At 42.9% G+C, this 288358-nt stretch overlaps 1 non-coding gene and 1 pseudogene across 1 annotated transcript; one reads left to right on the top strand and one right to left on the bottom strand.

Moving 5' to 3' along the window:
- The first annotated feature begins 132897 nt into the window (after positions 1-132897).
- Positions 132898-132970, top strand: Trnaa-ugc (transfer RNA alanine (anticodon UGC)). Its single transcript has one exon. It is a non-coding gene; the product is annotated as a tRNA-Ala (tRNA).
- Positions 132971-142749: 9779 nt separating this feature from the next.
- On the bottom strand, positions 142750-268045 carry LOC144251379 (E3 ubiquitin-protein ligase SIAH1-like; annotated as a pseudogene).
- Between the last annotated feature and the right edge of the window lie 20313 nt (positions 268046-288358).

Below are 288358 nucleotides of genomic sequence, written 5' to 3'. Positions count from 1 at the left end.
CTGGGAATATTTTTGAGCGGCAGTTGAAGGAATGTTCTAGACAAGTATTCATTCTGAGAAGAGGGTTGGGCACATAGGCGCATTCAAGAAGAATGACATAGTAATCAAAGGGGTCCCCAGAAGTAAAGTGTCCTAAATACCAGGTCCTACTGGCAGCACTTGCTCATCACTGGGATATGGCTTCCTCCTCATGGCCAGGTGCTTGGAGGAACGAGGCTTTGCCAGCAAAGGACTCCTGAGTCACAAGGCATGATCTCCCCATGCAGACTTGGAGCTGTGGGCACAGGGCTCAGGACAGGAAGTCTAAGGGTAAATGGATTAGGAATATGGGACCCAGGCCAACTGGATCCCTAAGCAGCCAATTGGGTAACTGACGCCCATTGAACCCTGAAGAATTGGGTACCTGGGCCAGGCTTTTGATGATACCTTTATGGAAGAAGGGTCTTTCCCAGCTGACTGGATCTTTTCATAGATCAGTACTGACTGTTAATATCACCCTATTTATTTTAGAAAATGAGAGAGCCATAGCAACACACTTTCCTTCTAAATGCTCGCATCTGGATATAAATCTATCTGTTCTTTAGATATGAGATTTAAAAAATAAACAACAACTTGAGTTCTATTTTTTTCCACCCCTAAAACTTGCAACTGACTTCAGTTTCTAGATAATTAAATTTTATATGAACTAGTAATCTAACACGGTCCCTTCTTTCTTGACTGAGAAATGGGGGCTTTACAAGCTTCAGAATACAATATTTAGTGCCTTTTTAGAGGGACAGATCTATTCCTTTATACTCCTCCATATATGTATTTGTCTCAAGTTTTTCAGGCACAGATTATCAGTGTGTGTGTGCACGCATGTGTTAGATATGTCTATGTGCATGTACATGCATGTGTATATGTGTCTATGCATTTATGTGCTTGGTTTGTACGTATCCATTATCCTGTGTATGAAATGGGTCTCGGTGTTTATGTGCATGTGTGTATACAGTGTTTGTAATGCACCTCTGTGTATATGTGCATGTGTGTACACACGTGTATGCATGTATACTGTGTATATACTGAGTCTGTGTAGATGTGTCCTGTGTGTAGTATGTGCATATGTGTTGCAGGTCTAAGGAGGCTACAGAGGCAGCTTCCCTGCAGGCTGAGTAAACACTAGAATGCCCCATCCACTTTTCTGGCCCACACAAGTGAGATCAATGATGGTGCCTTCCAAGTATTAGATGACATTTTTACTTTTGTAAAGTTGAAAACCATGTTTTTATTCCAAAAGACTGAGTAGGATGATACTTTAAAAATAATTCTAGTCATTTAAATTTAAGGCCCTGAAAAAAAGTCCAATCTATGGTCCAAATCTATTCTCTGGCCAGAGCCCAAAGCATTTTCATTCTATTGGGAACTGGATACAGTCTAATTCCCTTTAAGCCTTTGCTACTCAGTATTTTGTTCTTTGGAGATGAGCTAACAAGTGCCAATGGATGTGTTGGCCTCAATAATATGTCTCCTTTCCTAGAATGATCTATTCAGTTGCGTTATTGCCATTTTAAAATGGCCTTGTGCTTGAAGTCACACTTTCAGTGAATGTGGAAGAAATGCTGAGTCCCCCCAACCTGGTTTTGCCTCCACAGTGAGTGACTTGTTTGGAGAAAAAGTCCTTAAATGATTTTCTCTGAAACCATTTCCAAAAAAGAGGGCATGTAAAGAATTGGCTCCATGTTCTTGCTGTCACTCATGGAGACTGGCCAACTGACACTAAGGTTTCCTTAAGTCTTAAATGATGAGAATTCTACAAGCCCTTGCAATAAATAGTACTGACATGTAAGTAAGAAAAAGACAGAACATCTATCCCCAAAATGGGCAAAAGACTTGAACAGGTGCATCACTGAAAAAAGGAATCCAAATGGCCAATCAGTGCTCAGATTGAGAGAAGGAGAGAACACCTCCAGGCCCACCAACTTGGCAAATATTTGTCTGTCAATAGCAGCATTGGCCTGGGTGGGATAGGGCACCAGAACTTCATGCACTGCTGATGTGATTTGGCTCATGCTTCAGTTTGTCTATTTTTAAAGCAGAAGGTGCTTTTTGAATAATTTTGAAGCCAGGTTTTTGCTTTTATTTCCATTCAATAAAGATTAGTGTACTCTTCCCACAAGTCAGATATGATTATCATTCCTTCATCAATTGCAATGTGCCAGTTGAATACGAATACACAAGAAAACCCAACATAGCTACATATCAAGATATAATGTACCATTGTACAAAGTAGGTGCTCAATGATCACTACATCAACACAAGCATGTCTGTCATATAACAAAATATTTCTGAAATAAAATATGGTTTATAAATTACACATTACAGCTGTCCTGTTTTTGGGGTTTCTGGGTTCACTTTCTCATTTTTTTGGTACCCAGGGTGATTAACTACTGAGCCACATCCCCAGCCCATTTTTTTAATATTTTATTTTGAGATAGGGTCTCATTAAGTTGCTTAGGGCCTCGCTAAGTTACTGAGGCTGGTTTTGAACTTGTGATCCCCTGCATCAACCTCCCGAGTTGCTGGGATTACAGGTGTTCACCACTGTGCCTGGCTTATGGGTTTATTTTTTTATTCTAAATTTATATAACAAAAATTTTCATTTTAACCATTTTGTTTTCATTTTAACCATTTTTAAGTGTATGATTCAGTGGCATTAGTTATATTCAAAATGTTACACAACTGTGTGTTCTATTTCAACACTCATATTGATGTCTTTGTTAGAATCAACTTTTGTATTTCAAATTTCTCCTTCATCATTCTAAATCTCCTCCAGTCCAGCCCCTCCTTCTTCCTCCATTTTGCCTTTTGGTCTTTGCCAACTCATGCCTCATTCACAGTCCGAGTCATGTGTGTTAGCACATGTGTAGGGGAACAGGGATTTCAAGTCAACAAGACCTCCTCTCCTGCAGTCTGACTTTGATTTGTCCAACACTGAAAGCTTTGACATTGAACCCTGGAGGGCTAAATATAAAAGAAGACAAATCTCCTACTAGGAAATCACGGACTCTTGTTTTCAGGATCCTCTGGGGCCTCCCACCCATCATCTAAAGTACCAAAGATTACCAACCCAAATCTTAGTGGAAGTACTCAGGATATTAATTCACCATGTGGGTGGAATTTCTAACTTAGTCTCATCTATCAAACAGTGAACACTTAAGATGTGGATAATGTCACACTGCCAGTGTGACAACACAATAATGACAATGATGATAACAATAGCTAACATCGAGCCCTTTGACACCACGCATGGCTCTATTACTTATCTAGTCATCATAGTGACACATAACAATAGTAGCCTATTCATATATGAGCAGACCAAAGCTGGGAGAAGTAAATGGTATGTCCAAGGTTATGACATTTGGCTCTCTGCAGGGCAGTCCCAGAGCCTCCCAGAACCACAGTGAACTGTGTTTATGAGTAGAACTCAACAGGATGATGTACTCCCTACATCCTTCTGGGGGAGTGATCACTTCAAGGGAAAATGAATAGTCGTAGAAGAGAAGTAAGAGTACAACACACCCACATTGCTGTCTCTATTTCTCTGGGAGTCAGTGAAATACAGGAGGGAGCCTGGAGAATTACTGTCCAGTAATTCTAAAAGAAAGACATTTAGAAAAGAAAACTATGGAAGTTCAGCTAGGAGGAGATTATTTTTAGCTAGTGGGTGGGAAAGTGTACAGTATATAGTGTAAAGCCATAAATGATGATAATTAAGGTAGTGTGCCATTTGTGTAAAAGTAACTATATGATTTGGAAAAAAGTGAAATACATATCCTAAAAATATTTATCTGTGTACTCATTGATCCTATGCAGATGACTACCAAAGCCTTATGAAACAATGTACATGTCAAAAGTGTTGTAAAATATGTGATATTACAACCATATAAAGACTCAGATGATCATTATAAATGTGTATGTCCATGTGTAAATATTCACATACTTTAAATTTACTATCTTTAGAACCAAAGTGAATATTCACTGTATTCACAATTGTTCGTGCTGTCTAGATTTAATTTTGCAATGTACATCCTTTTTAAATGACATAATGTCCTTTTTCTGAAGGTTTTATATATACATATGGATGCCTATATAGCCATGAAGTTTTCTGGCTTTTATTTTTTTATTTCATTTTTTTAATTTTTTTGTATTCCAGTTTAAAATTGGTACAGGGTCAATGTTAGCATGATCTCATGTAAGACCATACATTTAAATGTATATATTTTGTAAGAGTCCTGTAAATGGAACACTCCATTTTGTATTCCAAAAATTTGGGGCACTGTTTTGTATTGTTTTGTTCTTCAGTTTTTGTTTTAAAATAATTACATATAATTCCTACATTACTTAAAAAAATTAAAAAAAAAATGAAACATTGTTCTCAAACTAAAAAAAAAAGTTTGAAGCATAAAAGAACATAATGAAAGTTATTCTTTTTTTAAAAGAGAGAGAGATAATTTTTTAATATTTATTTTTTAGTTTTCGGCAGACACAACATCTTTGTTTGTATGTGGTGCTGAGGATCGAACCTGGGCCGCACGCATGCTAGGAGAGCGTGCTACCGCTTGAGCCACATCCCTAGCCCGAAAGTCATTCTTTTAGGAAAATAAAATTGTCATGATAAGTCTGATGGGCCTGGAAAGGGACAAGACTTAAGGTGCAAAGGGAAGTTGAGCGGTGTCTACAGGTGGGAAGGCTGGAGCTAGGGTAGTGGCCCTGGGAACAGAAGGCTGGGAGAGACCCTGGAGAGGAAGCTGGCCAGGGTAGTAACAGATGTAAAAGTCAAGCTAACTGCAAAGTTCCATCCTGAATGACGGACAGAATGAGGGATCTCATCAGGAGAAACAGGAAAGTGGGAAGGAGAAGAGGGTATGGGGCTGGGAGTATGGGCACAAAGTGCGAAGCTTTGGCAAAATATAAGGGCCACTGGGAATTTAAGAGGGAAGTCAGAGCCAGGACCTAGAGTTCCTGCAGGATGTGGAGAGTTAAAGCCATTAAAGTTGATGAGATGTGAAGTCAGAGAATGTAGAGCCAAATTAAGAGTAAGGAAGACACAATCTTGGGGAACATTTATATTTAGAGGCCATAAGAAAAGACATCAGAAAAGATAAGGTCAGGAGACAGGAGGAGAGCTTAGAGGAATGCTGCCTAGAATCCAAGTGGGGAGAAAAATCTGGAGAATGAGGGACTTGATGGGTAAGATGAAAGGTCATGAAAGATGAGACCCAAGGTGAGGCACTGGTAGGAATGGACATTCTTAGAATCGCTAGTTATGAGTTGGAAGACCTAGAGGCTGAAGATATGTGCTGTGAGGTGTGACTACAAATAAGTGAGGCTAAAGTTCATATGATTATTTTTTTAAAAATAAGTTTTAGATTCTCAGGAAGCAAAATTAAGGCAGAAAATCCCTTGGACCCTTCACCTAGCATTCTCTAATGGTAACATGTTCCATTACAGATTCTAGTACAAGGTGAAAACCAAGAAATTGACACTGATATAATATTATTAACAAGTTTATATGATTTTGTGCAATCTGTTTCTCATTATGTCTCTGTCCACCTTATAGATATATTGAGATCAACTTTTTTTTTAAACAAAAAGTGACCTAACAGTTATTTTTAAAGTCAGCTAGCTTTATAAGCACAGTGCTTGTAAGATGCTTAAATAAAACTTCAGGTGGAAGAACAAATAAAAAAATGGGAGATGTCCACTGAGAAGTGAACCATCCATCCATTCATCCATCCATCTATCCATCCATCATCATTCATCCATCTATCCTTGCTCAGCTTTTCCTAAGTGTCAGAAACTACACATTGAGTCTATTGCACTGAAATGTTGCTCTAAAAATGGTAGCAGCTGCTATATCTCTGATTGGGCTCAGATGCATTAAGGGACTGGGATGAACAGTTGTTTTAGAGGCAAAAGACATCCAGATCTGTCCTGTGACCATTTCCATATTAGCAATAATTCAACTGATAGCAACCTTATGTTCAACGGCCAGGATCCGGCCTTTTTATGAGTCATTGTAAAGTGCCAAGTGCATTGACATATACTTCATAAATGCTAAATAATAACAAGTCAGTGAACCTAGAAGTATTGGATTCAGTATTCAAGACATTAAATCCAAGTTATGCTGTTCTAGAAGCAAGGCAAACAAATAAATCAACCCCAAATCAAATAAAGTCCATATCTATCCCCAGCCAGCAGTAGGTGTTGTCTGGATGTTCTTTATGGGTGAGTGGTTCTCTCTTGAAGGGGCACTTGTTAGTATTTTACCTGACAGAACACACACAATGCCTTGCCTGGGATTTGGGAGAAGAGTTTTATATCCAATCCATAGCAGACAACAGTGACACTATATAATTAAGGCTCCATTTCCCTTTATTCGATGCCAGAAAATCATATCTGCTCAAGCTCTGGAGAAGAGCAATAGTCATCCTGCTGAGCAATTAGACCTATCCTGGTGAGAAGTCTCTGTAGGCAATACTGGGGGACACTGATTTTATTTCAAGGTCCGTATTTAGTTCTCTTCTAAGACATAAGTCTCTTTAGGGGACTCTGTGATTCCTTGAGGGCTTGGGCACACAACCTAGAAAGGCCAAAAGGCCACATAATCCTATACTGGCATCAGAAATGGATGACAGTATTGTCTGCATGGTTTTCTGATCTCAGTCTAGAGTTCTGGCCATGGTGTGGTGCCATCTGACTTGGGGCCACTGGGCCAGCTCCCTTCTTTCTAGGAGTCCGCCATCTTGGTAATACATAATTTACCAAATAATATCTACCAGAACTCACCTCCCTCACTGTGGTCCTTCCACAGTGACCACCCCCTCAGGAGCATAGCCATACCCTCCAGAGCCAGAGACTGACAGCTAAGCTGATTACAAGATAGGAGGTGACAAACGGTCACAGTTGCATTTAGAATACCATCTAGGAGGAGGTGTCCTCTTTCAATGGTCATTTCCAAAAGAATTATCTTCTCATTCAACGGTAGCCAAGGGGAGGACATCCAAGGAGTCTGCTGTGGACACCCAGATCTGGCAAAAGATGTGTAGAGTGGAGTTCTGGGCTAAAGGGGACACCAGAGCCAAGAATCAAAGGCAAAACAGCCATTGGATGCTGACCTTGTGAGTTCTTCTACAAACACAAGACAAGTCCAAAGTGTTTCTGTCTGGAGCAGACCCACCTCATCCCATCTATGACCCTGAACTTCAGTGCTAACAAAATAGCACTGCCCATGGTTAGGCCACTAGTTTGTCAAACATTGCTTCACACCCCAGTCACCTGAGATTAAGAAGGCAGATTTCTGCTCTCCAACCTCAGAGATTCCAATTCAGGAGACTGGGGCTGAGGACTGGGAAAGTCCATTTTTAGTAAGCACTTCAGTAGTGGGGATGGAGGGATTATCCATCAGACTGTGGAAATCATTCAATTTTTGCAAGGCCAAAGAATTAGACATTTCAGGAAAATGTCTTCAAAATAAACAAGTTCAAATTTCTCATTTTGCAAATGAAGAGACTGAGGGTCACGTGACTCTCTCAAGGTCAGTCAGTCAGTCACAAGCAGAAAGTTAGGACTATATAGTGCCCCTTGTATCAGTATGCTGTTTCCTTTGGTGAACCTCCTCTCTTTTAAGTCCTACTGGGCATATTTTTGAGCTATACATACATGGAAACCACAACACATTTGTATTATAATTATAATATGAGCTAAATTATAATTGTAACAATTTTGATAATTTTTATATCCCTTGAAATAACTAGTAAGAATTTCAGGGTTGCTAAAACAAACATTAGAAAAAAGGAGTCCAGAGAGCAGCTGGACCTACCTTCTCCGAGTCTGTGGTGAAGCAAATGAGAACAGGGACTCCCAGTAGTCTTCCAAAAAAGCACAGGGTCTGGGTTCACCAAATCGGTGCCTACAAGAAAGCAAAAGTAATTAGTTATTAAAAAAAAAGTGTGTGATTCCTAAGAGAACAGCAAATGTTCTTCCTAAGCTGTGCCAAAATCAAACCAGATTTGAAATGTCCTGATTACGGTCATCTTCAAGCCAGTCACCCACTTTATGCTGTATGGCCATTGTCAGGTTAAGCCAAAAATGTTCTCTTTGTCTCCCCAAATTCCAGCTGTGTCTTGACAAGGGCCGTCAGAGGATTAGCTCATAGACTTAACTCTGAATTGTTAGAAGACTCCTCTGATATGTTCCACAAGGCTCTGAGAACTTGCCACTCACTTGCTGTTTTGATTCTTCTTTTTAAGATACAACAGTGAAAAATAGGCCATCATGTCAAATGAGTGGGAAATTAGGGAAGGGAAGAATAGTGACATCTCTTCACGATTTAGTAGGTTGCAGACATTGATTGGTTGATTAACTGACTCATTCATTTATTCAAGAAGTATTTATGAGCTATATTTCTTTCTTTCTTTCTTTCTTTCTTTCTTTCTTTCTTTCTTTCTTTCTTTCTTTCTTTCTTTCTTTCTTTCTTTCTTTCTTTTTCTTTTTTTCTTTTTTGGAGACAAGATCTATGTTGCCCTACTAGCCTGGAACTCAAGATCCTCCACCTCAACCTCCCAAACAGTTGGGATTATAGCATGGCCAAATTATATAATGTGTGCATGTATGAATGTTTACAAGGAATCCCACTATTAGGTATACTTATAATGCACCAACAGAAAAAGAAAAAAAATTCCCATAATTAACTAAAAAAAAACCCCAAATAGTATTTATGAAAATGTATATGCCAGGTAGTTGTTCTGCTTAGAAAGATGTGGAGTTTTCTCCAAAATGAAGCTGGGAAGAAAGGTAGATAGCATCACCAGTTTCTCTACTTATTTTGTAGAAAGGTCAAGGTCAAGATCTAATAGATTTACATGGTATAAGAGCACTGAACTGGGAGTCAGAAGGCCTGGGTCAAGTCTAAAAAATGTACATAAAGGCACACATTCTTTTTGCAATTTACTTTCTTTATTCACCATGGAGTTTTTGAGGTTTTTTTCCTATGTTCAAACTACAGTTTTGGTCCTTCTATTTAAATTGATATATTGTAACAAATTGACCACAGAGTATTCGACCATTCACCCTTTGTTGGACATAGAGGTCATCACCCATTTTTTACTATTGCAATTGGCACTGTTGGGAACATGGTTCTGTGTGCATGTAAACATTTCTCCAGGAAATACAGCTATATGTGAGATTCCTGGCTTTCAGGACATGCACACCCTCCACTTTATTAGATATTGCCAAATTGCTCTCCAAAATTATTGTACAAAATTGCACTTCCTCAACACACTATGAGACTGCTCATTTCTTCACATCCTGCCAAAGCTTGGTATTTTCAAACTTTATAATGTTTGTCAATGTGATTGGGATGAAATAGCATATAATTATTGTTTCAAAAGTCTGTGTTCTTAACCACTACTCTTACTGTCTACACTTCTTGAAGCTTCATTTATGTAAAATGAAGAAAATACCTTTTTCTATTTCTTGGAGTAGTAATAAATTCTCTGAGTGTAATGTGTGAATGCATTTTGTAAATATGAAGTGCCACTTTTGTACATTGCTGGTGGTGGGAGCGAAAATGTGTACAGTTTCTATAGCTAGCTATTTGATGAAATCTATTGAAATTTTAAATATGCATGTTTTCTTTGAACTTAAAAAATAATTTCAAAATTATAGAAAATTTGCAAAAACAGTGAAAAGAATTCCCATACACTCTGGTTGTCTAAGTGTTATTTTATCACATTTGCATTAAAATCCTCAATCTTTCTCCCTCACTTCTCTCTTCCTTCTCCCTTTCTTTTTTTTATTATTGGTCATTCAAAACATTACATAGTTCTTAATACATCATATTTCACAGTTTGATTCAAGTGGGTTATGAACTCCCAATTTTACCCCGTATACAGATTGCTGTATCACATCAGTTACCCTTCCATTGATTGACATATTGCCTTTCTAGTGTCTGATGTATTCTGCTGTCTGTCCTATTCTCTACTATCCCCCCTCCCCTCCCCTCCCCTCCCCTCCCCTTTTCTCTCTCTACCCCTTCTACTGTAAATCATTTCTTCCATTTGTATTATCTTGTCTTACCCCTCCTTTCCTCTTATATGTCATTTTGTATAACCCTGAGGATCGCCTTCCATTACCATGCGATTTCCCTTCTCACTTCCTTTCCCTCGCATCTCTCAACCCTGTTAATGTAAATCTTTGTCTCAAGCTCTTCGTCCCTACCCTGTCCTTGTTTCCTCCCCTTATATCAAAGGAGTCATTTGGTATTTGTTTTTTAAAGATTGACTAGCTTCACTTAGCATAATCTGCTCTAATGCCATCCATTTCCCTCCAAATTCTATGATTTTGTCATTTTTTAATGCAGAGTAATACTCCATTGTGTATAAATGCCACATTATTTTTATCCATTCATCTATTGAAGGGCATCTAGGCTGATTCCACAATCTTGCTATCGTGAATTGTGCTGCTATGAACATCGATGTAGCAGTGTCCCTGTAGCATGCTTTTATTAGGTCTTTGGGGAATAGTTATACATGTATACGTATATGTGCATACGTTTTATTTTTCCCATGACTTTTCCTCTGAACATTTTCTAAAAGCAAACACATTATGTTACATAACCATAAAGAAGTTGCCCACATCAGCACATTAGCATTGGTATAATATTATCACCTTCATATCTTTTTTTGGGGGTGTGTGTGTGCCAGGGATTGAACTCAGGGGCACTTGACTACTGAGCCACATTCCCAGACCTATTTTGTATTTTATTTAGAGACAGAGTCTCACTGTGTTGCTTAGCACCTCACTTTTGCTGAGGCTGGTTTAGAAATTACAATCCTCCTGCCTCAGCCTCCTGAGCTGCTGGGATTACAGGCATGTACTACTGTACCCAGATCACCTACATATCTTATTCAAATTTTATCCACTGTTCTATTAATGCCTTTTATAGTAAAATATTCTCCCTTTCTCTAGGATCCAATCCAATAATTCATTACATTTAGTTGTCGTGTCTCTAATCTCTTTTCTTGTGAAACACCTCTTCAGTATTTTTTGTCTTTTAGGACCTTGCTATTTTTGAAGAGCATTGACCTGTTACTTTACTTTGTATAACATTTCTCATTTTGACTTTGTAAAAATGCAATAGCAGTGATGTGTCCTTTTTTAAAATTTATTTTTTATTCTAATTTATAATATATGACAACAGAATGCATTGCATTTCATATTACAATATAGAACACATTTTTTCATATCTCTGGTTGTACACAAAGTATAGTCACACCATTTGCGTCTTCATACACTTACTTAGGGTAATGATGTCCATCTCATTCCACTGTCTTTCTACCTCCATGTCTCTTCCTTCCCCTCCCACACCTTTGTCCTATCTAAAGTTCTTCTAATTTGCCCACACTCCCCCCACCAAATCCTTATATCAGAGAAAACATTTGGCATTTGTTTTTTTGGGATTGGCTAACTTCACTTAGCATTATATTCTCTAACTTCATCCATTTACCTGCAAATACCATGATTTTATTCTCTTTTATTGCTGAATAATATTCCATTGTGTATATATACATATATATATATATACACACAGATATATACACACATTATATATATGTGTGTGTATGTATGTGTATATATATACATAAATATATATGTGTGCGTGTGTGTGTGTGTGTATATGAATTTTTAGAGCAAAAAGGGTCTTCAGAGATCATGTAACCATGTCTCATATTTTTCAGATGATGAAAGAAATAAAAATAGGGCCTGAGAAATGAAGTGGTTGCTCAAGTTGGAACCATCAACCAGAAGCAGATTTGACCCCAGACCAGAGGTGCCCAGATTGCTTGCTGTGGTAGGTTTTAAATAGGCATAAATTTCTTATAGATCCTCCCCTCAAAGATGAGTCTATTTTCCCTCTCCCTCAGTATGTGGAAATGATGTTGTATGGAATTGGAGCTTTTACTTCAAGGGGTCTTAGAGCTTTTACCCTCACTCTGTAAGAATGTAAAAGCTGTGTAAAAGCTTGGGCTAGCCTATGGGAAGAGGTAAGACCATGTGGAGCTGATCTGAGAAGCTACAGTGGAGGCCATTCTAGATGCCCCAGTCAACTGCCAGATACACGTGTGAGGTCCTGTAGATCACTCAATCCCAATGAAGCCACCAAGAGATCACAGAAATCCCCTGAGTTGGTCCCAATACTATCTTCCTGCCCCAGCTGTCTATCCATCCCAGCCAACCTACAGAATAATGAGCTAAATAATAAAAGATTGCTATTTTAAGTTACAAATTTCAGAGTCGTTTGTTACACAGCAAATGCTACCTGATAACAAACCTAATGAGGCCTCTCTTCAATGAGACCACATTTACAAATCACACCTAGAAAGTCTTGGGTGACCAATTCTCTACCAAGATGAACTTTCTCTCCCCACCTATGAGTAGCATGATCCTACTGCTTCTGCCCAGGACACTACCTAGGGATAGAAAAATTTGTGTCCTCCAAAGCCCCAGACCATCATTCTTCTGCAGCTATAGCAAGAGAAATGGGTTCAAGGCCCTGGTTGCAGAAACCCTTTTGTCTCCCCCCTTTCTCCACAGACTGCAGACCCCTGCTATAGATCACACATATCACACTATCAATAAATTATTTCTGTAGGATCAAGAAGGCAGGTGCTTCCCTGGCTGTGGTGGGAAGGTGCTGTGAGACAGGCTCATATCCTACAAAATGAGGCTACGGATTGGGTCACAGAATCCCTGTCCTCCTTCCCTCCCTCATTTCCCCTTTTACTCTAATAGCTCCACCCCGCCCTAATGCCTTCAAGGAATCCTATCCATTTCCAGAAATAAATGAAGGGTTTCTTGATTCCAATTAAATTTCATGCCTATACCCTCCACTTATTCCTCTTCCCTTCAAATTTGGGTATCTTTTCATTTTTTCTCTCTTATATTTTCCTCCCAACTGTCCTCACATAGATGATTCTAGACATGCTAAGCACCTGTCAAAAGTCCCAAGAGTCTCTCAATCAGAATCTTTGGATATTTCGGCACCTCCTTTTACTAGAAGGCCATGGACACACAGGCAAAGAAATGACCTGATTTCAGAGACAAAGGTAGAATCTGCTGGGGCCCCGAAACCTGCAGACTGGCAGTTGGGGAAGAGGTGCTGGGGTTCAGATATGAGGTGCTACCCTCAAAGCTCCCATTAACACAGGACTGTTCAGCGGAGGAATGATTGCATTATGGGTCCATTCTAGTTTGAATGGACTGACTGGGTGGTAACTGTAGGCAGGCGGGTCAAGACTGGAGGAGGTGGGTCAGCAAGGGTGTGCCATTGAAGGGTTCGTTTTCCTGGTGGCCCCTGCATCTCTCTCTGCCTCCTGAGCCTGCCATGAGGTGAGCACTTTCCTCCTCTGGGCCCTTCCCCTATGAGGTGCTGCCTCTCCCTGAGCCCGGAGCAATGAAGTCAGCCATCTATGGACTGAGACCTCGGAAGCCAGGAGTCCCTGTCAACTTCTCCTCCTCTAAGCTGTTCTTGTCAGGCATCGTGGTCACAGCAATGAAAAAGGTGACTAAACATGAGGTAAGCTGGGGTCAACTCTGCCGCTGTCTCTTTCTCCCCAGGGTTCCTCCCCTCGCAGCCTCACTTGTTGATGGACACGGTTTTCAGAACTCTGTCATCCCCTGACCCTGAGGTGTTTCATGTGAACATCAGACTCTTGGCATAAGCCGAGGTGCCCGTGGGGTACTGGGTACTTTTGAGAGGTATTTTAGGAGAGGGATAAGGAAATTTGTGTCATCACCTGGAAACTCTGGCCTGTGATCTCATCAGCCCCTCTGGAATTTCCCTGGTCACTTTTCTATCCCAAATGGACAGCATCCACTTAGAAGGTTCTGGACATTTGCGTAACAGTGGCTACGGTGATCTGTGCTAGCCCTGTGACTGGCAATGGGGGAAGGTGCTTTGGGGTTCTATTCAGGAGGGGTGTTCTGCTTTGCTGGCCAAAGCCTAAAGGGTCCTGGAAAGGAAAGCAAGAGTTCCCAGGCCACGAATGAAAATGGGAACAGCTGCAGGGTGTGGGTGTCAGGAGCCACTTCGTCTTCCAGCAGGAGTTTCCCAAACTTGACCACTTTCTCAATCTCTAACAGAGACTGGAGGAGACGCAGCAATTCAGCAGTCAATTCTGAAAAGAAACCACTTACTCTACGGCAATGGGACTGATGTTGTTCAAGGGAAAGATCTAGCTGCTCTACCATTTATCAAATGGTGGCAGGACCTTGATGCAAATGTAACCTTTAGGCCTTAAAAGCAAAGAGAGTGCTCCCAGCCTGCACCTAGTAGGTGGTTCAGGCTGAGTTCTTTTCTGAGTTCCAGTACTTTTATAAACCCATCCTGCAAATTTTGCATTTTTTTGGTGTATGTGTGTGGGGGTGCAGAACTGTCACAAATTTAAAGAATGACTATACATTTTTACTACATGCAAGATAACATACAAGATAACAGATCCAAAAACAAGCATCTTGAAAGGTAAGGTCACCCAGAGTTCTCACAATCTTCTATGAAGAAGTGATGTGCATCAACACAGCCCCATTTCACGGATGCAAAGACAGACTCCAAGAGCTTAGGGGGCTTAGCCATGATTATTTGGAAGCTGAGAGGTAGATAGGAAATTTGAATTCAGGTATCTCCACTCCAGTTCTGTTACATGTCTTCCAGGGCACACCTGTGGCCAAGTGCATGGAAGAGAAAAAGCAAAAACATGACTTATGGGTTGTTTATATTTCTATGAGGACCTCAGGAGTAAGGTGTCATGGAACAGGGGAGAAATGTCTATGGCAGAAGTTAACTGGGATTAGGGGGAGGAAAGAAGAAAGAAAAGGAGGTTCTCATCCATCTTTCTACTCCATCAAGCGAGTGTTTTATTCAATTGCCATTTTGACTCTTGTAAAATATCCATTCCCTTTGTGACTCCATCTTGGGTCCAGGACACAGGTTTCTTGGGGGTGGGGGATGTCCTCTTGTATAAACAGGGAGTAGATGGCTTCCTCATGACCACTCCCAACACCACCAGGCAGCTAGGTTTCCATGGTTTGACGAGGTTTGGGAGAGATGGAATTTGGGCAGACAGGGTGGTCACTGGTGCTGATTAACCGGGCTCAGATCTGTATTTATTTGGTATTATGCCATAATTCACTAAATCATGGGTACTTTTATCTGTCAGGAGGTGGGCTCTTTGCTATAGGCATGTTTTTTTTGTACCTCTGAGCCCTGACTATCTGCCATGAAAGCTTTGCCTCCTGCAACCCTTTGCTGCCAAAGCCCCCATCAGTGTGCTTGGTCTGGGGTACCTTGAGGAGGAGAAGCTGGGCTGGACTCCTGGGAGCAAACTCTGTTTACCAGAAGGTCCTGAGAGACTCTGCACCACTGCTTCTAGGCATCCCTACAGCAATAAGCAAAGCTCCAGTAAGTGAACTTTCCTCTCATTTTATTTTTCCCCAGTTTTATTTTTAACTAAAGGAGAAGTAAGTGAAAACCATGACGAAGGGTATTTAGTTTTTTAGTTCCCAAGGTCCCCTCCTCACTCCCCAGGTATGTGTTACACAAAGTGGACAGTGATATTAATGCTGTTACTAACCCCACTGGAGGTCAGTGGGTCTGATTTACTAGACATTTCCATCTCCATACGTCTCTATTGATGGTTGGGAAGCCAAGAAGAAACAAGGAATAGAAGTGCATAGATCTTTTTCACTCCATAACAAGTGAGTGGAAGGAAGCCTACTGTTTTTCCGAGATTGGATTTGCCAAGAAGTCTGGTGGTCTGAGTTGCTCTTGGCCTATGTTGGCTTTGCTAGAGCACGGGCGTCCCTTTAGGAGGAGGGAATTCACTGGTCTGCAGAGCTCTGGGGGAGAAGCTTAAGATGTGGCACGATCTCCCTGTCCAACTCTACGGATGCATGGACAACAGGACCGAATGCAAGTACCCCGAGTACAGCAGGGGAGGCGGAGGGGGTGCGGTTGTCAGTTACCCAGCTAGAAGCACTTCCTGCCCGACCCACAGGAGACTGACATTTCGATAGAATGGTTCTCAGCCCCCGGCACAGCGCACGGTGCAGGGCATGGCTCTGAATGGCTCTGGCATCTGTTTTGTCGAGCCTCCTGCCCACATACTGGGACTGCTTGTTTTCATCCAATAGCAATTAGCACCATGGTAAATGCCTTGTGCTCTGTGCTAATTCAGAAGAATAAGCATGTAGCACTCTGCCAAGAATTACAGCTAATCACAGAGGGCTCCGGGCCACACCTGCCCTTTCATCAAACTTTTGTTTTAAAATGAGGGGTTGGTGCAACCCGAAACACTGCATTCTCCCCTTGCTTAGGGATAACCATGGAGACCCAGGGGAGGCCTGGACCGGGGCCTGGTTGCTCTCATTGAATGCAAGTTTCCTGCCAAGGGGGGCAGCAAGCAGCGGGCAGCCCAAGCTGCTACTCAGTGGGGCACCTACGAACTGGGTGGGCCCAGGAACTTGCCACAGATGTTCAGAGGCCCAGCTTATCTCAGTGCCTACCACTGGGGACAAGAAGCCACGTGGACACAAGGATGGGAATAAAGACCTGGGCTCACCCCACTTTGGGGTTGCAAGTTCTTTGTTTATTGTTTCCTCCAAGCCACACCCTCTAGCCTGGCACCTGTTTGTACTCCAGGAAAGCACCCTTTGTCCTAATTTGGTAGTTGTCATTTAAGTACTTTAGGATTTTTTATTATTATTATTGTTTTTAATTTAAGTCTGGATGTTTACAGTATCATTTACATTCAGGAAAATTCTCCCTTTTAAAGTGTCTGGTTGAATGATTTTTGACAAATGTAAACAGTCACGTTGCCACCACCATAATCCAGGTACAGAGTGGCTCTACTGTCTAAAACCTCCTCACGCCCTTTTCTTGTAGATGCCCTTTCACTCGCCCAGCCCAGGTGACAATGGATCTGAGTTTTGTCTCTATAATTCTGCTTTTCCCAGAATGTCCTATAGGTAGAATCTGTAAGTACTTTTTGTTGGTGTGAGGGTCCCTTTCACTTAAAGAGATCTACCCATGGTGTCCCAAGTATCAGCAATTGGTACCTTTTAATGGATAAGTAGTATTCCTTGGTAAGGATGTGCCAAGTTTATTTCCCAGCAGATGGACATCTGGATTGTTTCCACCTTTAGCTACTAGGAATGCTGCTGCTCTGAGCATTCATGTACAAATCTCTTGTGGGCATATATTTTTAGTTCTCTTCCACTGATTCCTAGCAGTGGGCCTGCTTGGTCTTTGTGCATGTGTGAAGCTCTATGAGAAAGAAACTGGCCAAATACTTTCCAAAGTGGATGCACCATTTTGCATTGCCATCAGCATAGGCAAGTCACAGTGGCTTAAAAATCTTAGTTATTCTAAGCATCATGCTATAATTAATTTTAAAAATCACTTTGGACCCTGGTAGTCCAGGTTTTCATTGAAGAAAGTTTTTATGCAACTTATTTTTCTAGGATTTGTCAAATCCCACCTATATGCCTAGAAGTGTGGAGCCCAGAAAAGGCAAAACAGCAGCAATCAGGGAGGTGGGTAGAGAAGCCCAACTGCTTGGTGAACTCTCCTCTACGTAGAGTTCATCTCAGGGCAGGGTCTGAATTTTGCAGCCCTCATAGCGCAGGGTCAAATCCACAGCAGATCCTTCGATAGACATTCGATGGTTCATGGAGGGAAGGTGGAGGCTCATACTCCACGAGGACACAGCTCAAGGGTGTGGTGAATGGTGAGAGATGTTGAAACCTGAGGGCGGATCCACCACCTTGAAACAGCTTCTGCCCAGTGGAGGGTATTCATTATTTTCTGTATAGAAGTTAGTGGTCCTGATCAGACTGCTTGTGAGAACCAGGTGGAGAGTTTATAAAATGGACATGCCTAGGACTGGAGGAGGGTTTACCTTCAAACCAATGAGACTCAAGCTTCAAGATCTCATTTGCATGGTGCTCTTTGAGAGCTGGGAGATATGGGAGTTATAGAGTATTCTAGATGGAGAGGGGAGGAAGCCAGGTTGCAATCAGGACAATCCAGGGGATCTCAGAAGTGAAAGGCCTGGGTTTTGGCAATTTGTATGGTTTCTTTCTTGATTTAAAAAAATTCAAAGCCTGCGATTTTTTTTCTTTTTCTTTTTGGTTGGCAATTTTGTTTTGTAATGTTTTTCATTTTAAGACGTTCTCCCCAAACCTGGACCCGCTCCTGCTGCATTTCACCCCAAAGGTTGTGATTTAATTTGTTTGGGGTATGGCCCTGGCCTTGGCATTTTGTAGAACTTGGCACTGAGTGAAAAGTGCCCCAGGGCTGGGGCATGGTTATGGAGTGTCCACTAATGACCACACGTAGTAGTCTAGAAGCCAGGAATCTGGCCACCGATGAGTCCTTGTTTTAGCATCAACCCTTCAAATGGACCCTTTTTGCTTCCCTCCAAGCCACTCTTGTTGCTTTCAGGCCCTCCCTATTTCAAGGTGTCCCACAGGCTTTGCTGGACCCTGTGGTCCCCTCTGCCACCCTGGGGTAGGTCCTACCCTGCTCACTCCCCTCAGTGGCCTCTCTGGGCCTTCCAGCTTACACCCAGACCACTTACTCACTCATGGGGGCAGCAGGGCCAGTGGGCAAGAGCTCAGGGCAGATGCCTGAGTCGACACTGCAGCTAGACTTTTGGGTCAGAGAGAACTGGGCCAGAATCTCACCTCTGCAAATCACTGAGCTCCCCTGGGCCTCAGTTCCTTGTCTGTAAAATGGACAACAGGAAGTGCCAAGTTGCTTTCAAAAGAAGAGGGAATTAGATGACTGAAAGCTACCCAGGCAGCCTTGATCAAGGACCGAGTCACATCCTGGCTGATTCAGACCTCACGGAGGCCATTCCCTCATCTCCTGTTTGTCTCCTCAGATGCGGAGTCCTTACGGGAAGAAACGAGGTTTTCATTTCCTCTTAGTCTCTCCAGAGTTGGTTCTCAGACAACAATATCATCATCCACAAAAACAACGCCAGCCAACATTTATGGAATGTCTGGTTTACAGACAAGCAACCTGCACCTGGAGAAGATGAGCAACCAGCCAAAGTCACACAGGCTGTGGGACCACACTCAGCCATGATGATAGTTTTGCCAATCTAAGGCACAAGTAGGGAAAAAAATAAAACAAAAAGGGAAAGCTCATCGTATTTATTTATTTAAAGACCGTTTTTTAAAAATATTTATTTTTTAGTTGTAGTTGGACATAATACCTTTATTTTATTTATTTCTATGTGGTGCTGAGGATCGAACCCAGGGCCACGCACGTGTTAGGCGAGTGCTCTACTGCTGAGCCACACCCCCAGCCCAAAAGACTGGTTTTTAATCTAAGATTATAGCCTTTCCATTTGGAGAGGGCTACTCAGTGCCCTTTCATTAAAGCATGGTAGTGAAAACAGACTACAGAAAATATTTTACAATTATTTTATATTGCAAAATAAAATATTGGGTATCCTATATTTGCTTCTCCCCCCCTTTTTTGTGAAATGTTAATGGTCTTTGAAGCAAAACAGTTTGAGGTCTGTTATTCCAAAAAACAACTGTGTATAAAATAATGCTCAATTTGTGCTTGTTAAATCAATAAATATGACACTTGAGATAATCTCCTGATGCAAACATGTTGCCAATGGAAGTAAGAAAAGTCCTTAGCTTCTAATTTATCTTTTCCCACCAATATTCATTGAGCATCTAATTTGTGCTCAGCACTGTGCTGGCGTCTAAGGACACAAAACAAAAACACAATCATTGTCCTCCATGAGCCGAAAGTCATTCCCAGTAGTTACTTTAGGAGAAGTGAAAAGAAACAGGTTTACTAGAAACATCAGTTGATATAGGCAAATCATTTTTTGATAATGAAATATCATTATTATTAGTATTGTACACATATAGCCCATCAACATCAGCATTTTTTAAGGGGTCTCTTGATCCCTGGGGTAAAAGTACCACTAGACATGACACAATTTCTTTGCTCTGTAACACTCTATCAATCTCTAAGCTGATATGAGCAAATAGGCTAAACAGATAAGAGTGTCGGAACCCTCATTTGGTAACATTCCTGGGGTTCACCTCTGCAAGAGGATGCGCAGAAAGCAATCTAAATTCTATCTAACAGAGAAAAAATAAAGCATAGATACAAGGGCCATGAACTAGCTGAAAAAATTTATTAAAATATAAAGAAAATGAGTAGCCCACAAATCTACTACCTGAGTCACCCTTGATGGATATGAAAATTAAAAAAAAATTTACCATGTGGTTAGCAAATTCAACTTAAAAACAGGAAGCCATAAGATGAAAATAAATCCTCACTACTCTCAGTAGGTCATCTACAAAGTATCTGTTCAGAAAACTTTTCCATGCATATGCAATCAAAATTTATATATAAAATACACTTAATTCAATATATATATAATCCATCCACATCTCTCTCCCTTTCTCTGCCTCTTTTTACTCAAAATATTCATACTAAAGTGCACTTCTCTGCACTTGGTATGTTTTTACTCGGGAATGTAAACTGCAGGTTCTTCTGTACCTGTTTGTTCAGATTTGTCCCCTTTTATTTAAGGCCATGTAGTAATCCACCTTATGGTACACTATTCTTTTAAAATTCAGTCCTCTCTTTGCCATATATGTGACTTTTCTGTCTATTTAAAAATAATGCTTAAACAAGTATCTCCGTGTATGTGTGTGCATATCTACAAATTCCTCCTAGCTGGAACACTGGATACAAAATATGTGCATTTAAATTTTTTATAGTTATTACCAAATTGTCCTCTAAAAATTACATTCTTTGTATTCTTACAAAGCACAATGAGAGAATCCCTTGCCAGGAATTTATACTCTCAAACTTTTGCATTATTACCAATAGATGTTGACTTTTGATATCACACTGATGTTTTTGCATTTCTTATTTTTGTATTGGGTTGTTTAGTGTTATTGGTTTGTATATAGCCAAATTTATTGATCTTCTCATTTGTGGCTTCTGGTCTTTATGTTTGTTTTAAAAAGTGTGTCCTGTTCAGGAACTCAAGTTCACCTGTATTCTCTCCTGTAACTTTTATGCTTTTGTCCCTTTAAAGTCTCGGATCCATCTGGAATTTATTTGGGTTTACTGATGCCACTTGATTTTCTTTCCAGATGTTTAGCCAGGTGTTTTATACTCTTCATTAAGTAATCCATCTCTTCTTTACTAACTTGATCTTTATTTCATGTTTAGGTTTATTTCTGGATTCTATTTTGATTCTATTTCTTTAACAGTACAAAATTACTTTAATTATTGTTGCTTCTTAATCTGTTTTGATAAGTGGATAGGGACAATCTGCTCTATTACTCTTCCAAAACCCTTCCCTGAAATTTCGTAGATTATATATTTATGTCACAATAATTACCAGTGTCATTTTCTTAATTTTCTTTACCAAAAGAGAATGACTCTAATGGAATGCTATAATTATGAGATTTGTTGTATATATATATATATCTTTTGATACCCTTTATTGGCTTAAGAATTTCCTGATGTCTAGGTTAGCACCCTGAACAAGAATTTATTTAACTGAATCATTTTTTTCTATATGATACAGTGTGTTTCTTTTATCTGTTAACATGATAGATCATATTATCCCTCTTCTGAATTTAAATCATTTTTGCACTCCTGAAAATAATTCATCTTCATTAATATGCATTTCTATATTTTATCTAATGCTGATTTTGATTTGCTAGTTTTGTTTGTTCATTTAGAACTCGTACAACTGGGTTCATAAATGAGGTTGGTTCCTTGCTGTATTTTCTTATTTTGTTCTTGCCAGATTTGGGGATCATATTAGCCTCATAAAATGAACTGGGCCATATTTTTCTTTCTACTCTCTGAAATAGATTATTAGGGATTTTTCAGTTCCTTATATTTTAGTAAATATTTGTAAGCCTTTCTAAATTTACTATTTTTTGTGATGAGAGATTTGATTATATATTCAAATTTTAAACTGCTAATATTTTCATTTCTTCTGGAGAAGAAGGTACTTCATATTTTTCTAGGTTTTCTATAAGCTTTTTCTGTCTCAAACTTGTTAGCATAAAATTATGACTCCTACAAATTTTAATTTTTCTGTACTTAAATCCTTTATTCATCGCTAAGATTCATTTTCTAAAATTGTTTCTTCCTTCCTTCCTTTCTTCCTCCTCCTCATTTTTTTGCTATTAATTTTTCTATATACAGATTTTTATATTTTCATATATGTATATTAAATATGTGTGTGTGTGTCTCTCAACTCTCTCTCTCTCTCTCTCTCTCTCTCTCTATATATATATATATATATATATATATATATATATATATATATATATATTTAACTTTTTTTTTTGGTACTGAGGACTAAACTCAGGGGCATTCAGTCACTGAGTCACATCCCCAGCCCTATTTTGTTTTTTATTTGGGGACAGGGTCTCTCTGAGTTGCTTAGCACCTCACTGTTGCTGAGGTTGGCTTTGAATTCTCGATTCTCCTGCCTCAGCCTCCTGAGCCACTGGGACTACAGGCGTGCCCCACTGCACGCACAACATTTCCTAGTTTTTTTAACAACAGATTTTTGGTCATATTGATCACTACTGGTTTTGAACTATTTGAACTATTGTAGATCTATTATTTTAGCCATGAGCCTTACTTTTAAAAACATATATTATTAACTGTAGATTTTTATAACAAAAGCTAAGAGACATGTAGTATTTCTATCATAGTCCTGAGCATTATAAAATATTTTATTCTTTGAAATCTTTCCTTCTCCAGCCTGACAATGCTGCCTATCATTTTAATTTTAAAACACAAAATTGTTTTAAAAAGTAAGCAGTCAATTAAATTTATTGACATTTTACTTTATCTTTTTTTTCTTACTTCTTTTTGAATCTGCTCTAGGTTCTATTAATAGTTCTCTTAAAACTCACAGGATGTTAAACACCTAATCTATACTTAACTATAAAGAACTTTAGTTTCCCCTTAGTCTTAAAAAGTAGTTTAACTGGGTATTTAAGTGTATATTGACAGTTAATTTTTTTTAGTACTCTATTCACCTGTCTTCAGTAACTATTACTGCTGAGTAGTTTCAAGTTAATATAATTTTTCTTTTGTTTAAAAATAACCTTTCTATCTACTAGCTTTACATTTTTTGTTGGTTTCTTATTATGTGTCTGTTGTAGAATTATTATTATTTAGCTTTGTTTATAGAGCATCTTCATATAAAAAATTAAAAATTTAATTATATGAAATTTACCATTTTCTATTATTTTTCTGAACCTATTAATAATATGCGGTGTCTCAAAATCTATTTTTAGAGATCATTAACTGTATGCATTGAGGAGTATTGTGTGTATCAAGTTCAGAGATCATTTTTAGAATGACTTTTAAATTTTTTGTTTTTCAAGATTTTTAATTATTTTTTCACATTCAATTTTTTTGCTTTATTTGTACCTACTCCCAGATAATAGTTTGAATTCAGCTTTAAAACATATTTATTCTTGTTTAGTTTTAGTGGATATAAACCTAGCTGACTTTGAAAAATATGTTTGGTTGTAGCTGAACATAGTACCTTTATCTTATTTATCTATTTTTATGTGGGGCTGAGGATGGAATCCAGTGCCTTACACATGCTAGACAAGCACTCTATCACTGAGCTACATCCCCAGCCCCAGCTTTGAATATCTTAAACATGCTAACTCAAATTTCTTATCAGACTCTTTCAGATCATTTACTTCATCTATAGAACATCCATGTTCTAACCGTAGACTTCATTCATTCTATTGACTTTAGATTTTTTCATGTGGTTTGGAATTTTGGCACACAGGCTCATTTTAAATGTAAGGTTCATTTCTCTCTCTCTCTCTCTCTCTCTCTCTCTCTCCCGTTGTCATTGTCTGTCTCTGGATGGAGATTCTGGTGGGTCCACTCAGCCTTAGTCATCACTTGTCTGTTCCACGCGCATATTTATCATGCTTCTGAGTCCAGCTGCATATTACACTGCCTCTTCTGATGGCTTATTATAGATTAGAGAAGAAGTGGGGTGAGTGAATGTGTGAATTTACCATGCCCTGGCATCTTGGTAGGAATCCATATTTATATCTAAAAGCATCAGGTGACAATGGTTGGTGGGTGCTCAGGAGCAAGTTCATATGGCCACTGTTCACTGGAGAATTTGTGTGAGTTTGTTTCTATAACTAGAAACTCCAATGTGTTAAACTCCCCGTTCATGAGCAAAACACTCCCTCTATGCTTTTGCTCAATACTATAGTGAGACTTTTGGAGCCTTTAATCCATAGGCCACCTTTGCTCCACACCTGACTCTGAAGTTGGTGACAACAGTGAGGGTGAGGACTGGGCAAGGACGATGTTGGGGACTTCTTAGATGATGAAGCTTCCAGGCCATATTTTTTAGCTCCTTTTTTTTCTTTTTACATAAAAGATTGTGTAATATATATTCTCTAATCCATCTTAAACACACTAACTCAAATTGTTTGTGCTGTCTGATTCGGGAAGCCAGACATTGAAGAGGTAATTGATTTTCCATATTGCATTTCTTACAGTATTATCACTTACATGGTGCAGTTTGCCTAATATGGGAATCAATAAAAATCCAAGGAAATTATACCTTCCACATTTCTTTGGCTCTTTTTTTTATTGCACATTTTCTCTTTTGGGGGGTATATGTTTAAGGTGTGTAACATGAGGTTTTGATATACTTGTTCAGAGTAAAATGGTTTCTTTGGTTCTCAAATGTGAAGTCATCTTAATATCTCAGCTGTGGTCATTCCCATTGTTTTTCAAAAGTAGAAAATCCTCATACGCTCACAGGGGAATCACTTAAAGCAAGTGTCAAATTTTCCATGAATGGAGGAAATCTTTGTTCACTTGAGGGGAAGTGATGTTTTGGGGATGGCTCAAACGCTGCATCAGGTGGAATTAATCAGGGTTACTTAGAAGCCTGCAAATCCTTAGCAACATCCTCTGCCATTTTCCCTCCTACCTTCTAAAGTTGAGGACCAATTTCCGTTGATTAGAACAGGTCAAAAATGTACCCATGAGCTTCTCAATGGAGGGATTCTACAGAAACCGAGAAACCAGGTAAATCACACAGTGTGTTTGGGGTATTCTGAATTGCTTTTGTTAAACACATTGCTGGGTTCCCTCAGATGAACGCTTATGCCTCAAACCTTTTTTGATTTTTCTCAAAAGGACTTGCTAAGGTCTTGACAAACACTTGCTAAGTTGATTTATAAAACGCAGTTGGCACAATCTCAGCATTTTAATCGTGACAAATTTCAAGGCTGACAAACTGCATGTTGATGTCCTTGTTTTCTATCTAATGAAAATATTTAATTTTCAGAATGAACTGAAAGTCACCCCAGCTTTACTTAATACCAACCTTGCCTAGGATGACAAATCATTCTCAAGGGCAGCACTGTGACTCTGGAGTCCCACAGCAAGGCCAGGTTGCTTTGGCTTTTAGCTCCTATTTGTTTTTCTTACAAGGGACAGGAAATTTTTATTAAAATCTAAAAGTACCAAAGTGTTTTCCTTAGGGTATGCTGTTTATAGAGGAGAATAACTCCCCAAATTGTAGGTTGGATCCACTTTTTATGACTTTGTAGTGAAAGCATTTCTGTTTGTAGGTCACCAACACACCTAATAAAAGCTGGGGGAGCAGTCACTGATAATTTTCTAATTCATTCTTTTCAAATTCATCTGCCTTATTGTGGAAAGAGAAATGTATTTTTCAATTTTTTTAATATTTATTTTTTAGTTGTAGGTGGACACAATACCTTTATTTTATTTATTTATTTTTATGTGGTGCTGAGGATTGAACCCAGGGCCTCACATGTGCTAGGCAGGTGCTCTACTGCTGAGCCACAAACCCAGCCCATATTTTTCAATTTTTGTGTTTTAAAGGAGACATTTTTGGGCAATTTAATCTTTTTCATTAATTTAGTGAATGATCATTTGAACCCACGGAAGAAGTTTCTCAAACTGAGTAATTATAAAAATGTGAATCTTTATATTCTTCTTAGTTAAAATGAGGTTTTTGTTGTTGATGGTTCTGGGAATCTCCTGTTAAGTCACTTCATCATTATCATGTTATGAATTATAATCTCAGATAGTCACAGCCAGTCCCAGCTTGTTTGTTGGGGACAGTGTTCAAGACAAAGGAGAAGAGTTGTGCTCTGAAGATAACTTCAAGGAATTTCTACCTTTTTTTCTCTTTTACCATCTTCCCAAGTGGGAGACAATCCCATCCTTCTCAGTTAATACAACTTCCTTAGCCTCTCTGTTTATATAGTCCAATGGAAACCTTCACAAATTAAGATGCTAGTCATCTTATCTTACAGACGTTTTTTCTTTCACTTTAGAGTTAATTCATTTTTGTATGAATTTTAAGCTAGAAGATTCCAGTGAGTATTGGTTTTCCCCTCCAAGGAGTTTTCAGAAAACTGAGAAACAGATAGCAATCAGATTTTGGTCAATGGATAGCCAGATGATGCATATATCTGTATTTGGGATTTTCTCAATAATATTTTTTTCTCAATAATAATTTCTGTACTTAGAAGCTTGGCAGGCACTGGAAACTATCTCTCAGGAAAAACAGGTTTCAAACATGAGAACAGAGAGCTGTGGCTTGAAGGAAGTGCATGAAATACTAACCCTGGTCCTCTAGAACTGAGTTCTGCACCTGAGCCAAAGGTATAATCACCAGTTCCACAAATCAGAGACCACAATAAAAAGTACCTAAGATGCTCCTATAATCTACTGATAGCAACTCTGCATACTAGAAAACCTTGTGGAAAACAGATATAGCCCAATGGGACAGAAGAGGGAACCCATAAGTAAACCCATTTATATGATCAACTTAATTCCAACAAGGGTGCCAAGAATACAAACAGGAAAAGAATTGTCTCCTCCATAAATGGTGCTGGGAAAATCAGATATCTATAAGCCAAAGAATAAAACGGTGCCTTTGTGTTATACCATCCACAACAATCAACCCCAAATGGATTAAAGACTTAAAATTAAGACCTGAAACCATAAAAGTTCTAGAAGAAAACAAAGAAAAAGTTTTGGCAATAATTTTTTTAAAAAATATACCACTCATACACACACAGCACACAGGCAAAATAAATAAATGAATTTAAAAAAGCAAACATATAAATAAGTAGGACTGTAACAAACTAAGAAATTTATATGGCAAAAGAAAAAAAAAACAACAAAATGGAAAGGCAGCCTGTGTAGTAAGAAGAAATATTTGCAAATCATCCCTCGGATGACGGGTAAATATCCAAAACACATAAGGAGCTCATGCAACTGAATAGCAAAAAAACCCAAAGAACACTATAAAATAATAGGCAAAGGACCTGAATAGATACTTTTTTTGAACAAGACATACAAATGGCCAATGGGCGTATGAAAAGGTGCTGAGGGCATTGCTAAGTCACTGAGGCTGGCTTGAACACACAATCCTCCTGCCTCAGCCTCCCAAACCACTGGGATTATAGGCAGGTACCACCAGGCCCAGCTCATTATTCTAGTTAGTTGCTTGGAAATGTTGAGAAACTTCTCTTTCTTTACTTTTTCCCTATTCTTGTTGCATTTATTTACCCTAGCACCATGTTGGCATGTCCCAGGTCTGTCAATACATGTTGCTTTGGCAAAGCCAAAAGGCTGATTGATTTCCATCCTATCTCCTTGCTTGTGACTTGCATATTCTGCCTAATAATCTAAATACACTTTCTTTTGCATCCTAGGTTAAATTTGGTAACCAGAATATAGCTTAAGGTTAGTATTTCTCTACAAATTAGCAATTGAGTTTTTTCTGAAATACTGATATTTATTTTAGGGAAATATTGATTATTGGTTATTCTGCCCTATTCATTATTCTATCTTTAAATTTTTTTCTTTGTGGATTCTCTGCTCTATTTCTGTTTGTTGCATTTCTTTGGACTGTCTTCCACATCAATTAACTTTTCTCTTAATTTCCTGTCTTATTGTCCCCCTCTGTGGTCACCACTATTAATTTAAGCCTTTTCTTCACATTAGGGTTTCTTTTTAGCTGATCACACTTTAGTCTTTGCTATTCTGTGAGTTCCAGGATCCTGTTGATTAGTCTTCAATTACTTCAACTTTGTGGTCTCCCTTGTTTCATTATTATTTTTTTTAATCACTCATCTCCTGTAGAACACATGGTACCTTGTCCTCTAACAGTGTGATAATGTTCCATGGGATTATCTTCTTCCTTGGCTTATGTTTTCCTCTAGAGTAAGGCTTTCATTTGCTGTTGGAATGTTCAGTGTCACTCATTAGATACCAATCTAATGAATACTTACTATGTGCCGAGAACTATCCTTAATGCTAATGAAAGATCTGGCAGGGAAACCAAGTTCCTACCCTTGGAGATCTTACATCCCAGATGATAAATAAATAAAGGAGAAAGAAAAGAAAAGAAAAGAAAAGAAAAGAAAGATATAGTAAAAGGTCAACCTCTTCTTGTAAAGGGCCAGATAGTGAATATTTTGGGACTGTGGACCGTATGGTTTTTGTCTCAACTACTCAGCTACTTTGCCATTGTCAAACAAAGATGGCCATAGACAAAGGTGAATTCCTAAGTGTTGCTGTGCTCCCATGAAACCTTGCTAGCACCTGATCTAGGGCAAATATTTTCACATGTTATTCCCACCCTCTCTTTGGCATTGCTTCCTGAGGTCATTCCACAAGGGAAAAGAGAGGAGGTTGATGAGGAGCCTGCAAGGAGGGCTGCAATGAGAAAGACTCAGGAGGGGCCGACAGGTGCCGAACCCCTGCCCCTTGCTCACAGGTATCTCCAGACGTGGGGTGGGGGCGGAGGGGGCAGCGAGGAAGCAGGCCTTTTGGCCAAGTCTGGCCCTGATTCATTTCTGATTATCAGTGCGGGCTTACAGGCTGGAATCCAATACAGGTTTCTTCTTGCAATTCTCTAACCCTACTACTGGGGTCACTTATCAATTAATGGAGGCCCAGAGAGTGACAGAATATGGGCTCCCAGTAAGAGAGCTCTCTATGAGTTAGAGTCCAGAGGCACACTGTAACACCACCTGTTGACTTAGTATTTCTTCTATGGCCTGTTTTCTTTTATGCACAACTTCCAGCATCTGTCAGCTTATTTTCCCAGACCACTCAAATACTTTTAAAATACATTTTTTTAAAAAAGAAACAGTTTTTATTAATTGCAGAAAAAAAGAGAAGAAAATAAAAATGATTCTGAATCCTTCCTCCAGAGATAGCCAATATTCACTTTGTGAGGGATATTCTTCCAAATAGTTTTACATAAATAAAATACTATATGAAAATAATAAATGTGTTATTATATAAAAAATATTAAAATGGATTCATATTGAATGTATAGCACACTATAGTCATAAGTAAATATACATGATAGGAATAACATGTTAGCACAAATGGAATTGGTCTATTTTGTAGGCTTGTTTTCGTATTTCCTAATATATTTTGAATATATTAGAGACTTTTTCAAGTCTCTAAACATTCTTTCTGAAATTGTTGCATAGTACTCCATTGCATAGATGTGCTACATTTTTTGAAAGAAATCTCTCATTCTTGGGAATTTACTTTGCTTCTATTTTTTCAGTATTACAAACAACACAGAAATGAATATCCTTTCCCCTACATATAAACATATATTCTTTGTTGTTTTTTTTCAAATATGCCCTTTATATTATAATTCCTTATAAATAGACTACCTTGTCTGGCCATTTGTTTGATTTCTTCTGTTGAAGATTTGGTTGCAACATGAGAAATTCTGGTTCCTTTTGCTAGTTTGGGTTGTGTGGGAGGAGATGGAGGCATCAACCCTGGATTAGGATTAGGATATTGATGCTCTGTGATGCAATACCCACAAGGAGATGAGACCCACAAAACTACTTGAAAAGATTAAGGAATCCAGTGGAGGGTAATTGTGAGAGCAGAAATCCCATTGTGACCATTACTACCTACCACCAGGAGAGCTCCATTAGACCATTAAATGCTAAAAATGTGCCTGAAAAAAAAAAAAAACCTCCAAGGGTGTCCCAGCTGACAAAGGGCACAAAATTCATAGTGTGGGTTGACATTTAGCCCTTAACACACCATGACAGCATCAGGCTCCGTGGGGTGTGTCAGAACAGAGGACGTGACGGAATGTTCCTCTTGCTGTCTGTGGCTCTCTGCTTTATGCAATGATATTAGAGAAACCTTTGCATGATGACCAGAAAATGCATATTTTTTTTGACATATGACGCCTGGGCTGGTCAAGTCCATCAGGGAAATCCATACAGAGACGGGTGGAGCTTTCACATCTTATTCCTATTCCTGTTTCTCGTGTAAGCCCCTGTTATTTCCCCGAGAATCTAAGATGCAGCCGACCCTGGGGAAATAAGTATGGTAAAGTTGGCAGGTAGAAGGGGTTTTTGGCTGTTGTTTTTCAAATATATTACACATATTTTTACATTATTAAAAACACATGCACACGCAGAGACCCATTTCCCCAGAAGCCTCTTCGGCTGACTTGTGTCAAGCCTAGTGATTTATAAGATTGTTTGCATATATTATGTTTTAAAACACATATTGCTTTTGTAAAAATGTGTATTTATTATACATTTTGGAATTCATAATATGTGCCAGAAAAGCTGCCTTCTCCTGCCTGGATCTGAGGCCATGTGTCATGAAAACACATTTCTGGGAGGGACAAATGCATTAGAAGGAGCCAAATGACTGTTCCCTTTGTGGCTCCCATAGTTGCACTCCTGTTCTCTCTCTCTCTCTCTCTCTCTCTCTCTCTCTCTCTCTCTCTCTCACACACACACACACACACACACACACACACACACACAAATCCACTCTCACAGATCCACACAAACATCCCCTTTCTCCCTCCTGTGTATCACACCCACACAAATAGACAATAAAACCAGTAATGGAATAACAGCCTCAGAAGAATAAATCTGATTTTTAAAGCTGCACACACACACACACACACAGAAATCATCAGGCAAAGTAACTTTGTGAAAAGCAGTGATTCAGAACTCAATAGATTAGGCTACCAAAAATGAGGAAAGGGTTCCATGAACCTCTGCACAGAATGTTCTTCAAATTCCCCAAGCTGTGACCCTGACTCCAGGAGTGGAATCTGAAATCACACTGTGCTGTCAGTAGGGGAGGGGCCCTCAACCCTGAGCTTTGGTGCAGCTGTGCAGGTTGCTGTGCGGGCGTGTGTGTCACATAAACCCAGGAAAACAGATGTTCCCATTTGATATGAGCCCCATTCCAGGCAGACTTGCTGTTCTTCTTGTCTTCTCCCTCTCATCATGTCCCAGAACATTCCACGGAGCCTCTGCGCTGGCAGAGATGGACTGCCCAGTACCCCCATTAAGGCTCTGACCCTGCACATTTGCTCTTAGACTTTCAACCTCAGTAGGGAGCCAAGAAGAAGGAGGAGGGATCTGGCTTTTTATCACTGTGGCTGTCACCATCTCCTGCCTGCTACCCCAGGGAAAGACAAGGGGTAAAGGGCAGTCATGTGGGCTTAGATGGAGCGGCAGGAAGGAGACCATCTTGAGCCAGGTGTGGTGGTGCGTACCAGGAATCCCGGTGACTTGGGAAGCTAAGGCAGGAGAATTGCAAGTTCAAGGCCAGCCTTAGCAACTTAGAAAGACTCTAAGCAACTTATTGAGACCCTGTTTCAAAATTAAAAACATAAATAAATAAATAAAAAGGGCTGGGGGATATGGCTTAGTGATTAAGTGTTCCTGGGTTCAATCTCTGGTACCAAAAAAAAAAAAAAAAAAAGAGAGGGGGGCGTGTCTTGAATCACATTCAGATCATTTTCCAAATGTGAAGTTGACCAGGGGAATCCAGGGTTTCTGGTCCTAGACAGAAACTGGACTCAGTATCCATCCATGTGATTCTGTTTCTTCCCCCTGTCCTGTTAGCATAAAAAGGAAACATGAGCCCAGGTGCTGAGACCTTGCTGATGCACACTGATAACACAGGGGGACAAATCTCATGGACCTGCTCCTGCACTTGATAGCTGAAGGTGCTTTTCCTCGTCCAGAGAAAATGGGAACCAGCTTTGAAAACAAAAAGGGACCAAGTCCAGGCTGTGTGGCTTGGTTGTATTTCAGCTGCTGGCCAGATGTGCCTACTTAGCTACTCTGCCTGCTGTCTGCAGCGGAGATGGATTTCTTGAGCATTCCTGTTATCAAACCCTTGTACTTTGTCACCCACTAACTCAGTTTCCCTTGCAGATGTCTTGGACAGCCTCATCTGAGCCTCTTGTAGCAGCTGCTGCCTCCACGGTACACAAAAGGCAGCGCCAAGAGCCAAGATTATGTCTTCAGTGTATTACAGGCACATGCGGTGAGTATATCTTCAGTAAATAACTGCCCGTTTTCACATGGATTATTTAGAATTATGATGAAACTGCAGAAATGTCAGTGCGGGGTGTAAGTCACCAATCAGAGCGCAGCTCCAGGACCCCTCTCTTCTTCAGCCTGACTGCTATTATCTTCAAGGGGGAAAAATCCTCCTTGTCTCTTGTTATACCTTTTTTATGATCTAGGATGCTGTTAATAACGACTTTGTGTTACATAAAACAGATACATTAATGTCACCAAGTCCCAAAAGTACTGAATCAAGCCTACTCCTTCAAAAAGGAGGCACAGAGTGGATGAACCAACCGAAGGCAAGGGCTGAATAGGATCCTCTCCTAAGATGGGAGAGAGGTGCCTGGGCGCTGGCCAGGTCCTCTTTGAAGTGGAATATTTAAAGGACCACGTGGCAGGGAGGAAGATACTGGTGTCTGACTGAACACTCCTCCAAAGGGGCGTGAATCTGCATGTGGTTTGAGTTGGTGATTTAAAGCCCCCCAGACCCCGTGATACAGGTGTGTTCTCATTCCAGCTCTTCAGAGTGAAGGGGGAGAAAGAGGCATGTGGTGCCCTCATCAGCAAGCACTCCATTCTTTTGGTGGGAATGTATGTGGGTGATTCAAAGCATCTTCTTCAGGGGAACCCCGCTGTTTGTTTTCAATGTAGTGGAAAACCCACCCAGCTTCACATCCCGTGTGACATGCCCCAGATATTTGTCTCTAATGGGGAAGGGGTGGGACAGATAAAGCAGTTCTCAACAGCCCAGAGGTGTTGCCTCTAATTGATAGTGAGGTCTCAGGATGGGCAGCAAGGTCCTGTGGCCTAAGTGCTGGCCCCAGGCAGAGTCATAGTCACCCTTTCCTGAATCTTCTCTCTAAGCCAGGGCCCCAGCCTTAGTCGTAAGGGTTGATGGAGGTGAAAGACAACCAGCCACTTGCTTTTCATCTTGGGGAGCATCGGAGGGAACAAAGACCTTGCTGAATGAATTCAGATGTAGATGCTAACCAGGCATAAAGAAGGGAGTCTGGCCAGGCTCCCCGTGTCACACTACCCAGGATGCTCTGTCATGCCCCTTCCTGTGGCTCAGGAGTGCTGTGGAAAGGTGGGTTCTGAGCATTGATTATAGTATGAAAATCATGAAATCAAAGCCATAGGTATTAATTATAGTATAAATAAACACATGCTCGTCCACACATGGATAGGTCCACACATCTGCAGGTTCTCCCTTTGTGAATTCCATCAATCACGGATCAAAGATATTTGAAATACAAAATACCAATAAAAATTTAAATCCACAATAAAAATAATACGAATTAAAAATACAGCAGAACAAATATTCCCATAGCATTTACAATGTGTTATGGATTATGAGTAATCTAGAGATAATTTAAAGTATACAGGAAGATGTGCATAGCACAGATTTTCCATAAGAAACTTGAGTACCCACAGATTTTCAAATCTGTAGAGGATCCTGGAACCAACCCACGGCAGATACCAAGGGATGATGCTATGTAACCAAGAATAAGCTCATTTATGTAAAGCACAAGGGTTCAACCAGCATTTATTGCATGCCCACTTTATGCCAGGTCCTGTGCTGGGCACAAGGAAATCAAAGATGAGCCCAAACAGACTCTGAGCCTGCCCTCATGGAGATTAAAGTTTGGGGAAGCCTCTAGCCAAACAATGGAGTGGGTACAAAATCATAGTATTTAGTACTATGAGGACCTGGCAGGAGAGTGGAGCTCCTCCAAGTAGTTAGGAAAGGCTTCTCCAAGGAAATGGGGTGATGCTAAGAGAGGGAAGATGAGTCAGCATGAGGCAGGCGAGCCGGCACTCCAGGCAGAGGGAAGGGCTTGAACAAAGGCCCTGCAGTGGTACCCAGGAATGCAAGAGAAGGACATAGTGAGATTTTGCAGCATCTACAAACATTCCAAGCTTAAAACTTAACTCATCAGCTTAGGAGAGGAGACCAGCTAGGCCTGAGTTCAGGGCATCGGACTAATGTTACACATCACCACGAAGGTGCCTGCCTCTCATCAGGGACCTGTCCCTTGCTCTTAGACAGTGGCCTAGAGCCTTTTGGGTTCCAGGGTACAGAGAGGAGGGAAGAACCAGCATGAGGCTTCGCAGACTCAACAGTCTCTCCATCTTGCTTCTCCAATTCCCAGACAACCCTGGGCCTTAGCTATGTGCTTGGGAATAGACTTAAGGAACTGGGGTAGTGGAATAAATTTCTCTTGAAAGCAAACCTTGGAGGATTGTATGTGAGCAAACTGGAAACCCAGAATGTGAGGGACAAGAGGAAAAAAAAAACATGGTATTTGGGAATAGCACCTGAAGAATCTTCTGTCTTGTATAGCAGCCTAGCAGAGTTCGGAAGCTGAAAAACCACTAGAAAGATGATCCTTGCCTGCCACAACATGCCCAGCCCAATCAAATTCTACAAGAAAATGGGTGATCCCATTCTCTTTCTGATGATGACCCAAGGCTTATGCTCCCCAATACTCAAACCCAACAGCAGCTCTGTGTGTATCTACTTAGATCTGCTTTTACCCCGTCGGATGGTACAGAAGGCCTAGAGCACAGCTTGGCTCATGATTCCCATCAAAAGGCAGACAAGACCCTACAGGCTAGAGTGAGAGATACACGATAAAACAGGGTCAGGCTCTGTGATGCAGGGTGGAGAAGTTTGGGAAGGTGCTAGTGAAAGAAAACTCCTGGAATTTTCTGGGAAAATTCACTTCCTCCCGAGTGAAGATTTATTGGCTCCTTGCTGGTTATGAGATTATGCCCCAGTCCTCCAGAGATATGTGTGAGGGATCATGTAAATCCTGCATTCTGGCAGAAAGAGAAAAACACTAATTTTTACATTAGTGACACATCAACATGGGGCTGTTCAAGACAGCATCTGCTCACCTCACCACTGATTAGGAAGCCTAAAATGCTGGTGGCATCTGCTCATCTCACCTCTCTAATGGATAGTAGTGAGAAGAGTTCTGGGTACCTGGTGAGCAGGTGTACTGACCCTGAAGGAATAGGCAGGTGCCTTTAACTATTCGTGTTCTAGAATCAGAACCATTTTGATCCGTCATAGCCATTTCAAGAAAGCTTGATAGGCTTTTGTGAAAATGTGTTGGATCATTCCATGTGAGAGATCTCTAGGACCCTGCTGAGGTTCTCTGGGCCTGGCTCTGGAGCTGTTTTGAGCATGCCACATGTCTTGAGAAAAAAGTTTTGAGTGCTAGTCATTTGTCAAGCTCCTTGTTTTTATATTTGATAATGTTGTTAAAAAAAAGTTCTTGATAGAATGCTCTGGACCTCTTCTCTGGGTAAGCTGAGGACATGTCTAGCACCAAAGCAATTAAGTATCGACATAAGGGGGGTCCTGAGATGCTGTTGAAGTCCAATGTTTAAGTTAATCATGTTACTTATCTTACAGACAGCTGGGAAACAAGCTTAAAAACAAAAATAAAACCAGTGCAAACATTGCCCATGGCCATTTGTAAAGCTGGAAGGGGAAGACAATTTATTCTGAACAAGAGAAAGTAGAACAGGGCAGGGTAATGACCTTAACTGTGATTACTATACATTACTGATACAGCACGGAGTGTGAACTTTGGATACAGACATTTCTTGAGGGAGTTGGAAAAATATGTCTCAGATCTCTTATGAGATTCAGAGCTGCCAAGAAGTTCTAGCCCCGCTACTCCAGGAGGGTGGGCCAAGGCAGTGTTGGTGGCTTTCATTTGTAGCCCAAATCTAGAACACTTCGACATTTGTGAGTTACAGATCTGCTGGGCTTCTGTTTAATAGAATACTTGTAGGAGGCTAAAATAATTTTTTAAATTCTGGAGAGAACAGAGCAATAATTTTTAAAGGGATCTTCTTTTATGGCAATTATTTCCCTCCAAGATTTAAGCTAAGAATTTCTTGAAGAGTGTAGGAGGTGTTGCCTGGCTCTTGCTTTGGTGAAAATGCCTTCCATTGAGTGCTTGTGTGTGACTGTAAGGGTCATACATGAAAAAGGGATGGGGAGCATGCTGGGTCCCCAGGGAGAGCTGAGGTCATAGGTGGGGCTGGCCACTTGAGCTTACATTGGTTTCATTCCAAGGCACACCATCGTCTTTGTTCTGTGCCTGGGTGGAAGGCCCAAAGTACTCCCTGGGCTAGAAGAAGGGACTCTGGGGTATTTCAATAGGGGACCTGAATTCTGGAACATGAAGACAGGATGTTGAGAGTTTTGAAAGAAGCCAATGTCAATATAGCTGGGGTTCAGAAATGAAGTCCATCACTGACACATAGCCCCCAGAGAAAGATGGTCCAACCAATCTTGGAAGAAAAGGGAAGAGGCAACATTCTGTGCCTAAAGATAGAATCGGCCTTAAAACCTAGCTTGTGTGTGTGTGTGTGTTGTAGACAAACCTACAGAAAGGAAGAACACAACTTGGAGGTGAGGACCAGGATCACAGGTAGGTTTGATAAACCACTGCAAGGCTAGACTTTTTAAGGAAAACACTTGGGCAATACCAGGAGTACATCTGATGGGTTCCAGAAACAGGCTATGAAAGAGATTCTGGGTCCCTCTACATCTAGAAACAACCTTACTGAATCCTTTTTAAAAGTATCCAACACCAATAAGGTAAAGATGGACTGATTTTCAGGAGAAGTAGGAGTTTCTTTTGGAATTTCTTAGGGAAGGGACCATGAATTTAAATGAAAGGCAGAAATGACTATAAAGTACTGTTTTTCTCAGTGCCTATAATGTCCCAATAGTTTAATTAACTATATTTTATTCTACTCTGTTTTTTGCTATTGGTGCATGAAGGTGATAGGGAGGAGATTCCCCTAGGGACTTGGGAGTGAAGGAAATGATTTAAAGGCATTGATTTTGAGGTTTTAATTCTATGTGGGTAGAGTCACCCCAAAGATCAGACTAACGTGCAGACCAGCACGACTGTGCCTATTGGGGGCATCAACATATATAATGGGAGAATATGTTCATCCAAAACAGGGTTGGTCAGCTCCAGTAGCAGAGAGCAAGGTGACAATGCCTAGTGAGAGCCATTCATTGGAGATGGACAGCATGGGACTTTTATTGGCAAAGTGGATGCAATATAGATTCAATAAGCATTGGCCAACAGACTACGAGGATTTGTGGCCATTGGCAAGACCATCCATTATAATTTGTTTCAATTTGAATAAATTCAGTGCTCACTAGAAAACCTTTGGATTATTTTCTGGATTTCTAAGAAAATATGCCTATAAGAATAAAGCTCAGTATTAAAAGTACAAAATCCAGTTCCTGGGACAATTATTTCTCATAATCAATTAATATATTTACAGTTTCATTATGATTTGTGCTCCCATGGACCCTTATCTTAATGGCAGAGGTTGTATTGGGTATTTGTTTCAATTGGATTTATTTATTTATTTTTTTAGTGTGAATGTGTACATTACCCTTATTTTATTTCACAAATTTGGTGGAGGGAGTACTTAACCTGAGAGGAGGAGGACCCATTCTTGGAATGTGGATGTCATCACATTTTCCCAGCCTAGAAGGTAGAGAATCACATCTTGAAATGTCATTAAACCAACTAGGTGGCAGGTGCTATACCATGAGCCTCAAGGCCTCTACCCAGGTAGGCAGACCCTCTTTCTCAGGACCCACACTTGTGTTTACATACTCACAAGTACATACTCATGTTTTCTACAGGCAACATCAAGGATGCTTAAAGCAGGGGCTGAGCAAAGTGTTTTTGTGGAGATTGTACACTATAAGGAGAAGTGCCTTTGTATGCCATATTGCAAGAGGTCTGGGACCCAGGGACACACACAGAACCACCCAATGCAGCCTCAAAAGGCAGAAACATGCTCCAGTGAGTTTCTTTTGTGGATGGATATTCATCCAGCACCCACAGCCATTCTATTCTGGAATGTCTAACTCTCCGTCATCTAGAGACTAAGCCAGCTCAGGGAGAGTTCACAATCTTTCCTTCTCCCCCTTCCTGTGTTGCTCTCTGGCTATTTAGCACTTTAGCTAATTAGTGGTTGAGGAAGTGACAAACTCCATATGTCTGGGTATTTATTGGTTTAGAGGAAGTAGCTAAAGAAAAGCGTGGATTTTCTGTAGGTTTAATCTGCGCACTTATGAAGCCATTCTCCATGGCTTAATAGGTCTGGTTACACCACTGGGTTTCAGTACATTTGCCAAACTTCTGCAACTTTTTCTGCACAGTATTTGAAACTGTCTCTGAGGAATCTGCAACATTCTTAGGTATACCCAGTTTCCATTTCCAGAAGGAGGTAACGACATTAGGATGTTAGTGAATCTTGTTGCTTTTCAGTTAATGATGGGGTTGGGAGTGCCATGAAGGAACTGTTCAGGGGTGAGTAGAGCTGAGCCTGGATTAGACATCGGACTGATTAACAAGGCATCAGCTGCGTTTCACACCTTGCCCAGGCCTGGGAGGCAAGGGGTTGATGGGATGGAGGACTTGCACAGACAATAAGTGGGTTAGGAGAAGGAGGCAAAAGCCCAGCCGGACTCCACCCATCTGGGACTTACAGCTGGAAGTACCTTTTTCCCAGACATGGCACGGGATAGCTGCCTGCGCTCTTTCCCCATTTCCACTTGTTCTGACAGCAGGAACGGTACCCCAGCCACCCCTGAATGGGGTCACATGGTTCAGCCACAGTTCATACATCAACCTCAGAGAGGTTCACAGTTCCAGCCCTTTCATTAAGATCCCCCTGTGTATGTGTGTGTTTCAAGCCATAGTACCCTGACCTTTGGGCATTCTGTTTGGAAATAACTCAGACAATTGGTTCATATTACCGGCTAAATGCTTATGAAATTTCATTTTAAGAGACATAACTGAAAAAGCAAAGAAATGACCAAACTCTATCATTTAAAAACATCACTACAAGCTGAGGCCTTGTATGATAATGCGTAAGTGCTATGTTACAACTGAATTATGAAGATGGTGGAAATAAAGTCTGGGAAGAAAGGATGAGAGAACTTTAATGGGCCTTTCGTATTCTCGTGTGGGAAATTAACACTAAGCTGTGGTGTTTCTAGGCCTTGCTCAGAAAACACACCCAAGCATGGGCAGTGCCATCCTAATGTGGGGATAATAATATGAGCACAATTAGAAAATTACTCTCTCTTAGCATGTTCAAGATGGACTTGTACATTAGGAAGCCTAATAAATTTACCAGACAACAATTCTCTTAATTGTTTCCTTATTGCTTTCTTTTTCTGTATCCCCAGTCCCTTATTCAGAGAGATGCAGAAATACAATTCATCCCCTGATCAGTTATCAGTTACCCAATATAATTTCATAGGAATGGTCCCCAACTAAACAATAGTTTGATTTGGAATTCATTTTTTTTACTTCACAGGGGTGTGAAAGAGCACCCAGGTACTGCCATTCGATCACTAAATTATAGGAGATATTCAACATGCTATTATAAAATAGGCCATGATGTTCAGTCGACTAGGTGCATTAAACACATTTTCTTCTTCTGATAGGTTTATTGGGACATAACCCATTATAAGTCAAGGAGTATCTACAGTGGATCTTGGTTATGGGCAGATTCTTTGTGTTGATTTTCTTGGACAAAATACTAGCAATAGTGATACTGAGGGTAATCATGATAATAAACACTTATTGAATACCTATTGTGGGCATTCACTATCCAAAGCACTTTGTATGCATTGTCTCATTTACTTTTATAATAGGCACATGAAACAGGAATATTTATTATACATTTTTGAAGACATGCAAATGGAGGTTAAGGAAGATTAAGTAATTGCTCAAGAGAGCAAGGGGTAGAGTCAGGATGCAAATCTAGGTCTCAAAGCTCACAGGTTTGATGCAGAGCTTTCCTGGTTTTGGTGCCAAATATAAGGCAAATCTGCATTAGGAGACACAATGATTCCTAGGCAATGCTGACTTCCTCCTTTTACATAAACACAGTAAGTGGTGTGCTCAAAGTATGTACACCCACAACAAATATATAACCTCTACTTTTGCCTTATTTATAATGTGCCTTGAGTAAGAAGGATATGATAAACTATTAAAAGTGGAAGCAAGCCAGTTTCTTTGGTCTGGAACCTGCTTGCTTCAGCATGGAGGAGTCAAACAGGACAGAGGCAGCTCTCGGACCTAGTGGATTTTTAATTTTCAGAGAGAAACAAGATGTACTGTAGGGAGACTATACATGGACTTTGGAGTTGGGCCAGTCAAGTTCAAATCTTGTTCTTTTATCATGTGACCTTGGGCAAGTTACAGAACCTCTCTGAGCTTCTCTTCTTTCCTCTGAAAAGCATCTGTGTGAAAATGACCTTATTTTATTGACAGCAGAAATGAGCTAGCACTTAGCACAAAGCCTGGCACATTATGAGAACATAATTAATATTAGACTGGGTTTTATTTATATTGTTTGCTACTTTGATCAACAGTTTTAAGAGAGCCTGCTGTTGATTGTTAGAGGGTAATTAAGTAGAAAGTTCACAGAGTATATTTTAGACTCCTGGGCCTTAGCATATAATTGAAATGGCTACCGTGATGCTCTTAGCCGTGAAGGCCAATGGAGAGAGGCTGGGCAAAGCAGTATCAGAATACAAGTTTCTACTGAGAATCACTTCACAGATAGGATGGGGCATGCAAAGCAGAGAAAGTTAAGTGGAAAAGAGACTAACTTTTACTAAGTACCTATCACATGCCAGTTATGTAGCAGAGATTAGTTTTGTTACTTTATAATGATGCCTAAAATGAGACAAGGTCTCTGCTTTGCTGCTTCTAATATGGCTGGAAAAATTTCACTTTTTAAATTAAAAATCTCACTTTTTAAATAAGTTCATAAAAATGAAAACCATGTATTTTTAAAATCTCAAACAATGTCCGTCCACATAGAGTAAGCTACAAAGAGATAAAGATCCAGGAAAGGAGGCTATTTTTTTTAATGTAAAAAGAAATCTCTAAAATGACTCATTTTCTCCCTAAATATAAATTATGATTATTATTATTTTACAGTCCAGTATCCCTTAGCCAGCCCCTAGGGGCACATACACTATAGTCCTGGACCCATATACTATAGTCCTTAGACAATCTGGTATGATCTATGCATTTGAAATATATGTTCTTTAATTTATTGTTCCAACCAGAAAATGAAATAAGTTACAATATCAGAACATTACTGATCAGTCCCTGGAAGAGGAAAAGTATTTTCCAGGGACATTCTGTTTTGGAGTTCATAAGAGGGTGAAGTAAATAAACAATAGAATCCCCATCCCCAGCCACCTCCTGACTAGGCAGTTCTACCTCGAACATCAAAGCTGCTGCATTAAAGTTTAATTTGAATTTAAAATCCCTGACAGGGACCAACACTGGGGAAGCAGGGGTTAACCACGGAGATAATGAGGCCACAGCTGCCACGCTGATTCTGTTGACAGTATTGTATCACCTAATGAATGTGGCACTATAAATCTTGATGAGGGGCAGGCCAGAGTCTCAGGAAAGGTAATGATAATGAGGAGGGGCAAGAGCCCATGCCGCAGATGAAGAGAAGAAAACCAATAAGATGCCTCAGCCCAGGAAGAGCGGGGCTGAGACCTGGGCTCCGGAAAGGGCCGGCCATTGGCCCTGTTCATGCAGGATGGTCCTATATTCCAGAGGTTGGTTATAGGGCCTACTATGTCTGAAAGAGGCCAAGGAAGGGGGATGAGAAGCATTCTGGGCTTCCCAGTCAGCTGTGCATGAGCCTAGCAAAGCGCAAGACTGTGACAAGTGCCCAAAACCAAATGGGGCAATCTCAACCTCTTGCTTCTCTATTCATCTCTGTCTGTCTGCCTCTCTCAGCAGGAAGAAAACAGATTTTGCAAATATTAATTATCCATGGTATCATCTGAAGTCTCAGCCTAATTTTGACTGTGATTTGTTCTACCGAGAGACATTCTGCTTTTCTTCTTTTGAATTTGGTGGGATTCATTCACTGTTGTCCTTTCTCAAGTTTGTCTCAATGGTTACTCGGTGAGACAAAGGACTCCTTGAAATACCCCCAGGAGAAAATAGACTCCAGGAGACCACTAGGGAAACCAGGTTTGATGCAATCCAAATAGTACATGGCCTACAGGCAGTCCCCTCTGGACTCTATCTGGGAGATATGGAGGGAGGAGGTGCCAGGATACATGGGTTCTAATAGCCAAGAGTTCTCTTTGAGTTTGCAGACCAGGGGTCCAGGCTTTATCAGCTCAGGAAGGTATGACACTGGGAAAAGGCCAACATACTTGTGTTGGTGCAGAAGATGGCCATTATATGAGATGCCAGCATCTGATAAGGTGGATGGACCTGCCCTGCTCTGGGCTGGGGCAGGCTGGCAGCCCTACTTCCAATCAAGAAATAGATTTCTGATAAAAAAGTCTGGACAGCACACTTGTCAGCATGTTGAAGGATCACATATTTTCCTCGGGGGTGTCTCAAATCTGTTTTTGTAGGAGATACCTGGAAAACTTCAAAATGTGGATCTAGAGCCCATCTCCAGAGAGGTTGGTTTAGGATGACTTTGATGGGACTGCTTGGACATATACACATCTTTGTCTTTCCTTTTGATGAAAAAAAAAATTCCCTAGAGGTGACTATCTTATAATTGTGACTAAATAGAATATTAGGTAAACATGGGCAGCAAATAAGACAAAAAAAATGAAATCATACTTTTTTAAAGCTTCGAGTAGGTTACTAAACTGACATTTCTGATCTGATCAGTTTTTGTGGTGCTTCCTAGGATGTTTAGCAGGATCTCTGGCCTCTACCCACCAGTCATAACAATCAAAAATGTGTCCAGAGGTTGCTACATGTCCTCTGGATGGGGGTATGGTGATGCAAATTTGCCCCTAATTGAGATTAGTTTAGATAGACTTCAAGGTCTTAGCCTGGGCATCTTAAAGAAAAGGCATTTTCTGTCTCCAGAGGGAGAGAGACAAATCATCCCAACTCTCATCTTTGTACAGAAGCAGAGATGCACTCAGGATTCCAGATGTGACCACTGCAGGTACCATCAGGCTCAATAGAGTGCATACACTCCATGGACTTCCCTGGGTCCTCTTCAACATATGTACCAGCCAAGAAGGTGCCACATGTGGGCATCTTCTTCTCGGTCCAGTTGGTGTTGACCAGAAAATTTAAAAAGCTCCTTTATAAACAAAGGGAGAATTGAGACTAAAGGGGCAGAAAGATGTGAATCTGTAAGATTTCTTTTATAGGAGAAAGCTCTTTCCTTTCTTTGTCTTCCTTCCCACTCTCCCCTGTTTCTTTCCTTTCTCTTTCTCATTCCTCTTCATCTTTTCCCCTCTCCCCGTCTCTGTCTCTCCTCTCATCCTCCCCTTTCCCTTTCTTTCTCCTCTCTCTTTCTCATTTTTAAATCTGTTCGATTGGCTTGCCCGGGAACCTTACAGAAACTTCTCTCAAGAGCAGCCTATTGAGCCACGCTCTCAAATTGCCCCCAGAGCCCACTGGATATTCCTTCAGATGTCTAACAAGCGTTGAATACAACTGAAGTTTAGAGAGACACAGAAATCAATACTGCGGCTTCCACCAGTCATGCTGAGGGATTAGCTGTCCCAAGGAAAAGCACAGACAGTTGAATGAAAGAATCATGACTCCGAATACCCTAACAGGTTTATGAACTAGAGAGAAGCCTCTGGCCCTGATCACCTCCAGTAGGCCTGGAGAAAAAGGAGGCTGCGAAAACATTCACTTAGCTTTCTCCCCTTTTGTATTAATGAGGTCAAGCGTTGGACCTCAGAGGGTCAGCAGTGGGACTGGGAGGAATGACTGTGGAGGCCAGTGGGCAAGGATGACCACAGAGCACTGGCACTCAGAGGCTCAGAGCAACCTCCTGGACTTGGTGGAGTCAGTATCCACATCCTTAAGGACACAGCCAGAAGGGAGGGTAGGACAGAAAGTGACATAGAAATATGACAGTGCTGGGTGCCCTTTGCATGGAAAAATGTTGAGGGGTTTGCACTTTAAAAATCATGGACAGAAGAGATCAATAGGGCATGCCAAGGAATTAGAGGGAATCCTCTAAACGGGCAGAATTATGAAGGTCCAAAACTCAATTGGAGATAGTTTAGTAGCTTTCTTACCTCAAGTTCCTGCCTCCTTTGGCTCCCATTCTAGGGGCCAACCCTCTGAACTGAGATGGACATCCCAAATATCTGGTCTGGAGGGACATTTAAAACCAGGTGGAGCCAAAGGTCTACATGACAGCAATTTCAATAAAAGGAGAAAGAATCACTTTATAACTGGACCCACAGGCTTGAGTGAGGTGAAGAATCAAAGCTATTATCTGTATAATTCAAACCAAAAACCTACCTTTCTCTGAATTTATAGGACAATTTAGGTCTTAGCTGAATAATTCAGAAAAAGATAATCACCTCAATTATTCAGATGGCCATCTTCTCCCCTCACACATTCCATCTCTAACTCAGATGTGGAAAGTCACTGCAATTAAGTCTCTTTGACCAAGTCGCCCTCAGAGGGCCCACCGATTTGAAGGACAAATATGGGGCTCCCAAAACATGGTGAGTGGAAACTGAGCACCAGGAGCAATTCAGATGCCAGACACTGAGTTGCCTCTGTCTCTGGTGCTCCCCCATCTGCAGAGGTCAAAAACCCTCCACCCAGGTATCAAGGTCAAGATCATCTCCCCATGGCATGCATCCTCTGTGTGCCTGTCCTGCCCTTGGCCCAGTGTGGATGTCACTGATTCCTGGACAGAGCAGCCTCCTCTGAGTCTCTGTCCCACTAAGCTTGCAGAAGCACGTCACTTCTGGGCTGTGTCTGGGCAGCCTGAAGTGGAGTCAGATTCTGTGCATCCGAGCCTGGTGAGCTCTTGGCCTGGTGAACCTGTGAGACACCTGATCAAATTGGCAGGGGTGATGGGGAGAGTGGTGCTTTCTCTGGGTGACTCCAGGACAGAGGTGGGGCCACACTGGCTGGCCTGGCTTTAGTATGCTTTTCTATTAGCACGGCTCCATGCACACCACGAGGTCCCTGTGCGTCTCCATGTACCTGCTCTCACCTGGCTTATGCGCACAGGTGCAGGGTGCCCGGATGCTGAGCAGGATGCTGTGGCCAGGCTGCTGGGTTCAGCTTTCTTTGTGTGAACATTCATCTGCCCAGTCCCATCCCCCACCTTCTCCCCGCATATTAACCTAAAATATTAGCACATGCTCCAGTCCTGCCTGTGCTGGCTGCTCCAGTGCCCGCAGCATCCCTGCCCCCTTCCTCCAGCCCTCTTATCTAAAGCAACGTGTCACTGCAATTTTATGGTCAACATTACAGACTCAAGCCCTCCTTTGAACCAATCGCACTGCACTGAATATGTTAAGGGAATCCAGGATTTCTGCAAGGAGCCTGCTTCCTGAGCCGCACCGCCTGACCTCTCCAGAGCAGCCTCCATAAATCTGCCTCACCTGATGGGAGATGGGCTTTTTAGGATCTCTCAGGGTGCTTTGAGGTAGCACTTCTATGAACTCCTTGCCACAATAAATAATGCTACCTGCAATATGTCTTTGGGAGTGTGTCAGCAGAGGCTGTCCTGCCATGAATTTTTATTCTTGTGCTGTCTGGAAGATAGATTCCAGATTCGGCATTTCCCCAAACTTAGTGTCAGATCTCTTTACCCCCTTGCCCCAGCAGAATGACAGAGACCACAAATAAAATTTAAAAAAAAATTAAAGAAAAAGCAGCCTAGGAAAAATGGCCCAAGACTAGAGCAAAAGAGCCAGTCTTGCCTCATAACAGTGAGTGAGCCGACAATTTGATGGTGGTGGTGAGGAGGGAGGAGGGAGGCTGTAAGCAGGGAAATTCTGGAGTCCTCAGAAGGAAGCAATTGGCCAGGGGTGGCTGGAGAAAGGGATTTTCTAGCAGGTAAAGTTGTTGAATAAGAGGAAAGGCCAAGTTTGGGTCAATAATCCATTACAAAGGAGAGCAGCAGAAATCTGTTTTCAAACATCAGTTAGGTAGTCATTGCCCTGGGCAGATTCTAGGCAATTGGTCCATGAATAGAGGACAATGGATTCGGAAATAGCCCAGATGACATACAACGTGAGGTGTTGTGTTCTGGAAGCTAACGATGAGAAAGAAAGAAACTACTGTAGTTTAGGAATAGTAATCAGTTTCTTCCCAAATTTCACTGGCTTGCATGTCTCTGCTGAGCAAAAAATGAAAGCCCATTGGGTCGTGTGTTTTCCTAGTTATCATCTCTGCAACTTGAGATCACCCGGCAGTGCTGAAGCCAATATTCACCACTGCAATGCCCAAGAATTTCCGCTTCTTTGAAATGCCCCAAGTCCCAGGAAGTTTCTGCATTAAAAACTTGCCAGCCATATCCATTACGGTGGGAGAAAGCGCCGGAAAGGAAGAAAGGAAAGGTGACTTTGATATGTTAACATCACACGATGGTAGATGATTTCATTTTATATGCTGCTTCCTCTTTGGAGAGAATAAAATTCAGCATCCTGGCAGGAACAATGCCAAGGCCCAGTTTCTGTGTGCATGGAGATCTACACAATCCCAGGTGGATAATGGAGCCCACAACTTCTGTGGACTTCTAAACCAGTCTCACTGTGACCAGCAAAGCAATCACCTGGGGATTCACCATGCAGATGCTGGCCTGGGGTGTGTCCTGGGATGCTGTATTTCTCACAAATTCCAAGATATTGCTTATGCTACTGGAGCTACTGAAATGAATGTTGAAGAACTAGGTTTTAGAGTCTACCAGGTTTCTACTCTGTACAATACTGCTCTCTTCTAAAGTACATTTGTGAACTCTGAGCCCAAGAAAATCCTAGTCTGTTCCTTTGGTCCCATATAGTATGTTCTCTGCTGTTCCCTCCTACTCTTATATAAAAACTATTGCAAAAATTGGTAGTTCCAACACTTGCATATAGCACATTAATACTTCAAATGCCCCCAAATGTATCATCTTATTAGAAGTTCATGATTAGCATCTGTACTTGGCATTGCTTGTGAGTGGACCATCTGGACTAATTGACCCTGTGGCTTGGGAGGAACAGGCTGCCAGGCCCTGCCAAAAGGGAATCAGATTGTTAATGTAAAATATCATCCTTGAATATTGGCCCCTTAAAGAATGTCCTACCCAAATCAATTGTCATTTCTAGCCTCCTGGGGCAGTTGAGCCTATTTCTGAGCTTGGACATTCCTGAGAGAAGGGTGTGCAGTTAGGTTAAGACTAAATGGGAGGCTTTCCTGAAGAAGCTACCAATAGCCAGCTATGGGTCCCCCATATGTGGGACCATGGGTTCAACTGACTTATATCAGTTAATCTCCCACACAACAAGAACAGCAAGACCACAACCTGAAATGGAGGTGACCAACAAGGTCATTGACAAACGCATTTTTTTTAATGACAAATTAAAGTTCCTTGTGGTCCAAATAGTCTTTGGAACAAGAAGTGCAGAAGCCTCTCCTATATCCTCCCCACATGTTGAAATAAAGTAGCCGAGAATATAGCAGTCCCTGTCAGTCAAGTCGTCTGAGGACAAATATCACACACATGATCACTCATTTGTAAACTGGGCTTTCTGCCTGCTGAATACCTTTCAGAAAACAGAAGCTCTCTCCTAATTGCCTGAGCTGACCTATATTTAGAAACCTGCAATGTGCTGGTGTAGTGGAAGAGCCAGAAAAATGTTGGAGTTAATCACTAAATCAATCTGGGCTGACCCCATGAGGACAGTGAGCACTCAAGGTTGTTGGTCAAGGAGCTTTTGGAGGCTGGACTTAAAAGAACTCTCTGGTTTCCCTGAAACTGGAAAAAACAGCTTCTTTCTGCAAAAACATACTCTCAGAAGAGAATCTGGTCTGTTTTAGGACAGCCCTTTGAATCTCTCTTGCCAGTAGCCAGGTCAAGGTTAACTCTGTTTTGTTTTGGTGTTCTCTCTTGGGCTCTCCCGTGACATCCAATAGTCACGGGTACCACAGATGGAGAAATGAGCCATATGCTGATTTTCAAGAGAAACAGCGGCACGGTCTTCTGTTCTCACCCTCGGCCATCTTTCTTCTTAAGACATCATTTTGGTTTCTTTGTATTCTGACTTGTTAAAATTCATGTTTTAATTTTTTAAATTTTACCTACAGTGTGATTAGGATAATTTCCTAAAAGTTCAGAGTTTGAAAAATTGGGAGAACAGCACAAAGAGCATTAGGTATTATTTTCAGTTCAAATGAATTGTGGGGTGACATTTGGAAATGGGCACCAGGTTCCTTGAAGATTAGCAATTACCTTTACAGGAATACAGAAAAGAAAGTTCAGGAAGCCCTTGGATTTTATAGAACCAGCACTCATCTCCAGATTTGTCAGATTTTGAAACCTGGGTGGCATGGCTTTGAATACGGAAGGAATAAACAACTAAATGGGGGAAATGTACCCAGAACTGCTAGAGGGAGTTACTGATCATTTGGTTCCTGCAGAAAGTACAGGTCAGATTAGGGAAGGAATAGAAAAATCTGATATGTTTTTTGAGATTTAGGTTGAGATGTTTATCTAGTTAATATTAAAGCTAAGTTAAGCTATCCAAATGTGTACACATTTATTTTCAGTTCTTACATTGAATTTTACCTTTAATTGAGAAAGTTCAGTAACAGGACATAACAAAATGTGTACATTTATCACCAACTATTTATTGACTCTTTACAGACTCATTTTTTTGAGATGATATTTAAGTGGGAGATATCTTTATCTTCAGGAAGTTTGTATTCTGATTGTCAAGATGGGACTAAGTTGCTAAAACAAACAGAAATATCCAAACATGTGTCATGACAGGATCCAGACCATATGATCAGGAGTTCAGAGAAGCAGAACATTGATGAGTGATTTAAAACAGAAGGAAGTCTTCTCACCAGTAGGGTTTGTGCAGGAAATGAGAAAGGGGATTCCAAGGAAGCGGGGCCATCTGTGTACTCTCAGGGCTGCAAGGAGACTGGTCCAAAGTAGCACCCATCTGGGGACTGGAGCAAGTCAAGTTTGAGGGTCTGAGAAGGGATTAATTAGAATGGGGTTCACATCTCATCAGCAGTAAACCAAGACACGGAAGGTCAGTTCTGAGCAGAGGAGTACTAGAAAGGAAATGTATCTCGGCAAACCAGAGAACCTCAGGCATGTGGTCCCAGGAAACTGGGAGATAATGGACCCTAAAGAAAGAGTTAGGACCTTTGAACTAAATTCAGTAGGAAAATAGGGCTCAACAGAGGGATGAGATAATTCTGAGTATAGGAACATCCTTCTGTCCCTGTGCCCAGTGGGTCTGAGAACTGTAAGGATCAGGAAGTTACAAGGAGACAAAACTTATCAAGAAGGTTGTTTTGTTAAAATTCTATGAAATTTGGAGAGCATAAATAGCCTACTTTGGGATTCTTTCTAAAAGGGACAAAAGCAAAACTACTTGAATAGGCAGTGGCGGCGATGGTGGAATGGGAACATTCTACTATGGTGGGGGGAAGATTTTATTAATTATGTTATTGGCACATGATGATAATAAAAAGCAGCCATTTTTGGTTGGTTTTTTATTATTTTTAAAAATTCCTCTACTGATATGCATTCCTTTTGCTCTCTGCACTTGGGATGACTGCTCCCACTGTCTCCCCACATAGACAACCAAAGAGACAAAAGACTAGCAGCATCTCGAGACATTTTTTTTTTTTTTTTTGTCACAGCTGGGACAGAGGTGATACTACTGGCATCTAGTGGGTAGAGGTCAGGGATACTCCTAAATATCCTACAGTACACAGGCTAACTCTCATGACCAAGAATTAACCAGCCCCAAATATCAAGACTACTGAAGAGGAATTCTGATATAGACAAAAAATGCTTATCAAGGCATTATTTTAAACAGCAAAATTTTAGAAATTATCTTCATTTCCAAGAAGAATGATTAGATTAATTACAGACTATCCATATGTCCACAGGATGTGCTTTGCCGTCATGTTTTCCAATATCATTTAATGAAACAGGTAATTTTGCACAGTATTATATTAAGGAAAAAAATCAATATTGTATATACCGTGGGATCCCAGTTTTGTAACAACAAAGTGCGTATACATGCCATATACAACAATCAACCTGAGAAACAGGACTGGTAAGAAGTCACAAAGATGCCAACACTGGTTACCTCTGGATGGTAGGACATAAATATTTATTTTCTTTTTTGCACTTCTGTGTGTTTCTGAAATATCTTTACAATAAATATGAATTAATTCTCTAATAAAAATATAACAAATGTGTTTTTTTTTTCAAAACACCAGTGTTTTGAAATAGGCCAAACTTAAGATGAAATATAATTGGACCATGAGACTTTTAGATACAGGTTCCAAAGCTTTTATTGTCAAAGGCAAGAGGAAGATGGTTTTGCTTATGACCAATCTCATGTATAAGGGGCATGAGCTAATCGAAGCTCAAGGCTTGACAGGATTACTAAAAGAGCTACTGCTGATGTGGGGTACCTTCATAAATTACTGTGCCAGGAGAAGGTACACCAGAGTCCTCTGCAGGGCTAGTTTGCCCATCCACACTGCTGAATGTAGTCCTGCATGACATAGTGTAAGGAGACGAGGAGGACCTGGAGTAGGTCCAGATGGGAGCAACCCAGACCTAGAGGGTGTGAGGACTGTGCTACGTGACATAGGGTGAAGCAGCTAGAGGTATTTAGTCTGATGAGAAGAATGCTCAAGAGGGACTTGAAAGCGCTCTTCAAATATTTGGAGGGCTGTCATGTAGAAAAGGGACAAATGTGCTCTGCATGGGTCCAGACCACAGGGCTAGCAGTAATCACTGATGAGAACTGATAATGCATCTTCTTCTACTTAATTGGGCAGGGGATGAATTTGTCTACATCTAAGTTGTCCAAAATTTGGTGGTTAATTTTGAAGTCAAATTTTGAAGTCACTGACTTAATACATGTGTCAGGGTTGTTGCAGAGAGGACAGAGCAGGTGTGGGGTGGGGGGACAAAGAGCAACATTGCTACTACTGTCTTACATCCCTGGTGCATGAACTAATGTGAGCGGCCAGTGTTTATTGAGGGCCGTCCATGGGCATGGCCAGGAAGGGTGCCGAGCATTTCACGTGCCTCGACTTGATCCTTACAGACACTTCATGAGGAAGCTACCATTTTATGTTCAAGTTCAACAGCTAGTGTATCAGATTCTAGAATGCTAATATAAGAGTCATCCTAATCATAATGACTACAGTAGCAATATTTACATAGAACTCCCTATGCATCAAATCAAGTTCAAAGTGGGACTCCTCTTAAATCCCCATTTTACAGAAAAGATTTGGGGATCCTTGTCCCAAACCAGAATTGTGTGAAATTCTGTAGTTCATGACAGTAACATTTATCATCATCATCATCATCATCATCATCATCATCATCGCTTCAGCTGCAAACACCTGTAGAGTACTGACTATCTATGGAAAACACAGTTCAAAACCTCATCCGATATTAACTATTTCATACACCTGTAGGGAAGTGTAGACTGGGGGAGGTTAGTCTTGGGCAAGGTCATGCAGTGATGAGCCATAGAGGTGGGGCTGTGAAATTTGGGATTTTAGACTCTATAATGGTATTAGTAGCAATGGAACTAATAGTCCCTATTGTCTATTATGATTTTCACCATCTGTTATAATGGCACAAACACTTACTTGGCCCATACTACATGTCAGGCAAAGACAACAGCCCTAAGAGGTATTGTGGTGGTCAATTTTATGTGTCAGTGTGGAGAGTGGTTTGGATGAGAGTTACATTTAATTTGGTGAACTCTGAGTAAGCAAATTGTCCTCCATAAAGTAGGTGAGCCTCACTCAATCAGTTGAAGAACTGAACAGAATTAAAAAAGACCTCCCTCCCTGAGCAAGAGGGAATTTTCCATTTGATTGCCCCTGGTCTTCATTTGCACCATTAGCCTTCCTGGGTATCAAGCCTGCTAGCTTCCACTGCAGGTTTTGGGCATGTCAGCTTGTATAATCACATAAGCTGATTCTTTCTAATAAATCTCCTTTCTCTCTACACATCCTATTAGCTCTGCTTCTCTGGAGAAATCTAACTAATACAGATAGGTGTGATTATTATAGCCATTTAAACATGAGAAGACAGAGATCCAGAAATATTCAATGACTTGTTCAAGGCCATACAGTTAGTAAATGGCAGAGTCTGATGGAAGGTCCAACCCTCTGGCTATAACATCCACACGTCTACATGACAATTCCTGGAGCGCTTTGCTTTCTCAATGGTGGCACATTTCATAGTTTAGGTGATGTGAAGTTGGGGGACTAACAGAAGTAACCTCTCAAGGTAGGAGAAGTCAGCTGCTGGAGCTGAAGAATGATCTACGTGGGCTCCTCCTGCTACCAAGTGGCCAACATTCCTTCCCCTAGATGGCTCCCACCCCTGTGGGACATTTCTCAAGATTTGACAGATCCAAGGCAAGAAGGCACATATCTTTCCTCTTCCTGGCATTTGTTCAATTTGATTGATAAAGGATGTACTGGGCACTTGGACTTTCCCACAAGTTGGAGGCAACTCTCTTGCCACTTATACTCTCTATCCTCATCAGATAATTTGTTTCAAAGCAATTCACCTACATGAATCTTCTTTCATGCTTTTCCTACCCGGGAAAAAATGCATAAGCACATGTGTTGTTATTTTTCTAAAGTTTTGAATTCTTGCCCTATTTTAGCAATCTTTTTTTTGGGGGGGCAGGTACTGGGGATTGAACTCAGGGGCACTTTACCAGTGAGCCACATCCTCAGCACTTTTTTTATTTTTATTTTGAGACAGGGTTTTGCTAAGTTGCTCAGGGCCTTGATAAATTGCTGAGGCCGACCTTGAATTTGCAAATCCTCCTGCCTCAGCCTCCCCAGTTGCTGGGACAACAGGCACACACCACCACACGCAGCCGATCTCAGCAATTCTGATGGTCAAGTTTCTACCTATGAGTTTATAAAACCTTTCACTGATAGGAAAACCTTCTTGCGACTCTCAGTTTAATTTCACGTTCGCTGGAGTCCTGCAAATACTGCTATCTCTTTGGACCATCCAAAGTAGATTCTTTTTCGCTGGTTCATCTTTCACATCATTTCCAAACAAAAAGACAACACAGACACAAGCAGCACAAAAACAAGCCATGGTACCAGGTAGTGGATAAAAAAAAAAAAAAGGCATTGAAACAGATCCAAACAGAAATTCAATGGTTTTATTATATGAGATTTCAGCAGCAAAGAAAACAAAAAAAAAAACAAAAAAAAAGAAGGTTAGCAAAAGAGGAAAGCAAAATGCCCATCGAACCAGCGTGCCCAAGGAGACGGTGTGTTCTTTGTGCGCATCCACATATGCTCAAAGGATATTTCCCTGTGAGGGTGTCGTTGCCCCTCACTTCCTGTTTACAGTACTATGTAAGAGTAGCTTTTAAATCCATTTGCTCTACCCTTGGGAGTTGCAAGGAGGAAGGTGTTACTGCTAAAGAAGCAGCAGCTTAGCCTCAAAGTCAAGGGCACGGGAGACACAGCCTGATCCAGCATCCACAGCCCTGCCTGCTCCAGCCTTCCCTGGCTTCTAGTGAGGCCCACAAGGGCCACTCCAATGTCAGAGGCTCTTGGAGAGCAGCCTCCTCTTTTTTCGATATTTTGTCATAAAAGATTGTTGATGTCAAGGAGAAAACGTATCCAGAAGCTCCCAGTCCAATCCAAACCTGAGGTGTTGTACCAAAGGCAGCAGGGGTCTGGCCCCAATAGAAAAGCCCACTGCAAAACTGTTTCTGGGCAGTGCAAAGCTGAGGTCAGTGAATGTCACTGAGGAAAGCCAATCTGAATGGGAGAGAAGGCAGGGTCTCAAGTGACATAATTTGAAGGTGTGGGGACATGGGGCTCTGCTTACAGGCAGAGGCCGCCTCCTCTCTTCAAACTCCAGCTCCTCCATTTTTGCTTTTCTACATTCACTCTCAACTCCCAGCCCCAACACTCTTGGATGTTCACCTGGAAAGTCAACACTTGCTTTGGGCCTTCCCTGTGGCTCTCTACCTACAATGACCTGTTCTTACGTGGTTAATGGAATCTCCACCCTGCAACCCAGGACTTTCAGGTAGATGTTATTTGGTATTCTTTTCCAATGGCTCACGCATAGGGGTGCCAATCACACTCCACATGCCTTGAGAGAAGGATCTTGCCTCACGCTCACTGTATCTAGGACTTTGGTGGCTTCAAGACATTTGTGCTGATACACTGCTTACTTTGTACCATCTCTAGGCCACTTCCAAACAGGCTCCCACATCCATGCTGCTTTCTTGACCAGTCAGCACAAACACTTTAATCATCATTTCTCATAAACATTATGATAAGGGCATATTATTGCTCAGGATTCTTGATTTTCTCCTGGAACTAAGAGATGGAAATAATTGCAAGGGTACCTGACCCATTTTGGCATCAGGCTCATGGGTATATCATGAGACGTGCAAAGACATTTAGCTCAAGCGAGAATCTTGGAGACAGGCAGAGGAACACTGGGACTAACCAGGTCTCCTTTTAGTACACACAGGAGATGTGAGATGAGCCGCCCAGGGTGATGGGAGGAGGTGCAACAGAAGTTCATTTCTCAGTTATGTGCTGAGGAATGAAGAGTATGGTTGAGGGGTGCAGTTCTGGAAATAATACCTAATGACAATATTGATGGGGGTGGAATCTGGTTGCATCAGGAATGCTGAGGTTGAATAAGTTCCCCAGGTGAGTTTTCCAGGTTTCAGGGTTGCTTTTTCCTTAAACAGAAGTGGGGGAGGAGGATGTTGTTGTGGCATCAGTATTAATCTTGCTTCCTTTCCACCTGCACCTGCTAATGTTACCTGGCAGAGTCAATGTATCGCCAAGCCCCCCCACCCCACCCCAAGTTTATTTATTGTGGCTATTTTACCAGCTATTGGCTCAACACACTCCACTCAAATATTCATCATTTAGCTCTCTGGGTAAATCGTATTTAATCAGCACAGGAGAGAAAATAGCATAATTATAGATGCCGGATGCCATTACACTCAGAAGAAATTAAACCCTGTCTCAAGTCGACCAGCGGTTGCTGTGATAGCATCACCACTGGGGTTATGGAGAGGTTAGTGGCCATTCGGGGCCAGTGGTACCTTGTAGGATGTCTGACCCAGATGAGCTATAAGCAGATCCACTGATGCACACACACATTTGCAGCATCAAAAACTCATCAAATGGCAGCCAGTAAATTAATCTTTTATTGTTCTAAGAACATGATAAATGAGAGGGTAATAAAGCAAGGTTCATGCATAGAGATGCAGGGGTGGTAAATAAATAGGCCCAGAGAATTCCAGTCCTAAAAGCTGACAGAGGGAATTCCCATTTCCCATCTTTTCCAGAGCACTTTTCTGCCAGTAGCTTGACTGATATTGACAATTAAGGAAAGGGAGGAAGAAAATCTTTACAGTGAAGCAAGAGCATCCACTGGGAGTCTAGGAGTCCTTACAGGGAATCCTGCTACCTACAGACAGTGTAAAAGAGTAGGCGAGCCAGAAACACGATTTAGTCCATGCAGATCTGACTGGTCTCATATGCAAAAAGTTTCTACCTCAGTAAGATCAACCAGTTGACTTGCGTAGGGAAATCAGAAAGGGGGAAAGTTGCAAAGAACCCCAATCTTAGTATAATATCAGAGCCCTACCTGCTTTCTGCCTGCTGAACCGGGCTCCTGAGAAGCGCTGGAATCTTGGGGTCAGTTTCCTTCTAGCCTTCATGGCTGGCCTCTTCCCACACCCATCCAGGGCCACCTGGACTTGTCCAGGTTACGGAGTAAGAATCACCTTCAATTTCACCACATAGCATCTCTCCCCTGGACCTACACTCCTGGCCAGCTGCCCTATCCACTGTAGAGCGCTGTCTATAAAAATTCAAAAATGTCCAAAGATGCAATTACGCTTTACTTATTACTGTTGGGTGACTTTTTTTTTCTTCTTTCTTCTTTTTTTTCTTTTGGCTAATAATGCTTCTGAGGTTTGGATAAGTAACTAAGAGGAAGGAGATCTCCTTCTGGTCCATCCTGCTGCCGACAATTAAGAAACCTCAAAGTAATTTTTGAAAATGTCAGCGTCTCATTTAGCAAAAGAATAAATAATAAATGAAGCTTAATCACTGTCCTGTGCTGGCAGTACAGTTACGCGGTGTCATTAATAAACTAACAGTATAATATCTTTGTGTCACAGTTTAATTATATCTTGTAATTAGTTTCAGCAATGGATTGCATAGAGTCAGGCCCCCCTGAGCTAAACAAAAGGTAATAGAACTTTAGGCGCCCTTGCATAAATCAATTATGAAAGTGTCCTGCGTTATTTGAAGCTTGTTTGTTGTAATTTTATGCACAAAGCTGAACTGGTCCTTCTTGCCCGTGGAGGGCAGCTCACCCCACCCAGCGCCTGTGTGCACCGGTGCCTGCGATGGGGCTGCTCAGCAGTGAGCATCATGGAAGGGCCAGGAGCTCAAGGGAACTGGTGCTGTCGAAGGCGGGGGCAGGGGACACAGAGGACCAGGGCAGGCAATAGATGCACTATGTGCAGGAGAGCAGGGAATCAAATAGGAAAAGATGTGAGGGCCCGGAAGGATGAATCTTTATGCTTCCCTGAACAAAGATGAGAAGGGTTAGGAGCATCAAAAGCCACGCAAGGCTGATGAATGTGGGCAGGCGGACACGATCCACGTCCCTTTGTCGCTCCTCCTTTCAACATGCCAGCTCTCCCCATGCGGCTGGAATTGGAACCAGCACAGGTACTTGGCAATAGGGGACGGGGAAGGAGAATCCACATCTTTAATTGGGTCTAATTCGGGTCCTACAGAGCTCAGAAACTGTAAAGGGCTTCTGAGCGGTGTCGAGGGCTAGCTGTGGTCACCAGGCCCAGATGGGAGAGTCACGGAGTCCTGCTGGGGGAAGCTAAGAAGAAACTCAGGGGCGGGAAGTTGGTTAAGTCCAAATGCCACCAATACGTGTGATCATCTCTTTTTTGATCAAACTGTAAGGCATGGCAGAGAGTGGGGGTGGGGTCCACATTCAAAGTCCTCATCAAGTCGTCTTTGAAAGTAAGTCTAGTGCCACGGTGGCCTTTCTGTTTATACAACAATTTACAGGTTTAAACGAAACCCCACTTGAAAAAGCAGACTGGATCTTCCTATTGTGAGCACTTCAGCAAATTTAACAAAAGAAAGAGCCCAGGCAAGGAAGAGAGAGAGAGAGGAGAGAGAGAGGGCGGGGGGAGTCCAGTCCTCAGACTGGTGTGCTGCAATCTGGATGGTTGCTATGGTGACGTGATGGCTTGTTCACATGGCAACATACCTTAGGTCCACTATTAAAATGATGAGAGTGAACTCGGTTGCATTAAGGAGAGTGTGTTGTATGCTAAAGCGGGTCTTTATCTCCAGAGAGCGCTGGACAGAGACTAGCGTCCAGTACAAATGAGGGAGTAGAGGAGGAGGAGGAAAAGGTTGGAGGTCTGGGGAAAAATCGCAGGGATACAATAACCGTGGAAAGAAAGATCCTCAGCTCTGTATCTCAATTGAGGGCTTGAGATTCAGAACATGGACTATGAGTTTTGTTTGCTATGGGGTTCACCATCCAAATCGGCCCATCAGGCTAATGACCCCTTATTTAAAAACATATTCCAAATGAACCTGCTATAGCTTGGCTCCAGAAAACATCCATGGTAAACTAAACCCAACCCATGGGCTGTTGCTGTAATGAATAGCAGAGTGACCGCCACTTAAATAAAATACTCTAATAACGACAAGGGTGGTAAATTACACGGCATTTATTTATTGAATATAAAAGTCCATTGACAGCCGCAGATCCACATCATATCACATTAGAGCTGGTGGGAGCGTTTCCTTTGGAAATCTGGTTTCACGTTTCCTTTAACACAGTGACAATTTTTCCTCCTACTGACGTCGAGAGTGTGGTGATAATTCTGCAGATATTATCCCAACAACCCTCCCTACCTATCCGTGCTGTGTTTCTTTCTGCCATTCAGCGAGCACTGCTGTGGCACACACAAGAGACAGCCAGGAATTACAGGGCTATATAATCCCACGGTGGGCTCTGAGTGATATCGTAAACCATCTGTGGGATGCCTGAGCCCCCGACATTTCCCACTCCCCAACTCATCCTGGCCCCTTCTCCTCGATTCTCTGTGGCTGGCTGTGCTTTATTTGAAAATCTCATTACCATAAAGTGAAGGGAAGTCTTTGCAAGCCACAAACATCTCCTGGCTTGGACGGGTGGCAGGAGGTGAGCTTGACTTCGCCTTGGTTTAGATGACAATTGCCCAGAAGCCAGAGGATTCAGTTCCATGGGTCAAGCACAGATTGGCATCTAGGTTGTGCCAATGCTTTAGATGAATGGGAACCAGCAGACAGACCTGCACCCCTCAGGACTCCTGTCCTGGCACGGAGAGGGGACGTGGAATTCTGAGACCAGCAGGAGGGGCTGAGGACCAAGACAGAGAACAAAGCCAAACACCATCATAAACTGCCTTTTCTCCACTCCTAACCCCACATTTGTCCTAAGTCTTAGGCCATAGAACATTGCTCTCTGATAATTTCTGGAGTTCTATAACAAGCTCTGGCTTCCTTAAGAGTCTATATTATCAAAGTCAGTATGAGGGAAGAAGGATAGCTCAGAGGTTAAGGCCCTCAACTTTGCAGTGGAGACTTGTTTTGTCATTGGCTAGCTGAATGAGCCTCAGTTTTCTGGTATGAAAAGTGGGGCCATAGCAGCACCTCACCTCTCTGGATTATTGGTAGAATGAAATGAGGTCATAGTTGTAAATGCATATACTCAATTCAGAGCATCTATATTTTATTAATTATTGCCGTCTCCTGTGAACCTACCCAGTCTGTGGCAGGCAATGCCATTTCCACTGAAATTTTAGCAACAGAGAAACGCATGATCTTCAGAAATCAAGCTCTTGAACAAGAGGCCAATGTTTTGTTTGTGTTTGTTTGTTTGTTTAAAAAAAAAAACAAAAACAAAAACCTGTTTTGGAAGAGTCCAGGTCAGAAAACAGCTTGAATATATTTATTCTAGAACCTTCTCCCTTAGATGCTGCCAGAACGGCAGACTTGGCATGTAGCTCACCTTGCCTTCTGCTAGATGCTTTTCCTTTTTTTTTTCAGTATTTGACTACTGACCAATTACCAGCTTCATCCCTCTTTCCCAAAGGGTGGGCAAGCTTCTCCTCCTTAAGCCTGGTAAACTATATTGTGGAGGAAAGAGAGAGAGAGAGAGAGAGAGAGAGAGAGAGAGAGAGAGAAACCTTTTGGTGTCTATCAACTTTCCATGACAGCTGCACTCATGTTCCCTCCAGAGGACCAAAATAACTACAAAGTGTACGTAATTGTTAAGCACATAAAAATCCCGGAGGTAGAGGCTGAGAATAAAACTCATGATTTCCCAACCAAAAGGCATCAAAGCCCAGCCCTTGCCGTTCATCTGCTTCCCCTCTACTCCATCTGATTTTGCTCCGTGAGCAGGCAGCACCGGCCCTTCCACACAGTGCCTAGGGATGGCGGGCAAAGCTGGGCCCCTGCCCTGCCTGGCCCACCAGCCTGGTATGCAGAAAAAAGACATGGGGCCCATGGGAGCCCAGATGTGGAGGAAACCAGCCAGAAAATGCTGAAAATGGAGAAGGCATTGGAATCCCTCACAAGTATTTTTTTCTTTGCAGCTTATGATATATTTTTCACACATTTAATGGCCAGACAGCTTAGTTTAAAGACACTTTCCCATTTAAATGTGCCATAACACAATAATAAGGTTATGTGGCACGTCTTGATGTATGGTCCCATCAGGTAGAATGGTGCGAGAAAGACGCCACCTTGCAATATTGAAAATCCTCGTTCCCTGCACCTGCATTTAGAACTGAGTTGCACAATCAGGACTTTCCTTCTTATGTTCAAATGGTTGTTCCAACAGCAACACCATTTCCTTTGCTACAATTTATCGTATTTAAAAAAAAAATTCTACCCTGTCATGTAGCAATCACTTAAATATAATCTTAGGTTCTTTGTCCAAAAGACAAACATTTTTTTTTTAAATTGTGAAATCCAGGAGAAAAATTATGAGAATAATCACTCTCCCATTTGAGAGCATTTATTATATCTAGTCCTTATATAAAAGCAGCTTATATAAAAAAAAACAATATGTTATGGGGCCATTTCTTCTCTACCTCAGCTTATGATTTTAAAAATAAATCAAATCTGAAAATAAAAAAAAGAAAATCTAAATACAAAATTTTAGGACAGGCTGTTTGGTGGCTATTGCCCTGTGGTGAATGCAAGGATATTTCTTATCATGGGTGCAGAGTGGGCTCTTTGCTTCCAACCTTCTCTAACAGCCCTTGATTTGGGATGTGCTTTTCAGGGAAAAACCACAACATAAAATACTGCACTGTACGTGTGTGGGGAGAGCTGTGCTGGGGATCCAACCATGGAGCACCAGCACCATAGGCTATTGTCAAGCAGGTCTCCACTCATTCATTCTCTATTTACCAAACTCCTATTTATAGCACTTCATTAAGAGCATTTCAAAGCACTAAGAAGTTGGAAAAAGAATTTCTACTTTTAAAAGAATTTAAAATTTCGTTGGAAAATAAGACACCCATTATGGGAAAAGTAAGCTATTTAAGAGATCAAAGACTCAAATGGTCTAGAGGTTGGCGAATCACAGCTCACAGCCTGTGGGCCCAAACTGGATGGCCACTTGTTTTTGTAAATAAGATTTTATTGGAACACAGAGTCTATGCACGCTTTCTTCCTACAATGATGGACGTGAGGAGTTGCAAAAGAGATCATGAGAGGAAGGGAGAGGGCATCTTGCCTGGGAAAGCAAAATGGGCAAGGGTACAGAGGAAGAGGTACAAAGATTCATTTATTGAAATGCTAAACCTTCAACCTCATCATATGACTGGATTTGGACTCAGGACCTTTAAAGACCTGATTACATAACACAAACAAACAAAAAAAACAAAAAACAACAACAACAAAAAAAACAGTCCAATGTGATCAGTGTCCTCATAAAGAAAGGAAATATGGACTAAAAGAGACACCCATGGATTTGCACATATAGAGGAAAGAGCATGTGAGGATATATGCAAGGTGGCCATCTGCAAGCCAAGTCAACATTGCCTTAAGAAAACCTAAGCCTACTGACACATTGGTCTTGGACTTCTAGACCCTGGAACCATAATGAAACAGATTTCTATTGTTTAACTCACCCAGTATATGATATTTTGTTATGGCAACCTCAGTAAAATACTACAGAAGACAAACCTCCTTTTTAAATTTTAAACCACCAAGATATTAAGGATGCTTCTTACCACAGCACAACCTTACTCATCCTGACCAATATAGTAGGATCCTTTAGGGTGGGTAGTAGAAATGAGTTATCTGAAGTGATAACTTAAGAGAACTGAATGACAAACAAATTCTTGCTGTTGGAGAGTCTAGAAGAAGAATCAAGGCAGATAAAATAGCTAATATAACGTCCTTGGTTAGTTTGGGATGGGAAAGAGAGACAAAGTGAGGTGGGGTGCAGGTTAAAGCCAGATCACATAGCGGTCAAAGGTTAGGTTAAAGATGCTAGACTCAATTTTATAAGCTTTGGGGACCCATTGTTTAATTTTTGATAAGGAAGTGAGAAGATCCAATTGAGTTTGTTTTGTTTTTAAGATCACTCAAAACTGTGTGTGAAGAATGAACTACAGGAGAGCAAAGGATTATAGAGACTTTTGAAGTGGTACTGGCAAAAGATCGGATGGTGCCTCAATCTAGAGAAGCAGATGGACTGGGGTATTTGATTCCATCAGCTTCTTCCTTGGATAACTATAAATGTTAGAGTTGCAAGCATATTGACAATTTCATACTTTTATTTACAGTGTTTATTGTGAGAACATGCCAGAGTTTGGGAAAGAAGAATAAGGTCAGTTTTATACGAATATCATGGGTGGAAGAAATTCAATAGTAGTTTCCACAAAGAAAACTGAGTAAGTAGAGTTGGCTCAGGAGCTTTCTCATGGCATATGGAGAAAGAGAGAATGAGATGATGAAAATGGAAGGAAGGAAACCACTGACTGATTTTAGGATGGAGATGGCATCAGCCACTGCTGTCAATATTTCATACAGTGGGAAGGCCATTGGTAGAGAGAGTGTGAGGCTTCACCTGAACTCTGTGATTTTGGGCCTCTGGCAGGAATTACAGAATTTCTGGAGCAGATACCCATGAGGATGGGAAGGGTGAAGTTAAGAGTTTCCAGACTCTGGGTGCTTCGAAATGCTCTTAATTAGGTGCTACAATCATGCATCCTATAGTTCTCAGGACCAGTTTTGTGACAGCCCAGAGAGTTTCCAATTATCTCAAAGGACACAATATTTCTTCCCCTGCCCTTTTGGTACTGGGGATTGAACCAAGGGTGCTTAACCACTAACCCATATCCCCAGCCCTTTTTTAATTTTTTTTTTTATTTTAGGCTTAGGGCCTTGCTAAATCACTGAGCCTGGCTTTGAACTTGTGATCTTCCTGCCTCAGCCTTCTGAGCCTCTGGGATTACAGGTGTGTACCACCATGCCTGGCTTACTCTCTTTTTGATCACTTTTATTCCACATATCAAAATCAGAAAGGCACAAAGTTGTACAATTAAAAATCTTATATTTGTGTAATGTTTTTGGATTTGAAAATCTCTTTCTTGAGTCTCATTTAACTCTTTGTCAACCTGTCTGGCTGCTAGGTGGGCACTAGAGATGAGGAGGAAAGAATCCAGGGGGCTTGGGAGTAGGCCAAGCAAGATACAACATGGTAGCTCAGTCTAAGCTAGTGACAGGACAACAGGAAGAAGTGGATGGTTAATTTGACATCAATTCCTCTAAACTAGTTAATTGATCAGTTTAACTGTCATTTATGGGGATCAACTATGGTACAGACACAGTGTTAGGTTCTGGGTGCTTAGAAATGTTGTGTATTAAGATCACTTAAAGTTTGGTGTGAGCAATGCTGAGATAAATGTGTAAAAAAATATCTATGGCATAGTAAGATAATAACTAAAACAATTCTACCTGGAGAATCTAGAGAAACCTTCTATAGGGGAGGGACATCTCAGCAGGCATGGGTAAGATGAGAAGAGATTTTCCTAGAAAAAAATTCAGGGGGACAAGCCAGGTGGAGACTGAATATGTGTCCAAGATTTAGGGAGCTTGCTCCAATACTACCAATGCCCAGGGCAGAGGGTGCTGAAGAGGTGACATCAGACCACATTGTGAAAGCCTCATGTGATTATGCTAAGAAGCTGGCATTTGATTTTCAAGACCATGGAGGACCCAGAGAAGGTGTGAGGAGATGGATGGTCATTTTACAGATAGGGAGACAGAAGTTAAGAGGCAAAGTGATATGACCGTGACCTCAAGGTCTGAAATAGTGATCAAAATTCAAAATATTGGGCCTATATAATGTGACCATGCTCTGTAAAAAGATTTTTTTCTTTAATAACACTTTTATTTCCTAATATAGACAAATCACAGAGGATAATATCTCTTCTCATATGGAAAGGCCATTCAAGAATTTGGAAATCTGAAAGGATTCTAAAAGGCAGACCCACAGACAATGAATCACATTTGAAAAGCCTTAAAGTAAAAACAGGCTACTTTCCAAGAGTTGGCAAGTTATCAAATCCATTCTGAACTGATATTTTAGTTCTCAGGGCAACATGGGGATATTTGTGTGTTTTAAAACTGAAGTCACAAAGGATAGTCCTGGTACACACCACTACCTGGAGAAACCTGGAAAATAGGCTCCTCCCTCAGCGCTCCCAGATCCTTAGCCCACACAAGCCAGAGGAGTCACAGGACACTCTCTGTTGGGCTCTGGAACGTGTGTTTGGCTTTACTTCTGAACACCGATGTCAATAAATTCCACCTCAAATCTACATTACCAACACAAAACCTTTCTTTAAAAATCTGGATTGGGAAGAGCTAAAAAGGCGGCCAGCAGCCAGCTTTCTTTTTTTGGGGGGGGTGTCCCAGGGATTGAACTCAGGGACACTCGACCACTGAGCCATATCCTCAGCCCTATTTGGTATTTCATTTAGAGACAGGGTCTCACTGAGTTGCTTAGCACCTCACTGTTGCTGAGCCTGTCTTTGAACTCTCGATCCTCCTGCCTCAGCCTCCTGAGGCCCTGGGATTGCAGGCGTGCTCCACCGCACCCAGCTTAGCTGCCAGCTTTCGAATACTTCCAGTGCCCCTTTCTGGGTCTACTTGTCATGGGATGAGCTTTGTGGACAGTGTGTTCCTCTAGTACAGGGGTCATTAAATGAAGTTTGTATTTCCTGGAGGGAGGATAAACAGAAGTTGAAGACATCTACAAGTTGGCAAAGGAAGTGATCCATTCAAGGAGCAAGCGTTTCTGGTAAACCCTGAAACTCAGATAAACTGCCATGTTAAGGGAGGAGCCCAGGTAATCTGGTGGGTCCATAAACCAGGCCCTTAGTCACAACTCACACCCAGAGGAAGACCTATTGCTAGATGGCAAGTGGGGCGTGTGATTCAGAGAAGGGGATTGAGAAGAGCTCAAGGTCACACAATTTATGTGTGGGTGGACCATTTTGCTGGCTTATATATGACCTAGGATTTCATTCAGAAACCACAAAACACATCTGGAGATAGGCAGTCTTGGGTTGGGCGTATTTTGTAAAACACCACAAAAGACCTTGGGAAATGTGTCACTTGTTTCCGAGAGGATCTGGGGTGACATAATCAAAGTCATATGTGTAACTGTTAAAATAGCAACCATTTGACCATATTTCTAGTCTTTTTAAATTCAAATAATTCTCTTTCACAGTGATGGATTCTTCAGGCTTGCATAGGCTGGGAAACACCCAACTTAAAGAGCTCTACACCAACCTGGTAAAGTAACTTAAGTGTCACAGAATAGCATTGTTTTGGGTTTCTCAGCCCAGGATCTTTGTACAATGAAAGCATCCCATGGAGGGGCACTAAGTTCTCCCACCACCCTGGGTCCTATGGATAAGATGCTATGGTGGAGTGCAGGGTTTGCTGGAGGGCACTAGGTGGGTTCCTGAGATTAAAATAACAACAACAAATCAGGCATGGGGTCAGTAGAAACAATAGGACGACATAATCTAAACACCCTTTGCATCAGACCAAGAGTGCAATCAGGAAACACTCAGGACCAACCAGCTGGGCGCCCAAGTGAACCAGGACACAGAGTATCACTTTCAAGAAAACTGGATCTCAAACCCAACACTGTCACTTCCCAGCCAAGTGGCCTTGAACAAATCACGTCCCCGTTCTGAACTGCAGTTTCCCCACCGGCAAACAGGGGCCCACCATAAGATAAACGGTGCCAGGGTTTGGGCCACGCGGTGTGCGTGGGCCTCCTGCCCTCTGTTTGCACTGCTCACAAAATGGCTCTTGTTTGGGGGGCTTACAGGTCTGCCAAGATTTACCTCCCTAGAGCCAGCCATCATTTCTCTAAGGGGGTGATTTTGTCCCTCTCTCCAGGGAACGATTCGGCCATGTGTGGAGTAATATTTTGTGGTCGCATCTGGGACAGATGTGCCACCGGTGTGCAAAAGGTGGAAGCCAGACTGTTCAACATCCTACAATGCACAGGACGGCCCCTGCTGCCCAGAATCATCTGCTTCAAATGGCAGTCGCGCCAGTGCTGAGAAACCTGAACTGGGCCGCCCTCTCTAAAAGGTTATTTTCTAGTCTGGCTTCCCCTTGGTGGCTCAGCACAACGGCTTCTGCAAACCTTCCATTTCCCGAACACCACAAAGGCTGGGGGGCTGCAGTGGGAACTGCTGCCTGCCTCCCCTCACCCCAAGGCCACTCAGCCAGATGGCAAAAGGGTTAGCGGCAACCAAACATCTAATGATGTGTGACAAGTGTGGCCAGACAGCAGGCCCAGGCTGGGCCCCCTTCGAGGCCACTCATTGGGCAAGGGGGACTCATAAATAACAGCACAGTGACAGCCCAAGTCTTGCTCAGTGGGAGCAATGGCGCTCTACCCGGCTTTCAGACCCTGGGGCAGGCTTTTATGGGACAGGGTTCCAGCAGGAGGGCCAGGGCTGGGAACAGGGACAGGGCGGAGGACCCATGTATAGGGAATGTGCTGGTGAGACATCGAGGGGCTTGTCCCTGCCACATCTGTCCTGACAGTGAGTGCATTAGCTTTCTCCTGGATGGTGAATCTAATTTCTGGCCCATTGCAATTGGAGGCTCCAAGGCAATCAGCCAGCAAAGCATTGCCATGGGAGGGGAGGACGGTGCTGAACTTGCCCATCATCTGAACTTGAGTCCAGAGCCCCCTCGATTTACTAAGCGCACTTGAGCCTCCATCTCCTCATCTGTTAAATGGGGGTAGTTGAGCCGCAAATATGCTAATTCATAGGAAATTATGTACCAGGCAATGCATTAATGGAAGGGATGATCATGATGGTGATAACGATTATGATTATGATTATGATTTTTCAACCATTGGGGAGAGAAGAATTTATATTTGAAGATAAAGACATACCTTCTAATGCCCTAAAAATATTAATCAGTTTTTAGGTTTTTAGGCAGTTTCAAATAGGCTCTTTGCAATAATAATAGTAATAATGATTCCTATATTAAATAGCACTATCATTTTCACATTTATTTTTCTCAAGCCTCATGTGGCTTAAAATGGGACCTGTTTCCAATGTTGCGTGTTCTTCTAAAATAAAAGTGGAAAAAATGAGCAGCTGGCATGCAGATCAACTCTGCTTTGTTATGTATTAGCACCCCAGTTTAGATGGCAAATCCCAACACAATCGGGGTTGGTGCCTCAAGGCACAGCATTAGGGTCCACTTTTGTTCTTTAAAAATTGCAGACAATAATTCCTGACCTGAGCCTACGCCGTGTCAGTGAGACAGTGCTCTGGGAAGCTCCGGGGTAAGATTCCTGTGTCACTCCACAAGGGAGTCTTGGCCTTGAGATCACTGTCTTCTTCACCATTATTAATTACTATTCTTCAGGATTATGACACTGCAACATCCCTGTGAATGGTGTTTGCATAACTTCTGTGAAAGTCTCTGGCTACAGCTGTTGAAGACACTGATCCACTGGTCACTCCTTCTGGAATCTAGGCTGCTGTTCAGTCCTTGCCCCCTTCTTTTATTTCAGGCTGGATTCGAGAGTGGCCCCTCCTGGACCAGGCCCCTCCTGGACCAGGTCCTGTGTGTCTTCTATAGAAATAGCTCTCTTGGCCCAAGACCTCGGATGCCAGTTTACAGCCAGGAGCACATTTTTGCAGAGAGGGTTATAAATCAAAACCTGGGTCCTAATGAAACCGCTGACACAATGTTAACTGTAACAGAACGTACCCAGGCACCGCTCAGAAGAAATCACAGGCACAGAGCAGCATTCAAGGCACCAGGGCACTGAGGGGGCCAACCTCGGTCTCCCCTTCTTCCCTTCATCTTCTGTCCTCCTCCCTCCCACCCTGGCCCCCCTTTTTTTTCTTTTCATAATTCCCGTAGAATCTCTGCTGCCTTACTCTGCAGCTCTTCTGGGCTTGAACCTCTTGGCTGAGTGGCAGGGTCTCCCCAGGTGGTTCCTGAGGCAGACACCTTCTCTTGGTCTCCACAGAGGGCCACTAGGGAACAGGGCAATGGGGCAGGGCTCCACTGTCCAGGCAGCAGAGGATGTTGAAGACAAAGCCCTGGGTTCAGATAGAACCCTGTTCCAATCCTGGCTTATCACTCACTGACTATTTAACCCTGGGCAAAATAGGTTCTCCCTCTAAACCTCAGCATTTTAATCTGTGAAATGGGAAGAACAACAACCCTTGCAAGGCTGCTGAGAAGACTAAGTGAGATTGATGATGTTGGGTTAACTGTCCTAGTCCAGGCGGGTAAAGGGAACAAAGGATCAGTTCAGGACCTGTGCTGCTGAGGACCTTTCTGGCTAGTTTCCAGGGGCCAGTCCCTTACCCAGGCCGGTTTTATACTGAGGCACAGAGAGTCACTCCTACATTACCATTTCAGAAAGATGAAAAAGGGATCTATCTCAAATATCTTTGCCACTGATGTCATCAAACCTTTGGCAAGTCATCTGTTCAAAGTCTTCCCAGGCCTGTCATGATGCTAGGTGCAGATTGCACTCTCCCTGGCTCACCTCTGGAGAGGAATGCCAAGAGTCTTCAGTCCTCAACACCAGAGGCTGAGCTCAGTGCGCAGGGACTTCCACAGGCAGATCTTAAAGTTACTGAGACCCATCCAGCCCAAGTGAATCCCCAAGCCACTGACTAAATGGAAGAAAACCCCACCTTCCCTAAATCTTTTCCCAGGACCACCCCGCTCATTGTCAGCTCTCCTCCTTTGAACTCCTTAAGATTTTACTATTTTTATGACTTATTTGGCCCAAGACAGAGACAATACTTTCTTCAATTAGACTGTCAGCCTTTTGAGGTTGTGGAACCTGCCTGTGAGTTCTCGAAATCTGGTCCTCACTTCATCACTTTAGCCCAGTGCTGATGATCTGCGTGTCTTTCTAAGAGCAAACTTCTTTGCTGGTTCACGTTCAATATTCACAGAAAGTTAGCTGTTGGTCTGCTCCACTTTCTGCTCACATTTCATTGTCCAAGCAAGTCACATGGTCAACAGGGCAGGAATATATCATCTTCCCACCTAAGGTAGACTCAGGGAAGGATGGCAACGATATCAATCAATAATACCACCTTTCACAGGCCCCAAATAGAATTTTGTACAAAGCTGTGGCTCCATAAATATTTAATTGGGAAGATAAGACAAAGACAGAAATATTTGAACACATTTTCTGATGTCATTGTTAGGTCTAAACTAGCCAACCAAATGTTAGGTCTAAACTAGCAATAAATTGAAACCAAATTGGCAATCTGTCCTGAGCATGGTTGAACCATACTAGACAGGTTTAGTTCCCTTGTGGGAATGCTACCATGGTAAGCATAATTAGACTCATACATGATCCCTCTGAAAGGCAGGTCTAGTATCAAAGTGTGGGGTGGTATGCTGGGCGGGATGACACACACCTGTAATCCCAGTGGTTTGGGAGCCTCAGGCAGGAGGATCGCCAGTTCAAAGTCAGCCTCAGAAACTTAGTGAGGCACTAAGCAACTCAGTGAGACCCTGTCTCCATATAAAATATAAAAAAGGCTGGGGATATGGCTCAGTGGTTGAGTGCCCCTGGTTTCAATCTCCATTCTCCCCCCAACCCAAAGAAAGAGTGGGGTGATGCTATAGGGAGGAAGACTTTGGCTTTATAGAAGAAAATGTCCCCAGGCCTGCTCCATGGGACAAGAAGACAGGATCTGGATGTCTTTGGGGATGCTGGGGGTGGGGTGGGTGGAAATTCCTGAAGAAACTTGGAGCAGAAGCCCAGGATTGACTCTTAGAGGAATATACATTTCAGCTGTGGAGGCAATACTCATGGCCAAAATGAGCAGGAGTCAGGTGAGACAAAATAAGACCCATGCAGTGAGTGACAGGCAGGGAGAGGAGAGGCATGGAGTTTCCTGGAGGAGCTGAGGCTGCAGCCTGGTCCTAAAGGCCAGGGTGTGCAGGGATTGAATGGGGGATTGGAGTGCAGGAATTGGGGAGCTCAGGGCAAGGGCCTGGGTTGGCGGGAAGATGCTCAAGGTGGTCCTCCCTCTCCCTCCCCTCCCTGTGGTGCACAAGGTCCCTGGGGGAGGAAACACAGAATCTGCACCTGACTAAAAGGAGCTAAGTCTTCCAGACCTTTCTCCATTTCTGGTTGGCATCTTATTTTCCTGCAAACTTTTTTTTTTCTCTTCCTTTTGACATTCTGGCTTTTGTTGATATAACCTCAATTTCTTGTTTCCTTTTAAAGGTTTTATTTCCCAAATGGAGGGAAGGAACTTTTTCCTGTGACACTAAGTCCTCAGCCAGGCCAGTTGTCTTTCTAAATCAGGCAGGAGCTGGGGTGGCTGGGGGCGGAGGAGGCTGGGCAGAGGGCGGGAGCGTCAACCACAAGGAGGGAAAGCAGCTGCAACTGATGAGGGTCCCCGAGGTGATTTGCAAATCTGCTGAAATCCTGAACAAGCTTTGATTTAACCCAAGCTTGAAATGGCTTTTATTTACTGTCTGTTGTGGAATAAATGACAACTCATAAACAGGCTTTATCCATTATCCCAGAATTGAGAGCTCCGTGTTAGGGACATTTTATCCTCTTGATATCAAAGGAGATATGCCGGGGTGTGTTATTACAAATAGAAAAATCAATGCTGAGACACACACATCTGAAATTTCATTTTCGTCCAACCACATTTTCAAAGAAGGAAAAAAAAAGGAAGAAGAAAGAAAGGCAATCGCTAATAAAAATGACTCCAGAACTGGAGGATTTACCAAGCCTGAGCAAAGGACCGGCTGGGACCCAAGCCCCGACAGTGAATAAATCTGGCTGTACCTTAGAGCCATTTCCTGCTCACCTTCCCAGAGGGTTCAGCCTGGCCCCACAGCGTCTGCAGCAGAGCCTCCTGACCTGACCCTCTGACCTCCAGGGTCCCCAACCCATTCCCGCCCAAATGCCGGTCAGGCCCCCAGAAGCTGCCTTTCATGCTGTCTCCAGTCCTTCCATCCCAACCACACACCACACTGGGCCCCAGACACATGGAAAATACCAGAAATATCCAGAGGCCTCTACCCTCTTAAAGGCGGGGACTTAGGAATCTTCTGAGTAGGGTATAAAAGTCAAGATCCCAGTCAGATGCCAAGGAAAGGCCCCCACCCTTTTCTCATGACCTTGGAGCTATTTCCACCTACCAGGCCACTGCTTTCAGAGATTGGCAGGGGACCGACACTTCTAGCAGCTTTCCATGAAATTTCTTAGAGTCACCATCCCCGAGACTCCTTCCCAGGTGTCACCTTGTGTTGCTGATTCTCTGGTTTATGGTCCTGTTTCCCATAAGGCTGCAAGCTCTATGGGGCTGGAGACAAGGCCTGCTGTTGTTCTGTGCTTGGCACATAAAATGCACTGAATAGACATGCAGGCTTGTAGTAGGGTGGGGCATGACCCTGTGGCTGTGCTTGAAAGCAACCCCAGCTATCTGACGAGAAACAGCCCAGTTCTGGTCAGCAGCCTCAGCCTTGGGGCCTAAACTAGATGGAGTTTGCTGGTTCACATGGTCATTTGATTCAGGAATGGCCAACTCTTCCATTGGTCAAGGAAAACGAGCCAGTAGGCTTTGCTCAGTTTTAAGGCTTCCTACATGAAATCCTGGCTTGCCTCCTGAAAAAAAATACCCCCCAAAACCCTAAACCTAAACAAACATTGGTCAGATGGTGGATAAGAATGGACAGCCAGGCACACATGCCCACTCCCGGGGGAAAAAACACAAGACTCTGCATTTTGCAACTCACAGAGTGTCAAGAATCAGCTTATGTCGATTTCTTTAAAGATGGAGGAAGGGCCTAGGGTCACAAGCTAGGTTATTCCTAGTCTCAAAGAATATTGTGCCCATATGTGGACCAGTGTTTGAAATCCCTAAACCCCACTCCTGAACCCTCTACTGTGCCTGGAAAGAATCCCGGAGCAAATTCCCAAGAAGGATCGAGCCTGACTGTCATGCAGGCTCTTCTCAAGAGGTTCTTGGAGTGGTCTTGGGTGGGGAGAGCAGAGCATCCACAAGCAGTATTTTACCATCTTAAAGAAGCATAGCTTGGGGCTGGGGATACAGCTCAGTGGGTAGAGCGCTTGCCTCGCATGCACAAGGCCCTGAGTTCAATCCCCAGCACTATAAAAATAAAATAAAATAAAAAGAAGCACAGCTCTTGTTTTCTCCACTGACTTTACTTGGTTAAAGGCCACTAGTCAGAATTGGGAAAGGCTGACTCCTAAAGAGAGAATTCCCTGTGAGCTGTGACCCATGTTCCCACAGATTTCTTCCCCCAAGTATTTCATAAAGGTTTGAGAAAACAGTCTAAGCCAGCCAATATGTGCAATTCTACCTGGCACAGGTGACAGTATTTAAATAAGGTTTCAATAGGAAGACAGAGTCTCTTCGGACTCAGTCTGTGATGTAGTTATCAGGAGGAGAAATTTGCAGAACCCATTACCTGCCACTCCTTCCCCCAGGAAATCCCTTGTTTGTGGAATGTGAATCTCTCTGGCTTTCCCAGGCTTTTCCTCTCTGGACTGTCCTGGGTAAACATCTGCCTCGCATTGCGTGTTTGTAAGAAGAAGCATTTGTGCCGTTGATTGTTTGGAGGTTTCTGCAGAACATGTGTTCTCTTTCTTCTTGCCCTCTCCTCTCCACCCTGCCAGCTCCTCCTGAGCGAACAGCCCCCCATGTGGATCCTTCTGGTGGTATCCAGATCAGGGAAGAGATTCACCACCACCCACCTGCTCCACCTTGGGATGGAGAGTTGTTCATTGCAAGGGCAGTATATCTTAATTGTATCATTGGCATCATTATATATTCCACAAAAATTCTCAAACACCCCTCACATGCAGAATGTTGAATTAGACATGTTGAACTCTACAAGAGGCCCAACTCCTGTCTCCTGGAGCTCATGAACATAGAGACAGTCAGCAACATTCAGCAGAAGGGCTTTACCTGCATAAGGACCAGAGGACTTCGGAGAGGCAGGGAATTAGTCACTGATCTTACTTAGCCAAACCAAGCCCTCATTTTGAGACCTCAGGTAGTTCAACCGATTCATGCACCAAGTCTTTCAACTGTCTGCTCTTGGAAAACAGTTCGGTATGCAATTTCCTTCCATTCTCACCTGTTACTTTATCCTGCCTCCTTGCATGGTTGACCCTGAGTATCAGGTGTTGAAGCCTTGGTCCCCAAAGCAGCAGTGTGATATCATCACAGTGAACCTGCTATAAACGGGAACTCAACACAATTCCTGGTAATTTGGGAAAAAAAAATTTTGTTCATTACTCCAAATTAGATTATAAACACAAGAAAATAAGGTTATTAAATACTTAAAATAAATTAAAAAAAATAGCAGGACACGGTGTCTTATAATCCTAGTGATTTGGGAGGCAGAGACAGGAGGATGGCAAATTCAAAGCCAGCCTCAGCAATTAAGCAAGGCCCTAAACAATTTGGTGAGACCCAATTTGGGGATATCTCTCAGTGGTAGTGCCCCCCTGCTTTCAGTCTCTAGTATTAGAAAAAAAAACACAAAACCAAAAAAACAAAGATTACTTCTTATTAAGATTTTTTTTTTCTTTTTGAGACAGAAACCAAGTATGTTAGTCAGTTTTCTGTCACTGTGATGAAATACCTGAGAAAAGCAACTCAAAGGGGAAAGTTTTGTTTTGGCTCACAGTTTCAGAGGTTTCAGTTCATGCTTGGGTCCCTCCCTCTGGGTTTGAGGTGAAGCTGAACATCACGGGGGGATGGTGTGTTAGAGCAAAGTTGTTCACCTCATGGCAGCCAGAAAGTAGACAGACAGAGGGGGGACCAGGGACAACATAGACCTTCCAGAGCATGCCCCAGTAACCTGCTGCCTCCAAGGGATCCCACCACCTCCTCCCAATAATGTCATCCTACTAGGAACCCATTAATGGATGAATCCATTGGTAAGGTCAGAGCCCTCGTGATGCAGTTGCTTCCCCATATCCCAGTCTCTGAACATTGCTACTTTGGAGGCCAAGGTTTCTACACATGAGATTTTCGGGAACATTTCACATTTAAATTATAAGGAAGCCTGGCTTAGCTTGACTCCAAGGCCCTCAGTTTCTTCATCTCCGGCCACCACTTAGACAGAAAGTGCTTCTGTCTCCCAAGAAATGACCAGAAAGCCCATGGGCAGCCAGGAAAGGCATGTGGCATGAAGAAGCAGAGACTTCTGGCCAGGGGAATGGGCCCAGGTAGCTAAGAAATACTTCTCTACAATCTGAAAGGGCTTTCTCCTTTATCTTCAGCTTCCAGGAAGCCCAACCCACATTTCCACTGCTCTCCTGGGCTGTAAGATGGAGAAGATTCTGATTCAGATGATCTACTGGGTGACAGCAGAGCACATCGTGAATTCAGCCCAGGCTCTGACACTGCTGGGCTGGTGACCTCAGATCTGTCACTCAGCCTCTGTGTAACTGATTTCTGACAACATTTCCATGAGTAAAGGTCAAAGACCCCACAAAGTAACTAGGGCACACTAAATGATGGCTATTTTTTTTATAATAATCTGCAGATTTCTTTTCTGGATGTATATGCCCTCTGAGTATCTCTACAGTACCTACTGGGGCCAGTGCCAGCTGAGTGGCTGGCTTTCTTGTTGTCATCTGAGGTTACACTAATGCCTTGCTGTGGAAATAGAGCCCGGCAGGTGGGAGGGAAGCGAGTTTGCAGGCAATTCAAAGGCAGCTCCAGCATTACCCATAATGCCTTCTCTATTTGATTTTAAGGAGAAACAAACAGCACAACTGGTTAGCAGGGATTAATGCTGGACAGTTGCACACAAGTGTTTGTTAGATGATTTTTGGTGCCACCTAAATTTTTAAATAATTTCTCAAAATAAAAATTATAATTTAATAAGTGCAATGGCAATTGCTTCCAATCAGGGATAGGAGGAGATGTGGTCAGAGAGGGGAAATGGTTCTTTCAAAAGCGAAGGGTATTTTTTAGTGATAAACTGGAGGGTGAAAGGTAATCATTTCACTGTTTCAAAGCTGCACTATATATTATATATATGGTGTGTGTATATGCACACAATATATTTCATTTTAAGCACCATTTTGGAATAACAAGGGAGAAACACTGCTGCTAGTTTAGTAAGTACCTCCACTCAAATAATTAAAGGTCCCACATGATACTCTGGTGGCCAGTAGAAATGTTCTAGTAGTCACAACTTACAAGGTAAAATTTATTTAAATACTGTATTTTATTTAATCTAGTATATCCAACTAATTGTTATTCCAACATGTAATCAAAATTTAAAATTTTTAATATTTTACTTTTTTGGCAGGACGTCTTGGAAATCCAGTGTGTGTGTCCCAGCTGCTGCACATCCCAGTGTGAACTAGCCAGTGAGCTGGGCAGGCAAACCGGGGAGCTCCGGACCCCCTTTCCTGGCAACCCCATGGGCTGAGAGCTGCAGTTCTCCTGCTGCATCAGGCCTGAAAGACGGTCCCAAGAAAACTTCCCATCACCCCATCTTGCCTCTCCTTCCTGCTCTGGGCGAGGGACCTCAGTCACACAGAGGGGCACCCACCTCCACCACCAGGGGACCAAGGAAAAAGGACTGGGGGTAGGGCTGCTATTTTTCGAAATTCCAGGGCATTTAGTGCTTTCTGCAGGTGGAGAAATGGCATTTGGCTCACAGCATCCTTCGCCCTGCCCATTGGAAAAGACCTGCCCGCCAGGTTGCTTTTAAAGGAATGAGGTGTCCACCGTCTGGGGGAGAATGACAAGCAATAAGAAACAGTGCTCGTGGGATAAAGAGGCCAGCTCCATAAACCCCTCGCTGGCTCTTTGCTTCAGAGACGGCCTCATAAAACACCAGCAGACAGGTAATGGGTGCCCTGGGGCTTCTCAGCCAGGCCCATGACCACCCTGGGCAGCTAGAACCCTGGCCAGAGAGCAGAAGGTGGGACTCAAATCCCACGGGAAAAGGCTGCTCCCTGGTCACGCTGACAGATCCATACCCCAGGCAGTGAAATCAAGTCCACTGGGCTGTTCTGGGCAGTCAGGAAAATATCCCCAAACAGATTTGAAATATGACATCACTCCTGGAGAAGGGCTGGGACTCCTCAGGACCCTGGGGAGTCGTCGCATATGTGGGCACAGGACCCAGGCCCTGAGCAGTATCACCTCCCTGCCCAGAGCCCACCCCACTCCTGCTGTGCAAGACGTGGTGGGGGGGGGTGTTTGCACCAGGATCTTAGGCCTTAAATGGAAAGCACAGTAGGACCCAGGAACAAAGATGCTAACTCAGGGTTTGGAGGCACAGACACTTAATAGGACTTGCAGGACATAAACGGGATACATATGAATAGGGATACACAGATCCTATTAGAAAGAGGTCGTGTTACCTTGGCAACCACAGAGCTTTCCAGTCCACACGAGTGAGCGTGAAGCTCTATTTGGAGGCTGCGAAAGATGCAATTTAACTTTGGACAGTGAGGCTGGGATTTCTGTTTAAAAGTCTAAGCCTGCTGATTATTTATTGATGTCTCTCTCTCCATAGCTGTCTGACTCTCACTGGTTGGAAGAAGCTCCTGTGTGCCTAAAGGATCTTTTGAATTAAGTTCTCTTCAGTCATTTTCCCCTCAGGTGTTAACCAATGAGACTGTACTTTGACAAAAGTCAGCTTCCCCGCCCCCACCCTCCCCCAGATTTTATGTCATGAAATAAAATTAAGTACCAGGAAAGAAGCCATCAAACAACTGGGCCTGACATGATTATTTGGCATTTATTTTTTATTTACAGTTAGTGAGAATAATGCATTGGAAATACTCATATTTTACAGTGAATATGTCCCCAAATCCTCTGGGACACAAACAGGCACTTTAATGAATAAGTGGAGCTCATTCCAGATGGCTCTGTCCAGGGCTCTTGCCACTGGCCCAGAAGTGGTCCTTGAAGCTGTACATTTTCCTCAACTGCCTGAAGTTAGGAAGCTTCGGCCTCCTTTCCACCTTGGTTGACTCTGGTGTAAAGCAGGATGAGAGTCCCTTGCTGGCTGCAAGGTAGCGAAATGAGGTCCCTTCCCCTTGTAATACTCCAATTTTTATGAGCTGGAAACTTCCAAGATTGTCCTACAAATAACCTCAGCCTGAGCAGCCAGTGGACTCTGTATTTTGGCAGGAATTCCTTCACCTGTCACACTGGTTCTCGGCTCCAGCTGCCCCATCCCATTCCATTACTCAGAGGAAACAGCAGACTAATGAATCCCTTGGAAATGGTGGGCTGATGGATGGGGAGTACTTGGCAAGGCTAGTTGAGCAGGACTAAGAGCCAGCAAGGAGTTTCCCCGAGGGTCTTGGCACCCCCAGAACTGAAGGCTGGCCTGGGTGGGCCTGGCTGAACTGCCCTGTGGGAAACCCCCACCTGATGAGCCAATCCAGGCAGTCTACTCCAGCAAGGCCCCCCCCAGGCAGTTTTGTGCAACACTAAGTTCATTACCTTGAATGGATTTGGGGTAACAGTTTGAGAAGTACTCATTGTGGATAGGCATGACTCAGTGGCTAGCTAGCCCTGCTAGCCCTGGACACGTTGGTAGGCCTTGGAGACTGACTAGTTCAAATGTCAGCCCCTTGGGAAGCTACTTAACTCCATGGAGCCTCAGTTTCCTCATCTAAAAAATGGGACAATGTTACCTACCTCAAGCAGCTGTGAGGATTAAAAGGAAGTGATACATGGAGCATCCATAATAGAAGCCAAGCAAAAGGACTTCAGTTTAATTCAATAGGGCTTACTCTGGAAATCTTGCTGTGGACAAAGCAGTCTCAGAGAAGTGAATGAAGACAGAAGTATGTGATTGAAAGTCACCCAAGGAAGCATTCCATGTAAGTTCTAGGGGTTGAATTAAGTCAAGTTGTTCCTGTCTAGGGTAGCCACGCTCCAGCCTTCCTGGTTTTAGCCCTTGGTCACCCTAGTCCTACCCTCTGGAATATTTTTGGCTCTCTGCAGTCAGTCAGGCACACTGGTGTACCCCAGGCACCCTCTTCCACCCTGGTTTCCTTCCTCTCCTTTGTATTCCCCATCTGACTGCCTCCCAACATTCAGGTGAATCCTTCTGGATCAATCTTCTGATACCTATTTAATTCACCCCATGCTCTGGCAGGAAGTTCCCCCAGACAAGTAGAGATGAGACCACTGGGTGGGATTAGAGTAGTCCCCCATCTTCCTGGCCCTCCAGAGGGATGCCTAAAAGTTGACAGGAGGTAAGGTTTTTGTTCCCTAGGGCTGGGGACACAGTGATGACTCTCATGGGACATTCAGTTCCTTGGGGTGTGAGAGAGGTGTACTTACTCCCTGCATGGGAGGGAAACACAGCTCCCCTCCACACCCCCAGGCAGCCACTGGCTGACCTTGGGTGGCTTTTTCCTGAGAGCCGGTGTGGAGGGGGCTGGGAACGACAGTGCTGAGGATCCTCAGTAACAGAAGGAGGAAGGAGACTAGGCATTCCAGGGAGCAGCTTTTAAAATCCAGAGTATGAAAAATAAAGGACTGGTTCAAACCCCAGCATCGGGGCAAGATCCTCCACTTCCCCGAGCCTTTGTTTTCTCATCTAAGAAATAGAGATACAATTAACTGGTTGCCTGCTGTCCCACTTTCTCTGACAGATAGCTGAATCTGGGACCCAGCTGGCCAGGGCTAGGGCCTGGGTGGGTCTGGGAACAGAGATGCTAAGGTCTCAGAGCCCTGTAAGCCACCAAGCCTGAGCCCACAGGCTGCTCTCTCTCAGGGTCCATCCCTACTCACAGAGCCCAGTGCCACCCAGAGGCGTGTCTCTCTCTCTCTCTCTCTCTCTCTCTCTCTCTCTCTCTCTCTCTCTCTGTGTGTGTGTGTGTGTGTGTGTGTGTGTGTGTTTGTAGGATCTTTTCCAAGGTCCAGTGCTTCTAATGAAAAGGGCAGGGTCAAGTCCAATTGAGGAAGGTGTTATGTTCATTTTTTAGACAGAGAAGGTAAAATATAATACTTGCAGAGCATTTTGGTTGCCTTCCACACAAACACCTCTTCATAAGAATTTTCAGGAAGTCTTCCATGATCTGCTCTTGCTGAAACAATTTGTCCCTTCTTTGAACACTCCCTGAACCACAGGTAATGTGCGCATGCCATGATCTCCCTGTGTTATGACTGTTGGTGCCCTTGTCCTAACAGGTCGCCACTCCCATCTCTTACTGGGCTGATCCTATGATTTGAACAATAGTGATATTGTCATTGAAATAGCTTGGGTGAACCTTAGTCACCTTGCATTGGTGACATTATTAATAGTGACAGGCTCCAGGACATCCCTTATGTGCTGGGTATGGCTGTTTGGTTGCCAAAATGGAAGGTTAATAGGTAGACACCTCCCCTGTCTGACCCTGTTACTAACCCCATGCTCATTCTGAATCTCTTCAAGTCCCATGAGATGAATACCTCTCTTGAGTGGCTGAGCAATGTGTGACTAAGAAAAATACAACACATAATTGAATTGGTGGCTGTATTAGAAGACTAAACACTGAAGGTAACAACGTGTGGCCCCAAAGACAGTCATCTGTGTCCACTGAAAAGCTAGGACACATATTTGGTGGCCTCTCTCGGAGGAAGTGGGCTGGGCCAAGGAAGGCTCCTCCCCCTGGTGAGGATGCTAGACCCAGAAGCCCACTCTGCTTTGGGTTTTAGCGAGGAGGGAGGGCAGGAGCTAGCTCGGGGCTGACATTCTTCACACCTTCAGCTCACAGGTGAAGTCTGTGGACAACTAGGGGAAGCAAATGAAGCCTGAGTTTCACTCCCCAGGGGCTTATAAGCCTTATTTGTCCACAGCCTCAGATCCCCCCACTGCCCCACAACCCCATGCTAACAAATCTCACAAGCAGAAATTGCTGAACTTAGTGAAGACTGGTTAAGAATGACAGCCATTTCATGAAAACTCAACTCAATGGTTGAAAATTTTAACAGAAACTAACCAATATTTGAGATTTTCCTCCTGCCAGCAAAGAACCATGTTTGCATGGAGGGGTATAAAAGGGGTGGTAAGCCAGAGTTAGGCACACTTGTCTCTCAGCAAGAGGCTCCCATTCAGGGGAAATGTAACCAAATATGAGACATTTCCTCCTCGTGGTGAGCCAGATCACCATGGCTATAGGCAGGTCAGGCCCAAATCCTCTAGCCCTGTCTTAAAGCACAAAGTGTCTGTGTGTGTCTTACTGTAACACCTAGAGGATTCTGAGACCACCTGATTTATGCCAAGGAGCCTAGACTCTGAACACTTGGTTTCAAACACAGGGGCACTTGGTTTCACATACCAATCCCACTGCTTCCTTCTGAAATTTCTTGGTAAGACTGTTTACTCCCTTAAAGTTACTGTTCTCTCTCTATTAAATTGGATAATAATGTCTTCTTTAAAAAATATTTTGTCTTATTTGTAATTGAACACAATACCTTTATTTTATTTTTATGTGAAGCTGAGTATCCCAGTGCCCTGCACTCGCTAAGTGAGTGCTCTACCACTGAGCCACAACACCAGCCCCAATAATGCCTTCTTTACCAGATTCAGCAAGAAAACTGAACAATAAATCTCTAGTAAAATGACTGATATGTAGATGGTATCCAGTGAATCTGTTTCTTTCCTCCTCCTTCATTGACTTTACAGAATGACTAAATAAAACCTGTACAGCTAATTGGCTCAACTATAAACAGATAGTGCTACCTGCACTTAGGATATGTAATAGCACAGAGTCGAATAGAAGAGCTGAAGGGGATTGTGAAGAGAACTACTGGTGATGGAGGCCATCTTATTTACCTTTGCAGACTTAGCATCTAAAACTGAGGTTGGTGGGGTGGGTTGGATGGATGAATGAAGGGATGGGTGATGGGTGAATGGATGGATAGGTGGTGGGTGGGTGGATGGGTGGTGAGTAGATGGATATATGGATGGATGGATGGTCAAAAAGGTAGATATTCCACTACTAGAACACTCTTTTGCACCCCCAACTTACCATTAGGAAACTGAAAGGTGTTAAACACTCTTGCAAAGTGTCAATGTCCTATGTCCCAAGAACTTGCTATCTCATTCCGGTCTCTTTTTTCAAGTCTGTTTTGATACCCAGAAGTTCTGCCTTTTTCCTCATCTATATTAAATCCTTCAAGATCCTACTCAAGTTACACTTTCTCTTGAAAGTCCTGTCTGATCAGACTGGCTCACATTTCTCTCTCCTTCCCCTGACCTTGTCAATACTGAGTCTGACCCACGTCATTTGACGTCAATTGCTAATTGCCCTATGTCTGCATCTACCTCCCCTACCTGATAGCAGGGGATGGGTTTCAGGAGTCCCTCAAAGCCTTAGCATGAGGCTGGACACATGTGCCAACAGTGCAAAGGCTTGGCCAAAGCTAATCCTACCTATGAAGGTTGACACTTACTGAGTTACTGCTAGGTAAACATATTATCTAATTTAAGCCTCACAACAACTTACAGGATTGGCATTGATATCTTTCTTTTACAGACATGGTAATTGAGTGTGGGAAAAGATGTAGTACTTTTAAAACATAGACCCAAACTCTTTGGAGCACCTTTCATTGACAGGTGAGATTTTTATATCCCCCTGCCCTTGAATTTGCTTCTGACTGTGTCCACTAATAGAATATGGTATGAGTGATGTCATGTGACTCCTGAGGCTGGGACACAAAGTACCAGGCATCTTCCACTCTGTGGAATCCATGCACTTAGAGAACCCACACTCAGTGCAAGAAGCACCACTCCTCTGAGGTCTCCACCTTGTGAGAAAGCCAAGGAGCTGGCAGAGACTATAGACACATGCCATGGACACTGATGTAGTCTTTGAGTCACTCCAGCCCAGGAGCCAGACATGGGAGCCAAGAGCCATTACCTGATTGAAGCCCTACTTTTGGGGGGATATCACCAGCTTTCAAATCTTCACAGTGAGCCCCAAATATCACAGAATAAAGACATGCCATTCCTGTGACACACTGTCCAAAATCCTGACTCATAATTCACGAGCGTAATACAGTAGTTGTTTGAAACTGCTGCATTTGGGGTAATTGGTTGTGCACCATTGATAAGTAGAATAGAAATTAATGGACTTGCCCAAAGCCATCCAGCTAGTAATTGGCAAAGGTGGATTCAAACTCAGGTGGTCTGACTTCAGAGCTCCTGTTCCGGAATGTCATTCTGGGCCTTCCAATATGTGCTTAGGACATGCTGGCATAGAGTGCCCTGGTGTGGCTGATCTAAGGTCTTGGAAAGCAGAGCTGAACCCTGAAGGAGTAAAGTTTGGTCAGGGCAGCTCCATGTCCAGAGAAGAAGGAGGCATGTAGGGGTGGGGCTCCCATCCCAGCAGATGAGAGGGCGGCAGAAGAAATCATTTGACTTCCCCAAGGAAAACATTGGCAGGGAAGGCAGAGTTCCTTGTGAGTCTCAGGGGGATGCTCTACCCAGTGTCTCCAGTGCCTGACAAGAGTCCTCACCTTAGTGGGGGTCATTTTAGATTTGTTGACTTATTGTCCCTTGTGAATTTACCACGGAGTGGGAGAAGGCCGGAAAGCAGCAAGACAGGACCAGAACAGCCAAGATTCAGAGGATGCTGAGACTACGGAATGCGTTCTTGCTCACCCAAGAAGAAAATAAAATGAAAGCTGGCCAGAGCCCTTCCCTCTCTGTCCGGACAGTGCAGAGAGCAGCTGTCCATCTGAGACTTTTTATCGTTTCGGCTTGGGCTTCCTTGAATCAAATCCTGTGCAGGACCCTGCTCAATAGCTCCCTTTAAAATGCTGCTTAAAGAAAGATGTCTCCTTGTCAAGATGGTTGTACTGGGCCTGGACCTGCCTTCCCCAGGACCATATCCCCATGCCATCTGCGGGAGGAAGTTTAGGAAAAGTTAGTTCTCTGCAAATTGGTCTCAGGAAGAGAGGGGGAGGACTCAGGAAGGCCCTGCTGGTGGCCCACCTAGGAGGAGACTAATTCTGCAGTCTAGTCACTCTTCAAACATTTAGTGTATCCGGGTGATTGTTCCCTGGTAGGCCAAGCTGGTCTATCTGCTGGGCCTTTTGTCATGTTAACTGCAGCCTATCAATGGATTGAGGTCAAGACTTCTGATGTAGGTACAAGCTTAGAGGGAAAAAAGTCTCAAAGATTCATTTTTTCTCGTCTGGTAACACTCCGGTCACTTATTTTTTCTCAGTTAGCCTCTGCCGCTCTAAAGTGGATATTGATCAGTGCTTTAATGCAAACCTGTCAAATTAATTTTGCAGACCTGGGATATGACTGGCCTAAAATTGCTTCTGCATCTGTTCTCTGCAGCAAGCCTATGAATTTTAATCACAGCCAGAATGGGTTGGTGGCTTTTTTTGTTAGAAATTTGAATAGGAAAGGTTTAAACTGTAAATGCCAGGGAATGATGCTGTTTTGTTCTTTTCAGAAACTCATGTGGTGGAGGTCAAAGAAATTATTATGTCAGTTGTATTCTTGGCAGATGCTGTGGGGAGCTTTGAGGCCGGCTTTCCACCAAGCTGCGCCCTGGGAGCGCTGGAGCCTCCTGTAAACACAGAGTTGCAGGGCCAAGGCTCTGGGGAGCAGAGAACACCCGGATGCCTGCACAATTTGCCACTCTGGCCTGCCTGTGCTGTCCCCAACTCCTGTTTCATTGTTTTCCAGGACACTTTTGCCTCTGGGGTGAGAGAGCCTGAGATGTTATCTTGTTTTGAAGGTTACAGTCCCAGACCTGGTTCTGCCTGCCCCATCTCTTGTATTTCAGGGTAAGGCGACATCTTTCTGGGACCAGACTCATGCCAGGGAGGGGCTCCTCCCACCTGAGTTACACATCCTTCTTGAGCATCCCTGACTCAAGGTCCAGAATAGAGTTCTGTCAGGGCAGGGAGGCCATCAGCCTCTGCCCACAGCCTTCCCAACTTGCCTGCAGAAGCCACCACCCTGAGCCCTGGCTGGAGGTCCCTCCACCCTCCAATTCTGGGAATGGAGTCAGGGCAGATAATCCTGCTGACATGCCCACTTTGGACCACCACTGCCACTGCCCACCTGGATTTTTTTCTGCATCCTTGGCACTTTTCCAAGTTGGACCACTGCAGCAAGTAGGATCTTTTGCTGGGAATGATGCACCTGGAACCTAAGCTTCCCTGGGAGGGGCGTGGCATATCCCCACAACTGCCTACTGGCTCTGTGTCCTCCCCTCTGGGGTAGCTCCCCACTGTACAGAAGCTCTTGGCAAATTTTCTCTGCACCAGAATCCATGGCTGGCGACCCTAGCCATGTTTGGCCATCATTCTCTGTTTATGGATTGAGGAACTGCATGCACCAGTGCTTTCCTTACATCGCCTGGCTTCATCCTCAGTAGGACCATGTGAGGATGGTGCTGTGATGACTCTCCCCATGGTATTGAAGAGGAGATAGAGGCACAGAGAGCTGAGGTCAACTGCCTGGCTTGCATAGCTCACAGCAGCAAAGCTAGACTTGCCCTGGGCCCTCTGTCTTTCAGCTGACTTTGAGTACTGCTGGCTCTGCCTCGACATTTGAGTCCCTGGTTGTCGCATCCATGTTACTTTTACTTCCCCAATAAAACACCAAGCTCCACACAAGTGTAACCCTCTCTCCGTTTTGAGTATTCAAATAGGTAATTGAAGGTGGAGAGCCTCAGGGTCATAGAGAATGGACTAGGCGAGTCTTTGGGGACAACTTTGGTGGAAACTCTGATAGATTTAACTTCATAAAGCACAGAGGGGAACAAAGGAAACAGAAAGAAGGAAAAGAAAGAGAAGAGAGAAAGAATCATTTCATTTCACATGGGTATATCTCGTCTCTTCAGTTGTGAGGGGCACCAGAAGTAAGAAGCTTGGAGGTGGACACCCTAGGTATACAAGATCTTTAGCTCAGAGCCGAACAACATTCCACTCCCAGGTCAGAGAATTGTGTATGAAGAGGCCCCTCAGGACACCTAGAATGCTCCCACAAGGGCCTGCGAGACAGCAGTGTTAGGACACCAGCTACCCAGGCTTGCCACTCTACTGGGGGCTAGCAGAGAAGCAGGAAAAAAAAATGGTAGAACCCCAGTACCTGTTGTCCCTCTCCCTGTGGTCCTCCTAAAGGAACCAGTCACTAGAGAAAGGCCTGGTGGTCTCAGAACCAGGACAACCACCTCTACCCCTCCCAACACCCCATCACTGCTGCTTCAGGAACCCCCAAGGGAGTCAGGGTCTCTCCCACTCAGCACCAGGGAGAGGCGAGGAGAGGTGGTTCAGATCCCAGTTGAAGCAACTAGGAAGAGTGCTAATAATTAAAAGTGATCAGAAAGCGATGAAATCTAAGCTGTCATTGAGAAATGGAGACGGGATATTGAGGATAGTAGGGCTGATGGTTAGAAAATTAAGCCCTTTTGTATAGACATCACACTGAGCTGAAACTCCTGCATAATCTGGAGGTAGTGAATACGCATCGTGGGCACGGTGCTCAGCCCAGATCAGAAGCTTCTAATGGGTAAGCAGAACCAGAAGACCCTTAGTTGTTTATTGCAGGTGAATGGGTTCCTATTTCTAACCCTGTTCCCCTGAACTAGGAGAAGCCTTCCCCCTGCTGACCTTCAGGAAGTCCTCATGACTTCACAGCCAAGTGGAAACCAAGGCTGGTTGGTCATGGCCAGCAATTCTAAAGAGTTAACAAGAGCATGAGTTATATGCACTATTGGGTGGGTAATGACAGAAACCCTCAGGATACCAGTGCAGGGACTCTGTCACCATTGTGACTCTCTCTACATTTCTTGGTTCTGCCTGTTGACTGTATAAGTTCCTTGGTTGCATGAATGTCAAGGATGTGATTGTGGGCAGCCTATATCACTCCCCTTCAGTGAGCCTAGTCCCCTGATCCCCAAGAGAGATTTCTGTCTCACATGTAGTTTTTAAATCTCATGAAAGGATCCCAATTGCCCAGGTTTGGGTCAGCAGCCCTCTCCTTGAACTGGCCACCAGAGGGGAGGGACTATAGGCAGAGCAGCTCAAGGCAGGACACAGCCCAGCCCTAGGGGAGAGGCTTCTCTCATTAGGGACACAGGAGCAAGTAGCCTTAAAGCAATGGTATGGAGAGAGTCAACTCCAAGTTGAATGTTGTGCAAGGAGTTTTTGATGGTTTGTGACTGAGTTCATCAATTTATCACAAAGGATCCAGTGCCCTACCTGCAGGAACACCCTCTCCCACCCAGCCCCATCACCTCCCGCATATGAGCTGAGTCTGGTGGTGAGAGTGGGATCTCCTAGCAGGCCTCCACCTCCTTCCCCGCACCCTCCTCTGTGCCAAGCAGAAAGCGGAGGATGTGGGAGGCCCTCAATGAATGCATAGGGAATGAGGGTCTTCCCCAGTGAATGAATGACTGTATGAATGAAAGAAAAGGAAATGAAAAGCAATTAGACACACACATGCCCAGAGCTCACCTAACCACACAGCTTCCTGCCCTCTACTCAGCTGCTAAAAGCTTTGTGCCCATCAAAACAACCTTGGGCTCCTGGATCCCTGAGGGGAGGGGCAAGAGGAGGCCACTCTGTGGTCTGCAGGAAGAGGCACTTGGCTAGGGATCAGGGGAGCTGTCCTGACATTAATTACCTGTGTGACCTCGAGTAAGCCACTTAACCTGTCTCTGCTCCAGGTTCATCATCCATCAGATGGGGGTAGCTCTCTGTGTGTTCACCCTACAACATGGAAAGTTAACAGCACTTAGGAAAATGTAAAGGAAAAGCACAGTGCAGGAGACAGCAGGTGATTATCTTGACCTTGACCTCCATCAGTGGTGCCCACTCACTGCAGAGCTCTGAGTGCCGGGTCAGGATGGTGGGTGGGACAGCAAAGCCTTACACACAGAGGAGTGCACACCTAGGAAGAAAATGCCCCATGCTCAGAGGTGGTCCTGTCATGAGCACAGCCCTGAGAGGGGAAGATAGAAAATGAAAGAACACTATCTGCCTTTAAGAGAAGACACACACCGACAAAATAATCCGAGACTGTAAAGGGACAGTCAGTAGATACTTGTTGAGCACTGTTCTAGAGTTTGAGGGGAAGACCTGGACATGAGTATCCCTCCCAAGGAGCTGCACATGAGGGAAGGAAGGAACACACAAACAGGCAGATCAGACCTGATCTTCAGCCCCTGCTACACACCGACAAGAGAATACAATAGGGTGAATCATGGCAAGCGGCTTGGTTAGGGTCGGAGGCTGCTTTAGTGAATGACCAGGGCAAGGTCCTGGAGGTGATGGCATAAATCTCAGGCCCGAGCAAGGAGAAGGAGAAGCATGGAGCATGCAGATGAAATGGGCAGGGGACAGCCTGGGGGTAGGGTCCAGGAAAGGGCAGTGGGTCCTGAGCACTAGGAATATGGGACAAGATGGCCTTGTAGATAATGGAAGCCACTGGGGGTTTGAGTACGGACACGACATGATCCAAGAGAGAGAATGACCAAGTTCATCGGCACGTTATCCACTGATGAATTCAGGGGGTGAAGGGGTGAGAGTTTTTGTATTCTTCCTATAGCTTTTTTACATGTTTGAAATTATTTCAAGATAAAAAGTGGAAAATTAGACGGACTCACAGGTTCCTGGTGGACGGTTGGCTGCAGCGGGTTAGGAGTGAGGGATTGAGAAAGCAGGTCATGGTGAAGGAAGGGGACAGGAGGCTCTGCCCGGGCCAGGCAGCTGGGAGGAGGTAGGGGCGGGGTCATTTCAGGATATGCATTTCTGGAGCCCTGAATTCCTTTTGCATTGATGTAGTGACAAGTTCACAAACTTAGTGGCTCTAAACAACATAAATTTATCGTCGCACAGCTCTGGTGGTTAGAAATCTAACATGGCTCACCCCGAACTAAAATCAAGACATGGGCCGTGCTGGGCTTCTTTCTAGAGGCTTGAGGCAGAAGCCATTTCCTTGTCTTTTCCAGTTTCCAGAGGCGTCTCTGCAGGCCTTCCTCATAACCCCCTACGCCACAGAACCAGCAGAGCCCGTGAATCCTCACCTGCGTGTCTGTCTCTGACCACAGCCTGGAAAAGTCCTTGCTGGTCAGGACTCGTGTGATTGCACTGGGCCCACCCAGATAATCCAGGATAATCTTTCCAATCTCAAAATCCTAAACCTTATTCACATCTGCAGAGTCCCTTTTGCCATGGAAAGTAACATATTCACAGGTCCTCTGGGATTAAGGTGTAGATATCTCTAGGGGGTCATGACTCTGTCTGCCATGAGCAGGAACCAGGCACATTGCTGACGGACCAGATCTGGGTATGAGGGAAAGAAATTATCGAGGCCAGGTTTCTCCCTCTCCCTGAGCCTCTGAGTGATGGATGGAGCCACTACTCAGGTCAGCAAGCCCCTGGGGAACAGAGGTGCAGGGTAAGCAAGAGTTCTGTTCAAGATGTGAGAAAGTTTGGAGTCAACATAGGACACAGTTTTTGGGGGATCCTCATGCTGGGGCCTCAGTATCATCAAAGCCAGGCTTGAGGGTGGTACTGGTGGGAGTCCCAGATGTACCCTTAGGGCAATAAGCAGGCATTGAGCCATAAATAGTCACCAAGAGCTGGAGATGTAAATACCTACATACAAAAAATGATTCTGGATCTGGAATGGAAGGCCAGAGGGAGACGCGGCTGGCAGACAGGTGAGGGCTGGTTTATGAAGCCTGGTGTGGTAGGCCACCTCGAGTGGGCGTGCTTAAGGGGCTGGCAGAGCCCCTGCAGGGCCTTAGAGAGGCAATGGCATGATGCAGAACACAGGCATGAGAGCACTGGCCAAGCCTGCACACAGGCACCCTGCTGGCTGAGATGGCTATGAATCCCCAGAGAGGGAGGGCACCCTGGTGGCTCTATCCTTCTGGGGAAGTTCTAGCCAAGGCCAGCTCCCTCCTGCTGCTCCTGGGCCTGCAGCTGAAGGGATGTGCTCTTGCACAGGGACTGGGGATGTGTGGAATGAAGGGAGGGGCGTTCCTTCCTCTTTTGGAACTGCTGCTCTTAAACAATTCAATCCAGGTGGAAGAAAGTTGGCAGCTGGGAGAGGAGAAGAAGGAGAAGCAGACGATAAAAAAAAAAATCAATAACACTGCCCCATAAAATAAATTGAGATTTGTGGAATTCACTTCCACTTGACATCAAAGATGCCGATTTGGTGAATTCGTTTAAGGCCAAATTGAAAACGTATCATTTTAATCCAGGTCCCCAAGCTGCCCCCAGATGCATGGCAAGGGCCCTTGGGGACAGGGTTTACAGCAGCTTCCAACACTCATTTGGGGCCCCTTGGTCACCATCACTTCAGAAAAACTGTGCTCAGGATGCCAGGAGAGGTGGATGGTGCTCCCTCCCCAGGACCAAGGTCCTTCCAGCCAGAGACAACCCCAGGAACCCCTGGGGACAAGGTGAATAAGAAGCAATCCAAGGCTGACTTCCTGAGCCTTGGGCATCTGGTCTCATGTAACAACTTCCAGTTGATTGGGCCTGAATGTTCCCTCCTGTGAGCAAGTGTGGGATGAAAGAGAAGGCAGAGTTGTGGCATTGACAGACTCCGGTCCTGGGCCCCTTCCCTCACTGCAGGAATAAGGTCCAAATGCTGATGTGGAGAGGGACAGAGCAGAGGACTTTGAAATCCTGAGAAAACAAGGCAAACACAGCATGAGCTTCCTTGACCCAGGCCTCAAAAAAAAAAAAAAAAAAAGAGGTCAGGTCCAAAAAATGCTGGGTCCAATGACAGAACACATCTTAAGTGCCATTAAGAGTCAGTCCCACTCTGGGGCCTCCCTCAGCCCAGGGCATGGACATGAGGGCAGCAGGCTGGCAGCTTAGGACAATGACGACCCAAGATAGTGGGGAAGCCATCTGTGACACAAGAGAGATGGCAAAGGCTAGGGAGGATGTGGCTAAGACAACTCAGAAGTGTAGGCAGACAATACAGTCCAAAAGTGTAGACAGGTGGTCACCACGAAGTGTCTGGAGTGAGCCTGGCCAGGTACAAATCCCAGCTGCATGATGTGGCGAGTGAACCCCTGGACCTCAGTTTCCACATCTATAAAGTGGGACAGGGTAGTGATGGTCTTATCACAGAGGATTGCCCAGGACCCTTCCATGGGGAAAGGTGAAGCTCAGCATGACACCTAGCGGATTGATGTCTCTCAATAAATATTATCACTGTGATGTTTCTAATAATGGGTAGGGGACTTTGGTAAAACAATTGAACCCTCACCCAGGTCTCAGGGTCCTCATCTGTGAAGTGAAGGGGTGGTCTTCTCTCCACAGTCCATGCTGTACTGAATTTCCTGAGGCTCTCCCTGGGAGCCATTCCTCTTCCCTAAGTGACTGTAGCTGAGCAAGTGCTGTCACCAATGGCCTCTGGTGTTAGTAGCTTCCAGCCCAAAGCTCCAGGAACCTTGGACAGAAACATTTGGGCATCTGGAAGAGCCCCAAGGGAGTCAGCCGAGCAGGAGAGACCGTGGCTACTGCAGGACCAAATCCTTGGCTCCATCCATTCAACTCCACTTTGCCAAGCCCAGGCTTTGGGCTTCGGGACTTGAGCTTGATTTGACCTCCTCAAATTGAATGTTCACTTTAGCCTAGATTTGCAAAGCAATTTGTTAATGCTCCTGCGCAGGGGCTGTTTTCTCTAGGGTTTTAAGGAAAAACCTCATTTCAATGTAAAATTCACAGCACCAGATTGAAATGTATTCTGAGCAGAGTGAGCTGTTCAGAATTTCCAGGTCCCTGCGATCAGCACCACGTCACGTTGTAATTACACCTTTCTTTGTGCGTCAGCTGCAGGCCTGGTGAGGAAAATAGAAGATAATGCTGACCCCTTTGAGAAGAGAAAGGACATTTGTGCCTGTTCCCTTTCAGAGAGCTCTGTCAAGATGATAGGGGAGAGGGACACCTGAATCAATCTATCAAGGGGAACAAAGCCATTAGTATCTTCAGCCTCCTTAGCCAAGATTGGTTCCACTCAACAGTTCCTGGAGTTTAACTCTTATTTCTTAAAATGCATTGGAAGGAAAAAAAGGCTGAGGCATCTACTTTCTAGCACATTTGGGTTCATTTTGCTCAAAGATGATCCCTGGTATCGCCCTCCTCAATACACACATGCACACTCTTACATGTATATATACACACATGTACATAAATATGCACACACAACAAATATACTTGTAGACATATATGCACATGAATCCATGCTTACACATGCCACCCACAAACACACACATATATATACCACTTACATATATGCATATTGTACTTCATAACATATTCTGTGTTTTAAAAACAATATCAATAGACCCTTAATTGGATCATAATTCCCAAAACAGAGAAATTTGAGAAAGGCCTGATTTAGATGATCCCAAGAAATTCTTGTTAATTTTCTTAGGCACGATGATGATATTATGATTAAGTAGAAAAATGTCATCATACTTAGGAGATGCAGGCTGGAGTATTTAGGGATAAAGTATCAACTGGTCTGTGACTTGCTTTCATGTGATTCAAAGAGAGAGAAAGACACACACACAGAGAATATAAATATGGTAACCTGTTAACAGTCATTGAATCTGGGTACAGGACAGAGAAAAAGTCATTTTACTATCCTTTAAATATTTTTGAAAATATTACATAATATAGGGTAGCACATATGCTATGACTAAGAGCAATATTAAAACTCCTTTGGCAAGCCCCGAGGACAGATTCTTGGCCATGGCATTCTGAAATATTTTCTGGATCTCGTTGGTGTACAGCCTTTATTCCCTGAGTGAGAAGCCAGACCACTAACACCTTGCTTTGTCAGAACCTCTGGATTGAGAACGAGGGCTACTTAGGTCTGGGGTCCAGCTCCTTTGCCCTGCAGCTCCACATGAGGCTGCTCATGCTATTCTTCTGCTGAGAATTCCCTATCATTCCCTGCTTAAAGAAAAAAGAGAACAGGCTTCACAGACAAGGCCAGATCAGACCCCTTCTCCTCCTTTGCCTACTAGGGGAACCTCAAGTTCCTGCAGTGTGGGCCCAGGAGCTTGTGGGTAATTCCCTTCCAGCATCCTTTTCCACCCCTGCCTTCTCGAGGCACTGCTATTTTATTCAAGTAGCCCCTCCTCTCCCCTTAAACCTGGGGGTAAAAGTTGTTGGGTCTGAGTCAGTTTCAGTAGTGACCTTCCCGTGGGCTAGGGGCTAGGGGCTGGTCTAGGAATAGGCACAGAACTCTCCAAGTCCACACCAGCTGCCCAGATCACTTTGGAACTTCTGAAGAAGATCCCTCATGGGCCACAGACGCACCCCCATAATCAGGGATGTCCTACTTCCTCCCTGGACAACTGCTCTGGCTAACCTGCTGTCGGCTGAAGGACCATGCCCCAACACACCTAAGTGGGTCCAAGGACAGAGCAGAGAAGCAGATACATGCGGTGCCTAGAGCTGCCTGCCTCAGGACTTCCTGTAGGGAGATTACAAATCCCCATTTGGAGTTGAGTTTTCTGTCATTTGCAAGCCAAACGACCCTGACTGACAGTAGATCCGCGTGGTTCCCTTCTTACCACACCAGTTTGCAGTCAGTCAGTCATGTGAGGGTCTCTCTTCCTGCTTTGGTCGTGTCTGGACCAATGTTATTGTGTGAGGGCAGATATTTTGACTGATTCATTCTTTCCTCTTAGAATCCCCATCTGTGACTGACATGTTGTAAAAGAGAATTTGGAAAGCAGGGTGTTGATGGTGTCCTAGTGGCTCATGGGTGGTTTCCTCTGAGGATAAATCCAAGGGATTTATCTTGAGGTGGGGTATAAACATGCAAGTGGGAAGGGAGAAACAAAGGATAGATTAAATGTATCTATTAAAATATTGTTTCTTTGAAAAAAAGGTTGCCATGGAAATCCCTGTGGGAGAAGACCCCATCTCCTAGGGCAGTGGGAGATTAAGGTGTGGGTAAAAGTTTACATGTCTTCAACCTGTTCTTCATCCGGACCCTCCTTTGATACTTTAACCTTCTCGTATCCCCCAGAGATTTCTGTAAGGCACCCATCGGGGAGAAGGACAACTTCTCATTCTTGGGAATTTCAATCTTCAGCAGTTTTCTACCATTCAGAAAGATCTTTCTCAGGCTTTCATTTCTATAGTCCATACTGTTTAAAAATAAGGCTTTAAGAATATCTTCCCAAATAAAATTACTATAATACAATTCTTCATTTTCATCTCCTTCTCCAAGATTCTAATATCACCCTCCCCTGGAAAGGCACTGGCCTGAGGCCCCAAAGTCACATACAGAGATCAGACGAGAGCACCAGAGTCTTGGCACTGGGATTGTTTGACTTAAGGGCACCCTCTGCTCACTGATGGTTATAAATAGCAGAATACCATACTATACCTGCCTCTTCTTCATCTTTGGCAAGAGGTTTAGTTGTGTAGATAAGTTGCTTCAATGCCTTTGATAGCTGAGACACATGCATCAGGTCTGCAGTCCTTAATTAAGTGAACCAAGTGTTCAGATAGAGAACGAGAAGTTTCTAGAAGCCTCACAGTCTGCTAAGAGCCCAGGGACTCCAGTCAGTTCTGCATTTCACAGAAGGCCATTTTTTAGGAAGTATAAACAGTGCAATGTTGGAAACCAGGAAAAGACAGGAACTCAGATCAAGAGCTCAGGCAGAGCTGTGCCTGGTAGGTGATAAGGGGAAGGATGCGGGTTCCCCCAGGAGGTCCCGTCCTCACCATGGGCACAGTTCAGAATCACGAGGGCTCTGGTTTCTAGCCTCCTGTCCTTCAGTCCATCCGCCAACTGACAGACCCTCTAACAATACTGTTCACATCACTATGAATAGTTAGTCTCATATAAAAAGTAGCAATGTTCTGTAACAGGTCCCACATTGTCACTGTGCCTCAGTTTCCATGTCTACAAAGTGGAGATAACAAGAGAACTTTCCTTGAGGAGCTATTGTGAGCATTAACCTAATGAATACAAGTGAAATGCTTTGAATGGTGCCTGCGACATCAAAAGTGTTTCAGGAGTGTTTACTGCTGTTATTTTTTTTCCCAGCTAAGTCTGGGAGTAGTGTGGGGTTTGTGGTTAAATGGGGGGTAGGAAGTGGGTTGCCTATGCTAAAATAATTAAATGGAAGACCATTAGATTGAAGTGGCTCTAATGCCATGAGTTCTTATATAAGCAAACCAAAACCTAGATCAGAGCCATTTCCTGTAAGCTGCTAATTTTGAAGAAACCAAAACAATCCCATGCAGCCAACTTGGCATTAGTTAGATTGTATTGAAACTTCCTACTGAGATTAACCAAATAAGGCAATTAATTTTAACCAATCACGTAACTTTTCATTCTACTTCCACATTCACTCTCTAACAGCTAGCTCCCCACCCCAGAGCCCCAAACCACATCCTGTCCAGAGCTGCTTAATTCATGAATCTCTGTCCACTCAAATAAACTCTAACATTTTTACGTGCCAAAGTTTATCTTTCAACACCTAAAGAGTGTTTAAGTGATGTAGCTGAGCCTTTAGAGTTCTTAGCTCTGAGTTAACTTGCTCAGCCTCCACTTCCAAGCACAAGAGCTGGTCACAGCCAAGCAGGCCCACCTCTGTACTCTCACCCAAACATACCAGGCATACACTCTTCTCTGTGGGTGCTTTCCCCTCCTCAGGGTACATCTATAAGTCAGAGATTGCCAGGATCTCCCAGATCTGAAAGTTCCAGAGCAGCTGAGCCCCACGCATATCCAGAGGAAGTGTCTATCACTTTGGGGGCCAATATTGCTGCCCTCCTGAATTAGGGCAGGGCCTCCATCAGATCATCTTAGCCCCCCAGGGAGCCATGCATATAACTACATGGAGATGAAGCCCCTTTCTCAATCTATATGTCTACACAAGATACATCCCCAAGTGGCAGACTGCATGGCAATCTTGCATCCAGGAAGCCACCTGTGACCAGCTCCACTCCCTTTAAACCTCCTTCGTTGGTCCTTTCGGAAGATCACTTGGGTGGATAGACAAGGGCCACATGAGAGCATTCCCTCCTTGGCTCTCAGTTCCAGAATCTGTGCTCTGATTCCTCTCTCTAGTACCAGTTCTTACTGCAGAGAACAGGTGCTCAGGGAGAATGAACAAATGAGATCTTTCATCCAGAGGAATATACACAAATACAGTGTGTGCCTCCAAGCACACCCTGAGTCTCACATGGGGCCATCAGCTCAGCGGAAGTGCATTTTCTTCTGCTGGGATGTGCTGCTCAGCAGTCATTTGAAGAAGAGGTATTAAACCGAGGGATTAAATACATTCATCCTTTCTGATCAGGTGGATAAGAGGTAAACTTTGGGTAGAACTGGTGCAGCATCAGATATCACCTGTCCAAAATAAAGAACTTCCTGGCAATAAAGCATGACTTACCACAATGCCTTGTAAGGCATGAACTCCCTGTTTTGGAAATTCCTCCTGCAAAGACTGGCAGGGATACCAGGTTTCCCATATGACCAGGACCTGTCTATGGAGGACCTGCTCCAAATATTCCAAAAAGCTGATTAAAAACACAGCTCTCCTCAGGATGCAGTGGTGCACACCTATAATTGCAGTGGTTTGGGAGGCTGAGGCAGTAGGATCTCAAGTTCAAAGCCAGCCTCAGCAACTTAGTGAGACCCTCAGCAACTTAGTAAGAACTTTTCTCAAAATAAAAAATATAAAGGGCTGGGTATGTGACTCAGTGGTTAAGTGCCCTCAGAACCACCTACCCCAATAATAAACCACAGCTCTCCTAATTTTACCCCAGAAATCTAACTCAAACAGTAAGAAGTAAATCCTGGAAAATATGTATTTTGCACAAAGCTCTCCAGGAAAATTTTCAGTACCTCTCAGGTGGGGAAGCTCTGCCTCGGAGGGCTTTCCACCTGGAGTGCCATATGGGACCTGAAGAGACCTGAGAACGCCACCATCTCAGAACTGTGTGTTCCTCCAGGTTGGGTGGGGACACCCCCCTGATGCCTGACCTTCACTTTGGCTCCTAGTCATTGTTATTGTTTTCCCAGTAGGGTTGTTTAGTTAACTGCTGCTTTCTTCAGACAAACTCAGGAAGCCTACTGCTATGGACTGAACATCTGTGTCTCCCCCAAATTCAAGTTGAAGCCGTAGTCCCTAGTGTGATAGCATTTGGAGACAGGGCCTTTGGAAGATAGCTTAGTCCATTTTCTATTCTATAACTGTACACCACAGACTGGGTAATTTATAATAAATCAAAGTTTGTTTGGCTCAGTGTTCTAAAGGTTGGCAAGTTCAGAACTGGGTGACTGCATCTGGTGGGTTCTTCTTGCCGGTGGTGCTCTCTGTGGAGTCCTGAGGCAACGCAGGGCATCAGACATCAAGACAGAACACACTTGCTTGCTCGACTCTGTCTTTCTCTTGACCAAAAATGCAACCTAGGAGTCCCACCCTCATGATCTCAGCTAATCCTAATTACATCCCCAAAGCCCCACTTCCAAGTAACATTAATATTTGACTTTGGAGACAAAGTTTCTAACACATGGATTCTGGATGACACATTCAAACCATAACAGAAAGTAATTAGGTTTAGATGAGGGTCATGAGGGTGGATCACCTGTGAGCGAATGAGAGCCTTTAAAACAAGAGACCAGAGCTCTTCCCCACTCCTGTCGCAAACCAGAAAGAAGACTCTCACCAGATACTGAATCTGTTGGCACTTTGATCTTGGAGTTCTCAGCCTCCAGAACTATGAGAATAAATGTGATGTTTAAGCACCACCCCACTCCCATCTCCATCTGCGGTATTTTGTTACAGCAGCTTGAACTGACAGAGACATGCTCAGCACCAGGGAACACTGTGCAAAATGTCTTTGAGAACAGGAGGCAATTGAATCTATTCTTCCCGTGGTCAGTGAACTTCCTGATGGCAGAGGCCTGGACCACGTGTCATCTCTTCCTTTTCCTCCTTTAACAGGTACCAAAGCTTTGTCTATGCTGGAATCCTTGGGTGATGTGAAGGGAATAGTCATTTTAATGTACTTGGCTCATGAATATGTCACGTCCTATTTTAAAATGACCTCCCTATTGAATCCAGAGACTAGAACCCCCATAGCACGTCAGCTAGGAGCCTGTTTAGTCAATGGCTAAATGGCTATCAAATTTATTTCCATGTGTCCATCTCTGCATCACACTAGTCGGTGCATGTCTGTCCCCTGCGCAGGACTGTGTAGAGACTGGATCTTAATCTGAACCATCCAGAGCAGGGCTCAGGCCCCACTGGAAGTTGTATTCAGGCCGGCAGCTTTCTTAGGTGTCAGGTAACCCAGACCCACCTCTACTTCTTACTTCTCAACTTTGGAATTTTCAAATGGAGACCTGAGACCCTGAAGAACAATGAGATATTTTCCCTTCTCCCCCCCTTCTGGAAAGTTGGCAGGGAAAACCAGAGAACTTTCAGCAGCTTGAATCAGGACTAGAGGTTCCAGCCAAACCACAGCAAACATAAATATTGTGCTTATCTCTGTCCCACTTCCCTTCTCAGGGTCCCCTCTACCTTACCTCTCCCTACCTCATCCTGTGCCCCAGTGCCACCCCCTGATCCTGAACTCAGCTGACTTTTAATCAAACTTCTCCTGATAGAATGTGTCATGGCGGGTCTCCCACATGCTGAGAGAACACAGCAGACCACAAACAGCTCCTCATGGAGAGTAGGCTCAAGACCCTGGGGGTCGGCTCTTCTGACACCCCTCAGTTCACCCAGCTCAGTGGCCACTGACACTCTAACCCATGGGGTCCCCAGCATTGACTCTGCTTGCCACCAAGTTGTTGGTTTTTTCTGTTTCTGACAGTGCAATATTGCATATAATAACAATTACCAATGACCTCCACTGGCTTGTCCAATCTCATTATTGCTGATGCATTTGGTACCTGCCACTGCCAATTTGCCTCAGTTGAGGTTTTATTCAGTGGGATATGACAGAGCGGTACAGCAATCTTTTTCCATTTAAATAGTTTAATTGAGGAAAGCTATCAGATGTTTCCAAATTTAATGTATACAACAATTTGCTTTTCCCTATCTCTTTTCAGAGTTGAGTTGGAAGAAAATGACATCTGATTCTTATAGAAGGAAAGCAATTACATTTTGGCGTCTGCCTTCCCCGGCTTGCATATGTTTTTAAACATAAAAAGAAATTCTTAATATGTAATTGTCAGGTAATAAAAAGGGAAAAATATTTTACTTTGTGTTTATGAAGTAATTTTTCAAAAGCATAAGGGAATTACAGGTTAATGTTTTATGTTTGTGACTGCACTCTAATACTGCACTATTTCTTCAAGTTTGGGTCTTTTTTTTTCCCTCTCCAAAGATGAGAGCTGAGATGATCAGGCCTAGCTCAAATCCTGCCTCCTTGCCAGAGATGTCCTTATGTACAGAGTTTCCGTCTCAGGGCTCCCTCTTCGGAGGGCCTGCCTTCTGCACCATGGGGTCACAATAGTTTTCTGTTTGGAGATTGAAGGGTCCTCTTGCCTTGATTGCAAACTTCTTGAGAATAGAAAGAATTTATTTCACATTCTTATATTCTCCATGTCTCTCAGCAAAGGGCTCAGCTCAAAATAGTTGATGCTCAACAAACACTTGTGGAACAAATTTACTCACTAAATTCCCAAATAATTAGTCATCAAATAATTAAAATGATGTTATTATAGCATCAAATACACGATTCAGAGAAGAGGCCCAGAGAATACAATGTGGATGGGTGGACGGACGGATGAATGGATGGATGATGGATGGGTGGATGGATGGACTAATGGATGGACAAATGAATGGATGTGTGGATGGCTGGATTGAAGGATAGTTGAACAGATGGATGGATAGGTGACTTCACACAACTCATCTAAGATTGTTCTGTCTCTTTGACCAAAAGGATTAGATATGATAATTCCCTAAAGATCTTTCTTAGCTACAAGACTTACTGACTCCATATTAAGATCATTAGTCTCAAGTCATTTTTTTCAGAAAGGATCAACAGCCTACCTAGAAATTCATAGGATATCAGGAGGGTCCGGGTGTTACTATTTCTATTTCTCAGAGGAGAAATAGGTGGTCTACAATATCATTACATGGTTTTGTAATTACAAACTTGAACTCATCCCTGACAAGGGTCATCTAATCTTTAAGTATACTGACCAGCTCTTTTAGATAACTCGTTTCCAATATCCCATACCACTTCCCAGTTGATGAACTCACCTCACAATTTCATGAGAAAAGAGAAGCAGTTGTGGGTTACTCTCTCATCTTTCCTCCATAAAATCGTCAATCTGATCTGCACCTGCATTATCTTCTCTTCCTTCCTGTCTTCATGGAAAAGTAGCCCTTTTCTATGGAAGTTGATCCCTCTGCTGTGTGCTGGTGCCAATGCCTGTCTTCTGTTTCATTTCGGTCTTGTCTCCTGTCCATCATGCATGTCTCCTTTCTCCTGTGTCATCCCCATGAACGTATCAGTAGAGTGCTCTAGTTTTGTCTCTAAACAAATAAACACTCCTCTGTCCACTGTTCTTCCCTCTCTAGCTGCTGCCTGACCTTTCAGCCTCTCTTTCCAGAAAGACTTATGAATTGTCTATGTGGACCATTTCCCCTCCCTCAGCTCCTGTCATGCATCCCAGGTGGCTTCTGTCCTCACATCCCTCTCAAACTGCTCTTGTCTAAGTCCCCAGTTTTACTTTCCTGCTGCAAAGCCCAAAGGACAACTTTTTGGTCCTCATCTTGCCCTTCTAGCAAGAAGGTTGCACGGGAAGATTCTCACCCTAGCACTTATTTTTTCTTTGTTGCTTGTCTCTCACTCTAAAATGTAAACTCCTTGGGTATCTAATTTTCTGGTATATCCCTGATATGTTTCTGATATATCCCTACTCTGGCACCTGTCATTTGGCAGATGTTGAAGAGATGTTGGTGTTGACCAAAGCAATCACCTCCAAAAATCTCAAATCTCCTCCTTACCATTAGTAGAGAGAATCAGAGACTACTAAATCTGGAAGGAATCCTAGAAATAATTAGCTCCGGTTATTGGTGATCTCAGTGGTGAAGTAACTTGCCTGATCTCACACTGCTAGAAACTTCTGGAAGAACCAACCCTGAGCCAAGTCCTCTCGGTTCTCTGCCCAAGTCTTTTCTGTAACATTTTGCCCTACGCTGTGTGAAAGAGCATGTATGACAGTGTCCACTTGTGACAAGGGCAGAGATACAGAAGGGTCATCTCTCAAGTCAAAAACAGATTCAACAACTTAGCATTGGAGAAAAACATGCACATGACAGTTTCTGATATTTTCATAAAATTGACTTTGTGGTAGAGGTAAGTGAACATGCTTGTATTTATGGACCATGTTTAATTATTTTCACAATTAAAAGACACATATGATTTTCTAGATTATATAAACAACACATATGTTTTGTATATAATTCAAAGAATAGAAAAAATGAGAGTGTGAAACTTACTTAAAATTCCATCACATGAGGTGAGTGCTGTTAAAATAGTTTTAACCTATTTATTGAAATAGAACATACATAGAGAAAAGTGCACAAATCATACACGTACAGCTCAGTGAATTATTATGAAATGCATATCTATGCATCCACCACCCAAGAAAATAAAAAGACAGTGACCAGCTCCATAAGCATCCTCTCCCCAATCCTCAGTGGTCATTACCCTGCTGGCTTTCAATGCCATGAATTAGTTTTGCTTTTTGACCTTTATAACAATGAAATTATTCAATAGGTTTCAACATGCTTACCTTTTTTTCTTAATAACATTACATGAAAATTTTTTCACATTGTAGTATGCAGTTGTCACTCATTCATTTTACTCCTGTAAATATTCCATTGTAGGAATGTTCATATTCATTCTCTCTCTCTCTCTCTCTCTCTCTCTCTCTCTCTCTCCCTCCCTCCCTCCCTCCCTCCCTCCCTCCCTCCCTCCTTTCTTTCTTTCTTTCTTTCTTTCTTTCTTTCTTTCTTTCTTTCTTTCTTTCTTTCTTTCTTTCTTTCTTTCTTTCTTTCTTTCTTTCTTTCTTTCTTTCTTTCTCCATTCTACCATGAGGGGCACTTTGTGCTTTTAGTTTTGGAATACCACATATTGCTGCTCCTATATTGTACATGACTTGCTGCACATGTGCCCACATCTAGCAGTAGTGCTGCTCCTTGGTGGTGACTAGGTGCATTCAACTTTGTCAGGCAGTCTCAGCTCTCCAAAGTGATACCAACTTACACGCTCACCAGCAGTCTTGAACACTCCCTTTGTTCCACTTTGGCTAAAAGTGGACACTTTTCATTTTAGCCATTCAAGGAGTGTGCATACCTCATTATGAAGTCTTTTTCTGACTACTAATAGGATTGAGTACATTTTTGTATATTTGTTGACCATTTCTGCATCCTCTTTTGTAAAATGCTTGTTCATATTTCCTGACAGTCAGTTTTCTATTGGGTTGTTGGTCTTTGCTTACTCATGCATAGGAGTCCTTGGTAGATTCTGGTTTTGTGTTCTTTGTTATTTTTTTATATGTTACAAAATTCTTCTCTCACTTTGTGACTTGCTTAAATAGGTTTCTTTTGAGGAGCTGAAGTTCTTAATTTTAATGTAGTCCAATGTATTGTTTCTTTTACAATTAGTGGGTTTTGTATCAAATATAAGAAATCTATCCCTGCCTGAAGATTGAGAAAAATGTGCTTCAAAATATTGATTTACCTTTCACATCAACAGTGACAATCTGCTTGGAATTCATTTTTTAATTGTTATCAGTTACCTGCATTGAAAACAGTTGCCCTTTGTATTAGCCAATTTTGAGTTACTATAACAAAATAACTGAGGCTGTTACGGCATGAGCTAGGAGTCAAGGTTTTCCATTTTTTTTAATATGCAGATATCCAATAGACTCACTGCCATTTACTGCAAGGTCTCTTGCCGCTGCTCTGCAGTTCACCTTTGTCATCAATAAAGTTTCCACACACATGTGCACCTGTGTCTGAACACTCTACTCCACTACACTGACCACTGGTCTTTCTTTGCCCCAGTGTTTTATCATCTTAGTTTCTAAATTTTAAGTCTTGATATTTGACATTGCAAAACCCTTCCATCTTGGATTTTTTTTTAAATATCAAGAGTGTTTTAGACCTTCTTTGCCCTTTTCATTTTATGTAAATTTTAGAATTACTTTGTCAATTTGCACATGCACATAACATACATGCTGTCTGTAGACACAAGCAGACATACACACAGCCTGCTGAGACTTGTACTAGGATTGTATTGAACCTACAGATTAATTTGGGGAGAACTGATATATCTACAACATCCAGCTCATGAATATATCATCAATATTTAGAGAATATCTTTCATACTTGTCTCTCTCCATGTACAGTGATGCACACACACATAATTTTATGCTTATTGAATTATATCATTTGTGTATTTATCAAGGTCAATATTCTTTCATATTTTGTGTGTTTTTTTAAAAAATCTCTCTGATTCTTTGACACTATCTCCACCACATCCTCATCATGTCCTTCCTCTATTTTCTGATATCAATCTGTTTTGAATCGTTCCATAATATTCTTTATGATCACATGATCATTTACATACATACCTATATGTATGCACTTTTATGGTGCTTATTACTACAAAAATGGGTCCTAAAAATACCCCCTTCTACATTTTGCTTTTTCACTTAAAAATATAACATGCTAGTCCTTCCAAGTCAACAGGAAATGCTATGCAATGCAATCTTTTTTAAGAGCTATGTAGTATTTCTTGGTAGAAATTTCTCACAATTTATTCAATTATTGCTTTATTGATGGACATTAATTTTGTTTCCAAATTTGTTCACACAGTGCAAACAATGCTGACATGAATATCTTAAACAAATATTCTCTTACTAGAGTTTTGTTTTTAAAGGAAGAATAACTGGGAATGGGATTGCTAGGTTGAAGAGCCTGTGTATCTCACATTTTAAGAATCATGGCTGGGTTTAATTCCAAGAACATACAATGAGTCATAGTCCCTCTAATCACTATGTAGGAGAAAACTTTACCCTAGTATTTCTGTTAGTAATAGTAGTTCTCACTCTTTTTAATTGTTATCAATTTGTAGTGAAAACAATATCTCATTATTATTTTCATTTTTATTTATCTGACTTAAGTTTAAGTTAAACATCTTTTCATATTTTTATTGACATTTGAATTTGATCTTTTCTGACGTGTTTCTTCATATATACTTTGTGTATTTTCTTGGGTTTTTTATTTTGTGTGTGTCGTTCTCTTATCAATTTGTTAGAAAATTTTAGCATATTTTGAATATTATCATGTTATCAATCACCTGCATTGAAAAGTTACCCTTTGTATTAGACAATTTTGAGTTTCTATAACAAAATAATTGAGGTTGTGTAACTTTAAAAATAAAAGAAGTTTATTTTGATTCGTGGTTTTGGAGATTAAAGAATGAAGGCCTATATCTGGTGATGGTTTTCCTGCTGGCAGAATCTCAAGGTGGCATAGGGTATCACATAGCAAGAGACAGGGAGCATGCATGTGTCTCTTCTAGTTTCTTTCCTTCTTTTCAAAAAGCTACAGGTCTTCAGTCTTAGGGCTCTACCCTGACCTTATCTAATCCTAATCACCTACCAAAACCCCACCCTTAAGTTTTCTTAATACCTCAAAGTAGGGATTATATTTCAGCACATAAACACTTGGGGATACACACTCAAATCATATCCAAACCATAGCACCAATGTATTATTTGCCCTTGTTTATAACACGTTCACCATTCTACCATTATGTTAACATTTATACAGTTAAATGTGCCTTTTTCTTTATGGCTCCTAGGCTTCCTGACTTGGTAAAAATGGTTTCTCTTCTACACTAGCTATCTCCTCAACCATGAGCGTTGGGATACCTATTTATCTATCTATCCATCAATTTTCCTACCTAGACATTATATGTGTGTATGTTAATTTTTTATAATAACTTTATGGCTTTATTTATTTATTATTTTATATTTAAATCCTCAATCCAGGGGGAATTTTTTTTAAAATAAAGGTGAGGCAGGACATCATAAACTGATTATTAGCACTGGTTACTAAACAGTCCACCTTTTCTACTGGGATCCAATTCTGGGTTCTCCCTTCTATATACGTTTGTCTCATTTTTCATATTTTTTTATATCTGGTAAGCAATCCAGTTACTGTCCCCAATTAGTCTTTAATTTTTTTCTTGGCCTTTCTTAGGCACTTATTTTTATATTAATTTTTAGATAATTTAATGCAATAAAAATTTCAGTTGAATTCCAATTGGAATTTCATTACATTTATACATTAATTTGGGAGAGGACTGAAATTTTTATGATATAAATCTTCCCATTCAGAGTATGTTTTCAACTTGTACAGATACAGTTTTATTTAGTTCAAAATTATGTAAACATTTTTATATTGGTTCAATTCTATGTGTGAGTCTACACTTGTGTGGCCCTTATCTGGGAGTCAGGCTCAGCCAAATATCATGGTCTAAACCTTCATTAAGTCACCAATCTGGAGAGGTTTTTAGGGTCAGTATTTCACATCCACTTTGGAGTCAGAGATCTGTTTCAAATTTTGCTCACTAAATGAGCCCCCAGTGCTCGTCTCTGAAGTCTGTGTAATGATACCCACCTCCTGAGTTGAGGAAAGAATTATAGAAGACGCAGTTTGTAGTACAGATAACAGAGGCTGGCACATAGTAGGTAGTCAAAAAGTGCTCAGGGAAGGCTTTCCCTTCTTTTTCTTGACTGTTGGATCCTTTAAAAGGGAACCGTACACTCCATGCTTTGTGTAAGATACACTTGGAAAACAGGACATGGCCTCTGGTCTTCCACCCTGAGCCACTGGAAGGCCTCCTACTCTCCAGGCTCTCTCTCCCTCTACCTTCCGAATCTGGGCCTCCTGGGGACTATCATTAGCAATGCTTTTCTCAGCATTGTGGGTTTTGAGCTCTATGGATTTTATTTTGTGTGGCATCTTTGCTATTTTTAACATCTTACTATTGTCCCCATTTCTTCTTATTTTGAAAAGGTCTAGAAAGACACAGAAGGTCAGAAGACCCAAAAGGTAATGACAACAGGTCTCAATCCAAAAGACTCCAAAGCCCCGTCAATACATCAGAACAACTTAGTGTAATCATGAAGACAAAGGAAACAAAACTATTTTGTAATAAAGACTGTGCATTTCTGTTAAGGTCAGGCATAGCTAATAGCCAATGCGTCTCACACCCACACAACAAGTAGTGTGGATTTAAAAACTAGAAGATATTTGAGTGTGATGGAAAGTTCTTTATTCCTGATATTTTGAAATAATAGTAAAAAAGTATATTTAGCGTGGGTGTGTATGTGTGTCTACTTATGCATCTCTGTGCAGAGAGATCTCTAGTAGAGAGATGGATGCCCACGTGTTACATTATGATCATTCAAGGGCTGTAATGTGGCTCAATGGTAAAGGACTTAAGACAAACTGGGAAAAAGAATTGCATTTCCTTTGTTTTACGTGGGAGTTGTTTTCTTGGGAACATCAAAGTATATTACAAGGGTGCAACAATTCTTTGATTCGTGTGTAAAACAGCGCGGGCTCAGATGATTATAAGAGCGTTGTCTCTACAGATTGGAGGATAATGCCCGTCAAATGTGGGATTGTCCCGCACGTGGCGGGGCGCCCAGCACCTTGAGCTCATCCCTACTGCAGGTACCATAGCACTCCAAATTGTAATGCCCAGCAACAGGCCCCCTCGAAATGACCAAAACGCCCCCTAAGGGGCAGTGCCAGCCCCGCTGCAAGCCTCCCCTCCAGTTGGTGACCGGTTTGGAGGGGTGTGGGGGGGTCCGTCTTCTGATGGGGCTGGACGGAGGCACCGGGGCGCCGAGGGCGGTTGGTCGAGGCACAGGAGCGCTGGAAGCTCTGGTTCCCAGCCAGGATTTCCTCCGACCTCCACATCCCCTGTGCTGGTGGACTGAGCACCAAGCTCCCAGCTTAGGAAGGAGGTCGGGGGGAAAGTGATTTCAATTAGAGGGGGATCACTGAGGTCTCAAGCCAACACAGACAAGTTGTGTAACAAGGGCAGCCGGTGACTCAAGTCATTTATCCTCCTGGGAGCCAGTCAGCCTGGGCTTTGCGGGAAGCCTCGGCGCATTGTCTTTCTGGCTTTTGAAAAGGAAGAGGAGAGGGAAACAGAAAGAGGCCTGCTGCTGAATTTCTCATCTCAGATGAAGACAGAGGCAGCTGATCCCCAAGATGAGAGCAGGGAGACCTGTCCGAGGGTCTGCCTGTCACCCACTGCCCAGAGAGTTTGGAAGCTGAGAAAAATGAGGAGCAGCAGGCCAGGATGAGTGTGCTAGCCTCCTGCTTCTCCCCTTCTTTCTGTTTGAATCCTACTCATTCTCAAAGCCCATCTCCAGGTCACTTCAGTCACTAAGTCACCCTGGCATCCATCAGAGCACCCATTGTCCAATCCCACTTTGGCTTGGTCTCCCAGTGATCCTTGAGGTCGGTTTGTTTCTTCAACTACTAGTTTTAGCCCCTGGTTCTGTGTTATATTGTAATTTCAAGTTCATTTTCAGGTACCCAAAATAAACACTGACCAATGGGTGTGTGCAGGGGTGAAGAAAACAGAGGGGTAGGAGGCAGAGTGGCACAGGGACATACCAGAGGACCTGGCAGCAGCTGGTACAGACAAAAGGAGAGAGGAATCTGGGATGGCTGTCAGCAGATGCCTGAGTATTGTCCATGGAGCTGGGATAGCAGCTCCTGGGTGCAGGGCAGCGGGCAGCTCATCCTGCAGAGTGGCAGGTGTGTTAGCTGTGTAAAAAGTGGCAGCTACACCATTGCATATCTGTATCAGTGCTCAAGTGAACACTGAGTGTGAACATTGAAGGCCAGTTTTGAAGATCAATCCCGCCTGTTGGAGGCTTTGCATGATAAAATTCTTTGATTCTAAAATGTCCTTCACCCCTGATAGAAATGGTTTGGCTATTCTAGCAGGGAAGGAAAGAGCTGAATGTGGAAAGTAATTAATATTTGTTTTAAAATGGGGTATTCACAGAGGTGAAAAACACAGACTTTGCCCTTAAGTATTTGCAATCCCCAGCTAGAGAGGAGCCTTATTAAAAAAAAATAAGTTGCAAAATCCAAATTATGTGTTTATACAGGCATGTGTGCACGCGTGCGTGTGTGTGTGCGCACGCGCATGCACGCTGCAGTGGTGTCCCAGATGTCCTAGTACAGAGATCCAGGCTCTGGGCTGGCCCTGCTGCTAGAATATATGACCTCAGCAAAGCCACTTAACCTCTGCCAAATAGGGCCTCAATATCTTTCCAACTCACCTCACCCGGGTATTGTGAGGATCAACAGAGATAATGGATGTGGAAATACTTTGAAAGAAAAGAACATGCCTCAGGTGCCAGGACTTATGATTTCAGGAAAGACCTCTCTCTACCAGGATGGATGGCTTGCAAACTTAAATAATGAGCTTGCTGCTTATGTGCCTTCTACTACTATTCACATTGCCAATCATCTGTTTTAATTGTTTTAAAATTATGTGTGCACCACAGAACTCTGGGTAATGGAAATCTAAACTATGCCTAGCTATTTTTTTCTTGCACTTAGTAGAAAGAATTCAGGGTTCTCCCATCAGTGTTAGATGGAGCAGGGCTCTACACCTGTCTCTTTAGGGGAAAGTCTGTTAGGTTAGGAGGTAGAGGAAGGCTGTGGTCCAACATCTGCTTTGCCTTTGTGTACTGACCATCTGCCCTAACCACAGGGATACTTGTCCTCAGCCTGGGCTTTCTGACCTCTGAGCCTCCTGCAAGGCAAGGACCATACCTTGTCTAGTTCAAGCCCATCCAGCTGGAGATACCTCTCACCTTCTCTCCCTGCCCCAGCTCAAAAATATTACCCTATGTCCCATTTTATGGAGACAGTCTTCTCCATAGAGGAATTTTGAGTGATTTTGTGCTTGGACAGAAAGAAGGTCAGGTTTAATACCTCACTCCTTGGATTATGAAAATTCTAAGGCATGGGAGGGAGTTCAAAGGTGGAACTCTGATATGATGAACTATGAGTCAGAGAAAAACACAAATGGACAAACTCAGCAAGGCTTAAATCTGGCTCCATAACTACTATGTGTGTATATGTTGCCCATGAGAACTGAGTTACAGCTGGTTTTACTGAGATGCTTCAGCCATACTCCTAACCACACTATCAGTGAACCACACCCTTGTATGGTTTGTGTGTGTGGTGGGTACATGGATACACAATAAAGAGGACACTGGCAACATGTGTATGGATATATATACACGCATATATACACACACATATATATGTACACATATGAACGTGTGTGTGTGTGTGTGTGTGTGTGTGAAGACACAGAGTAAAAAAGTGAGTTGGCTTGTGGTATGCACATGTTTATAATAATCAAAGTCCAATAGACAGTTTCTATCCATAGCTCAGCAGGACAAGTTTACTATTCAAGAATTATCCTTTCACCTCTCTTCTTCCAAGGTCAAGAATTTAAAATTCTCCAGATGTGGAGGTGCATGGCTGTAATCCCAGTGGTTCGGGAGGCTGAAGCAGAAGGATTGTGAGCTCAAAGCCAGCCTCAGCAATTTAGCAAGGCCCTAAGCAACTCAGCAAGACCCCGTCCCTAAATACTATAGTAAAAAGGGCTGGGAATGTGGCTTAATCCCTGATACAAAAAAAAAAAAAAAAAGAATTTCAAATTCTGCTTTCAAGTGTAAGTAAATAAAAGCACATTTGTATTTCTGACCCTAAAGCTAGTGCAGCAAAACCAAGATGTGTTTTATTTCTGATTAAAATAGGCAATTTTAATATAACATGCTTTGTAAACAGAGATGTATATAGAAGCATGAGTATAATCCACTCCCTACTCATTGGATTTTCAAAAACAGATTGAAATTTACTGTGAGGAACAATGTAAATTAGTTCACCCATAAGTAAAACTATACGTTCTCTGGCTCCCAGAAGCTCTCAGAGATTCCTCCTCTACTTTTGTACATGTGTGCAAGGAGTAGTATAAAAGGCACTCACTGTGACAGTGTTTCTACAGGAAAGAATGCAATATTCATGTGACAGAAAGCCACATTGCAGGTGTAAAGACACTTTCACTAATATCTCATTTAGTACAACACAAAGTTACAGGACAATGTGTCCACTCTGACACCACTTATATTCCCAAACACTGCTATTTGTTCACAGATACGTGGATATTCACGAAAGTGTTTAAAATGAACCAAAAGAATGCATACCAAATTCATGATGACAGTGGCCTGGTTGTGGGTCACAGAAGAGACTCACAGGAGGAGAGAAAGTAGAGGAGAAAAAAAAAAGAATGTCAACCACACTGAAACAATCATACATCCTGTATTTAAAAAAAAGGATAAAGAGGTGACACAACACTAATAAGTGCCATTTGTGGCTGGTGAATGCACCCGTCTATGATGTTATTCTCTGGATTTTTCTATAACTTCTTTTTTTTTAATTGCAGAAAATGAAAACATAAATAAGCAGATGAACACAAATAAATAATTAACTAGAAGCACATGTGCCATCCACCAGCTAATTACCACACATCGTTTAAGGATTAATCAGATCCTTTAGTGCCCGTAAGCCTCACCCTGCTTACCCACTGTGGAGGTTTGTTTCTTGAGTGTTCACAGTGCTGTCTGTGTATGCAGTTGGTCCCTAGATTGTACTGGGGTTTGGCACCTCCTTGTTCTTTGTCTCATGACATTTCCTGTTGTTGGTGTCATTGTCTCCTAGAGGCGTCAACATCCTTTTCATGCCTCCTTCAAGCCAGGCAGGCCTCAGGGGACAGTCAGGAAATGCTAAGGACCTACCCATGTGGGCAGAGGTGTCTTTTCAATGACTGCACGTGGGAAACTTCAGAATGACCAAATCAACTTAGAATGGGATAATGCCTTTAAGTGCACTGTGTTTTTATCAATCACAAGTACCCCAAAGCACATGAGACAGGCCGGCTTCATGTGTGGAGAGTTTTCCTTTCACGCTCCTGACCCTGACGGGTCATTAAGCATATTCTGCCCTCTTGAAGCTAATTCTCACTTCCGTTGCTGTTCCATGACCCTCAGAAGAGCACTTCCTGCTGGAGCTGTCCCTGCCCCAGGTCACCTGCCCCCACCCCCTTGCTAACTGCTGTGGCCCAGCCTCAAGAATCTTTTTTGGGTTACTAATTCACAGCACATACTGACTTCACTCCATCTTCTTCTGTGACTTACCCCTTTGCAAAAATGCTCCCCTTTCTTCTTCCCCAAGGTACTCCTCCTTTACCCAGCAGAGAGGCTTCCTTCTCTCTCAAGCCTTCCCTGACATCATGAGCTGGAAGTACTCTCTCCTCTTTCTGTGGTTTCCTGTATCTCTGCATGGCCCCTTTCCTCCTCCTCCTGTGATTATCATGCTAGGTCTTGATTTCTCTGAGGATGTGAACTTCTTCAAGACAAGACTGCCGGGAAGAGTCAGGTAACTAGGCACCTGGGATTTGGGCCACCGCCCATGCCAACTGTGATCCATGTAAAACTGCACACCAAGAAAGATGTGGAGTCACATCCTAGTGTCCCTACAGGGCAGGAAAAGGCCCATGATGCCAGGTGGCATAGCGCTGGCATCAGATCAAGAGAATCTTAAATGGAGCCACCCTGCTTCTCACTGCCCAGGCTGGCACAGTAGTGAAAGGGGACAGACATAGGCAATTTATGCAAACATGAAGGGGATAATTCTATAAAATGTGCTGACCCTCATGTTTCATCTTTAAAAGGCAATTCATCTGTAGCCCTGCCTGGCTTGCACAGCAAAGTGCCCGTTATCTGCAGTAGAAATGTAGACTTGAAGTAATTCTGATAAGAATAACACAGGTTGTTCTGAAGGGGGAGATTTTGTGAATTTTACACAGACCAGATCCCAGAATTCAGAGAGATAAGGATCATTCCTGGTAACCATAAAATCTGTAAGAATAGTTTCCAATTAGAACTGGTCAGCATGGGCCTAATTGACCTAGAGTATTCATGGGAGTAGGGACTCAAAAGTCTGAAGTTATCCTGTTGTTAGTCAAAAGTCAAAAGGTGGACCTGGGCAGGACTCTCTGAAAACTTCCCTGGGACCCCCAACTAACACTGGAGGGCAAGAAAGGCACACTGTCCCTCTCCTCTCCAAGAAGAGGACCCTCTCTCTACCTTGAGAGTGTCCACTTTTTGCCTTTCCTATCCCTTCTAATAAACTCATACTCTGATATGTCTGAAATCTTTCTGACTTGATCATAAGAATTGGGGTTTGAAGGGGGTAGTTTGTGCTACCTCAGTATCCAGGAAGGGTCCAGCCCTGTAATAGTAGAAGCCTCTAAACTAATCATACTGCCCATATCTTATTTTGCATCTGAGCAGCTCCCTGGAGGGTGCTTGGCACTATTTCTTTCCTGCTGAGCCTGTACCCAAGTCACTAAACTTTGGTAGATTACTAGGGTCCTTGCAGAGTGGCTGATTGATGCCCTCATGCTCCATAACCTTGACCCCAGTTGCAGTGGTCAGAGCTAATGAGGTGTCCAGAGGCCCTGGGCCTTTCCTTTATGGCCATGTCATCTGTGAAATTGGCTGGTGACACTTTGGGTAATTCCTTCAAGTCTGATGTTCTCTAAGTCCATTTTCACTCAGGATGGCAATTTACGAAATAATACTGGGCATCAAAAGTCATTGACAAATTTTAAAATGGTCTTAGTGCTATCTATAGCTGTGTGATTATGGGTGAATTTTTAAGTTGGGGCTGCTCCATTATCTTTTCTATTAAAAAGGGGGATGAAATGGCTTGCAGAGATGCTACCTCAGGGCTTGTATTTCCCACCCACCCAGAAGCCCCCGGGGCTCCAGTCTACCCTGGCACCTCCTCCTCTTTCTAGTAACCCCCCACCCCGCCTTCACACACACACTGGTAGGTGCATTTTAATCTGCCCATCTCCAACCAGCAGCAACTGTCCAGGACCCCTGACATAGAAAACGAGCGCCCTTCATGCCACTAAGGAGCACTGGTCAGCCTGACTCTTGCTCTTGCGCTGGGGCAGCGCAGGGCGAGAGGCTCACCTCCAGAAGTGAGCGCTGCTGCAGCAGGAGTGGGCGCCCTGAAGGACGTGGGGGCTCCCCACGCAGTGCAGAACATTAAGCTTTTGCATTTCCACCCCCCAGGAGATTGCTGATCAAAAAAGGGAGGCAAACAAAGGCGGGTGAATGGGAATCAAATTGATTTGGGGCAGTGGACAGATGGGGCCTGCCAGGCGTCCAGAGCCCGTCCTATTCATTAAAAAAAAAAAAAAAAAAAAGATAATCCGCCTCCTCCCTGCAGCTTTGAGAGAGATGGGAGGTACTGGATGGGGGTGGGGCCTGGTCCAAGGGGAAGGGGCCCAGATGTTTTCCAAACCCTGGGATCCCAGCCCGCCCTCGGTAACATCACCCCGCAGGCTAATTGTCTGGCTTGAGCTTGGGACTTCTGTTTTCATCTCTCAGGTTTTCTTCCAGAGGGGCATCTCCATTCTGAAAAGCTGATGGCCCGAGGGCGGCACCCCATGTAACTACAGGCACATGCGTGGGCGAGGGCTATATGTGGGCATATCTGCAAGTAACTCAGGTATTTGGAGCTTTTTTTTTCCCCCTAGTAAAATGAACATTCCTTCCATGCCCTCATGTAATCCTGGTGTAAACTGCATGTAAACTGCATGTAAACAGCATGTAAACTGAATAAGACTTGGTTAGCCATTCCATATTAAAGATGAGAAAATTAAGTAACTGCTTAGAATCGCATGAGTATTTGATTATGAACTCCTTGCCAAGCATTGTGTAGCACACCTGCAAGAATACTCGTAGGTATCAAGCATAGGAACAAATGCACCAACATTTATTTGCTCATGCCTCTGCACACCCACCCTTAGGCACACGGGTTATGCATCCTGCTGCATAGGGACCTGCAGAGACAATTCGGCCATTCATGCCCCATCTCCCTACCTACATCTTGCCCCCACGCTCACAGACGCGCACATAGATGCATGTCCTGTGCACACACTGACCTTTGCTCTGGACCCATTCATCCTTCAAGGGGCCAAACCAAATGAACCCTAAGATTAATCCCCATATTTCTCAGAATTGGATTACAAATTTGTTCTTTGAAAGTTGTCTGCCAGAAAAGAGAAGGCTACTCCATTAATGGAAAGGAGGGATCAGGAGAGTAGCCTGAGAAATCAGATGTCAAGGTGACCTTTTGGAGAGCACAAAATACTCATTCTTACTATTGATTCCTTTCAGGGAAGACAGAAGGCACTTTATCTCCCAGCTCTTGAACTCGAAGCAGGGCCAGCAATATGGAGAAGCAAAGACAACACTCTTCTATGCTATAAGAATACACAAGCTAAAAGAGTCCTACTGACCCATATATTTTAAATACTTGTCACAGATTTTCCTTTCTACCATCAGAGATTTACTCCTTTAGGGTATGCATTGCCCTTCACTTTCTTTAGAAATGTTGACTCATTTCATTCTGCCATGGAAATACACTAGATTTTCGGCATGATATTTCTCAACCCTAGTTTCCTGAATATATTTAAAATCAAGATTTCCAAACTCTACTCCCAGAGATTAGCATGCATTCATTTATTCATTTGTTCAACAAATACACACTAAGCACCCACCTTACATATTCCTGATGCTAATCTAGAGACTAGAGATATGGGAGTGAATTAAGTAGAGAAGGTCCCTGAGTCCTGGGAGCTTTTATTCTTGTGATAGGTGAATAAAGACAATAAGTGAACAGATGAGCATCAAAAAATCCAGATAAGGACAAGTGAATGTAGAGACTCAGGGTGATGTGAAAGACAATTGCAATTTGGTGGCCAGGAAGGCATTTCAGAGAACATGACACTCAGATCTTCATGACATATGAAGATCTAGAGAATGGCCAATACAAAGTCCCAAGTCTGAAATGATTCACCTCAAGTAAAAGTCCAGGAAAGATAGAAACAGGTTGGTTCAAGTAGACAGATGAAAACTAGTCTAAGGAGTGTGGATTTTATTCTCTGATCTAAGAGATACTCTCTTGAGGGTGTTATTAAGCAAAGAAGCAACTTGATCTGATTTATAATTCTGGGGAGGATGGATGGGAAGGGGCAGGTGAGGAAGCAGGAAGCCTAGTCCGGAGGACCTTCCACAAGAGTGGGAGGCGCAGAAGCTGAGAGAAGTAGACTGGTACCAGAGGAGCTTGGAGTTAGTGCTGTGGGTCCTAGCTGATGGCCTGGAGGTGGAGATGAGGGGAGTAGGCAAATGTCCAGAATCATAATGGAGTCACCTGTGCCGAGCCCTACCCAAATAATAATAATAGTAACATGAGTAGATCCAGGTTATGAAGGACGAGGTCTCATTCATGTGTGTCTGGCCACCAGAATTTTCACAAAAGACTTCCAGAATCACAGTCTTGCACAAAAGTCACTACAACTTTACACAAAGATAATTTCTACAAGGACATCTGTCCCACAGGTATCTGTTCAAACACGTTGGAGCCACCCTTGTTATTATTCCTATGGCTAAGAATGTGAGTTCGAAAATACAATACACAACTGTGTATCTCCTCATGGTGCCTTCAAAAACCTCCCCAGGCCTCAACCTCCTTGGCTATGCACACGGTTTACTGCAGCACGTGTATTCCCACGCAGTGCTGCTGTTCCCACACAAACACCAGTCTTTGGAGAATTTTCCTCGAAATATTATTTGGGTTGACAGGAGAGAGAGGAAATTTCTAGATCTCTGGTTTGAACAGGGAATGTGCGGTAATGATTCTTTTTGAGAGGAGAACTCGGGGGGAGCACTCTCAGGAAGAAAGCAAGGTTATCCGTAGGCAGTTCAAGATGATTGCTGGTTCTTCATCTGGAAAGAAGGAGTTCATACTCAGGTGACACTCTGGAGGGAATCCTGCTGCTGGAGATACAGATTCGGTAGCCATTGACAAAAAGCAGTTGTTTGAAGCCTTGGATTGGTTGAGACACTTAGTGGATAAAGAAGAGAAAGAAGAGGGCCGAGGACTGCATCTAGAAGCATGCCAACCTCTAGAGCTAGTTTCCAGAAAAAAAAAAAGAAGTGATAACTATATAAATGCCACTGGAAATTCAGGGAAGTAAAGAACAGGAAAAGGAGTTGCCGTTTGGTCATGCAACAGTCATTGGTGAATTTGGCAAGAATTCTCTGCATGGTGAGGATAGGAGACCAAGTGGGTCTGAAGAGAGAATACTAGGTGAGGAGGAGAAGATGGACTTCATGAAACTCCTACCAAGTTTTCCTGTGAAAGAGAGGAAGGCAGGGTGGTAACAATAAAGAAATAAAGAGAGAATTTGGGGGCCCTTTGCTTTAAGATAAGAAGCAAGGAACCCCCCCCCCCCCGGCCCGAGGCAAAGACTCCTGTAAATCTGGAGCTGTGAGCTACCATCTGCTCTCACCCACTCATTTCAGAAGTGGGAAACTGAGGCCCAGGGAGGAGCACATTCTGCCCCAGGACACAGGCTGTCCACAGCCAGGTGCAGACCACAGGATTCCTGCTCCTGGAATGGACACTGTGGGGATGAGCTGGCTCATGAGACTCTCAGGAGAACCACCTGGGTAGTTTGTCCTCTTTCTGATTGGCACCACAGCCTGCTTTCCTACCTGGTACCCCCGACCCTTTCTCACAGGGGATTTCTTAGTGGATTCTATGGAGGAGAGGAAGTAACTATCTTCTTTCCCATCACTAGGTTCCTGTTGACACCCTTACAAGCAAAGACAGACTTAGAAGAAGAAAGCATACACATTCTCATTTTTTTTTCTTTTTGCTGTGCTGGGGATCAAACCCAAGGCCCCATGAATGTTTGTCAAGTGCTCTACCGGTAAGCTATATCCCTGGCCCTCAAATTCATTTAATATAAATGTTATGTGACATGGGAAACTTTAGTAATGAAGTTTTATATCTTTGGTTTGGTGAAAAGTGGGCAGCCATAAAGAAAGGTGCGTGGAAGGCACAAGGGGTGCATGGTAATAAACTGGGGGGCCTAGCAAGTCCTGTTGGTTCAGATTCTTCTGTGTCCTGGTGTCCTTGGTGACAAGGACATTTCTTTCCTTTGGGTATCTTTCACGGGAGAGAGACATGCTTTAGGGGAAGGTCAGAGAATTTTTCATGGCCTGCTTCAGGTGACAAGGGCAGGAGAAGTCAGAGGGACCTCACTGCTTCTGCTGCTTTCTCAAATGCCCCAGACCTCCAATGTTAACACTTTGATTTTTAGTTCATATCCTTGCTCCTTCCATCCTGGGGACTCCAATCAATGACTGACAACCCAGAATCAGAGACAATGACTCCCAGTGGGAAAAAGAGACAAATAGACTCTTACCTTCTATAGCACGGATGGGTTGTATGGACTACCATGGCTTTGTGGAGTCATGCACCCTGATGCCAAACCACAAGTGACCAGGTGGCAAGAACCTTGGACAGGAGTGAAGGGATCCGAATTCTGATCCTGGCTTTGTCAGTGTTGGAACTTCTGGTAGCCTAAGTCGCTTTCTTAGTAAAACCCTTTGTATAGATAGAGGAGACCAGGCCAGCTATTTCTGGTGTCTTCTAGCTGGGTGGCTTAGAATGCATGGATATCCTCCTATAAATTCCTAAGGAAGGAGTGTCCCCATCAAGGCCCCCAAGCCCAGCTAATATGCTCTTGCATCTCTGAATGGATCAGTTCCTCCATGGTGCCTGCCCCTTAGGACCAGTTTATATTTTCAGTCTTCACCCTCTTTCTAACCAGAGCCACCTTGCCCAAGGATTCAATTTCTGCTACTTGTACCTCTAAGGTACCAGACACACCCTGTCTGCTCTCCAGGCTTCTTGGTAGCAGGAGCCAATGAATTGGAGCCTGAGACTTAAGCCGATATAGTCATTTAATATCTTGAAAGAGCAGCAAGCAGGCTCTTCTACTCTGTCAGGACCCACGATGGTTATTATTTCACTTGTTTTTGTTTCAGTATATATATATATATATATATATATATATATATATATATATATATATATATATATATGAGAGCAAAGGTCTTTTCCATTTCTCTTCCTAAAGCAAACCAAATAATATAATCAATTGGGCTGGTGCAGGGCTGATCCTAAGCATTAAAGCAGATATTTGTGGCTGATATGACGGAGGAATAAAATATTTGTGAAAACCAACTGATTAGTCCAGCAGTTGGGAATGAATTCACATCCGTGTTCATCGATCTCTCCTAATCTTGTCAACACCTGTGTACCCCAACTGTGCCCATGCTAGGCAGCATTGGGCCCTGGTAGCAGGGTGGACACTGAGGGTCTTTGAGGTTCTGGGAAAAAGGGGATGCTTCCTACTCAAAGAGACAGACCCAGTCAAGCCACAGGTGCAGTGAGCAAGCCTCTCAGAACAGAAATTTTAGGGGTTATATGGAACTCCCTGCTCCCACCCAAAATCTTCCTCTCCATTCCCTGACAAAGCTGCAAAGCAGGGACTCTTGACCAATATGCTGCCTGGAGAAATATGATGCTTTGGACCTGCATGCTTTGCAAGCAACTGAAATTATTTTTGCAACCTGGAAAAAAAATTAAAAAGATGTCTCTAAAATCAGAAAACTGCAAAAAAAATTAATTAAACTTTAATCAAATGTTCTCAAAGTATATCGCCTTGCCAACTGTTCAACCACAACTCAAACTCAGAGAGTTAAATATAAATGAGATCTCACGTACTCAAGTGCAGATGAGTTCATTTGTAATCTTCCATACAATGTTGGTTTGAGTCATCCAAAGTGTTGGATGTTAGCCTGGTAGCCATGGTCCTTGTTGTGTGCTTCTGAAACAAAGTCTCTCGCACAGTGGCTTACACTGAGCCTCCTGTAGTGTCACCAGGACCCTCTGATCACTAGAGACATGGCGAGGAGCAGGTTGAGCCACCACACCTAAGAAAGAGTTGTGTGGAAGGAGGACTCAGTGGGTATTGACTGCATCCACTTGTGAGTATCATCATTTAACATTTTGCCACAGTCACCATTTCTAAGTCACATTGGGGAATAGTTCTTTCTCTGAAACACTTCATAATCAAGGGGAGAAAGTGGTCATCAAACATTTACAATATAGCTACAATCAAGGATGTGTGCCTGTGAGTGGCAGGAATAGGGATGGGCTTCAGGCTATGGAGATTAGCATATGAGCCAAATCTAGTTTAAACCCACAGACTAGCCCAGGAAATCCCTGGTGGCCTGGATGATGACCACCCTGTTGCTCCTAGGACAATCTAAAGGCCAAAAGCTCTGGGGCTGATGCTCAATCTTCTGAACTGCATGCTCCCAGATGCTTGCAGACACTTTGCCCCACGCCCCTCTGGTTCCTTTTTTTAGGCTTTTCTTTTCACCCTTTTTATTTTCATTGAGATACAGACTCATATATCATAAAATTCACCCCTTTAAAGGGATTTTTATTATATTCACAAAGTTGTGCAATTCTCCCTACTAATTCCACAACATTTCCCTCCCTCTGGAAAGAAACCTGGTACCTGCGGGCTTGTTCCTCCTCAGTTGCCAGCAACTAATTGACTTTTCTGTCTTTGGTGTTACCTTATTCTGGATGTTCCATATGAATGGAGTAATGCAATCTGGGCTCTTTTGTGAACCTTTTTTTTACACTGTGTACAGCGTTACACAATATTCCTTTTTAATTGCCAGGAATATTTCTTTGTATGACTATGTCAACTTTTGTTTATCAAGTTGATCAGTAGAAATTTGAGTTGTTTCTGCTGGGCATGATGGTGCACGCTTGTAATCTCAGTGGCACGGGACAAGAGGATCATGAGCAAACCTCAGCAAAGGCTATGTGCTAAGCAACTCAATGAGACCCTGCCTCTAAATAAAATACCAAAATAGGGCTGTGGATGTGGCTCAGTGGTCAAATGGCCCTGAGTTCAATCCCTGGTACCAAAAAAAAAAAAAAAACAAGAAAGAAAAGAAAAAAATTTAAATTTGTTCTTTTTCCACTTTTGGGCTATTGTGATTAATACTGCTGTGAATATTCACAGTTTTTAGTGTGAACGTGTTATCAGTTGGCTCAGAGACAACTGATTGAATGGCTGGGTCATATGGTAACACTGTGTTTAACCTTGGAAGAACTGCCCAACTTTTCCAAAATGGCTGCCCTACTTTAAATTCCCACCAGCCATGTCTGAGGAGTCTATTCTTTCCACATTGTCACCAACACTTGTTATTGTCTTTCTGTTCTATTCTAGCCATTCCAGTGGGTGCAAGTTTGCACCTTGTTGTAGTTTTGACTTGCACTTGCTTCATGACTAATGATTTGACCCTCTTGTCATAAGTTTATTCACTATTTGTTTATCTTCATTGGAGAAATGCCTATTCAAATCCTATGTCCATTGTAAAATTGGATTCTTTGTGCTTTTGTTGTTGAGTTGTAAGAAATCTTTACATATTCCGGAATCAAATCCCTTATCAGTTATATAACCTATGTCTTTTGACTTTCATGATGGTGTCCTTTGAAGCACAAAGTTTTTAATCTTGTTGAAATACAACATCCATCCATCTTTCTTTCTTTCTTTCTTTCTTTCTTTCTTTCTTTCTTTCTTTCTTTCTTTCTTTCTTTCTTTCTTTCTTTCTTTCTTTCTTTCTTTCTATCATTGTGGTTTTTGGAGTTATACCTAAGAAGCCATTAACTAATCCAAGATCTTGAGGATTTTCACCTAAGTCTTATTCAGATCCTTGTTCTATTTTGAGTTAATGTTTCCATAGGATGTGAGGTAGGGGCCTAACTTCATTCATTTGCTTTTGGATAGCCAGTTGTCCTAGAACCATTTGTTGAAAAGAATATTCTTTTTACCTTGAATTGTCTATCCACCCTATTGAAATTAAACTTATCATAAAAGTACAGGTTTATTTCTGGACTCGATTTTATTCTATTGATAATATATGTCTATCTCTATGCTAATACCACCATATTTTTTTTGTACTGGGGATTAAACCCAGGGGTGCTTTGCCACTGAGCTACATCCCCAGCCCCTTTTATTTATCATTTTGAGACAAGGTCTCACTAGGTTGTGTAGGGCCTTGCTAAGTTGCTGAGGCTGATCTTGAACTTGTGATCCTCCTGTCTCAGATCCTGAGCAGTGGGGATTACAGGCATGTGCCACTGCACCCTGCTTAATACTGCAATCTCCTTTATTGTAGTTTATGTTTTGAAGTTGGAAAGTGTGAGTACTCCAACTTTGTTCTTCATTTTTATGAATGTTTCAGTGATTCTAGGTCTTTTGCATTTCCATCTGAATTTTAGGGTCAACTAGTTATTTTCTGCAAAAATAGCAGTTGGTATTTGGATAAGGACTGTGCTACATCTATAAACAAATTTGGGGAATACTGACATCTTTATATTAAGTCCCCTGATCCATGAACATTGGCTCTTTCCATTAATTTAGGTCTTTAATTTCTTGCATTTGTTTCACACTTCTCTTGTTAAATTTCTTCCAAAGTATTAAATTCTTTCTGATGCTATTGTAAATGGAATTTCTTTCTTAATATTATTTCTGGATTGTTCACTGTCAGTGTATAGAAATACAATTAGCTTTGGGGCTGCAGTTATAGCTCAGCAGTAGTGAGCTTGCCTCATGCATGTGAGGCACTGGGTTTGATCCTCAGCACCACATAAAAATAAATAAAATAAAAAAATAAAGATATTGTGTCCATCTTAAAACAAATCTTTTAAAAAATAAATAGAATTAGCTTTTGTATATTGACTTTTGAATCCTACAAGTCTACTGAACTTGTTCATTAGTTCTTTTATTTTTTTTTTAATTTGTTTTTAGAGTCCTTAGGATTGTCTATGTGTAAGATGAAGACTTCTGCAAATAGAGATAGTTTCAACCCTTTCTTTCTAATCTGATGAGTTTTATTTCTCTTCTTCATTTAACTGGCATGACTAGAACTTTCTGTATAGTGTTGAATAGAATTGGCAAGAGTGGATGCTTTCCTGGATTCCTGATCCAGGGGTGGATAAGTTTTCTTTTAGTTTTTCACCATTAAGTATGATGTTAACTATGAATTTTGTAGGTACCCTTTTGGGGTTGAAAAAATTCCCTTCTGTTTTTAGATTATTGAGTGTTTTTATCACAAAAATGTGTTGAATTTTCATCAAATGCCTTTTCTTTATCTATTGAAATGGTCATTTAATTTTGCCCTTTATTCTAATAACATTGTATATTACACTGTATGGCATGTATCCCATTGATACACTTTGACATGTTACATCAATCTTGCATTCCTGCAATAAATTACACTTTCCAGTCTTTTATTTCTTTAAGCTACACATATACTTGCCGCTTGATTTGAGAGCTGGAATTAAGCCTGGTGACAAGAAGAGCTCCTTTAAAATTCCAAAAAAGAGACGGAGCCAATGAGAACACAGTCTCCCATAGGATATTTTCAAATTTGTAAGCAAGTTTCACATTGTTTCTTGTTAGTGGCTCTTTGAATACATGTATAGACAAATGTCTATGCTTATACTCATGGGTTATCCTCCCCAGTGACAGCAATAAACATACAGATATATTTTTCTCTTTCAAAGTTAATCAGAAAATTTCAGAAGTGGAGAAAGGAAAGGAATCACTCACATCTTATTAGATAATTGGGTTTGGATAGCCAAGTTAATGGAGGTATAATTTACAAAAAAATCACCTTTTTATAGCATTATTATTTTCTGAATTTTGACAAATCATACAATCATGTCACCAATACCATAATCATGATATAGAATAATTCCATAAAAAAACTTCCTTTTCTGTTATTTTGTAGTCAATTCCTTCCCATTACACAAAACCTGTGAAAAACCACTAAATCTGTTCTCTGTTGCTATATTTTGTATCTTTAGAGTAGCCTATAAATAGAATAATATGATATTTAGTTTATTTATGTCTGGTTTCTTTCACTTAACATAGTGCACTTGGGAAATATGTCGTGTGTACCCCTAGTTTATTTCTTTTTATTTATTGCTGAGTAGAATTTCACTGTATGGATTCACCAATGCTTTCAGCCATGTGAGTAAAGCTGCTATAAGCACTGGCCTCCAGGCTTTGATAAGTGTGTGTTTCCATTTCTCTTGGCAAAGTGCCCAGAAGTGGAATTGCTAGGTCATAAGAGTAAGTAAATGTCGTGACCCCTTGCCCGCAAGGAAGACGCAACTCAGGAATCTTCTTTCAGCAGTTTATTCAGGCCCTTGATATTTCTTCTAATAATTCCCGGATGCCCCTCGCAGCCTTAATAAAGCATCTCAAGCCCCAATGCGAAGCTGCCACGTGGCACTTTCTCATAGGGTGTTGAAACACCATGCGCCAACTCTCCCAAATAAGGAGTTGTTTGTCACAAACCACAGCGGAGCCAGCGCCATCTTGTAATGGCGACCATAGTCTACAGAAGCGGCAGAAGCGGCTCACCACAAGTAAATGTTTAGCTTGCTCAGAAACTGCCCAACTGTTCTCCAAAGCAACTGTACCATTTTGTAACACCATCATCCACCCTTAATGTGTGGGAATTCCACTTACTCACTAACGTGCCTGTGCCAGATGTGGCCAGTTGTTTGCTTTTTTGATATGATTTTAAGTTTTTCATATGTGACTGCTTTTCACATACTGGAAATCTGAGTGTACTCTAATTTTGTATACTATTTTTTCATCTGATAGTAAAAGGAGCCTATTTCACGTGGCTACCATTGTTTTTTTTGGCGGGGGGAATACTGGAGATTAAATTCCAGGGTACTCAACCACTGAGCCATTTCCCCAGCCCTATTTGGGAAAAACAGGGTCTCACTGAGTTGCTTAGCACCTCTCTTTTGCTGAGGCTGGCTTTGAACTCACGATCCTCTCACCTCAGCTTCCAGAGCTGCTGAGATTACAAGCAGGTGCCACTGTGCCTGGCCATATGGCTACCATTTTGACTGACTAATATCCCATTGAGTGTATGTGACACAGAACCTCTTGTTAGCTTGGATCATTTTCAATTTTTGTTGATATATACATATATGTATATATCTATAATGTGTGTCTGTATCTCTCTCTCTCTCTCTCTCTCTCTCTCTCTCTCTATATATATATATATATATATATATATATATATATATATATCACACTGCAATAAAAGACTTTTACAAGTTAACTTTTTCACCTTTTGGAGTAGTTCCTCAGGGTAAAATCCCAGAAGTGGGATTCCTTGGTCAAAGAGTATAAACATTTTTATGATTTTGCATTGCTTTTTGAAAGCATTTTATCTATTTATTAGATCATCAGAAATACACAAAAGAAACATTTCTAGGATACTGTTATTGATATAAGAAAAAATTTAAAAAATTATTTAATACATATAGTGATACTTTTAAAAATTTACATTTATTTGGTTTCTAGGGAAGCTTAACATTTTTCTGTATTCTCATTTACTGATGGTCTTTTCTATTACATGAATTACATGTATTTTCATAGTTTTTTGAGACATCATATTAATGTGATTATTTTGAATAATAAAGATATTAACCCTTTGTCATAGTAGATACAGTATTTTCCTAAACTATTGGTTGCCTTAAAGAAGAAGAAGAAGAAGAAGAAGAAGAAGAAGAAGAAGGAGGAGGAGGAGGAGGAGGAGGAGGAGGAGGAGGAGGAGGAGGAGGAGGAGGAGAGTTTTGTTCTTCTATACACTCAAATCTGCCACTTTTCTCCTCTGAGAGTTTCTATATTGCTTCTAAGCTTAGAAAAATCATTTCATTCATCTCTCTTGAGGCTGGATAAATGGTCAATTTAATTTTCTCAAGGTTTAAAAATAATTATCTCCATAGCATATAGAGTTTACACTGACTTATAATGGGATATAAGACCCTTAAAAAGATATTTCCAATGTGATATCATAATTTGAATAAAGTATTCTATGAAGGCACTAAAAGTGTGAATCTAAATTCATCTTAATGTGATGACATGCATTCCCAGATATCAATATACAGTTAACAGGTCTTAATAAACAATGGCTGAACCCCAAATGAGGATGTAGGGAGGGCAGGAGGCTGATGATCCCCATTTATACTCAAGTGATCCCTGTGAGTCACATGCTACCTGCTTTCTCCCTGAGTCTTTATTCCATTTTTCCACATTTTTAGAACCCACCCCCCCAAGTGGACACCTGCCAGCTACCACCAGCATCTACTATAACTCACTTGGGAACCCTGGTGTCCAGGTCTCCCAGTCTGTTAGATCAACCCCCAGGGCTGGCCGGAGCAGCTTCCCTGGCCTCTTTGGCTCATGGTACCCCCTTTGTCCAATCCATTTTTCTGATGAAGTCAGAAGCAGGTAATAAATCTCTTGCTTTATTAATCCAGCAGAGGCGACTCTTCTCCCACGACTGTGCAATTTTGTAATTGACTATGTCCTTCCTGACTCTTTGTCAAGATCTTGGCAAATGGAACAAATTCCCTAAAATGGAAAAAGCCCATTCCTCAGACCAAGGCCTCTGAACAAGGAGGGGCCTAGCCATTGCTCCCCTTTTGAACAGATAGAAGGATTCGTTTCATTTGTCACAGTTTTGCTGGGACTGAGCCAGCCAACAGAAAATCCACTCAAACCCTGGAGAGTGAGGGAGTGAGAGGAGGCAACAATTCACCAAGCCGGCGAGGCCCCTCTCACCTCCATCCCAATCACTACCACCAGGCACTGGGCCTCAGATCCAGAGCTGACACCCCTTCTCCTGGAGGATGTGGAAATGGTCCATGAGGGCAGGGGTTGGGAGAGGCCAGGCCCCTCCATCTAAATGAGGCAGGCTCTCCTCAGGGTTTGCCAGAACACTCGGTGTTTAGTTAAAAACTCTCTCCAAAAGGAAGAGTGTTAAGGCGGAGGGCTGGAAGTGGATCCCGGAGTAATTAAGTGTATAAATTAATTCTTTCCCTAAGAAATGTTCCTCTCCTATTATTAGATTTGGCTCTCAGAGGAGCTACATCCAAGGAGTGGTTTCCAGTTGCGAGTGTGCATGTGTGTGTGTGTGTGTGTGTGTGTGTGTATGTGTGCGTGTGCGTGTGAACATACATTCCGGGCTTTGCTGCCTGAAGCCTGCAATTAAAATAAGTGACATGAATGTGTCTTTAAAAGAGAGATCTGTGGAAAACTAACGGATTGTCTGTCAGGGGAAGGGGGAAAAAATGAAATATGGCTACCTCAGCCCCACTGAATGGATGAATAGGAAAGTACTTGTCCATCCAAGTACCCAAAGGGATAAAACCCAATGAGAGCCTTCTCAACTGCTTAGCGCATAATGCATGTGCTGTTTGGATACTAGTAATGTGTTTTTTACTTCTTCCTATCTAGAAGGAATGAATCAAATATGAGGAGAGCTGGAACATGATTTTCAACCCATTGCTTTTGATTAAGTGCCCGAACAGGCAGGTCCTGGGACTTGCAGTAATACTAATGGGGCATAAAGTGCTATAAAAAGGACGGGGCCCTACTTTTGTCCAAATGCCATTATCCTGGAATCAGAGACCCTGGGTGTAATATGTCCACGGTTAACCTTTTTTTCCTGACAGGAAATTTTCTCCATCCACTCACACCATCAATTATGCTGCATTTGGCCAGAGTGGTGAGTGTCACTTTATTTCAAATGAAAGACGGACACGTGCCAAGCTCCCAAATATGGAACACTGATTGCCAGGCTTGTCTGGCCTGAAGGAGGGGGCTGACAAGAAGATGAGGTCAATTCTGCCAGCCATTAGAATTCCTGCGAAATTATTGTTTGGTTTTGGGCTAGAATTTCTGTTTGCTTGTTCATTTGCCTGTTTTAGAAGGAGAGATTACGTAGAAACAAAATAATTGTCACTTCCATCCTAAAAATAGTTAACTGATTGAGACTCTGGTTATGCAGAGAGCAGTCAGCAGCTAACAATTAACCCAGTGAACAGGGTTAACACACAGGACCTGATGGTTGGGATCTGGAAAAGCAGGAAAAAAACAAAAAGAACTTTTTTTTTTTTTCCTTTTTGGCTGATCTGCCCGAGGGAAGACTATTTGGTTACTGTCCCCAGGGAACCAGGCCCTCAGTTCTTATCCTAGTTCTGCCCCAAGGACACTGCTCCCCGGGATACCCTAGCTGCTTCTGCACCATTCCAAACTTTGCAATACATTTTTGTTTTCAATCAGCAAGTTGCAGATTGTCCAACTGTTCTGTCATTTATTGTAAACGGCTGCAAAAAGAAGAAAAGAAAAAAAAGGAAAAGAAAAAAAAATTCCACTGCTATAACATAGTCCTGAGTGTAAATCAAACATTCCCTGTCATGTTGATAGCTTGTGTTAGTCTAATGTATTTTATATTACTCAAAAGCTTTGAAACCCTGCAGCTTTTTTCATATAGACCATTATGCGGTTATCATTAAATTGTCTTGCAAAGAACATTATCGGTAATCATAGCAGACACTAAAATCAAATGATCAGAGTGGGACCTTTAACACCAAGAGGAACCATTAGAAGTTAATCCAATAAAAGGATGAGAATAATTATGTTAGGATTAAGCAGTAATATGCCAGAAGTTATATACTTTGCTAACTAAATATCTTTACTCCCAGCTTCCTGAATTTCCTTTTCGTTGATGTGTTTTTATATAATACTTTGGCACAGAATGTAAACGACAATATTTTTGTCATGGCACAATCGGGCTCGAAGGTTCATAGGCAGTTCATATCTAAATGCCATCAGAGGCTTGGAGGTAATGATGAAGATAAAAATAATAATAATTAAAAAAAGTGCAAAGCCAGAAAAAAAAAATCCATCGGTCAATGAAGCGTGGCAAAATGATAAAAATGGTCACAACAGGCACAGGTGCAAGGAAAGTCATTATCGGCTGGTTGCTAGGGTTGGAGCAGAAGGATTTCTCCTGCAGGCCTTGCTGTGAGCGGGGGTGGAAAGCCAGCATCCTGCAGGTTCTCAGCTACCCCTGCTGCAGCTCAGGTTGAGGGACTGATGTGGCATGGGAACACATGTGGCACCAGGAAGGAGGGGACCTCCATGCACAGAAGCCAAGAGGGTCTCTCCTGTCCCTCTGCAACATTCCCAAACATACGCCTCTGGCCCCTTGCAGATCCCTGTCCCTACATTGAAAAGGGTGGCAGGAACATGTGGCCTGAACATTTGTGGATTGGGCTTCACCGAGGAGAGGGTGCCTCCTGCAAAGCATGGTCCATTTTAGCTTCCAGATTAAACCTGAGCCACAGGATGAATGATGACATTGTAGGAAACCAGGAGGACAGAGAGACTCCCCTCCATTTTTCCCCTCTTCCCTTATGAAGACCAATTCATAACAGGTTTGACTTCGGGTCCCAGTTTTTGCTGCCGACTACGATAATAAGGATGAATAAGATGATACCAGAATGCTCTGCTTACAATGTTGCCATTATGACACAAATACTATGTGTGTGTGTGTGTGTGTGTGTGTGTGTGTGTGTGTGTGTGTATTATGGGGATTGAATCCAGCGGGCGCATAACCACTGAGCCACATCCCAGCCCATTTTTATATTTTATTTAGAGACAGGGTCTCGCTGAGTTGCTTAGGGCCTTGCTAAGTGGCTGAGGCTGGCTTTAAACCCACAATCCTCCTGCCTCAGCCTCCCCAGCTGCTGGGATTATAGGTGTTCGCCACTGTGCCTGATTTTATCACACAAATACAAAGAGCTGAGTAGTTGAAAAGATAATGCCCAACCAAACATTTCTATATTTTTTCATGGTTTTACTTTGTTGGAGGTTTTTTTGATATTTTAAAATGAAAGTATTGCTCCATTTCACAGCAGTCAAAACTGAGGCCATTTGGTGATGACAGGTCTGAGAGTGGAGATTGAAACAGGTCTCTTTTGAGCATCCAGATGAGCTTCTCTGCTACTCTGATAGGGGCCTACTGGGGGAGCATTGATTCCCATGTCCTCCCCTCTGGGTTAACTTTGGGTACCATCCATGCATCTTAGGGCAAGTGTGAGGAAGAATGGGATCAAGGGTCTGGAAGGGCTTTGAAAGTTAAAAGGGGCCTCACAGAGCGTGCTGGGGCTGGTTTCTCCTGATGCAAGTTGTCTTTTATTGCTATGAATGTTTTCGGACCTTCAAGGCGCACCTCTGTGTGGGCTTGGGGAGGGAAGGCAGGGCCCACTCTAAGCAGTAAAGCAGAGGCTGAGCCTATGGAGATGAGTGGCTGGTGAGCCCTATATAGGGAGTTTGGGCTTAAAATATGTCAATTACTGTCTGCTTCTCCAGGGAGCTGTAATAAGAGGACTCTTAGACCAGAAGCAGGAACTTGAAAGGCATTTTGGCACAAGAAGCAGCAGCAAGATATTAGAACTGATCCAGAGGGCACTGGTCCCAAAGACAGACCATCTGGCACACCACCACCCTATCAAGATTGTGTGGTCTTGGGGCATGGTGATGTATGCCTGTAATCCAGGAGACTCAGGAGGTTCAGGCAGGAGAATGGCAAGTTCGAGGCTGGCCTTAGCAACTTAGCAAGGCCCTAAGTTACTTGGCAAGACCCTGTCTCAAGATAAATTTTTTAAAGGCTGGGACAATAGCTTGTGGTAAAACACCCCTGGGCTCAGTCCCCAGTACCTAAATAAATAAAGATCACATGATCCCTAGTGAGACCAAGTCCAAAAACCAATTGGACCCTAGACCCAAGAAGCCAAGCTTCACCTACGGATAGCATCAGTTCTAACTAAGCTTGATATTACTTCTAAAATTAACCCAACTAACAACCAAACAGAAACAACTAATTGGGGGGTGTGTCTTTTCATGGCTCATAGTTGTGGGTCCAGAGAAAGAATGTGGGAGGGACTGGCTGTGCCCTTCTTAACAGAGGGACAGCTCTAAGCACTCATGGACAATTACCAGGTTAGACAGTAGGGTCCAGAAAGTTCCAAGAAGGCCCCCAGCCCTAGCAGTTATTCCAACCCTAAACCCCTGCTAGCCTCATCTGAGTGCCCAGTCTACTCAGAACCCACTGGATGGATCTGCAGGCAAAGACCAGAGACTTCATAGACCAGGAAGAGCGACAGTCAGGGGAGCTGCCCTGGCCACAGAACAGCTCACTTCAGGTGAGGGGCGACTTCAGCGAGGACCTGCTGTCTGAACTGTGATTTTTTTGTCCCCCCACCCCTGCCCCAGCAATGGCTTTGATTTTTATTTATTCACCTATTTGTTTGCTTTTATTTTTTTTATTTTCATAGCGACTAACAATAAATTCCCATTTCTGTGTTTATTTAAAAGAACACAAGGAGTGGAACCAGAAAAATGGCCTCCATTTCTTGAAAGAAAAGGAAACCAGAGAGGGAGTTAGTTAACCCACACTAGGGAAGGGTTGGTAGCTGGGGTCAAAAACGCCAGAGTCCCAGAACCTACAGGACAAAAGAAAATCCCACGGGAGGAACTGGCCTTTGGTAAAGAGGTGTGCCTTGGAACCTGGCTGGGAAGAACCTGTGTTTTCCTTTTCCCTGTGGTTTCGAGCTCCGGTAATTGAAACCTAAGGAGGGGGGAGGTCGAGATCAACCAGAGTGTCTTATGAAGCTCAGCAAATGTTTTCAGTTGATGGATCTGGGCATGTGCAGGAGATACCGGGAGACAATCACAACTGTCATGTAACCACGAGGAACCTCCCTCCTACTCCAGAGAAGAACACAGTTGATGTTCTCTCCTCAGAACTACTTTTACATTGACACCATATTTTACCCCCTAAAATGTTTCTGTTCCAACATTTCCTGTGTGGTTCGCAATAACCACATCAGGACAGAAGCAGTGACATTTTTAGCCCATTTTGTAGATGAAGAAACTAACCTCAGGAGGGTGGCAGTCTTTCTCAGGGTGACAGCGAATTCGTGACAAAACAGGGACTGAATTCAGCCCTTCTGACCTGACTCTGACCACCCTATCTCTGTTTTAGTGTGCATGCTCCTTGTGGCAGGGCCATGCCTATGGGGACAGTCTAAATGGGGACTGATTTGGGGCATGCCATGATTGTTTTGAAGTCTTACCAGACATAAAGCAGCATCAAGCTTCCACCTAGTGATGTAATCTTCGGTCTCTAAACCTGTCACTGACCACCAAAGACAGAAGCAAGGCTTGGGGGTGGACTTCTGCGTGTCTTCTCTGGGTTCCCAGGGCTAATAGTGAGGCCATGTGTATGATTGGTTAAGCCACAAACATGTCACCCAGACTTGTGCTCTTTTGAAGGCCATGGCCCAGGAAGAGGCTCAGAATGTCCTGATATGTGGTAGGCTTTGAGGCAAGCAAGATCTCTAGAAACATGGCCCGGGAGGGTCATCCCTGAGGATACAGAAGGAGCCAGAAGGTACCTTTTGTACCCTCTCCTACCCTTCTTCTATTGAGTTTTTAAATTAGCTCTGAAAACCCAGGTGTCAGGCTTCCCCCTGGAACAACCCAGATGAGCCATTAAAAATGCCAAGACAAAATGAATGCCTAAATCACCCTGTCTCTCCAAAGGTAGAGTCTTGACTAATCACACATCAAATCATATTTTATCTTCTCCAGATGGATGTCTTCTTTCAAAGTCTGATGGTCACCGAGACAAAGATATCGTGTCAACCTTAAGTAACTGTGGAAGTTTTACCCCAATAGATTATTTGCTGGGAGTAACTAACAAAAAAATGTCCTGTCAGATGACAGCTTGCTTTCCTTCATTTTTAAAGGGTAATATTTGGTTTCATCTTGCAACTACTTGGGAAAATTTAGCACTGAGTCAGAAAGGTTGGCCAACAAGTAGCACTTCATAAATCGCTGGAGCCCTAATCAATACGTATTGTCATCCACTTCAGTCCTTTGGGCAGATTTCTCTCTGCCCTGAGTCGTTGGTGTATTTTATGAGGTTGTTACAGGCTGGGCTTGCATTGCCTGGGCCTAATGAACCTGTCACCGCTGCTATTGATTGACATGCCAGTGTAAGTGAGACGGGCGATTCCAATTGACTTCCTAATTACAGCTGCTGGGCTGCTCCACCAACTGCTCAGGCCAGAGGTTAATAGTTTTGATGTTCAGTCTCCTAGCTGCAGAGGCCCAGTGCGACTGGCTCCTTGGAAGTCAATACCTGAATAAAGTTCTCAAGGTTACTGCAGAGCCTGATCAATTAAGGCCTCTGTGTTGCTCCTGGTGGTGGCTGACAAGGGGCTGATGAGTGGAGGAGATCAAAAGCAAATGCTTTAAGGGAGTTTAGGAGGCTTGGGAAGCACCACCCACGGTCAAGGATTGGCGATTAAGAAGGTCAGCATCTGGGGGAAGAGTGTCGGGCACAGGGAGAACTTAAATCATCGCACCAGGGTGTCAGCCATTGGATTTGTTTTGTTTTCCGTTTTCCATTCCAAGGATTGAAAATTGAGTCTTTCTTTTGTTCTTCCAATGTCCAGAATTCTGCCAGGTATCATGGACTTTTGGAGACTGTCTTAGTGTGCTTAGGCTGCCATAAGCAAAAACCATAAACCTGGTGGCATATAAATGATAGGAATTTATTTCTCGAAGTTCTGGAGGCTGGAAGTCCAAGATCAATGCAGATCTATGTCTGAGGAGAACATTTCTGGCTCCTGGAGGGAGGCGTCTCACTGTCCTCACACGGCAGGAGGAAGGAGGCAGCTCCCTGGGGACCTCTTTATAAGGGCGCTAATCTTCGCGACCTGATCACTCCTGAAGGTCCTACCTTTCTGAACACTGTTTCATTGGTTATTAGGTTTCAGCATATTAATTTGAAAAATGGGCACAGACATTCAGACCATAGCAGAAAGGAACGACTGAAACTATTGCCCTTCCTTCTTCATTCATTCAGCAGAGACTAATTGAATATTTACCTTATCTGAGGAAGGCAGACTGGGAGTCTACAGATTTATCGTAATTTTTCACTGATATTATGTCTTAAGAATTGGCAAAGTTTGCATATCTATCCTTTTATTTGAAATTGACAATGTGCCATGAAGTACGTGTGTGTGTGTGTTGCAGGGGTGGTCACTATCTCCATTTTTTATAAGAAAACTAATGTCCCGCAGAGTAACGGACTCCCCTGAGTCCTACCCAGTTAAGAAGCAGAGAAGCAAAGCCTCAAAGGCTTTCTGATCTTAATCTGTTCTGATCTTAATCTGATGCTCTTGCTAGGATGCCTGATGCCTGCATCCGAGAAGCTTATGAGCCAATTGAGATAAATAAGACCAGAGCACCACTGTGTCAGGGATCTCCAAGACACGACTGGGTTCCTTTTCATTATCTTTCTCATCACTGTGACCAACACACCCAACAAGAACAATTTAGAGGAGAAACTTTTATTTGTGGCTTATGGTTTCAGAGGTCTCAGGCCACAGCAGGCCAACTCCATCGCTCTGGGCCCAAGTGAGGCAGTTCATCGTGTGAGGAGGGCCTAGGGGAGGAAAGCACCTTTACTCATGGTGGTCAGGAAGCAGACAGCAAGAGCAAGAAAGAGGAAGGAGCAGGACTGGGGATATGGCTCAGTTGGTAGAGTGTTTGCCTTGCATGCACAAGACCCTGGGTTCAATCCCCAGCACCCCCCTCCAAAAAAAAATGAAAGAGGAAGGGGCCACAGAGATGCTCCCACACAGTTACCACCCAGTAAGTCCATTCAAACTGGGATGGACTGGTTAGGTTACAGCTCTCACAGTCCAATCACTTTGCCTCTGAACATTCCTGCAAGTAACCCAGGAACTTTTGGGGGTACACCTCACATTCAAACCATAACAAGGCATAATGATTGAGAAGGACTCACAGAACTCTCATGGCTTTTACGGAGAAAACCAGAAAAGTGGGGCTGGGGTTGTGGCTCAGTGGCAGAGTGCTTGGCTAGCATATGTGAGGCCCTGGGTTCGATCCTCAGCACCACATAAAAATAAATAAAATACAGGTATAAAAAAAATCAGAAAAGTGGAAAGGTGCTGGAATGGAGTGTGGGAAAACATAAACTTCCATGAGTTCTCACCCAGTGTAGTCACACAGGACAGGACACATTTAATTCTTCCAGAAAAGAGTGTGACAATGTATGATATTGTCTGTCAGGTAAGTTGCCTTGGAGACTCAGTGCCCAAAGTTTTATTGGGGGGGGCGCTGGTCACATAGACACCCTCTGCCCAGTGCATACTAAAATTCTAGATTCCCAGAGGAAGGCCTAGTACAACCAGATTGTTTGCAAGAACAGTTTAAGAAGAGTTTGGGAATGCTAGAAACTCTTCTGAAATTCCAATTTCTGGATTCTAGCCAAGGGACATCCTTATAAGCAGGGCTTTCCAAAACCAGTCTTAGATCTGCTGGGTTAGCCTTTTTCTGCACAACCAAGAGATAGAAAGGGCCTAAGAAAACTGCAGACCTCAGACACAGTGCTAAGCGAGCTCAGAGCAGGAAGACTCTGCTTCAGAGCACTCACAGAGGATCCCTCCCCTAAATCTGCCACCTAACTGTATTACTCACACCACTTTATTTTCTGTATGTCTGATGCTTTGATTCCTGGCTGATCTCAGAGGGACCTCCCTTCTGAGGGAGAGCTAACTCCTGGAGCTAGGAAAGGATATGCAAGTCACCCAATCCAGAGCCCACATCCTCTGCTGCCTTTCTTATTGGGCTCTTCTGCTGTGGGTCACTCTTCTTTTTCCCTAACCACCCAAGGGTCAGGAATCAGACAATGGGCAGCCCCTACACCTGAAGTTCACTGAAATCATTCAAGCCAGCCCATCCTAAACCTGCTGGTCTGGCTCTGCCCACAGTCATGGCTTAGATATGACATGTTTAACAAATGTTTGTGTGTGAGACAAATAATCAGAGGTGAAATGGTTAGGTGACAAGAGCTATGACCAAATCAACGGATTCACCCACTGATACGGATTAACTGGGTGGGAGCCATAGGCAGGTAGGCTGTGAGGAGGAAAGAGATCATGGGTATGCCCGTGGGGCTTATATTTTGCCCCTGTGAGTAAAGCTCTCTCTACTTTCTACATGTCCTGTCCTGAGCTGCTGTCCTCCTCCACACCCTTCCACCACAATGCTCTGTCTCACTTGGGCCCAGAGCTACCGCATTGGCCACCTATGGATCTGAAACACTGAGCACCATACACTTTTCCTTCTCTAATTGTTCTTGTCAGGACTTTTGGTCACAAAGGTGGAAACGCTGGCTAAAACACCCACAGAAAACACAATAAAGGCTCTTCCCTGTGTCTTCCTCTCAATCCCCCTGCTCCTGGTTAATCCGGGGGCTTCCCTGTGTGGCCCTGTGTGGTGGACAGCACCCCCTTTGTTGGAAACCATGAGGAACAAACTGCCTTCCTAAAGGCAGCCATCTCCTGACCTACTGGCCTCACCATAATCGAACACCAGCCTCTGGTCCCACCGGTGATGGTGACTAGCTCAGTAGCAATGAGGTGGACAAGTTAACACGGAGGAAAAAGGAGGAAATAAACCAGCCAAGTGTGTGAGAGTCGTTCGTCCTCTAGGGAGTTGTTGAGAACCCATAACAGAGTGGCCTTGCGTGGTGGACGGGAACCAAGGTCACAAGCACAGTATTCTTCTCTCCATCCCCCGCACACACCAGCTCGGTGCCATTTTCTTCCCACCCCTTCCACCCCTCCCACCTGAAATGTCCTCCTCTCTGTTCTCTATTTACACCTGCACCATCCATCTGAGGCATGGCCTTCCTGAAGAATTGCCATCCATAGGAAACTGCCTCTTCTCTGCACATCTAGCTGCATCAACTGTCGCAGACAGTTGGCTCCCTTTATCTCCTGAAGCATTCCATTATGCCTTTCCCATTGTGGTTTCCCCTAATAATGACAACTAATTATCATAAAAGAGAATCACAGTTTCAGTTTCAGAGTTTCTCTCTGAAGTCGGAGAGACCCCTGAAGTTAAACCAGGGTTCAGTGACATCTCAAAGAACTGTAAGGAACCTGGAGTCTTAAAACGTGAACTTAAACCGGAACTTTGTTTTGTCAAAGCTTGGATTCTCCCTCCACCCTCTGGCTAAGGACCCTCTATGTGACCCCAATAACTGCCTACACACTTCCCAACACTCACCCATCCTCCGCATCCTGCTGGGTCCTTATCTTTCATCTGGTTTCATTCTTGGATTTGTAACTAGGAAAAAAAAAGTTAAGAAGAATCCAGAAGAAAGGTACAAAGGTAGCCTTTGCATGGGTCTATTATGTGGGAAAGCTGCTGAAACACCCACAGAAACCACAATGAGGGCTTTCCTCTGGTTTCTGTGTGCTTCAGGATGGTCATTTTAGGGGTTTAATCAAATCCAAAGTTACCAACTTGTCCTAATTTACCTGGGATTACCCCCATTTTTAAAAATTTTTTTTCTGTTTGGATATACATGACAATGGAGTGTATTTTGCCATATTATACATATATGGATTATAACTTAGGATCCCATATTTATGGTTGTAGATGAGGTGGAGTTTCACTGGTCAGCTATCAATTCACATAAGCAAGCTGTGGAACCAACCTAGGTGCCCTTCAAAACAGATGAATGGATAAAGAAAATGTGGTATATATACACAATGGAATATTACTCAGAATGAAAGAAGAATGAAATTATGGCATTTATCAGTAAATGGATGAAACTGGAGACTATCATGCTAAGTGAAATAAGCCAATCCCCTAAACCCAAAGGCCAAATGTTCTCTCTGATTTATGGATGCTAACCCACAACAAGGGAGGGTAGGGAAGGGAAGAATAGAATTCACTGGGTTAGACAAAGAGGAATGATGGGAAGGAAGGGGGATGGAAATAGGAAAGCAATATGGAGATTCCTCAAAAAACTGAGAATGGAAACACCATTTAACCCAATTATCCCACTCCTCAGTATATGCCCAAAGGACTTAAAAATCAGCATATACAGTGATATGGCCACATCAATGTTTATAGCAGCTGAGTTCACAATAGATAAGCTGGGGATTATTCCAGCTTTTAAACTGGAGTCCCAGATCCTGGGTGTCCAGGGTAATTGGTCACCCCAGCCAAGTTAAAGGCAGAGCAAGTCTAGAGTTTGTTTTCCAGAAATTGTGAGGAAATGTGGGGGATTTGCTTTTTGCTCCTGAGAAGGATGAGGCTGCAGATTGCCATATGCTTATTTTGGATGCTAAGTCCAGAATGAGGGCATAACATCTAACTGACCTCACACCATAACTATAAAGCACATGAAGAAATGGAGGCATGGAGGGGTCATTTGCTTGAGATCATCCTATGAAGTAGCCTGGTTAAAACAGGAAATTAATGGATCCAAGTGGTAGATCATTCATTTCCAGAGCTGTGTAATATTCCATGATATGAATATACCTGAAAGTATGTATCCATTCTATTATTGGTGGACATTTGGGTTCTTTACAGTATTTGACATATGTTCTGGAAAGTGCTATGAGCTTCAGTGTTTAAGAATAGAATTATCTACCTTCACCTTTACTGGATAATGGCAGACCCATTCCAAATCTTCTGTAATGCCTGATATTCCCACCAGGAATTTTCATTGCTCCTTATTTTTGCTTTCAATGTTTTCTTTGTCACGCTTTTCACTTTCTGCCAGTCTTAAAACTAGGTAGTAGTATTTCATTGTGGTTTTCATTTGCACCCTCTGATTCCTAATGAAGTTGAGCATCTCTTCATCTGTTATTGGCCAAGCACATTTCTTTTATTGTGAGGGGCATGTTTAAGCCTTTGGACAGCATTCTGCCTTGACACCGTTTGCCCTGATGGAACACACCGTGTTCAATGCTTCAACTATATTTAGTGCATAATAGGTACTCAGAAATGTTCGATGACTACTTATTCAGTCGCATTGAATTAAAAGAGGTTCTTACTCATTTTGAAGCCCTCCACTCATTCCAGTGAACTTAGTTTTTTGCCTTCTTAGTTCAAACATACTGTGAGCATCAATCAAATTGAGGATTACACCACCAGGGAAGACGCAGGTAAGAACATAAGCACGTGTTTTTTGCCTCCTATGTAGTACATATTCAGTCCTGGGCTGGGACCTGATGAATGAGACAGGACACATGGTCCCAACTTCTCAGAAGCTGAACATGCTAACACTGCAAGAGAAGCAGTCATTCATAGATGTCACTCATACTTGAGCACATGCCCAGCAAATACTTGTATGAGAAGCTCTATGAACCTCCCACATAGGTTCACTCTCCATCTTGAACCTGGGGCCCAATCCAGGCCCACAGAGAGAGGTGGGATAAGGTCAATGAATGGTCACTAGATAAGAAGCTAGGGTGGTGGACCTTCTGAGGTCACATAATTTGCTTTCTTCTGTCTCCATTTCTCACTGTGTCTGTGGGGATGTTTTTGGCTGCCCTTTCAAATGTGCCTGAGGGTCAACTATTAAGCCTGCTCCCAAGAAGTCTAGCTGCCAGGTTGCTCCAGGTTATAGATATCATGGGTGGCAGAGGAGAGCACTCAAACCATGGCAACCGGGAAGCAGAGAGCGCTCCATTCACCAGTGACAAGACATAAACCCCGTAGGCACATCCCTGTGACCTATTTCCCCTAGCCACACCCTACCTGTCCACAGTTACCATCCAGTTTATCCGTATATGTGGGTTAATCCATGGATTTGGTTACATCTCTCACATTATTGTATGGTCTCACATATGAGTTTCTAGGGGACACCTCATATCTAAGCCATAACACCCTCAAAATCGTCTATGTCAATGCAGTACTGTTCAGAGGTAAATGATTGGATTAGGAGATCTGAAACCTAATACGTCCACCATAGTTCGATGGACTAACTGGGTGGTCACTGTAGACAGGTGGGGCATGGCTGGGGGAGGCGGGGCACTGGGATTGTGCCCTGGAAGAGTCACCTTCCTGCTGCCCCTTCCCATCTTTCCCTCTGGCCACCAAGAACAGTGCAGCTTTCCTCCACTGCTCTCCTCCGCCATGCTATTCTCCCTCATCTTGGGCCCAGAGCAGTGGATTTGGTTGGCCATGGACTAAATCCCTGAAAACCTGAAGCCAAAATGAACTTTTCCTCCTCCAGGTTGTTCTTGTCAGATATTTTGGTCACAGTGATGAAAAGCGGACTAACTGTGTAAGCCCCAGGAAACTGTGAGTTCAGTGATGATCTCATTCCAGCCATAGGATGGGCTACGAGGTTCATAGCGGCACCTGGACGGGTGCCTGGCTCATACTGATTGCGGAAATTGTTGGCGGGAGCCTCCATGCTTTCTCCCTTAGTCTCTCCCCTGCACCTGGCTTGGAGAAGAAATTCAAGATAATCGTTTCCAAGGAAGTGATCCTGGGGCTCTCCTATTGTAGGGGCTCTCAACTTTGGAAGCACTTGAGGAGCTTTCAGAATACGGATGCCCATGTCCCAGGCCCAGGGTTTTAACTGGTCTTGGATGAAGTCTTAACCAAAAGGAGGTGAAAAGATCCCCAGCCACCCTAAGTGCAGGGAATCCATCAAGACACTGTCCCACCAGGCTTTCCAGCCGCTGCTCTTCCTCCTCACATCTTGGAGAGAAGAAGGAAGGTAAGACAGTCACAAAATTGCCTCCCGAAGGACATGTATGTCTAGGTCAAACCCCTTGCCATCAAAGGAGATAAAGAGCCTCTGTCTTTACCAGATGTCTCCCAAGAACTCTCTCCCACCATGCATTTAGAACTCAAGCAGATCACTATTTTTACTGTTTTTTTCTCCTCCTCCTCCTCCTCTTCTTCTTTTTTAAGATGCCACCAAGCAGCCATTGGCTGGTAATGATTCCAGTCAGATGCAAACAATTAAATTAGAAAGAGAAGAATGCACGTTCCATTACCAACCCCCGCTCAACTCACTCCCAGGCCTAATTGCCTTTTGAGTTCCCCAGACAGCTGTGGTTGATAAGGCCAGTGCTCCCAAAGAGCCAAACTTGAACCTAGAAGGAGGGGTTTGGAGTAGAATTGAACGCCTCAACCATTGCAGGGTCAGCCAAGAGAACTGGGGCCTACGGTGAGGAAGAGATGGCATATGTCAGTCACCGAAGTACCTTCCCTCCCCACCTCCCCACCTCCCCCTTTTACAGTTTCTTTCCAAAAATCCCAAGGCAAAGGCAGCCTGATTGTTGATGGATTGACCACCGAGTTTTATTCGACAATGTATATCACTCTGCCAATATGAATTTGCAAGATGGTAAAAATACAACCCCCTGAAAAGATTACATGAGAGAGGAAAAAAATCATTAGGCAATTAAGAATGGCAATAATTCACCCATATCTATGCTTTGGGAAGAAATATTGCCCCAGGGAATTAGCTGTGCTTATCACTTTGTCATCTGTCTGGGGTATGAGTGAGCGGAGGTTTTGTGTGTACTGCTGATGACTTCCCACAGTATTTCTAAAGCGTGATCAAAAGGAATGCCAGGCTTTTAATAGAACCGTCTCTCTTGGGGTAGCCATAATTTGTACACATGAAGCTGAGCTGCTAAATTAAATAAACATATGTATTCTTTAAGCACCTCCATATAAGTCCCTTTTATAAATTCTAAGTAATGGGATCCGGGGACTAGATGAGACATTAGAGGTCACTGGCCACCCTGGTCATTGTATGGATGAGGACATTGGAGGCTCAGAGAGGCAAAGTGATTTTTTAGGTCACACAGCTCAGAGACACAAAGATACAACGAAAGGTTCAGTCTTCTGAGCTCATGATCTAGAAGGACTGCTCCTATTCTAAACTCCATCTGCTACCAGGCCAGGATGTGCTAGTTTTTCACAGCACTAACTTAGAAATCCCCTTTTCTGGGATACCTTCCTTGGATCCCCAACCCAGGCTGCAGTGAGTGAGCCTCTTATGTTCTGTTATCCCCACCTTGAACCTGCTTCCTTCACACACCATTATCACATCATAGCAATGGCCCACTTTCTGTCATGTGATCAGCAGACTGGAAGGTCTTTGAGATCAAATCAGGGTTATATGACACTCACTTTAAGCACCTAGAATGTATGAGGTATTCTATAAGTGAGATTTAAATAAATAAGGAAAGTATGGTTGCCCTGGATGCGAGGAAGAAGGGGACTATTCATTGTTCACTTCTTGTGATTCAAGTGACAAACGGATCTCTCTTATCGTTTTAGAGGGACCCAGAGAGAGAAGATCATCTGATGCTACGAGAAATTCTTCATCCACAGTCATGCATTTCCTGCCCCTTGCAATGCCTCCCTCCTGTCTCCTGGCTCCTCTGGAAGAGCCAGCTGTCTAATCTGCCCCGTTGCCTTCGTGTTTATGAACACACCAAGTTCATTCTTACTTCTCTGCAGGGTTCTTGCTGAGCCCTTTACCTTTACCCTTTCCCCTTCCCTGTTTCCATATGCTCCATGGAGCTGTCTCTGATTAGCCTTAGGCCACACTGATTGTCCCATGGTTTCATCATCTCTAGCATTTTGTCTGTTTCACCCCTTCTAGTGCCAAATTACTAACCCCTGCACCTTGAGATGGTGTCTTTAAAGAGCCATCAGTAATCCACTGGTGGTGGTTGCTGACAGCACTGGGGACCTCATAGATAGCCCAGAAGACGTCGGGGAGGGCGAAATGCTCACAGGGAACACACCATCCTAACCGACCCCAAGTAGAGCAGGGAGAGACTTCCCTCACCTGTCCGTGCTGCAGGTTCAAGAACAAAATAACTGTTGTCATTGTTTTAAGCCATGAGGTGGTGGGGTGGTTTCTTCCAGATTAGAGATCCTGAACAAGCACTTAACCAAATGTTGTTTTTCTTTTCTTTTTTTAAAATTTATTTATTAGTTCTAATCAGTTTTGCATGACAGTAGAAAGCTCTTCAATTCATTGTACACAAGGATGTTTTTTTTTTTCTCACATTACAGAACTTAGGGTAGAGAGAACAGGTGCAGCGCCCAAGGAGCAGGCTCCTTCTTCCTTCCTAGTAGCCATGCTAGCATGGACCTTGGTTCTTGAGATTGTAGTTGGATGCTCCACCGTTGGGCATCCTCGTTCACAAGCTTTCCTAAGAACCCCACGAGAAACTTCCTGTATCTTTTGCCTAGAATTATGTTCCATGGCTGCCCTTCATTGCAAGAGCCTGGGGAAGTCAGGGGTATATGTGTGCAGGTCCGGGAGAGGCCTGCCTCACAGGCACAGGTATGCACAGGTGTGCAGCTCCCTCACAGGATTCTATTAAAATTACATGAGACATGGGTTTAGTGCCTGGCATGAAAATCAGTACCTAATAAATGCTAGTCATCTGTTATTACTATTCTTATGCAATTACATAGTGATGTTACTTGGACTATAGCAAACATTAAGGCATGACAGATGACAGAAGAACATTGCTCTTCCCACGTGCAATTCTGCTCCTTGGACACTAAAATACCGACAGCATTGACAATTCTTTGTTTAAAAACATTGAATTTATGGTGTCAAATATACTCTCTAATAACTTTTTCATTTTTTAATTTGAAAGATAATCTTTTAATGAGAATTATAAAAGACCAAAAACAAATTTTTTTTGCAAACTACCTTTTTTTTAAACAAATGATTTGCTCTTAATTACAAATACTGTGTATGATGATGCCTTCTTCTGCAGAACCAATAAATACAAGAACAAATTTCTAAACATGTGATTTGTCCAAGATATTTGAGAAGGAAAAAAGCCTGATTTTTTTCAGTATTTATATAAATCAGAATATAGTCCCTAACTTTTCAGAGTAAGCTGGAAGGTATGACTCAACTAGAAAAGAGGATGAAAGAAGAGAAAGAGACCACCTTATAGTTGCTTTAAATAGTTTTTGATGATTTTTCTTTGATGTAACCTTTCCTTTCTGGGACTCATATCTTCACAAAATAGCTGAATTTAAAATATTTCTAAAAAACTGATTAATGAGGGGAAAAATATGTATTGAACACAAACTTTACCATAAACAATTACGCATATCAAAAAGACACTAACTTTAAAAAGGTACAAAAAAAAGTGAGGAAAAACCTGAAATTACAGAAAAGAAAGTCAAATTTATTTAATGAAAAACTAGAATTAATAAAAATTAGCAAATGCACACACACAACCAAAAAAAAAAAAAAAAAGAAAACAACCAGCAGCACTATGTATTGACTCACAAAGGGAGAAGCAGTGGCCCAAGACCACTCAGATGGCTTGTCAGTTAAACACACACACACACACACACACACACACACACACACAAGAACAAAAACAAAACAAAAAACCCAATATTTTCAACAATACAATCAATCTACAACAAACACAAAAGTCAGAATTATTTTACAATGCTTGCTCTCTTAATACAAAAGATGCCCATCTTGGGTATATAAATATATATATATATATATATATATATATATATATTTTTTTTTCAGTGGTTTACTGTTGACTTATTTTTGAATATATTAGTGTTACTACATGCAACTGTTTCCTGTATTTAACAGCCTTTCTTTTTATTTACCTTCATGTGTCTAGCTTTCACCTACCAAAAGAGTTTCAGGTTGGTAGGCAGATGGGTGCCTTATTCTCCTGTGAAATTGAATGCAACAGTTTTAAACACTGGCCAGAAAATGTTTGATTGCCGTTTCAACACATGGAAATAGTTACATTGATGCCTAAATTGCCGTTTTCTGCAAAAAGCTGTGCAATGCTGGTGTCAAAGACTAGGCAGTCACTATTCATAATGCTGTTGGAATTCCCTCATGAATAGATCGAGGAGTCGCTTCCCAAGTCAATCGCCGCCTATGACCATTTAGCTCAAGTCGATAAGCAAAATTTTCAGCTTGCTTGCGTGTTCCTATCAGCTGTACAATTGCGAAGAATTGCTGGTGACCATCGTATTTTTCCTGTTTCTCCAAGACTAACATGAAGTGAAAGCCAAAACAGGACTGCATCATCACCCAGTCAATAGCACCAGGAAGATTAATGTCTGTAGCAAGGAAAACTATATCCTCTCCCTGTAGGGTTGTAATGGACTTGTGCTGATGCATCAGATGGGGCATTACAGCATCCAAAGAGCCTTGCCACTTACAGGAAGCACCAGGGCATGGGCAGGAATAAGGCCTAAACTCACAGAGCTCTTCGTGGTCTGCTTTTTCTGTATGTGGCAGAGTTATTTCACATCCAGAAGAGGCATATTTACAAGGGAAAAGTACATTTTGTTCTTTTAGGTGTTAAATATGCCAGTGTGTTCCTTCCATCATACATTTATCACTAAGACTTAGATCTTATGCCTGATCTCTCTGAGGCATAGAAGACAGACCTGCTAGTGTCTTATTGATGTGAAAATACCCTCAATGAGATGGCACTTGAGGTGTCTTTGAGTGGACACATTGCCCATGCAGGAGAAATTTAAATTTGTTGAGTAAGAAAAATGGGAAAATGGACATAAGATAGCACCCAGTAGGGTCTGCTCTAACTAGTGTGCTTAACAGAAAATTCTGGAAACCCAAGTTATGTTCTTTTTTTTGGGGGGGGGGGGACTGTACCCAGTGTAGGATTATATATAGCTCCCAAAGGGTTTTCTCCCTCTCTAAGAAGGTGAAATGTTTATGGACTTATATCATTTTCTTTTTCTTTCTTTCTTTCTTTCTTTCTTTCTTTCTTTCTTTCTTTCTTTCTCTCTCTCTCTCTCTCTCTCTCTCTCTCTTTCATTCTTTCTTTCTTTCTTTCTTTCTTTCTTTCTTTCTTTCTTTCTTTCTTTCTTTCTTTCTTTCTTATGTGTGTGTTTCAGCATAAATTTCTTTCCAATGCACCAAAATAGGGGTCTGGAAGAGGCTTGCCCTGCTGGCCCGTGGTCCAGCTGCCCACGTAGAGGCCACCCCTTCTCTGGGCAGCCTGGTGACCCAGAGAGAGATCAGCCCCATGCCCACATAGCACAGTTCCTTATTCACCAAAGAGTGGCTCCACAGCCCAACATCCGGGTACAAATAGGCTTGAGGCTTCTGCCACCACGAAAGTGGGATATCGCCACTCTATCAAGGGACAATAAGGATCTGGTAAGATGTCACCAAGGTGGGTCTGGCTGCACCAGAGGAATCTCTACTACAGGTGCTGACAGTTACCCTGTTGCTGAGGTAACAGGGAGTCTTGCATGGGGTTGCCTCTCTCTTGTTTCTCTTACTAACAGCCAACTTCTTATGATCACCCTCTCACTAGTCACTTAATACCTTCATATTCTCACATCCTACCTCATAAACATCTCAGACAACTTTCCAGCCTCCCCCCTTTTACTATTAAAAACTGTAAACCATTACTCAAACCTATTGACTATATGGTAGAAGATAACCAAACTCATCATTTATGATTATAGTGACAAAACTGTAAATGTAAAAGTAGAAGCTAACTGATCTATGGCTGCACATTGGGTACATTGAGCGCTGTAATATTGATCTCACCCTTAAAGGTGCAGTATTGGTAACCTGTAGGGTCACTATAAGACAATAGGGCAGAAACTCTAATACCTCAGATCTAACTGCAACAAAGGAAGACACATAGACATGAAAAAACAAGGGAGGAAAGTGCCCCAAACAAACGAAGATATTACAACAACAGAACCATAGATAGTGCAGTAGATGACATGTCAGAGAAGGAGTTCAGAACATACATAACTAAACTGATATGGGAATTAAAGAATGACCTAAGTGAGCAGATACAGGCAAAAATTGATCACTCCAACAAAGAGATAAGAAAACAAATACAGGTGACCAACAATCACACCAACAAAGAGCAAATATAGGTTGCAAAAGATTATTTCAGAAAGACATAGAGATTTTGAAAAAAAAAAACAACACAAAAATCCTTAAAATGAAAGAAACAATAAGCCAAATAAAAAACTCAATAGAAAGTGTCACCCACAGACTAGATCACTTGGAAGACAGGACCTCATAAAGTTGACCTCACAGTGAAGATGGTAAGAAACCATGAACAGAATATCCAAGAATTATGGAATACCATCAAAAGATCAAATTTAAGATTTATTGGGATAAAGGAGGGTTCAGAGATTCAAACCAAAGGAATGTACAATCCAGCGATGAAATAATATCAGAAAATCTCCCAAGCATGAAAAATGAATTGAAAAATCGAATACAAGAGGCTTATAGGATACCAAATGTACAAAATTACAACAGATCTACACAAAGACAAATTGTAATGAAAATGCCTAGCATACAGAATAAGGATAAAATTTTAAATACTGCAAGAGACAAAAATCAGATTACATATAAGGGAAGACCAATTTGGATCTCAGCAGATTTTTTTTTAACCCAGACTCTCAAAGCCAGGAGATACTGGAACAAAATATACCAAGCTCTAAAAGATAATGGATGCCAACCAAGAATCTTTTATCCAGCAAAATTAAACTTAAGATTTGATGACAAAACAAAAACCTTCCATGATTAAAAAAAAGGCAAAAGAATTTACAGCAAGAAAGCCTGCACTACAGAACATTCTTGGCAAAATATTCCATAAGGAGGAAATGAAAAACAACTATGAAAACCTGCAAAGGGAAGAACTACAATAAAGGAAAAGCTAACCAAAGGAGAAACCAAGTCAGTTTAAATACCAAAAATAGATAAAAATGACCAGAAGTACAAATCATGTTTTGATAACCCTGAAAGTTAATGGACTAAACTCACCAATCAAAAAACATAGACTGGTAGATTGGATTAAAAAAGACCCAACAATATGCTGCCTTCAGGAGACTCATCTCATAGGAAAAGACATACACAGACTGAAGGTGAAAGGATGGGATAAAATATACCATTTACATTGTCTGCATAAACAAGCAGGGGTTTCCATCCTCATATAAAATAAAGTAGACTTCAAGTCAAAGTTAATCAAATGGGATAAAGATGGACATTTCATACTGCTTAAGGGAACCATACATCAACAAGACATAACAGTTATATATGTCCCAAACACTGGAACATCAATCAAACTCTTCTCAAATTCAAGAGTCAAATAGACCACAACACAATAATTCTGGGTGACTTTAACACACCTCTTTCACCATTGGACAGACATTACGGAACTCAATAATACAATCAATAACTTAGACTTAACTGACATATAGAGAGTATATTATCCATCAGTGAGCGAATACACTTCTTCTCAGCAACACATGGATTCTTCTCTAAAATAGACCATATGTTATGCCACAAAGCAATTCTTATTGAATACAAAAAAGTAGAGATTCTACCCTGCATTCTATCAGACCACATTGGAATGAAATTAGAAATCAATGATAAAATTAAAAAAATAGAAGCAACTCCTACACCTGGAGACTAAATAATACTCTATTGAATGAACAATGGGTTGCAAAAGATATCAAGGAGGAGAGTAAAAAAATCTTAGAGGAAAATGAGAACACTGATACAACTACGAAAATCTCTCGGACACTATGAAGGCAGTGCTAAGAGGAAAGCTCATTGCATGGAGTTCATTCCTTCAAAGAAGAAAAAGACAACAAATAAATGACCTAACATTACATCTCAAAGCCCTAGAAAAAGAAGAACAAATCAACCCCAAAGCAGTAGAGGACAGGAAATAATTAAAATCAGAGTTGAAATAAATGAAATTGAAACAAAAATGAAAAATTAACAAAACCATAAGTGAAAAAATAAATAAAATTGATAAACCATTAGCTATGCTAATAAAGAGAAGGAGAGAGAAAACTCAAATTACTAACTTTTGTGATGAAAAAGGAAACATCATGACGGACACTACAGAAATACAGAAGATAATTAGAAATTATTTTGAAAATTGTACTCCAAAAAATTAGAAAATATCAAAGGCATCAACAAATTTCTAGAGGCATATGATATGCCCAAACTAAATCAGGATGATATACACAATTTAAACAGAACAATTTCAAACAAGGAAATAGAGGACACCATCAGAAGCCTACCAACTAAGAAAAGCTCAGGACCAGATGAATATAAAGCTGAGTTCTATAAGATCTTTAAAGAAGAACTAACAGCAATACTCTTCAAACTATTTCATGAAATAGAAAAAGAGAGAACACTTCCAAACACATTCTATGAGGCCAATATCACCCTGATTATAAAACTAGACAAAGACACATCAAAGAAAGAAAACTTCAGACCAATATCTCTAATGAATATAGATGCAAAAATTCTCAAGAAAATTCTAGAAAATCGAATACAAAAACAAATTAAAAAAAAATAGTGCACCATGATCAAGTAGGGTTCATCCCACGGATGCAAGTTTGGTCCAACACATGGAAATCAATAAATATAATTCATCACATCAATAGACTCAAAGATTGAAATCATATGATCATCTCAATAGATGGAGAGAAAGCATTTGACAAAATACAGCACCCTTCATATTTAAAACACTAGAAAAACTAGGGATATCAGGAACATATCTCAACATTGTAAAACCTAAATGATGTTGCTAAGCCCCAGGCCAACATCATTCTAATTGGAGAAAAATTGAAAGCATTGCTTCTAACAACTGGAACAAGACAGGGATGCCCTCTTTCATCACTTCTATTTAACATAGTTCTTGAAACTCTAGCCAGAGCAATTAGATGAAAGAAATTAAAGAAATATGGATAAGAAAAGAACTCAAATTATCACTGTTTGCCGACAATGTTATTCTATACCTACAAGACCCAAAAAATTCCACCAGAAATCTTCTAGAACTAATAAATGAATTCAGCAAAGTAATAGGATATAAAATCAACACCCATAAATCAAAGGCATTTCTGTACATCAGTGATAAATTCTCAGAAAAAGAAACTAGGAAAACCACCCCACTTACAATAGCCTCCAAAAAATAAATAAATAAAACACTTGGGAATCAACTTAACAAAAGAGATGATAGACCTCAACAATGAAAACTACAGAACACTAAAAAATGAAATTAAAGAAGATCTTAGAAGATGGAAATATCTCCCTTGGTTTTGGATAGGCAGAATTAATATTGTCAAAATGGCCATACTACCAAAAGCACTATATAGAGTTAATGAAATCCCAATCAAAATCCCAATGACATTTCTCATAGAAATAGAAAAAGCAATCATGAAATTCATCTGGAAAAATAAAAGACTCAGAATAGCCAAAAAAAAAAATCCTTAGCAAGAAGAGTGAAGCAGGTGGCATCACTATACCAGACCTTAAACTATACTACAGAGCAACAATAACAAAAACAGCATGGTACTGGCACCAAAATAGACCTGTAGAATAGAAGACAAAGAGACAAACCCACATAATTACAGTTATCTCATATTAGACAAAGGCACCAAAAACATATATTGAAGAAAAGATAGCCTCTTCAACAAATGGTGCTGGAAAAATTGGAAATACATATATAACAAAATGAAATTAAACCTCTATCTCTCACCATGAACACAATTCAATTCAAAGTGTGGATCAAGGACTTAGGAATTAAACCAAAGACACTGAACCTAATGGAAAAAAAAAAAAAAAAACAAAACATTAGGCCGAAATCTCTGTCATGTGGGTTTAGGCCCCAACTTCCTTAATCAGACTCCTATAGTGCAAGAACTAAAACCATGAATCAATAAAGGGGATGGATTCAAAGTAAAAACCTTCTTCTCAGCAAAAGAAACAATCAGTGAGGTGAATAGAGATCCTACAGAACGGGAGCAAATCTTTACCACAAGCACATCAGGATAATCTCTAGGGTATATAAAGCACTCAAAAACCTTAATACCAAAAAATCCCCACAAATTACCTAATCAATAAATGGGTCGAGGACCTGAACAGACACTTCTCAGAAGATGATATACAATCAATAAACAAATATATGAAAAAATGTTCATCATTTCTATTGTTTGTAAAAATACAAAAAACAATAAGTGTTGATGAGGATGTGGGGAAAAAGGCACACTCTTACATTGCTGGTGGGACTGCAAATTGGTGCAGCCAATATGGAAAGCAGTATGGCGATTCCTTGGAAAACTGGGAATGGAACCACCATTTGACCCAGCTATGCCACTTGTTGGTCTATATCCAAAGGACTTAAAAACTGTATACTACAGGGACATAGCCACATCAATGTTTATAACAGCACAATTCACAATAGCTAAGCTGTGGAACCAACCTAGATGCCCTTCAGTGGATGAATGGATAAAGAAATTGTGGTATATACACACAATGGAATATTACTCAGCAATGAAAGAGAATAAAATTATGGCATTTGGAGGTAAATGGATGGAGTTGGAGAATATAATGCTAAGTGAAATTAGCCAATCCCAAAAAACAAAGGCCAAATATTATCTCTGATATAAGGAGGCTGATTCATAGTGGAGTTGGAAGGGGGAGCATGGAAGGGTTAGACAAACTCTAGATAGGGTAAAGGGTAGGAGAGGAAGGGAGAGGGATGGGGGTAGAAAAGATGGTGGAATGAGGCTGACATCATTACCCTAAGTACATGTATGAAGGCACGAATTGTGTGAATATACTTTGTACACAACCATAGATATGAAAAATTGTGCTCTATATGTGTAATATGAATTGTAATGCATTCTATTGTCATATATAACAAATTGGAATAAAAATTAAATAAATTAATTTAAAAAATAAAGGTCCTTTTAAGAAAAGGCTGTCTTATACTCATCCACAGTAAGCCACTAAAATCATACTTCACATGCAATTACTGCAGGTGAGTACTGTGTTCCAATATCTTCCCTGTTAGACTGAGAGATCTTTAAGGCAGGATTTTTGCGGCCAATGCCCAGCACACACAGGGTGCTCAGTAAATGTTTGCTGAGTGACTGAATAAGTAAAAACAAAAGAATACTGGAACAGACATGGTAAAATTTTAAGGGCTATCCCTTAAATATAGATCAGAGTTTATATTATCCCTTCTGATAGGATAAATTTATAATCTAAATTTCCCTAGATCTCATCAGCCTTAGATATAAATGGAATAACATTCATAGCAATAGCTCAAATTCTGGCTTCTACTGTATGATACAGAAACTCCAGCTGCCTTCAAAGTCTTTCTTACAACTTTCTGGAAACTCCTGGGGTTGTCCCACATGAAGTCAGTCCCCGCTCTCCTGCTGTGTGGCCAGCCCTGATCCTGACCCCAGGCATGTTGCTCAAGATGCCCTTCGATGCAGAATATTCCTGTGACAGCTGTTGCTGCAGTGAGTGGTCCTCTTACGATCTATCTGCAGCTATGGCTGCAGCTATCCCAGGTAGCACTAGTATTTGCACATAACCCCTGCCCCCACATCTCCTGTATACTTCAAATCCTTTCATTATTACTTGTGATACTCAATGCAATGTAAATGTCAGGTAATAAGTTGTTGTACTGTATGATTTGAGGAATGTCTGCCCAGAGAACTGCTCTCAGGGCTTCCAGAGCTTCAGACCCCTCAGTCAGTGTGGCCAGCTTACCTTCCTACTCCTAAGACTTTCCTACTTTTGTACAGTAAGTCCCACATCCTAGAAAACTGCTCTACCCCGTGCAGGCCAAGACACTTGTTCATCATGGAGGGAACCCACTGTGTGCAGCCCCAGAGATCTGATCTTCTCTGTGTCACTCTGGGTTCCATGCTGCTGCCCCTCATTCTGTGTCTCAGGCCTGATCAGAGTGAAGGCCTGACTTCCTCTGAGCAAGAAATAATTCTTCCATAGATGGCCTCTGGATTGGAACTGCAGCTCTTCCTGAAGATGTTGGACTTGCCACGCCTTCCCAACCACATGAGCCAGTTCCTTAAAATGAGCACCCCCACTCTCACACATATATCTCAGTATCCTTTAGTATAATCCTGGAATCCATGGGCATTAGTTCCAGGACCCCCCAGTGAATATCAAAACCTACAGATACTCAAGTCCCTTATATAAAATTACATTAGTATTTGCACACAACCCTCCCACACATCTCCTTGTATAGTTTAAATCATTTCTAGATAACTTATGATACCCAATGTAAATGCTGGGTAAACAGTAGTTAGACTTTATTGTTTGGGGGATACTGACAAGAAAAAAAGACTGTGCATGTTTAGTAAAGATGAAAGTATTTTAAAAACATTTTTGAACCATCATTGATTGACTCTATGAATGCAGAACCTGCTGATTGGGAGGACCTGTTGATTGTGTTCTCTGGGGAACCCTGACTAACGTAGGTATCAGGACTTTAAGGGAACCTCGTGCTTGAGGTGCCCATGGAGAACAGAAGGAATTTTCTCCCCACCTTAATTTTGCTCTTGTAATGAACTGTATTGGGAACCAATGGGGACCACAGACAAAAACTACTCGTGTATGGATTGAGTCACAAGGCACACCAGCATATATAATGCTACCCTGAAGTATACTCCTTGACAAAAAGGTTACTTGGTCTATGAAGTCTGGAAAACACCACTTGGAGAGATTTTAATTAGGTTGAGAACATGTCCTCATTGGCATGGGATAGTCCCAGTTTATACCAATCATCCTGGCACAATTTCTAATGGTGCCCTTTTTCTCTCTAATTGTCCATAGTCATAAATCCTATGACCACCGTGGTGAAGTATTAAAGGCTCCCAATCATCCTGCTTTAAAGAAACCAATTTAAGCCTGATATTTCCCAAATGCACCTGAGAATGGAATCATTTTTTACATTAACATCTCTTAACTCCTTTTAGGATTAATGTTCTGAAGAACACTGGCATAGATAGAAGTAATGACCTAAGCACACAGCAAATAATAAGGGCCAGAGGATCAGGGAAGGCCCCTAACTGAGGGGACTTGCATTGGGCCTTGAAGAATGTGCAAGATTTTGACAGGAAGAAAGGAAATGGAGACTCCACGTGGAGAAGCAGTATTGACCAAAGCTTGCTGTTCTACCTGTGAGAAAAAAGAGAGGTGTGGAACAGCCGCTCAGCGGGAGAAAAGGCTTCTCTTTTTCTATTTCTATTCTAATGCTCTGTTGGAATCATGGCTGTTAACACAGCCTCATCATCTCATGGTGACCAGCAGGGCATCCTACCTGTGGAGTAGAGCCCCAAGAAGTAGTTGCTGATTGATAGATGGATCAAAGAAGCTGCTGTTGAAATAGTGAACATACATACACAGGACTTATCAGCATCTCTGAAGTCAGTGCCTGTCAGTCTCAACGTCTGGAATATCTTTATCAAATTGTAGGCCGATAGAGGACATGAAGCTAGGAACCGCCACATCAGCAAGCACTTTAATCCAATGCAGTGATTTGCTCATCCGGGTACAGCAGAGGACCCACTCTGGGATGCAGGGAGCTGGTCCTCACACTTGATTCTCCAAGAGTACAGGGAAGGTAGAGGCCGTCCTCTGTGAGCTCAGAAACTCCCCATGGGACACCAGCAAGCCCAGGGGCAGCTTTGACTTTGCCTTGGCCCTAGAAACTACTTGAGGGCAGAGATCAGGGCACAAATGGGTTTACAAGGTCACCCACAGTCTTAGCCTGGCACCTAACAGGCACTTGGGAAAATGTGTTGAATTCATACTACTGCTCCCAGTCCTGTCTCTTTATTCACTAGAATAGGCTAGCATGTCATTCTTTCTGATTTGGTAACCGAGCTATAAATTAAGGTCCCCATTCCCCAACCCCGGCCCCCAGCATCTAGGTAAAATTGGCCTGAGGGTTTTTTTTTTCCATAGATTTGGGAAAGTCCTGAGACTTTCCCAGGATTTCTACAAATCCTCATCCTGAGCCCCAAATCTTCTGAATTAGTTCCATTTGGAGAAAACCTTGCATTCTGGAACCTACCATGTCCATTGCACACAGAGGTTACCTGGCTCAGGAATCAGATTAAAATTTCCATTAACTTCAGTCCTACCAAAGCACTACACATCCCGAGTGTTTGAAGGGGTAGAGGAATTTTTACCAGAACAAGCTACTCAGAAATTAATATCAGCCTTTTTAGAATAATAATAATGACAACTATCAAAGGACCAAGGCCATTGCTTCAACTCTGACTCCAGACTAACCCTAAGCTCTTTCCCTACCTTCCCTTCCCTTCTCTCTGGAGAGCAAAATAAATCCATTTTTACAATTTCCTCATGCAGAATTGTTCTTCTCTTTTCTTACCCCAAACTCTGACCCTGGCTCCTTTTACAGTCAAGGGCTCCCTCAAAGCCAGGAAAAGGTCAGATAAGGGCCAGGCAGTCAAGTGCCCATATCAAAGCCCTCCTCTTCACTAGTCTTTAGAGGATGGAAGAAAGTGCATTAAGTGTTCCTCCTATCATCAAATTGAATAAGAAACCTAATTTCAGTAACCTCTCAAATAACAAGTTTCCTATAATGATACATTTGCCAGTCTCGGATGGACATGCTCACTTTCCCTTGAACTCAGCATGCAATGCAAACTTATTTTAATACACACCTAAATTAATTCCAGTATCTTTTCTCTTTTCCTACAATGCTTCTTCATCCCTGTATTTTCAGTAGATATTTGCAAGCTCCTCCTCTCTGAAGACTTAGTGTTTCGGGAGGCTCCTCCCAGAAGAATAGCCTGAGATAAAAAACTGGGTGCTAGTCATTTATTTGGAAGAGGATCCCAAGAAAGGAGTAAAAGATCAGGGAGAATGGGGACAGGGAGGAGAAATGGCTAATGTAGGAGGTCATTGTCAAAGTCGTAGTTATAGGTAAGAGTGCTGCAATCTGCAGAACCTCTAAGAATTGTGGAGAATGCCAACTGAAGGATGAGAGGCTAGGGGATCATCCATCCACCATGGGCTGAAGCTCACCCAAGAGACAATAATACATCCACATTTCTGGGATGCACTTGCTAATTGGTGGAGTAAGTTCCTTCTGGAAAATTCCCTGGGTGGTTCTCTGTGTGTGCCTGAGATGAAACTAAGCCAGTGTGTATCCAAGCTCATCTGGAGCCAAACTTCAACGTTGCAGCTGAATAGAGGTGAGCCTGCAGGATCTAAAGCCAAGTACCAAAATCTTCTGCTGCATGTAGTAAGTGGCTTGCTGGAAGTCAAGGAAAGACATTTGTGGTTCATTTTTCTTCAGAGATGCTGACCAAGACCTCAGAAACTCAACAAGATTGAAGTCACACTCTCTTTATGTACTCTGGGTTTCTACGGTTGCTACTTGTTTTTTTCTCAAATGTTTGGTTCTTTTGTCTTGGATATATGGGAGAATAACCCTTTCTTGCTACCTGGACTTAGGCATGGTCAAATGACTTACTTTGGTTATTGCAATACAAGAGGAAGGGACACTTCTGGACAATAGCTTTAAAAGCCGATGTGTGATTCATTACCTCTTTGTCAGCCAAGTGCATATTGAGATGAACTTCATAAATCTGAGATCCTGCATAACTGTGTAGCATAGAACTCTCACCGACCCCTGATGGACAAATTACTGAGAGTTTGGGGAAAATAAATAGAGTTTGGGGTCCATTTCTTATTGTAGCATTACCAAACTTATCCTGACTAATGTATCTGTCTGGAAACAACATGTATGGAATTTGCCTTTTGTATAATTTAGATATTAAAAAAAAAAACACTTGTTGATTAAATGGTAATGATTGCGGGGGGGGGGGGAGTGCATGTGGACAATTGAACCTATCTCACCAAAACTAAAAGTGCATTGTGCATCTGAAAGTTACCTAAATCATTTTATTTGCTGCTTTGATCATTGTAGCCACTATTTTCTTCCATTTGCCACCAATGTATATCCACCTTTATTTGTCATTCTTAGAAAAGCCACACCCAAGAGAAGAACATTTCATGTATAATTTTATGCATACCCTCGCACTGTACCCATCTTCTGGAAGGCCCTTCCTGTGGCCTCTATCTGTTCATGCCCCGCCCCCTGCCAGCCCCACACCTGTTAGTGCTCTCAGGAGTTCAGCTGATCTGTCAGTGTCAAGTGGCTAATGAAAGCAATCAGCCCGAAATGAAGGAGTTAAGCCTTTAACCACTTCCTGTGGTGATGTAAGCTGGATCTCAACCCAGAGGAAATGCCCATCTCTTGTACCATTTCCCCATGGGATGGTGAGTAGTAGGGGCCAGATAGACCCAGCACAGTCTTGGAGTTCATCTCACCATTGAGGGAGCCCCAAACAAAATGCTCTGGAAGTTTTATAGACCTTGGGGCTGGGGAGGGTGCAGGGGAAAGGGTTAGGAGTGGGGAAGTCCTGGGTACTGAGTCAGAGAGGGGAAAATATCTTTAAGATTTTCTCCTCCACCCCCATAAGAAGCCCCATAGAGGAAACTGAAAAAGCTCTGCCCAAGCCTTCGAGGAAGACACCTGGCTAGAAATACAAAGAGGTGAAGTGATGCCAGCCCAGGGCCCCGAGATCTTAACTGCGCTTCCCGAAAAGGCTATGTACAAAATCTGGCATGTGGAAGGCACATTTCCCCAGAATGGCTGCCAGGTAAATAGCCTTCATAGTTGTTTGATTGGGCCTGAGACATCATATGTAGACTTTTAACCAAACAGCTGGATTCTTGAAAAGCTTGTCAAAATGTTTCCTTGAAGGTCAAGGTCCTATCCCTAGCCAGTGGTTCAAAGTGGGAAAATCCTTGAAATCAAAGATTTGGAGCAACAGTTAGGTACCTCCTTTGTACCTAATACCAGACACAGGACACAACCAGTCAACCAAGGTCCATCCACATGAGGAACCATGGCCATGCAACATTCAGAAACCAGGGAGTCAAATGGTCAGTCTCCTGGACCCACAGTGGGGTCCAAAGGCAAGTCTAATCCGGAGCCAAATCCCAAGGTGAAAGTTGTCGGGATGAGGGGTAGAGATTGCACGAGGCTGCTCTGGGCCTGTTGGAAGCTCTAGCGACTAGAGTTGACTGCATAATAAGAAGGTTACTGACATGCTCTTACTCAGGCTCTGAGAATAGTATGAGAGCAGGGGTTGGCAGTGTTGGAATGGCTTTTCTAATGCAGCTAAGTTAGAGGACAACTGACTTCTATGGTGAGTCACCTTGCTCATTCATTAGAGACTGCCTGGCCAGATATGCAGAATGCATCAAATTGAGCCCAGCCAATGGAGACTTCCCACTGGCTTTCCACACTCAACACAGACTAGTGGACACCATCCACATCACCAGGTGTTCTTGGTATATGAGCTTCCAGTCTTTGCACACCTGGTTCCTGAGTCTACTCTCCCCAGGTGGAACTCTATCCACCAACTTCAGATGGTGGTCCACTGAAAATTGCCTGCCTAGCCCTGACCTCATTGAAGGTAGCAAAGCCCAACAGTTTGCTATGATGACCTCATAGGCTGCTGGCCTGGGCCAAGTACCATAGACAAAGGGATCCAAACTTCCCCTCTTGTGCAACCTCACCCTCCCACCTTCTTTCCATCCCCCCCCCAAAAAAAAGAGGGGAAAATCAATTTCAATGAATGAGGAATGTAATATTATCAAATGTCAGCTGCTGAGGTCATGCGCTTTGAAAATTATCTTTGACAGCTTCTGGTCGACTTAATTACGTGCTCCCCCAAAATTGGGGAGGGGGGCAAAAATGCTCTGATTGCTAGCTGCTATGCCTTTGTGCTTTAGAGCTTCTACTGACAACTCTAAGCAAGATTGCCTTAGGGGGTTTTATTGATAGATTCTCGCCTGATATTGGAATGATTCTTGCACAGATAAATCACATTTAGATTTGTTGGTAATTGAGGAGAATTGATTGGAGCAGGAGGGAAGCGCCCAAGCGGTGGTCTCCTTGTCCTCATTGTAGGAAACTCTGGGGAAAGTGGGGAGGGGTGTCATCAAAGAGCCGAGAGCCTGCAGGGTAGGGGTGCAGGCCTGATTGTTTACCTGTCAATTCTGCCTTCCTCTGAACCCTGATCTACCACATCCCCTCCCAAAGGAGAGGCACAGAAAGATGGAGACAGAGGCAGGGAAAGGTTTGTTCCCGTTGCATTTTGGAGGTGCTGTTTCAGGAGTGTCTTAAGTCATGTGGTCATTCCCTTGGCCTTGATTTCTCTGTCTTCATTCCAAATTTGACTATGGCTCCTTGTTTAAAATACTTCAAGGACCTACCTTTCAGGGCCAGGTTTAAACTCTATGACATGCTTCAAGTGGGCTGTTCGCATCTCAACCTCCTCCCCTGACACACTGTAAACTCCAAAACTTCTAGCCGCTTTCTCAACTCCTTTAGGTCAGTTTCTCCTGGGGACAGATGGCTGAGACTTTTCCAGAAACCAGAGACTCAGGCTGGGTGCAGCCAGGCGGGCTCAGAAGGTAGAGCCAAAGCTGCCTGAGCAGAAGAACCCTGTGCCCCCACAAATCTCTCAGTGCACCCCAGGAAACAAAATGGGGAACAATAGAGCTGCTCTTGATGAAAACACAAGAGCAACCACCATCCTGTCAATGGGGCATTTCTCCCTCCCACCTGCAGTGAGCCCCTGGGATTGTTGATGAACAGCGTTTTCCCAGTTCAACTGTATGATTTTACAGACAGAACCCCGATCTCCCCCTGCCTCTCTCTCTCCCTCCCTCCCGGTTGTCCCATCACCCTCTTGCTGCCTCTTACCATTGTGCATTCTGTACTCATCCCACCCGCAAACTCTCCACATCGCCCGGAACAGATGCCGCATACCGAATCAGCACCCGCAGTGTAGCACCCTCCGCCAGCCAGCCAAGGGGCGCCTGCCTCCATACAAGCTCGATGCAGAGGAGCAGAGCAGGACCCAGGCGGGTCCCTGCAGTCCCCCGCCCACCCTGAGCCTTAAAAACTTCACTTTCAGGCCAATTTCTAGTGGTTTTTCATTCCACCAGATAAAGCTATCTGTGGAGTACCCCATCTATCCACCCACCCATCCCTCCATGGATGTATACATGTTAGCCATGGCAACTAAGAAAGCCATTCAAATCTAGGCACCAAAATGAACAGAGATGAACAATAAGCTACAACATGCCTAGAGCAAGTTGAGCAATAAACAGGTTTTTAATTTTTTCCCCTTCCGTCTCTTGAGTGTCTGTCTCTGATGGATGATGTGACAGAGGAAGGCAGCTCCATAAATTCTGAATTCTGAATACTAAATCAGTGAGCGGCAGCCGGGTGCTGGGAGCCGGTCCCCTTCTTCCTGGTGCAGCTGTTTTATAGGGACTCTGTGACCTAGCTTTGCTCCTCCTGAGCTCCATCCCCTGACCTGACCCGTGAACAGGCAGTGGGGACACAAGCCATCACACTAACCCAAGAGGACAACTTGGAATCCCTAACTCAGGAAATGAGGTTCAGAAAAGTCAGGTCACATAGAAATGTTGGGATCAGTTTGCAATAAAACAATGTGGGTTTTTGAGACTCAGGCCAATCCTAAAAGTTAAAGCCATTTCCCCAATTTGAGCTGAGCTTCAGTTAGTCATGTAACTTGCACACAGCTAGCCTGTGGCAGAGATGGGACTTGAGCCCTGGTTAGTTTGTATCCAGAATTCACATCCGTTGTAGCAGAACAGTGCTTCCCAAACATTTTTAGACTGTGGCACATAAACAAAATAATATTTGTGCTGCATACTCAATAAACTAGAAGAGATTTGGGAGCTTTTCTGTGGGGCTTGATGGAAATTTTTTATTGCCTTTTCTTTATACCATATAATTATGATGAGAAAAATAAGTATTGGGGAATATATTAAATATTGAATGTGTATAAAATTTTCGAATAATATATTTTCAAGTTTGTAATGAGAAACTAGCACTTACATCCATGAACATAATGTTTTCTTATTGCTTTATGTTTGAAATGACTACACACCAATTTCTGATCGATACCTTTTAATGATGGTCTCTTCAGATTCTCAATAATCACCACTCATAAGAAACTTTGTTCACACAAGTAGGTAATAAAAATTTTAAATCATTTTTACAGACAGTTAAAAAATTTATAACAATTGAAGTTATATTTTAAGAATCTAACAGCTTTTCATTTTGCTTCCAGAGAAAATTGCACTGGTGAAATTTCCTGTGACATTACCTTTGGAACTGAAATTTGACCTATCAAATATTTCAACAAAATGCCAATTTCAGCTCAATTTGAAGGATGCATGTGCAAATTGGAGCAGTCCCCCACCCAGCGGTTAACTTAGACCTCCCCAAAAGGACTTAGCTACAAATGGAAAAGAGTATCTAACAAACATAAAGCAAAGACTCTGGGCTCCATCTGTCCCTGAGCCTTCCAGAAAGTCCACCAAGTAACCCCCTTGGGCTTACATGCCATGTAACTTGGATATCTGGGAGTCCTCCAGCAGCTCCTAATGTCCCTTGCTCTCAATGGGGTACCACTTGGAGAAACAGGCAGGTCACATAGCACTTCACAATGCATTCAGCATGCCCTGGAGGGACAGTGCATGCACTATGTGCAAGTGTCTCACATTGTCCATGCTACAGGTAAGGACCACAGGGTGGCCCTTTGGAACCTGCTGCCCCAGACTGCTCACAGCCAATGCTGAGACTCCAGGGGCTCTGGATATCCCAGGAGTTCCCAGAGCAGAGGGCACCACTATTTCTTTGCCTACTTATAAACCATTTGTGGCTGGCTACCTGTTGGGAAGCTTTATTCTAGATTGTGCTGCTGAGCATAATTATTGAATAGAGTGGTTCATAATTTGAGGTAATAGTCGAGGTGTTTCCTCTCAGGGCTTTGATGGTGTTTCCTTTCTTTGCCACTTAGGCACCTTTCCAGGGAGGGTGGATAAAGCCAGAAATATGGAGCCATTACCTCACTTAGAATTTCAGAGAACTCTTTTGGAAGTCCTTAGCAAAACAAGAATGCATTATGAATCTCGAAATAGTTATAAGACATGTAGGTATTTGAATGTATTCACTACAAAGAAATGACAAAGGTTTAAGATATGCTAATTACCTTGAATTGTCAATACCTAATGTATACATTAATCCAAACATCATGTTGAATCTCGTGAATGTGTGCAGATGTTATGTGTCAACACACACACACACACACCCCAAAAAATCAAAGAGCTAAAATAAGAAAGCCCTTAGCATAAATGGAGGTCTAAAAGCAAGTATTTGTGAACAAAAATTTTATGGCATGTTGAAGGGCATAGAAGTCTCTGAGCACAGATTTTTAAACATAAGATAGAGAAGAATACAAGATGAGTAAGAGTCATTTTCTTAACCAGCTGCACTCCAAATCCCAGAGTCAGAGGTGAGGAGATCACCTAGCAGGTGAGAAAGATCAGAGGGTACAGGATTGGGGGTTAAATGAGGAGATCCCTGCCATGGAGCCCAGAAGCGCTGACCCTTTGGAGCTGGGAAGTGGCATGGGGGTGGGGAAGGTAAAAGGAAGGCTGCAGAATGACTGAAACCCTGATTACAGATCTCAGATGGATGCAGGAAAATGTGAGAGCTGAAGTGAATGTCATTTGCCTTCTCATGAGTAGCCCAATCCAACATGGTGCCTGAGTAGAAGACCTGAGTTCCAGGGGATCAGATCCATTCTGGAACTCGTTTGCCTGGTGTACAGTAAGGAGAGCCACCATCATACCCAGACTCCCCCAAAAGAGATGTAGATGTGGTCCAGAGGACAGCCAGAAAAGAGGCCAAGAAACTATGCAGGTGGGACAGCAGCAAGTCAAAACATAGACCTGGCATCTGGAAGTCACTGGACACTAAGGTCATATGCTACATATGGATCAGGGGTGGAGTCAGTACCCCAAAACTAAAGGATAAGGTAATCTCAACAGAGCTAGCAAGTTGCCCTTCCATTATGGCTGCAAGAAACCCAAGCCCCAGAAATTGATTACCCCCGGGAGGAAGAGTGTAAAGCAGAGATTGAACCTGAACTGAATGTTTAAATGAGAAGTGGTGAGTCCTCCTGAATTGATAAGTTTGTTTTCCACCTTTGGAATTGAAGGGTAGAGAACTAAGGGGAGTTCTGTTACATAGAAACATGGATAGCTATAATTTTGCACATTTAAGATACATTTGTGATGTACAAATAATCTATACCTGTCTCAGAAATTATAAATGAATTCGTAACTATTCACTTTTGAGTAAAACCAACATAAAGAACTAGAAAATCCTGTTTATGGAATAAACCATTACTGAATCTCAACGGGCAAAAGAGGTAAGTATTTACTTTATAAAATGATTTTTCATTTTGTAAAACATGTTACTTCTAAAGTCTTTTAATTGGCCAGGCATCTTAATGTCGTTAAAATAGTATTGAATTTTATAAAACTCATTTTTCTAGGCAATCATCCAGCTCAGTGTTGAAGGAATCTGAACTCATTTGCTTTAATTCAGACATCACCCTGCTGGCTTTGCACTAGAACCAATGAGAAGAGAGGAAGGGTTGATACAGATGGACAATGGAACTGGGGGCCGTGTGGATGCTGGACACTATCAAATGATTTAAGCTCTGACCTCAGCTGTACCACCAACCAACTATGGGGCTCTCCAAAAGGCCCTCCTCTTGGGCTTCTTTTAGAAAGGGAAGATCAGACTCACATGGCTCTAGAGTTTCTTCCAACAATAACCCTATGGCTTTGTATTATGAATGGACTTGGGTTATGAACTGGCCTGTTTGTGTTCTCATAGAGCATAACACAGAATGGGATCATGTCTAGGACTATGGGTACATGCTAGGTATCATTTAATAAGATGAATATTAAATGCATTCTGTATACCAGGCATTGGCTAGGCACTGTTAAGGAAATAAAAGAACACCCCACTTCCTGCCCTGAAAGGAGCAAGACGAGAACCAAAAAAGTCAACTGACTTCAGGTCCAAGGAAAACAGAGAACTAAGTATCATAATTATGGTTTTCATCAATATGGTCAGCAGAACGATGGAAAAATAGGGGTTTGATTAGCATAGGAAGGATCTGGACCAATATTTTGGGGATATGACTCCGAGAGCTTATTAGCTGACCTTAGTGTAGAATGCATCATGTAGAGATTTTCTGATTCCTAAGAGTAAGTTTAATCCCTATAATCTTAAGCCACTATCAGGATAGGTTTTAATTCTATCAGAATAAACTATTTTGTCATATATATGTGCATGTTTGTGTGTGTGTACATATGCATATATATGATATGTGTGTATATATACTCACACACACACTAGGGATTGAACCCAGGTGTACTTTTAACCACTGAGCCACATCCCCAACCCTTTTTTATGTTTTTTTTTTTTTGTTTGTTTGTTTTTAGAGACAGGCTCTTGCTAAGTTGCTTCTTTGAACTCACAATCCTCTTGCCTCAGCCACCCAAGCCAATGGAATTACAGGCACGTGTCACCATGCCCAATGATTTTGTCATATTATTTTTATGTTTGCAGTAGAATACTTGATAATAAAATAGGTATTGAGATGTCATATACCAAGGCTAATGTGAATGGTAAGACATCTTTTTACAGGGACTGGAGTTGTGACTCAGTGGTAGAGCGCTTGCCTAGCATGTGTGAGGTGCTGGGTTCAATCCTCAGCACCACATTAAAATAAATAAAATAAAGGTATTGTGTCCATCTACAACTTAAAAAAAAGAAATCTTTTCATAGGAGATGAGTAAGTTGATCATATCAAAATTATGACTATGATACTTAGATTTATAAGACTGAGCCTAGAGAAGGATCTTAACAACAGACTTACTTGTCCAAACCACTGGTACAGGAGGATCCTGAAGTGCTCCTAGGAAAAGAATGACAGTTAGGGCATTTATAATAATGTTATATATTCTGATAGAGAGAATGACTGAATCGGCCTGTGGTGACGTTTAAGCCTGGTTCACCTTCTGGTAGTCGAGCTTGACTGGTTTTTGTGAATGTTAAAATAAACCATACTGCAGCTAAAGGTCACGATGATAGAATTAGCCTTATATATTCTTAAGTAATAATTAAAATTAATACCGTGAATGATCCATTTGTTAGGAGAAGTGCTGGCAGAGCCCGGGTTAGTGTTACTTCATATGAAATTATTTATGCTACTGCTTGCAGGGCTCCAATTAATTAATGAGTATTTTGAATTTGATGCTCTCTGAGCTGCAGTAATCAAGTGCTGAGTTGGATCCCACAGCACGGGCAGTTTCCAGAAGGAAGAGAGGCCATTGAGGGAAGGCAGGAGCAGGGACAGAGCTTCTCAAACTGCCCAGCAGCCGATGGTCAGCAACACAGTTACAGATCCTGCTGCATAACTGGGGATGGAGGGTGGACAGTGATAAATAGGAGAAGGGGGTGGAGTGAGCTCAGCTTCAATCCTCAAACACACCTGAGGCTTTTGCTCTGGTTCTATTTTCTCCTTTCTCACCCAGCCACGTGCTGGGAGTATCTCCACAGTGCACCTGTGGATGGCAAATCCCCCAATTCTCTTTAACCAAATTAAAAAAAGAAAGAAAGAAGGAAAGAAAAAAAGAAAAAGAAAAAAGAAACCCAAGCCAAATTCTTGCACTTAACACAAAACTCATTCACTTCCTTAAACAAGCCAGACTCCCCTTCTTTTATATATCATTCTTACCTTGCTGTTTCCAAAGGAAATTTTGTTTTGAAGAACAGAAAGTACAAGTCAGAAATAGAAAGTTGGGAGCCATAGATACATTAGTGGAAACGAAGAAGACCAAAACAAAGTTAGTTTTGGCCAGTGAACTACACTCAGCTGTGAGCTTCCTGAAAACCAAAGAGAAGAGGGAAATCATCATACTGTAGAACTAATAAAAGTAACTATATGAACTATTTATAATAGACCCAGTCTTCCTGAATGCTCAGAAAATGTGAAAGGATTTTAAGGGTGTTATGGAAGGTTTCCAGAAATTTGCTTTGATTACCCCAATGAATAGAATATAAAATGAATTATGTATTTATCAGGCACCTACTGTTATATGGAGTCTTTACCAAACACTGCAAGGTAACATGAGGCATAAGATACATTTCTAAGGTAGCACTTAGAATAGTGTAGACTGGACAAACAGTGACAAGGGCTTTGTCATATCATCACAGTTTCCTTAAACAAGGCAAAGGCACTCAGGGTTGAGTGGAAACCCAATTTTGCCATCAGGAAGCCAGTCTTTTCCCATCTCTCCTCTCCACAACTTCCAAAATGGTGTTTAGCCTCATGCCTAATTCCTCATGTTACAATATGGCTGCTCTTTTATGCAACATGTTTCCATTTAGGATTCAAAAAAGGAGAGAGCAGCCACTGTATCAGGAAGGCAGAATCTTCCTAAAAATTACCCTGACTCTATCTCCTCCATAAAGCTTAAATCCAACAGGCCAGAGAGTGTCCCATGTTCACCTCTAGCTACAAGGGAGTCTGGGAAGGAGTATAGCTTTAACTAAACACCAGCCTGAACAAAATTGGGCTTTGTCTAACAATAATTGTGGGTTCTTTTCCCCCAAAGACACTCAGTAAGTGCTTAATTTGTACCAAGCTCTCTGGGCAGCCCTTGCATACTGACAAGTTAGGTATGTCTCATGATTTCCATTTTAACACACATGAATACCAGGCTCTGAAGATTCCCATACCCATTTAAGCACTGCATGTTCATCCACACTGGAGCTAGGCCTCAGATTCCTGGATCCTAGCCATTCCTAGGGTATGGTGTGTATGCTTAAAAATAATGATGCATTTATTTGGATACATTGAGGTCTATGCATCATCCTTTCAGGAAACATAAAATGAAAGTCACCTTCTGGACAAGCCAAGGGCGCAGCATGAACAAAAGTTCTGCAAGTGTAGTTGGAGGATGAAGTCACCAGCAGTAAAGAGCAGGAGTTGGTGTAGTACAAATCATGCCAGACAAATTTAATTGCTTTTTTTTTAATCTGTGGAAATGCCAGATGAGGAGATAAAAGAAGTGCAGTGACTATAATAGCTTTCGATTTCAGTGTTTCATGATAGTGACTTGGGCAAAGTTCTGAGTCAAAAAATAAATAATAACAATTCAAATGAGCCTGGCAGGAAGCTGGGAATGGAAGAGCCCCATGACCTGGGTGCTGGAGAGAAAGCACACAGGAGCCGCCACACGTTGCCGAGAGCCTCATTCCCACTGAGTTCTGAGTCCACGCCTGCTGGAACCTTCCCATTCAGAGTGGTCTGGAAGCAGCACCTAGGCAAGGCCAGGAGCCTGATGGAAGTGCAGCATCTCAGGCCCCACCAGAGACACCCTGCATCAGCACCTACTTGGGAAAAAAATCTCCAGTGAAGTCACCTACACATTGTATTCCAGAAACACTACCCCAAAACACTGGGAAGTTGAGGGGTACTCTCAACTCTCTAATCCAGTGCTGTCTCTCTCACCTGCACTCTGCTCCCCAGCAACATGTCATCTGGGAGGGACTGCAGTCCCCAGGTATTCTGCTCTGAATGTCACCTTCCCCACTTCCCCCACCAAACCCTCACCTCACTGCCCTGATGACAGGCCGTTCTCCTGGACAGTCTCAGTCAGACTAAGACATACATACTACACAATATTTATCTTTTTAAAATAAGAGCCAGTTGATGAAAGGGTGGAATTCCAGGCGCTAAACATCCAGGGGTCATATCTGTGAGCAGAGGACCCCTCCAAACACACAAGGACAGAATGTTGAATGGAGTGCTGTCTGAGATGGCAGGGTCTAGGATAGACCCTTTTCTGTACTTGGTATTATTTTATTTCATTTTGGTGCTGGGGATGAAACATGGGGACTCACATGTGCTAGGCAAATGCTCTACCACTACACACCCCAAGTCCTCACCTTAGTCATTTCTCACAATCCTGGAAATTTTCATTATCTACCCCTTTTCAGGCAAAGAACCAGAAATTTAGAAAGGCTGACTTTCACCAGGTTACATGACCAGAAGGGACAGGGTGAAGCCTGACACAGACCCCTGCTGTCCTCCACAGGTGGGAGCCTCCCCACATGTTCCTCTCTCCTTGCTCTACCTACCTGTGCAGATCCCCTGGTCCCACTCCCCAGGTAATTGTGAGAGACGATGCAGCTACCAAGTCTCAGAAGCTTACACATTCCTACAGGTGCTCAGCAGGTCAGGCAGGAAAGCTAGGGATAAAGAGGGAGGAAAGAAAAGAAAGTCTATGAACTGTGTAGATTTTGAGTATATTCTTTAGACCCAACTTATTTCCGAAAACACTTGCAAATTTTCAGCATAAATACCATATACATTAGTCCCTTTATAATTGATAAAAGAGTGCCTCACACTGAGAGGGAAAGAAAATTTCATGGAAATTCAGGAGGAAGATGATCACATCACCAAACCCAAACTTAGTCTTAGGTTCTCTGATTGTTGAAGCAAAAAAGTACTTTGACATTTTCCAATAAAACCATGTGTGGTTGGACGAGGGTTGCTTTATCTCTTGGCACACATAGGGGAGCGTCTCATGAAACTGACCCACCCCTCTGGAAAAGGATGAGGAAAAACAATCTGTGGTCCAGAAAAGAGTGCCATTTGGGTAAGATGCCCCCAGATGAGATTCACTTTGGGAAGTCACAAGCATTAGCACAGGAAGGGGAAATAATCATAAAGACAGAGATGGGTTTAGTAAGTGGGGGGAATCTCAAAAGCAGAGACCCACTGAGAGAGACATAACCCCAGAGCAGAGCACAAATTAGATGAGTTTGCAATGGGAAGTGCAGAGAAATAAATTAAAAAAGGCTAGATGATTTAGATGTGCATATGCAGGGGCCAGGACACAAAGCCAGAAGGAAATAGTCTCTGGGGGTGAGATGGAGCTGGGGATATTGCAGCCGGCTCTGGGCATCTCATTACCCGACAGAGGTAGGCAACGTGAAGAGAGTTCAGGGAAGGGCACCAGGCATGATTAGGTAGCAGGAGAGATTAATTTATGAAGAAAGATTAAAAACTAAAGTAGGAGAGCTGGGCTAAGAGGAGTCTGGCTCCCCGTCAATGTGGAGGGGATGCAGGAGGCACTCGGGCAGGCGGGAAGGCAGCTGGGGTAGGGACCCTGGGCTGGATCAGACCCATGAGGGGATGAAATGAGCCAGGGTCCATAAACATGGGAGTGGGGACTCTCTCTCACATATTTACCAGGTATTAGGCACCTGCTATAACCTAGGTGTTGTGCTCAGCATTGTGGAGACAAAGTCATATAGGACACCACGGTCCCTGATCTTTAGTGCAGACAAATCATTGCTTAGAATTCAATATAGCAAATTCTTCTATGTGTAAAAATAGAAACAGCAAGCCCTGGGAACTAGAGAGGCCAAGGGAGGTGGTATGTGAACCGAGTTCAGACGGATGGAAGTATTAACTAGCCAAGTATTAACTAGCAGGAGGACATGGGATTCCCAGGCAGAGGGAACAGTAAGTGCAAAGCTAGCGGGAATCTGAGAACATCATGACATGCTCAAAAAGGCTAGAAAATTCCAGTTTGCCTGGAAAAAGGGGAAAATGATAAGTTTGGTCATCTAGGTAAGGGGCAGATCACAATAGGCCTTGGATGTGTAAAGCTCAGCAACTTAAACCTCAAATGGAAGGCTCTGTGGAGTTAGCAACTAAAGGTTTTAAGAAGCTTTTAAGATAAAATATTTTGTGGATTTTTAAAAGTTGAATCTGGTGGTCATGGAAATATGCATTCAAGGGAAGAGATGGTACAAGGACAGGTGATCATTGGACAACTATTTCCATTATCCAAGGAAGAATGTACAAGAGCCTGAATGAAGGCAAGGTGGGCAGATGGCTAGAGACTACAGACTTTTCTGGATGCCTGGCCAGGAAAAGTGGACAAGAAGGTAAAGTCTAGTGAAGAAGGTCCCAGTTGGGTCCCTGGATGGATGGTGGTTTCATCGCAAGTGATTGTCAGACAGCTTTCAGCAATAGTAAGGGCTCTGTTTGGACAAGCTGGCCTGATATACTTGGGATACATCCCGAAGGCAGGTGAGTGACAAGTTGCTACTCAGTATTGACCTAGGGATTCTGGAGTTATCACTTATCTTAAGTAAGGTCACAGACAAATCCCTCAGAGAGGGCAGATTGTTGGGATCTCATGTGTGAGACAATGTTTAGAAGTTCCCTTTCTATCACTAGGAACAAAACCCAGGTGGAACAGAGCCAGAAATTGATCTTAACTACATTCTCATTTTCTACACCCAACCAATCAAGATGCTCCCGAATTCAGATGCCTCACAGGTCACCTGACAAAGGCTCACTAGTCCCTTGGGAATTCCTGCCTGAGCAAGAGCCATAAAAGGAGGCAGAATGGCTGCCTGCAGCCCTAGAAATCTGACTGCCACCTCTCCCAGGGACACCATTACTAATCTTCCCCATTCTGGATACCACCAAACCGTTCAGCCAAAGTTGGTGAAGTTTGATTTTTGAAAACCCATAGCCTCTTGTGGGCAGAGACTGTGCCCCCTTGCTCCCAGACCCCCAAAACTACCTTTCTAGCAGGTACTCAAGCAAAGGGGATCAATAGTTTTGAAAGCAATTGGCGGATCCATGGAGCCTTAATTGAGCATTGGTGTTACCAAATCCATATTAAGACTTAACAAAAATATAAAAAGAGAGGCTGGGAGAGCAATCAGATGGTTTTGTAGAATCTAAAAAGGATTCCCACTCACTCGATCCAAATCTAGTCCCATTCTGAACACCCTCTTCTCAGGCATGATGTCATCTGCCTGGTTGTGTGAGCCAGCAAACTATTCATTCATTCATTCATTCATTCACTCAAAATGTATCATTCAGCTAGGGGCACCCCCTGTAATCCCAGCGGCTCAGTAGGCCAAGGCAAGAAGATCCTAAGTTTGAGGTCAGATTCAGCAACTTAGTAAGGCCCTAAGCAACTTAGCAACACCCTGTCTCTAAATAAAAAATATAAAAGGGCTAGGGACGTGACTCAGTGGCTAAGCATCCCTGGGTTCGATACCTGGCACCAAATGTGTATGTATGTGTATGTGTGTGTGTGTGTGTGTGTGTGTGTGTATGTGTGTGTATATATATATATATATATATATATATATATATATATATATATATATATAATTTAGAAGGCAATGATGGGACAGGCAACTTTCCAGGAATGAGGACACAGATTCCTTGACCTCATGAAATTCACATATTACTGGAGAAGACAGGCAATAAACAAATCAATATATAGTTCAAGGTCTTAAAAATTCTTGAGATGATATATCAGCAGGGTAAGGAGAGTGTGTGTGGTAGACATTTCATCAGAGCTCAAGTTAATGCACGAGGGGGCCACAGGCTGAGCCAGAGAAGGACCCCCAGGGAACAGGCTGGTGGGCGTGAGTTTGGTAGCAGTGAACTTGGCAGATGTTCTCCTCGCAGCCCTTCGTATTCAATCCTCATCCTTCCCACTTCTCTCTGTCATCTGCCACCACTTGATTTCAAGCCCCTGGACTCTCCTTCTTGGATTCTGTAGAACACTTTCTTATTGTTCTCCCTTTATACCTTTCCAGTCCCTTCTCCAAGCTGCAGCTGGAGGATCTTTGCACATCTGGCCATGTGGCCTAACACCTCTCAGTACAGACCAGCATCATCCCCTTGGCCAGCGAGGCTCAGCATGGCCTGGCTGCCCCCAGCCTCATCTTGTAACACATCCCACCCCCCAGCATCTCTTGACACCAGGCACTGTGACACACCTTCTTGCACACACAGCACACTCACATGCGTCTGTTACACTCCCCACTCAACTTTCTCTTTGTAAGTCCTGCTGTGTGTGTGTGTGTGTGTGTGTGTGTGTGTGTGTTTATTTTAAGATCTCAGTGTCTGTGAGGAAACCCTCCCCTGAAGTCCGACTTGACTAGCATCCTCCATTCTTTCTTGTTTAGAGCCATTTTTCTCCCTCCCATCACATACATGTGTGCATTCTTTGTTGTGACTATTCAATCCTGTGAGAGTAGGTGCGGTATCTGCTTTTAATCACCATGGTAACCCCAGCATGGAACACAGGGCTGGCGGGTAGTAGGCTCTCTGTTCATAGTTACTGAATGAATGAGTGATGCGTGAACACATGGCAGTTGTTTTTGAGGGAAGGAAAGCACAGCACCTCCCTCGTATGGGGAGACAGAACAAGCCTGGCACCTGGAAATAGCAAGACTGATGTGTAGCTGAGTTCCAGGGCCCAGCCCAGAACCCAGGATGGCAGAACTACTCTCACTTTCAGACCAGACAGAGAATGGAGCACTTTTCTGAGAGCAGTTCAGCAGGGCACTGAAGCCAACTTAATTAAAGAGGCGTAACACTTGAATTGTCCTGGTCCTCCAAAGCACCAAGATAGCTCAGGAGCAATTGCTGATAAAGGCTGCCCTGTGAGGTCAGTGAGCGCTCAGAAAGCCAACCTGCTGTTACGAGGAGACGATGGCACTTTGAATTAGTATGCGAGAAACATTTGAAGCATATTCATTGTGTTAATAGAAATGCCTAAGTATATTAGACATTTTTGGGCTTATTATTCATATTAGTTATAATATGGAAATCAAATTTTATTTCTAAATTGCAATCAAATGATATTTTCTATTAAAACTTTAATAGCAAGCCACATTAAGCAAAGCTATGGGTTACATATTAGTAATCCTGTTTGGTTATAACTCATAACTTTTTTATTTTATTATGAATCATCATGGGAATGAAATAAAGCAAGACATTTTACGAAATGAACTGAAAAGATTTTTTTTTTTTTTTTTGGTGGAACGGAGAAGCTGTGTAAGAGTTCAAATTAGAAATCCTGTCTTTGGTGAAATAAACAAAGAAAAATGTTAATGGCAAAGCTTCACATTTATGACAGTAATTTGCCTTCTTCTGACACATGGTCCTACAGAACCAAGGACTGGAAGGTGTCCCTAATAGGTCAACTAACCAAGTCTCCTGTCAGTATACACAATCATTCCTTAAAGGCTGACACCCAGTCATGAGCCATCTCTTTTTTCAAAGCATAATGGTCTTCCCTTAAACATATTTGGGTCCCTTGCTACTTTTGCACATAGTAAGTGTTCAATAAATGCTTGATAGATGAATTTAATACATTTATCAGTCACAAGTTTCCAGTCACACTGGAAAATATGTTTGCTGATTAGGTATACATATAAATCAACCCCAACAATGCTGGGCACACAGAAGGTGTTTAATAGGTGCCAGGTCTTTTTCTTAATAGATACAGTTCAGGACAGTAGTCATTTCCCTGGTTCATCTAAAAATCATTGTATTGATAACAGATAGTATTGATTAAGGCACCATGCTGAGTCCTTTACTACATTATCACATGTATTGCTCACAACAGTCAAAGATGCAGGTTCTTTTATTATCCCCACTGTCTAAATGAGGACCATGAGCAACTGAAGAGGAAATACAGGTTACAAAGTTTCTAACAATAGAGTCATACTGGCCCCAGCAGCTTGGAACCAGCACAAATGCTCTAACCACTTGGAAGCACTGCCTCGTGCACAAGACAGGTTTCAGTAGCACCCCACCTTCCCCTCCAGAGCTCTGACCAGGGCTCTCTGGGGTGCTGAGGGTAGGAAGAGTGATGGTTATCACTTCAGGATCTACTTGCTCACTCCTCTGAACCCTCAGAAGCTTGAAGAGAGAAAGCATCACAGGGATTCCTTCCTGCCCCTGTAAGCAGCTTGCTCAGGTCACCATGGAACAGGGGTATAAACATGAACATGATTACAGTGAGCCACCCAAGGCACCCTTGCCCTATAGGAATTCAGGAATAATTGTCCCAGACCTTTACCAAGTCCTAAGTCCAAAGCTATTTCACTGGGTCCGTGTGTGTCATCTGTACTAAATTAAACAGTATCATCCCCCACCCCACCCCAAGACTCATGTTCACCTGGAACCCTGGAATGTGGCCTTATTTAGAACTAGGGACTGCAAATACAATCGAAGGAAGATGAGGTTAGCACCTCCCAGATCTGGATAGGGTGATGGGTGTCCTTATAAAGAGAGGGGTGCTTGGACACAGGCTCACAGAGAGGGAAGACAGCCAGGTGAGACAGAGGCAGAGACTGGGGTCAGGTGGCTACAAGGCAAAGAGCACCAACAATTGCATGGAGCCACCAGCAGCTGAAGTAGGGAAGCAGAGAGAGTGTGGCCTGCTAGAGCCCTCGTTTTGGACTTCTGGCCTCCCAGCTCTGATAGAATAATTTCTGCTGCTTTGAGCCACGCACTGTGGCAGCCCTGGGAGATTGAAACACGGGCTCCCACTCCCTCAGTCCCAGCTCAAGCCAGTCAGCTGCTGAATTCAGCATCAAGCACCTCCAAGAGCTCAGCACCCAGCAGGACTCAGTGGTCCCCAGACCCATGCTGGGCCCCAAACTTTGATATCAGCCCACGAAAAATGAAGTCCAGAAATTGAGCATTAGCATTTAGGAGCTTCTGACAGTTGGACAGAGTAATTTTATGTTTGTTGGTTATGTGTTACATGTCTTCATAATATCCTTTTTCTTATGATTCATTTTTATGGTATTTTATAAAAGTACCAATATATGACAGATTGAAATTTTAAAATAAATAAAATAAGACTTAGTCCTTCAGCTTCAAGAATTCAAGAAACCGCACAAGAGACCCGGAAGGAGCATTTCCCCAAACAGCTCACACTCATTAAAAGGCAGGTGGCATCATAAATAGCATTTCAATTTTTTTCCTTTTGTAGCAGCAAGTTCACTCCTTTTCTGGGATTGTCCCTGTTGCTTGTGTTAGTCAACTTTTCAATGCTGTGACCAAAATACCTGACAAGAACCACTTAGAGAAGGAAAATTTATTTTGGATTTATGGTTTCAGAGGTTCAGTCTATAGATGGCTGATGCCATTGCTCTGGGCTTGAGGTGAGGCAGAGGGTCATGGCAGAAGGGTGTGGTGGAGGAAAACCGCTCAGGACGTAGAGAGGGGGGAGGATGGGACCAGGGACAGATATGGTCCAAGGGCACTTCCCCAGTGACTCTCTTCCTCTAGTCACATCCCATTTGCCTACAGTTGCCGCCCAGTAGTCCATTCAGATCATTAATTCATGAAGTGGATTAATCCACTGATAAGGTTACAGCTTTCACAATCTAATCATTTCACCTCTGAACATTACTTTGTTGCCTAACATATGAGCTTTGGGGACCATTAAAGATCAAATCATAACATCACTCTATGAAACTGTTGCCACCTCAAATTTTTGCAAAGGAGTCCCTGGGTATCTCCCCACCACCAGGCAAGGTTGGTCTCTAGTTGTCCTCTCTCACCCATTCAGACCTCAGGCTCAGGCCCCAGAACATCTCCTCAGACCCACCCAGCCTTGGCTGGGCCACACGCCCAGCTCTAAGGTAGGTGGGACGCTGCCTGGTGTTTTCTGTTCTTCCAGAAATGTGGGTTGGTCTGCAGATCTTACAGTTTAAGCACATTCTTTGCTTCTCTGCAGCCCCCACCCTCTCTAGAAATCAAACTGGGGCCCTAGGGACAGCTTAGGCAAGGATGGTCTGAAAAGTAGACCTTGTACAGAATCACCACTTGGACAGACCTGGACCTACACACTCTTGCCCTGGGAAGGGCTTCATCCCAGGAGGTCCCTCAGTGCCCTGTGTGGGCACTCTAAGGATAAGCTGCCTCACCAAGCATGCACCAGCAGGCCTGAGCTCTTACTGCAGACACGGGGGCAACTGTCAGCTGTGATCAGAACAGTCAGTTACAACAGCTAATATACCTAGAGCACATTCCACGTACTGCCCAATGTTATAAGTGCTGGGGCCATTTTAACTCAGTTAATCTTCACAACACCCCTGTGTAGCAGATGCTACCATCTCCCCATTTTATAAATAAGAAAAACTAGTTATGGAATCATTCAGAAACTTACCCAAGGTACCAACAAGCAAGTGGTAACAAGTAGAGCATGGTCACCTACGCATCTGTTAGTTCTAACAGGAGACCAAAGCAGACCGTGTGCCTACTTCTAATAGAGAGTATCTTCTATGGTTTCTTAGACTCTGCATCATGCCATGTTATCAAAGCCCAGCTCCTCTTTGTCTTGCAGGGAGACTTGCTTTCTTACAAAAACCTAGATTCTGTAAAGACTTCAGAAGGCCCAAGTTGGCATCAGCATTTCGGTTTGCCCTACCCAGACCACACGCCCTCTCTCAGGTCCTGTTGACCACCCTCCTCTTCCTATAGGCCAGCCCAGGATCACCTCCAAGAGAAGGCAGGTGACCTCAGAGCATCAGGACGGTCAAAGAGAAGAAAAGGCCACCTTTTCTGTCTGGCATGATAAGTGTCTTCTTTTGGCTGCGTGTTCATGGGCTTGATAGGAGACAGCAAGAATAAAATCACACATCTTCACTGCAAAGAGTGTCAAACTATACAAAAGCACAGGAAGGAAATAATTAACACTCCTCCCCAGTCCTCCCCCTGGGTTTAGAAAGGGGTGAGGAAGATGACTAGGGGCCATGGACCTGGTCGAAGTCAGGAGGCAGAGAGTCTCAGATGGAGGGCAGAACAGGGAGGTCGGAGCACTGTAGGTGAATGGCAGCCTCAGACTTGAGCTAAGGTCTGGTCCTTGGAGGGAGGGAGGGAAGGAAGGAAGCCTGCTGGAAATCCAGGTATGGACGGAACCGGAGGGAAACTCAGAGTGCACACAGGGGGCTACAACCCAGCAACTGGCAGCCCCAACATCCCATGAGCACCCACAACAGCAACACAACACACTGAGATTTTCAGCATGCTTTCTCTCTCTCTCTTTCCCTGTGTCTTTATCTATCTCTCTTTCTCCCCCTTCTCTCTTTTCTCCTTTTGTCCCCTCTCTCTTTCCCTCCATTTCTCTAATGCTGGTGAGTCCCTGCTATTAAACCGAGAGGGATGAGATCTGAAACCCATCTGGGGCAGTGGAACTGACGCTGGCCAATTCTCTATTAGCTCACCCAGGGAATCACTATGTATAATAGCCTCCCCACCCTCTGCCTCCCCCAAACAAACAAACAAAAAACAACCTCGTCATTTCCTCTCCCCTGGGGTCCACTGTGTTTCCCTTCAGAATCAAGAGTAAATTATCTCCAAAGAAGGGTTCATTAAGAATAAATAATAATTTGCCCTTTTAGTGCACCTTTCATCTAAGCATCTCACTTTAGTTAATTAATTAATTAAGAGAATTAATTAATTTGGAAAAAACTCCTGGAGGGAGGGAAAGCATGCTTAATGATACCTGTTTTCCAGATGAGCAAACTGAGGTCCAGAGCAATGGGCTCAAGATCCCTACAGGAAAAGTGGCTGCATGAGATTGGGTTGGAGGTAAAACTAATGTCACCCCAAGGTGTGAAGACTTCCACAATACAAGGGCAGGCAGGGCTGTGCAAGCCCAGAAGGAAGGAGCCAGGAGATTACTGAGACAAGCTGAAGTCAGGGGAGACGAGGCCAAGGGCAAAGGTTCAACTCAGGCTGTGGGCACAAGCCCAGTTGGGCCTGAGGAGCTACACCAAGAGATCAAGTACCCTAGTCCCAACCTGGGCCAGGTGGGCTACTGGCAAAGGGTCTGACAGGCCAGGTGCCCATATTAGAATCAGCTGGGTTTCAGTGACAGACACATGACTCCACTGGAAAGTGGGTGGTCATCAGCATGCAATGCAAAGCTTTGGAATTTCCTGCTGGGATGAGAGCTCATGGGAGAGTGGGGCTTTTTTTGTCTGCAAGGGGGCATGTGGGCTCTCCTGGGTAGATGGGGAAATGAGAGGCAGAGATCTGGGCATTTCTTGAACAGGGTCTGAGCTTTACCCCAGGAAGGCTTCAGCTCCTCTTCCACATCCTGGTCACCTCCTCCACATCTAGGACTCAATTTCCTACATTGCCTGGCTGACCTGTGGCCCCACAGGAGATAGGACTACAGGCACTTCCCAGCCATCTCCAAATCCTCTCCATGTCCCCTTTGGCCCAATCCAATCCATTGCCTCAAACCTGCTGGCCCTCCACCACTGGCTGCTCCAGCCAGAGGTAATGAAGCCACATGTGTGCTCTCACACCCACATGTGTACGTACTTACAGACCCCCCCCCCCACACACACAGCACTACAAATTAACAACCCAAGCTTGTCTTTTTCATTGTGTTTTTATTATGATGCTCCTCAATGATGTTTTTAAATGAATTTTGAATAGTCCCCGTAATTTGGTTTGTTCTATGCTGCAATGCAAGTGTGAGGGCCCCTCAGGAATTGCTGCTAGGAATACAATATTACGTGAGTACGGCTTCTGCTTGTCTTCCTGCTTTCTCATAATTAAGCTTTATTGAGTTGTAAAATGAATAACAATTAAAAAAACCTGTTTATTGATCCAGGTGTGACATACAGATAAGAGGAAAACCTACAATCTCTGACCTCACCACGTAGAACTGGCCCTACATGTCCTGGCTCTCTCTCTTTTCTGCTTTGGTCATGAGACACAGGCCACTGAGCTAGAGCTAGAGCTCTCTTAGATGCTACAGAGGCGACTACTGGTTTCTGTGCTGGGAAGGAACTAGGGTCTAACTAGGGACTGTTGGAAGGGCATAAGTCTGCTAAGGGACTTCTCATTTCCTCTTGATGTCTGAAAATCTGTTACTTATGATGTCTCCCATTTTAGATAAGGCACTGCCCTATCAACTATAATTAACCTCAGGAAGGAATCACCATTACAGCCTCATGAAAGTGGACAACCTCACAGGACTTCTGAATTTTCCAGGAAGAGATCCAGATGGAAACTCTCTGCAGAAACTTACCTCCGTCAATTTGGACACTGCAGCTAAAGGCTGATTCAGGGCAGAGGACTGTTTGGAAGTGGCCAGGAGGAGGTGATGCCAGGTGGTTTGGGCAGCAAGGGTAGGAGTAGACCCTCTGAAAGGCTGCCAGGAAGAGAAGAAGAAGGCTCTTTTCCAGCCTTCAGTCTTGTAGATGAGTTCCAGAAATCAACCAGCTTAGTCAGCTGGGGAATCCAGAGATTTCTATTACTCCAGGTCTGGAAACCAGTTATCCCAATCTTCAGGTCCAGATTAGATTCACAAACTGGACCCAGCACAACCAGCACCTTGTTTAGTGAACAGTCACCCACACCAGAGAAACCACATGGAAGAAAGAGTTCTAGCTGATCAGGGAAGGAAGTACCATGCAGACCTCACACCTACGTTAGGAAGAACATGGCTCTGCAGAGTCAGGGGCTCAGGTTACTACCATGTCACAAATCCTGGCCAAGAAGCCAAAGTATCTTCCATTTCATGTGGCTCTGGGGAGTCCCCACCCCCCTCCCATCCATCCCCACTGAAGACAGGAATCTGAATCTTTGCCCTCCCCACCACAAGAGGAAGAACTGCTGAGACTGAGGCCTTTGTACCAGCATCTGTTCAGATGCGGATGCTTGGAGCTTTGGGAAGCTCTCTGCTCAGAGCAATGCTTTGGGACAAAGCTCTGGCCACGCCCTGTGGGACTCCTGGTGGGAAAAAGATAAGGGTCTGGCTGGCGCCCAAGGAGGAGGCTAGTGCTGAATGTGGTTGACACGGGCACATGCCTTCCTTGGGCAGTGCTGGCTGCAGTGACAGAACATATATTGACAGCTTGGCCTCAATAACAGGCATCTGTCACTCAGAGTCTGGAGGCTGGAAGTTCAAGATCAGGCTGCCCATAGGGTCAGGCCCTGGAAAGGGCCCTCTTCCTGGCTTGCAGACAGTGCCTCCTCTCCACGTCTTCACTTGGCAGAGAGAGAAGTGCTGGCCCCTTCTCTTAATAAGGGCATTAATCCCATCATGGGGACACAGGCTAATCACCTCATCTAATCTCATTTCCTCCTAAAGGCCCAACCTCTTAGTACCACATATTTGGAGTTAGAACTTCAACATAAGGTTATTTGGAGGGGGGGGATACAAACATTCAGGCCACAGCCACACCCAGCATCAGCAGCCCAAGAACACAGGCCCTAGTTCTCTGCCCTGTCACTTCTCATTTTTCAAGACAAGTTGTTGTCCTTCAGAGTAGCCCTTGTCACCTTTTGTGCCATTTCAAGGCTAGTAGCAATGCTTATTTTGCCTTAAGTGGCAACACTGAGGAGTGCAGAGAGGTTCACGTGGTGAATTTAGAGACCCAAACATTCCCGCCCCCAGGGTGGCCCAGGTGCCACCTTCTGGGAACACCTAGGTTGACCTCATGGCATGGACGGCCTATGCCACCACTTTTCCATCTTGCTTTTGGCTGGTTGGTTGGCCAGTCTATTGAGTGTCTGGCTTGACTTTTAGTCAAGTTCAAGTGTGCTCACCCTGGTGTTACCAGTGTCCTGCCATCATCCAAAGCTGGCCTAAGTCTCCCTTGGCAATTTACACCACATTCTCCCAGAGAGAAGAAATTAAGGCAAATTGCAGTCCCCAAGAGGACAAATGATGGCAAAAGAGACCTGGTTACCTGTCCTAACACATGTGGCTTTCCTAAGACCAGCAACTTGCCTGCTCATCTGTGTAGAGAAGAGGCCTTTGGGGGAAGCCCTAGAAATCACCATCATTTCCAGCAATGACATCCCTCTCTACTGGGGCTCTCCAGCCCAAAGAAATACCCTGAGAACTTAGGCATTTCCACAATAAGGACCTTGTAACTTCACCAAAAGGGGTGGCCCCTCCAGAACCCACTGGCCCATATTAGCATGAGTAAGAGCAGCAGAGACAGAAGGGCAAAGAAGTTAAAGCAACTCCTGTTTCTGTGGGCTCCTCCCATCCCTGGAAGGAGCTGAGCCCCCCTGTGCAGACAGCATATTTTTTTTAAAGAGAGAGTGAGAGAGGGAGATAGAGAGAGAGAATTTTAATATTTATTATTTTTTTAGTTATCGGCGGACACAACTACTTTGTTGGTATGTGGTGCTGAGGATCGAACTGGGGCCGCTCGCATGCCAGGCAAGCCCACTACCGCTTGAGCCACATCCCCAGCCCAGACAGCATATTTTTGAACAATATCACATCTAGTATTGAGAGCTACCAGTCACAGGGCACTGGCAGTGACAGGCTGTCTGCTAATTGCAACCTTCAAAACAACCCTATGAGGAAAGTTCATCGCGCCCCCATTTCATATACAAGGACACCGAGGCTTAGAGAGGTTGATTAGAACTTGCCCCAGTCAATCACCTTGCTAATAACTAGAACTGACCCTACACCTGGCTATTTACAATCCTGGTGCTTTTCTCTTGGATGCGCTGGTCACTCCAGGGGCACAAGCTGTTGCTGCCTCCTCCCATGTGTCCTCCTCTGCTAGCCAAGCCCAGTGCCCCACTAAGCAGTCATGAAAGGACCAGAGCCATTATCACTAGCACAAAGTCTTGCAAGGCTGACGTCCTGGATGCAGGGACAGGATACCAGTCAATGGCATTCTGTTTTAGCAGACCTATCCAACCAACACAAATGTGTACATATATCAGGCACATTAAGCACATTTATTTTGGCACAAAATTCCATGCTGAATTCCAGGTGCTTCATCTCTGAATGCATGCGACGAAACTGAATTCCTACAAGCAGCCACTTGCTGTGCCACAAGTCAAGGAAGGAAGGAATGTGCAAGAAAATGAGGAAAGGTGGAGTCCAGCCCTGAGATTAGGTTGTGCATCTGTACTCTGTAGCCACACAGCATGCAGTCAAGTACCTCACATGGAGGCCTGCAGATGTCTGCACACGGGGTGTGCATCTGTCTTCCATGATGTTGAGACAGGAGGTGCACGTGCTCATGTATGGGCATATATGTGTATAAAATGTTTGCACACATAAGGTTTATAAGCATGCAAACAAGGAAAGGGCCTCCATTATGGACAATATTAGTAAACACTATGCCTGTATTAATGTCTGTCTGTTGCTGATGCATGTATGCATGCAGGTTCCCACGCATCCTTCTGAGTGTGTGTGTGTGAATAGTGACCACGCTGCTGCCAGTTGGGTGAATGTCTGAAGGGCTAGCAGAGCACGAACCCCTGTGTGCCCTATCAGGATCACTGCTGCAAAGGGAGGGGGTGCTGGAGGCAGCTAGCACTAGAGTAAAAGCTCCAAGGGCACCACAGTGGGGCAGGGGGCTGACGTCAAGGCCATTGGAGTCCATAACCCTGGAGGCTGGGGCAGCTCCCTAGAGGAGGAGAGTTCACCAGCATTAGGCACAACCAGGAAGGGGGGTGGCGCTGGGGCAGGAGGGAAAGTCGATGCACAAATAGACTTGAGGTGTGAAGTCCCCAGAGGCCCTTTCCCTCCTCAGTCACCATATTTATCCCCTGGGAGTTTGACAGAGCTAGACACATGGATTTATGTCAGCTGTGTCGATGAGGGAGACCATGGATGATGTTTCTGAAACATAACATTCAGTTTATCCTGGTTCCGAGGACACTGAGGCCTCAGAAGGGTGTTGTCTAGGTTAAACCGTGAGCAGGCTTCACCCAGCTTCTAGTGTTCAGTGAATGAAGAAATAAATGAGCAGATGAATGGAAGGGAAGAAATAGGAAGGATTGATTGAGTGGATAATAAGGACCATCCTGATTTTTTACTGTCTATTCCTTTATTCCAAAAAGGTGATAGTTGAGAGAAGGCTAGTAGAGATAAAGTCACAAAACTGTGGAATACCATTTGCTGAAGTCAAAGATCTTCTGATAATAGGAAAGATGTAACATAATCACAATCACTACGATCAGCCAGAGGCAGTGGTTCACACCTGTAATCGGGATAATGGGGCAGAAGAACTGCAAGTTCAACCAGCCTCAACAATTGGGCAAGACCCTTAACAACTTAGTGAGGCCCTATCTCAAAGTAGAAAATGAAAAAAAGAGAAGGTAGCTCTGTGGTAAAGTAACCCTGGATTCAATTCCCAGTAACAAAAATAAATAAATAAACAAAAATAAAAAGATAAACCAACTAATTCATTCCACATATGTACTCAACATGGAGCTGGGGACCATGGTGGATGCCACAGTAGATCAGACCCAGATTAGACCCTGAAGGAGCCCATGATGATCAGGCACACTTGTTGACATCAGAATCAACCGTGAGATGGCAGGTATCTAAGAGGGATGTGCAGGTGAAGGGCAAGATGTTCCTAGAAGCCAAGAGGGGAGATTTTGCATGGTATAGTTTGGTGCTTAAGGGGCCCCTAAAGGTTCCTGTGGTAGAGGTGTGGTCTCCAGCCTGGTATATTGGGAGGTAGTGGAGTCTTTGGGAGGTGGAGCCTCGTAGGAGGTCTTCAGGTCATTGGGGGTATGTCCTCAAAGGGAATCCAGCTCCTTCCTCTTCCTCCATTTTTACTTCCCACCCATGAGGTGAGTGGTTTGCTCTGCCATGTGCTGCCATCATAAGGTGGTGCCACTGGCCCAAAGCAATAGGGCCAACCCATCCTGGACAGAAACCTTCAAAACTCAGAGCCAGAATAGACCTTTTCTCTTTATTATTATTATTGCAATGCTGGGGATTGAACCCAGAGTCTCATGCATGATAGGCAAGTCTTCTAACACTGAGCTACATCCCCAGCCCACAATCTTTTCTCTTTAAAAGTTGATCATCTTGCCAGGCATGGGGACACATGCCTGGAATAACAGCAGCTCAGGAATCTGAGGCAGGAGGATTATGAGTTTAAAGCCAGCCTCAGCAAAAGTGAGGCGCTAAGCAACTCATTGAGATCCTGTCTCTAAATAAAAAATACAAAATATGGCTGGGGATGTGGCTCGGTGGTCGAGTACCCCTGAGTTCAATCTCTGGTACCCTCTCCCCCAAAAGTTGATTATTTCAAGTACCTGTTAGAGTGACAGGAAGGTAACTAACACACTGTGTATGTGCATATGCACATCTGTGCATGTGTTCTGTGTGGGGGGGTGAGGAGCTTCTGCATTAGGATTTCCCCCCAATACTAGGGATTGAATACAGGAGTCCTTTACTACTAAGCTACTCCCCCCAATTCCTTTTATTTTATTTGGAGACAGGGTCTCACTAAGTTGCTGAAGCTGGGCTGAAATTGTGATCCTCCTGCCTCAGCCTCCCAAGTTGCTGGGATTTACAGACATGAGACCCAGCACCCAGCTCTGTAGTAGAATTTTAAAATCCCTACCTATGACTGTGTCTGAAGTCTATTATGTGAGGAGAGTTGCTACTGTAATTTCCTGTCTCCCATGCAATTTCACCCTCATTCAGAAGCATTTTATTCAAACTTCATGGGTGGGATGACCATACAATTTTTTGTCTAAACTGAAAGTCACTTTAATAGTGACACTTGAAAGTCACTGTTAATCATGCTGGACAAATAGCAGAACCTGGGACTGTTCTGTGCAAACTGGGGCTTGTGGCTAACCTGGCCATTGAGGTGAGTAATGGACTATTCTGGAGTCCCCTGCAGCTGCAGGATGGACATGCTAGTTTTCTTCACCAAGGGAGCTTTGCTCCCCACCATCCCCCATCTAGAATGTGGGCCCAGACCCCTTGTACTCAGCAGTGGGCTGACCCATGGGGCAGGGGCAAGCACTCAGAGAGGGCCAAGAGGGACAGCAGACTCCCTGGGCCTCAAATGTCCGGCCTCCCCACAGTGGGGCTTGGCACTGAGGGCCCACTGCGGTCAGTGAGCCTGCTGCTCAGCCTGGGATTTTAGCACTTACTCCATCCACTTTAGCACCACTGATGTCCCTAGTGCCAGCCCAGGCAGGCGGCCCTAATGGATCCCTTGCATTATCTCCCTCATCACTGCTTAAATATTTATCAGACCATTATGTATTTAGTGACCATGAGCAGGGAGGGGCAGGGCCAGAAGGCACTGTGGCTCTGGCCAGATTCAAGGGTTAATTACAGATTGGATAAATCCCCTGATTTAAAAATTAAATAAATAAGCAGGGTTGGGAGATTAAAAGGGAACTGTTACTTACATGTGAAGAAGCACAGAGCAGCTCCATCCAGGCTTGAGTGTCTTCCGGCGCTTCATTTCATGATCTTTCTGTTCCCTTCTCCTACCTGCAAATGGGGGGGGGGCTGCCTGAGCCTTCAACCAGCTTCTAATTAAAAACCATACTTAGGTTTTGCTCCTGAAGCAACCAGTGTGCGGGAGGACTCCCGTCTCCTGCCACGGGAGTCAACATGAGCCTCATAAAGAAGTTCCGAAGGTAACTCCAGGGCTGGCGCTGTGAAATATTGTTCATTATAACGAAGCAGCTGAGATAATGCTGTTTTCTAATTTCCCTTTCTCAGTCAGAAATTAAATAAAAAGTTATGTCTAAATTACAATACTGGATTGAGATCAGACGAGGGCCCCATGCAGAGAGCTCATGATCTATCCTTCCCACATCTTACAGCCATTAAAAAAGATTTTCCTCATTTTTTTTTCTCCTCCCTTTTCTTGGAGGCCATTTACATTTTTTCTGAACTCTCACTGTGTTTTATTTGAATCTCTTAAAAGTGCCAGTATGCATCACAAGTCAGTCACAAACTTAAATTAAGAAAAAAACCCAAAACAAGCGCCCAAGCAAACTGGGTCTCTGAACTTCAGGCTGAGGTACTGAGAGCCCTAACTTGGCTGCTAACAGTCTCCTTCCTGGCCCTGTCACAGTGTCCACTCCCTGGTCAGCAAAGTCCTTTCCAGGGAAAGTGAGGGTAGGGAGGGCTCACTCTGAGCAAAAATAGGTCATGCTTTTAGAAACCTCCCTTTAAAGAGAAACACCTGTGGACCAACTATCAATGCTGGACGGGCTGGTAAAGGTTTTCTTTTTTTTTAATGCTAATGAGACTTTAATACTATATTTATTGAGCATTTAATACTATATTTAATTATTAAGTACTAGATATTTAACTTACTACTCAATTAACTAGGGGAAGAGGACATACGCACATTTTTTCAGTCATAATTCAAGCATTCTCTATTCTGAGAAGTTGTTGGTATTCCCAGAAGACAGCATGGAAAATTGGTACTGAATGTCATTATTTTTGATGGATTTTATGAGACAGCATCATTATGAATTGTTTACTATGTTCATGTTGGTGCCTATCAGTCATTCACATAGTAGGAATTGAGCACCTACTATGTGCAAGGCATTGTGCAGGAATGAACAAGAGATGGTCTCTTCCAGTGACATGAACTATATACTTCAATGCTCACTCTCCAGCCAGGACAATAAAACATTTAGATTTTCAAATGCTGCACAAATCACTGTGAATTCTGGGCTGCCTGAGGGCCCAGACACTCAGAGCTCAAGGCAAGCAGGTCTCTGTGGGTCGCATTAGTCAGCTGGGATTAGGCAGGAGATGGGCTGAAGCTGGCCTTTGCATACAGCGAGAACTTAACTATAAGGACACATGTTGGAAAATACACCAGGAAGTAGCCAAGTGTGAGCCTAGAGGTGGGATGCGCAGGGTGGTTAAGGGCTGTTGTGAGATCACGGGCTGTGCAGAGGGGTGAGGGAAGAGGCAGCCACCCAGCCAGCCAGCCAGCCAGCCATTCACTGAACAAATATCAGATGAGCATCTTCTGCGTGCTAGATTCTCTTCCAGGCTTCGGTCTAGAGCCAGCTGACAGTGACCCTGGATGTTCAACCATATTTTAGCCTTTATAAACAGGATGGTGGTGAGAGAGGAGGCAGAAGAGTGAGGAAAAAATCTTGTAAAGGAACAGTTAGCGAGTCCGGGCTACTGTGACTCCTTCACGAGGTCTCTTTAGATCTTACATCTCTAGTTTGAGTGTGTTGAAGTCAAGGACATATCCTCATATAAATACACGACCAATGTAACTCCACATCATGTACAACCACAATAATGGGATCCTAATTGGAACAAGTTATACTTATTCTATGTCATGTGAAAAACTAAAATAAATAAAAATCTTAAAAAATAAAGTTAAAAAAAGGTCAAGGACAATATCTTCTCCTCTTAAATACCCATGAAGAACACAGCACACAGAATGAAGTAAGGCCTCCAAGGAGCGAGGATATGGCGACTACAGGAACTGCTTTCATCCTTCCCTTGGGGGGGTCTTGTCCACAGCCTGGAGTCTTGGCTTTGCCATCTAACAGCCCTATGACCTTGGGCAGTTTAAATAACCTTTCTAAGCCTCATCATTCACATCTCTAAAGTGGGACTATGGTTGTCAGCTTATTGGGGTTGTCACAAATACATTAGTTAATAAACATAAACACATATCCCACCACCTGGCACCTAACTGTCAATAAACAGGACATACGATGATGGGCAACTGACTTCCCACATCATCCCCTGAACCCTCTGTTTCTATGCTTTCAGGGATATCATAGCCTGCTTTCTGGCATCTCCAGACACAACTCCCCTGCTTGCTGGGTGCTATGTTTTGTGTATCTCGGAAAGGGGCCAAGGGACATGATGCCCTTAACTTTCTTTCTTTTAACACAACTCAACATAGATTCCTCCCTGCCCAGCATCCTCCAGTCAAGAATCAAGAGCACTTTCAACCATGTCTGATTTTCTCCTTCATGAATAGCTTCCTCATGTGGAAGTAACCAGTGAAATCGTTGCTGAGAAAATGAAGTGCAGAAAGAAGGAACTTGTCTATCTGTGCTTCTCAACCAGTGTGCCACAAGTAAATTACAGTGATGTGATCTCTGACCCTTTCAGTTTTAGGACACTGGGACAGGGCCTGGGGCAGGCAGAATACCTGGAGATGGATTCCTGTGGCCTCAAGAAATCTTGTCTGTGGTTCTTCAAAAAGCCACTCATGGCCGGGCGTGGTGGCTCATGCCTATCATCTCAGTGACTCGGGAGGCTGAGACAGGAGGATCGTGAGTTCCAAGCCAGCCTCAGCAAAAGTGTGGTGCTACGCAACTCAGTGAGACCCTCCCTGTCTCTAAATAAAATACGAAATAGGGCTGGAGATGTGGCTCCGTGGTCCAGTGCCCCTGAGTTCAATTCCTGGTACTAACCCCCTGCAAAAGGCCACTCAAAGTGGATAAGATCCAATGACATATTCTATGGTCCCCACTACAGTGAGCCTGACAAGTGGTACCTGACCTGTGCTGTTCTTCAGAGCTTCAATGAGCAGGAGATACTCAATCACCAGACACCTGTGAGCCAGCATTGAGCCCCACTGGTCACCATCACCATCATAGAGACAGGGAATCTGAGGAGCTGTTGGAGCAGCTCAAATACCAAGGAGTGCCATGGGAACCCCCAAGCACAACAATCAAAGGAGAAAAGGTGCAGAAAGGCCAAGTGAGGTTCAATGGCGAGCAGAGTAGCAATGACCCTGACTGAGCTTCATCTGCCATATGCTTTCTTCTGTTCGCAGTGGTTGTACCCTTGCAGCGTTACCCAAGCCAGTCACTGAAAAAATGCTCCAATAACACAAACACCATATTCCCCAAATTAGAGTGCCTTCGTTATTCTGACTTCTTAACATGAATAAGTTCAGTTGGGCTGGAAACCTGACTGTGTCATCACAAAAACTTTCAGTATTACATTTATCAATGAAAGAAAAGGGAGAGCTATTAAATTCTTTAAATATAATTTCAACTTCCATGAATATTTAATGGTTATAAAAAATGGCTTTAAATTTTTTATCACTTGTGCAAAGTTTCTTATCAAGGGTGACTACCAAGAATTTGTAGAGATCATCCTTTAAAAAGTCTTAATCGGGTACTGTGCAAAACCATTTCAATCATCCACCCTGGTTTGAAACATTTCATTCATGGAAGGAAACAAGCTCAGGTTTCTCATTAAAACTAGGAAATGTTTTATACTAATTCAATATATGTCTTTCTTAATATATAGTATTTAATTTTTCATTTTGCATTTCATAATAGAGAAAATGAAACAGCTCTTCCCTCCACCAAGTCCCCAGTCCCCTGCAGCGTACTCCAGTGTGCAGGCCAAATATTCTCATTTTCTTGTGCGTTTTGATGTTGAAGGTTTAGGGATCCTTTCTCTCTTAGATATGATACTTGATCTTCATGGATCCCAGGAAACATCTGAGTCTGGCTGGCATCCAGCTGTCCCTTTGCAATTCTATGAGATCAGTGTCACCACAAACCTTCCCTAGCACCAATGTAAGGGCTTTCACAGTCAAAGGTGACACTTTGTAACCTGAAGAAATTCCCCTTGAAGTTGTTCTCTGGTAACCTCTTCCTGTGGGTGCTTCCAGAACTGAACTCCCATTGGTAGCAAGACTCAGCTTAGTTAAGAAGAGGGAAATGTGTGCAGGCTGGGGAGGTGCAGTTCCCAGATAGCACAACCATGCTGGCTGCCTGCCCCCATCCAATCCTTCTTCTGTACATCGTCTAGGAGGCTCTCTTCTCCACCTCTTGTTTTTAAATAACTTCCTGAACTATAAATGCAAAGAGTTCCAAATGAAAACTGATTGATAGCCTTGTATAATTATATAATAAAAACACAGTGATATGCATATACATTATGTGTGGGCTCGTATATCTATATGCATCTGTATCTATTCCAGAGGGAGGAATATGTAATAACGTCTTCTGAAACAAATTGTCAAGGTGTCAATAAGGAATCTCATAATGAATGTGTGGGTGTGATATGGGGTAATTTCATTGCAATTATGTTGCTCAGGCTGATTTCCCAAGACAGGTCTTAAAGGCACAAGTCCCATTCCCAAGCGGAAAACAGGAGGTTTTGCTTCCTATGGAGTCTTCAACGCAAAAATGCCTTCCAGGCCAAAAATGCCTTCCCTGGAGCAGGCAGACCCATCTGAGTAAATCATTAAGAGCTTTAGGCCACAGCTTCAGGCCACTGCTACAAGCTTTTAAAAGTGGGGGGAATTTTTTGTACCTGACGCCCTCCCAATCAGAACCATCAATCATCACTAACAAATAAACAAGAGAATTGTTCCATAAAGGAGTTACAAATCCCAGGAATGAGGACTAACTGTTCACCATGGTAGGGAATGGTGAAATGCAAAGATGGGAACTGGGCAGGCACATACTGCAGGGGCGAGGGGATCTATGCAGCTCCTAGCCCCCAAGGAAGTCCCAGCCTTCCCCAAAGGATAGATGCACAAAGAAACACTGAGAGCTTGGTGAGAAATGGCAGGTAATAGAGATCTAAGCCACAGGCACCTGGATCTAGGAGGTGGAATAAAAATTGCAATCGTTTTTGTACACAAAACAGTCCCTCCCTCAACAAAATTTTGTTGAATAAAGTACAAACTCCATTTAGGAATATTCTAAACAGCAAGGACAAATAACCCCAATCACCTATGCCTGAGGCCAGGCTACAGAATTTGCTGTTAGGAAAGCCAACTGTTGTCCAGAAAATTTGTGCCGATGCTGGGCCCCAGCTACAGGGCCATACCTGAGCCACGCCTGTAGCCACTTCCACAAAGCTCCAGGGGACAGGCTGGAAGAGGAAAGGAAAGGGGAGGGCTGTGTGGTGAGCTTCCAGAGGAAATGTGCAAGAGCAGAAATCCTTTTCTCTGCCTTCCCCACAATCTCTAAATCTAAACCAGCCAGCCCACACCAGAGACCAGTGACATTCAGGGATACCTCGTGGCTCCTCATCTCTGCGGTGACCCATTCCCCACACAGCTGACCAGTGAGTGGTACCATCAACATGGCCTTGGTGACATCTCTTAACTCTATTTCCTCCTTCTTCCCCCCATGTCTTGTTCAGTTCCTCCTTGGATAACTGTAATTTCTCATCTGGACCCCTGTAGCCATGTCCTGACTGACCTTGAGCATCAAATCCATCCACACACTGCTACTGGCCTGATTTTTCAAAAATACTTAAAACTCTCCTCACTCTCCTCCCTTAAACCTTTCAAGTGCCCCCTTCACCTCTCAGATAAAGCTCAGATCCATCGGGCCTGACCAGTGACCTACAAATCCTTCCTCTCCCTCTGCCCTTCCAAATGTCCCTTTCCTCTCTATTACTAGGTTAATTTGTAGGTCATTTTGAAGACTCCACTCGGGATTTTCTGCTGGGATCCACCATCTGAGGGCAATACACTCCTTCTTCCCTGCCCTTATCCCTATCCCATGCTCCAGAGCTCTTTGTGTGTGTTGACCTCTAGAGGAAACAGTTGATTATACCTTTGTTAGTCCATCAAGCCCCTGAGCTATGATAACTTGCTACCAAGGACCATGCCTATTTCCTGTGAAAATTTCGTACTCAACACCCAACATAGCTCCTGGTCCATAGCATGTGCTGAATCAATATTGGGAAAGAAAGAATGAGAAATGTTTGAACAGATACATAGATGGATGAATGATGGATAGATATAGATGGATGGATGAATGGATGGATTGATGGATAGATGGATTGACAGTTTAATGGATAGTGGATGGAAAGATGAATTAATCAACTGATGGTGCTTAAGTAGCCTGAGGAGTAAAAAAAAAAAAAAATAAGACTCCTTCTTGTCTGCACCCCACCAACTAGTTCAGTCTCTAGTATAGTACATCTGATCCCCCAAAGAACTTCAAGGCCTGAGAGGTGAGCAGAAAAATAATAGGAGTTTCCATATGGCATGGTAGACAGGGATGTCCTAAAGCAGAAGCTTAACACAAAAGATCCCAGGAAGGAGAGGAGAGCATCCCCCACCAATGAGAATGAAGTGGCTTACAGTGTTGCCACAGGCATCCAACCAATTGTGGAGGCTTTTCTTACCTATAAGTCAGACAAATGGCAAGGAACTATATGAATCCACTTCTCTTTCTGGGGTTTCTACTGGACACAGAATAAGTGAGAATAAGCCAGGTTATTTCCCATCACACTAAGATATGCATTCTTATATATAATCTGTTATATATATGCATTCTTATATATAACATAATGCTGTTGCCTCTGAGTGCACTCTTAGGATAACAATCTAGAAGCAAAATTACCGATTTTAAAAGCATGGAGATTTTGAAGGCTGTTAATAAAAATGACCATATTCGTCTTTAGGAAAGCTGTACTCATGTGCAATCTCATCTGTATTATATGAATAGTTATTTCTCCATGCTCCTACTAGCACTACAGAATCTATTTTTAAACCTCCACCAGTTTGATAAGCAAAACTAGGATTCCCATTGTTTTATTTTGCATCTCTTCAATAACTACTGGAGTTGACACTTTTCATAAGGAGGACCATTCTGTGAACTTCATATTAATTTGCTTTGCCTGCCTCCGTGTTGGTTTTCTCATCCTATATTACTGATTTGTAAAGGTATTTTAATCTATCGACATCATTAACCTCTTACCATACAGTGCAAATACTTTTTTCTGTCTCGTAAGAAATAACTAGTCTGCTCACTCCAAGTTTGGAAGTGGATTAATAAAACTTTGTTAAGAACTTAGTTCAAGGTCCTATGCCAAGTGCTCCTGGGTGTGCAGGGATGAATACGACATGTCACTTGACCACAAGAAGCCTGCAATGAGAAAGCCCAATGAGTTCAGGGCAAGTGTACAGAGCTCTGTGATGTGAGCCATGGGAAGTGAGGGCAGCCAGGGAGGGTCTCGATGCCCAGACTTCCTCACAATGCTGTTGTTCCTCTCTCCTGGCTAGGGCCATGCAAGAGCCTTTGTCTCTTTGCCTTCCTGATATGTGTGCCTGCTCTGTATGTCCCATTCTTTTATTATGGCTGTTTTTTGTCTGAATTGATTAGCCTTTCTGGGTGGGAGCCATCTGCTGTCTGTCAGGAACCTTATCTCACCAGCATGTTGATTTCAATAAAATGTTATGGCACTTGGAGTCTGCTGGGGAGTTCAATGCGATGAGTCTCACGTGTCTAAATCAGATCTGAATTGAAAGCCAGTTAATGCTGTTCCCCCGCTGTCTTCTCTCTTGGTCAACAGCCAGGTGAACCATGGTAGGTATTATCTTGAGCTTCCCAGAACTCTCTGTGTCAGCTTCTTTCTTCTTGGCCACGGGACAGAGCACTTGACTCCATTTCTATCCATAACTTTATATTGTGCATATGAATCTGTTTACTCCCTCACCTTCTCACCATGACCCTCAAGGTGAGCTTTTTGTAGGACAGGGTCTAAGTGTTGTGTGTTACTCTGCCCTGTACCAATGAAATCTAGCACTCACAGTATAGGGATTGACACAGGATAAGCTTATGACTCAAGAGGGCTTATGAATGAGAGAAGCTGTCTTTCTACTGCAGAGACTGGGGATGCATATTTGGAGCTATTGGTGGACATCTTTCCTGGCACATAGAAAAAGCCAAGCAGAGACCAGCAAAGATGAAAGAGAGTTTTCTAGAGGTGTGGAGCCCTCTACATCTCTTCTTTCAGATCTAGAAGCTACTCAATTCCTTCTCAGGTACGCATGTCTTTACATTTCTTTTTGCTTAAGCTAATGTGAGTGGAGTTTCTGTCACCTGCATTACAGTGACTCCTGAGTATAAAACATCATAACCATTCTGGTTGTCCAAACCAGGAATGTAGAAGTCATCCTCACTTTTTCCCCCTCTCTAACCTCCACATCTAATCAATCACCAAAACCTCTTGATTTTACCTTTAAAATCTCTTTTCCGTTATTTGACTCTCCTCTCTAGATCTCTCCTGGATCATACAACAGCTTCCTCACCAGTTGAGGATCTTGACTCCTCCCAAGTCTATCTTCCAAAATGCTACCAAGGTGGTCTTTCTAAAATCCACCTATACTTCTAAAATTTCAGAAGCTGTCCACTTTGCTTATGAGACAAATCCAAACTTGGAAGCATAAGATACTGGTCAAAGCGACCTCTTCAGTCCCAACTCCCAGTGAACCCCCTCTTCTACCTCATACCTGTTATTTCCCTTGGCTAGAAGGCTTGCCCACCTTGCTCACCTGGTTACTATCCTGTCTTCCAAGAGGGAGCCATATAACACTTCCTTTGCAAAGTGTTCCCAGCCTGGCCCCTGACAACATGTCATGACCTTCCTTTGGGAATTCATGACACGTTGGTATTTGAGTTAATGACAGAGAGGACATGCCATAGTGCAGTGAAGAGGAGGGGCTCTGACCTCAATCCGAGTCCTGGCTCATGCTTACCAGCTAGGAGAACCTGAACAGGCAGCCAGTCCTTCTTGGTGGTAAACGGGGGAAAGAAATGAGGATAGCTGTAAAAATCAAATGCAAAGACTAGGTAAAAATTTTAGGTAGAATATAGAATATTCTCAATACAGCTCTAATTGTCCTATTTATAATTTTATATTGTGTATAGGAATCTGTTTACCCTCTGAGTTGCCTTCTCACCCAGCCCTCAGTGGAAGCTCTTTGAGGGACTGAGTGCTCTATCTTACTCTGCCCTATATCCATGAAACCTAGCACGGTGTCTGGCACACAGTAGGCACACAATGAATATTTGTTTAATTGTTCTGCTCATCTCTCTGCAGCCACTTCCTCACTGTGGGTCTTGCTGGAGCAGGAGGGCCCTGCTATGACTCCCCCATTACTACTGGATCCTAGTGGCTGAAACTCACTCGTGATAGAGTCTCCACAGGAAATAGTTCAGCAGTAACAGCCATGAGTCAATGAGACTCATAGAGGATACACTATCACTATTGGTGCCCTGATACAGCAATACCATTAATTGTCCAAAATCCCTTTGCCAGCTCTTCTTTGATAATTACACTGTATCTTATCAGTTCCAACTCTCAGGGAAGTTGAGATTCCTCATCTGTAACTACATCCTAAGACACCTGCACCAGCTGGTAATGCCATTGCCCTTGCCAGAACTTGGTTTGGGGATAGGCAAATCATCCTAAATGCCAGGGAGAGGAAAGCCCTCTGTGGAGATTTTGGGAAGGATTTCTTTGTCCTTAAAAAAATATACAAGGCTGGGTGCCATGCCTATAATCCTAGCGGTTCGGGAGGCTGAGGCAGGAAGATCACGAATTCAAAACTGGTCTCAGCAACTTAGCGAGGCCCCAGGAACTCAGCAAGACCTTGTCTCTAAGAAAATATTTAAAAAGCGCTGGGATGTGGCTCAGTGGTCAAGCACCCCTGATTCAATCCCCAGTACCAAAAATAAATACATTTTTAAAAATAAAAGTGAACAAGGGAAAGGCAATCCCTTTCCTTCTACTCAACATTATTACGTCTACAAAAGATACCTTGAATGGAGACACCACTAGCTCATAACCACAAGGGAAGCCTAGTAAGAGGACAAGAGAGAGAAAGGGAAAGAATATGAGTCCCCAATGGCATTGTCAAGCCACAGAGCTGGCAGACCCTGGAGCAGCCCTGCTGCTGAGCTTCTTACAAACTAAGAGAACAAATTTATCTTATTGTCTAAGTCAGTCAAGGCAGAGATCTCTGCTCTTTAGAGACAGACACATCTGAAAAGATTTGCCTAGTTTTACAGCCCTTCTCTCAAGAAGCCCTCGCCCATCCCCTTGAGGTCCCCTCACACTCTCACTGCACACCCCTTTCACTCACAGAGCACGATTCACCTTTCACTTCTTTCTGGATAGCTTTTCCTAACCTTCTGAATTTCGATTCATCCTCCCTGAGGCCTGGATCTGAACACGAGCAGGGTTTCTCTTAGAAGTCTTACCTGATTCTTCTGAGAACAACTTGAATAAACCCACCACCCTGACGTTTCTCTTCTGAACTCCACTGGCACTTTGTGCACATTTTAATTCACTTTTAGTTGTAATCATTGACTTTGTTGCTAGTGACAATGACAGTCCCTCAAGGAAGAGCACTGAGTCTTGTTCTCTGGTGTTCCTCGATCTTAGCACAGTGCCTGGACAGGAACGTAATAAGTGTTCAATTCATGAAGGACAGATGGTGGATACATGGTAGATGCAAGGATAGTGGATGCACAGTCTCTACCACTAGTAGGCTTACAAACTCATCAGTGAAACTAGAAGATGAACAGACTATGGAATGAAAAAGAATGATGTCACGCTGTATGGTACAGATTTCCTAATAATTAAAGAAATAGATACTCATATAATGTTAAGGTATCATTACATGATATTAAATTGATCCAAATAAATAAAATGTAGAAAATCTGACTAGGTGGACCATGGAGAAATAGCACCCCTATAACTGTCAGTAGCATTGTAAATTGGTTCAATCTGTCTGGAGAGCAATAGGGAAATATGGAACAAAAACTATAAAACCATTCATATCTTTTGACACTGTAATTCTTTAAAAGGAATATACCCTGAAGAAATAACCCAAGTCTCCCCCCCCACACACACACAAAAGCAATTAAATGAAGACATTTATAGCTACATAGAGGAAAAACAGCAACAATCTAACCTCTAATGGACAGCAAAGCTAAGCAGATTATGGTATTTTAGGTAGGAGTGAAAACTCACAATGTCCACATATAATGGCATAAATAAAATTGGGATAAATAAAAATACATAAAATAGCAACTGCAGACATGAACACTACATAAAATTTCATTTAGAAATCTTTGCCTGAATATTACAATAGATATTAAACAGAAATAAGAAATTGTATAATGTTCACTTGTTGCTTGTATTCTCACAGAATTCATCCTCCAACATCTGGCATTCATATCTTACTTAGATGTCCACAGTACATACATCTCTGCTCTCCAAGTCCTATCAGCATAATGTTGTCAGTATGCTGAATCAGCCCAATTTCTTGTAGGAGGAAGAGATAATCAAATTTCTTTGTGAACTAAATTGTGACACAGAGATGGAGAACTAGAACAATAAAGTATACTGCAATCCTTACCAGGTGAAAGAAAATTGTGCCTTCTTATTGGAACTAAATATTTGAAAAGTGCCAGCCATATAGATAGCTGCAGATCAAGTGTCAAACACTAGGTTGTTTGCTCCAGAGAGGTGGCTGTATCTAGAATCACATTTGTAATAATCTATAGCCATTCACCAAAATAGCTCCACTTTCCACTCTGAACAAATAAGTGATTAAAATGACATGGTGATAGTACACCTGCATCTTTCAAGACTTCTATGGCTTTAATGATTCCCACCATGGAATGGGTTTGGGGTTCATGGGCCAACTCTAATGTCAAAAAATATGTCACTTGATCTTTGAAAGATGCCCTGACCAGTGGCTCACAGTTGGATATTGGATCCCCAAGAATTATCTCAGAATCCATTAAAAAATATTGAAAGTATAGAAGTCTCCTTTTCCCCAAGCAATCCTTACTAGATCTCTTGGAAGACAGCCAGGAGAATTTGTAATATATGCATGTGATATAATTTCAGGGACCTTCCTCAAAGGTATCTGGTATCTTCCATGAGCTCTGGGCCTGTGGCTCAAGTTTAGAAATTGAATGCGGACCGATGATCCTCTTTATTTGGTGACTCAAAGGAGTCTTCTCTGTTCCCCATGCTAGTGTATGATGTTTGTTTTGATTTTATGGGCCAAGAAGTTTCTTAGAAAACTGTTCATATATTTCAGTGCTAAAGACTTCATGATCAATTAGCCTTTCTTAAGATTTGACAGGTTCAGACCATTCCCATCAGCACACTGGTTCTGCTGCCTCTTGTGGGGACCATGCAGTGTGGGGCACCTCCAGCTGCTTGCAATGTCACTTGCTCCCAGAAACACAATTTGTTGCAGTGTTGTAATGTGCCCAGGTTCCCCTGCAGTCAGGATGAAGGTATGTGCAGATTTGCGTTCTGACAAATCAGACAGGTTTGTGGGAAAATTGGATTCAGAAGTGTACAAAATGAAGAGGAGGCTAAGTGCAGAGCTGACATCTGGAGAGCAGAGGGGCAGAGGGAGCCAGCTCTGTAATGGTGAGAGGGCAGAGCATCTGGTAGCCAGTCCTGAGCACTACCAGAGCCAAAGAGCAATGGCATTTTACTACTGCTGCCAACAGCCCCAGGATCCGCTCTCCATCCATCCCCTGTCCAAAGGTATTGTGTATGGGTCCTGCCATCCTTTTATACAGTCTCTTTTTTGCTTAAGCCATCCAGCATGGATTCTGATGAAATTAAGAACATTAAATAATACAAGGGCCACCTTGTCCCTAGAGATTTCTTAAAGTGTCATTCCTTGGGCTCTTTCCTCGAGGATTCTAGTATCCCCCATGAACTCAGGGATCCCATTTCAACTACAGGACTTTCTGGTAAAAAGATAACAGCATTGACAGCACTCACCCAAGATGTGGGCACCCCCCTTTGCCATATTTCTCAATGCCTTGATAAAAGATGCATCTTCTTAGGGGATAGAGTTAAGGGTGGGTGAGCAGGTTACACATGATAAATCCATGTCAACCTCTGTATCTACTTAATTTTCTTCTTTACATTATTTTCAGGCATCTTCATTTCTAATGGGCCTCTATGGAACATACTTATCAATCCCAATTTCTTGAGCAAATACTTTGAATCAAACATCTCTAAGTGCTCCCACACCTATAAATTGAGTCTGATCTAAAATTATGCTCCCTCAAAATTAAAAAAAAAAAAAGCAGCTGGTTTAAAAACAGGTCACCCGAATGAGTTACACTTGTTTCCTACAGTCACCACTGTGGGTTCTAAACATGTTCCCCAAAAGCTCTAGCAAGTTCTCAATGTTCTTCTAGCTAAGAATACAAGGCTCTGGGCTGGGGTTGTAGCTCAGTAGTAGAGCACTTGCCTCGCACGAATGAGGCCCTGTATTCAATCCCAAGCACCAAATAAAAATAAATAAATAAAAATAGAGATATTGTGTCTGCCTACAACTAAAATACATACATAAATACATACATACATACATACATACATACATACAAGGCTCTGGGCATCAAACTCCACTTTAAAATCAGAGAAACTCCAAAAATCCAACTTATGTACTTTCATTGGAGCAAGAGGTCTAAAACTGAAATATAATGGTCATAAAACCACTGAAACAGATCATCTTTGAAGTCCACCTGGAGGACTCCATGGTCTTCAGTGGCTATGAGCTAGTTTGATGCCCCTCATTCAAATTCCAAGGGGAGCTTCCAGAAATTATTACATTTCTGTTTCAGAGCTGTTTTTCGCCAAAATCCACTGGGTCTGTCTAGAGGCTACAACTTCCTCTTCCACAAATGTAGGGTGGCATTTACTTCTCTTGGCAAATGGCACAAGCTATCAACTCCACAAACTTCTCAAAGACCTATAAGGACCTATGTGGCACCTTCCATGTTTTCTGGGAACAAGAGGTTAATAAACTCCTAATAAAAAAATTAATCTGAGAAGGGTCCTTAGGATCAATGAACATCACCATGTATCCACAGTGTCCCCACCATGTGCTCTGTCCTGTGCTGGTCTCAATGGGGAATCCTTAAGTCTCCCACCATCCAGCCATTCCTTCAACCAGCTGCGGCTTACTCTCTGAGTGATTACTGTGCTCCAGACACTATGCGGGCGAACACAACCCCATCTGTCAATGCTCTCACCATCCTAGATACTGGGGGGTAACAAACAAAACTCTTACACATGAGACTATTGGAGAAGATCAGCAGAGTACAACCATGTGGGAATATGCAGATTATAAACTCCCCACATATATCAAAGGAAAAGGAGACAAGTGAGGGCTGAAACAGACAAATAGAACAGAATGAGGCTGAGAAAGTAAAAGGAAGATTTTCCAAGCAAGAGTCGAATGAGCGGTGGGCTGCAGGGATGCCTGTGTAGTGGGTTCTTCCTTCCTTGGCTTGGTCTGGTCCACTCAGTTACTTAAAATGCTTATAAGATGAAAGACTCTGACAGCTCCACAGTTCTGTGATCTTATAATCCTCAGGGAACTGCCATTGCACCCAGAAGTCTGCTAGTTGCATATAAAGAGAGGAACCCTCTGATCCCTGGCTCCAGACTGGATTTCCAGTCCTGAGCACCCACTCTTTGAAAGCAAGCAAGCCCAGACGGGGTTGAGAGGATGGATGTCCTAAATCAAACCTAACCTGGGCCCAGTGATGGGTCAATAGCATCTTTTCCAACAACAGACTCCATTAGCACCTGGCAGACAACTAGGTACTGAGTATTTTTTTAATAAGTGCAGAGCACAGGGATCACATGAATTCTACAGCTGCAAAGTGAAGTTGGGGCCAGGGCCAGGGCAAGGCTGAAAGCATAGAGAGCTCAGAAACATTTGTGAAGGAGGTCTAAGGCAGGCACAGCCCTAGACTCTGATGGTCTGGGTTCAGGTGTGGTCCTCTTGCTCCCTAGCTGTGCGGCCTGGAGACTTGGTTTCTCCAATTGCAAAATGTTGATGAACACTGAATGACAAAGTATGGAGCACCTGCCTAACAAATGTTAACGATAATGTTGAGAGGTTGATTGATGGTATTTGCAAATCACATTATCCAGGGGCAAATCAGCTTTGCTCACTCTTGCCTCAAACAGCTAAGGAAAACAGTCCAAAGGAACCACTATGCAAAGAACCAGGCAGATCTGGAAATCTAGGAGAACACAGCCCCCCTAAAGATCATCCTCTCCTTGCCCTAGGTGTCCTTTCTTCTCTTGACACCTTCCTCCTATGCCTCCAGGTGCTCACTTCATCTGTGCCCTTTTACAAGATGCCCATCACTCTAAATATGTAATAGAATCAGAAAATCTCAGTGTTGACAGGGACCATGGAGGGGTCTGGTCCATGCTACATAATATTAGTGTTGTAGCACCATTGGCACAAAAAGGTTTAATGCAGGGTTTTATTCCCATCCAAATGTCTGAGTTTTGAGCTTTGGGTGGGATGATTCTCTGGTACAGGAATCTCAGACCTATAATGGAAATGATGATAATTGCTATTTAGTACCCACAGTTATATGTTCCACATACTAAGCAATTTAAAGGCATTCTCTTGATGAATCCTCACTGTGTTCATCTGTTTTGCATTACTATAACAGAATACCTGAGAGAATGAACTTATAAAAAAAAGGTATATTTTGGCTCACAGTTCTGGAGACTGTAGTCCATGGTCAGTTGGCCATTCTTTTGGGGCCTGAGACAAAGTAGTACATTATGACAGGAGCACTTGATGAAGAAAGCTGCTCACCTTGTAGCAGCCAGGAAGCGATGAGAGAGAAAGAGGCTGGGGTCCTGACAGTCCCTTCAAGGGCACACACTCATGACTCAATTTCCTCCCACTAGATCTCACCTCTGAATGAATGGTCCCATCACCTCTCAATAGAACCACAGGCTGAGCAACAAGCCCTTATTCCATGGGCCTTTGGGGATCATTTAAGTCCTAAACTATAATACTCACATTAACCCAAAGAGACAGGTTCTCTTATTCCAACCTCCAGCTGGCTTTCCATAAGGAAACTGAGGTTAAGAAAAGATAAATAAGTCATACAAGACCTGAATCCAGTTGGTTGACTAAATGCTCTTAGGGCTTGATTCATTTAGATTTATTTAAGTGATAATTAGTGCCTCATAGATTCTTATGTGATTAATCCAGGCTAACAGTTTACATAAAGGCTGGCAGTCATGTTGGAAGAAAAGACAGAAAATTCTTCTTGAGAAAATGACACTCTTGTGTGCACACCTGAACCCTGAGAAAGAGAGAAAGAGATGGTGGCAAGATCCTGGTGTCCCTGAGCCCTAAGAGTCCAGTCAACTAGAGAGAATAGAGAATAATTCCTCCCTCTTGGAGCAGCTGTGTGGCTCCTCCATGAATGTGAGGAAAACTTATCAAAACTTTAAAAATAAGGCAATCAAGGGTTTTTTTTTTTTTTTTTTTTTTTTTTTGCCTATGAGCTTCTGAGGAATGAAAACCCTGTTTATTCATAGTCTCACCTGCACTGTTGACACCATCAGCATGGGATGCACCAGGTCCACCTGGACAAGGGCCCATCCCACCTGAAAGCATGGCACATCCTGTGGTCAGGTTTACCTTGCCGGAAACCTGTATAGGCCATCTGTCTGCCCCTCGTGCTTGGTCCCTGCCCTGAGCCTAAGGCCTGAAGCCATGGGTATGGAGCCCCCTGCATTCCTCTGCCACCCCAACATTCCTGTGCAGAGAGGGGACCTCTTGGGCATCCTCAGAGGATCCTTGTGGGCAAAATTGCCTATTCTGCCATTTTGTAGGATGTCACCCCTGCCCCCAGAGTTGCTCTAATCCTAAAAAGAGGCAGCCAGGTGTGCGCACAGATAGGACCCCTTCCTCTCCCACTTTATCCAGAAGGATAGAATGAAATTAGATAGAAAAATGTTCAGGGGGTACAGCAAAGCCACCAGCAAACAGAAGTAAAACAAGACAGAGAATACCAATGTCACATTGTATAGTCCTCTGATTCCCAGGCTGGCACATACTGTAGATATTCATGGCCAGACTGGCCAACAATATCAATCCCATTTGACAGACAGGAAAAGGAGCAGAATGGAAGACCCTGGGCTGAGCCAGGGCCAGAGCCCCCCACCTCCGAGTTCTCACCCAATCTCCTCTCCTGTGAGCCTTAGGATCTCTCTAGCAACTAATGAGAGCCTACACCACACCTTGTTCCAAAGCAAAGGACACACCAGGCCTGATGCTGGACAGGAGCCACGGAACTTGAGTTCTGAATGCAACTCTTCCTTCATTGGAGTAGCCCTTTCCTTTCTTCATCCAAGGGACTTCATTCACCCCTGGCAAGAACCTGGCACTATTTGTGTCCTGTGAGAAAACAGCTTAACAGGACCACAAACGCAACTCTGAGAAATCTCTGCCTGGAGAGGCCAGAGGTCTCATGTCTTCTGTTCTGCAAGGACTTTGTGTGGCCCGGACTTGAATGGAAGAGGTGACCATTCACTCTGTCTCTTCTGTGTTAGAATGGTCAGGGACACCGTCAATCTTCTAAATCACTGGGGAGTGAGGGAAATGGGTTCACTGTCACTGGAGGGTCACTGTCACTGGGGGGGGGGGTTTACTGTCACTGTCACCCATTAGAGTTGTTCAAGTCTTTAACTAAATCCTCTTCCAGGAGGACATAATGCAGCATCATCAGGCTGGTCTGGGCTGAGCAGGGCCGCTGCAAGCACGCCAGCCCCAGTTCATCTGGCTTCAATCTGCCGCGGATGCAGCTCTGCCTTCTTAAGTGGACGCAACCGGACTACAGGCTTCTGTGGTGATGTGGGACGGCAACGAAGCTCCATTTTACGTTCTTAAATATTCATAAGGAGCTTTGCAGCATTAATATCTTAGATGGCTTACAAGAACACTTAAATACCGGGTCTTCGCTCCCCTCCCCTCGCCCCCAAAATCCCAACATGTTCTAATTTGTGTAATGCATTGGGCCATTTTAATAAATGTCCAGGGATTTATTTAGTGGTTCTGCTGCCCTGTTGCATAGGGTGTAATTATGACCCTGGCTTCTCTTATCATGCGCTAATCCTGCTTGTTTCACCAGCAGAGAAGCCAAGATTGGAATGGGCAAGCGCAGGCAGGGCTAATGCGGAAGAGCTAAGTCATGGCCCAGCTGCCCTCTGCCCCTTCCCTCTCTCCTCTGCTGCTACAGAATGGGGAATGAGGAGCCGCCTCCATGTCTGGAGGATGTTTTTAATTAAGAGTGTGTTTTAGCAGATTCAAAGATTGGGAGACCAGGAGCATCAGTGAGTATCCAAACAATAAACTTTTGGCACACACCACTTGGAGATAGCGGCTTAGAGTTGTGTTTTACCCTAAGGTGGTCTGAAACTCTTCTTGGTGTGATTTTGCATAAAAGCAAAATGGACTAAAAGCTGCCAGTTGTGACTGAGAAGGGAGGGGGATTCTTGATATCGTAGAACTCGTAGAAATTTTCTGATGGTTCAAACACAAAGGAGCTTGGGAAATGGTGAAATGAAACTGCTGTAAAATCAGGTATTCTAAAGAAACACAATTATGGCAGGTCACAAGGGAGCAGGAATGACATTATTTTGTGAGAGTCACCAATTTGCCTAATTACCTCTTGATTCCAGACCTAAACTAGGAGTCTTAAGCTTGGGGCAAGCAAGAGGGGTGGGGGGACTGGGTTGTTGTTGAAGAGCACGACATGTAGAAGCCAGGTCCATGCACCGAAGAATCTGAGCAGCAACATGCTGGGCCAGACCCGTGAAGCTTACAGAACTCCAACCCTGAATCATTTCAGCAGGGAGATAAGCCAAACACACACAAAAGAGCATGAGACCCTTTAGAGGTGGATGTATAAACACATGCAAATATCTCTACTCTTCCTGGAGATCATTGTCTCCAACTGCCAGCCTTTCAAGGCAACACTCCTATAGTCTAATTCAAGTTCAAAGCTCTGAAGCTGGCAAAATTATGAGCTATCCTGGAGCTGCCATCAATCCTGTCCTGTCTCTCCAACCGGGACTGCTTCCTTGACCTGGAATAGTGCTGGCCTTTCATGGAGGCAATAAGGTCAGCCCCAGTGGATGCCTGGGGTAGTGAAGTCCTGTCCCCAGAAGCACTGGTCAGAGGAGGCTGCTGGCAGGGGTGAGATCTGAATGGATTTGATGTGGGTTAGTGAGAAGGGGCATTTGGAGATAGAATCAGGATAGGATTAGGGGAGAAAAAAGACAATCTGTTTTTAGGATGACTCACTGGTTTGCCTGTTGGGGATAATTTTTCCCAAGAACCTGTAGGAGATATGGCTGGAAAGAAAGACTGAGGCCAGTCTCCATCTTCTCATCTCCTAAGACCTCAGGGGTCTCCCGCTGCAGTTGGGACATGGCCTCACCTTGTAGACAGATGCCTCAAGCAGACTTCGGAGATGGCTTTCCCACGCAGCCCTGCTAGCACTTAATTAATCTCAGCATCCATCTTCATCTCATTCACACAAGATTCTGTGACCGTGAGGAGGCCAGCGGCTTCCACAACAGGCTCCCGCAGGCTCCTTGATATCCCAACACCAGGCCCCCGGACCCTCCTAATCAGGACATGATTTACAGCTCTTGGAACGGTTACGTAAATTTCCATAAACATCAGCAAATGCCTCAACATCACATTCCGGGAATGCAAGAGGGGGAGCAAAGTGGGGTGCTGGGGGTAGGGGGCGATGAGGTAGCTCCATGCACTGGCACCACCCCAGCTTCCCCAACTTCAGGGCACGGAAGCTAAATTGGACTAATCATGAGCAGCTCTTCCTCCGCTGAACACCTGAGCGCTAATTACATGCCTGGTTAATTTGGTAATGTACATACATGGCGGAGCTGCGTGGGCTCTCTTTCCTCCACTTCACCAGATTAATGAGGAAGGAAGGAAGAGACTGTTACCAACCTGGTTCTAGGGACTCTCTTTACACCTGCTGCGATGACCGAGACACTGTCTGAGCCTCTTGGCATCTGCCTTTCCCACCACATCTGGGCACAGAATCCTCACACAGCAGGGGGCACCCCTGGCCCATCGGAGTTGGAAGGCGGGCACAGTGGACATCCTCCGACATGGCCGAACTTGGAAGGGCAGCAAGTGTGGGAGCATGCTGGGTGGAATGGATGGAGCCAGTTCTTCCATGGTGTTCTGATACCATAGTTTCATTATCAAATGGCCATCCCAGGGCTACTGGCTCCCAGCATTTCTGCTATCACCGGAAGTTTCTTGTCTTCCCACCTGCCAGGTATGGGGGATGCATTCCAGGCTCAGACCTGGCCCACAGGCAGAAGCTTTGGATTCTGAGGGCTTCTGGGCCCAAAGGCAGATCAGTGGCTCAAGTACACAGAGTTAGGGTGGCATCAGGGGGAAGCTGGGAGCCTTGTGGCATCTAGGAGTCCAATCAGTCTGCAGAACTAACCCTGCTGTCCTTGCAGCTGTCATCAGGACAGGAGCAGTGAGCGTCCTACACCACACAAAGGATGTTCTTTTGGGTTCTTTGCCCCCAACAAAACTTGTCTTGATGTTTATAATCTGATTTTTGTCCTTTTGAAAATGCTTATGGAAGGACAGGGTACATAGGTTATTTAATCTGGGCCTGGCCTCTAATGCCCCTGAGCTTCTGTCCTCACTTACCCTCAGGAGCCACTCCCACTTGTGGTCTGTTTACATGTGACTTGTCACCCAGGTCTTCCTGGGCATCCATGGAATTGAGTGGACCCAGCAGCAGACTTCTCAGCCTACATGCAGTTGGATAAGTATTTACTGAGCACCTACTGTGGGGAATCTGTGTATGGAGCCTCAAGGAGCTCTCAGGCGGGTAGGGAGTGGAGCAAACTGACCCTTCCAGTGTAGCCTGGTACATGTGTGTCCACAGCCCTACAGGCATTCAGAGTGCAGGAGCATCAGCTGGAGGGGTGGAGAGGGATTGCTCAAGAACATTCTATAACAAAGGGAGAGCTGGGAGAAGGCCAGGGGTTTTCTGGAAAGACAGATGGAACGCAGGAAGCAGGAATGGCCAAGGAACATCATGTGCAGAGGTACAGACTTGTGATAGCGTCCCAGGCTCTCTTTTCCTACACCCTTCATTCTTCCCTCTCCACTCCTTTATCTCTCTCCCCTCCTTTCTTTCTCTTCATTTTTTTCTCTTATTTTTAAAGGAAACTTGCTAGAGGTTCACGGCCAATATAAAGCCATCAGGGACCCTCAAGTTTAACCAGTGTCCCCTGTCAACACTATGGCATAGAAGATGGTCAGCCTGTTTCTCCCTCTTTTTCTGAACCACTAATCACCAAACTGACCGCCTCCTCTGGATGGTAGACCAGTAACCTGTAGGGAAGATGTGCAGCTTAAAGGAAAGACGATGTGATGTTCAATAAAATGAATGTGTATCTAATAGTGGAATTTCAGGCACCAAGAGGCCCACACTGAAAGAGATTATGGAGCTTGGGAATGCCTTTTTTTGATACTGGGAATTGAACCCAGGGGTGCCTAGCCACTGAGCTACATCCCCAGCTCTTTTTATTTTTTTATTTTGAGACAGGGTCTAAGATTCCCAGAATGTCCTCCTGCCTCAGCCTCCCCAGTTTCCAAAATTATAGGTATGTGCTATTGCCTTGGGCATGAAAATGCCTTTTTAAAAAATTTTGTTCTGTTTAGATATACATGACAGTAGAGTATATTTTTAAATACATAAGTATAACTTAGGCTCTCATTCTTATGGTTGTATGTGATGTAGAGTTTCACTGGTTGTGCATTTATACATGAACATAGGAAGGTTATGTCTGATGCATTCTACTGTCTTTCCTTTACCCGTTCCCCCCTCCCTTCCTTCTTAATTGCCCCTCACATAGCAGAGTTGGACCAGCTTGGGTGTAGTGAGTTGGAAATATGTTTTAGAACATCCCATTACATCAAAAAACCCCAAAGTTTCTTATAAGCAAACTCCTCTTAGGATGAAATACCCTGGGACCTGATGTATCTTGCCTTTGGTGTCCAGGGGCTATTTGGTCAAGAGGTGCCAGTGATCAGAAGACAGATCTTAGCTTCTAATTCAGGTCCAGGGCAGGAGCTGGGGGAGTCCCATGCCCTCCCTGGGTGGGAAGACAATGGGGTTTTGTGGGGTAGGCTTGGCTGGGCTTACTTCACACCACTCTGGGTCAGTTGCTCCTTCTACACTTTCCACTGTGCCCACTCTCCAAACCTTGGTCCCTTTCAGTCTTACAAAGGGACAAGGGGAAACTCAGAGAAAGTTCTCCACTTCCAGCTGTGCAACCGCCTTGTGATTTGGGGGATCCTTGCTTTGGGCAGGCAGAGGCCCAGCCTCCCAGCCCCACAGCAGCCCCGCAGTGAGATCACAACCTGCCCCTCCTCCGGGCCCGCCAGGCCCCTTGTCAAGCAGGTGATTCACAGTGCTGGCCAAGCCCATTTCCACTTCCCAGAAAAAGGGAAGCTCTCCACTCAAACCGCATTAATGGGGTTCCACCGCAGCTGCCCATTGACAACCCAGAGCTTCAGCAACCACTTGGTCTTTTAAAAAGAGGCCAGTCATCCCAGAGGCTCTTGATGACATCATGGGTTGTCGCCACCAGGCCAGGCTTTTACACAGGCCCACAGGAGAACTCTACCGGCACCCCGCCCGGGCTGCCACTGGGTGGCCACCAGCCATAGATTGCATCTGTAAGTCGTGGAGTTCATTATCCCGCTAATGCTGCCTTCTTTCTTAGATCATTAGAAAGAAACTTGACCTGACCTGTGAACTCTGAAATTGATTGTTGCCTTGAAACGGTCAACAGCCCATTTTCTAATCGATACATAGAATAATTTTATACATACTTAAATTATATATTAACTTTAATGCTTGTTAAATTTATCTCCCACTCTCCTCCTGTGCTTCTTTTACATTCTTTCAAACTCGGGCGGGTATATTTACCATTGGGTGGGAGGAAAAGGGGGGACCTAGGCCAAGATCAAGTAAAGGAGGAAAGGGAGTCCCAGGGCAGAGCCTGAGGGAGCAGAGGACCAGGTCACGAGTGTGTGTGTCTCTGTGTGTGTGTGTGTGTGTGTGTGTGAGAGAGAGAGAGAGAGAGAGAGAGAGAGAGAGAATGTGCATATGTATTTGCCATGTGCATGAAAGCATACGTGCATCTGTGAATATGCACATGCGTTGTATGTGCATAAAATATTCACATATCATGTATATGAGAGTATGTGTAGATATGAATGATGTGCATGGATGTATGATGAGTGTGTGTGTGTGTGTGTGTGTGTGTGTGTGTGTATGTCATAGCTGGGAATATATGTATGAATCTGTGTGTTTTCTCTCCCATGAATTCTCTCTCCCAACTTGTCAGTCTGTCCAGATACCTTGCCTGACCTCTGATATTGAGAATTAGACCTTGTTCCTCCCGCTAGTGCACATTAAATGACTATTGATGCAGCACTTTTGCCTGAAAAGGCAGGATTCAGAACATTATGGTTATCCTGAGTGTGGCTTGAAATTTCCAGCACGGAAAAGGGTCTCCAAAGCGCTAACTATCTGAAAAGAAAACCAGAACTGCTAATGGTCTCTAAAGCAGAGGTTCTTAACCTAGTGTTCATAAACCCCAAGACCCCTGTGGATCAATGAATCCCTTGAAATTGAAAACTCTGTGTGCGTGCATGTGTGTGTGTGTGCGTGCGTGCGTGTGTGTGTGTGTGTGTGTGTGTGTGTGTGTGTGGTGTCCAGGGAGAATCTTCCTTGAATTCATTAGATTTTCAAAAGGTTTGACTGTGGATGACAGAGTCAATGCAAAATAGATGGTGGTGTGTCAGGGCAAGGGTGACCTTCTGTTCCCTCAGTATCTAGGACTTTCCAACACAAACAGCCCCAGCTCTTCTCCCTTTGCTTCCATCTCGGGCAGTGTTCAACCTTGTGCCAGGAACAAGAGCTTAAGAGAGTCACTCACACTCAGAGCAGAGCAGCCTCAAGCAACCTTTCCACAGGCTCCAAGTTTAGAATCAGCATGCAGATGCCACATGTTCTGGCCCAGACCTTCCAGAGTGCGGGCACTCCCCAGACTGACATTAGCTGCTCATCCCTGTGGGTGGGATGTAAATGACTGTAACCAAACCTGATAGAAAGCAATACCTTCTACCCCAGTTGTTTTACTTCCAAGAATCTATCCTAAGGAAGTAATCATACACAAAGATGTGTGCTCAAAGATGTTCCTCAGAGCATTCACACCAAAGCAAATGACTGAAAACAAGCTGCTAGAAGCAGCATTAGCGAAATAGCTAAAGAAAAGCCCTGAACCACTCCTGGCTCTTCCCCTGGAACTTACTTGCTTGCTCACCAGTCATTAAAGTGCATGTTACATTTAGGAACTAAGTAATTAGATGAACTCTCACTAATTTTAATTGTTCACCCTCTACTTACAAAATATGTTTGAAAGAAGTTTTTTTTAATGACATGGGGAAAATGCTCGAAATACAATCATACTGGAAAAGCCAGATATGGTGGGATTTAAAGTTTTTAATGCATCTAGAAACAATTAAAATCAAAGTACAAAATAATAATAATAATAATTCTCTAAGGTGAAGTGATTTTTGTGGACTTTTCATACATTTTCATACATTTTTGTACTTCCCCAATTCTTGTTATCAGCATATATTAACTTGACTTTTTAACATTCAGTTAAAAAAAAAAAAAATCTCTGCTTTTCAATTCATCATCCAAAGTCTTCCCTGCTCCCAGACCCCAAATGCATGGATTCTGTATTTCTGTCTCCCTCCTTCTCGGGAGCAGTATGAAGAAACTAAAATGCCTCACCAAGACTGCATTCCACCTCAGTGGTCCTTGTAATAAAAGCAAAACTGTACTCACCTCTCCTATTCTTTCCCATTTCCACATTCATTGCTGACTCCCAGAATCCTGTCAGGCCATCTGCTTTAACTTATTCCCCGCTCCTCTGTTCAAGAACATCCCAGTCCCTCATTTACAAATAAACATCCGGTTTGTATGAAAGAGCATCCCCTGGGTTGCATCTTCCATGGGAAAGCAAGAGGAGGGGATTGGGCAGGAGGGAGAACAGAGGACATGGGTGAGGAGGAGGCCGGCTTCCTTGGGTGTGCTGCCGGCCGCTTCCCACTTTCCTGGGAAGATCAAGGTCATCTCACATGCACTGCCCTGACTTCCTTCCTTCTGCCTCAGAGACTCCCTGCATCATTATCATCCATCCTTTCATCTTTCCTCCCATCTCAAGGAAGACGTATCCTTCTACTTTGCTAAGGTGCACCTTCCACCTGGACTATTGATCCTATCCCTTCCCATCTCTTCCAGGCCTTTGCTAGATCAATCATCCCCAAGCTCTCTGGTACCTGCCATCTCCCCCTCCCTGGAAGCTCTTTCCCCTTCTGTAGAGTCCAACTGTGCAGATTTCAATCCTTCTCTGCTCCTTGGGAGCTGGGCAGGCTGCTGACCCTCCCTCTGCCTCAATCTCCATGTCTGGAAACTGGAATTATAAAGGCACTTACCACACAGATACCTGGAAGAAATGAGATACCCACATAAAACCCTCAGCACAGGGATGTCACAGCAAACCCTAGCTACTTTTGTTATGTTTATGGTCCTAAAGTGGGCTCAACTTGCTCCATCTTGAAAATGCCTTTCCTGGCCCACTTCCCCACTCTTCTAACACCCTCAATCACTCCTGCCTGTCAGGGGAAACTTTTTCATTGCCTGGAACGTTTCATCTTCGATCAGATCTCAATACCTTGTCATCTGGGTGCCACCTCCCCACTAATCAGACTGTTCTCTCTGACATTGCCAACGGCGGCCCCCTGCCATGATGAGCACCTCCTCCCAAACTGTGGTCTCCTGGGCTTCCTGACGCTGTCCAGCCCTTCCCATGAGTGACCCTGCTCAGGCCACAGCTCCAGCCATTGTCCACACAATGATCACTTCCACTGAGCACTGCATTAGAAAGGGACTTTTTCTTTTTAAGAAGGAAAGAAGAGGGTGCAAATAAATAGCTATTGAAAGGGAAACAGACAGTGTCCACCAGAAGAAGGGAAGGAGAAGGGGGAAGGGAGGGGCGCTCAGGGTTGGCTTCACATACAGACTGGCACTGGAGTGATTTCCCAGGGCTCTTGGTTGGCTATGGGTGCTGCCCTTGGAGAGTCCCCACTCTAGTTTAGGGCTTGAATTCCTGTTTGGTTTTTCTCTGTTTCTCTTCTTCTTTTTTGATGTAATTTACATGTGTGGCTCCCAAGGGGCTGTGGAAATGAACAGGAACAAGCTAAGCCTTCGGGGGGCTGCCAAGACCCCAGCTCCACCAATGACTGTAAGATACTCTTCCTCTCCGTGCACTGCACCCTTGAGTCCAGTCCATGATTCCAGTCCTGGAGGGCTGTGGGAAGTACTGTGGCCAGTGGTTAGTTTTCCACTCTTTTCCTTATTTGGACTCTGTTTCTTCATCTGTGAAATGGGGGTGACCGCGTGGATGAGCTCTGCATGTAAATTCCCTTTGGCATTTACTCTGCTTTTGAAGAGTTGGATGCTGCTCTCTGACTGACTGAGGAACTGACTCCTGATGAGACTTTAGAGGTCAATAAATAATCCTCCTCTTCTGATGACTCAGAAGAGCTGAGCCCAGCAGAGAAAGAACTGGCTTCAGTGTTGTCAGACTGCAAGATGCAGGCTCAGATCCACCACAAAAGCAGACTTGCTAACTTGTCATCACAGAAACACAGCCTCCCTCCTCTTTGGGACACCAGCCTCTCTCCCTACATACTGCATGCAGGAGGCTGCACTCCTGCTTCTTTCCCAAGCAATGACAGTAGGATGGGGGCTCAGGACAGTCCTGAAGATTCCCAGCTGGGGAGGAAGGAGTCAGAGCTGAGGTCCACATTTCTTGCCACTGCACTGAGACAACCACATGTGTAACAGGGAGTGATGCCTATGATCCAAGCAGTGACAGAGGGAAAATTACCCAAGGCCTGTTTCTGCATGGGGTACACATTGAAACTCTTGAGTCAAGCAGATTGCCTTCCCTACTAAGAGTGGCCTTACCTGATCAACAAGACTTGACAGAACAAAACTGCTGACCATGGAGCTGGGATCTTGGTCTCTCCTGATTCCAATATAGACCAAAACAGGGGCTCTCCTGTGTCTCAGGCCTGTTGACTTTCCACCTGGAATTGACACCATCCACTCTCCTGGGTCTCCATCCTGCCAACTGCATGTAGACCTTGAGACTTTTCAGCTTTTACAGTTGCACGCCAATTTCTGGTAAGAAACACACACACACACACACACACACACACACACACACACACACACACCTGATTTTGCATTGGTTCTGTTTCTCTGAAGGACCATGACTAATATACTCACTTCAGCTAACATTTTAATGGTTTGCAGTTTCCATTCAGATGAGGTTAAGTGGAGGTTCTGGCCAGCTTCCCTGCAATTGAGAGTACTGAAATTTTGACAGGATGACAATGAACCACTGGCTACCAGGAGGTTAGAGGAGGCCACCAAAAAGAGATTCCAGGGAGAAAGAGGGATGACAGTCATGGGATTGTCAGGGAGGGACACAGAGAGGGTACACTCAGCCCTGTAGTCTGGAAGCATCCATGGGTTGGCAGACCTGCTAAGAAGAAAAGAGGGTAGTGACTAGAAGGGAAGAAAGGGTTTGAGGAGTCCCCTGTCCTGTACAGCCTCCTGTAAAAGATGTCACTTCCTCTCCTGGGTCCCGTATGCTCCCACAGTATGCCACAGCTGCCTCTTGGCTCCGGAGCCTGCTGGTTCATGGAATCCCCGGAGAAGAAACCAGTCCCCCTTATGGCAGCACACCTAGCACCTGGCACAAGTAGGTGCCAAACAACGGTGGAAGTGGGTGTTGCTGGTCAGATGCCCCAGGAGTGGGATACTCAGCTCACTGTGTATTGTGGGTCTGCTGACAAATAAAGAGAAAGTCACCAAGGATGAGCAGGAGTGAGAGGTGGGAAGTAGTTCCTGATGGCAGCAACAGGAATCCTTACAAGACAGTAGAGCATCATGGGAGACAGTGCTCAGACTCAGATCCAACTGGGTGGCTGACTAGCTCTGTGGACTTGGGCAAGAGTCTTAACCTCCCTGGTCCCCAGTTTTATCCTCTGCAAAATAAGGGTGAAAGCAGCACTCACTTCAAAGCACTGTGGGGAAGAGTAAGTGAAGTGCTCAGGACCACGCCTGGAGCATGGTAAGCACTGGACATGGGATCTGTCCTTGTCACCATCAGCACTTTGCCCAGGTCCATCAGGCATCTCCAGTTAGCCTTTCCAAGTGAGCAGTGTGAGTTTTTCTGCAAGTTTGAGCCTCCAGAAAGTCTCTCTTATGGAGACTACAAATGTATCACTGATTCTGACCCATGGTCCCCCCTCAAAGGAAAGACCAGACCCAAATGAAGACAGTAACCATAGCATGTAACCTCAGATGTCCCCAAATAAAGCTTCATGTATCAAGAAACTAGAAAGAGAAATACTAGGTCACCAGAAACATTCAGCTTTGTTCAAGAGGGAGGGGAGTGCTGCTATTTGTTTTTGCAAATATTAAACTTTCCAATTTTCTTATAACAGTGGTGGCTCCATCAGAAAGCTGGAATTGGATACCCAGATTATTATGAGACAGGCTGTGGCTTAATCTTCTCAATGTTTTTATATTTGAGAATAAAGAGGCATTTGGCACTTATCTAAAATTACAACGGTAGAGAGGGAGAAAAGCCCTTGCAGGTACACAGCTGTGATCTGCATATGGACATGCTTTTGAGTTCATGATGGAATCACAGAATCAAGACGTGTCAGAGTTAGAAGCAGCATCTCTCTCTTCTAACCCTTTCCTCTTACAGATGGGGAAACTGAGGCTGGAGGAAGGATATGAATATTGATTTCCCAATGTCACTCAGTAACAGGCTGATTCTACTGTCTGTGGGGAGGTCTGTGAAATAAAATGGGGCAGGGAGAAGGGCCACCTTCTGTTTTAACAATAAGGTGCCCTCTACCTACCTTCTACAAATTCAGGAATGTTCTAGAATATTCCTGCTGGGCAGGGAGAGGGCCCACTTTCTGTTTTAATAATAACAAGCCCCCCATTACCTTCCCTTTTGGGACAGGAATGTTATCCAGCCTTAATTTTGAGCCCTGCCATGACCTGGCACAATCCAACCTCAGTCTCCCACCTTGGCCCTCCCTCCCCAGGACCCAGCTTGTACCTGCTCCCTGGGGCTCACTCCCCTCCTACTCCCACACTCTCCCACCTTTGAAGCTTCTTCTTATCAATGCAGGCACTGTAAGCACTATGGACCTGTGAATTCATGCGGGAGCTCAGTCTTCCGAACAAGGATGAGAGGTACAGGGTGGAGGTGAAAGGGCCCCAAGGGAGTCTGAGAGTCCCACGACTCTGTCCCATCTCTACTTCTTGACTCTAAATTTCCCTCTCTGAACCTCAGTTTCCCCTGCCATAAAATATGCTTAGCATATATAGTTGTTTTGAAAACTAAATGCAACCACATATAGCATAGTAGGTACTCAGGTACTGGGAATTTACATTTCAGGATACATTATTTAGTTATCAATATATGATACCCCCCTTTGTCCTATATTTTGTTCTTATGCACGTTGATTTTGTCATCACAGCTTAGATTATAAGGAATTTCAATGAAATTCCATGGGGTCAGAAGTTTTCTCTTTTTATTCCTTAAACTAACCCCTCTGCTTTGTGCCATAGCTGGCACATAGTAGGGGCACTCAGTATACATTTGTTGAATGACATTTTTTTTCTTTCATCCCCTAAAATAAAAGAATTTAAATCCACCATCATAAGAGCAAGTCTTAAATTGGCATTGTTATTTACATTTTTTGAAGCATTTTCACATGCAAAAAATTTGTTTGCTACTCAGATACCCCTATGAAGGAGGAAGGTTGACTGATATCATCTGCCCCCACTTGATAGTGGAAGAAACTTAGCTGCAAAACTGAGAGCTTGGGGGACGCCCCCCACCCCGTTTCATAAATCCAGCTTCCGTCCACTTCATGTCTGCCATACCCAATCAGTGCTCACAGAAAGACTGATTAATTTGGATTCTGATTTTGATCAACCTGGTGAAGCATTTGATGACTGTATGAAGAGCCCAGAAGAAAAATCTCTCTGGGAGTGGTGGCCGGATAAAGGGATGCCCAGGCAGGGAAGCTGGGGCATTGGGAAGGAAGTGAATGAGAGAAACTCTTCCTTCAGCAAGACAAATTTGTGCAGGGAAATCATGCTTGGCTGGGGAAGCCAATTGGAAAAGAATGATAGAGGACCAGCTCTGGAGGTTCATCAAAGTCATTTGTTGCAGGTAAGCTCATTTTTCACAGGCCAAGGGGATATTTACCTGGAGTACACCTTTAAGGAATAGCTGACAGATTGAACGGTACAATGCTTTATTATATTTCACACCCTGGTGATTCAATATGATGGAGGCAGAAGGAGGGGGATGGAGCTGGGGAGGGAAAGCCACAGAGAAAGGCAGAAGAAAGAGACATTATAATGGCCAGCCATGGTGTGTCCTCCTTCCCAGGTTCCCTGGGGCCCTCCTCAACCGCAGTGGAAGGTACTGGAAGGTGTACAAACAGTGGTACCCTGGTGGAGGATGCTGACCTGGGAGTAGGGAGGGGACATAAACTGACCTCAACTCTTCTTCCTAACCACTTGTCCTATTCCGTCTCTCCACCATTTTCAGAAACATATTTGTGTAAACCCAATTTGTGTAAACCCAAAGTCCTGGTTCACCACTACTCTGGCTGGGTGAGATGAAGCACCCATTTCACTCTGGGCTCCAGCTTCCTCATCTGTAAAAGAAAGAACTCGCTACTTGTTTTTAGGTTCCGTTCTAGCCCTTATAATCCATGATTCCCAATCAGCTCCAGAGACCCACCTTCATCAGGGAATAGCTGGCCTTCCCAGCAGCCCCCTCACCCCCTGCCATGGCCACCTATCTCCAGTCTGCTCCGGTCATCACGGGAGAGGACGTCCTCCATCCACACATTGCCTTTGTTCCCATTTCCAAAGGAAGAAATGATGGTCTCTTTGCCAACCGGCATCCCTCAGTAACTCTCTGTAGTTCTGTCACCCAAATATTCATCTCAACCCTCTGGGAAGCTCTTTATCCCTTCCCACCACTTACCACCTTGTCACATCTCCAGTCTCTCCGTGGAGACTTCTCCATCAGCTCTCATCTCCTCACTCAAGATCTTCCATTACTTTGCTCTTGTCCCTTCAGAAACAGCCCCCTCCCCCCAAGTGTCTTTCCCTTTACTCAAATCAACCTGGTTCACAACCTCAGCTAAGAAGTACACTCTTTTTCCCTTTCTCCTTCCTGCTGTCTAGAATGTACATGTGATGGCTGGAGCTGTGGTGGTCATCTTGTGACAAGGTCACCTTGAGGATATAACCCTGATAGTGGAACAGGAATCATAAAGGTCTGAATTCTTGACTAGGGAAGCAGAGCCATTCGAGCAACCTGACCTTGCCCACCTCTGGACTTCTTCCAAATGAAAAAGGAATAAACTTCTCCCTTGTTTATGCTGTTTTTTTTGTTCTTGGACTTTCTGTTGTGTATAGCTCAGCCCAGTTCTTAATGGCTCTAACACTCTTCTTTAAGGATCTCTCCATTGCTTCACAATCACACATCCATGAAGATGAATCTTCATAAAAGGCAAGAGGGGCTTAATGTCTCCCCACTGGTTCTTTCTCCATCCTTCCTTCTCCCTGGCCATGGCCAGATGCTGAGCAAGAATACCCCAGGGCTGGATACCTCCACAGGCACATTCATAGCATGGCAGGCGTGTGTTTCCCAAGCTCCGACGAGGGGAACCCGCGGCCACTTCTATGTAACTATCACCCCTGACCCATAGGTGTTTATGGTCTAGGGCACACAAATATCTAGAATGCAACATGATTTCAAAAGCCCAAAAGATGAATAAATGAAGGGATATGGGAGCACCTAGGAATGAAACCAATGAATTCTGCCAGAGAGTGGAAAAGGCTTCCCAGGGGAAGTGGCTTTCAGACAGCATTTGGCAGTCTGCAGAGAGCCTGGCAGGCAAGGATGTGGGGGTGTTCCAGAGAGTGGGGGGCAACCCAGCAAAAGGAGCAGGGTGGGGTGGGCACAACTGGGAGAGTCAATGGGGGAAGCTGTCTCAGACTTCTAAATTGTGTCCCTGGGATGGGGGGATATTATCTGGACACAGCCTCCCACAAAGGACCGCAGTTTTACCATCAAGGAAACGGTACTTTCCCCCTTGCCCACAAAGATGGTACATGGCATTTCCTAGGAGTGGGTCTATTTATGGAAAGGGCTTTGTGAAACACAGGTGGCTAGTGAGGTCAGCAGGCCACATGCCAATGCACTCTTGCCTGCCCCCTGAATGCTACACCTGTGGCGTCTGGCCTGCCTGTACCTTCTGGAAACACAGGCTAGATAACTAAATGCTTGAGTGACATTAGAACTCAAGCTTGTGCCTGGTAAAGAACCCTGGGATGCTAGAACCAGCACACATTTTCCTTCCCCTCTTTCTTTTTTCCTTCCTTCCTTCCTTCCTTCCTTCCTTCCATCTTTCTTAGAGGAAGTAGCATACACTTTTCTTTAGGCATTGGGTGGCTCTGAGATCTTTCTACATGCCCAGCTCCTACTATGACAAAAGGCCTGTTAACCCTGGTTCAGGCCTCCGCAAGCTCCCAGCAGAACTGCCAAGGCAGGCAGCCCACGTGGGATACGGCAAAAGAGCACACCCATAGCACAGCAAAGGTGAGTCGATGAGAGCTAGTATGGCCCAGAGGGGATGAGCAAAGGGATCTAGGCACGGTCAATCTCACAGTCACTCTTCCTGAAAGAAGCATCTACAGACCCTAAAGTAAGGAGAAAATGGGACTCCTGCCTCAGCAGCTGTGTCAGCCACCTGTGACCACTAACTCTGTGTGACGAACCATTCCAAAACTCAGTGGTTTACAGCAGCCATCATTCATTCTCACTCAGTGGCCACAGGACACTGGTTTGGGTTGGGCTTGGTTCCAAGCTGGAGGTGGAGTCCAGGTGAGCACAGTTTGCTCAGCCTCTTGCCCCAGCAGGCGGATTGGAAGTGTTCTTCTCATGTCCATAGAAAAAGCAAGACACATTAAACATTCTATCTGCCAGCATCCTGTGGGTCAAAGCAGGCCATGCCAAGCTCTTTCTCAAGGGAAGTGAAGTAGACACTCATCTACCATGACATCAAAGCCAGTCATATAGCCAAGCCCAATATCAACAGGGTGAGGAAGTATGAGAGGAAATTTTTAAAAAATCTATTATAGTGACGAAGAAGAAAGGAAAACTTCCACCTGAAAGAGCAGAATAAGCCAGGGTGCTGAGATGCATCTGAGCCTGGTATGAGAGGCAATCCAGGAGATACCCGAACCAAGATGGCGGGATGGGCATTAAAGAGAGGGGAGACTGGGTGTGTGAATGGGTAGCCAACTAGCCAACATTCTCCTCCTGGGCCCTCGTCTCTTCTGCATGAATTAAGAAATTGTGAACTGGAAGCAGGAGAGCTCACTCTGTGGGATCTTCTCTCTAGAAAATATTACAACCCACAGAGCTCCCACCTCTCCTGTGAGGACTTGCAAGGTATACCCAGCCCCAGGCCCTCTCCCTCTCTGAGCAATGGGCACACACACAGGCAGTGCCATGCAGGCGCCCACAAGGCACTCCCTTACCTGGAAGATCATTGCGGTATGAGCCTCTGTCTTGACTTCCCAAATGGGCTCAAAGCTCCAGGGACCTAGGTCTGTGTTTCCCTTGTTTTCCGTGGTCTCTGAGCAGTAGGAGCTCCTAACCACATGCGGAACAAATGACTGAAGAATAGACGATGCTAAGAGAATCCGGCAGCACCATGTCTGCAATAAAAAACTGGAGGAAGTAGGTCAGATTGACCAGCACCATCAAGGCAGTCCTATTAATAGAAAATGCAAGCATTATTTAGGGACAGGAGCGTGAAATGGGAAAGGGGAAGGACACTTGAAGGTGGATAGAAACTCAGTCTTGTGTGAAAACACAAACTTGAGCAGAAATGAAATTGCTGGGCAAGTTGTCTATTCCTAAAGAAATAACATCTCAGGTAATGGCCCTGGGGAAGGCTTCCATGACAGATCAGTCTATCAGCTGCCTCCTGCAGAGCCCACTTGGGAAACACTTGCTGAAATCTTACCAGCTACACAAGAGGGGCTGCCCGGCAGCCACCCTGACCTGTGCCAGGATTTGCTCTGCCCAGCGTGAGATAAATGCCTTCTATCTTGCCTCCTCCAGGAAGCCTTCCAGGGTCCATGCCACCATGACATGGACTCAACTCTAAGTAAATAAACAGAGGAATTCTCCACTAGTAATCCACTTACTGTATTTTATGTATTTATGGCCACAGTGTTTTAATTATGTCTCATAAATTTGCCTTCTACCTAAGTGAAGCGAGGAGTCCTGGTGTTTCTTTCCTACGTGTGCATCCCTCCTCCAGGTTGGGCACATGCTTAGTTCTTGTTCAATCCCCTTCATCGGAATGTGGGATAAATGTGTGATGAGACTGATGAAGATCAAAGGCACACATCAGAAATGCAAGTGGAAGCAAGAGAGCTGACGTGGAAAACGTTGTCTGAGCAGGGACAACGTGAGGGAGGAGACTGTGTGGTTGGTGTCACGGAGTTGGCCAAGCCAGGGCCCGGAGGCTCTGGCCTGTGTGCTACCATTTCAGGACTCTGCAAGGTCCCATTCAGACACAATGTTCTCCAGAAAGCATTTCCTGGCTACCAGGCCCCGTGCCAGTGTCACCAGATCATCACCTGGCATAGGCTTTACCCGGTAGAAGATTCTAGAATGTAACTCTGGATGGTCGGCTCCTCTTCCCAGACCCAGGTCCAGCCCTCCATGCAGGAGGTGGTCTCATTTGACCTGATGTCCCTGCCTAGAGATGTCCCTGCCTGCCACAGCAAGATCTATATCCAACCAAAGCCTGGGCAGGGACGCCCCTCCAGGAGCCTCAGGACTGGCTGGCCCCACCGTATAAGGGCAGGGGAGGATGGGACACCAGACACATCTCTAGGTGGTGCCAAATGTCCTCTGGGGATGGGGGCATAGCCTGTTCTACGTCATGCTCTGCAGCACAAGTGCCCCAGTTGGTGGACTGACTGGTTATTGTTTTCCTGACAAGCTGACCTCACTCTTGGGTTGAGAAGTCAGAGGCTGGTGGAGGGCAGTACGTGTGGGGTCCTGATGGAGGAGAAGCTACTGAGTGGCTGACCTTCATTCCCAGCACACTTGAGGCTCTGTCTCCTTTTTAAAGACGGATCCTTAGGCTGTAAATCATTTCCCTGGGGATCAATCGAGAGGAGTTCCAAACCAGCCCCCACCTCTGCCTACACGTCCTCATCTACCATGTGCAGTTTCCCAATGACTGTCACTTTGGCAGAGGGTTTTGGATTCCTTAGGGAGAAGTGGTTGCTCTTACAGTGACATTACTGCACACACGTTCCCAGCCATGTTTTCTGATGGGAAGTGGAATGGAGGATTGCTACTTTTGGCTTTGCAAGGATTCCCATGGCTAGTATTTTTTAAACCTTTTATTTTTGTGACTACCTTCCTGAAGTAGGCAGGCAGTGGTAGTTACTGCCAATTGAAGAAACAGAGGCCCTGAGACCTTAAGCAGTTCACTGCTGCCTACAATAAACACTCTACCATGTGCGGGCTGCTCCTGTGGGAAACCCAACTCCACATGTCCATGGTGCCAAGGCTGAGCTACCTGCAGTAGGTGCAAGGAGTGTGGAAGCCAAGTATTCAGCCCAAGGCTCCATTAACTTGTTGATGGGCATAGGCCAAGTACCCTGACCTCTCTGGAGTTCGGAGTCCATGCTTTCTGGGGCCTCTTGAGAGCCAGGTGCAGAGACAGCCATCTCTGTCCACTCACCCTCTTTCTTATCCTGAATGTTGCTCTTCTACCCACTTCCCACCTTAGGGCCCCAGTTTCATGACCCCACCACCTAGACCACAGGTGCACTGCTCCCTGGCCAGGCTGAACGGCCCAAGAGCAGGGGTTTAACCCAGATCAAGCCAGAGAGTTTCTCTGAAAGTTTTTCAGCCTGGGATTAGAGACAAAGCCCTCTCTCTGGAGGCCAAGTCATAAGGCATAGATTCAGGAACTGTGGGGATTCCTTGGCTAAAAGGAGGGAAAGACTGCCCAAGAGACAAGAGAGATGGAAAGTGGAGCCCTGTCACATGCCGGAAGCATCTCCCAAGGGCCCAGCCACACTCCCTTCCTGGCCTTTGGCTATGGAAGCTGACTGACTCCCCCTTTGGCCTGTCCTAGTGTGGACGGGGTTTCATGACTTGCAGTCAACAGGTCCTGATGACGCTCCACACTGTTCCCTCCCCACTATCAACTCCAGCAACACCACTCTCTGGCCTCCTTTGAGGCCACCACTCCAAGACACATTCTAGACAATGAGCTGGAGGCAGACACCTGCTGTGACTTCTTTTTCTTCACATCCTTGAATGGTGCCACTAGGGTCTAGAGTCTCTAATTCTGGCTGGTCACTATGTCTTTTATTTGCACAGGGTGGTGGGAGGTGGGAGAGGGGGTGGGCAAATGCTTCTTGTTCAATCCCAGCTACTCAGGAGGCTGAGGCAGGAGGATCACAAGTTTGAGGTCAGCCTTAGCAACTTAGGGAGCAAGGGCCAAAGCAAATTAGTGAGATCCTATCTCAAAAAATAAAAAGGTCTGGGGGTATAGTTCAGGGGTAGAACACTAGTCTGGCACATGCAAGACCTAGTTCTAAGGGTGGGGGGAGAACACTGTCATCCCTTGCGTGCAGCCCAGACCCCCATAGGCCTCACAGGCAGCCTGAGGGGTAAGCAGGCAGGAGGATTGTTCTGAACACATCTCATCAGACAATTTAGTAGCCTCCAGTCTGCAAACTATGGGTCTACTGGGAAGTGTTTTTACAAACCTTGACCAAGTGTTAAAGTTAGACATCCCCTTCAAGATTGTCTAGTGCAACACCTCATCCCCAGATGAAGCACCTGAGGTCCCAAAAAGGACCTGGAGATGCAGGACCAGGTCAGGAACCTCTTGGTTCCTCCTCTTAGGCATTTGTCTTCATCTGATTTATTGAATTATTTTTTGAATTTAAAAAATTGTACTAGAAGATACTCAAATGATCATGAGCATCCAATCTGCTTCTGTATAACAAATTTACCCACAATTTGTGGTAGAACGCAGCAAGCATTTGGTATCCTATGATCTAGGCTCCAGGGATCTGGGAGCTATAGCACAAGGTGGCCCTGGCTCAGGGTCCTTCATGAAGTTGCAGGATGGAGAGTCAGGCAGGTTGGTTTTCCTGGCATGGAGAAAGCAGGGGAGAGCAGGGATCCAGTGAAAGGGGGGTGGTGGATCTGGGATGGAGAAGAGTTGGGTGAGGCCAAAGAAAAAGCAGGGGACAGGCAAGAAGTGGAGAGAGGTGAGGCCAGGCAATCTCCAACCTCTGTTTCCACATCACTTCTCTTGGAAGCTTCTGTAAACCCCTCAAATCTTCATGCACCCTGCTTGCTCCTCTCCTCCCCAAACTTGCCAATCCTGCTAACTGTGCAACTGTGATCTCCCTTGGCTTCTCTCTCTTGCTTAGCAATGAAAACGATGGTGGTGGTGGCTAGCCAAGGCTGGACTCTTACCAAACTAAAGCCAGGCCAACTCCTCAGCAACTGCCACAAGCAGAGGACAGTATTTTGAAATAAGAACCGCCTTTTGCTTCCCTCCTCACCTACTCATTTTGTCCTTCTTGCTCTGGGGTCCCCCTCTCCTATGAATCAGGGACATAGGGCCAGTTTAGAACAAAGAGGTCAGAGAGTTGCAAATAGAATATTTGTTTTAACCCACTGAAGAATACTAGTCCTCAAAGTATTTTAGTTTGAGGAATTAGAAACTTGACAAAGATATGAGGGTTTTAAGGCCAAAAGCCTGAGTTTGCTCCTTGGTATCCAAAAAGCTGAAGCACTCAGTGCCCAAAGCTTCCTAGGAACTTCAGTGCTGGAAGCAGGCTGCTGACCATGGCTCTCACCCACAGGGACAGAGTTGAGCAGCAGCAGGGGGAGGAAGAGAGGAAAGCTGAGCAGTGATTGCCAAGGTCTTTGAGAAAGGATGGGCAGGCTGCAGGGCAGGCTGGATAACAGAAAGCCAAATTCCTCAGGATGCTGGAGGTTTTAAGCTTGTCTCACCTGGACCTGCTCATCCAGGTAGTCAAGGTTGGAAGGGTATGGAGTGCCTGGGCCTGACCTCATAGCAGTCAGTGTGTGTTGGGGGGAGAGGCATGTGCACATGCACCCCCTGGATAAGGTAAACACACACACACACACACACACACACACACACAAACACACACTCTGCCACCCCTTCCCTGAGATGAAACTGACCCTTAGGAAAAGGGGAAGGAGGAAAAGCCAGAATTTACTGCTATTGACCCCCAAAGTGGCTCTATTTCATACCAGTAAAGACAACCTAGAGTTAGCAGAATTGAATTTTCTGTTCCTATGTGGATAGAGCTCATGAGCTAGGTCCCATTGGGGAAAATGGAGTTAATTCTGCCTACCTTGCCACCTCCCTTCCTCATCTCCTCAAACAGTGGGCCCCCGAGTTTCCCTGAGTCCAACTCCACATGTCTCTGGCCTCAGGCATTTGCTTTCTCCAAAGTGGGCATCCCCACCTTACCCCTCTGGGTACCTGCAGATCACAGAGAGGTGGAGAACATGCCAAATGCAGAGGGAACAGCCTGGGTTCTGGATGGCTCCAGTACTATGGGCCATGAGACCACAGGTCATTAGACTTCTCAAGCTCCATGTCATAAAGATGGGAACATGGGTGATAAACCCTATTCACACACAGTTTCTATGAGGCTCACAGAAAAACAAGAGCATACCACCATATGCTAGACACTCTTCTCAGACCTTCTATGAATTAGCTCATTCCATCCTCAAAACAACCCAATAGGGTGATTCTTCTGGTAACCTCAATTCACAGATGGGGAAACCAACGTACAGAGAGTGCTTGGTGACTTGCCTCAACAGCATCATTCTAGACTGCCAATTGCTGGCCCTGATTCATCTGCCATTCTCCAGGGAGAGGTAGTGTCCTCATTTCCCCAGGACTCACCCCAGCCAGCAGATCCATCGACCCAGCAGTTCATGATGGTAATTGATCACCTTGCATTTTACACCTCCAGGATCCCAGGAGAGCTCAATAGTGGAGATAATGTCCCCCCAAGTCCTCAAGTCCTCCTGCACTGTAATGTAGACAAACCAGGGGCAAAGATCCACTAGGATCGAAGCTGGCTTAATACAGGGGGAGGGTCTCCAAGGCACCCAGGTGTACAGGTGTTAATGCTTTGGAGCTTAGACTGTAAAGAAGGGGGAACTGAAGAAGTTCAGACAAGAGAAGAGCTGTGGCCAAGGCATTCTGGGGTTTGGGCAGCTAACATGGAAGCACTGGGATTATAATATGTTGTCACCACAGGAGCCCATGAAACACACAGCTGGTTGTTGGTGCTGGACTTGCACTTGGTGAAGGACGAGCTGATGTAGAAGCTGGCCTGCTGGTTCCCAGCACAGTTCCCCAATCAGTCTTCCTCGATGGGAACCCTCTGAGAAAAGGTGATGGCAATGCAGATGGTGTTTTCCTGAGCCTCTGGCTTTCCTGCCATTCCTCAGCTGCCTCCCCATCTTGTCCAACACCTCACAGTCTGAGAGTAATTATCCAGCAGCCAGTTCAACCTCCAAGGGTGCAGGCCAGCCCTAGACTCACCCTTCCCTGGCTGGAGCCCAGATTTCCAGAACTCATCCGTCCTCCCCGTGCTGTGCTGGTACACAACTCCCCGGGGGCCCGATATGGAGCATTTGCTGATTCTGTGGTGAGAATACTCCAACTGTGGCCAACTCCAAAATACTAATGGTTAAACAACATTCCTGAATATTTAACAATCCACTGTTGCAGGTTTATAGGAGCAGATCCAGCACACCCTTGCCAACCTGCTCAGAAGCTCCAGGTCTCGATGGCGGGAGGCTTCTGAGAGAGGACAACTCACCCACCATTGGGTCAGAACAGGATCCACTCTCCTTAAGCACCCACAACCACCACCTCCAGATCAGGATACCCTGAAGTTAAAGCAGTGAGTCTTTTCCCCCTATGCCCGAGGATGGAGAAAACAAGCTGCCACCAACCTCAACCAATATTACATATAGATGCAGATAGAGAAATTTCCCCTGGGTCTCATGTATTGTGCAGCCTAATCAGAATAAAGAATGGGCACATGATAATTACAGTTACTACTGCCATATTTATTGTGTTCTATTATATTTAAGATTGTCCCTGGGAGAAGCATCTGGATTATACCTTCAACTGTGAAAAAGTTTCTAGAATCAATGCCATCATGAAGGGTGTCCCACTTCCCCTCCCTTGGTGGGGATCCCTTCCCCAAGCCCATTAGCAGGCAGCCAGTGTAGCCACTGACACGTACAGACGGTGGCCATTGGGCCAACGGTGTGTTTGCTTTTCGTCAGTGTGAAGGTTGACTTGAGTCATTTTGCACCCAATTACTTTGCAGTAAATTTGCCGGATGGTTCTTGTCCTGCCGTATTGATCCAGCATCTCACCTTGAGCTTGTTTATTGACACATCAAATTCAGAAGTCAGACCCCGCTCGATTGACCACTTCACAATTAGGGCATTTATATGATGTCACCGAGCCTCCTTGTCATGTTCCGATGAGAGCCATTTGTCCCCCCAACCACCACTGCCACCCAATTGCCTGCAACCAAGTTTCCATTTTTCTTTGACCTTTCTGGAGACAGATGGCAGTCCATAAAATACCTCATTAGCAACGTGTCATTTTATCTTGTCATAGTCTCCCCACGTGAAAGGTGCTTCGTTCAACAAAAGATTCCACAGCCACGTTCTCCTCAGAGAGAAGCTCACTTCTTTGCTGGGGCGGGGGTGGGGGGGGAATGGAAACCAGTGCTTCTTCTCTCATGGGGGACACCCCTTGGCCCTCCTTGGGAAGGAAGCTTTTGGGCAGTGACCCAGAGCAGGCTGCCAGGATGGGGAGAACTGAGATGATGATGTGGGTGTTAAAATACCCCGGATGTCAAAGACACAGTGCCCAGAGAGTGTGAGACCCATTCAGGCCCAACTCCTTGTGACGCTTCCTAAGTGGTTTCTAACCATGGGCGCCTAGTGTGACTGTGGGTGTGTGTGATAGTGGCATCAGGTGGGAACAAAAAGGCAGAATTCCATGCCATGGGTGCTCCTAGGATGGCACCCAGGTAGTGTTTGGGCTTTTCACACAGTGAGTAACATCATGGCCCCATTTCAGGGGCAAGCTTACAAGTGGAGGAAGAGTGGGGATGAACAGAGGCCTCTGCTTCCTAATGTGATGCTAGAAAGAGTAAGACTGAGAATGGCATGGAATGGCATGGCATGGGATGGGATGGAATGGGATGGAATGGAATGGAATAAAATGGCATGGTATGGGATGGAATGGAATGGATTGGAATGGGATGGGATGGGATGGGATAGGATGGAATGGATCAGCTCAGAGTGCATGTGCCATAAAGTAAGAAGGACCATAATACAGCACTTGCTCACATGTGGAGTGGGTACACTAGGTCCCATAGTAAAATACCTTTTTTTTTTTCTTTCAGGGTTGTGGCCAAAACAGTATGAAAGTAATCATTGTGAGAAATCATTAATTTTTTTCATCCTCTTCTTTTGACAGAAAAGATCTCTGTCTGTCCAAATACTTGGCCAAGTTTCAAGCAATTCAAGCCAAAAAACATCTTATTTAGTACCTACCATGGGCCTGTAAGGGATGCGGGGACGAATCAGACATCATGCCTGAACTTGACACAAGGGAATTAGTCCATATTCAGCATTCAACGCTTGTTCTGTCTGCTCTGACGGTGAGCAGGGAACATAGCTGTAAACAGGAGAGCCACAGGGCAGTGCCCAGAGCTTTGAGTTTATTAGGCAGCAGACACATGGGCAGACAAACTAGCACCCATGGGAACTGCAGGATTCGGGGTGGGGCACCTGGTGCAGCCTGGGGCAGGGGATAGTTGAGACAAACTTGTCTAAGACTTTGGGAGGCAAACAGGTAATGTCAGCAAGAGCAGGCAAACAGGTGATGACAGTGGCAATGGCAGGCTCATGTCCTATCCCCAGGGACAACTCCTACTCAGCCTGAGTTGGCTGTTGGCCAGAGGAAATGTTGCCAAATGTCTTGATATTCCAAAGTCCTACATTAGGACTTTTTAAGGAGCAGTCTCCTACTGTTAAAATATTGGCAACAGATTTAAGATTTTTTTAAAAAATATATAACATCAAACAAAAATACTCTATAGCTATTCATTTTCACCTCTCCCATTACCATTTATAGCACCTGGTCAGTGAAACTATTGCCCCCTTATGGCAGCATGGCCAAATTGCAGGATATTCTCTGAAGGAAACATAAAATTCTCCAAGTGCCCCAGGGTTAAACAGTCATGGCTTAACTGGGTTTTTTCCGTAAAAATGTTGCCTAGGGAGCAGAAGAAAGCAAGGCTGAGCAGAAGTTATCAAAGCTAAGCTTTGCCAGTGACCCAGGTTAGGACAGGATTAGGCCAGGATACATTACAGGGAACAAAAGACAGCCAGCAATTGATCTTGGGTTGAGGCCTCTGATACTCATCTCACCATGGAAGTGGCTGTCTTACTGACTAATTTCTAAAATCCCAACAATAGTCCTCAGGGCACCCATCACCAAGGCAGTCAGGCCCCCGGGAGAGCAGCCATGCCGGTCTCTGCCTCTGCAGATCTGAGCCCATCCTGACTCTATTGCAAAGCTAAACTGCCCTGAGCTCTTGACCCTGCTTCAAAGGCTGGATATTTATAATAGACCTGGAAGTCCTGTGTGTAGATTTCTTGAACCTCCCAGCAACAGGGTCCCTCCACAGCAGCTGTAGCTCCAGGTGTCTCCTTCCTCTTCTGTTAAGTTTTTGGACTCTCTGTCACTCTATCTATCTGTCCGTCTCCTTTTCCCTAATTATCAAGAGACAAGTTCAGCCCACTGTCTGGCTAGGCAGAGTAGGCATGTACCTGTATATTAGGATTTGGGGAGTATTCTCTGCTTCCAGTTTCCTGCAGTGTCTACTCCTTTATAAGAGAGAAAGGCTGCACTTACACTGTGAAATGAGATTCCAAATGAAAACAACAAATGCACATGTGCATGGTGTACACACACACACACACACACACACACGCACGCACACACATGCACACACATGCATATCTTGTGCGCATGTGCACACACACATCAAGCTAGGAGTCAGCGGTCCTGGCCCCCTTCCCTGTCTGTCACTGACTTTCTATACAAGCTGTGAGACATACTCCCCCTCTCTGAGCCTCAGTTTTCTTTGTGAAATGAGAGCGTGGGTGAGTTCCATGTCCTAGGTCCATGATTCTCTATAAAGTCACGCTAAGCTACAAGCTCACTTGTAGAGGGTATTTTCTTGAGATCAGGATTTCATAAAGCAGAGAAGGTGCACAGGGCAGGAGCAGCTATAAAGCAGGTGGGAGTCCACTGAAAAGGAAAATGGATCTGGGCAGGAGCAGGAGGCTGAAGGTGCTGGTGACCACCACTGCCATCTTCCCTTCTGCCCCAGGCTAGTGCCGACTGCTAAGTACCTGTAATACTCATTTCCAAGTAGAATCCCACATCTGACCATTTTTTTCTTGGAGACCATTTTCTGGGTCTTCTACTTCCCTCCCCTCACAGGGAGCATTCTATGAGGCCTCCCTGTGTGCAAAGCCATGTGTCAGGTGCCAGGTGTGGCCCTGTGTTTGGACATTTGCCTGCCTGATACAGCCTTGCTCCTGTCTTACACATGTGTCATTCCTCCTGCAGGGGACACAGATGAAAGCTGGAGCTGCAGCCACCTTGCAGCCATGAGGAAAAGGCCAAGAAAGTAATAGAGAGCTTAGCTCTAACTTGCACAACCACCTACCACAACCAGACTTCCAGTTCACAACCACAGGTTCATTGCGGCTTCTCACTTGGCTACACACATTACTTAGATCATATGTATCTAAACTTAATCCCCAGCTGGCACAAATGTTTAGTGTGCTGCCGTGCACCCAGGAATCTCCGAGGAACTCTTTCGACTATATTGGAGAGGAGATCCCTGCCTGTGTGCTTTGCAGAGGGAGAAACACAGAGGACTTCAGCACCACATGGCAGCTCTGCAACTCTGTCAGGCTTTAACTGTGTGAGCTTCATGTATCTTTTGGTCTTGTTGGCCTTCTATTTGCTCATTTTGGGGTTGAACAGGAGGATCCAGGAAGTTCCTTCCAACTCTGACCATCTATTGATCCATGAAAGTCTACAGGGACCCCCAGGTCTACCACATGGAACCTGGCAGCCCCAAGCCCTCTTGTAATGGCTCCATCCCCAACCACCCAACAAGTTTCCCTGAGATCCTGGGAACCTTTCAAAGAGGGAACTGTTTCAATCAAATGTCTTAGTTAACTTTGCCACCTAAAGAACACCAACATTAACATAAAGCCTCATGGAATTAATAAGTCACTAAATAATTTTAGTTACCTTTCACTTTAAGGTAGCATGAATACTTAATTAAAAGCTGATATGTAAATTTTCCCATTTTCTTAAATTACACTGGAATGTAGAGAGGCACAAAGCATTGTGTGCGATACTGCTCTGGAGCACCTCCTCAGAAGTTGGGAGACCACTTATTAACCAGTTTGCAATCATTCCGACAGGTCCCTGTGCATCTTGGAATAATTTACTTTGCAGTGCGACTGTGATGAATCATTGATTCGTCATTATTAAAGTATTTATAAACTGTTTCCTCTGCTTCTTCATAGTATATTGACCCCAAATAGGAATGCTTAGGGAGGTACTTTTGTTTTACTTCATAGTTTTATTTTAACCAGGAGAGTGCAGTGGAGGCACGTGGCCTCTCGGCCCACATCACGAGCCTAGTCCTGGGTTCAGTGTTTTCATTACCTGCCCATCAGGCCTGGTGATGTGTGCACATTGGCCAAGTGAAGGAAGTGCAGGGATTCCCTGTCCACACACCTAAACAGGGGAGAAAGAGAACTAACTAACACTCGTTGAAGTCCTCCCCTTTGTTTCAAGTGCCTTGGCAAATAGTTGTGAATGTTCAGTATGTGCCCAACATTGTCCAGGTGACTTTGCATGTAGCATCTCATTTAATTTTTGCAACGATAACTTCTGAAACTAACATTGCACTTTTGAGATGTCAGTGGTGCTCCAGGTGCATTGTCAATATTAATTCAGTCCCCACCACAGCCCTACACCTTGGTACCATTATGGTCCCTGTTTTTAGAATCGGAATGAAAGCCCAGAGAGATTGAGTGAAAGTCACAAAGCTAGAAAATGACAGAGCTGGGGTTCAGATCCTAGTGTGCATTGTGGTGAAGTCATGTATGGAGCGTTAGCAAAGCCAGCCCACTTAGTGGGGATCTTCATTGTAATATTCATTAGCTTTGGGGAAATCACCACAATGCACACAGTAGGTGCTGCTGCTCCCATTTCAAGGTGAGGAGGTGGAGCATAAGAGTCGATGTGATTTGCCAAAGGATTACACAGTTGTAAGTGTCAAGGCTTGGAATCAGTCCATATCGATATATTGACTCTGTTCTTTCAATCACAGCATGATAGAGAGAGAGGAATTCCACTCATTTCAGCAAGACTTGGTAGAGGGCTGCTCTTCTTTTCCTCCATCCCTTTCATTCAAGGTTCAGATGACAGTCCAAGTGCTCAGACATCACTAAACCAATGGAGAGGGGCAAGAAAAAGGAGGCTTCCAAGACACTGTGGGGTGGGGCAGGGACTGGGGATGCTGAACTCGAGAATTTTTTCACATAACCTTCTTTATGCATTTACACTTCCCATCTCCCCAGACCCAGGTCTCTATCTCCATCATCACTATCCTGCACATACCAGGCCAGAAAGGAAAACAAGTTACTTTGAAGTGCAGAGACAGCATTTTGACTGAATTTTTGGCTGAAAATCAAATGATTATAAAATTAGATGAACACTCAGACCAACAAAAGGTCTCAGGCCAAGGAATAAAGACCCCAGAAGATGGGAGAATCATCTCAGGAAGGCTTGAGGCCTCTGAATGACTTAATAAAGTCCAACACCAAAGCAGGAGAATGCACTGAATGTCTTTTCAAAGTCCTTCCAGAACTTTCTCTTGATATTTCAAGGAAAATAACTTTAATAAGAAGTTGCCCTGAAGACAACTGGATCCCCACAATCAACTTTGCTTCTCTCTTCTTTTTTCCCTCAAGTGCCCCCCAAATGCCAAAATAGCATAAATGCAACTAACCAATATCATATCTGATAGGTACCAATCAACCTTTACACAAGTTGGCTTCTTAAACCATAAGCCCCAGTCTTATTCCTGGGGCTGGATTATTAATTATTAAAATTCAGACCTGAATAAAGCATGCTTCTCAAGAGCAAGAATGTATAACTGACACTTTGCCTGTCAACTCTGACAGGCAGAGTTGACTTTTATAATATGACACTTACCTGAGAAATGGTTTTTTAGTCTATCCCATTGCACAGGAGAGGAGAGGAAAAGGAAATAAGAAAATCTTAGGAACTCTTCTTCAGAGATGAACTCTTCTTTAGAAGAATGTTGCTAAAGGCAACAACAACACCAAAAAAACTCAGGCGTCATACAAAACTTCAAGCTGATTGATTGGCAGTCCTTTGACTTCAGAACAAGATGTTTTTGTTAATTATTGAAAAAGACATAAATGAAATGGGAAATTTTTTATATTTATGGGGTATCAAGCCAATATAGAAATAGGTAGGTAATCCAGGAGGCCATAAATGAGGTGCTGGATTCAGAGCTCCACAAATTATAAACCCATCCCTGCCCTTAAATGGCTGCCTGATCTGGTACAGACTGAGGACATCAGCCCAGGGAGAGCTGGGGTGTGGGAATAGACACACACCCCTCCATTTCATCCATTTCACAAACATGACCCAGGTGAACACCAAGTGCCTGGGGCTGTGGTCACACTGAAGAGAAAGACAGAAATAAGACATGATCCTATTCCCAAGGGACTTCATAAGTTAGGGGATCAGTTGATGACACTGAGAAACTACAAAGTTTTCTTACAGTTCACTGATTCCCCCACAATAAGGGTTATTCTGGGAGTTAAAGAGATACTCAGATGCTCAGCCAAAGCCATAGAGATACTATGTGGACAGAGGAAACTGGACGTCCAAAAATCACATGTTGGTCTTCACTCCTGCACCCCTACTCCTTAATGGCCCCTAGGTCCACCCTTGGAGTCTTCAAGTAGCAGTACCTGCCACTTGAGCATCCCAGCATCATTTACTGCATCCACACAAATAAAAGTGGACAGCAAGGCTGTGCCATCTTGTTTGCTGCTATTGGATTTACGACATGTCAAGTTTAAATAGCATGTACAAGGCTTACAATGGAGGGGACACAGAATTCATTTTTCAAGCCTATAAATGCTCCAAGGCCAGTCCCTTCTCCCTGCTGGGGCCAGGAGAGCAATCTCATGAAATCCTCATATCAAGAAAAAGCCTCCTGGATCCCCACAATCAACTTTGCTTCTCTCTTCTTTTTTCCCTCAAGTCTCCCCACAAATGCCAAAATAGCATAAACGCAACTAACCAATATCTGATAGGTACCAATTAACCTTTACACAAGCTGGCTTCTTAAACCATAAGCCCCAGCCTTATTCCTGGGGCTGAATTATTAATTCCTGAGGAACAACCACAGCATGCCAAATGCTGCCCAGCCAGTTTAACTGTCTCTAATCCAGGCTCCCTCTGCCTATCTTTTGTGCTTTACTTTATCGGGATGTGAGAACCTTTTCTCCTGTCTTCCCTTCCCCCCCACCAGCAAATTAAATTTCTCAGTTGCCCCTAGCTTTTCTCAATAATGGAGGCAACTTGGACTTGACCCATCAAAACAGAGAGCCCAGAAATACTTGCTGCAATACCCAGCCAGTCTCATTTTCATAATTGATTTGTAAGACAAGCATTTGGGTTGCAAAGCAGCCTTGGTCAGGTTTCCATTTTGCAGCAAACCCCCAAATTAAAAATCAACTCCAGGGGATAATTCTTTTGCAAATAACATGAGGTGGGCTATTTCTGTTTTTGTCAGGCACACTGTCACTCCGGGCTGGTGTCTCATATGTTATTCTGGCTGCACGAGAAAGGCCCAGAATAAATAATAGCATTGGCAACAGAAATGATGGCAAGAATGCAAATGTCAATTTACAATCGTGAAATAAGGTGAAAACCATACTTCTCCACAAGAAGTTGAAGCCCATTTTATCCAAGAGAAAATTACAATATAGAGCCCCTCCATCTGGATGGTTTAATCAATAGCAAAGCAGGTAGCATTTCGGGTGCTGCATTCAGCTATGGTCAAACCTGAGTTAGGCTAGACCCACCCAGGAGGCAGGGACCTTGAACTCTTAAAAATGAACAAATGTTCATCTGATGGCCCATTAGTTTGTGCTCAGGTTGTACTGAACTGTGACCAGATGCCTTATGTCTCTGCCTTTGCCCAGGAAGTCACTTTTGAACATTATGCACTTTCCACCATTGGCAGATGGATCACTCCGTCTCATCCTGAGAGACTCACCTCAAGTGTCCCCGCTTCCAGGAAGTCTTCCTAGGTTTGGGCCAGATTTTATCTCCCTCCTTTCTCTCATGACACAATAGTAAGGATTTCTGGTTGACTTTCAATCTCTCCTACAACACTTCGAGTTCTTTTACAGAACTGAACACATCCTCCTCTTTTTAATCTCCAACAGGTAGAATGGTGCATGGTACATGGTAGGTATTCAGTGAGTGCTTATTGAATGAATGGGTATGTCTACACCTAAAAATCTATATGAAATGAAACAAAGGGCTGAATTGGAAAGAACCAAGTATTCAGAAATCAATCTGTAGAATGCAGTAAATGCTTGGTCTTGTACTAAGTAAGCCCTTAGTACAGGGGATATGATAGGAGGAAGAAATTTAAAACCAGATCTGTCCATTTTTATATAATAATAGTAGAGAAGAGTCCAAGATGGAATTTTACAGCACAGTAGTATGATTGTGCTGGAACCCTGGGTTGAGGGTTTAAGAACTTTATCTCTGTCACAGTTCCACCCACTGACTCATTCTATGACCTTGGGCAAGTCCCTCCACCTCTTTGGATCATGGGATTGTCATATGTAATGTGGAGGAGCTGAAGCAAAACTGTACAATTAGCCTCTTCCATGGAGAAACAAATCTCTCTGCCTCATGTCACATAGAAAATAAACTCCATATGGATTCAAGATCTAAATTTTAAAAATGGCAAAGCTCAAACTTTTCAAAAAAAGAAAAGAAAGAAAGAAAGAAAAAACTTTCAGGCCATATATCTTTATGGCATCAATTTAGGAAGAATTTTCTTAACAAAATGTGAACCAAAACCTAGAGAGGAAACATGACTAATCAGAGTACCTGAAAGCGAACACATGACCATCCAAATCAACAGGAAAGGTGAACCGAGCGGCAACCTGGAAGCAGAGACCGGTATCTCTTGTGATGAAGAGTGTAAGTGCAGCCAGAATACAGAAGGACCCAATCAAATAGGAAAGGATGAAGACCCAGCATCAAGATGGTCAACGTATATGAAACACAATTCACACACACACCAAAGGAGAATGACTGATCCTCATTAGATGTCCACCCTCACTAATAACCAGGGAAATTTCAATAAAATGGACAGCAACATACCAGTTCGTGCCCATCAAACTAGGGGAAAATGAAGAACCTTAGTGTTGTCAAAGACGTGTTGCCGTGAGGATGCTCATGAGCCCTGAAGGGTGAGAGGGGTATGGATATTTTGATGATGACGCAGAAGTTGCAGCTGGGGCTGAAGTGGGCAATCAGGAGAAACCACAGATTTCCAAAAGCAAAACTGCTCTTCCTGTAGGGGTTGAATGGTCTTTTCAGGCCACAGCCTGATCAATGCCCCTCGTTTCCTGCCTGCTCCTTATGAAGAACCCCTCTCTGAGGCTAGGGAGTAATTCCTATAATTACAGTAATGCCTCAAAGGGGCTAGGGGGCTGCCTCATATGAGCCTGATATGAGCTGACATCTAAAGAGATGATCCCTCCTTACCCAGGGTCCCATGGTGGGTCCAGGGAAGAGCCTCAAACAGAGTATTAAGAGTAATGGCAGCAGCTACCTCTCACCAAATCATTGCTAAGTCCACCCCCATGCTGTCCCCAACCCCTCATAATGCCCTGTGAGGCAGGGACCAATAATATCCACCTTTCACAGATGAGGAAACTGAGGCACAGAGAAGGGAGGTTTCCCAGCACCTCATGGGTGGCGCCTGGACTGGAGCCCCAGCTTGGCTGCAGGGCTGCTGCACACAGCCATCAGGAACCACAGCAGGGTCTCTGGATTCTCGGCCTCCTCGTGCCAGGTGCTGCTCCTCCACAAAGTTTGCTAAAGCTGATCCTGATCCCTGGTCCTAAATGTGGGCCTCCTCTCCAATCAACAACCTCGGTGGCCCTTCTTACCCTCCCCTCCTTCACCCTCCCCCTCCACTGAAAGTGGGAGGCTGTGGCAGACAAGGTGTCAGAGAAAGTGACAAATGAAGTCTGACCTCAGGTCAGAGGTCACTCCCACCCCCATGGAACTGCCTTGCCTCCCTCGTGCTGAGCTGACAGGCACAGGGCCCAGGTGTGAGTGGGGACGAGAGCAAATTCCCTGGGGCCACCTCCCATATTAGTAGGGCAACTGGGCATAGACTGCCCTGCCCCACCTACTCTGCCCCTGCTAAAGCCCCTTCAAGTCATCCTTCAGGACCAGAGGACAGGTGCTCCCCCTGTGCAGCTGACAAGTGCCAAGCTGAAAACATGAGGGACTGTGTGGTGAGAACAAAGTGCTGGTTTTCCTTCATCAAAAATGGCAGCTGTGGAGGCAGCAGGGGAGGGGCGTCATCCTCACAGAAACATGTGTACCTTGTGACACCTGCTCGCTTGCTCGCTCGCTCGCTCTCTCTCTCTCTCTCTCTCTCTCTCTCTCTCTCTCTCTCACACACACACACACACACATACACACACAAGTGCTCACTCATGCTGCATGAATGGGACCCAAGAAGTAAGTCTTAGCTCATGGGTGGGGGTGGGGTATCAGCTCAACCACATCACTCTCTGGGATATGAATGATAACAGCAGCAAAGCCTGGGGAGCCACAAACAAGCTATTGTGCCTCTTTTTGTGCATCTATATAGTAGGACTAATAATAGCTCCCGATGAAAACCACAGCCATTGAGGAGTTAGGGCAGTGCCTTGGAAAGCCCAGAGGAGACCATCAGCTCTGCTCCTGTCCCTTCCAGCTGCTGATGGCTGCAGCTTCCCAACTGCCCAGTGCTCTAAATTTACCACCCTCCACAGCAAGCACCCTCCCAAGCCCCCTCAGTGAGCTCCTGGGCAGAGTGACACCAGCCTGGGAGGGAGATGAGGCCGAATCACTGGGGCATCCGCACATACCACACAGTGCTTATGCTGTTTGCTGGCTCAGTAGTGGGCTTGGTGCTGAGCAGAATCTCCATCCAACCTCCCACAAAGATTCCTGAGATGCAACTGAGAAGAAGTAAGTCCACACTGAGGAACTGCCAAGAAACAAACCCACAAGGCAGGCAGGAAGTGCAAAAGCGAGTGTGGCGTGGTCAACACATGCTCATTCAGTCCAAAGTCCATTCAGCAGGCTCAGTTAACACCCCCCAAATACCTGCTGCCTGCCCAGCTCTGGGAGGGATAGAACATAATGGCAGCCCTAGACATAGACAAGGGAGATGAGATCCTCCCCAACCCTCCCCACGAGAGCCCGAGGAGACTGCACCATCAGGAGCAATTGATGGCTGTCCACGCCCATGTCTGCATATGGTGGAGACGTCCATTCCTCCTAAGGAATTGCTCCCTTTTTTATTTGGTTATCCATATGGACAGATTCTTGGAATGTCAGAAATGCATGGGACTTTGGAGAGCTTCTTCTAGTCCTTCCATCTTCAAACAAATTCTAAGTCAACATGTAAAATACACAAAAGTAGCACGGCCACCATTGAATTGGGATCGTAGTAGCTAAGAGGGCTGGCCCTGCCCCCTTGGACTCCCTTTGCTCATGGAGGTTCCTGACATCCCTCGAAGAGTCAGGAAAGCACTTCTCAAGATGGAGGGTTAGGCTCAATTGCAAGCAACAAAGATTCCAAACCTAGAGGCCTAAACAGGATAGTTGCTGTTACTCTCTCACATGAACAAAAATGGGCAGGGTCAACAGATACCTGTTTACAGACAACTCCACATCTGCTCCACATCCTCATGGTCCCAGATGTTGGCATTTGATTCCAGGCAGCTGGATGGAGGAAGGTACAGAGAAGAAAGTGCTGAGGACCCTTCATTCACATCCCATTGGTCACAATTTTGTCACATGGCTACATGTAACTGCACAGGCTTCTGGGAAATGGATCTAGCCCTCCAGGAGGCTGTGGGCTCTACTAAAAGGTTTTGACTATGAAATAAGCCCTGCCCCCTTGGACTCCCTTTGCTCATGGAGGAGAATAAGCAATTGATGGACATTGGCCTACTGTTCAATCTTCCGCTTTCAAAGTGACCAGCATGAGATGCCACAGTGATTACGAGATAACTGGTTAAGGCCCTAATGCCCAAGAAATTTTCCCCAATACCCACAATAAGGAATTTATGTTACATAAAAATGAAAACATAGGTCGCAGTGGGGAGGAAGATGTCAAGAAACACTTATGACATGACAAATGATAAAATGTTAAGCAAAAAATAGAGTAGAGTAAGAGCATAATGCGCCCACATTTGTTTGTAAGGGTCCAAGAAGGAGTCAGCAAGGAAGAGCTTCCCAGTGAAGCTGGTTTGGTGAGAAGGTGTCTGTGGGGTGGAAAGGATGGGGAAGAGTAAGTCAGGGGGAGGGAACGGCATGGGCAAAGACCCAGAGGCAGGACACTATGCCATTTCGGGAAGCCAAATAGAGATGTGATGCTGCCAGAGCATAAAGGGCAAAGGAGATAGGATGCTTAATTTCACATGCAACTTTGAAAATATTCTTGGATAATATTAACATTTAAATTGGTAAATGAGATAAACTGCCCTCCACATTGTAGACAGGCCTCATCTAATCATTTAAAGGCTTGAACAGAACAAAAATACCAGCCTTCCTAAGCAAGAGGGAATTATATGCCCCCTCCCCAGATTGCCTTTAGACTTTATCTGCATCCTTGGTTTTCCTAGGTCCCCTGCCTGCAGGCCCACATTGTGGATTTTGGACTCCCCCAGCCTCTATAATTGCATGAACCATTTCTTTATAATGAATCTCTCGATAGATTTGATAGACAGACAGACAGACAGACGTCCTATTGGTTGTTTCTCTGGAGAAGCCTGACTAAAACACAGTGGAATTGCAAAAGATGAGGTTGGATGGATTGGCAAGGACAAACTCATGAATGTCCTGTGTGCTATTCAAAGCCATTTTCATTTTATTCTGTAGAAAACGGGGAGTCATTGGAAGCCTCTGAGCAAGAGAAGGGTCTGACTTATGTATTCAACCATGTTTCAGAACTGCATGGGGACGAAGCAGACCTACATATATTGAGGACCTATATATAATATATAATAAACGCTGTTCTAGTAGCTATAGATTAGATGGGCCAAGACAGGACATGGTAACTGGATGTGCTGGTGTTGAGGAGTGCTGGTACAGGAGCAGAGGCAGGGAAGACTCCCGGCTCTCTGGTCTAGGCAACCCTGATTGCCCAGGGACTGATTCTCCTGTCCCTCCCTGCATCCCCAGCAATAGTACAGTGTCTGGCACTGAGTCTGCATGCTTCTTTGTGTAATGAAGAATAAACAAATAAAAAAATGTATACCTGACAAAGTAGGTTGTGGGCCCTAAGGACATTATTAAGAAAAAATGTCTTTAATTCAGTTCAAATGCTTGTTGAATCAATGAATGGATGGATGGATGGATGGATGGATGGACGGACGGACGGATGGATGGCCCAGCTTCTTAGGTAAGGCTACCTGCATTGGCCCAACATGCCCTCCAACCAAATGAGACACTCTCAGTGACACCAGAGGTAGAGGGTCGCTTTCAGATTTCAGAAAATATCACCTTCTCTCCCTTTCTCCCAAATATCCTCTCAGCTATAGGCTGAATGACATTCCACTATTCAGAGCTTAACATCCTTGAGCCTTAAGTCCTAGGAAAGGCAAATCCCACAAATAAGGATCTCCCTTAAAGCCATTCTAAGTCATTGACACCCAAGTGTGGATGGCAACTCTGGGAACAGGAAGGGGTGAGAGGTGGAGAGGAGGGAATAGAACATATTTGAGAGCAAAACAGAGTTGAGGAAGGAAGGCTGAGGTCGCCAAGGCCAACGTCATCCCTTGACAGTTTCATGAAAGATGAACAGTTCTCACAGAGGGAGAGAGGAAGAAAGGGCTGGTGGGGTGGGGAGGGGCAGGCTGGAGTCCATCAGAATCTTTGTTGCCCCTTTGAAGGGGATCCAAGAGCTAAGGATGGAAAGATTAAATCCAGTGACTAAATCTGGTGGCAGGCTGTTACTGTTGACACATGGGGACCTTTCCATAACACGTTTCAAATATATTTCTGCCCAGAAGAGGCAGTTGACAGGCTTGGAAAGACCTAATGGAAAACAGCAGCTAATACTGCAAGTCAGCAGAGCCTGTCAACCCAGGCGCCATCATTCCTCACCTCCTCTTTCATTTTTATATAAATGGCTCAGAAAGAGAGAAGAGAAATTTCAAAAGCCAAACAAAAAATCAATACTGTGGGAGATAACCAGCATTAATACGAAAATCGGAGAGGGCTTCTTTGTCTCATGCCTCCGCAGTGCCATCAATCACATTCCTTGGATGGATTTGGGAAGCCACCTTCACTGGAAAGCCAGCAGGATGTTTTAGTTAAAAGGCCCATGGAGTGCAGGGTTCCTGTGGAGTGAGACTGGGGCAAGGGCGGGAGGGAGGACACATAGTCCCCTGCCCAGGTGGCCCTTCTGGGACTCATGGGTCATAATCCCCAGGCCAAGACCTAAAAGACAGTGCAGAGGAAAAGATCTTTGAGTGAAAGAGCAGATTGACAGAAAAAAATAAAGAGGAATGTGCCTTTTAGACTTAAAGGAACCACTACCTAGGTGCAGAAGCTTATATCAAGGCTTCACAAGTGCAGGACCATCTGGTCCAAAACCAGCCACCAGCAAACTCTGACAGCTTGATGTAGGACAGAGGAATCTGGACACAGAGGAATTTTCAGGAAACAAGTTTATTGACTGCAGGGTCCAGAGGGACTATTGCCTGAAAGATTCTCTAAACCTTGAGTCTGGAAATTCTTGGAACTTTATACTCAAGGAGGGGGTGTCTTGGAAGTTTACATTTTTATAGGAGTCTACATAAAAGTATTTTTTTTCCTTGAGTTCACAGAAAGTGTTTTTAATCCCATTTTTTAGATGAGTCAGAGGTTTTACAACAAAAGTAAAAGTGACATCAAGTCTGCAGCCAAACTTAGTTTTGGCAAGACAGTGTAACTTAGTCCTCACAAGAAATAGGAAGTCCTATCCCACATTGACTTTTTTTTGTAGAAATTTTTGCTGATATTCTGTTATAAAGCTTTCTATGAAAAGAGGAACTTATATGCTACAAATATATAATTATGATAAGGGTCATCTGGAAGAGGGTCTCTGGTCTGCTTCAAGCTAATTCTAACCAGGTGTGATCATAGCATCCTAGAGCCTGCCATTCACAAGGGACACAGAGCAGGCACAGCCCTGGCCCATTCTTCCCTCCAATCCTCATCCCCTCTTCTCAGGACTCAACTGAGCTGGATCATGGGACTCCATAAAGCCTGGGCTAAAAACATCCAGGACATGAGGGACTCCTCTTTGCTCAGGTTTGTGGCCTCTTCTTCAGCCCCTCAATCTGAATGAGACCAAGCAAGCCCTTTCCATTCTACATGACTAAAGACTTGTGGCTATTGGTTTGTCTCTTCGCAGATCTATCCACAGAACCAGCCCAGATAGAAATATGTTACATGAACGAAGCCTTGGGAATGTGGATCCCTTCCTCTGCATCTGTGTGCACATAGCCACACCTGGAATGGCTTCGCCCTCCAGGTCACTCCATATAAACCTGCTAACTTCCTCCAGGAAAGCCCAGACTCCTTGCCTGGGCATCTGTCTTTTTGGGATGGGGTACCTGGGATTGAACTCAGGGGCACTTGACCACATCCCTAACCAATTTTGTTTTATTTAGAGACAGGGTCTCTGAGTTGCCTTAGCATCTTGCTTTGTGCTGAGGCTGGCTTTGAACTTGGAATCCTCCTGCCTCATCTCCTGAGGCACTCATTAAAATAAGACAGGCCAGGCTCAGTGGCACACGATCCCAAGTTCAAAGCCAGCCTCAGCACAAAGCAAGATGCTAAGCAACTCAGGGAGACCCTGTCTCTAAATAAAATACAAAATTGGGTTAGGGATGTGGTCAAGTGCCCCTGAGTTCAATCCCAGGTACCCCATCCCCAAAAAGACAGATGCCCAGGTCAGGGCTCAGCTATTAGGATTCTAAAATCTAAGCCGATGATGGTAGTGTGCAGCCAAGGTTAGTATCCACTGCTGCCTGCTCCGGCCCTTTCAGGAGCTCAACATGTGTTGGGGCAGGATATGCCCTACATGATTCTGAAGGGAACTATTCACCTGTCCTCGGTGACAGAGGTGCCATTGAGGGTCTGTACAGCACACAACCTAACCAAAGAAACCTGTTGATTTTATATGAAAAGAAACTGAGGCTCAGGGTGAAGTGACTTGGTCAAGGTTCCACAGCTAGTTAATGTCACAGCTTCATCGAGAGCCTGTGCTGCCCAGCTCTTCATTCAGGGCAATCTGTAGTTGTCCACCAGAGGACTCAAAGCGCATCCCCCTAGCTTGTTAGGAAGAGGCTCTCATGCACGACCTCAGATCTATCCTGAACCAAAATCTGCTTTTTACCAAGATCTTCAGGCTCTCCAAATTCATGTAATAGTGAGGGAAGCCATGCTGGTCACACTGCAACCACAGAAAGCTTTGTGGAAGCTGAGCCGACTTCACATCTGCTGCTCCTTGTGAATCTTCCTTGCACGTAGTAGGCGATCAATACATATATGCTGATTGATTGATTGAAAAATCTGTGGTTTGCATTAGATACAGCTCCCCTGAGAGTGGCTGTGTTGGAAATGACCAACTTCTCAAGTTCCTGTAATCAGTGATTATTGAACCGAGGGACTCCCTCCTCACCACACCAGAGGTGGCCTCTTGCAACTGTAGAATGAGTGACATTGATAACCAAAGGAATATCTTGCTGAGTACACGCAGGGCCCAGTGGAGGATTCCGTCTGCCCCCGGCCCTTTCTGTAAATAACATCTAATCATCTTACCAAGCCTCATTTGGATAATGGCTCTTATTTCATCTCTACTCAAGAAAAAAATATAAAACTAATCAAAACATAAATAAAAAAGGAAAGAGAGAGCATGAGGGTTCTTCAGGGATTAGAGACTCTTTTTATTAGAGATTATTTACTGGCTCCCATTAATCCACCTGATCAGAGGCACTTTGTGTCCATCTTTCTCCCTCCCTGCTGGCTCCAGTTCTTCGTGGGGTGGCAACTGAGTCCATAGCACTTCATGGTCAACCACCTGAATGACAGATTGGTTGTTCTCATCCTTGAAGTGCTGCCTCTTCTGTTTATTTCTTCGACAAACAGTGAGCCTTCCACATAAACATGCAAACCCACTGGGCATCTCGGCACTGGGAGACATAAACTCCAGCCGATTCAGCAGGCTGCCTGGATCTGCAGCATCATATCACTGATTCCATGGACTTGTTAGTATCTCTCCAAACTCCTGGATAAAAACATTCAGAGACAAATACTGATAGTTAAGAGGTGATCTATGGAGGTTGGTCTAGCTATTTCTGTAACTGAGTGGTTCTGAACTTTTCTCACCCCAGAAAAAAATGTGCATAAACATCTGTTCAAAAATTTACATGCAGCTTTCAGGGTCCATAGGCCTCAGAAAGGCCAGTTTAAGACCCTTGTTCCAAATGTTCTGAAATGTGTACCTGGACTGAGCTGATTCGTCAAGAGATCTGGGTGCATGGACCACTTGTTTTGGTGTCATTGAGGAAACATTCTAACTACAATGAACTGAGGTGTTGGCCACCAGCTACCATTTCAGGACAATTCCAATATGTGTCCCATTGTTCTACTGAAAAGACGTAGCTGAGATTATCATCTACTACGTTTTTTGAAAGAATCCACAGGAGAAGTTTCTTTCCAGCCTCAGTGCCAGGAAACCTTGAAGCTTGATTTTCATGGATGGACATCATAAAACCCAGAGCACATCACCTTGACTTTTCAGTGTGGCCTGCCAGGGATTTCAGAGTCAATTCATGGCCCCAGTGCACACATATTTGAGGGGAGGTGGTAGGTAATTAACCTCATTTGGAATATTATACTCTTCCAAAAGTCAAATTTTCTCATTTACTGATTTTTTTTTGAGATTTTGTGCCATCTATTTTTTTCATACATTCATATTGGAACATGGTGGTGTAGAAATAAGACAAACATATGAATATTTTAATGTTACTACTTTGACCCTCTAGGATAAATGGGAAGACAAGCCAACAGACAAAGTTCACCAAAGTTTTTATAAGAATAACCAATGCCCACCAATAGCTAAAAGAGCTCTCCAGCTGGTGAGCCGGAGATAGAGTGTAATGGGATGGAGGGGAGGATGGGGTGATCCAGACTTGGGAACCATCCAGCAACTCCTCCCTTCTCGCCAGCTCAACAAAGGGTTTGTCAGGCAGCTTCGTGCCTGACTTCTGATGATCAGCCAGGCTCCCTCTGACCTGGTCAAGGTATCTTAATTCTCCTAGTTGATGCACATCTTCCCCAGGACCTTGTCAGTCACGGATGGCCATGTGACCCAGTGGCCACTGCGTGGAGGTGTAAGGGAAAGTCATGAGGGAGCTTCAGGAATGTTCTTCCTCCCTACTAAGCCTACCACCCACCCATGGCTGCCATCTTGGGGAGGGGTGTTGTTGTAAGAATGTGGAGCCCAAAGCACAGGGCTGTCCTCTGGCCACTGGGCAGCAAACATGAAGACCAAAGGGCACCACACAGAGGATGGAAAGGGCCAGGCACGAGGAGCCTAGAACTGCCACCCTCCAGGTCTCTAGGCCATTTACCAGTGCTCAATAAATGACTGTGCTTTGAGTTACTGGGGGAAGAGTCTGTTTCCTGCTGCTAGAGACATTCCTAACAGATACACATGGGGACTTGGATGGAAAACTTGTTCTTTGTTTCATTATAAGAAGTAGTATGAGGTAGGAAATGGAAAATGGAGCTCAAACCACAAAGGCTCAGAGATGATACAGAGGAAAACTGTGAAATGAGCAAAATCTATTTTTAATATCTTCCCAATTCTGCTTTTAGATACTCTCTCCTCCCCTACCCCATCAGCAAACAAAGCCCCTCTCACACAAAAGCCTGACTTGCTGGGCAAAGTCCAGGACTTTGGACATAGGACCTTCCCCTTTCAAATTCTGGTTTCAAATAAGGATCAGGAGGAGAGAGATCTGAAAAATTAATGCCAGTTGTGAGGCTAAGTCCAATGATAAATTGTAGCTCCACCCAGCCATGTTCAGTTTTAACCAGGACCAAACATCTTGGCTCAGCTGAGTCTCTGGAAAAGAAACTTCATTCATATCCATCTTCTGCTACAGCAAACTAGCAGAAGACTTGGAATGCTCTTCCAAGATTCTCATTGGCACCTTGGAAGCAACAAACTCTCAACAGGATTATTGTCCTTTTAAAGTGTCTCAGAATTGCTGAGTGACATGGATATTGCTCATTTGGGTGTGAAGCAAGGAAAGGATGGGGGAGACAAGACTTGCTACTGGGAAAGCTGGTAAGAGGTGGCTGCAGTAACCCACCTTAGTTAGGTAACAAACTAAGATCAAGGCAGGTGAGGACAAATAAGGTATCTATCCAAAAGATACTAGAAGGTCTGCATTAACTGGCAGGAGTAACTCATCGGGGGAGACACAGGAGTGAAGAATGGAACCAAGGCGTCTAGCTTAGTGAAATCCCTAACCATCTCACCCACCACATATCCAGTAAACACTAGCTCCCCTGTGTGTTAGAGTGAAATTTGCCAAAACCTGGTAAAGACACGACTTGCCTAAGTGTACTCCTTTGACAACAGACTTCAAGGAGCCTGCCTTACACAAAATCAGGGAGGAATTTCCCATGAGCAGGCTGAGACCTTCACCTAAGGAAAGTCTGTGCTAAGGAGGGAATTGGCCTTGGTTAGTCCCCAGTGGCTGCAGGGCTAATGGGAGAAGTTTGGGGTTGCTGAGGACTGATCAATGCTATGAACAGGCAGTGAAGAAGGATCCTGGGGCTAGTTGGGGTCTGGGGCTAGGATTGAGTATAATTTTCCTTGAACCCATAGAAATGTACAATCATGAGCCTTCTACCTAAGACTAAGAAGAAGTTCCCTGTGGTTACATTGCACCTGCCTAAAAGCTTTCCCTGGGCACCCTGCCCCTGAGGTCCAAGTCTAACTATCACATCCCACCCATCTCTCTAGCTTCCTAGGTATCCCTGCTGAGCACCTTCATTCCCATCAGGCCCATCTTCTTGTAGCCTGAGACATGTGCCATGTGTGTCCTGCCTCACTATGACCCTGTGAGTCAGGAATTATTCCTGTCTCTATTTTTAAGATAAGGAAATAGAAACTCCAGAAAGTCTGAATAACTTTCTCATGGTCACACAGCTCCGGGGCAGAGTTGAGACTCAAAACAGATGGTCTAGGTGTCAATCCCTTAAAGCACATGGGTTTCCTGAGTTAATTGTGTCTATTTCACTGCTGTGTGATAAGAAATGATCTCTCCAAAGGCTTAAAAGAGGAGACAGCCCTGGTTTATTTCATTTGGTATGTGGATTTTGGAGAAGGTAAATATGCAAAAAATTCCTGTATTGAAGAGTTTCTCTCAGTCACAGCATACTGCTATATCTGCCTCCCTCTCTCACCTGTGATGTTTGAAAGAAAGACCTGTGTCCCTTTTCTCTTTGCATTCCTAGTACAAAGAATTGTGCTTGGGAAGCAGAGGGCTCACTAAGGACTTGTGAATGAATGAGTGGATGAATGAATGAGTGAATGAATGAATTAATGCAGACTCAAGGGGTAGTTTTGTCCTTCTGACTAGTTTAACTCCCGAGAGTTATTTCTTAACAACACCTAGCTCAGAGCCCAAACCTACTCATCTCCAGCTTAGAAGCTGTGACCCGCGCCCCTTCACATGTTAATGCCATAGGTTTTCAGGGTGCTGCAGACACGCATGCACAAAAGACATAAGCTGAATTGCTGCTGAAATTGCCATTGATGGGAGCAGGATGTAAATCATTCAGGCAGGACCATAAAGCCATGTTCCCATAGTTAACACTGGAGGCATCTGCAAGAGCTGTTACCTGATTGCAATGAGCCCCTTCAGATGCAGGCACGAAAGCCATTATGCCTGTTAGGGTGGTTTATAGCCTGTGGGTCCTGTGCAATGTTAACCACCCCAGAACCTGAATTACCCTGAGGGCTGGGTGGAAGTTCCCTCACCCTGTTAGATTTCACTTCCCCTGCCCTGGTACACACCAGCACAAGGAGCTTTGGTGAGTTTTTATATGGCTGGCCTACTGTGAGAAGGGCTATGGCTTATACATTTATTTTTTTATCTTCTTCTAGAACCTAGGAGAGACCTTGGAACACAAATGATATTAAATATACATTGAATAGATAAACAAATGAAGTGTGTGAAGGTATCCTTCCCAAGATTTATTACATCCCTGAATTCTGAAAGGTGTTGCAAATGTAATCAGAAAATGATTGATCAACTTTTGAAGGGATCAATGGTGAGTGACACATGAGTCACAAAACTGCACCTGCTCAAACATCCCGCTTTTCAGGCACAAGGAAGGTAGATTCTGAAAAGCACTTGCCAGGACACTGTTGTGCTGCTCCTAGGCAAATTTCAGAATAGGTTAAGAGTGACTTGTGTGTGGAGGAAACTGGCAAAGACTGCCTTGGCCTGGTGCTCAAGGTCAACATCATCAGTGCCAAGCAAGTTGATGGCACCATGTGATGAGAAAGGCCCTTCACCTCTGTGGCCTTCTCCAAACTCCAAAAACCCATAAACCTGGTGTAACCATGAGATGATCATTAGACAAGTTTAAATTGAGGGTCATCCTACAACATCCCAGACTGGTACTCTTTAAAATCATCAAGGTCATCAAAGTAAAAAGGAACCCCAACAAACCGTGACAGACCAGAGGAGCCTAAGACGACAACTAAATGTAAGGTGACATTCTTGGTGAGATTCTGATACAGAAAGAGGACACTAGGAGAAAACTTAGGATTCTGAGGAAATGCTGTGTTTGGTTAATAGAAATACATTCTTGCTATAGTGATGTTGGTTCCTTACTTGTGACAATGTACTGTCACATTGAAAGATGTTAATAGGGGAATTTGGGTGTGGGATACAAATTTTCTCTGTACTACCTTTACAACATCTCTGTAAAACTGAAACTGTATAAAATTAAAAGTTCATTTTTTAAAGTTGTACACATTGAAGAGAGAAAGCAGTGATTTTAAGAATTTGTCATGAGCTCAATGATTATAACCAGCTGTTTAGCTCATCAGCTCCCATGACAGGATGAAGACGGAACAGGTCCCTTGAAAAATGCCCCTTGTAAACCTGGACAGCTGTGGCCTGTGCGGCCCTGCACTGCTGCTCTTTGGGCTCCAGGAACACTGCCTCAGGAATAGTGTTTACCTGGTCTGCATCACCTGAAAGATCCATCTGGATATAGTGTTAGGTCACAGAATTCTTTCCTTCATCCTGTCCTTTGAGACTCTCTTGCCAACAGAGGCAAATGATTATATTTAATTTAATTTAAAGAGGTAACTTTAAATGATTTTAAGTCGGTACCAAAAATATATAAACAATTAACAAAATGAAAATTAACATCTGTAATGAAGATGCTTATTTACTATGCAAGTGAAGGGTCAGGAGACCTGGTTAAATAGCCATTTCATGGAGAGGGGGGGAACAATCCTTGGATTTGATTGGCATGAAGAAGATAGTAGACTGACAGTGTAGTAATTATAAAGTTAGTCTCTATTAAATATACACTCTACATTTTAAGAGAGACATTAACATGCTCCCCGGGGGAGAGTGACCAAGACAGGGATGGTTTTGAAGACCATAGATGAAGAAATTTGCTTGGATTTGACACTTCAGCTGCTTTCAACACTTGGGGGACTGCCAAGGAGTCAGCCCTGCCTACCAAACCCTTGTTCCCGGCCACCCCTGGCTGCACCAGTTCTTTTCCGAGTGGATCATCTGCCCAGCAGCAGGTATATGGAATTGGTCTTGTTGTCTTAACCCTGGAATCCTCTAGACCAGTTCTCTACTTTTGATTTATATATGAATCACCTTAGGATTTTTATTAAAATGCAGATTCTGATACAGCAGATCTGAGATGGAGCCTGAGAAGCTACATCTCTAACAAGTTCCGAGATGATATCAATGCTTCTCACAGAGAAACCAGCCAGAGCAGAGTGCTTTTCCAGTCACTCAACAAATATTAGTATTTATTATTATTATCATCACAAGTCATTGCCAGGGTCTATTTCAATCTGGAAAAAGACCCCTAATTCCTGATACCACCTGCCTGACTCTAAACACTGCACTACTTTCATTTCCCTCCTGCTGTGCCCCACCCGGAAGCTGAGGAGTGGAGCCCCTCTTGGAGAGTGACATAATCAAGGACAATCTCTCTGGCTACTTCTAGTTTGTGTACATGCCAACCCTGGAGTGTCATCGTACCCACCGCACCGAGAGCCTAAATCTTACTGATAAATTGATGCCAAGTTCAAAAGGGCAGAACTACGATCCATGGAAGTTGAAGGTAAAATATGACAGTGTTTCCATAAAAATATGAGTTCACCAATAAAAGGTGTTGAGGTCATGACCTCCCGTCATTGCAGGGTTCCAGTGGAGGTTGGACCACCTGTCAGGGATGTTGTGCAGGTGACACCTGTCCAGCAGGGAAAGGGGAAATTTAATGAGAATATTTGAAACCTACTATCTGTAATTTTTAAATATTCCATACATTGTTATCAACTACAGTCATCACACTCTAAACAGATCTCCAGAACTTATTCATCCTAATTGAAAACTTTCCACTCTTTGACCAACATTTCTCCATTTCCCCTACCCTATCTTCCTAGACCCTGGCAATCACCTCTGCTTCTACAAGTTTGATTATTTTAGATTCCGCATAAAAGTAAGCTCATGCAGTATTTATCTTTGTGTGCCTGGCTTATTACACTTTGCATAATGTTTTCTAGGTTCATCCATGGTTTTGCAGATGCTCCTCTAAGTCATCCTTAGCCAGGCACAATGGTATGTGCATGTCACAACTACTCAGAAGGCTGAGGCAGGAGGATCACTTGAGCCCAGAAATTTGAGACTAGCCTGGGCAACATAGCAAGATCCCTCACTCCCCCCAACTCCAAAACAAAAACCCAGAGTGGGCATCCTTGCCTTATTCTTAAAGAATAAGTTTTCACTATGATGATAGATGAGGGCTTGTAATTCATGGCCTGTATTATGTTGAGATACATCCCTTCTATATCTAATTTATTCAGTTTTTATCATGAAAGGATGTTGATTTTTACATCACGAGTATAAATCCCATTTATGATCATGGTTCTGTTTAATTCCATTCCCTAATATTTTGGTATGGACTTTTTTGCATCAATATTCCTCAGGGATAATGGCCACTATTTTTCTTATTGTGTTCTTTCTTTAAATTTTTAAAATTTGTTTTAATTAGTTATACATGACATAGAATGCACTTTGATGCATCATTTAAATGAATTATAATTTCTCATTTTGGTTGTACATGATGTAGAATCACACTGGTCTGTATGTTATATATGTACATAGGGTAGTAATGTCTGATTCATTCTATGGTGCTTCCTATCCCCCATGCCCCCTCCCCTCCCTTCACTCCCCTCTATCTAATCTAAAGTAACTCTATTCTTCCCTATTGGCCAGCCCACCCCATTGTGAATTAGCATCTGCATATCAGAGAAAACATTCAGCTTCTAGGTTTTTTGGATTGGCTTATTTCACTTGGTACAATATTCTCCAGCTCCATACATTTACCAGCAAATGCCATAATTCTATTCTTCTTTAAGGTTGAGTAATATTTCATCATTCATATATATATATATATATATATATATATATATATATATATTCATATACACATTACATTTTTTTCATCCATTCACCTGTTGAAGGGCAACTAGGCTTGTTCCATAGTTTAGCTATTGTGAATTAAGCTGCTATAAACATTAATGAGGCTGCATCACTATAATGCGCCAATTTTAAGTTCTTTGGGTATAAATCAAGAAGAGGAATAGCTGGGTCAAATAGCTGTGGTTCCATTCCAAGTTTTCTGAGGAATCTCCATACCACTTTCCATAATAGTTGCACAGTTTACATTCCCCACCAGAAATGTATGAGTGTACCTTTTCCCCCACATTCTCACCAACATTTATTGTTGTTTTGTATTCTTGATAATCGCCATTCTGACTGGGGTGGATGGAATCTTAGAGTAGTTTTGATTTGAATTTCTCTAAGTTCTAAAGATGTTGAACATTTTTTCATATATCTGTTGATTGATTGTACTTCTTTTTTTCCATTAAATAAGGTAATTTATTTATTTTTTATTTCCTTGGTTTTGATTTTTTAAAAAATAATGATCGATTGTACTTCTATATCAAGGAAATAATGGCCTCATAAAATGGGTTTGGAAGTCTTTTCTCCGCTTTGATTTTTTAGAAGAGATTAAGAAGGATAAAAGTATTAATTCCTCTTTAAAATATTCGGTAGAAGCCACCAGGAAAACTTCCAGGTCCCGTGCGTCTTTGGTGGGAATGAGTTGAATACTGATCCAATCTCCTTAGTTGTTATTGATCTGTTCAGATTTTCTATTTCCTTATGATTCGGACAAGTTACTTGATGACATGGTAGAAGAGGAGGAGGGAGTCAAGAATGGTTTCCAGGTTTGGGTGGTGTCTTGGGTTTTATTAGAAAACAGACTTCGGGATAGGGATTTGTGGGTGGGATTCCCAGTGGAGAAAGGGACAGCCCTGCTGGGCAGAGCAAGGAGCTGACCTGTGAAGCAGTCTTCCTAAAGGCCCCTGTCCATCACATGGAGAGCTCTGACTCCAGGAAGGCCCTTACACCCCCACACAGACCCACCATCAGCTGTCCCCAGCATTGGCCATGACCTAGATTGTTCTAGGTGTATCCACAGGCATGTATCCACAAGGTGGATAAGATCCTTTTCAGCTGAGGGCAAATTCTGCAGAGGGATTCAGTAGAGCACCATCCGTGGGCAACACTCCAGCTGCTGGGGAAGAGAGTACTTAGGTACTGACAGAGGCAAACAGGGCCTCACCACAGCATCCACTACACACAGCCACTCTGGAAGAGAGGGAGGGGGAAGCCACTTGGAAAAGAAACGGGTCAAGTCAGCTAAAAGGAGGCATCTAAAGGAAAGGAAAGCACATTAGGCAGTTAGAAATTGAACATCAACTCTTTTATACTCTGCAGCAACTTTTAGAAAATGTTTTTAATCTTCACATTCAAATTAATATGGTTTTGGCTGCCTGGTATGGCTCAATAGTGTACTAAATATGGATTTACACACAAATAGCTCTACAAGCCTATGTGGTCAATAATATGCGTTATTAAAGCTCCCTAAATACGTATTTACAGAGCTGAACCAAGAGTGAGGCCTTTCAGGGGTCCCCCAATGCCTGCTGGATCTAAGAAGCCCAGCAACAACCCCACGCAGGAGGAAAACAAGTGGAACTTGGATGGCTATGAGACCCAGACGTCCATGAGAAGAGGATTACCAAGTCATTCTTCCCAAGTCAGCTGAGGAGGACTTTACAGCTTCACCTCCTGAACATTAATAGAATAAGCACACCAATAGGGTTTACCCTTAGCACAGCACTGTACAGGTGAGGAACTGGAGGACCTGTATCACAAAATAGGTGGAGGATCCCAGACCAGAGCCCGGCTCCCATCTCCCTGTTCAGTACAGTGTCATGGAATCAGAAAGAATAGAATTTGAATCATCTTGTGTCCCTACTAGCTGTATAAACTCAGGCAAGTTGCTTTCTTTGTGCCTCGATTTTCTCTTCTGCAAAATGGAAGCCATGAATAGTGCCTATTGGGTGGAGTTGTAAAGACTCAGTAAGAGAGTTCTCCGAAAGGATTCAGTCCAATGCCACAGTAACCACCCAGTCCATTCAAACTTGTGCTGTGGTCTGAATGTTTGTCGCCGCCCCCCCCATTCTTATGTCAAAGCCTAATCCCCAAGATGATGGTAATAGGAGATGGGCACATTAGCCAGTAATTAGGTCACCAGAGTGGAGCCCTCCTGAATGGGATTAGTGCCCTTAGGAGACATGAGAGAGATGATATCTCTGCATAAAGGCAGCCGTCTGCCAAAAGAAAGCCTCCCGCTAACCAGAATCCAAATGTCTTCGTTTGAGATTCATACCTTTGAGTAGCCTCCAATTTTCTTCTCCATTTATCTAGAACTACTTTACATTAATTATATTATCAGCTTAAAATTAAATGGGTGTTTTTGTCAGTTTTTGCATTGCTGAAACCAACAAGAATAACCTAGAGGAGAGAAAGTTTATCTAGGGCTCACAATTTCACAGGTCTCAGTCCCTAAATGGCAGACTCCATTCCTCTGGGCCCATGTTAAGGCAGAACATCCCAGGGGAAGGACCCATCAAAGGAAAGTTTCCCAGCTTGTGGCAGGGTCAGAAAACGGAGGTGAGTTGGCCACAAAGGGGTCACCAGGAAGATGTACCTTTCCAGGACACATCCCCAGTGACCCACCTCCTCCAGCTGCCCACAGTAACCACCCAGTCCATTCAAACTAGGATGGACTGATTAGGTTGCAGCTCTCATAATGACTCATCTCACCTCTGAACATTCCTGCATGAACAGGAGCTTTGGGGATGGGGGTTGGGGCACTTCATACTCAAACCATAACACTGGGGTCCTAAAATTGTGAGGCCTTACTAGGCGTGAAGGAAATTCCTCACAGATTCAGAATCCATTCGTGTTTATTCTTTTGAGATTTTTTAACTGATAAAAAAGAATTAGGATTTTTCAGTTCCCCTAGCAATTTTATAAAACCACAGGTTAAGACATTATTGCCTCTTCAAATGAGACCAGTGGTCCTCAGAAACTCAAGACCAGCAGTAGTGGCTTAACAGAAGCAGGACTTTTCTGGGGGAAAGATAGAAAGACTTTTGCTGCAGCCACACTGGCCTGGGTGGAGCTCAGAGTCTCAGGATAGGAGTGGGATGAGAACAACTTAGGGAAGCAGGCTGGGAGAGAACAAAGCTGACCTGTTTCCCCAGGAACCTTTCACCACCAAGCCTGCCAGGCCAAAGGTATGCCACCGCACATCACTGTGGAAATGGCCCTCTCTGAATGTTATCACTGGTCTCAAGGTGGAGCTGGGGAGGTGAATCCTGCACAGAATCTGCCTTGATCTCAGCCCAGCCTCACCAGCCAGTTACAACCAGGTACCCATTTCTCTCTCCTAAAGGTCAATCAATAGAACAAATGTTTGTGCTGAGGTCATCTCGTGACTGGTCCATCACCTCCCACAGCTCTATGCCCTGTCAGCAGCTCCTTAATGGCTTCTTCCACTCTTGGAGGCACCCCTCAATCGAGGTGGCCAAGCATGGCAGAATCATCACAAATGATAAAGAGTGTCAGATGCTATTAGTATGCTCAGCAGCCCCTCCGTGTCTTCCTAGGGCCCAGATCTGACCACACAATGAAAACCTTCCCATATCACCTGTCCATGCCCAGGTGAGGAGGTGGCCTGGCTGGTGGCATTTGGTCCATATCTCACATGAGCTGATGTGGCCACTCCACCACACATGTGCTATCAGTTCAGATTGCCACTTTGCACCCGCCCTCCTTGCCAGTGTGTGCCCTTGGACTGTTTTTGCCAGCCTAGAACTATGGGATCAGCTCCTTCCCTTCCTAGGTCACTTAAAGTCCCGCACCCCTCCAGTATCTTACACCTGACCTACAGGTGTCCTTTTCATTTTCTCAGACTCTCTCTCCATCTTGCACATTCCAGTCTTGTCACCAAACTGGACTTAACTTTCCTTGCTGCTCCATGGATCTTTCTGTCCTGCATGTGTGTGTGTGAGCTCCTTCAGGACAGAGGTCAAGGCTGTTTTATTCCCCACTGGAACCCTAGCTCATGGCCAGTACCCCTCACATGGTGGACATTCTTTAACTATTCACATATTGAATGAATAAATGAATGCATGAATGAACATATAACTTGAACTCAGAGGTTTCCAAATTATAACCTCTACCTATTTTTGTTTAAATAATCAGTTTTCACTGTAAGACATTTGAGGGAGAAGATACACCTTACCAACTCATATACATTCTACCTTTCTGACCAACAGAACCCAGTTCCAGATTCTCTTGCTATTCTGAGTGGCCATGTGACTCACTTTTGGCCAATGGGTTGCAAGAAGACGAGTGGATGGGGCAGCCAGGACACCTGTTGTTTTCCTGATAAAAAGAGGAACACTCTGCTAACACACAGTGCCTTTTGCCATTTGCAAATACCCCTGCCTGGAACTGGAACCTAATCTCTTGATGTGGAGCAGCCATCTTGAGACAATGAGGGCAAAAGCCACATGTTAAAGATGACAGGGAGAAGAGAGTCTGGCCCCTGCTGACTCACTTGAATAGCTAGCTACCTTAGCTTTTCACAACCTGTTTCTGCTCTACCATTCATGAGGGAAACTAAAGTCCCTCATTGTTTAAGCCGCTCAGGTCAGGTTCTGCCACAGACTGCCACATGGAATTCTGAGCCAACAGCTAATCAGAGCTGAACATGGCTATTCATATGTTCAAGTAGGTGCACTGAGCACCAACCGTGTGTCAAGTACCAGGATAAATGCTTTTAATATACTGGAGAAGAAATCTGAACACAGCTCTGCCATTTCACTCAAAGTAAGAAATTTTCTAAATGATAAATGCCTTATGGCAGCTTTTCAATAATCCTTTCGAATTGTTCTTTAACTGTTTTTATTGCTTATCTTCTGGGTGGTGTCTTCACATATGTCTTGCCTCCCCAACTAACAGGTTAAACCGTATGAAACTGCTATTGCTGTAAGTCAAAAGTTTATGTTCATTTGCTGCCATTTAACTGAAATGACACACCTGACTCCTGAACATGAACCATCAACTTTTCTCTGTGATCTTGAATGACTCCTGCAGTACATGCAGCCCATGAGGGAACACCCTCTTAGAAAAGGAAAGGGAAGTCACTTCATATCCTCAGAAACTCTGTTTTCTCACCTGTACAGTGGGAATTTGGACTAGAATCTCTCTGGGGTTCCTGCTGACATGCACAGCCCAGAAAGTGAAAACCATGTTCTGTCTCTCCCAACACCCACCCCCCAGGGCTGCAGTGCCCAGTGAAGACATTACCCAGTCTCTGAGCACTGTTGCCAAAAATGGTCTCATATAAATCACAATCAGAACTGGCTGATGACCCAGCAGTACCTCAGAAGCACTCTTGCCATACAGGTACCCTAACACCAGCCACACTTGCCCTGCCTTCAAGTGTCCCCAGGAAATGTAGCAGAACAGGGAGAGTCAGGAGGCATAGCCCTGGACCAGTCTCAACAGCTTCATAGCCCTAGCACCTGATTCCCCATAATAAGAGAAAGAAAGAAAGAGGGGGAGAGAGGGTGGAAGAAGTAAAGAAAGAAAGGGAGGGAGGGAAAGGAAAAAGAAAGGAAGGAAGGAAGGAAGGAAGGAAGGAAGGAAGGAAGGAAGGAAGGAAGGAAGAAGGAGAGAGGGGAGAAAGAGAGAAAGAAACAAAGAAAGAAAGAAAGAAAGAAAGAAAGAAAGAAAGAAAGAAGCATGCTGAAAGATTACAAAATGACAAATTTGATAATTGGTTATCAATTACAAAAACAAAAGGTGTACAAACTAGAGCTTTGTGGTATCATGCAAAGGTAAAATCCTTTGTGATGGTGGCATCTAGGGTCATTTAAAATGTTTTTCCTTATCCTAATATTTTACATTAATAATCCAAAAAGTTATTGTGAGATAAAATCAGGGGAGGAGGAGTATGGAAGAAAGAGTTCAAAGTTCCAAAGATGTGCATTGCCAATTCAATTACAACATCCCCCTTTAAAGTGAGGATACATAGAGACTAAGCCAGTTCCCAGCATCTCTCACTCCCATCCATGGCAACAGCTGCTCCCTCCTCAGCCTGTCAACCACCCTTCCCTGATTAATACATCCTCCCTGGTGAGGGTGGCCAGGCCAGCAGCCTCCCTGCCCCCTGCCACTGGGGCCATCTTGAAGCCAAGATTCTCTGGGTGAACTCCAGGGTGAGGTGCATCAAGGGGGTTAATTACACAAGCCCTGTGCTACCCCCAGCCCAGCACACTGACAATTTGGCAACTGCATCACTGGTACAAGAACAATATGCCAAGCAGCTGGTGGCAGAGAACTCTGACTTATGAACAGGAATCCTGGGATGGCAGCTAATGTGCCCCTCTTTCCAGAGAAGAAGCAGGGTCCAGCAGTCAGCTGATGTGCACCCTCAGTCAGGGCCTAGCTCCCAAGCATGGGGGCTGAAATTCCACAATTACAACTGCACACTTCATTCCTTTTAGGGCTAAGTTGTACCAGCAAGACAGGCAGTCCTGCTGGGAGGGGTCATGTGTTAACCCAAAGGGGTCAGTCATGCCCACCTCTGATGAATACCTTTCCCTACTCAGCCAGCACAGGGATCTCTGGGTGGCATTTCCAGCGTAGGAATGGTGGACCACCCCAGTGGAATAGAAGAAAGGACCCTGAGAGGCGAGGGAGCTGGGTTGTCAAACAGCACCATCATCATGGCTTTGTTCAGGGCAGAACTGAAGCCCCCCCACGCTTCCCCATCACCTCTCCTATACATTTATTGGCATCTCCCACACACCCACTACCCAAAGCCTCCTGACATTCAGTGGCCATTGTACTGCTGGTCACCCAATGGATGAGGGGCCAGACTGAGGGAAAAACCATCTGTTCATCAATCCTTCCATTCATACTTTATTCAGACAGGAGAGTGGGAGTTGCATCGTCACAACCCTGAGATGGGAACTGAGATCCAGTGAGGGTGAGCGCCATCCCCAAAGGAAGCCAGGCACAGTGGTTGCCAGGGCCCATCCCCTGCCTTCTCCAGGAAGGCAGCACCCTGTCCGGGAGGGGGGTGGTATACAATTGTTCACCACTGCTAACCTTCCACTGATCTTCAGTCAGAACCCGGCCGCTTCGAGCTCGGTGCACGCTCCGCTAGGGGCAGGCTCCAAGAAGCGGTCTCCGCGGGGTTCCCCAGCCCTGGGCCAAAGCAGCTCTGGGAGCCAGAACCCTGCCACTCCGAGCTCGGTGGGTGCATGCTCTGCTGGGAGCAGACTCCAAGAAGCAGTCTCCATGGGTTCCCCAGCCCTGGGCCAGAGCAGCTCCGGGTGCCAGAACCCGGCTGCTGGGAGCTCGGTGCACGCTCTGCTAGGAGCAGGCTCCAAAGAGTAGTCTCCGCGGGATCTCTAGCCCTGAGCCTGAGCAATCTGTCTGTGAGACGCAGGCAAATACCAGCCTGAAATCACCTGTTCCATAGCTGAATGAGCTGAGATCAGTAGAAAACAGGGATGATTATGTCAGCTCTCCAAGATGGCAGCCCCTGGCCTCCTCCGTGGTCCGACCGGTGTGGAGAACCGAACTGGACCGCTTCCCTCCTCCATCTCAAACCCAGAACTCAGCACTGAGCACGGCCATTGTACTGCTGGCAGGAGCCCACAGAATCCACGGTGCTGCACCCCCGCGCCAACACCTCGCGGCTTCCCAGTGCGCTTCGCAGACTCCAGCTGTGGGGCGATCCGCTGAACAAGCAATGCGACCCTCCTTGCGGAGAAATCGCCTGCGAGCGACCGAGCCCCCGCAGCCGATCCTCCCCCGATGAAAATCCCTCCACTAGATTTTGGAGCACCTCAATTTTGCTGGAAATTCCCAACAAGACAGTCTTCAGCTGTTTCAACTCATCATTCTCCCACACAGTGACGTGGCACACGGGGGTGATGTACTCCCTTCGCCGCCATCTTCCTTCAGGGTGTTTTTTATTTTTTTGTTTTTCATTAATTTTCTCAGCTTCTCCCTCTAATAGTTAAATTCTCTTGTTCTCTCTCAACCTGTCAATCTACATTGTTGCATTTTTAAAATTTTGTTATTTTCTCCCTTCATTATGGCCTTCACTTTCTTCTACCTCTCTTCTACTTTATCTTTTTCACCTTTGGAATATTTTAACCATTCTTTTGACTTCCTTTCTCATTTTCTTCGTTCTTAATGAACTGTATTTTTGCCATCTTTTAAAACTAGTTTATATAATTCTTGCTCCCACCATTCATGTTTTTGAATTAATTAGTACTGTGGATGTTGTAGCTGACATTCAGTGTTTACTTTAATTCTAAATCTAGTTTACTGCTGCTTATGTTGCTGTTTTAATTTCTGATAATTAGTATTGTAAATATCATATTGTAAATATCACCTGATATTTACTTGAATATTGTAGATTCTTCCCTGTTATTGTTGCTGTTCTTCATTTACCCTTTTCCATAGTGGCTGGGCATCAAATATGACACTTTAAATTGTTGGGGAATATGCTCTGCCCCTGAGTTACACCCCCAATCCAGCTAAGAGATTGTGTACCTAATTCCACACATAACAACTATTCTTAACCTTCAGCAATAATTTAACACAAAGAATATTGGGGACCTCAAACTGGCAACCAAGGCCTAAGTAGAAGTTGGAGAGAATGCTCAACTTACCCATGGACATATGCTCCTACAGCAACAGCAGAGAGAAATAACACAATGACCTCAACATAGGTTACTCTTATACACTCTTAGAATATACAGAGTTGCCATATCTAGAAGATCAATCATGGGTGGTATGTATATACAGTGATATAGGCAACACAACTGTCGATCTACTAGAAAGATCCTGTGAAATCTACAGAGAAAGTGGAATCCTCAAGCTCTGATATACTACAAAACTTGGAATGATCGCTTTGATCACTAATCACAACCAAAAACATTAGTATATTAAACATACTACAAAAAAAAACACTGGGAAATATATTCAACAATTCACAACAACATGATATACCAGAACACTTTGCCAAGAAAAGGCTATTCCCTAAGAATACTCTCACATAAAAGTGAAAAAGAGGTGGCTGGAGTTGTGGCTCAGTATTACAGGACTTGCCTAGCATGTGTGAGGTCCTGGGTTTGATTCTCAGCACCAATATAGAGTGAAGGTACATCTACAGCTAAAAAAAAAATAATAAAAATTGGAAAAGAAACCCATCTCAACAGATATGCAAATCTCAACATAAGAATATAAGTGATACAAAAAATAACGTAATAAGACACCTCTTAAGGTCTGTAATTCATCAACAACAGACTTTAAAAATATCTAAATACTGGATACAAAATTTTTAAAAAAATGATCATTTAAAAATTATAGGATTCTCAGATGATAAAAAAATAAATTAAGAAAGTCAGTACAGGATATAAATGCTAAATTCAATGAAGAGATAGAGATATTGAAAAATAACTACACAGAAATCTTGGAAATGATAATCAAATAAAAAATCGAATTGGATAGTTTCCAATACATTAGATTAAGTAGAGGACAGAATTTTAAAGATTGAAGATAAGGTGGACATCCTTGAACATTCAGACAGTATTAAAGAAAAAAAGAAGAAACTACAAATCTAATAAGAACTGAGAAAACATTAAGAGACCAAACTTAATGCTCACAGACATTACAGAAGGATCAGGGATACAGGATCATGGCAGTGACATAATGGCAGAAAAATTCCTGCAGACTTAGGAATAAGATGAACATCCTGACACTGGAAGCATTTAGAACCTCAAACAGACCAGACAAGAAAAAAAACTTCTTCACATCCTATCATAATTACAAAGCCAAAATTTCAGCTCAAAGAAATAATTTTAAAAGCTACTAAAATTTTAAAAGCCAGGTCACATTTAAAGAAAAACCAATCAGATTAACATCCAATTTCTTGACACAAACCCTAATGTCCAAGAGGGCTTGGAACAATGTATTTCAAATCCTGAAAGAAAATAACAGCCAACCAAGATCATTCTATCAAATAAACCATCAGAATTGTACTATCAGAATAAAATAAAAAATAAACCTATCGAGATGAGCATAAATGAAAGAAATTCATTATTACTATTCCAGCATTGCAGCAAACACTCAGAAGAATTCTACACATAGAAAAAGATTATAAACCACCAAGATATGTTAAAAAATGAAATACATTACAACTGGGGGTGAACATATGCCAATCAGGATATAAGCAAACATTAAATGGAAAAAAATAGATGAGAAGTAACACATTCCTCTCTAATGACACTGAATATAAATGGTCTCATTTTTCCAAATAATAAAAATAGATCATAACAGGGGACAAAAAAATAAGACCCAATTAATTGTTGCCTGAAAGAAATATATCTATGGTCAAAGATATTCACAGGCTAAAAGAATTAAAAAATGACATTTCATGTAAATGAAACTTGAAAGCATGCAGGAATACCTATTAATACCCAACAAAGCAGATTCAAGCAAAATTAGAGGAGAAGTACAGATCGCCATATCTTGGTAAGGGGAATAATCCAAAAAGAAAATATAAAGATAATAAACATTTATGCCCCAAACATTGGTGCACCTGATTACATAAAACACAATGCAACATAAAGGTTCATATAGGAACCAATATAATAATAGTAAGTGATTGCAATATACCTCGGAGAGATCATCCACACACAAAATCAACCGAGATACTAGAGAGTTAAATCAAACTGTAAATCAAATGGATTTAACAGGTATTACAGAGTATTTCATCCAACACAGCTGAATGCCCTTTTTTCAGTTTTCTCCAAAATAGATAATATTTTAGTCAACAAAGTAATCATTAGCAAATATGAAAAAGTTGAAATAATTCCACATATCCTGTTTCAATGAAAATGGAATAAAATTAAAAATCAAGAAGAAAACCACATATTCAAAGACATGGAGATTAAACAATACACATTGTAATGATGAGTGGATCATCAAAGAAATCTGACAAGAAACTAAAAAATTCTAAGAATCAACAAGATTAGAAATACAACATACAAGGGCCAAGAAGCTGCTACAGCAGCCACTGTTTAAAACCTGGTGTCTCTGGGGGCCAAGGGATCTGCTGGAGGATGGAAACCAGAGAAAGCCTCCTGGCCTCAGCATATCCCAGTGCTCAATCCCTCTCTTCAAATGCACAGCATTCTCCATGGGAGTGCATTTAGCTGATAGATACTGTGGTTTCCAGATGCGGGGGTCCTGGGTTCCAGGTAGCGATGAAGGGATAGCAGTGCCTTGCTGCTGAGCTCCTTCCTGCTGCTGTCTGCCTAGGCACAAAGGAGTGTCAGAGGAAGGCCTTGCAGTGTGCCTGCCTCTATGCCTCACAGCCTCCCACCCCAGGGTCACTGCCTAGGGGCACCTGCTACCCACGCTTTTGCACTACTAGCTGTGCAGGGGTGCCTGCAGGTGCCACCTGCCACCCTGAGGCAACCACCCTCTGCTCAAGCTGACACTGGCCATGCTGCTGATCGTCCTGCTTCTGCTGATGTGCATGCAGAACTAGCCTTAAGGCCATAAGCAACAAACCCCGTGCCAACATTGTACAGAATAGGGAAAGCCTGAAAGCATTTCCTCTAAAATCAAGATCAAGTCAAGAATGTTCACTCTTACCACTCCTATTCAATATAGATTTTGAAACTCTAGCCACAGAAATTAGATAAGAAAGGGAAATAAAGGGGATTCAAATAGAAAAAATCAAATTGTCTCTGTTTGCAGATGATATTATCCTGAACTTAGATGATCCAAAAAGCTCCACCAGTACACTTCTAAAAAAGTAAGCAATGTAGCAGAATACAAAATCAACATATAGAAATCAATAACTTTCCTATACACTACTGATGTATCTGTTGAGAAAGAAATTATGGGCAAAAATTATTAACAATAGCTTCCAAGAACATAAAACAGCAACAAATTTAACCAAAAAGGTGAAAGACTTCTACAAGGAAAATTTACAAAACATGGAAAAAATAAGATGGAAAGACCACAAATGTTCATGGTAGGGAGATTTAATATTGTTAAAATGACCATACAACCAAAATCAATCTGCAGATCCAATGTAATTTCCATGAAAATACCAAAGATATTCTTTTCAAAACCAGAAAAACAAATCCAAAGATTTATACAGAAGAACAAAAGACCCTGGATTGTCAAAACAAATCTGAGTAAAAAGATTAAAGCTGGAGGTATCACAATGCCTGACTTTAAATTATACTACAGAGTCACAGTAATGAAATCAGCTTGGTACTAGCATACATATAGATATGTTGATCAATGGAACAGAATGAAGACACGGAAACAAACCCACAAAGGTGCCAAAAAGTTACACTGGAAACAAGACAGCCTCCTTAACAAGTGATGCTGGAAAAAACAGGATACCATAAGATTAAAAATAGATACCTATCTATCACTCTGTAACAAAAGTCAACTCAATTGGACCAAAGACCTAGGAAAAGACCTTAAACTTTGCAACTGACAGAAGAGAAAAAAGGAATAGCTCCAACATATAGGTACAGATAATGACTTACTTAATAGGACATCTCCAACTCAGTAAATATTAAGGACTTCTCCAAAAAATGCATGCCATAAATGGGCAAAGAAGTTAAACAGACATTTCTTAAAAGAAGAAGTACAAACAGCCAAAAATTATTTTAAAAATGTTTGACAACTAGAGTCATCAGGATAATGGAAATCAAAACTACACTGAGATTTCATTTCACTCTACTTAAACTGACAGCCATTAAAAATACAAATAACAATAAATGCTGGCAGAATTGGGTGGGGGAGAGAACCATCCAAATCATTTGTAGGTATCTATATTAGTACAGCTAATATGGAAATCATTATGGAGATTCCCCCCAAGACTAGGATTGGATCCTGTAAAGGAACACCTATGTGGGGAGAATTGTGAAAGAGGTGCACAAAGGACAGACACAGACACACAGGGAAGGGTACAAACAGACAGAAGGATGGCAACAAAAGGAATGCCTACCCCTCTCTGCCATCATCTTTAATAACCCCAAAAGTTACATATTACCCACTATCAGTAATTACATTTTGACCAGTATTCCTTTAACCCTGAGTGCTAGCTAACTAAGATAAGGTCCAGGTTAATGCAAACACATAGTCTCTCTCCTTCAAAGGATGTCACTATGTAAACCAGGTAGTACATCCACATAGTTTTCTTAATAACCTCAGCAGGGAATAGCTGGGCATTCCAATCATGGGAATCAGTTACCTCCTGGGAATTTGCTCACTGGGAGAATGCTTCCCTATTTCCACAGTCAGAAATACCTACAGGAACCACTATCATCACGTATAACCATTTACTCCTCAGTATCTATCCAAAGAACTAAAATCAGCATACAACTGTGACACATGCCTCTCCATGTTTATAGTAGCACTATTCACTATTGTGAATTATTGATTGAATTACCAATTTATGGAACCAGTCTAGGTATCAGTCTATAGATGAATGGATAGAGGAAATGTGATATACAGACACAATGGAATTTAATTCAGGCATAAAGAATCACAAAATTATGTCATTTGCAGGGAAATGGATGGAACTGGAGAACACTGTGTTAGAAAAAATAAGGTAGACTCAGAAAATCAAGAACCATGTTTTTTTCTCAAATGTGGAATTTAGCAAGAAAAATGGGATCTCCTGAAAATAGAAGGAAGAGCAGTAAGGTAGAGCAGTAAGGTAGAGAAAGGGAATGAGGAAATGGAGGAAGGAAGGGCAAGGGGGGTACTAAGTATTTAAATCTATCAAATTTTGCAAGGTACATGGGCTTGGGTTGTAGCTCAGGGGTGGAGTTCTTGCCTTGCATATATGAGGCACTGGGTTTGATCCTCAGTACCACATAAAAATAAATAAAATAAAGGTGTTGTGTTCATCTACAACTAAAAAAAAAAAATTACAAGGTACATATACAAATATACCACCATAAGCCCACTATTCAGTGTAATTTTTTTTCTTTTTTAAAATTTCTTAATTGAGTTTTAAAAAAACAAATGACAGCAGAATGCATCACAATTCTTATTACACATATACAGAACAAGTTTTCATATCTCTGTTTGTATATAAAGTATGTTCATACCAATTTGTTTCTCCATACATGTACTTTGGATAATGACGCCCATCACATTCCACCATCCTTGTTAACCCCCTGCCTCTCTCTTCCCCTCTCACCCCTGTGCTCTATCTAGAGTTTCTCTAGCAACACAGAGACCTCACACAGTTTTCAAGAGATCCCACTCAAGTACTTCATAGATTTCCCAAAAACCTGACATATGAGACCTTTCACAGAGATGCCAAATCCATTCTTCCTTCCAAGTGGACCTGAAACCACTTAGCCAACTGAAGGATACCACCAGCCTGGTTCTGCCCTCAGAACCCAGAGACACTGAGACACTGTCAACATGGTCTCCCAAATGGTATTCTCTGCTTGGAAAAATCCTTGGGAATTTCTATTCCTTTGTAATGCCACTGCCTCTGAACAAAAGAAATGCAGATTCCAAATATAGATCTGCAAAATTCCTTCTCCAAGTTTCCACTTCCTTAGCTCTAACCTACAGTTTAGAGAATCACGAATTTTAATCGTGAATAAAATGCGGCCAACCTTCAGTGAGAGAACTCATTTCTTTAGCTTTACTTATTCACAAGTCAAATGCATTAATATCTTATTTTACTCCACTGAAGATAAGAACTGAATTCAAGATGGTTGACCACTTTGGAAACACAATAAAGACCTGTAACAAATGTATTCTAGGAATGAAATAAACAAGCAAAGAGGCATCTGGACTCACTCTATCTCCCAGGGGGCTGTCCAACCAGCATATTATTCTGTACACAGCAGGTAGTAACAAGTTTGGAGAATCTGCTTTATTTTCAAATGAAAGAAGATAAAAATCAAGGAAAGAATTTTTGCAATAAGATTTCTGGAAATACTCTTATTTTATCATCTAGGAAGATTATATTTAATCCTATAATGTTTTGTTCCTTAAAATATGATAAAGCCCTCAAATAATATTACACATTTCCAAAACATGAAAGTGTTACTGTTCAGTTAACATAGCTTAAACTGATGGACTAAGTATAAGATTTCATTTTGAAAAGAATTCCAACAAATGCACATTTTTTTAAGACTGAGGCAGTCAAGTTGTTATATGTTCATTATAGAGCAAAAAAAGGACATAGCTTCAAACAGTTTAAAATCCTTCAAAATATATCAATCCATGTTTGAGATACACATAGAGCCTAATGAAACTACTAAGTAATATTTAAACACTGGAATTGAGAAAACTGTACATTTTGTCATATTTATATTAGAATAGTCCATAGTGAAAAGTCTCATTTATCATACCTCAGCATTTTCCAAAGGATGCAATTGTTAAGACTACACATTACTTTTCACTCATAAGCAACCCATTGGTTCTATCTTATTTACTTTAAAATAAATAAGAATGTGTCACTGGTTGTGTCTCTCAGATTATTCATCATGATAACAGCAACACAGTCTTTTCATTAAAAGTAGTGGAGCTGACATAAGAGCTCTTTAAGTCTATTTGTTTAAAGAAGTCCCCTTCTCCATAATTACAAACTTATACTTATTAATTTTCCTACTATATTACCTTATAAAGCTATCAAATCATAAAAAGAAGCAATGTGATCATGGATGTCCTCTTATATAATTGGACTATTTGGTTTTTGATAGTTGAACTTATACAAGGTAAGTTACAGGAAACAAATTAGGAAAAATTCTATACAGAAAATATTTTATAAAGAATAGTGTATCCTTTTCAAATTGATTTTTTTTGAGGGAAGGGTAATCTGGGATTGAACTCAGGGGCACTCATCCACTAAGCCACATCCCCAGCCCTATTTTGTATTTTATTTAGACACAGGGTCTCACTGAGGTGCTTAGCACTTCACTGTTGCTGAGGCTGGCTTTAAACTCTTGGTGCTCCTGCCTCATTCTCCCCAGGTGCTAGGATTATAGGTATGCACCACCATGCCCAGCTCAATTTGATTTTTAACATGGTTAAATTAAGTGACTACTTCTGGATCTTTAGAGGTGGCTGTAAAGTCTGAAAATACACAAACATTCATAAAAAATAATCACTGACATGCTGAATATATTGTCCGTCAGTAGCAATTTGTAGTTCATTAAGCTATGCAAAACAGCAATAAACAATTTGCATTAAAACAACATTCCCATCAGTCACTGCACATGCATCTGTCACATATCACCTCAATGATTTCTGTGTCCAATTTTCATGACAGAAATCAGAACTTTACCAGGGCCTTCAATCTATTATCCAGATACCTCTAATAACCCAGGGGCTTCAATCTATTACAAAGATATTTACATTACAGACTTTGTTGCCACTGGTATTTTAAGATTTACCCACTATACATCTTATTAATATTTCAGCATTTTTATACATACAAAGAAATAGATAACCAAAACAGTAAGATATTGGAGAAAATAAAAAAATTATATCATCTTTGTCTTCAAAATTTTTCACATCAAAACATTTTGCTGCAAATAAAAATAATTTGTTTTGTTTTGCTACACAGTATAGAGATTGAATTTGGGGACTAGCACAAACACATCCTCTACTGCTGAGCTACACCCCAAATCCCCTTTTTATTTCATTTTGAAACATAGTCTTTCTAAACTGGGGAGGCTGGCTTTGGACTTGCAATCATCTTTCCTGAGACTCCTGAGTAGCTGGGATTACAAGGATGTACCACCATGCCCAGCTTGAAGGGACTTTTTAAGTCTACAGATGAAAGACTTTAAATGACATTTAGAATTTACTGCAAATTCGGTTTTCAAATAAACTTTTTTTAAACAGATGGTTCACATTGACTTCCACAAATCAGGCACTCCAGAATACAATGTAGAGTAGTAAAATATGTGATGCCTTCTACATACTCCAAGGAAAAAAGGTCTTTTGCAAATAAGCAAAACCATAATTGCAGTTGTCTCTAAGAACAATTCCCTCCCATTCATAGACTATAATGCTGTTGACAATTTCAAGCACTCTCACTTCTAAAGAACTCTCACAGGAAGAAATTCCTCCAAGCTTTCCAGACACAGCTGCACTTTCTGTCCTTCTCACTACCTTAACAGTGTGACACATCCAGCCCCAGACAGTCCCAATAGCTTCCCCCTGTGTTCTCTAAGGTCAGTCACTTTCATAACCATTCTTGTAACACAATAAATTGCTATAATTATTTCCAGGGCCTACGTGTATTGCTGCATTTTCCAAACAGGTGCAGGTCTCTGTGGTTACTCAGAGGTTTGCTAGGGCACCCTTCCCTGGGCTGAGCTGTCAAGACCAGAAAAGCCCATCTACCCATAAACATGTGTCCCATCCCACTACCCTTTTATATTCCTGTCATAATTTAATGCTAGGAAAACTTTACATACCTATTTCCAACAAGAAAAACTTCATAAGGTATACAAATTTCTTTTGTACACTGTGATCCCTGGAGTGAGAGAAACTTTCCATATTCCAGCTCTATGACTTAGGCAAGTCTCTCAGGGTCTTCGGACATCACTTTCTAAAATGAAAATGAAAGTCAATAATATTGTAGTGAAGTTACAACATTAAAACACTTTGCATAATTCCTATTAGATTATTTTGATGTTATCTTTATTTTCATTATTATTACCAATGAAACTGGATGATTTTGATATTATCATTGCTTTTATTTTCACTGCATGATTATCAATTTAACTTTTACTTGCTAAATAAAATATACACACTTGTGGTATACTATTTCCACAATTAAACAACTGATTTTCTAGCACAAAAGCTAATGTTTAATACATACTAGACATTTATAGTTCTAAGAAAAAAGTGGATATTCTTTCAAGTCATTTTTCAAATCGCTTTTTTGAACACGAATAAGCTCCAGGTGGGCCTAAGGAGAGTGAAAAGGCAGATGAGCAGCAGAAGCCTGTCTGTCATCCTCCTGCGTGGTTAGATAGGGATGAGAAGACCCTGCCTGCCAAGGGAGCAGTCCACAGAGTCTGACCTGGAACTCTCAGGGAGGGGGGCCTCTTGGCTCCTGGAGGTCCCTCCAAGGACTGAGTATGTGGAGGTGCCTGAGGGAGTCCTTATGTCCCCAAACTGAACCTCTTCCATTGCCGCAGCAGGGTAGGACCCTTTTGGAAACCCCTTTCAACATCACCCCCCCAACAGGCCTGCCTGTCCCCAGGAGCTTGTCTCTCTTTTAAGATCCTCTCACTGAGACCCACACACCTGTTCCTCCACCCAGACACTTTAAGGTATGCCCTCCACCTAAATGATCCTCACAGGGCACCTGCCCCTTAACACAGCTTACTGACACCAGCGGTATCCCTTTGCCTCTACCCCACAACCCCCAAACTCGCAGGCCACACTTCCAGCCCTGTAGAGGCTGAAGCCTCCAATAGATGAGCTGCCCTCTAAAATGGCGGCTCCTGCTGCCAAGGAGCACCTCTAGAAAAGCCGCTGCACCTCACCCAAAGAGCCTGCACTCTCCCCGAGTGGGTCCCAGTACCTCCTTCTTCAAGGTGCTCCACATCTTCTGCTGGGTTTCTGCCCCTGGGGCAGCAGCCAGGAATGCGCGGGTGAACTCGCGGTGGGAGTGACGGAGGCTGTCCTTCCCGACGCCTAACCTGCGGGAGCCATGGCCAAGCCTTGCGCAGCGTCCTTTTGGCTTGGGTCCTGTCCTGGGCAGCTCTGAACTCACCGAGGCCGGCCGTGGCTCCAGCGTTCAGTGGCTCCGGTGCCCTGGCAGCGGCTCCTGTTCCTGGAGTCCGAGACGGCGGCGTCGTGGCTCCAGCGATTAGGTGATGCGGATGGCGGCTCCTTAATCGCTGAGAATGGCGATGGCGGCTTTGGCTCTTGTGCTCTGCACGTGGTGGCGGCGGCAGGTGGCTCTGGTGTCCAGAAGAGGGAGACAGTAGCAGCGCTTCCTCCCGCGCTCTGGCCCTTCCTGTGCTCTGGTGGAGGCGTCAACATTGCCTCTGGGCAGGGGGGTTGGCTCCGGTAGCAGCGTTGGCGGAGGCCTTGGGGGCTTCTGCAACAGCAGCTCTGGTCCTGTGGCTCCAGCGGCTCCCACTCGACGAAGCTGGCTCCTGCCCCTGCTCCTGTGGTGGCTCCCGCGCTCTGGACGCTGCAAGGAAATGATGGCCTCTGAGCTAACGGTCCTTTGGCAATAGACACACGCTGTTGGTTAGCTCAGATGCTCTCACTTCCGTTTTCCCCTCAGGAGGCGTGGTGTCAGGGAACCTTCATAAATTTCGACCAATAGTTTTGCAACTTTTTCCAAACCCTTATTAGCATAAACGTGAACCAATGGCATTGACCCAAGATAGATATATATATATATATATACCTCTACCTCCACAAAGTTCTGCGGCTAGTTGCCATAGTGTCTTAGAGGATGGACTTCCTGTCTTGGATTCGGAACACCGGTAACCTGGAGAAGATTGGTGGTGAGCTGCTGCAGTCTGCTGGAACATGGGTGGGCAGAGCCTGCTACCCAGAGCTGCTTGGCTGTAGAGGCTTGCTGCTTCTGAGGAACCCACCCGCCAGTACAAGTGTAAAACTCTGCTTTCACTATGGGGACCTTTTAGTAAGGTATGTGTACTTATTCATACATATTAAAACAAATTGATTAAATTTTCTTTACACACACACACACACACACACACACATATATATCTATATCTATATATATAGATATAGATATAGATATAGATATAGATATAACTTCACACTTTATTTATTCAAAATAAGAAATTAATTTAAAAATTAGACACAGGCAATACATGGTGACACATGATTTGTGATCACATAACTATAATCCCAATTATTAGGCCTAGGAAGAAGAGTTGCCAGTTCAAGATTTCATTTCATTTCAAATAACTAATAGAAAATCTATTTCCAGGAATTTATCTGTTTTACATAAATTGTCAAATTTGGGGATCAAGAGTTATGTAGTATGATATCATTTCCTTGTTAATATGTATGGGGGCAATGAAGGTGCCTCTTCTTTTATTCCTGATACTAACAATTTTTGCCCCCCTCTTCAATCAGTATGGTTAGGAATTTAACAATTATGTTTTTTTAAAATATCCAGGTTCATATTGAATTTTTTAATCCATTTTCTTTTATCTTATTTTACTGATTCCGAGTTTAATATTTGTTATATTTTGACACAGATTGAATTTTTCTTTTTTTCAATGTCAATGCTCAGGTTAATTATTTTAAAACTCTTTTGTTTCTAATAGAAACATTCAATGCTACACATGTTCTTCTCAACACTATATGATTTTACTTATATCATCTATCTAGTCTAAGTTTTTAAAAATTCTATTTGTATCTTTGACTCATGGATTATTTAGAGTTATGCTATTTGATTGCCAAATATTAGGGATGGTATTCATTATCTGTCTCTTTCTGGTGTGTGTGTGTGTGTGTGTGTGTGTGTGTGTGTGTGTGTTGGGGTGTGTATGGGTGTTGCCCAGGAATGGACCCAGTGCTTTAAGTATGCAACTGAGTACTGTACCACTGAGCTATTTACCCCAGCCCCATTGATATTGAACATATGCTTTGCACAATATCAACAATGATACATTTTGATGTTTGTTTTACCTCTGGTCTAGATTGTTGAATATTCTGAGTGCATTTGAGAAGTGCTCTTTTTTTTGGTGATGGGATTTTGTTCTATAAATGTTAATTAGTTCAGGTTCTCTGATGATTTCGTAAGGATTATCATCTATGAATTGTTGAATTTCTGTGTAGCTTTGTTATTAATTATTGAACAAGTGCTATTGAAAACGTCATCTTTGTCATTGAGTTTAAGTATTTTGCTTATAGATCTAACATTTTATGTGTTCACGTACTTTAACTTTTGGGAGAACATAAAAATGTAGGATTTTTAAGACTTATGGAATTGTTCTCTTCCTCAGGTAATCTGCCTTCTATCTCACATAGTAGTTTTGGTTTTGAGGTTCATTTTCTTTCATATTACTAGACCAACTTGAGGTCTGCTTTGGTTTGTGATTTCATAATACAGATTTTCTTCCCATTGCTCAAAAGATAATAAATGATTTTAATTATATACCTATCAATAAAGAAATACCCTTAGTGTAATAAGTCTTATTTTGTCCTACAGTATCATTGAAAATATTTTATAGTTTTTAAATTTTGAATTCCATAAATAAAATATGATTATATCTGACTATGCTTATTAATACAGTGTAAATTGTCTATAGATGTAAAAAATTACAAATTTTATGTGAGTAAAATTTTCTCTCATGATGACCATCGTGTTGACATTAAATTTGCCTTTCTATAGTTTGCCAACTGTTTGACATAATTGTTGAACTTTGTTTGGCTTGTTCAAGAAAGTCTTTATCTATCCATTTCTAAAGAACATTTTTATTTGGCACTGTACTCTTGTTTGAGATTCTTTTTTCCCTTCAGTTCTTTGAATTCATCATATTACTCTCTCCTGGCCTGTAAGGTCTGTGCTGAGAAGTCTTACTGATAATCGTTGTGTGTTATTTGCTTCTTTTCTCTTTGAGAAACTTCCCTTTGTGCTTGTTTTTTTTTAAAATTTTTAATTTTTTTTACAGTTTTCTAATAATGTCTTGGTGTCCTATTTGAATTAAATGTGATTGACAACTTTGACCCTCCTGTACCTAGATATTTTATCCATATTTGGAAAATACTCTCATGCTATTTCTTTAAATAACCACTCTGCCTTTTCTTTCTCTTCTGCTTCACAAACTCCTCTAATTTAAATATTCACTTTTAATACTTTCCAATAACTTCCACAAACTTTCCTCTATTGTATTCATCTCTCTCTCTCTCTCTCTCTCTCTCTCTCTCTCTCTCTCTCTCTCTCTCTCGGAATTGCTGTGGATTGAAACTAGGCCTCGTGCATGGCAAGTACTCTATTAAATGAGCTATATCCCCATCCCTAAATAACCTTTTAGTTCACAAATTATTTTTCTTTATCAATTCTGGTATTGATTTTTCTACTATATTTTCATTGAATTCATTGTATTTTTCATATCTAAGCTTTTTTATTTTTAAAAATTTGAATCTTTCTGTTAAAATCCTATTTTAATCATTTATCATTTCTGTCATTTCATTTAATTGTTATTGTTTTCCAGTAATTTTTGAAGTTCACTAAATTTCTTTAAAATGATTGTTTTTAATTCTTTGTTAGGTTGCATATCTCTATTCCTTTTGAGTCAACTACTTTGAGACTTTTGTGTTTTGGGGTGGGAAAGTACTTTAATTTTTCATGTTTCTTATTTCATTAATAGAATGTCTGTGTATTTGAAGGAGAAGGTTATTTCAGTCTTTGCAGACTGACTTTGCCTGAAAAAGACCTGTAGCATGTGCAGAGATTCTGGCAGGCTGTCGGTTGTCAGGGGAGTTGGTGGGAGATGCCTTGTTGCTGGAGTTCTTAAATAGGCTTCCCTCATCATTTGGTTAGCAAAGGGTAGGCCTAGACTGTAGGTCCTGGGGGTGGACTTATTGCCTGGATCTCCATAGAAGGATCTGGAGCCTGGGTCTATGAGAATTGGCTTGGAGGCTAGGTCCATAGAAATTGGTCTAGAATTTCATGTTAGAGTCTGAAGTCTGGATCCATAGAAGTTGACTTCGAACTGAGTTTTCCCAGGTCCTATACCACTGAGATAAGACTTGAGCCAGAATTTGGGAGTGTTCCAGGAGCCTGGATCTATAGGGATGTTGTATGAGCCTCAGTCTATGTAGTTCAGCCTGACATTGAGGACTACTAAGATAAGTCTAGACCTGGGTACACTGAAGCATAACTTGACCCTGGTGCCATGGAACCATCTAAGATACTGGAACTGGATACACTTGGATGCTGTATCTACTAGGACTAACATACAGGATAGAGAAGAAAAATTATATATGATTTTTTTTCAAGGAAAAAATGTTTGTTTGAGAAATGACTATATGGTAGGCATATACTCCTCTGATCCTAACAATCCTGTTATAGAAGTTGGACCATACACCTCTATTTAAACAGAATGCACAAGGAAGTTGCTTTGTTTATCAGAAAATTCACAGAACAAATATTTTTTTTCCTTCTGCTTAAAGTCTAAATCTCTCATGAACACTTGCTTGTGGCATTTCATGATTTTGGCATATTACTGTGCTCTGAAAGCATGATAATATATGACTGTGTGATAGAGTTTATCCACTGCATTTTGTTGCTCTAATAAAAATGGGTGCACAGAATTCAGTAAATTTTAAGCTATTTCAGTGTGCTAACCTACCATTTGCTGAAAGTGTTTTGTAGTACCTCTCCTCTTTGTTTTTGAACTGCCCTCTCCTGGCTCATAAATTTCTTAGTAATAAGTGTTTAGAAAACCAAATGGTTGAGACTCTGAGAGCTGCTATCATTTCTACTTTCCATTAGAAGATAATTTCAAATTTTAGTATATGAAATGTGGTGTTGACATATAGTAATTAATTCAGATGCACATAGATACAAGATTGATGAAATGATATATCAGTCTGAGAATAATTTAGTAATTTATATGGACTTTCAATGCTTGTGAAAGAAATTCTTTTACCATTCATTGCATTATTAGTCATATTTTCTGAATCACTGATGTGAAAATCTGATGTCATTAGAAATAATCTGAGCTCTTCCATGTTTGTATCTTGCAATGGCCCCTAACTTACAGAAGATCATAGATGATTCCAAAGCAATAAAAACATTGACATTTAATTTAGTAAGTGGAAAGCTATAGCAAAAGGGTAATATTTTGCCATATTATTGACATCAACAAGTAAGAATATAGTTTATTAACCCCCTCTGTAATTTTAATGTTGTTCTGCGATTGATGTTTGCTTTCATGATTACTTCTCTGCAGTATTTGGGAATATTTTCTGATCATGAGTGAACATTTTCTATATCATGAATATCCTCATTCTTTCACCACCACATCTTTGACTAAAGAGTGGCCATTTAGGTCTGGGGCTGTAGCTCAGTGGCAGAGCGCTTGCCTAGCAAGTGTGAGGCACTGGGTTTGATCCTTAGCACCATGTACAAATAAAATAAAGGCATCCTTTCCATATACAACTACAAAAAGATTTTTAAAAAGAGTGGCCATTTAGGAATCTTTAAGCCTGTATTTTCCATTTTTCTTTCAGCTTGTGTGGCAACTTAATCATATAGATAGAATTAAAATCTGTTCAAAGCAACACTAATACTAAAGTTTTCCCTAGGTGAAAGCCAAGTGGCTCTAACTTTAAAAAATAGAGGCTGATTGTTATGCAAATGGTTCATGGAAATGATTGAAGAACAGCTCACCAAAGACTGGAGAATAAATATATCATACTTTACACTCACCTTTCAAATCATAGTACAGGTTTCTGTAGAGAGCAGAGATTCTAAGAGATTTTACATACTAATAGATTTTAATTTGAAAGTCTGTATGACCAAAGAGCTATAGAATCCTGGGGGAATTGTGAAGATAAGTTATGATGGTCATGGCTGGAAATGGAGAGAACATCAGATATTCAAAAATAACTCCTGAAAGTTTTAGCAAACAGTACATTAGGACTGAATAAGTGGCTCATTTTAAAATTATAAATTAATCTTATCATCAAGAACCAGTCAGAATGCCACAAACAATTTAGTATTTGGATCACCAGCACTGTACTGTGCAAAACATGTATTGATGAGCTGCCTTTTATGTCTCTTGTGAAAATTAAATGGAAAATGTGTGTGGCCAAAAATACTAAATTATCAGTTATAGTGAATGTGAGCTTAGTGCTAATTAACATTATGTGTCTTGCTTCTCAACTAATTTCAGATAACTAGACTGCATAATAAAAGAAAAGCACAAAGATTTTCACAGAAAGAGTATATCTGAACACATTTTTTTCCCTTTGGATAATAAAAGAACATTTTATTCAGACAGAGTGCTAGATTAACAAGTTGCAAAATCCATCTTCTGGTTTGGAACTATATTCTCACTTCTACTGTGTTTCTAATTTACCTGGTGTAAACTTACACATCTATAACCATCATAATTTATTATTATATTATTTTGTATTTGTAGTATTAGAATCATTATTTCGTATAATTGAATAGTGTCAAATTACCTTTACAAATATATACATTTTATTTCTTGTCTTTGCTCTAGCCATGCTCTTGATAGGAGGTAGATTTCCCTAATCCTATCCAACCCTCAATAGACCATCTAGAAACTGATTAACTCCTATTTATCATTAGCTCCTAATTGCTCCTAGTCTTACCATTTTTTTTTCAATTCTCAAAGCCCCTAAGTGAATAATATCTACATAGCAAATTCTCAATGAACCCAATTATGAATGTTAGTGTGTCTTAAACTCATCCTAATAAAAGTATTTTATCAAAGACAGATTTTCAGAAATCTTTGAAATTTTACTCCATTTATATAATTATTTCAGATTCCGTATTTATTTTTATCAGATCTTGAAAATTTTTACTGAAATACAAAGGCAGACTCTATCAAGAGGATTACAGAAAACTGCATACAGGATGCCTGCCAAAGAGTTTCACTTTTCTGGTAGGCAATTAATAAACTAATGAACCCAAATGTAAAGTGAATTTTTCTAATTAATTTAACAAAAGTGCTCAGAAGTAGAGGGTTGAATTGATGGAGAATCAGTTTAACAGTGCACTCCCGCCAGTGGACATTTGGTAAACAGAGAAACAATTTTAAGTCCATTATTTGGTTTTGTATTCCCATACTACTCAGTTCTATCCAGTATAGGGTATTTCAATGTATGTAATATACATTCACATAAGATATGGACGAGCAAATAAATTTATTTAGAATCAAAGCTTGTTCATGAGTGATTCAGTGACCAAATAAGATACTAGTACAGTCATGGCAAGTAAGCTTCAATTTGAAAAAAAGCATGAGAATGTGGGTCAGAGTTACCTGCAGTGTTTTTCATGGAGTTTTCTCCTACAGAGAATCCTATGGGAGCAAATGAACTAAGCGGGGCCCAGCCTGATTCAATGCTGCTGACTCTTTCAGCTAAAAGCAGTATTCTGTATACTATTATGTTTCAAGTGTAGAGAGAGTTTTGCTCCACTTACACCATAGAAGCACTTAAGCCACAGTTTTTTGTTGAAATAGGCATTTTATAAAATTTTTTGGATTAACAAACTTATTTTCTTATAAAATATAATCTCAAAATGAATTTCCAAAGAATTATAAAGCACTTTAATCATATTTATGCTACATATTTAAGAAAGTTTTGCTAATTATTTTTAAATATGGGAAGATAATTATAATTTTAAATGTATATTATTATTTATTTTTAATGTTTAGAAACATTAAGAAAAATGTTTCTCTGCCTTTGCTTTACTTTCACTGTAACTCAGATTAATTATGTAAGAAAAGTTTGATTCATTTAAATATATATTTAAGTGTTACCCACTCTATTAATGTTTAATGTGTATGAATTATTTTTATGAATGAGCCATTTAAATGGGCCATGATAGGATTATGCTAATATTTACATAAATTTATCTAATATTAACTGAACATTATGTAAGGATTAAAAAACTACTAAGAAAGTTAATATAATTGAAGGTAGTTTTTTTGTGTGAATTTTCTAATCTCATTGAGATACATTTGGGAGTTTTTACTCTGTGCTTTAGGAGAAATATTATTGATGACTTTAAAAAAAATACCCTGTCCTCTTTAATAGAAAGAACACCAACTATGAATGCCAACTAGAAGTTAGAAGATGAAAAATCTATCCTTATCCTGGTGAGTATGTTAACTGGACAGGGCTGCTCCATGGGTTAAATGGTGAGGAAAAATTAGCAAACATAATAAAAAGTGTAATCAGGGAGTTCTAATATGCCTTTAGTGAAACTGCTGATGACAATGATTCTTAGAGAAGAGGTCACTCCCACAGAAAAACAAACTAAATTACACTGGACCCTACATAAAATCAAGCCACATTCCCTTCTTTCCTCAATTGGGAAACCTGAGATTAAGCAAAAACTATATCCTTGTCTGATGTGGGGAAGAAAAAGTACTATAATACCAGATATTATTTCATTCTGTAATAAGTAGCAGTTATGTTACATCTAGGTAGCTTATAACTAGAAAACTAGTTAGATGGCAGGAATATATAGGTTTTAAGTAAGGAATAAAACTTTTAAGGTAGCAGTATGTTTACCCCATTAGGTAATAGTCTGCGTTTGGATTTGGCCTAGCCTTTATACAGGATGAGTTTGTTAGTTTGTTTTAGGTCACCTTTAAATCTTGCTAATATAGAGGAAATATAATGAGCTATTCAGAAATGAATAATTCTGTGACATAGTGGGGCAGATTACCCTGTAGCACTTAGCTGACTTGGCAGCTCCCCAACCTATGGTCTGATTTAAAACTTTGCTTAGTTGAGAAGAAATGTGAAGCCAAAGTGAGGAAAGACAGTGGCAGAGACAGAAGCCCTGGGCAGAGAGGCACTGGCGTCAGAGTGAACTAGCTCAGTAGGGTTTTTGCTTTTTTCTTCCATGGGTGGTGTTGAATGGAGACAAGAATGTGGGCTTAAATATGAATTGTAGGTGGCTTTTCTATAGGTGACTTTAGGTTTGTTTTTATAAAGTTGTTCATAATCCTAACTTGGTGATAGAACATACTGGTGAAAATAGAATCATCTTACTATCAAAATGCTTTTGCCCATAAAATGCACATTTCACACCCCCCAAAAAACACAAATAAAAATAAGAGAATACAGTCCAAAATAAAACCAATTAATATACATACTGGTTTTTAAAAATTATCGTCCTTTTGTCTTTTCCATCTTTGATACAGCAACAACTTGTATGTCACAATTTATTTCATGATTGAAAAGAAAATAAAAGGGCTGACTTATGACCAGAGCTAAGTCTTAGCTGAATGTGTTATAGACTGAATAATGCCTTGGTTTCCTTGGTCGGTAAGGTAGTGTATTTTATTGAATTTTAAATGTCTGGCTTGTACATTTCACTAATGTGGATTTGATGATATTACTTTGTTCCTCATACAAATATTCAGAAGTCTTTCCCCATCTGGAAACTTATACATATGTTAGACTCTAAGATAAAATTGGATTGTTTTTATTTTCTATCAAGGAAAATTATAAAATATATTAAAATCCATGTATGCAAATGTATATATTCTGAGTTTGACTAGGCAATATTTTTGATGATTGATTAATCCAGTGAACTTGTGTACATAACTAAAAAAAGAAATTATGTATTTAAGCCACATAAAATTAAAGTCTAATATAAAGAAAATCATAAAAACCCTATTATATAGGGTTATTTTCATCTGTATTGGAAGATACAGTTTTTCTTCTACAATAGTAAGAAAACTGAAGGTATTATTTTATTTATATATAATTTAAAACACATATTATGAAAATTATATTGTTAAAAAGTGGATAATTAAGTTATATTTGGAATATATAAGTTAGCATACCCATAAATTCATATACAGATCTTATCTAGAGCTTAAACAAATTCTATGCATTTACAAAATTTTTTCTTATGATACTAGATCATGATGCATTATCTAACTAATAGAAACTAATTAAATTGAGTTCTTAAAAAAATATCTCTGAGGCTTAAATCATGTAAGCCACCTCATTACTCTAAATGATGGTCAGAAGCTATGAAGTGTTATTTCATATGCATGTATACTGAAAATACATTTTTATTTGCTGCTATTTCTTGTATCATTTCATTTATTTAAGTTCTAGAGAGATTATTACATTTCACATATCTATTTCCATAAATATTTTTCTGAAATAGAGTTAGGTAGCAGTATAATCAATCTCCTAACAAAATGTACTAGCCCACTAGTTACAAATTGATTGTGACCAGCTAGGAAAACTTACAACAAAATTTGTCTTTTTATAGGCTTGAAATGAACTGCAACTTACTCTAGACAGGTGATATTTTCCAATATTGAACATTTAGTGTTTTCCATTGAGAAACACTTACAATGAAAATATGTTTGAAACAAGAAAATTAGGTCCACTAATTATACTCATTTTACTTGGGAATTAAAATCACCAAAAAAGACCCTAGGAGATTTAAGACTAATTTATTAATCCTAATATATTCCTCAAAATTTGTTAGCAGTGTAGGAAAAAGAAATGAGACAGAATAGTTTAATAAGTAACCAATCTATTGTTTTCATTGACTCAATATGATTTGAGTATCTATTAGATAAAATTGGATCTATCCATGTAGCGACTTAAATAACAAATTTGCTGTTTTATGATCTTATATAATAGCTCATGTGTGAAACAAAATAGAAAAATCCCTTTACCAATATAATTCTAACCTTGAATTCTCAAGATATTCAATTGCTTGTTGGCTATTTATTTTTCTTGCAAATTAAGTATATTAAATATATGAAGTATAAATTATAATCGAGAAATGGGCTGCTACTTTAAATAGAATGCTAAATAGAATTAAAACACATTGGAATTTTATTTTTAGGTGCAAAATGCTGCACACTAATTTTGCTGTCCAAATAAATAGGATATACACATATATTTAAAATGGCACAAAATTAACATACAAAATCCTGGTACTCAGAGATATGAAAACTTAAAAACCACAGTAAACTTTCACTTTCTTGTTGAAGTTGAAAACATTCTTAAAATATGATTATAATCAATGAGTGAAACACTTTCTGTGTTATGGCTAGAAAAAGTGCATGGTGCCGCATGTTTTTGAGCAAGTGTGATAAGATATATCAGTATTTTCAACAAAGCCACATGTATGACTGAAAAATTTTTATTTTGAATAATATAGTCTAAATTTAGTCTGAGGGGATAAAAATTTTTACAAAAATATAAAAAATATTGATTAATATTGGAAAAATGCATTCAATAAGCTAAATATAATTGTTTTAATGCTGATTATGGAAACCATACTGTACACACAAGTCTAGTATATTAAGTTCCTATAATTAAGATATAAGTTAAAATGAAATTACAAAGGAGAAATATATCAATTTATCAATATATTTTATTTTATAGAAATGACCTTGAATAAATATACATTAGAAAATGGCCTAAATTTCATTATTACTTAATTAATGAAGGACTTAAAGAGAATACAAACCCACTTTGAGTGTGAGAGATTTTAAGGAAAAGGGGATCTTTTGCTCTTAAAAATTTCCCTGAGTATTTGACTCAGGAACAAGCCATAATTTCATTAAACAAAATGAAATGTGAAATACTTTTTGTTAATATCCTAGGAAAATTTTGTTAGAGACAGACAGTATTCTATTAAAATGTAACAGGATTATCTGCATGTTGATATTGTAGCTATGCAAAGGCAAGCCTTGTAGTATATAACAATTATGGTGATAGACTAATATTTTTACTAATATACAAAATAATATTTTGAACTTAGGTGGTCCATTAACCCTGTATTTAATGGAACATATAATACAGCAAAATTATACCTCTGACATACTACCTACTATGAAATTTTTATGAAGACACTAATAGTGTCAAAAATGTCAAATTTGAAAAATATGATGTATAATATCCCTCAAAAATATTTAATGTATTTTTTAAAGAATCATGTTATTTATTTTCTGTCTATTTTATATTATAAATAATTATTAATTATATTCCAACAAATTTATTTATTAGTCTAAAAACAACTTCATAAGCAAATATTTATTGATATTTTATCATGTTCCTTTAAAAATTTCTACCATTCAGAAATGGAAGGAAGACTTTATTCCAAACATTCTGTACAATATTGAGTAACTGCATATTTAGCAGTTTATACAAAAATGGTCAAGAGCCCCAATATTTAAACACATCAGCCTCAAAGACTTTATAGAACTGTATTATCCATATGAACTTCTTCTGAAAATCCCCTACATATTCAGAATGTTTTCTTCTTATTATTCATCAAAATTATCCATTTTCTGCAAAATTGAATGTCATGGTAGTTAATTAAATATGGAAACTCCTCATTTATATGTATTTTTTCTCTATTTTTATATCTGCCCATTTGAAGACATAGGAACTTATTTTAAGAATGACCTTGTCTTGGAAAGGTCCTCTCTAATTGACCCATTCAGAAGTTCTTGGTAAGATATCTAGCATGGTCAACTTTTGGCTTATGTCAGATTCCTATGGGATGCTGGCCTGGTGTCTGAATTGGTAGAATTGGGCCTGAAACCTGCAACACTAAATTAAAACTGTTGGCTGAATCTGTGGGGGGTGGGAATGAATGTGTATTTTCAGGACTGGCCTGTAAATTTGGTTTATGGGGATTGACCTGGTGCTAGTGTAGTCCTTGGGCCTTAATTTGAAGGGGCATGACATGGGAATGGACCTGTAGCCTAAGTCCATAGGTATGGACCTAGGATTAGGATCCACAAGGACTGGCCTGGAATGTGAGTATTCAGAGGTGCTCCTGAGACCCAAGTATGAGGAGGTTTAACTGGTTGGTCCCTGGGGACTGACATGGATCCTGGGTCAACCTGGTGTTAGGTCTGGTGTGGAGTTTGAGACCATAGAATCAAATCTGTATATGAAGATGTGAAGTGTATCCTGATACATAGAGCTACAGGATCCTATTCTGGAGTCTAGGACTGTGGGGATTAGCTGGTGTGGGTACATTAGTGCTCACCTGCAGGCTAAGTGTATGGGATAAATGGATACTGGCCTGCAGGTCAATGAAAATTAGGTCAGTGAAGACTCAGGCTACTGAGTCTTGCCAGGACTTTGGTTCCATGGACATGTTACTGGAGTCTATGTCTGCAGGGGCTAGTCAAGGGATAGGATCTACTAGTAAGGGCCTGGATTCTGGATCTGCTTGAGCAGACATGTGCATAGGTCTGCTGGAAGTTGAGACCAAGGGGGCAGTCTTAGAGAATAGGTTCAAGGGACCAATGTGGCACTGTGTAGGCTTAAAGTTTGTGTCCATGGGTGATGTCATGTTATCTGAGGTAAGGGTCACTAATTTGGACCCTAGAGGAGGTTTGAAAGCAGTATTATATACACCTAGCTGACTCTGGGCTAGTCTGTAATATGAATCTGGGCTTCAGTGGCTGGCCTGGGGCTTGGGTAAGCCTGGAGTCTGGAGACATGGAAGCCAGCCCAATGTATGGATCACTAGAGCTGTCTTGACCTTGGGACAAACCCATAGCCTAATTCAATGGAGTTGACCTGGTACTGGATCAGTCTGGCATTTGGGACAGCTGGTAATCTGCGGATACTGGAGTCCATTCAGCACTGAATATCCCATACACCAAGTATACTAGGCAGATGTGGAACTATGGCCATGGGATCAAATGTGGCACCAAGTCAAGGCTGAAGGCTCATTATTCCAAAGCAGCCTGAAATTTAGGTCCATGCAAGTCTTCCTGGACCTGCATTTTACTGGGAAGGATTGGTATTTGTCTCTGAAATGAAACCCGGGCCTCATTTCCTTCTCCTTCCATCACCTGGAGGGTGGGTATGTGTGTTTGTATTTCCCAGCGACACTTTTAACAATAAGATACATTTCCAGCCATTTTGTTTATTCAGTTTATTTTGAGGCAAGGTCTTGCTGAGCGGCTCAGGTTGGCCTCAAACTTGTGATTATCCTGCCTCAGTCTTCCAAGTCACTGGAAATACAGATTCACTCCCCTGTGCCCATCCCTGCAGTGTATTTCTATCAGTGATGTGCTGCTTATAGTTAGAGAGGTATAATGATGTAAAATAAATCTATCCTTCCTATATTCAAAACCTCTTTCTTTACATTCTTGTATCACTTAACAGCAGGAATATATTCTAATAAATACATTGTTATATGATTTTATCACTATACATACATTATAATGTGTACTTACATAAACCTAGTTAGCATAGATCATTCACTTGATGTGGTCTTTGGATATAATTAACAGACATGATAAACATGAAATGTATGAAGTTGTTACAGACATAACATGGCATACTACTTTATGATAAACTTGTTTTTACAGGCACAAGGAGTATATTCTAATAATAAAAAGTACAATATAATACCTACATATACTAGTAGCATAGTCATTTGTTTTTAGTATTAAGTATTATGTACTATAGACAATCATGTGTGGTATACATTTATATGATTTATATGTGAGGTTTGTTTGCACAAGCTTCACACAAACGTGAGAAACACATTGAGTTATAATGTTTTCAAAGCTATTGCTAAGCAACAGAAATTTTTTCAACTCCATTATTATCTATGGGAACACTGTTGTGTATGTAGCCTGTCATTGACCAAAACATTGTCATCATGCAGCACATGATAGTATTTCTGTGCTGTACCCAGGTGCTGTCATCTCTTACCTGGTCTCCTTACTTTTTGTACAGATATTTTTGTACAGGGATAGTTGTTCAAGTGGATGTTTCTGTGCATTAAGTGGGAAATCCTATTTCCACTGTCTTGTTGAGTTTACAGAGAATGTCAGATATGTACCATTTTATTTTTATTTTAAAAATGAGGATCCTAAAACTCAAGAGAGGTTGAGTGGCTTCGGCCAAATCATAAACACTCAAATTGAAATCCATGAAATTGAAATCCATAGTCTGTTTTCCTATCTTAAATTTGGGAAACACCAAAATAAACTGGGTCAGGGTACAGAGCGTATGTAGACTACTGAATATGTAGAATAATATAGAGTATTTAACATATAGAACATAAATTTAGAATTAATACTATTAAAAACACCTCAAGTTAACTGCAAAGAAGAGGTGCTGAAGAAAGATTGCTTTGTCTTTATGTATCTTGTTAATGGTTTAGTTGCATAGTATTTTAAGTATGTATTACTACTCTTTAGGGCATTACTGATATAGATGACATTGTCCTATGTATCATTTAGCATGGATAGTTGACAGAGAGGCTCTATTGTGCAACTGACAAGAGTACTTCCCCTAAAGTCAAATGCCAGGTTAGGAATCCTCACTAACTGACTACCTTGAACATACTCCTTTATTTATTTATTTAAGAAAAAAAATTTAGTTGTAGATGGACACAATGCATTTATTTTATTTATTTACTATTTTATGTGGTGCTGAAGATTTAACCCAGTGCCTCACACATGCTGGGAAAGTGCTCTACCACTGAGCTACAGCCTCAGCCCCCTTGATTTATTTTGTTTAGTTTCCACCTCACTAGGTAGTTGTGAGAATTGAATGAATTAATACATGTGAAGTCTGTCATTGATAGCTAGCATGTTTTCAGTGCTTAATAAAAGTTATCCATCATTGATATTATGGATGTTGTTTCCATGGATCTTGGCTTTATGCAAAATAAACAGCTTCTTAAGGGATTTGGTTCAGATTAAACACTCTAACCCTATGGATTAGCAGACACCACTAATTAAACATGGCAATTCCTCCTTAAATGTCCTAGAGTAGGCCTTGGGATCCACACATCTAAATGAATCAACTAATACCTAAGAAGAAGTTGTGTTTGGTATGTAGTAATAAACTTATTTTGCTAGTGGAGGTAACAGTTTTCGGTTTGTTTTTTGTGTACTTTAAGTGAATAACTTCATGAACTAAGAATAAAAAAATATATATCATTCTCTCTAGAATAATGCCAGTGCAGTATATTTGTTGACATTGTGAAAGTCCTTTTCTGTGTGTTTTATTTTATTTTTAAAAAATATTTATTTATTTTAGTTTTAGGTGGACACAGTATCTTTATTTTATTTTTATGTGGTGTTGAGAATTGAACCCAGTGCCTCATGCATGCTAGGCAAGCGAGCTACCACTTGAGCCACATCCCCAGCCCCTTCCATGTGTTTTAAATGATACAATTCACACACACATATACACTCTTACAAAAATGAAATATGGACTAATGATCTAAGATTTTTTTTTTATTTATTGTTGGTCGTTCAAAACATTACATAGTTCTTAATACATCATATTTCACAGTTTGATTCAGGTGGGTTATGAACTCCCAATTTTACCCCGTATACAGATTGCTGTATCACATCCGTTACCCTTCCATTGATTGACATATTGCCTTTCTCGTGTCTGATGTATTCTGCTGTCTGTCCTATTCTCTACTATCCCCCCTCCCCTCCCCTCCCCTCCCCTTTTCTCTCTCTACCCCTTCTACTGTAAATCATTTCTTCCCTTTGTATTATCTTGTCTTACCCCTCCTTTCCTCTTATATGTCTTTTTGTATAACCCTGAGGATCACCTTCCATTTCCATGTGATTTCCTTTCTCACTCCCTTTCCCACCCACCTCTCATCCCTGTTTAATGTACATCTTCTTCTCAAGCTCTTTGTCCCTACCCTGTCCTTGTTTACTCCCCTTATATCAAAGGAGTCATTTGGTATTTGTTTTTTAAAGATTGACTGGCTTCACTTAGCATAATCTGCTCTAATGCCATCCATTTCCCTCCAAATTCTATGATTTTGTCATTTTTTTACTGCAGAATAATACTCCATTGTGTATAAATGCCACATTTTTTTATCCACTCATCTATTGAAGGGCATCTAGGCTGATTCCACAATCTTGCTATGGTGAATTGTGCTGCTATGAACATCGATGTAGCAGTGTCCCTGTAGCATGCTCTTTTTAGGTCTTTTGGGAATAGACCGAGAAGGGGAATAGCTGGGTCAAATGGTGGTTCCATTCCCAGCTTTCCAAGAAATCTCCATACTGCTTTCCAAATTGGCTGCACAAATTTGCAGTCCCACCAGCAATGAACAAGAGTGCCCTTTTCCCCGCATCCTCTCCAGCACTTATTGTTGTCTGACTTCCTAATGGCTGCCAATCTTACTGGAGTGAGATGGTATCTTAGGGTAGTTTTGATTTGCATTTCTCTGACTGCTAGTGATGGTGAGCATTGTTTCATGTACTTATTGATTGATTGTATGTCCTCCTCTGAGAAGTGTCTGTTCAGGTCCTTGGCCCATTTATTGATTGGGTTATTTGTTATCTTATTGTCTAATTTTTTGAGTTCTTTGTATATTCTGGTTATTAGGGCTCTATCTGAAGTGTGTGGAGTAAAGATTTGTTCCCAGGATGTAGGCTCCCTGTTTATCTCTCTTATTGTTTCTTTTGCTGAGAAAAAACTTTTTAGTTTGAGTAAGTCCCATTTGTTGATTCTAGTTGTTAACTCTTGCGCTATGGGTGTCCTATTGAGGAATTTGGAGCCTGATCCCACAGTATGTAGATCATAACCAACTTTTTCTTCTATCAGATGCCGTTTCTCTGATTTAATATCAAGCTCCTTGATCCATTTTGAGTTAACTTTTGTGGATGGCGAGAGATAGGGATTCAGATTCATTTTGATGCAAATGGATTTCCAGTTTTCCCAGCACCATTTGTTGAAGATGCTATCCTTCCTCCATTGCATGCTTTTAGCCCCTTTATCAAATATAAGATAGTTGTAGTTTTGTGGATTGGTTACTGTATCCTCTATACTGTACCATTGGTCCACCCACCTGTTTTGGTACCAGTACCATGCTGTTTTTGTTACTATTGCTCTGTAGTATAGTTTGAAGTCTGGTATCGCTATACCGCCTGATTCACACTTCCTGCTTAGCATTGTTTTTGCTATTCTGGGTCTTTTATTATTCCATATGAATTTCATGATTCTCTTTTCTATTTCTGCAAGAAATGCTGTTGGGATTTTGATTGGCATTGCATTGAACTTATAGAGAACTTTTGGTAATATTGCCATTTTGATGATGTTAGTTCTGCCTATCCATGAGCAGGGTATATTTTTCCATCTTCTAAGGTCAAGACTTAAAAATAAGAACCATATGATCATCTCGATAGATGCAGAAAAAGCATTCGACAAAGTACAGCATCCCTTTATGTTCAAAACTCTAGAAAAATTAGGGATAACTGGATCATACCTCAACATTGTAAAAGCCATCTATGATAAGCCACAGGCCAGCATCACTCTGAATGGAGAAAAATTGAAGGCATTCCCACTAAGATCGGGTACAAGACAGGGATGCCCTCTCTCACCACTTCTGTTCAACATAGTCCTCGAAACACTGGCCAGAGCAATTAGACAGACGAAAGAAATTAAAGGCATAAAAATAGGAAAAGAAGAACTTAAATTATCACTGTTTGCAGATGATATGATTCTATACCTAGCAGACCCAAAAGGGTCTACAAAGAAGCTATTAGAGCTAATAAATGAATTCAGCAAAGTGGCAGGATATAAGATCAACACGCATAAATCAAAGGCATTCCTGTATATCAGCGACAAATCCTCTGAAAGGGAAATGAGGACAACTACTCCATTCACAATATCCCCCCAAAAAATAAAATACTTGGGAATCAACCTAACAAAAGAGGTGAAAGATTTATACAATGAAAATTACAGAACCCTAAAGAAAGATATAGAAGAAGACCTAATGATCTAAGATGTAAATACTCTAAATGCCATGTGGGTTTTCTTCTGGAAGATTCCCCCAAGAAATACGTCTCCATATCTTATATTCTTCAAAATTGCTAATGGTCAGTCTGATCTCCTGTATCAAAGCATCAGTACTTCTATTTTCTTTACTTAAGCTGCACCTCCAAATTACTTTCATCCTACAACCAAGTGCCCTTCTATGAAGTCTTGCTTGGCTCTCCATTTCTTTGTTAGTGCCCCTACCTCTGATTTTTTGGATTATCTCTGCCATAGTCCTTAACCACATAACCATAATTAGGCAAGTTCTCTTCCTAACTGTACTGCAGACTCTAAAATGAAAGAAATTCAATGTGAATCTGCAATATGTATACGGGTAAAAATGGGAGTTCATAATCTGCTTGAATCAAATGTATGAAATATGATATGTCAAGAGCTTTGTAATGTTTTGAACAACTAATAATAAAAAAAATTAAAAAATAAAGAAAGAAATTGCTTTCATTTTTATATTTTAGAAGTCTGAATGGTCTCTTACATACAACAGCAACTCAATAGATGTTTGATTAAGTGAAGATCCAGGAACTTTACATAAGTTGGGTGATATGGATCCTTGAGGCTTTTTCCTCATACTTTACATCCCTAATTATTTCTTTTTCAGATTTTCTAAGTTATTTGAATAAACTCTATTGTTTTACATAGAAATTTACCCTGAAAAACTTAACCAATTGTTACATTAAAAATACAAAATCTTTGTAATGAGGTTAAAATTTTCACATCATTGCTTAAAATCTTTACCTAAGAATATTATAAATATTAAACTTTAATATTGCTCCCATCTTATAAGCGATGGTATAAACTTAATTCCAGACATAACATTGAGCATAGTTATGTACAAAGCTTTGTGTTATAGACCTAAGGTATCAGTTCCTTTTCTCATAAACTCCATAGAAACATTTTCTCTGTGCTAGTATCTGCAGATGATAACTAAATCATAGTTATAGTAAAAATAAAGTCCTTGAATTTAAGAAAACTATTAGTCATCGTTCACAACCCATCACAGATATCATTTTACATCTCATTTCTTGTCTGTTCCCTCCATGGGGATCCTTCCAATCTCTGGGATGTTGCTAAATCTTATATAGAGTGATGTTACTGCATGTGCCATTCTATAATATTGTAATTAATATTGTAATTATTAATGTCCATCTTCTTAAAAGGAACATAAGATAGATACAAGATACATGACAACAGTTTTTTTTAATGATTCACACTTAGAACAGTGCCTAGCACAGGATAAGTACTTGGGGAACTTTGTTGAATTGAAAATGTGTGACTCAGTGAATGGAACAAAAAGGCAGGTATGCACTCCATCTCAGATCACTTGCTTGTTCTGAAAGAGACTACATAAAGGATTTCTAATTTAGGATGATCTATTTTAACCATTTCATGGAAGGCATTATTTTCAAAAAGCATGATGATAGCTTTGCTGTGTTGAAATAGATTATAAAGCCTTTGGCTTGAAACTCTGCTACTTGAAACAATGAAAGCATGATCAAAAATTGATAAACTTGTAAGGAAACAAAAATGAGACTCAGTACATTTTTCTTACTGTACAATGGATAGGGTATTTGTGCATTAACAGTTTCTTCTCCTGAGTAAAAGGAAAAAATAATACATAGATATATCAATAGATGGATATCCTTTTTAACAATTCACTGGGAATTGTTTCAGAGTTTCAGTAGTCATGGTAAGGTTCTCTGATCTGTGTTTAGAAGCCCAAGCTAATTTATCTTTAAGCTTTTTACAAACACATATGCATACACATCTCCACACACATACTGTCCAGTAAAAACTCCACAGACCCAGCAGGAT

This window comes from Urocitellus parryii (genome assembly GCF_045843805.1).
Source record: "Urocitellus parryii isolate mUroPar1 chromosome 13 unlocalized genomic scaffold, mUroPar1.hap1 SUPER_13_unloc_14, whole genome shotgun sequence".
In the NCBI taxonomy this organism is placed as follows: Eukaryota; Metazoa; Chordata; class Mammalia; order Rodentia; family Sciuridae; genus Urocitellus; species Urocitellus parryii.
Note: the sequence above shows the minus strand (reverse complement) of the source record. Positions and strands in the feature narration are given on the sequence as shown.